The 288,358-nt window shown below is 41.6% G+C and overlaps 7 protein-coding genes across 14 annotated transcripts; 3 read left to right on the top strand and 4 right to left on the bottom strand.

Moving 5' to 3' along the window:
- Nucleotides 1–65,341: 65,341 nt before the first annotated feature.
- dscamb (Down syndrome cell adhesion molecule b) lies at nt 65,342–191,938 on the bottom strand. 4 transcript variants are annotated; one of them, XM_084350154.1, is made up of 33 exons: nt 191,045–191,938; nt 171,050–171,367; nt 170,512–170,658; nt 111,554–111,700; nt 109,674–109,952; nt 108,385–108,660; nt 106,608–106,904; nt 105,260–105,532; nt 103,460–103,738; nt 103,083–103,202; nt 99,507–99,686; nt 88,689–88,885; nt 88,217–88,313; nt 87,785–87,913; nt 87,492–87,659; nt 86,784–86,854; nt 85,842–86,085; nt 85,194–85,340; nt 84,170–84,325; nt 83,190–83,329; nt 82,513–82,666; nt 81,155–81,272; nt 80,861–81,027; nt 79,787–79,885; nt 78,388–78,576; nt 77,669–77,959; nt 75,872–76,048; nt 75,434–75,464; nt 75,070–75,185; nt 74,749–74,913; nt 72,211–72,411; nt 71,491–71,793; nt 65,342–66,744 (listed from the first exon to the last, which is right to left on the bottom strand). In XM_084350154.1, the coding sequence occupies exons 1-33, from the start codon at nt 191,085–191,087 to the stop codon at nt 66,200–66,202; spliced, it is 6,264 nt and encodes a 2,087-aa protein (XP_084206280.1). In that variant the 5' UTR covers nt 191,088–191,938; the 3' UTR covers nt 65,342–66,199. The 4 variants fall into 4 exon arrangements, with proteins under 4 accessions (XP_084206280.1, XP_084206282.1, XP_084206281.1 ...); XM_084350156.1 differs by having other exon boundaries at nt 74,764–74,913; XM_084350155.1 differs by having other exon boundaries at nt 83,196–83,329.
- Nucleotides 191,939–207,830: 15,892 nt separating this feature from the next.
- bace2 (beta-secretase 2) lies at nt 207,831–220,923 on the top strand. Its single transcript, XM_084350322.1, has 9 exons — nt 207,831–208,405; nt 212,785–212,873; nt 213,212–213,428; nt 214,955–215,086; nt 215,667–215,801; nt 216,146–216,247; nt 216,660–216,809; nt 216,900–217,068; nt 219,060–220,923. The coding sequence occupies exons 1-9, from the start codon at nt 208,112–208,114 to the stop codon at nt 219,299–219,301; spliced, it is 1,530 nt and encodes a 509-aa protein (XP_084206448.1). The 5' UTR covers nt 207,831–208,111; the 3' UTR covers nt 219,302–220,923.
- A 101-nt stretch (nt 220,924–221,024) lies between these two features.
- Nucleotides 221,025–227,889, bottom strand: LOC311256198 (transmembrane protease serine 2-like; the record flags this gene model as incomplete). Its single annotated transcript, XM_084351047.1, has 13 exons — nt 221,025–221,371; nt 221,943–222,095; nt 223,236–223,378; nt 223,462–223,563; nt 223,886–224,058; nt 224,149–224,311; nt 225,205–225,248; nt 225,340–225,450; nt 225,557–225,686; nt 226,486–226,599; nt 226,751–226,843; nt 227,436–227,583; nt 227,875–227,889. The coding sequence occupies 13 exons, from the start codon at nt 227,887–227,889 to the stop codon at nt 221,354–221,356; spliced, it is 1,407 nt and encodes a 468-aa protein (XP_084207173.1). The 3' UTR covers nt 221,025–221,353.
- Nucleotides 227,890–228,441: 552 nt separating this feature from the next.
- atm (ATM serine/threonine kinase) lies at nt 228,442–252,293 on the bottom strand. Of its 2 annotated transcripts, none has more exons than XM_084350052.1 (63): nt 252,105–252,293; nt 251,686–251,809; nt 251,445–251,563; nt 251,011–251,156; nt 250,724–250,888; nt 250,377–250,542; nt 250,032–250,270; nt 249,562–249,731; nt 249,225–249,403; nt 248,683–249,054; nt 248,366–248,569; nt 247,517–247,618; nt 247,098–247,332; nt 246,887–247,018; nt 246,632–246,757; nt 246,368–246,457; nt 245,748–245,934; nt 245,148–245,341; nt 244,982–245,061; nt 244,731–244,886; nt 244,071–244,146; nt 243,501–243,643; nt 243,284–243,401; nt 243,019–243,189; nt 242,739–242,914; nt 242,385–242,628; nt 242,103–242,218; nt 241,521–241,647; nt 241,197–241,396; nt 240,916–241,090; nt 240,310–240,468; nt 240,024–240,156; nt 239,835–239,930; nt 239,582–239,753; nt 239,343–239,484; nt 238,986–239,162; nt 238,641–238,818; nt 238,419–238,524; nt 238,161–238,319; nt 237,617–237,725; nt 237,286–237,374; nt 237,096–237,198; nt 236,843–236,991; nt 236,646–236,750; nt 236,436–236,555; nt 236,109–236,343; nt 235,855–236,025; nt 235,481–235,600; nt 234,726–234,946; nt 234,403–234,610; nt 234,175–234,300; nt 233,805–233,945; nt 233,373–233,511; nt 233,055–233,137; nt 232,740–232,880; nt 231,762–231,878; nt 231,409–231,558; nt 231,092–231,257; nt 230,543–230,629; nt 230,197–230,311; nt 229,664–229,727; nt 229,267–229,409; nt 228,442–229,167 (listed from the first exon to the last, which is right to left on the bottom strand). In XM_084350052.1, the coding sequence occupies exons 2-63, from the start codon at nt 251,755–251,757 to the stop codon at nt 228,987–228,989; spliced, it is 9,285 nt and encodes a 3,094-aa protein (XP_084206178.1). In that variant the 5' UTR covers nt 251,758–251,809; nt 252,105–252,293; the 3' UTR covers nt 228,442–228,986. The 2 variants fall into 2 exon arrangements, with proteins under 2 accessions (XP_084206178.1, XP_084206179.1); XM_084350053.1 differs by having other exon boundaries at nt 238,161–238,316.
- A 66-nt stretch (nt 252,294–252,359) lies between these two features.
- On the top strand, nt 252,360–262,779 carry npat (nuclear protein, ataxia-telangiectasia locus). Its single transcript, XM_084350054.1, has 17 exons — nt 252,360–252,748; nt 252,958–253,076; nt 253,187–253,247; nt 253,341–253,413; nt 253,544–253,587; nt 253,792–254,028; nt 254,300–254,375; nt 254,624–254,717; nt 255,212–255,303; nt 255,426–255,507; nt 255,656–255,752; nt 255,881–255,997; nt 256,731–258,044; nt 258,684–258,784; nt 259,804–259,897; nt 260,032–261,338; nt 262,040–262,779. The coding sequence occupies exons 1-17, from the start codon at nt 252,712–252,714 to the stop codon at nt 262,118–262,120; spliced, it is 4,026 nt and encodes a 1,341-aa protein (XP_084206180.1). The 5' UTR covers nt 252,360–252,711; the 3' UTR covers nt 262,121–262,779.
- A 681-nt stretch (nt 262,780–263,460) lies between these two features.
- Nucleotides 263,461–279,550, top strand: vmp1 (vacuole membrane protein 1). Of its 3 annotated transcripts, none has more exons than XM_084351932.1 (12): nt 263,461–263,566; nt 264,163–264,270; nt 264,606–264,738; nt 265,140–265,230; nt 265,697–265,807; nt 271,719–271,886; nt 272,213–272,344; nt 274,040–274,120; nt 274,255–274,371; nt 275,635–275,696; nt 277,409–277,508; nt 278,514–279,550. In XM_084351932.1, the coding sequence occupies exons 2-12, from the start codon at nt 264,192–264,194 to the stop codon at nt 278,655–278,657; spliced, it is 1,218 nt and encodes a 405-aa protein (XP_084208058.1). In that variant the 5' UTR covers nt 263,461–263,566; nt 264,163–264,191; the 3' UTR covers nt 278,658–279,550. The 3 variants fall into 3 exon arrangements, with proteins under 3 accessions (XP_084208058.1, XP_084208059.1, XP_084208060.1); XM_084351933.1 differs by lacking the exon at nt 263,461–263,566 and adding an exon at nt 263,590–263,680; XM_084351934.1 differs by lacking the exon at nt 263,461–263,566 and adding an exon at nt 263,822–263,895.
- Nucleotides 279,551–280,553: 1,003 nt separating this feature from the next.
- On the bottom strand, nt 280,554–284,439 carry tubd1 (tubulin, delta 1). Of its 2 annotated transcripts, XM_084351024.1 has the most exons (8): nt 284,117–284,439; nt 283,873–284,020; nt 282,470–282,686; nt 282,155–282,386; nt 281,874–282,038; nt 281,637–281,765; nt 281,260–281,440; nt 280,554–281,078 (listed from the first exon to the last, which is right to left on the bottom strand). In XM_084351024.1, the coding sequence occupies exons 1-8, from the start codon at nt 284,265–284,267 to the stop codon at nt 280,973–280,975; spliced, it is 1,329 nt and encodes a 442-aa protein (XP_084207150.1). In that variant the 5' UTR covers nt 284,268–284,439; the 3' UTR covers nt 280,554–280,972. The 2 variants fall into 2 exon arrangements, with proteins under 2 accessions (XP_084207150.1, XP_084207149.1); XM_084351023.1 differs by having other exon boundaries at nt 281,637–282,038.
- Between the last annotated feature and the right edge of the window lie 3,919 nt (nt 284,440–288,358).

Below are 288,358 nucleotides of genomic sequence, written 5' to 3'. Positions count from 1 at the left end.
ACCCAGTCACATTAATACTCACATTCCTCGAGGCTCCGGCCGAGGAGGTGGTGTTGCAGCTATTTATGACTTAAGTCTGTCAATCATTCCTAAACCTAAATTAAATTATAACTCATTTGAAAGCCTTGTTCTGAGTCTTTCACATCCAACGTGGAAAACTTTACAGCCAGTTCTATTTGTTGTAGTGTATCGAGCACCTGGTCCTTACTCAGAATTTTTATCTGAATTCTCTGAGTTTTTATCAAGTCTAGTCCTCAAATCAGATAAAGTAATTATTGTAGGTGATTTTAATATTCATGTGGATGTCGTTAATGATAGCCTTAGTACTGCATTTATCTCATTATTAGAATCTATTGGCTTCTCTCAGTGTGTACATAAACCAACTCACTGTTTTGACCACACCCTTGACCTTGTTCTAGCTTATGGTATCGAGATTGAAAATCTAACAGTTTCTCCACAGAATCCTCTTTTATCAGACCATCACTTAATAACTTTTGAAGTTCTATTACTGGACTACACACCATTAGGCAAAAACTCCTTCACTAGATGTCTATCTGATAGTGCTGTAGCTAAATTTAAGGAAATTATACCGCTGGCACTAAACTCAATGCCATGTCTCAATATAATAGAGGACTCCTCCACTAACCTCAGTTCCTCACAAATCGATCATCTTGTTGATAGCACTGCAGGCTCATTGCGAACAACACTGGACTCTATTGCCCCCCTGAAAAGGAAACCTATAAAGCACAGGAGGTTAGCACCCTGGTATAACTCGGATACCCGCAAATTGAAGCAAACATCACGGAAATTTGAAAGGAAATGGCGTTCCACCAACTTGGAAGAATCCCGCTTAGCCTGGAAAGATAGCCTTAAAACATATAGGAAGGCCCTCCGCAATGCCAGAGCAAGCTATTACTCGTCATTAATAGAGGAAAACAAAAACAACACCAGGTTTCTTTTCAGCACTGTAGCCAGGCTGACAGAAAGTCACAGCTCTACTGAACCATGTATTCCTACAACGCTCAGTGGTAATGACTTCATGAGCTTCTTCAATGATAAAATTTTAACTATTAGAGACAAAATCCATCATCGCTTGCCCTCAACTGGCACTATTGTATCTTTAAACACAGGAACCTCAGAAACAGTTCTAAATTCTGACTTATATTTAGACTGCTTCTCTCCCATTGACCTCCACCAACTAACTTCGATGGTTTCTTCATCTAGACCAACAACTTGTCTCCTAGACCCCATCCCAACTAGGCTGCTGAAAGAAACTTTACCTTTAATTAGCACATCTTTACTAGAAATGATCAACCTGTCTCTATTAACAGGATACGTACCACAATCCTTTAAACTAGCTGTAATTAGACCGCTCCTTAAAAAGCCTAATCTTGATCCAGAAACTTTAGCCAACTATAGACCTATATCCAACCTCCCTTTCCTCTCCAAGATCCTTGAGAAAGCAGTCGCCAACCAGCTATGTGACTTTCTTCATAAAAATAGTTTATATGAGGATTTTCAATCAGGTTTTAGAGCACATCATAGCACAGAGACGGCACTGGTGAAAGTTACAAATGACCTCCTAATCGCTTCTGACAAAGGACTTGTCTCTGTCCTGGTCTTACTAGATCTTAGTGCTGCATTTGATACCATTGATCATCACATTCTACTACAGAGACTGGAACACTTAATTGGCATTAAAGGACCCGCATTAAACTGGTTTAAGTCCTATTTATCGGATCGATTTCAGTTTGTACATGTTAATGATGAGTCATCCCTGTATACCAAGGTTAGTCATGGTGTTCCTCAAGGCTCCGTGCTTGGACCCATACTATTCACCTTATATATGCTCCCTCTAGGAAATATAATTCGGAAACACTCCATAAACTTTCATTGTTATGCAGATGATACACAGTTATACCTATCAATAAAGCCAAATGAAACTAATCAGCTTACTAAACTCCATGCATGTCTCAAGGACATCAAGACCTGGATGACCTGCAATTTTCTGCTGTTAAACTCAGATAAAACCGAAGTTATAGTACTTGGTCCTAAACACCTTAGAGATGCATTATCTAATGATATAGCGAGTTTGGATGGCACTAACTTGGCCTCCAGCACCACCGTCAGGAATCTGGGAGTTATCTTTGATCAAGATATGTCCTTCAACTCCCACATAAAACAAATTTCAAGGTCTGCATTTTTTCATCTACGTAACATTGCAAAAATCAGGCCCATCCTGTCTCAAAAAGACGCAGAAAAGCTAGTCCATGCATTTGTTACTTCCAGACTGGACTATTGTAATTCTCTATTATCAGGCTGCCCTAACAAGTCTCTAAAGAGTCTCCAGCTGGTCCAGAATGCTGCAGCACGTGTACTGACAGGAACTAAGAAAAGAGATCATATTACTCCTGTACTGGCCTCTCTGCACTGGCTCCCTGTAAAATCAAGAATAGAGTTTAAAATCCTTCTCCTCACTTACAAAGCTGTTAATGGTCAGGCACCATCATATCTCCAGGAGCTCATATTACCCTATCACCCAACTAGAGCATTACGCTCCCAGAACGCAGGATTACTTGTAGTTCCTAAAGTCTCCAAAAGTAGAATGGGAGCCAGAGCCTTCAGTTATCAAGCTCCTCTTCTGTGGAACCATCTTCCTGTTTTGGTCCGGGAGGCGGACACCCTCTCTACCTTTAAGAGTAGACTTAAGACCTTCCTCTTCGATAGAGCTTATAGTTAGGGCTGGTCCAGGACAGGCCCAGGCCTGTCCTGGACCAGCTCTTAGTTATGCTGCTATAGGCCTAGTCCGGGGGACAATGACACACTGAGCTTCTCTCTCCTCCCCTCTCCTCTCCTCTCCATCTGTATACATTATGCCTGTATACATGCCCCATCTCTGCATGTCACTGACTTGCTTCTTCCCCGGAGTCCTTGTGCTTTCTAGTCCTACAGGCTCCCTTGGATCCTGGCCGCGCCCGGGTCGTGGATCGTGGATGCGCCCACTGCTATGGCCCTGCCTGATCGTGGATGCGCCCACTGCTATGGCCCTGCCTGATCGTGGATGCGCCTACTGCTATGGCCCTGCCTGATCGTGGATGCACCTACTGCCATGACCCTGCCTGACACCCACCACTACTGTCGCTAATATTAGTCACATCTCTGTTACATACGTTCCACTACTATTATCGTACTGCATTGCTACATACCATCCTTGCCATTGATCATTACTACTGTTATCACTAGTAATCACATTTCCATGTGCATTTCATCATTATTGCTGTAATACATCTTTGTGTACTTTCACTCCTGTCAACCATCGCTTATAATTGAATACATTGTGATCTCGTTGATCTGCTCTGTACATGCGACATCTATTGCACGTCTGTCCGTCCTGGGAGAGGGATCCCTCCTCTGTGGCTCTCCCTGAGGTTTCTTCCGCATTTTTTCCCTGTTAAAAGGGCCTTTTTTGGGGCAAGTTTTTCCTCACTCGAATCGAGGGTCGAAGGACAGAGGGTGTCGTCTCTGTACAGATTGTAAAGCCCTCTGAGGCAAACTGTGATTTGTGAATTTGGGCTATACAAATAAAATTTGATTTGATTTGATTTGATTAAATTCACTCTCAGGACATCAAGTCGGTGGGTTCCAGTTCATTCATCGCTGTCTCTCTGTCAGGCAGATATTCAACTGGCGTCTGACATGTGGAAAGCCTATCATCACTTTCCTTTGACTGGCAACATTGCTAGTAATTAGGCACTAATAACTGCACTGTGCAGAGCTGAGACATGAAATGAACTGTCTGTACACTGCTGGAGATCCCCACTGGGTATGACAGCTGGAGAGCCACACAGTCGGGAAAATGCAAGTGTGGAGGGTGAGGAGTGAGTGTGTGTGTGTGTGTGTATGTGTGTGTGTGTGTGTGTGTGTGTGTGTGTGTGTGTGTGTGTGTGTGTGTGTGTGTGTGTGCGCGCGCGCGCACATACTAAATGTGTATGCCTGAGTGTTTCTTTTTCATGTTGACATGGCTTCAGCTGAGTGTCCACCACATGCAGGTTCATATATGAAAAGACTTCCATAATCAGGAAGTGTGTTTTTTCACCCCTATTCCTCTTGAAGGAAGGGTTCAACCTTTTGAGAAGAGCACTGCTTCTTTATTATCGCTCTGGATGGGACATTTGCTCCACTGTCACATTTTGACGCTAAATATGAAGTTAACACCAGGAGAAGGTTAGCTTAAAGCTCCTTGATTGACAGGTTTTATCTTTTTTGCTGAATTTGTATAGAGTGTAAACCAACTCTGACGTAATCAACTGTTTGTGGACTACCATTTCGAAACCCCAGGTTTGGCATTGTCTTGTTTTGTTGGAGACAGAAATGACCATATTTGGACCATAAGAGGATATCCTGATTGGATCTGAGAACTCAATATTCAGTCTTTCTTTCTGATTGTGAAAGGACCTTCTTCCACTACTGATCTAGTGTAGCCATGTGTTTATTCTCTTCTCACAGACACACAGTACGCCTCTCATTAGCTCTACCCTACTTTGTCTTCAGTGAGCTGTGCGCTAATAGAAGCTGATTGGCTCCGTGGCTGTCAGTGCCCAGCCGCTAGCACTTATTATTAAAATGGCTCAGCACAGTCTGATGAGTAGGAGTGTTTCACCATGAAGGGACGCGGCCACAGCAGACATCGCTTCGCCCAGACGGGGAGCATCACAGGGAGGGACGGTGACGAGGCGTTCGACAGCAGTCGGGAGCCCCGCAGAGGAGGGGATTATAAGGAAAGGGCATAAAGAGGAGGAGAAAAGAAGAGTGTCGAAGGAGGGAGAGAGACAATAGCGATAGATCACGGGGAGAGTATTCCAGGCAGGCAGAGCTGTCAGGTTTCCCCCCGTGTGAGATTTCATTATGCACCTGTCTCTGGGCTCTCCGGTGGTGGCCGTGCTCACAGGATTAGATTAAATTGCCAACATAGTCATAAAAACAAGGAGAAAGTCCCTAGGCTCTTTTGTGTTTGTTTAGAGAGTGTGAGGGGGTGCATCCATACACACACAAATCAGTGATGGTTGGCCACATAATACAGCTGCAGTTTGTAATAAAGCTTAAATGCACAAAGGAAGGAGTAACGGCGGAAGTGCACGGTTAACTCAGTATAAAGCGAGTTTATCATTGAAAAAATCATCTCATCAGCCTGTGCCACAAAATCAGACAAACAACAGGAGCTCCATCCTGCAGTTATTGTAAAACAGTGCAGGTTCTCCCAAATGAAATACATTTGTTGAGCATGGAGAAGCAATGTTTGACAAGCTCCCTAATGATAGCAAAGACATAGTAAGGAATTATGCCTCGACTTCACCGTATATTGAATATAAGGGTGTTGGTTACGAGCCTTATAAATCAGTCTTTGCTATTTCAGCAGAAGCAGCACAATTTTAACATCGCATTGCACTCACACACCCCGGCATCCCTGACCAGAATTACAAGAGCTGCACTTGGAATGGGCTGTGTTGTTGTACTTTAATCAAACGTGTGGAGACAAGAGATGTAGTGCCGAGCGATTCAGTGGCTCGAGGCTCACAAACACAGCAGCCTGATACAAGAGGAATGAGGCTGCCTCTCTACCTTCTAGCTTTGTACCAAGACTTGGCCCGTGGCCCGCAGACAAGCTAACAGACTGAAAGTTAGGAAGGATTAGACTCCTGTCTTATCAGTCCAGTCCAAAATACACCAAGGCTGATGGGATACTGTAGGTGGGGACACACAGTACATATAAAACGAGGAATCTAACAAACTTATTTATGTTAAACTGACAAAGCCTGTGGAACAGAACCTTGAAATGTGACTGGACTCTCTTCAAACGACTGCATTGGGACGTGGTTAACGTTGTGAAATGGTTGCAGTTTGGTAACGTTTAGCTAGGTTCAGGAAGAAATCATAGTTTGGGTTGAGATAAGTATGTTAATTATGTAATTTAAGTTACATATGTAACACATGTTACGTTATATACAAGATGTAAGTTAAAGGGGAATTCCTGTATTTTTAAATGTTCATATTTTGGTGTATAAACGAGTCATACAACCAAAGGTTCGGAATCGATCCAGTAGATAATCTCAGCTGGCTGCATTGACATGGCTGAAATGGCTGCAACATAATCCTTTGGGGCAAATCTGACCGTGAAAATTACATCCACTAGACTGTCAAAACCCCAATTTATAATGTACTGCTGCTGTTTTCCAGGTTGCAATTCATATGAATGTAGTCGGCCTGACAAATTGTTCATTCGTTCGAACATGTTACAGCTTCCTGACTGATCGGCAACAGAACATTTGATGGATAGTGAAAATCTGGAAGCATATTCAGCCATATTTAAAAGTAAAACATATTTGATTCCCCTAAGCTAATGTTAGCATTTCCTAGCTAACATTACAGTTTGATAACATTCAGTATGTTTCACCTACAGGTTTAGACTAATGTCTCGAAGATGTATGTTGATATTTTTGAATTTTCTACACCTTTTCTAATCCACCACCAAACATTAACGTTAGCTTGCATGTGGTTGAATGCTAACGTTATCAAATCTGTTTTAACTTGAAATACAGACCAATATCCCTCCAGATTTTTTGGTTTTACATCTGCTGATCAATTACGAAGCAGCGAAATGACAATTTGTCATTTTCCATACATTTATACAACTTCTGACCAGGATCGCACCCTGAGCGTTCTTGGATTAATGTTAGGAAATGATGGCAAATATGACTAAAGTATGGTCAGGATTAGGCAATTAAAACACTTAGGAATTGTCAGGGAAAGATTGTGGTTACAGTTTATCTAAATTTGAACATTTATTTCACATCTGTGATGAGAGACAAACTGCAGACTGCACTGATCCAGCACCTCGATCTCCACACCTTTACTATCATCCTCGCTAACTATAGGACACACTACCTGCGGCATTGGCACGCAAATTGGCACTGCACACCAATGTAGAGGCATAATTCCTCGGGATACTCGTCTGTTGACCAGCCTGAGCTGCACGAGAAGCAGCCTCACACACCCACCATCGCTGCTGCTCTTTGCCTTTCAACAGAGAGAGCTCCACAAGTTCTTGTTCTTGTGAAGAGAGACAAGAGGTATTTATATTTCACTTTCAAATGCTTGTCCTGAAGCAGTTTGAAGTTGTTTTCTCATTCCAAAGAAGCATTATTCCAACGCAAAAATGATCAGCTGAGGCAGCGGACCAGACGCGGAATGATTAGCGGTGTAACCTCGCCCGCATTTTCATCTTCCTCACCATCTCCAGTTTGCTGTTCTCAAAATACACCTGACCCGTGCTCTGAATCACTCTTCTTTCTCAGTTTGACCAAGATCAGTGCATGCACCTTTCCCAGTTTTCATAACCGGGCTTTTCTCGTTCTCATATTCACTTTCTTCTGTCCCATGGTTTGTGTAATCGATGGTTCAGTATCTTCTTATTTCCAGCTGTTCTAGTCCTTCACTTCTTTTCACTCTTTCTCAAAGGCACCTTTGATCCTCTCGCTCTTCTTCTCCCAGGCAGCTCTGATCCGGTTGTTCTCCTCCTTCTGAGCGCAGAGACTTTTCCTGGAGGGAGGCTGATTTCCTTTCCTCTCTTTTTCATCTTATTTTACATCTAACTGCATTCTTGATCGTTATATGTTCTCTCTCTTTTTTTTTTTTTTTTGCTTTCATCCTTCTTAATGTTTTTGTAAATTGGCAATTTCTCCAAAAGAACGATTTTTCTCATTACATAAGGAGTTAAAAGTCTGTCGGTAATGAACGTCTTTTGCAGATTTATTAATTTGATCTATTTGTTATTGCTGCACAAATTAAACTCTTGTTAAAGGCTGAAACATTACCTCATCCTCTCAAGATCAGATCAGGCTAATTCCAATCCTCACTGCAACATTTACACGATTGGAAAAAGAAGATGTGCGGTCCAGTTTAAATGAACTGACTGAGTGCATATAAAGCTAATGGAGAGGGATATTGTTTATTGTTGCCAGTCAAATCCAACCGTATTATCTGTGTGTAATTGAAAGCCATGGGCATGTTCTTCTTCACGGTGCTGGTGATGCATATCTGGGGTCAGGTTAACTGCAGGCAGCAGTTTGCAATGGCAGCTCTGCTTCCTCCTGTGGAGTCTGAAATAACATAATGATGAAGATTAATCACTTCCCTCCGCAGATAAAATCACATTATATAGCACACTGCATGTGAACACATAGTGCTACTGTATGAACCGCTGCAGGGTGAATGTGTGCGTGTGGACCGATTTTGTGCTGTGTGCTCGGCCGTGCTTCATATATCTGGTGATGTCCCCTGCAGTACACAGTGACTGTGAATTATACTTTACACTTAGCGCCTGTTGTTCTGACTGTGTGTGCTGTGAAGCTCCGTAAGCTGTCACTGAGTCTGGGCCAGTGTCACCAAGACAAATCTGTGTACGTCTATTGAACTCAGTGATTCAAGGGAGGTTGAATCCTGCTGCATGTGAATAATACAAATTCTGAAACTTCTCCAGTAGCTATTTTAAAAAAAAAAAAAGAAAAGAAAAGTGGACTAATCTTATCTTATTCTTCTCACAGTGCCAGTACTGTTTTCAAAACCAGTACTATTACCCACAATACAGTAGTATCAGTGCTTTTTGACCTTAAAATAACAGCTTCTAAATCATGTTGATGGTTCAGTGTCTTGTAACAGGGTGAATGGTGTCTCTGTCACTTGTTTCTGCACTATGTGACTTCAGTGAGAGGGTAGGATCACAGCGTTACATACATGTTTACTTCAACATACAAGCTTTCAACACATAACATTATTATGATGTACTGAGTTTTGTTTGTAGTTAGCACCTACGTTACGTCTGAGAAACTGTTAAGGACCTGGGATTTGTATTCACGACACTGAAGAAGCCTCTTGGACGAGAGGTGAAACGTCTCCAAGAAACTGAAACAAGTCCAGTTGCTGACGACATAGCACTTATTTCTACCCAACATTTATTTGTCTTTGCTTTAGAATCACAGATGACATCATTAACAGCACTCTCACAACATGCTGACAGTAAGCATAATAGAGCACAAAATCAAAAATCTCTCAGCATTCATGAGGTTGCTTTATACTAAGTGTCATTGGTATGTTTTGAAGCTACATGAATGACCTTCACAGTTTTTTTGCACTTTGGAGTTTTACTTTTTAGAGCAAGAAAATGATTTTCTACTTTTGAATACCTAAGACCAAGCACTACTTTTTGATGTGACCTTGATGAAATCAGAGAATTTTCAGCGTGTGGTCCTCATTGAAGGTTTTCAGACAAAATATATTCTCTACAGATGTAAGCTGTAGATTTTTTATAAGAATACAAAAAAATAATCATTTCAATGAGTAGATACTCCTTAGTGCCAAAGTCTCTGCGACTTACACAATAATCTTTAATAAGAAGGAGTACCTTCTGCTTATGAAGATCTTGAGGTTGGGTTGGAAGCTCTGCAAAAAACAAGTGTGCTGAGATGCTGTTAATGTCTTGTGTTGGATAATCCTGTATTTTTTTATGCATATATTTATATATTAAACAATATGTTAGTCCATTTTTAAATACTTTGCAACTTCTCTGACCTGTGTCACAATTTACACAAAAAGACCCAAACGCAAGTTGAAAACAAAAGGGGCGCTTCAATCACATGAAGTCCAAAATTGAAACTCCCAAAGTGTGGAAACTAACGAGGGGATGAGGTGCAGGTGGAGAGACACTGGGAACAGAGCAGTGGTAACGAGGCTGATGTGAGACAGGTGTGGGGGGAATCAGGTTGGAAGATGTGAATTTTTAAAAACAAATCACTGATTTTTAATTTTGTTCAACTGCTAAAAATGTACATTAGTTGGAGACTATTTCCAGTTGCAGATATATACATACTTGATGCTGTAGGGAGCAGCGGGACAGTGTACATATGTGTGATCAACTCAAAATAAACAACATCATCCATGCTCATGGTAATGAAAGAACATGTTCCCAAGTGCAGGGTTATTTGTTTTTTGTTTTTAATCTTTTTTTCCCTTCTTTTTACAACAATAGAGCTCTTTGGCACAGAGGAATTAGCTACAACAGGCTTTGTCTGCACAAACAAAACTTGACAGTAGAAGCATTTCGTTGTTGTTTTTTGTCCTGCCATGGGATTTGTTGATTATAAGAAAAAATACAGAATAAAGCCGGCCCTATTATTAAGATTGCATTTTTGTAGACTTGATCTTGTAATGGGAAAGTCATAACTAAGTACACTGTATAAAAGCGGTGGGGGAAAAAAATGCCAGGTTATTCTGAACAGACATATTACACTGACAAAAACTACGCAGCACGTTGCATGATGGGAAAAGTGGGCCGTCTTTGGTTACAGTATCTGGTCTGTGTATTTACATTGATAAACTGAGTCTTTCCACTGATAATCATGTTTTTAGTGATAGCTACTACATTAACACCCAAGGCTGTTGGTAAATTGTAAAATAATATTTTAAAAAAGTCGATTCTTACAATTACCTTGTAATTTAAGGATACAGACTTTGACCGTACTTTTACAGTAGATATTATTAAAGAAGTTACAAGTTTATTCTCTTGTTATGAAAAAGACAGAAAACTCTGTAATCATTTATGATAATTGTCTGTAAAATTTGGACCACCATAGACCAAACTTAAAATATGTTCAGTCTGAGCAGTGTGTATTAAATGTGTGTTTAATACTATGTCAGGATAAATGAATAGTCAAATATTGTATGTCAAACACCTTTTCATGCTCTAAAATTGTATTTATGATACATTTTACAAACAATAGCTTGAACACTTATGGTCATGATAAACATGATATGTATTTGTGTAATTCTGGATATGTTTCATACAGGTTCAGTTGGCTCTGTGAAGGTGTTTATTTATATCCACATCGCCCCGCAGCAAGAAGGGCACCGAGGTCACTCTCTTTGTTTCTGTGCATCAACCTGCTGTGCTGAGGTGGGCTTCTTCAGACAGGGAGAGATGAAAGGAAAAACTCTCTGGTCTCTGGTCGAAAAGCTTTCTGTGTCTCCTTTAATAAAGGTGAGATTGATTCTGCATGTGTGTGTGTGTGTGTGTGTGAGAGAGAGACGCTTTACGGAGGAGATATGGCAGAGTAACACCGCTGAACACACATCAGGTTTCTTAACGTTCGTGTTTTGGCTGTGAGATAACTCACAAGTAGGAAAGTGATCACAAAACAAAGCCAGACTCTGTAAACACATATTCTCCAGCAGTTCAAATGTTATCTATCACTGCCGGGGCACTTTTTCAGATGGAAGGAAATGAGACTGATTCTATTATAACCATTGTCAGGATCTTAATGTCCAACAGAACCACTTCTGTACTCTTTAGTAGTATATTATTTTGAAGTTTGTGACCCCTTTGAAAACGAGATGGTACCTATCTTAACATTTTTTCCAAAGAATAAATAAAAATAACAAAAGGAGCCATTTCAGCTGCAGGCGCTGTTGTGTGCAAAAGGGTGGAAGCAATATCAGACAATATTATATCACATGATGATATTTGCCTGGCAAACTTCATACTGGAATTTTAAATGACAGACGGCGTTGGCTTACTGTGTGTATTTTGGGCTCCCAAACAAAACAGCAGAATGATTTTAATCTCGGAGAACTCTCTGCAAACGTCTACAAAAGGCCTAGTTAACATACATTTACATATGTGTGTGCATCAAATCATCAACACCTCCACGTACACACACAGCGCAGAGTATAAACGGGATAAAAAATAGATTGTGTGCAACTCTCTGAGGGAGGAGTGTCCCCAGCACAACAAAGCAGAATAAAGGTGTTACCTCAGAATAATTCATGAGTCGAAATCCTGACGGAAACACAACAGAACAGCATCACCGGGCTCACACAGCGGATGTTGACTTAAGAGACGTAAAGTTCAAAGGAAAAGTGAATACGTGATGTAATCTATCACGATAATAACAACTTCAGCTTTCAGTCACTATGCATTTATCTAGCGAACAGTTTGGTTGTAACTAGAACCGAGCGATATGGCCTTAAGAGAATACGGCCATATTTGAAGGCTATATGGTAACACAGGTGGTAAAATCCTCAAAACAGCTGGATGTAAGTCCTGTGCTTGTTTATCCCAACTGTCCAACTCTTTATACTACTTCACCTCACGTCCTCCTTTAATGCAGTAATAATTACTATGGCCACTAGAGATCGCTGCCTTACAGCAAACGTCAATATGGATCGTAGTAAGCTGCTTTCACAGGCGACCTATAGTCAATGAGGACGGGATGACGATATTGCATAGATGACTATTTGCACTTTCACAAAATATTAAATTAATGAGATTTTTGAGGCTATAATGACTAAGTGGGCAAATACAGGTATTGGAACAAGTAGATCAGTCTGTTAAGTTTAGAAAATGACATCATTTCACTGTAATGCAGCCTTTAACGGCTGGAAAAGACTAAACTTATCACGTATCACGATATAATGATATTCAAAATCTAAGACGATACCTGTATATAACCCAGCCCTGAGGAACAGGAAATACCGTCTGCACTGTGCTTAAACTGTTAAAGCACTTAGTATAGAGGTTTTGTTTTATCATATTAGCTGCTTGAGGTGAAGTGAGGGCACTCGTACAACAAAAGGATCGAAAATGAAGTCCATTGTGCTGAAGTGTCCTTCAACACAACCCTGAACTGCCAACACCTCCTGTGTTCTGTGGCTGAACTTTGACCTCTGATTCCTCTGGAGACATTCGAGCACAATTAACATTTTACTTTGGGGATAAGTGCAATGTCACATACAGATGAAGTGTGCTCCAAAGGGAAAATCCACTGAAATTCAGCCCAACAGTAACAGCTATGTTTTATGAACATTAACCACCATAGAAACGGCAGTGCAACAATCCACTGGGCATTATGTGCTATACAGCCCTCACATGAGGGACTGCAGAGTCGTGGTTGTTAATCCTGGATCCAGAGCCCTGCTGGTTTATATCTCACTCAACAAATCAGAGACAGTTTTTGAGTCAGACGGCTATTTTAATCAGGTAGTTACCAGGTAGGATAGAAAACTGCACACACTCATTCACTCACACACACACACACACACACACACACACACCAGCCCAGTCGGCAGAATACAGCTTTTGCATTGTATGATTCTGCAAACGACAGACATGTCGAATGTCCATGTTTCATATGTAACATATAAACATTTAAGCAATATGTATCTTACTAGGTTCAGATTACACCCATATGAGCATATTATCAGGAGGAGGGAGGACGTCGGTGCGATGAGACAGCAGACAAGCGAGAGACTGCTGTTTGAGGCCACTTCGACTGACAATGCTGGATATTTTTAACTTGATGTCAGGACATTTTCCAGCTGTGTGTTTGGTAATAAAACCGTCTATTTTGAGTCAAAACTGGACCATTTTCTCAGCTTGACTAAGTGTTTTTTGTGCCTAAACCTATTCACAGCATAAGCACATCGTTAACAACATAAAAGTGAAAATTGAAATGTACATTACCAGCATTTATTCAGGCGAGTGGGTTTCACACGCTCACACACACACACACACACACACACACACACACACACACACACACACACACACACACACTGCCAGTGTACAATACATTTCACTGTATGTCCCCCCTCTCCATTGTACACGATAGGCAGTCCTTTGTTCCTCTGACTTAAACATCATGTCTTGCCTTCAGGTGGTGCTCAGCGTCTCCTGTGGGACTACCAGCTGTCTCCCGAAATACCCATCTGAAGTCTCTCCGCCACTAGCTGGCCGACAGTATGCCTGCTCGTAAATGTTTCACTGCTGTCTGCCCTGTGGACAAAAAGCAGTTGTGTTCTTTCCCTCTTTGACTCTGATAATTTGCCTTTTAAAGGCTGCTGTTTAACATTTGGTTATGTTCACATTGACTATTCTCAAGAAGGACTTGGAGCTATACCTTTATAAAGGTGTGTAAGGACCCCCGCGAATGACTCCCAAGGATGGACTCACTGCACCTGATTTGTTCTCTCAGCCAGTGCACCTGTTTCGAAACGATACTGTTCCACTGAAGAAGTTTCTTAATTCATAGAGGTTGCCCTACACTGTCCATATGTCTGAACACTTGGAGCTATGCTTCTGTAAAGCTAAACATCCTTACACTCAAAATATGTACAAGTGTCGGGGAAATAGCCACGAGAGGACCCACCAACTTTTTTGCATGCTTGCATACGTGGAGCCAGGAGATGCATGTTCCAGCCTGCTGAGTTGCCTTTGGATAAAAGTTTTTCTCTATGACTGAAACAAAATCAGCTAAATATGGACGATAGAGAGGAGTGGAGTTGTTGGATCTTGAGTTATTCAGCATCTATAGCATCTGAGCTGCTGTTTTCTGCACATAGCCATATGAACCATTTTCACGGCAGACAGTTTGACTTACCAAAGCAGGAGAGAAAAAACAAATAGTTGGAATTTATAACATTAATGATGGCTTCATTCCAGTTAGGTGAGCTAGTTCAAGAGCTCTGGTATTGTGCATGCTCACTCACTGGCATGGCTCACTGGGACACTTGATAGAATGAGGCCATTCACCCTATTAACACGGCGGCCATTTTCCTCTGACGTCGTGCTCAGGGTGGGGAGCTTTAATGCTGAATAACGGGGTCAGATTCCTCATGTTGTATAAACAAATTGTTATAATTCATCACTTACCTGTTGAGTATCAACTAAATAGTTACTGGAGGGAAATTGGGCCATTATTTGAGGTAGAACTATATATTTGATAACCCATTAGCATTCAACCACTTCCTAGCTAACAAAACCATTTGATTACATCCATTGTCTTTCACTTCCAGGCTTAGGTTACTGTGTTTAAGATATTTCCTATCGTGTAGTGAAATCAAACCGTATTGTTAGCTTTGAAGTGGTTGAATGCTGACTTTAGTTGATGTCTAACAGAAGCTACTGGGTCATTAATGTTGTTTTACCTTGAAAAAAGGCCCAAAGTCCCTCCAGATTTTCACTATTGGTCGTCTTTTTAGTCGCTGATCAATCAGGATGCAGTGAAATTATAACAATTTGTCAGATTCCCTACGTTTATATGTGTCTTGCAATACAGAAGACAGCAGTACAACATTTGAGCTGCCAACCCTGAGCGTTTGAGAAAATGGCCGCTGTGTGAATGTGGTCAATCATTAACGTTACTGGTCACACCTGTGCTCTTCCTGCTTCGACAGTCAAAATGTCTGCTGAAGAGAGTTTGAGCTACTGAAAACATTTCCTCACATGTGATCTGACCAGCAACCTGCCTGCTGCCTGCATCCTGAACACTGTGTGACAGCATCAGTCAGCTATAACTACACGGCAGGCCTCACAGATTGTTCTGTGTCCTGCTAACTTCATAATCTTCAACAAAAACCTCAGTGCCATCTGCTGTACTTGGCAAAACAAAACAACTTTCTTCCCCTCCCACTATCTGAAGCGGAGGAATTTGACGATTGTTTTTGCAGAACAAAGACCGCCGAGCCATTTTCAGTGCGAATCTGCTCCGGCATGTCAGACGCATTGACAGTCGCCCAGAGAGACGCAGGTCAGGTCAGAGCAGCCCAGATCTTAGGCCTCATTTGTAATTGGTTTCCTCTTCTCCCCATCCATCAGGACTCTATTGGGACTTCACTGGCGCTCCAGTGACAGACCATAAGGAAGCTGACCGGCATTCACGTTGCATCCACATCAGAGCTTTGTGAATGTTGGTCCTCTTTCTCTTTGTCTCAAACAATTTCCATTTAGATGTGCAGGAGATGGATGGAGGTTAGGCTCTGGATTTTGTATAGCTATTTGAATACTCAATTTGACTCTTATATTGAATTCCACGAATGGATGTATAGATTTGGGACAAACGATAATTAGCTACCTCAATTTCTGAAATTGATGTTAAAGGGATTGAAAAGGAGGGAATGGATGCAGTTAAAGGATTATACAACCCTGCTCGAAATAGACACTGAAAAACCACCAGCACTTTTTAATAAGTTAAAAAGCTCAGTCTCTCTGCTGCAATAAATTTAACATGCTGTTGTTTGGGAATTCATCAGAGAAAATCTAATTAGCTTATTATACCACAGTAAACCTTTACTAGAAATTATTAATCCTACCATAAATGTGAGGGGAATGCCAGGCAGGCATCACAGCACATTTCATAAAATAAAATAACTATTAAATGTAATGTAGAGACCTTATTCACACATTATAGTGGAGCCAGTGTAGATTAAAAGGAGCCATTTGTGTTACATTTAAGCACCTGCAGCTGCAAAGCCCCGTTTTAGAAAGGGAAGATAATAAGGCATTATTTCACTTCTGTTATGAAGCTCACACCCACTCACTAGTCCACACACTCAGGTGGGAGTGACAGCTGTACATGTAGTAAAATACAAATTTCTATTGATGACATGATGACTGGTGCATGAAATGCCTCCCAGCGCTCACATTTGTGAGTGTTGGTGTTCATCAACAGGGGCGAGATGCTCCGTTTGGCTGATCATGATGAAAAGGGCTTACACAGCGTATGAATATTTGAAGGAGTTGGGTGGTGACTTGGGAGACACATTTGCCCACGGCGTTCCTATTGGTTTATTGGTGACGTGATGACACGGAGGAGTTGGGCTTAACACTTTATAAAGCTTCTCTGTCCGCGGCGAGCCACTCTTTTAAAGACCACTGTTGCAGAAACTTCCCGTTCCGCAACTCACGTACTGGAAGCAGCCGAAGAACCTCGACACCACCGTCCATCATGAGCGAGGTAGGACTATTTTATGTTTTTAAACAAAGGAGCGTCGGGATTAACCAAATTACGCACGATCCGTGCGCTAATGCGCAGAGGGACACAGCGTTATGGAGAGATTTTACAGCCGGGCGAGCTGCTGTTGTCGACGGATCTGTCTTAACTGATGAGATTTCTCATCCGACATTAAGTATAGCAGCGCGGATGTGATTCACCAGAGAGTCAGATAGTGTACAGCTGCTCTGTCAAAGTGCGCCGAGCGGCATCAGCGTAGGGAACACCAGGGCGCATCGGTGCGCCCCAGAAGCGACAGAATAGTGGATTTACGATAGATAACTGTATTTATATTTTACTACGATGGTGCAGACCTAATTCACGTTCAGTTATGATTTGAATCAAACTATAAGTAACACAATGTGGCGTAAATTGAGCGTAATGTGAGCTGGTTTACAAGCGTATTGTGTCAAAAGTGAACAAGCTCCACTTTGTCGATCTTTGACCATGCGTGATTTAAAATGAAACAGTGAGCCTGTTGAAATGCTTTATGATTCATTTATATGATATCCACTCAGTGATACTGTATGTTACTGATGCTCCATCTCTCAGTATAAATAACTTGGCATCAGAGGTCTGAGACCACAGGGGGGTTACAGCTTGCAATGGAAAACTGCTGTTAGGTTTTCCCACAGTAGTCACAGATGCTCCATACATTTGACGTGGAGGGAGAAGGATATTAATAGCTCTTTTTAATGGAGAGTTTTCACTCTACACAAACTCTAAAGTTCATTGCAGAATGGCCCCGGAGGATTCTGCTAATGTCACCACTGGTGTGTTTAAGTTTGGGTAGTCGTGGCAGTAATGTGAGAAATATCATGCATGTCATAAAATGTCAGTAGAGGGTTTATTTTATAAAACATTACTTCAAAGCTTAGTATGTATTTAAAAGAGCTGATGCTCTGATCTTTTCCTTTATTTCTTGTCAGCTGAGTGACACTGTCATAAGACTTATCTGTATCCAAGTGACACCCAGATCTGAAATATTCACACCCGTCAGCCGATTGTGGGACATCAAAGATGTTCAGCAAATACCTCTCTGTGGTGCGCAGCAGGGATGTGCACAACTCGCTTCCAGTTCAATTCAGTTCACATGTAACCTCAAGTATTGATATTATCGTATGAACAGAAATGATATTGAATCGTACTCAAGGAGAAATGTATTTATGTTTGTGAAAATCTGCTAAATTGTGCTTGTCACTGCTTGTTGTGACACCAGAAAAGAGGGGACACTGAACACGAGTGACTTTGCCTTGCATTTGTGCTCAGGAATTATTGTGTGAAACTCCTCATGAGGACAGTAAGACAGACTTTCCTGTAGAGAAAATGGACATGCCCCACTGACGAGAGAAGAAGAAACCTGCCTTTATGAAACCATGTGGTGTAAGATTAAGTACCAAAGACCAGGTTGAAAATTCTGATTATGAAAATCAAGACTTTTATATTAACAATGGATCACATGTATGTGAAAGCAGTTGCTCATTGTGATGAACCCTCCTCTCGCATGAGCATTGTTTTCGGCCGTAGCAGGCGGCTATTTTAAGCAATAAAAGCACTCAAAACTGACTACATGCTGCGTACCCAGCATCAAACCACAGATAGGCGAAGTTAGCTGGTGAACATAGACAAAAAAATTTAGCAGATGTTTCATGATATTTTCCCTCAGGAGTTAGTGGAGACCAAAAACAAAGCCAAAAGGAGATTAATATCTGACTGATATTGGCCAGGTGGCATGAAATTCAACGCCAAATTCATGCTAATGTTGCTCCGTGTCTGCTGAATGAGTAAATAGGCATGTGTGTGTAATGTATACTGTGCATGGATATAGTTGTATACATAAAGAATAAGTCGGAAATCTGAGATCATTCGGCTCCACAGAGCATGTGACAGCAGCTGTAGACCTCCTCAGACTTTCACATCAAACTGAGAGGTACCCAGGTAAAAATATGTCCAAACACACCAGCAGCAGCCTTCAGGTGAAGGAGGCAGCCTTACCTGGGTTCAATCCTGCAGCCTGATGGGCGTGAGCTCTGTCATTCCCTCAAACGGACTTTACTTCCCTGCAAGCTGTTAATAACAAATCATTCACCGGTCGCCTCAATAAAAGATGAATTCAGGGTGCACACACACCACAGGAGCTAAAACAGCTTTTGAATAATTGAATCCCTCGCCGGCAGCAGATTCACCTGAGCCTTCTGTTTGGCAATAATGTGCAAAGTAAAGAGAAGCAGCCGTCTCCTGTTGATTAAAAGAGGTGTAATTTTAGCGAGAACTTAGTGTGAAAGGATTTTCCTGCTGAGTTGATGTGTTTTGTCAAGTACCATGCAAAGTGGAGTCGTTCTCAATCAAAGTCGTGAATGTATTCAGTCTCCAAACTTGACTTAAAGCCAGTAAGCGGAGCCGAGCAGCTCAGCATGTTCTGGATGGATGAGTCTCGCAGTGGTCAGCAGCACTGCAGCGCTCCCTCCCTCGTCCCCAGCACACTCTCTGCCCTTGTTCTCTCCCCCTCCCTCTTTCTCCCCCTCATCTACCTGCACACAACAAGTACAACGCTCTGAGGTAATACTGTTACAGAGTTTTCACCCCGACATCTCAGATTTGTACCTTTTGCTCCTTCTCTCTCTGTCTCTTGGCAAAATCAACAACTTGAAAAAAAGATAAAAAGCTTTAAGAATCCAACGGCACAATCTGAGTCCCTGAAGCATCTGACTTCTGTCAGCGCGTTCATGTCGAGGAGGAATGAACAAGCTGACATGAGAGACTTGTGGAGACAGGTGCTCCAGATGGTGGAAAATGGCTGACTCAGACACTTTAATATTTTTTTTATGTTGCACTAAGAGCAGAGTTTAAGCTCCTGACATGGTTACTAAACATCAACTCTCCGCGGTGTGAAGCTACAGTTTGACGTTTGCGCTCTTTGTGCTGGTGTCTTTACAGATTTGACATGATTTTGATTCTCAGAGATTACAGAGCAACATTATGATATGTAGAAGTGTGAAGCAGACTCAGTGACATTAAATACAATGCCACAGACACTCTCAGTGTATGCCTTTTCAGACAGTTTGACATGTCCTTACAGTAAAAGCACAGATGTTGCTAATAACCTCAGTGATTGCAGTGCATCCCTAAATAGTCAAAATTAGCAACCTTTGTGGTGTTTTTGGAATAGATCATTAGCCTGTGAAACACACGTTATATAATACAAACGGTGTATAGCCCCTTTTAAAGGTGTTATTGACAACCTTCAGCCACTGAATGTGTCTCAACACCGCTGTTGTTTACATCTTCTTCCTCCTCAAGTGGTTGCCAGCTTGTTGAACTACCTAACAATGCTAACGCTAGCTAGTCAACGTAACGTAACATTCCAAACGCCAGCTAACACTAACTTTTAAAACATGTATTGTCTCCATAGAAATGTCAAAATCAGGCGTATTAAATTTGATTTGATTTACATGTAACTTCCCAACAGTCTCTTGACACTTCCTGTGGCCCTTTTCACCAAGTCGCTGTTAGAAATCCTTCATATCTCTGACTCAGAATTCCAACTCAGAGGCTGACCTGAACATTTTCTTCCAACTCAGTTGTTCGTAATTACAGTAATTAACGATATGACATGAACTCAGCACGGCCTGACCGGTGAGACAGCGCTAGGAGTGGCATGCCTTAAATGTAATGCAGCCATAGTTAGTGATATTGATTACACCTGTGCTTCTCCTGCCGTGACACTGCACTTTAAAAAGAAACTTTAAATCAGGCCCAAAGCAAATCACTGAAGATTAATGCAAAGACAGCAGGATTAGCATTTCCATTTCCACACATCACTGGAGGTTTTAACTGTTGCCAGTGTGTTTCTACAGGTTAGGTAACTCTGCACTGAAAAAGCCACTGTAGAGAGTCACTGCACATTTTGTGAAAACATTTTCCAAGGATGCTTGAACTCATGTTGACTCACAAGTATTTTCGGACTACAAAATTGCACTCTGCTGTTATTTTCCTGCCGTCATTGACTCATGACTAAGCCGTCTACAAGCTAAAAACGCTCATAAGACAGCAGCCAATCTTTAGTTTCTGCAGCTTCCTGTAAGAATGTGCTTTCTGTCACTGTCGCATCAGCCCTGTCAGTGTTGGTGAGTGCACGAAGGAGCAGTTCACACTTTGAAGACTATTCTTAGGTCTTATTGATCTTGCTTCGGCACCTCCCATCCATATTCTGCTCTGTGCTAATTACCACCAAAGGGGCGTTGTTACTTACTGCTGTAGCTTAATGCACCAGCACAGATGCGGCGGATGTGTTTATGAGCAAGTATAAGGAAAGTTGTATGTATGTGTATGAGTTCCTTTTTACGACCTGCAACATTTTTGAACAAGTTTGCTCATCTGGGAACGGACAGAAATGCTTATTAGCTTGATTAGACATTAGCATAAACTTTGCCTTGATTAGCTGCCAGATCATTACTACAAGTACCAGCTTCTTTGGAGATTTAGGGGTTTTCAACGATTAAAAAAAAAGCCTTTGGTTATGTGGAAGACTGCAGTGAGAAATCAGCCGCAGCATTCAGGCGTTTCTCTGTAATAGCCCTGCCTCACTTTGAACTTGGCTGAATTCAACAGCCCATGGACAGGAAGCATAAATTTGACAGAAAAAGCTGTTTAATCCACTTTAAGCACAGATTGGAATTTCTCTAAGTACTTAGACTGAAATAACCCCCCCCGACCGGGGATGTAACGATGAGGTCATCACATTAATAGTCAGCACAAATCAGGCAACCCTGAGTAGCTTCACACTTTTTAGGAGGCATGAGACCTTTGCTTACTTAGCAAAGCGAGCGTATTGTACTGATCTGCACCCGATGGTTAATGGAGAGGCTCGTTAGGTACAGGTTTGAGTGAGAGTCGTGGAATTTCACTCAATTCAGTTCCTGAACTCGTCTTAACGTCTCCAGACAAGATTGTTTTATCCGCTGCAGTTTGATGCATCGTGTTTACTAGACGAGGGAAGTAATGGCCTCCATTTTCTCTCTCTTTTGACACAAGCAATTGTTCTCCATCCAATTTAAAACCTGACATGAGCATGGTTTTAGCATGAGTAGCATGACATGCTCAGAAATGCACGCTGAGGGTAGAAATAGTGAGGGTAGTATCTTATGTTAGTCCTTCATAGTCTCTGCATGTTGACCAACCTACAGCAGTAACTGCCCCGTCCCTATGTTCAAATATTAAGCAGCTTTAGAGCATGTACTGCTGGATTAGGGGACTTTTGTGGATTGTGTAGATCTGCAGGGTCACGACCTCCTATGTTGATTCCTGTCTACTGTCCAACAGGCAGATGGACTCCACTTGGAGGGATTGTTGTTCATCCTAATGGTACACAAGGTTAAATTGACTTGGCATTGGAAATGAACTGAAATGTAAACATGCAGAAACAAGTTATGGTTGTCAGTCTGTGTCATGCTGCTGTAATGGACTTTATGCACATAATAAAAGCATTACTGCGCCATGTTGCCTCCACAGATGTCATTTAAAAGCAGTGTGATTAGTAAGTTAGAACCACATTCGTGTTATAATTTTTAAATAATTAATTTGTCCAATACTTTTGGTCAATGACCAAATACCAGTGTTGTAAAAAAGGACCCAACATTCATTGTTCTTGGTAAAAGTTAAAGTCACCCATACAAATAGTACTTGATAAAAAGTATTTGCAAGTATTTGTTATAAAATGTACTTAAGTGTCATAAGTACACGTAAAAGTAAATAACCGTATATTTACTCTGTGATTAAAAGCTTTAAGAACTAAAACAAAATCTATTATTTCCATTGTGAAACGGACATCAGACTGATACTAGGAGGCAGGTTCAGTTTCTCCTGTGAGTCTAATCAACAAACACTCCATCAACCAACACGATCTTTATCAACAGCAAAGAAGATATGAACGGCAATTTACTCAACCACAGCGCCATAAATCACTTGGACTGGTGCCGACCGCACAGTGAAAGTATTACACACTGGGTGGTTAAGTGACTGGGATGAAAACAGTTTTTGTAATGCAAGTGTGGCTGTTGTCTGATTATTATGCAGCCATAAATTCAGCAGCTGTGTACACAGGGCTGATGGGCCTCCGTTCCTCAGCATCACAGATTGAGATGTAGAGTGAATCAATAACATAAATTGACATGTTTATTAGGGCTGTTTCTTTTGGTGAAGTGCTTTGGAAGGTGTTTACAGAGCTGTTTTCATCCAGCAGCTGATGGATGAGTTCCTGTCAGATTAAAATACACGTATTGGGAAAAGAAATCCTCTTTTAAGTTTCTGCTTTTCACATGGATGAAAAATGATGACAAATTTTAAATGATGGAAAAAGTGGATAAATTACCAAGAACTGTACGTTAGTGTTGCGCATTAAGATTCCCCATCAGCATTCAAATTGTAACACAACAGATGGGGATGTGAAAGGACAGTTTGACAGCCATAAAAATGTGTTAATGTATCATAATAGGTGTCAAAGTCATCTTTGCTCTGTGTGTGCACATGTAAATCACACATTTCAGCAATGTCAGCAATGGTGCAGCGTGTGTGCGTGCCACTGTGTATGCTTCAGCCGTTCACCTTACGAGTGGAGTGGGCGTGGAAGGGCTGAATTAGCGGAGCGACATTACTGCTGCACGCTGCAAATTTACCTCCCACAAAATCATTACGGCATCGCACTCCCCAGATCTGAAGCTGAAAATAACACTTCAGGGACTGCAGGGGTCTGCAGGCCAATCTAATAAGTAAGGAGGTTACTGAGACAGGTTTGTGACCCTGGTATTATCTGGAAAAATGGAAAAATCTTTTTAGAGGCACACACACGTAGCTAGTTTTATTCCCTCAGTCATCACTTCAGTGTGACACCTATATTGTTGTCAGCAGTGTGTAAGAATACAGAGACTGAAGAAGTGATAGTAATATAGTAGTAGAGCATGTGAGACAACGTTCTGTTGTATTAATTAAAGTTCAAAAGTTTAAAAAGCCAGTGTGTTTAAAAAGGCACATCTCCACCAATTTTACACATGAAGTAAAAAAGCCTTTTGTGGCTCAAGAGGAAGCTGCATGAAGTCAGATAAATTGCCTCCAGTGATGTCACTCGGTGGCTAAGTTGCATTCTGGGTAATGTAGGCTCCAGGTCTAGCACTGTTGGACTCCTTGTTGACAGTTTAAAAACAAATGATATCACCCTTTTATTCCACACATTCTTCTTCCTTTTCAAAATCTGGCGCCTACATTACCCACAGTGCAACTCTCACTTGAGGCAATGCAGCAGATTATATCCAGCTTCCTCTGAAGCCACAAAATGCTTGACTTTTTTCACATATGCAGCAGCACTCCCCAAGACCTTTAAACACACTTTAATGTTTCAATGCACAGTCACAGTACTGGTGGGCTATTAAATGTGAACACATGTAGATGAATATTGTACATAGGTGCATGTTTGCCACTGTATGTAGGTTATGGGCATGTAATCTTGTAGGGATATGATGTGTGGATGTCAACAATTCTGTGTTGAGTTATTTATAATTATTATTATTGTATGAACCAAGAACCAAATTAAGACTGTTAAATGATGACATGCAAATGTTTGCTTTCTTAAATGTTTTGTTCCGTATTTAGACTGTAATCACTGGGTTTTCAGACGGTAAAAGGAAGCATGAACAAGACATTTAATGAGGGTGAAACGTAATCTTAGTATTCATACTTACACTTTTGTGTGTTCAAGAAGGAGAATAAACTGAAAACTGTTTTTCTATGTGGAGGATTAATGTGGCATCTGAGATGTGGAGCTTAATAGTGAGATTATCTGGTAATGTTGAGGCTTAAGACATAAAGACAATTTGCTCTTCCGTTTTGGGATGCACTGACAACCGTGACCAGACACTTTGAGCGCAGAACAGCTGGTGAGTTTTCTGAACCATGCTGTTTCTCTGATGAAGCTTGGAGCCGTTTGATTTCCAGATTTAACTTTTTTATTCAGGACATTTATTAACTAAACTGAGGTCCGGTCTGCTTTGTTACTGTGTTAGAAGCCTATAAAGTGTGTCTACTTACTCCAAAACAGAAATCTAAACTAAAAACACCAAAATGTGAATTTTCGAATGCTTCCCTTCCATTTCAGTCTGAAAGAAGACATGTTATGGAAGCAAAAACTATGTTTTTGCCAGTTGTGTCTGGCCTTAAAGAATATCTTGAACTACAGAATAGATTTAAATATAAGCATGTTCCCCTCAGTAGTGGGCTGTATCTTTTTATGTGACCAGTTGAAGGTCGGGACAGTTGTATCAGCCCTCTGCAGCGCTGTTGGGGTAAAAAGCTCAGCTCTTACTGATGGTATTCTGTGCTCTTCTTCCCATTACGTACTAAATGGAGCCAAACTGCTGTGCTCATTTCCAAAGGAGTTCAAGTGAAAAAGAAAAGAGGCTGCTCAGAGTTAACATTTAGTCTCTTTGGATGTTAGAAGACAAAGATGAGACAAACTGGCAGCGTGGAGGGGGATTTCTTCGGCAGCTGGCACTGAGGTGAAACGTGGATTTACTTGACAAGCGGACATAAATCATGAGCTGACAGTGAACGTCTGTCATCGCATCTCAACACTTATTTGATTTGGATGGGTTTGGATATGCGGCTGTTTACGCTCCTGGACATTGCTGCTGAAATATCAACACAGTTTTGGATCCATTCCTTATAAACACAAAAGGCGAAGTAAACGACATAAAATCAGTTCATTGCTGGTGCTTAATGGATTGTAACTGTGTCTTAGTGAAACTCTTTCCTTCTTTATAAATTCTGCAGGATCCTCATGTCCCACAGGGTGTCCTCTGAGCACCTCTGTCACAGACCCCTCTCGTCTGAGCAGATCAAGCCGTGAGCAAACACATGCCCTCTGCAGATGTCACTAGAAATGTACTGCAGCTTTTGAGGAATGTGCCTCAGAACCTCATTCAAACATATGAGGAGGCATTTAAACGGAGATTGTGTTTGGATATTTCGATTTGGTTGTTGTTTAAGCTCCAAAAGGAAGAGGTGGAGGAAATTTGGAGTGGCCGTATTGATGGTTTCCAGCAGCTTTTAGTTCCTTCTGTCGTTTCCTCTTCAGAGAAATTAGCTGGAGTGAAGCCTCGGTGTTCTGCTCGTGATCCTGAGCTGGTGGTTTCTACAGTTTCTCCTCTTGCTGAAACTCATTTGTCTCTCTCCTACACTTCAAGAACAGAAAGAAGAAGAAGAGGCGGTTTGGCCTTATGTTCTTTCTGCTTGAATTGTCTGTGGCCTACTTCTGCTTTTTTAAATTCTTAATGGCCATCGAGTGTGGCAGGGAACTCTTGGACTCTGCAAGCTGCCAAGTCTTAAAATAACCCCAGAAACAAATGAACGAATGATATTATTTATTATCTTCAGCCTTCATTTTCGTCCATCTGAAGTGCAATCAAAGTCTCCTTTGATCGCACTTCAGATTGTGTTTAGGAATCCACTGGGCATGGAGTGGGGATCTATTAGTTGAATGGTATCCAAACTATGATTCCTCACATTGTCACATCAAATATCTGGCTGTCTCCTCCCTCAGAAGAGGTTCTGTGAGATGTTTTCGACCCGACAGTCTCTGATGGGACGGCGCAGGCAGAGGACAGATTCATCATTCCTCATAATTAGGGTCTTAATTTGAACACCTTGCTCTTTTTAAGTTCATTTGCAAAGCTACTCTCTTGCTGCTTGGCCCACAAAAGCAGACTGGAGAGTTTTCTGGGTTGCCTGGTAGCGGGCGCTCTCTCTGTCACGTGGACCCCCCTCGCAGCTGATGGCCGCTTGGCACTGGATCGCAGCAACAGAGTCGCCCGCCAACAAGCCGGCCTGCCTCGAAACGAGCCAGTCTCTCTGGGTCTTAGTTCTCGTGCTCAAAATGGTCAGTGTTGCTGAGCCAGATGAAGTCGCCGAAGCCAAAACATCAATCATTGCATTATGCCTGCCATGCGTATGAATCAGCTATTACAGATTAACAAACTAAGAAGCTTTCAGTATCCACAATATTGATTTTGCTCATTCTCATCTGCTACAAATAGCGATGCTTCAATTTGCCACGCAACAGCATTAAGCCAAAAAGAGACAGGCAACCGCCATCTGACAACAACCTCAGCGCTCCAGATTAAAAAAAGAAGATCCAACACCGAGTTTTTTGAAGCAGCGCAGAGAAGTGGGAGGCAGTGATGGCATGCAGAAAAGGTCGACAGGGCTACATTCAATTCCAGGGTGCCATGTCGTGATGTGCCAGAGTGTTATTGGACGCAATGAGTGCACAGCACAGTTAAGCCAAGATTTAGAAGTCCACTTACGTCGCTTCTTCTGACCTGTTCACACTCGTCGTCATCGGCAGATGGAGGTTTTTCTCAGTTGTCACGAAGCTGTAGATGTTCAGACTTTTCTGTTATTCCGAGCATGTCTGCGACTCCTTGCTGATTTGATCTGACAGCATTTGAACATAGTTGCTGGAAGCTGGTCAGAAACCCTCAAGTGGACCTTGAGTTGACATTGTTTTGTTTTCAAGGTCGAGAACTGACTGTGAGGGTGGAAATAATGCTGCTGAAGAGAAGTGACCTTATTCACACAATTTTCTTAGTACTTAATCTGAAAACAGCTATTTAAACTTGTTTGACAACTGCCATGTTCACCACAAATGACATCATTTCCTGTAGTTTCCACATCATTTGACAACATGTATAATTTCACACAGGCTGTTATTTGGCCAACTGGATGTATTTCAACCAGAACCAGTGGCAAAAATGTCCAGGGGGCCCCTCCCACCAGCGCTCACCACCATCATGCAAATAATCTGACACCAATGAAAAAGTCCAAGCCTTTCTTTTATTTCCAATGTTCACATTATTAGATTTTTTTTGATACAAATAACATTATAAACCTGGACAATTAAAATCTGAATTAATTAACTTCAACATTGTTAGATTGTAAATAACCCACATTATAAGGCCAGTGATGATCAAGATATAAAGCACTGAGTTTGAGGCACAGTACCTATATGAGATGTTCATGGGGGTTTACGGTTGTCATTGCAAAGGTTGCCAATATGAGCGGCCATTGGGGGCTTTTTTATCTACAGATTTCTATGGGTGGCTCCAAATATTTTCCTGCTTTGCCTCCCCTGGCGGTGAAACTCTGACCAGTACAAAAATATTAGTACCTGCAACTGTCAATCAAGTCTCCTCCAAGGACTTGAGATGTCCTTTTCCTCAGACAACCAAAACTAGAGATTGCTGGACAATAACTTCTTCAAATCTTACAGAAATCTTCCAATATAATATAGGGACAAACAACCATTCAAGCTCACACCTGCAGACAATTTAGAGTAACTGATTAACCTAACTTTTGTGCATGTGTTTGGATTGTGGGAGAACCCTCGCAGACACGGGGAGAACAGAAAGGCCCTGCCCCAGACAGCTTTTGGGGTGTAAGTAGGCAGATTTTGTAAACTTTGGGCACCTTGTTTCTGGTGTTTTTGCTAAGCTTCTCATCCAACTCTTAGCAAGAAACAATAAAAAAGCATATTTCCCAAAATGTACGACTGTTCCTTTAAATCAAGTGATGTCTTGGCGTCTGTTGGGTTTACCTCAAATCCTTCAACCAAAGGAACCTGCTGTGAAAGCAATGCTTCCTATCTCGTCTCATCGGCAGATTGCTGTTATTGTGATTTAATTGGAGAAACAGATTCTCCCTCTCACCGCATGATTACATCTGTTACAGAGAGAAGGACTCTAACCCGCTGCACAGCTTCTGCAAATCAGCTGGCTGATTGAACCAAAGCCTCGGCTGATCACAGGGAACTCCCTCATCTATTTACTGGCCTGCTGGTTAGTTTGTTGCTCCTTTCATTACTGCAACGCGCTCCGTGGCAGCGCGCTCTACAATCCCAAAGTGAGGAAACCAATCCCCAGAGATTGGCGACACCCACACTAATGAAAGAAACTCTGAAAAATGTAATCTCGCCAATTTCAAGGCTCATTAAGTTGTGTAACAGACGGGACTTTGAAAGAATAATTTGGAGAGGAGCTGTAATGTGTTCTTTCCCCCCTTCCCTTCTCCCTCTTTCCGTCCCTCATCGCTTTTCTCCGTGGAAATTCCTGTGAAAGTATTTTTTTTTTTTTTTTTACCACAGCACCAGCTGTGTTAAGATGAAAACAAATTAGTTGTTATTCTAAAGGTTGTTTGTAGTTTTGTGATTTCAGGCTTTTCTGGGGCATGAAGGCATTAGCACTTCTTGGCTCGGTGTCGACCGCAGTATGTGAGCCGAGACTTTTACTGCTGCATTGCAAAAATCCCTCCAAAAAATGTTAGATTTAAGAAATAATAAAAAAAGAGAAAGAAGTTAGTGAGTCAGTGCGAGCGGTTTGATCACAGCTTATCTTGGGACGGCTCCTTGGTTGCATGACAGCTGGCCTGCTTTTTTGCTTAGACTCCTAATTTTACCAACAGCCCTCCTCAGCCTGAACCCCCGAGAAACACAAAGGAAGCAAAAAAAACAACTGAGTGCATGTGTCACACACTGACAGGCGTGTGCATCGCATGGAGGTGGCTCGACAGCCGCTGCAGCTGCTCTGCAGAAATACAGTTCGTATTAAACAGAAGTGTTCGTGCGAGGGGCAGATCATCCTCGACGTCGGGAGTGTCACCTCAGGAGGCCCGGCTGCCACAGAGGAAATGGGAAGCGTGCAGCTGAGTTTCTGCGTCTTGCGGTTCGCCAGGCAGACTGTGCCGAGGTCCCAACGTCGGCAGTCACAGTCAAACAGCTGATGTTTATGACAAGCAAATCAGCGTCTCTTCCTCTCCCCCTGCTGACTCGCTCTACCTGCCCCCGAGGCTCCGCTGAGGAGAAAAAACATCTCCGCACTTGACTTGTAGATAGAAAAAGATACCAACCAATCGTCATCTCAGTGTCCTTCCCACACCTACACTCAGCATTGGTATTAACAGGAGCCCTTGTGTGGAACAATGGCATTACTCCCCTAAAACCCACAGTCTGTGTATTCCCTGAATAGACTGTGGAAGGCATCACAAATGTTATCAAATGACTTCAAGAGATAAATCAAACTACATGAACGGTGTCACCATTAAAAATCGTGCCATTTTTAGGCTGCAGAGGTGGATTTTGGCTCCTGGACTGGCGGTTTAGACACATTTCCACCTAAATTCAAGCCTCTCTGTGCTTTTCAAAGAGCTTTCTTTGTGTTCTAATAACTGCGGTCAAACTGCTGTCTGTCTTTTCAGAGAGAAAAGGTCCCAGGGAAAGTCAGTAATTATGTTTCATGGTAATTACTGACCTCTTTGCTGCACCGCAACAGTATATGAACCAACCCGCTTCCTCCTCACTTTCAACCAGATGTGTACTGGCTGCCCAACAGAGGAAAGAAAATCCAAAAAAAATCTGCAGTAGGGAGTTATTGACCCAGCACTGATTTGGCAGTGTTTCAGTATGCCCTGTAGCCTGTATGACAGTATGGTTTATGTAACTGCCAATGGAGCTCATACAGATGAGTGGTCTGTAGCATACACACACACACACACACACACACACACACACACACACACACACACACACACTCACACACACAGAAACACAGACACACAAAGGCACTTGTAGTAGAGAGCACACACAGACACTCGCGCCCCACTCCCACTGCCTGCACAGTGAGGATGAGCAGGCTGATTTCTGAAGAGATGAAGAGGCAGGAGCAGAGTGAGGTCAGAGGATCAAAAGGGAAACTGTGTTTTACTGTGCAGGCTTTCAGCAGAGCAGCATCCTCCATACGCTGAACGTCGCCTCCGAGGAAGCAGAGGTACAAACCGCCATGAATGATACAAACATGCCATTTTTCTCACTGGAAACAAGGCATCTGTACGTTGCGTTGATATGTTCCTACGCGACAACGCAACCAAGACAATCAATCAACATGGTGAAGTTGGTTGTCTTTTTGAAGCAATGTGCCCTGTATGTTTTCAGATGAAACCATGTCCACTTGCATATGAGGAAATCCTTTATGGCCGTGGCACGCTTGGCACTGCTTTGTTGTATCATCGTTACTTCATTTAGTTACCCTAAACCTGTTGTATGTTACAGTATGTGACGTAACTTCACTAAGTTAGTAAGTTTAAAGAACTCAACATTTAGCTGTGGTTTCACACCGGGCACGAACAGCTGTCTCCTGGGAGAGTCCAGACTTTCTTGCTCTTTATACTACATCTCCTGACACTAGCATTTCCCGCTGAACTTTATTTTATTTATTTGTTTGACCTTTATTTAACCAGGCAAGTCATTAAGAACAAATCCTTGTTTACAATGGCAGCCTGGCCGAACAAGAAACAATATGGGTCTTTATATGCTGTCTCATGGTGGTTACTTCCATCTTCTCAATTAAGCGAATAAACGTGCTTCCCGAAATGTTGATCTGTGTCTTTACAATAAACTCAAATTTCTTCGCAAAACACTTAACACTTAACTTCAGGATTTCACTGTTACACATTGTTCAGTAAACACACTGTTTAAGGCTCCATGTCTGTGTGGATCTGCATTATTAAGGCGTAACCACATGAAGATTACATTTGAGAGGGCAGGCTTAATTTCTGGGCTTCGATGCATTATTAATCTTGACCTCCACTGAAACAGAAATGGTGTTAACGCCGAGGGTTTAGTGAATGTCATTTTCACTCACATTTTCCACACATGGACTAATAACGAGTTGAAGAATCGCACAAACGTGGGGCGCAGAGAGGCGGCTCGCCTCCGGCATCCTATTCTGCAGGGCAGATAAACGAGTTTGGCTCGGAGTGAGGGAAATAAAAGCTTCCTCTCGGCAGCGTGAGAGGAGGTGGATGTTTTAAAGGATTCTCTCCCTCCTCGCTTCCTCCCTTCCCCGTCCCTCGATGTATGCCCCAATCAGAGATAAAAAACATATTTACATTTCTCTGAGTTGCAAATGTGCTTACAGTATATGCACACTGTATCTTCTGTTTTTCTGCTTGACTCACCCTACGTGTGTGTGTGTGTGTGTGTGTGTGTGTGTGTGTGTGTGTGTGTGTGCCTGTTTTCTTGTCTATATATGTTTATGTGTGTGTGTTTATATTTTCCCCTTGAAGTATCCTAATTGAAGCCTGAAGCCATAAATTCTGATGAAGCCACTGTGGAGTTTGCCGGCAGTATGCTACAGTAGCTCTGCTGTGTGTGTGTGTTTTCACCTAAAGGCACACAAAAACACACACGCACACATCAAAACATTGTTTGCTGACCTTGTGTCCTCCTGGGACCGTTAATGATTAACGAGAGGCACAATATGTATCTCTCTGCTCTCTATCTCCCTCGTCAACGTCATGTAATTACTGCTTTTCCTCTTCTGCCTGATTGGTTCCTCGTCTTCTTGTTTCTCGCAGCGTGTCTCTGTGCGTCCACAGGTGTGCTGATTCGTTCACCAGCGTGTGTTTTCACGTGCGCGTTTATCTGCAGAGTGAGGATAGCCCCTTTCCGCCTCAGTGATCTCCCTCATCGAGCTGCTGTTATTGCAATTTACACTTGGCTCGGCCCCAGAGCTGCTCAGCCGTAATGGTTCCTCCTCTCTCCGCTGCCCTCGGGGGTGTCATAGTTTCTCATCACCCCCGCAGTGAGCTGAGCACGCTCGCCGTAAACAAAAGGACCTGAAGTCACGTCTTGTAGTTAAGCCAAGTTGTAACCTGTTAAACCCCGCAGAACATCGTGGTTATCGTGTCGGAGCAGCGCCTCCACCCACAGCGTTATTATCTCAGAGGACTGATTCAAAGGTTTCTAACGCTGCCATAGAGCACTGATGTCATGTTGAGACCACGTAACTCTAATTTTGTTGATCATAGTGTTTTCTACCGTGGGTGTATACGACTTTTTACAATCGTCAGTTATGTGACAACGTTTCGAACGTGCTCCAGGTGTTCAGTATATGAACAAGTGATTCTTTAACACAGAATCCTGCAGCTAAACAGAGTTACTGAATCATTAGCGGTAATGACTGAGCCATTAATGATAACTTTTTGCATTTGTGCTACCATCGCTGTTGACTTGCAGCACCATTGTCTTAATGACCAATACAAATATATCTTCTGGTTAAATGCTTACTGAAAGACAGAACAGCAGATAGAGGTTCATTAAGTTCCCAGCGAGCAAAAAGACGTTATTTAGATGTCTCGCTGGAAAGAGCCCCAATTTAGTCTACTATCTGTCACCTACTTGTAGCCAAGAGGATCTTGAAATTGTTTGTTTTGTGATTACAAGGTGAAATCGAGGCAAATAATGATTGTAATTAGAACGTCTTGGCTATAGCCCTGTTTTTGACTGGCAGCAACGTGTCATAAAGCACACATTTTTTGTCTTCGGTTTTAGGATTTGTTTATTTCTAGGTTGAGACAATATTGATTTGATTATAGTGTTTCTCCAAAGTCACTGGTAGGTGAAATTTCAGACACACAATGCACTCGCTGCTGTAAACATAACCGAGCAGTGGAGCGAAGTGCACAAGCTTCAGGAATTAATATGGTGCTTTATACCTTTTATGTATGGTTATCTGTGGTGGCATATAAAGCAGTTGGCTCCCAGTTGAAAGGTTTGCAGTTTTAACTCCGTCTTTTTATTTATTGCTTTAAAGACACCTTTTTTACTCAGTAATGTGCAAATAAGGGCTTATCATCATTTTTCATATTTCTCTCTTAAATCCTTGTGTTGCAAATCCCGGTGAAATCCCTACTAAATTTGCAATGACAGCCCAATTTAGCCTAGATGTCAGGTTATTATACATCTTTTAGACATAAAATTGCTTGCTGGGCTATTAATCTTATAAAAAGTGCTCTTATAGGCCCATTGTTATACTGACGCAGCATTGGACTGCACTACTCATAGCTGAGATCATTTGACAGGTAATAAATCAACACAATAATTGTCTGCAAATGCTTTGATAATCCATCAATCATTCCTTTGTTTTGTTTTCTTTCAATCAGAAATAGCAAACTTTCCCTAGTTTGTGCTTTTAAATTGTGAGAATCTGCTGCTTTTTTTGTCTTACACAATATGGAGTAGGGCTACAGCAAACAATTTTCATTATCAGTTAATCAGCTGAATATTTTCACATCATCATTTAGATTATAAAATGTGATTACATTGTGAGAAATGCTCCTTGCCCAGAGCCCACAGTGGCATCTTCAAATGATTTGTTTTGTCTAACCAACATTCAAAACCCAGAGACTCTTACTGCCATAAGTGACAGAGAAAAGCTTGAAATCCTTACAGTGAAGAAGCTACAACCAGCAGATGTTTGACTTTTTTAGCTTGAAAAATGACTGAAACGACGAATCAATGATTAAAATAGTTGGTAATTTTCTTTTCATTGACCGATCATTGCAAATCTATTTTGGAGTGTAAGAGAGTGTAAGATTTCCACTATTTTCCACATTTACAGACTAAACTATTAATACGATAATTACCAGCATGAAGAGAATAATCCTCAGATTCATTGTTAATGAAGATAATTGTGAGTTGCAACCCCATTTGTTAGTGTATTAACATCACCACATCATTGCTTGACTATATTAGTCAGTAAACTGTAATTTCCACCCTACAAATGACATTTTTATTTATGCTTTTCAAAATAATGAGATTTGAACAGATGAGCAACAGAAGTATATCCTGGTTTCAAAACTAGGATTAGAGTAACGTGACTAAGGAATGAATGAATCATCTGTTACAGGCATAAAATAGCTCATGTGGGTAGTAAGAATCAGAACATGATGAACATTGATCTATAAGCGATGGATGAAGCGATTTTTTCGTGCCTTTGAACCTTCTTATAGGCCGATGGGAATGTTAAATGATGCAAAAGCTAGCAGCTTTCGCAGTTGGTCTTTGCATGTGATACAATAATAATCTTTTTGCAACCGTGCAGCACTGTCACATCAACATTATATCTCCAAACACTCAACGAGATGAGCTTGAGGGCAGTTTTGTTTGCAGAGGGCGATGGACCGACTGGTTTCCTCCGTCTCGCTCAGTCGGCTCTGGGTTTCTGGGAGCCATATTAGTGCGTTGTGAAGTAGCAGCTGCACCGTAGCTCCAACGCAGGCACCAGTTCATTTCATGGCCATTACAAGAGGCTGATGGAGGGACTCAGCTCTTCTCTTTGAACTGGGATTAGTAAAAGGGAAGAACAAAACTGTGCTCTTATCTGGCTCTGATATTTGTTTGGAGCTGCAGGGGGGCCGGAAGAGAGCTCAGCGGTGTGACTGTAATGTTAAGCACCACAAAGCAATGCGATAAGTCAGGTTTTCACGTCAGGTTTTTCTTTCCTGACAGACGTGTGCAAAGAGAGAACAGGTATAGTTCTGATTAGCCTGACAGGCAAACATAAACTGCAGTGTTGTACGCACATATCTCACACACTTCACTTCACACACATTTTTTTTATTTATTTATTCCGAAGTGCATCAAAGACGAGCCTCAAATTAGACATTTCTTCCCAAAAGACACGGGTGTGTTGTGCTCCGAGCTTGCAAGGATGCTTCAACCCACCCCACCACCCATCCCTCTCTTCAGCATCAAAGCATTACGCGCGCTGTTTGAAATTCATTGAAAGCGCTGGATTAATAATGCAGAAAGAGAAGCTCAGAGAAAGAGGACACATAGCACGATGCCTTCTTGAATCCTCAGCTATTAAAGCATGGAAACCCTTCTGACATGACCAAATGGGAAACCTTTGAACGAGTGGGGGAATAGCTGTGAAAAGGTTGCGGTGAGAGTAGCTGGAGCTGAATCCCCCAGGAGGCTGCCGGATACACGCTACCTAAATGAAACCCTTTCCTTGATCTGTTCTGTCGCTGTGCCAACTCCCCAGTGCCTTCCCCCTGAATTTGTTCAAAATGGAATAAAAAAACTCAGCCCATATGAAGTGCTTGATTGAAATACGATACAGTAATAATACTTTTTTATTTATAAAGCACTTTATCTTCAGAGGTTTTACAAAAATACACCCAGGTTTCATCCAGCTCGGATAAAACGAACAATCAGGACCAAAACAAACCTTTAACATGACAATTAAGAAATTAGCATTATTACGCATGAGTCACCATCAGTGCTGGGAGCGTAAATATACAAAATAAACCCATTTTATCTTCTAATTTTATCAGACATTGTGTCTCCTCATATGTGTTACCATGTACCAAACATTAAAGGGATATCCGTGTTCTTGCAGAGAGTCAGATGAGAAGGCTGAGACCACAAATGTGTCCATAAAATGAAGGGTTATTAGGGATCCCACTGGCTTTGTTGCTAGAACCACCCTACTCTGCTTCATACTGGCTTGCATCTATTCTTTTTGTATGATGAAAGCCTCAACAGCTTTGTGGTCCTGGTACTCCTGTTAAAGTTTTTTGACAGAAGAAGGCTCGGAAAGCAGCGGAGTTTGACTGATCGTCGCCTTCTTTTTTTTTTCGTGGATTAGATTTTCTTGGCCCTGGTAGTCTGCTGGACAACAGGACAACAGGAGGGAGGGAGATTGGTGGGATTTATGTGGATCAAACAACCGATAATGTTACTTTTAACCTTTGGACGGAGCCAGGCTAGAGGTTTCCCCCCTTTTCCTGTCTTTATGCTAAACTAAGCTAACCGTTGCTTGGCTGTAGCTTTGGTGAGCAAATATGGGAGTAGTATTGATCTTCTCATCTAACTCTTTGCAAGAAAGCAATAAGCATTTCAAGGTCTGATAGTTTGGTTGTTGGTCATTACTGAGCTCTGTGAACTTATTTGACTGGAAGCCTAACTGCTGCAGTGCTTACTCTCCCTCTCTCCACCTATTTTCTCTTTTTTCTCCCTACAAGAGGAGGCAATCAAAGAGTCGATTCTGGTCATTAATCTTCCCAAGCCAATGTTTGTATAAGTACATCTTAACTGCAGAGGGAGGTATTGATCCTGGTCTCCTCTCATCCTGCTCCTCCTCTTTACTACAGCAAAAAAAATAAAAAATCCCTTCATCACAGCTCCCACCCAGGCTGTGCGTATGAAAACACGAGCTGACAACCTGTCTGCCAGCTGGCAATGAACTGCACAACTTGATGATAAGGAGAGTGACACTGTAATTTCTGTAATAATTTCAAGTTAGATTTTTTTTCCTGCACAAACACGGTTAGGTTCAAATTGACACATTGAATATATGGGAACTCTCAACCCCCTCAGCCTCCTCCACCATCAGACAGAAACCATAAACATGACAAAAACACATTTTATTAACAACATCCATTTTAACTTACAATCCAGTTTGGACAGTTTCTGGGAGTTTCCATATTGGAGAGCATTTTTCCTCCAGGGTGCCCTCTTTTAAATGCATGTACATACTGAATGTTTTTCTTGAGGTTTGTGGCAGTGACAGAGTGCTGGAGTTTGGAGTTTTTACACTCCTTCTCGCTGAATCCCACCTGCTCCTTGGTTGTGGCTGTGAAGATAAATGGGCCACCAAGGCGGTCCCAAACACAGGCCCAGGGACATCAATTATAAGGGATGGCTAATGCTGAATTAATTAGAATGGGCTGATGTGGAGGAGCAGCAAACAAGAGGATCACTTGATGTTATCAGGTTTTTAGCATGCATTAGCGCTGAACACTGGTGAACAAACTGCAACAAATCTCCATCCTTTAATGTCTTTAAATCAGTCGTGAGAGTCTTATTTTCTTGAAACAAGTGTAGTGAAGCGTTTTCAATGAGAGGCCCAAAAGAAATCAACTTGTCTCAAGAATCTTTGCAGAAATTAGTGTTTGTATCGTAAACCAAGAAGAGAATCGAGAAAAATGCAACAAGAAAGGGAAACATGCATTTGATTTGACACTTGTACTGTGGCCGTCTCATCTAACTTTCAGCTAGAGTTGTAGAGGTGAATGTCAAAAATGTCAAACTATTTCATCAAAGACTATACTTGTTGGAAAACCTTGTTGTAGTCTATGTGTTATAATGAATCAATATGGAAACAGAACATATCTCCCCAGTGCCTCCTTAATACGTGTGATTAATAAGATGCTGATGATGTAACTTCTCACCACAGCCCTTTCTCCTTACTTCCTTTCCTCCATCCATCCTTGATCTTTGCCATACATTCTTCCTCTGGCTCCTTTATCATTCACTGTGATATCCCCGTTCTCTCGCTCTGCTTCATATCAAAAGCAGGACTATAATATGGCTCTAAGAATAGCTTTTCCTAATCTGCTCATTGTGATTGGGTGTCACTCCTGTACTCCTCTCTTAAGCGATATCTGCTACTTTACCCTTTTCACACCTCTAATGCTGTCGGCACCTGCCCCGACGCTGCAGACGTCAGTGTAGAGATAGAGGGATTTCAGTTCAACTTGTTATATAACATTTTTTTATTACATTTAAATAAAAAAACATAAAGATGACCAATTATTATCTTGGCAAAGGTCTTAAAAATGGGAGGTATCTCCCTGTGAGGTGAAAACTCTTTGAGCTCCCTTGTCGTTCCTCTATTTTTAAATGCACATCGACAAACTCAGAAGAAATGTGTTAGACATACATTAACACAGCCACAATGCGTGTTATTTCTCTGGAGATCAGTGCCTATTTGCAGTTTAATAAGAGCGAAGCGAGCGTGTTTGGAATACAGAGGTGGTACGGCGTAGCAAGTAAATGGCAGCAGAATAATGAAAGTTGACATTTAGATAAATGTTGCTGCATTAGTATGTAAGAGTGTAATGATTATGTTATATCAGCTAAGTGTGGCTATGTATATATGAGTATACCAGTACTTGGTGAGACTTTGTGCTTCAGGCTGTGTAGAGTAGATGTTTGGTTATTTTGTACCGTGGTTGTTTTTTTTCTCTTCTCCTTTATATCCTCTATGTCTCAGTCGGGCCATTTTTTACACCTCTGTATCTTGTGATGTGGAGTGAATTTAAATGAGAGTGTGAATGTAATTTTTTCCCATGTGACCAAGAGGATCCAACACTGTGTAATTGGTATAAATTCTCACAGTTGGTCTGTTTAAGATGTGTGATTTCTTCCTCTCTAAAATGGCTTTATGATATTTTTGGATGAAACTCTTCGTATATGCCGATTGTAAAAGTTTTATATCAGTGTGTAATATATATTTTTTAATTTCATAAGCGTTTTCATAAAACTTACCCTCCATTAAAGTACACTCAACTTTCTGTGTAGCCATCTGCTAACTTGAGTGGGGACAAAACAATTTAATCGTGTAGCTCCATGAAACAAATGTTATCCGCGTTATCATTTTGCAGCGGTTGCGTAATGTATCCACAATTTTTACAGTACAGATGCTTCTTTAACAATATAAGCTTACCGCAAAAATATTTTTCGGGCCAGTGAAATAACATGATTTTGGTTGGCGATTTGGCTTCTTTGTAAATTGGCTTCAAAGCCCGGCACTGTCCTGAGGGGTTTGGTGTAAGACGTTATTCAAAGCTTAACTTTATTCAGTAGTATGCGTGGTTAAAGGAGCCCTTTTATATATTCCGGAAAAAGAAACTACTTAGTTTAACATGCTTTTGAAAACACACATGATGATGCATCTGACAGCTTACATAACTCTGGTTTTGGACCTTTTCCACTTTTGTCACCCGGCAAAATAAGCACAGTAAAACATGAATACAGTGGGAACTAGGTCATCATTGCTTCCTGTCAGTGTCTCTCTGACCTCTGTTGTGTCACAGTGCCAAGATGTAGTAAACAGCGTCACCTCGGGCTCTGTTCCACTCCTGGTGGTCGTACTGTATCTTGTCTTTAGGGCCTTTTTACTGTCATCAGGCGCTCAGCCTGCAGGGTCTCCTCTGCCCAGCTCATTTGGTCACAACAAGGGGACCCCACTGGCTATAATACTTAAGAGTGGAGGCTTTTGGAGAGGGTGCGAGCAGATTAGGTGGCAGCTTAGCCCCCAGTAGATGTCAGAACAATCATGAGGACAAGACTTAATTAGTGAAAGGGCACAGAACAGTGGCGTGTGTTCAGCTCCTTTGGAAACGATGACAGGATTGTGGGTTATTGTTGTGCTGAAAGTCTGGTGGATTTCCGTTTGAAGAAAATGTACCGTGAAAGGAAATGTCCATCTTATTCATGCTTTCTTTTTTTGTTATTTTTGCGTTGCAGAGACAAGGATCCGGAGCAGCTGCTGGCAACAACAAGACATCCGGAGAACAAGGTAAACAAAAAAACATGTACATTATTGCTTTTATTTTCAAGACACCAACTTTTATTAACATGACATTTTAACAACCCCTGAAAGAAGCATTTTAAAGTCAGACGTATGCTCCGTATTTCAAATCATATTTAAAAGCAACAGCTGTACAACTTACAGTATGTTAGAGGAGACAGAAAGAGGGACAGAGAATGATGGAAGCGAAGAAAGGATGAGGAGGAGGAAGGGATGGCAAATGGACCACAGATTACAGTACGTGTATCGAATGTACCTGAGATGAGCTTTAAAAGCACATCTCACATGATTGACAGTAACAATATCTGAAGGATGGCTGCCTCCAGAATCTACACACACACTCAGACAACCTGGCCTCGGAGCTTTCCGTCCGTCAGATCCCATCATGATCCGACAAGAGTTCAGGGTGTCATGTCATCGTTTACATGACACGGAGAACATTTTATAACAGGCATCTGTATTAGTTCAGTTGTCTATGCTCTATGACTCATAAAGATGAAGTACCATGTAGGAATTTTTAGCGTGCGTCCTTCCTCGTAGCAATTCAACTCTGCTAATTATAGTTCGGTGTCACAGAGATTATGTACCGTACCACTTTACAGTTTTCTTATCAATCTCTTGACGAGGCTGACGATTGCTCTCAGCGCTGATATTGTGACTCAGCTGGGCGGAATAATACAGACACCAGGAGACAAAACCAAGATGACCATCTTGCTCTCTGACGATTGCCTCCCTGAGCAGAGATAGACTGCATGCATCACTTCTGTCCTCGGGGGAAATAAAGTTCAGCGCCATGCACCGAGTGCATTACAAATCATGTTTATTGTTGAGCTTTCTGTCATTAAACCTATCACCGCAAAGCAAATAAAGGCTTCAACGAGAGAACTAATATCTTCCCTGCTTTCACCTCCTATAAATCATGGCGGTGATTTGGTGCGTCGCCCTGACTCAGCACCACAGATGGAAGTCTGAGATGGAAGCCGGGAGAATGAGCTGTTTGGATCTTATAACATAGTGTGCTCCGTAATTTATTCAATAAATGCATTCGACTGCATTTATATAGCAATTTTCGAGTCTGACCCACCACTCAAAGTACTTTACAACCCATTCACACACACATTCATACACTGGAGGCAGAGGCTACCGTACGAGGCGCCACCTGCTCATCCCATTCATAATTCACACACACGCTCTCACATCGATGGAATAATACAGCAGGAGCAATTTTGGGTTCAGTATCTTGCCAAAGTACACTATAACTTGTAGCTGCTAATGTGACTGGTTTGTGAAGAGAGGAACTGTTAATCCGAGTAATAACAGCATTAAAGGTGCAATATATAAGAGTTGGCCACCTATAAAGTTCATGCTCAAAGCAAATACGGGGCAGCATATCACCAGAGTTACTACTAACTGTAGCTGCCCTTAGCTAGTTAGCACAGTTAGCCATGCAGTAAGCGGTTCTGACTGGGACCTGGGAAGTGTTGGTGTTTACACTGCTGGCAGAGGAGCTCTGGATCGGGCTGGGGCTAGCTGGTTAGCATGATAACTTCTGTAAATGTTTCCTAGGCTGTCAGGTACTGGGACATTTTTCGGCCATTGTCGAGCATCTGCATCTGACTGTTACCCAACTTTCTGCATTATATCCAGCACCATTGGCCCTAATCAACCCTGGTCAGTATATAATAGTTAGTATACTGACTCAATATCGGAGGGAGTCAGTGAGAGCGACTGTCAGACCAACCAGCACAGTGAATCATAAATCCAATATATTAATTTTTTTCACTCCCATCCTTTCTTTTTTCTCTTAAATTAAAGGACCATAATAACACCGACGCAAAACAAAACAAAACCTCGGAGGAGTAGCTGCATCTTTTTGTCAGACAGACTAAACTTTTTATTAAATTTCAATGGATTCACTGCAGCATAAAGAAAGATTGGATTGTTTTTTGTGTTGCTTTACACTATATGATTATGACAAAGCCTGCTGTCCTGTTGTGTTGAATGTATTAAACACCTGGTGTTATAGCTTAGACTTTACAGTATAATTATCAATCCAGTGAGAGTTTGCTCTTTCTGTCTGGCTCAAGTATGGCTGAGATTCAGAGTGTTGTGCAGCTAATGATGTATATATCAAAACAGTCAGATACAAAGTAATGAGATATCATGCAACCTTGAACATGCCTGACATGCTCTATTCCACTTTTAGACTAATGATCCTCTGGGGATCATTGTTCGCACTGCACCTTTAGAAACTTCACAGGCACTAATTTAGAAGGTCACAAAAGGCACTGTTGACCTTCCTATATGCCATGTTGTGTGCAAGTGACATGCTGCTGAGACACTGGAAATATAAGTGACAAAAATGTAATAAAGAAGGGAATAAAGTTAGAGTTTTACAAAAGAATTAAAACTCAAACAATATTTGATTTTTAATTTCAAGTGTGTGCAGTCTAACTGAGATGTAGTCGTGTCAGTGAAGTAAAATGCCACATTACTCGTGATTGAAGAAAGGTCTACACCAGGCTCATGCAGCCACTGACCCAGCTTGCAAAAAAAATAAATCGCACTATTAAACAGAGTCACCGTTCAGCAACATTATTCACCAACAGCAATTAATGGGATCCAGATTACACTCAAGCAGTTGGCCAAGTTGAAACGCTGTGTTGCAGGAGGCTCATTTTTCACTGCCTGTAGGATTCAGGTCTACCTTTCTATTCCCTTAATAAGAAGAGAAAGTGAAGGAAAGCACACAGCCTGCAGTACACACACACACGCGCGCGCGCACACACACACACACACACACACACACACACACACACACACACACACACACACACACACACACAAAGCACTCCTTTGTTGTCTGACCTTGACAATTAATTTGATGCCTGGAAAAAACTGCTTTCCCAGCGTGTCTGAAGCGTGCCTCTCAATGTAGAGAGAAATTGGGCGAGAGAGAGAGCTCTTAGAGTGGGTGGGTGAGGAGGGAGCAACGCTGCTATTGACTCTCGCCCACTCTGCATACCCCCAGCACACAGTAGTCTTTAGAGACAACCTCTCACAGGCTCAAGGACAGCCACAGAGAGATGTATTCATATTCACCGGAACTCATTTTGAACTGGGTAGGTACGAGTACATGCAACCGTGATGCACCTCAGTGATGCAGCGAAGGCTGATAATAGCAGTAACAGTGAAGAAGGAGGATGGGAGTGTTTATTGTAAAGATAACGGCACAAGATTGAATGTTTATCAAGTGGACACAATTGGATCTAAATTTTCATCTTTGCTGCGTCAGGCTGTTTACTTTGAGACACAAACTACAAAGTGGATGGGAGACATTCAGAGTCAGGGGACGATCAGTGTTTGTTCTTTATGAAAGAAGGAGTGTTAAGAGTAGTCAGATCCTTTACTTAGTAAAAGTGGCAACACCACAGTGCACAAAGAGCATTTTTCACTTACAGTTCCCTCATCTCGAAGTCAAGTGTTTTCTTGAATGGGTAAAAGTGTTAAAACAAGCTTAAGATAAAACTTTCAAGATGAAAGATAAAATGTGCTTCTGATAAGCTGATCACGTGATCATGATATCATTATATCAATATCAATCATAATCTGCTTGTACTAGTAACTATTAACTATGGCTGTCATAGGCTTTCAGGAGAAAGGACAGTATGTTCCTCTGAAATGTCGCGTTTAACAGTAGAAAGAAGCGAAAAAAAAAAGGAAAATACTCAAAAAAAGAAAACTCCCTCACAGGCCTTTGCCCCCCCAAAAGCCTTTTAATCTTCCTCTGTGACATTGGTTGACATGGTTGGAGTCCAGATGTCATGTATTTGGGCCATATGCTCCATATGTTCACTGACCTCATGAGTCCAAGCACAACACAGACGGTCCCTGTCAGTGTAACAGCTGGGGCAGCGTGGGCTTACTACAGCTTTACATCATACTGTACAAACAGAGCACACTGACAGGGACATTAAAGGGAAACACTTGGTAATCCTTTGGTCTGATGCTATCATACGTGAATTAATCATCTGTTTATTCATGCAAGGAATCACAGTAGGACACTGCTCCATCTCTTAGAGTGTCAGGCTTTCTGAGTATTGTTGAGGAAAAACGTGGAAACTGCTACGCCAACAGCACCTCCCCCCCCCGTTTCAAACAGGCACAGGCGTAATTCAAAATTGGCTCACCTTAGAGATCAAAGTCATCCTTTTATAATTAGCTTGCGACAAGCTCTCAAAGTGAAGATGACCCATTTACTGCACACTTTTTAATTAGCTTTACTGTACTCAATTATAGCCATAATGAATTTGTCTTATTCTGTCAGATAGTGTTAGTAAATTCACACCAGATCGCTGTTTCAGAAGCATCCAGTGCTAGAAAGAGCTGCTGGAACCACACATTTCCTCTGAAGGTCTTTGAACATCCCACGACCGCGTCCAAGTAGGTTACACAGACGCTTCCGCCCCAAAGCAAAATAGGAGTTGACACACACTGAAAAAGGAGGCGCACAGAAGCAATCAATGCAGAACCAGTCCTTCATGTGTATTTGTGTATCGATCGCTGAGGTCTGTCTCACGCTTTGTTGCCCCTCTGGCGTTTCAAGGCCCTTAGGGGTCACTGATATTTTCTTGACTTTCACACACTGACTTTCAAACACCGGCAGGCACAGTACACACACACACACACACACACACACACACACTCCTATGCATGTAAACACACACATACAGTCAAACACTGAAGTACCTTTTGCAAAACATCCTCACTAAACAACAATAGTTAGTTTGCCCGTGACTCCCAAAACAACATATACGACTGTTGAAAGCATGACTGGCCCTCTTACTCTTCCTCTGATTGGCTTACCCTGATATCCTCGCCCTAACTCTAAACAACCCAACCAACAAAGACAACAGGTACAAGCCAATCAGATTGTTGTTTTGATGTTAATTAATGTTTTGAAACAGTCTCAGTGAGGTTAGGTTTAGGAAATAATCATAGTTCGGGTTAAAATAAGTGTGTTAGTCACATAAGTGAAGTTATGTACAGGAGTTACATAAGGTTACCTATGTGACATAAGTTACGTAAGTAAAATATTAAATCGTACACTGAGGTTGTTGCTCTTTATACTGCGTTACCTGACTTCCTTCTTTGCTACTTCCATAACAACTACGACCACAAGAGGTCGCCGCCTAACAGTAAAGTTTAAGACGTACCAAGCTACCTGCACAGATTTCCTACACTGATGTATTTTTGGAAGTTTTGTGATCTTTTGAAGACATGCCTCTGAGTCCTGATCCTTCAGCTTTGAATGGTGGATGTCTTATTCTTTACATTTTACTTACCTCTGACACATCTGTATTTGTAATATGGCTTAAGATTCTTTTTGAGAATAGCGAGGCAAGGTGGATGGGAATTAAAATGAAATTAAAAAAACCCTAATCTTATAATAGCACCAGACATTGAACACATGAAAAAAAACTTGTAAGACTCAGTATTTTATTTGTTTAGTTTCATTTAGCAAAACTGAAACATCGAGGCATTCTACCTCCTTTTTATTTCCCTCAGAAAAGATGAAATAGCCCTTTCCCCTGCACACATCTAAGGTATTAAACCCAGAGGTCAGTCCATGATGTACCGTATAAGAAGCATGTTCTGCCCTTTTTTTGTTTGGAGATTCAATTGCAGAGAGTCCAGCACCGCAGGCACCGCACTTCCCGTCTTACGTAGGTCATGTCTTCCAAGCCACAATCCACTTACCGTGATTGTTTCCTTTCATTTTCAGTCATACTGGGTGGTTAAACACACGGATGGTTTTGAATTATGTCTGTAGTGTTTGTAATTTCTTACAGTTAATGTGGGAACATTCATTATAGGCAATCTACAAGCTTCTTAACAAATGCTTGATGAGACACATACTGTGTTCTGACCTGTGAGTCCAAAAAACAGATTGCTATTAAATGTGCAGTGCTGGATTCCTGGGTGTAAAGAGAGAAGGATCAGAGGCAGCCTCGCTAAATCTGCCTGAGATTGTAAATTAAAAACAAATTTGACGTGATATGTGATGCATTTAGAAGCATCTCCATTGTATTACAGTATGAATAGCAATAGGGCTGCAACTAATAAATAATGTTATTATCATAATCATCAACAGCTGTTCAAATTTTCATTTGAAACTGGTAATAGACTTCAACATATCATTATCAAATAACTGTTGATTGCAGACTATAATGGATATAGACTAATGAAACTATCAGCATTTACATTGGTCCCCTATAAACCTCGCTTTCACTATACAACTTTGTCTGCCACCGGGCACCGGGTCCTGTGTTGTTATTTGTGACTCAGAGGAAAACGGGCATGATCCAACAATTTTACCACTAGGAAACACAAGGCGGGAAAAGTTGTCTGTTGTAAATTAAATACTGAACATGATAAAAGCCCATCACCAGGACCAAACACCAGACACTCACTGGTACTCAGTTTATTATGATATTATTGAGCAGCCGTAGCCACGAAATGTTTTTGTCAAGTGTATAATTGAGTTGATTTAGTTTAGTGTCAGTTGATTATTACAGCATTCAAGGCAGTTTTACAGTACATCTCACCATTTTAGAGCACTTCCTGTTTTGCAGGTATACAATAACGAGTGTCGGGGAGCTTTCAGTCTCTAACATGAGCTGTCAGGTGTTTCATTATCACCCCTGGCATTCAGGCCTTATTTCTGCCAACTATAATTACACTGCAGCCTGCTGAAATAATAAAAAAGAGACCCAGAGCAAAGGATACAAAAACATTTCTTTGATTTATTTTTTCTTACTTGCAGAGAAAAGTAACACATTTTCTTTCTTTCTTTCTTTCTTTCTTTTACTTTTTTTTAAAAAATGAGCTAAACTATGCTTCAGATTTTGAGCCTCCAAGAGGAAGGAAGGGGCTTCAGTATTTGCGATTGAAAGTGCAAATGTGAACTGATGGAAATGTTTGTTACAGATTCATCACACTGCAGCATCTTAGGCTCCAACAGAGTCCACACACTGTGTAAAACACTTTGTTACAGAGTTTTACTTTACCTTCCACGATCCGTCTCTCTTGTCTCAAGGTCTAAAAGTCCTCCTTTAATGCGTCTCGTCCTCCGCTTCCACAAATCCCCCTCATGGCTCAACTGGTTTGAAGCAGTGAAATCAATAAGACGTCCCAGCTTTCACTGGGCTTCAGAGCAGCTTTTAAAAGACATTTTGAAAGACAGCCAACCGAGGATGGTCTTATCATGTCGCTTATGACCCATTCCATCTAAATTATAGATAAAGTTAGCAACATGCAGCAAAGTCATGTCTTAAAGGAGTAAATCTATTGAGCCTCAGACCTAGTAGCATGCAGGCTTCTATTGCAGCAAATAAATAAAGACATTTTTCTCCTCCACGCTGAAAGCACAGTCAAGATGATCCAGAATGGCACTCTGACAGCAGATATTAGATTCCCATTAGGTGCAGACAGGGACACTGAAAGTGCTGCCAGAGGTAATAGGTTTGATAATCCGCTGTGTGTGTCGAGGAGGAGATGAATCCTCAAACTGAGGAGAACGATCCGTCATTGTCACACTCATCCACCGACTCCTGTCTTATAAAAATGGATGAAAATATGGACTCAGCGCCTTTGTCAGGATGATGATATGGTTCTTTTAGATGAATGCTTGTGATTCCCCTGAAATATTTAACTGGACTTGAAAAATGGTCGGTTACAAAAACATGCACAGCACCAACACACTGCTGACAGTTGTGCACTGCTTTAAAGGGATCACTTGAAGGAATTGAAACTAGGTGGATGCCACAGTAATACGAATGTTCACCAACTCCTGCACTTGCATTACCTTGTGAGGCAACTGGATTCATGTGATCACAAATCTATCGTGCCAGACTTCAAGCTATGCACTTGTTGTTGAACACAGTGATTCAACCGATCAACGTCCTTTGAGGAGCTACTATGGGGGTGTTTTAGATCTGACGACCAGTGAGAGGAGCGACTATACGTTTGAAAACAACAATGGCAGCTCCTCAAGAGGTTAGCGTAGCTGCTATAGCATCAATAATGTCAGAATTAGAGAATACATTTTATTGGAAGAAGAGCAAAGAACGGCACTGAAGGTTTTTCTCGACTGGCTTCGGTGAGTGTTCGATTTACCGACCGGCTCCACTTGTGGTGGCTCTCTCCTCCTGTCGATCCGATTAGTGGAAGTTAGCCCGTGATAGACGGTGAAAGACAGATGGTTCATCCAATCACCTGCTAAGTGTTTTTTGAAAGTGCCTGCCATTTTCCAAACCAGTTTCTAGCGGCGCCTTGCCAAATTGTTCCGTTTATACAACCATCGGGCCTGTCAGGTTAGCATTTGCAGATGGAAAAACATAGAAAATGCAGTTAGTTCAATGACTGTTGGTCCTGTCCGTGGATGGTACAAACCCTTGATTAAGGGTATCTCTCTGGCCTGAACCATACAATGTACCCTAACCCCCTAACCCTAATCAGACACGAACCAAACCCACTATTCAAGGTAAAGCAACTACAGGGAATGAGTATTTCTATAACAACAGGCTTTCAGAGCAGTGGGCTCTTATTTTCAGACTCCAGGACAAATGGGCTTTCGGTCCAATGAGACATTTTTCACACTATTGGGGTTTCATAATAGGAAAAATGGGCTGTCTGCAGTGTTTGAAGTGGAAAAAGTGCCTCTACTCTCCCTTATTCCCAAAAACCAGTACTAACATATTGGCCATTGGGACCAATGGGATTTGCCGATGGCCAGTCCAGACTATGCTTGTGTCCCTGGATACTGTCCGCTTTTAGTGTGACACACAAAGAAAGCACTTCAAGCATCAACAGAGTAGAGCAGGCAGCCAAGATCGGGGACATTAGCGTCATGTAAAACCCCCTGGTGATGCAGTTTCTATAGGGACGTTACGATTTGGCCATGGGACCAGATATGGAGGAGGCTGAGAGGAGTAGCAGCTTGTGAGAAGCACCGGCCATCAGAACAATCCCTCGTTTGTTCAGGCAGAGCACTGAAGTCACATTTGTATTATGACAATTGCACAAAGGTTTGGTTGAAGCATGCTGTATCCCCATTTCCTTTAATGGTAACTTCCTCGACATAAGTGTCTCTGACCACAATCATGTTCTTGGGATATTCTCTGTCGTCAGTTACAACATTCCTTCCAGCACCAGATCACGTCATGCCCGTGCCTCCGCTCCACACTCTGACAATCTAGACATGTTCGAAAAAAAGATGTCAGCAGCTTGTCGTACAAAGATTATGAACATGTCTGGTGTTGACGCGGCGGAGGGCACAGCTCAATAACTAATGCTGCCGGGATGAAAACAGCAGGCATTAGAGCGCTGGAAAATTCAATATCAATTAATGAAGGATTCAAAGCTGGGCTCGACACAGCAGTTAGTGTTTCCTCCTTGAACGGCAAGACAGAGGTACTCAAGCTCAGCCCCGAGGGAGCCCGAGGATTAGCTGCACAGTCAATACATGAGTCGCCTCTCTGCTTTCCCGCCTTTGGTCCTCCTCTATGCCGCTTCTCTCTCTCTCTCGCTGTCTATCATGAGTGTTTCTCTGCAGCTACCTCTGCTGATTACACTCTAGCAGATCAATCCTTTGCAGAAGTGTTGCGTGGCAAAGAAAAGGAATAATCCCCACGCTGAGCTTTGTTAAGAAACAGTTCTTGCTTTGAGTAGCACAAAGGTTAAAATAGGTAACAATGATTATGTTTTGTTTTTAAATTTTTTTGTAGACTGATATAAAGAGAACAGTTTATAAACAACCGATTTTGTGATCAATTCCATGGTAATCATCCTGTATATTGCAAAAGCAGAGCCTCTATCACAGTTTATTACTGTGCCAGAGACACGCGTGTCTCCTGATTGTTATTCTTGGCGACATAGGCTGTCTCAGACAGACGTTCGAGTCACGGTGAAACTTGCTTGGGTAAATGTTAGCTTGTCATAACCTCTCAAAGTCCCGAATATCCCTGCTTCATTACAGCCTGTAGCTCTGCTGCTCTCCTGTCAGCAGCACGCTCCTGTGCTACCGTGAGGAGACGACACATTTTAAATCAATAAAAGACTAATATCAGTAACAATGTCACTGATCAGTCTGTTTTGCTGGGTCCGTTTCTCCTTCAATTCGTGTTTTTGTCTTGTGTATAGATGTTTAAACCGTTGCAGTACAAATTTTAGTTATCCAAGAAATGTTTCCTTCAGTCAGTTAATGGCTAAATGCTCTTATCTGCAATATTCTTCTGCACCTCTTTGTTCAGGAGATAAAAACACTGATTCCTCCTAATGCTTGCTTAAACCAGCTTGTATCAGTTTTTACTGGGATTACAGTTGGTTGTGTCCCCTTGGTCAGTGTTAGCTGAGCCTTAGAGAGGATTAAGAACCGCAGATCAATTCATGCTTTGGCCCCCTGACCTCAGAAACAACTTTGCAATATATTAGATGGTGCTGCTGTACAGAGAAAGGCTAAACGTACAGCCTAGCTGCAGATACCTCACACCCACTTCACTCACAGTTTGAGCTGTTAACGTTTGGCTGTCGATTCAGGGTCCCAAAGGCCAGCTGGAGGCATATACAAGAAGTATTTTAATCCCTATGCAACCCAAGCATTGAACACAGAATGACTGCATCAGGGATCAATATCTCTTGATATTTTATAAGATTAGCTCTCTGGTATCAATCCTTTAAACAAGCTGTAGGTAGACTTTTCAATGTTGTTAGCTGAGGGGCCTCGAATATCCACTTGACGGCTACATATATGGTGCTGTGCTGAAAGACTGAGGCTAACGCTGTATGTCTATGACTCTATGTCACCTTATCCTAAAAAAAATGGACACAGCCACAAAAATTTGAGTCCTACAAATCTATTTTTTTCTCTTTAAACATCTCATTTTGCATATTCAGTATTTACATTTGGTCAAATCAAAAACAGTACTGGCACAAACTACAGCTGTACTGTGGGTGTTCAGCAACACGTGGGAGGCTGTTTCTTTTGTGCCAGTTTTTGTTGCTGCTGTTCTTTTTGATCGAAGGTCACAAGGAGGACTTGGTGCTTGTAACATACTGTAAGAGGAGCACCTACTCAAAATGTTCATCCTTCATTTTCAATGTAAATAAAAAGGAGCAAAAACTCAAACGCAACCCGTGGGGAGCAATTTACTTACTGATGTAAAGGAGAACATGTTTGAAAAATTCACATTCATGAAAAAAGTTGAAAAAATGCCATATTTTAAAGACGTAATCAAACATCCAATCATGATGTGTAACTATAATCTACCTATGAATTTTTCTAAATGTAATCTGGTCTGATTATTGTTACTTATACTTGTAATCTGATTATGTAATCCCAATGATGCCATTACAGCAGATAAACACACATTTTAAACCTTTTCCTCACACTTTCGCTGTTGTGATTTGGTTTTAAAAAGACTTGGCTGTGTGACTCAGACCAGTCTTTGTACACTGCAGTGCATTACACCCATCGTTTCCTTTTCCCTTCCAGATGCGTCCAAGACGGATGTCCCAGAGGACTTTGACATCGACATGGAAGACCCTGAGACCGAGAAGGCGGCCGTCGCCATCCAGTCCCAGTTCAGGAAGTTCCAGAAGAAGAAGCGCGTTGAGAAGTCCTAGTGAGCGCCGCGCTGCTCTGCCACTGTGTGTGGAGACGGCAGGTGGGAGCGACGGCACAGTGACGATGGTGTGACATTTGCATGTAAACAAATTCATACCTGTTGGGACTGCAGGGGGCTGTGATTGACGGGGTTGGGGGGAGAGAATGCAATAGCTTGTTTATCATATGACATGTCTGTGAATTTTCATTATCCTATTATTATAATTACTATTTATTATTTGACTGCTGTATCAACAAATAAGTAACAGAAAGATGAAGATGTGGTTTCTGTCCTCGTCCATATATCATGAAGTCTAGCTGGTGTTTGCGTTAGAATATGTTTTTGTACTTATCCTAGCCTCGTAGATATACCCGCACCGCCCCTCTCTGTACTACGTTTCCCAAGAAACACCTGTGTTTGTGTGAGTAGATGGAGCAAAAGCTGATGTTAGAGTGGAGGATGTTTTTAGGAAAACTTAGCCTGGAGCTTCCCATCCTGAACAGAATATTTCACCCCGAGGCATTTTTTCTTACCTGCATGGTAATGTCAAGCTGTGTATCAATGTACATTGAATAAATAAAGACTCTGTGTGGAACTTGTCTACAGTGCATGTAAATGCTGAATTTGACCGAACACTCTAGCTACATATCAAAAGTGGCTGCTGACTCGCTGCAGTATGTCTGATATATTGCATTAACATACACTCTGCAGGGACAGCAGAGGGACTTATATTCTGATGACAAACTATTAATAGAAACCTCTTCAGAATGAGCTCAGCTGAATCTATTCCCTTCTCAGCTTGATGACCTTCTCCATGTCGAGCCAGGCTAGCTGATTCCCACTGAGCTGTTCTCAGCTTTAGGCTCTTTAAAACACACATCCAACAACCCACACCTCATGAGTACAGTTTGAGTTCAGGATTATAGGCTGATATTTAACCGTGGACGACACAATGATTTGAAAACATTATTTCTGCCTTTCCAGAGCTTCTGATAGCAGTTTGGGTAAAATTGAATTTGAGGGAACATTGGCATCCGGTTCTGGTCTTAGTTGGCCAGCTGCTGCTCCAGACTTTGTTTGACTTTCTTCCTGTTCTGTGTAAATAACTGGGCGGCCAAGATTTTGGCTGCGAGGCAGCTGTCACAAACAAGCCCCAGTCCTTTTAATGTTGATCACAGAACAGCACAAAGCTTCCATCATTATACAGCTTACTGCTCAGGCACATTATGTGGTCCCCCTCATTAGTCTGCATGAGGAAACATGTGAAAGCACACAAACACTGGCAATAACACTTTGCTGCAGCCTAAAAGTAAAGTTTTCAAAGGAATAGCGTAGCACGATATATCTCATGCCTCATACATCAGTTGAACATCATTTGCTGGTTTCCTATGGAGGAATCGGTCCATAGTTTATGTGCAGTGGAGTTCTTTGGTAGCCATGCTAGCGGCGAGGCTTTGATGTCTGTCAGTAGGCCCACCACTTTTGATCAGTTTGAAATGCCCCAACAGCTACTGGATGTTTTTAGTTCATTTTTTATTTCACCTCTATTTTATAAAGAAGTCCCACTGAGAAAAAGATGTCTTCCACAAGAAAGATCTGTCCAAGGTAGCAGCCATACAAAATCACAACATATTGAAATGCAACATATATAACATGATTTACAAAAAATCACAATAAAGCAGAAGAACAGTTATTCAAACACGGTGGCCTCTCAAAAAAAGTGCATGCCTCCCTCACCACATTCCTAATGATGCCCTTAAATTCATCAGTGAATCTACGTAAATGTGTCTAGTTTAAGATCTCTATGCAGGATATTCTGTTACACTTTGTCACAGGAAAAGAGGACCCAAACGCAGACACACAGGTGGAAGGACATGGGGGAACCAAAAGTGAGCTTTAATAAAATAAAAGCTGAAAATACAAAACACAAGAAATCTATACAAACCAGGGTAAACCAAAAATGAGTCACAAGGACCAAAAACAGTAGCAACTAAAACGGCTAAACAAAGGCCAACAGAAAAGAAAAGTTCAAATCAAATGAGAAACAAGAAGCCAAACTCCAAAACATACCAAAATGGGAGGCACGAGGAAACACTGGGAAGAAATGCTGGGAGGCAACACAGGGGAAGACGGACCAAGACAGAGTAACATTAAACAAGACGGACCTCACAGAGGAATGACAGAATGAACTGACAAACTCATGAGGGAGAACAATATACCCAGACACTAACGAGGGGATCAGGAACAGGTAGAGTGAGGAGGGAAGAGGAACAGGTGAGGAAACGAGCGGAAAAACACTGGGAGGGAAAAAACACACAGGAGGAACTGAAAAGCAAGAAGAGACATGAGGGCATAATATCAAAATAAAACAGGAAAAACAAGAACAAGACACTGGATCATGAAATATTCCTCGCCCAAGGTTCAAAGAAATTAAAACACAGTTTCAACCATATCTGTCACAACCGGGATACATTAAAAAGCAACTGCTTGGAGGATTGCTCTAAAAATACAGACAACCATCGTCCTCAGAGGGTGAATACTACCCCTAGATAAAAAGTTAACAAATCAAGATTAGGATATAAAAAGTCAAAAGTATGAGATAAAAAGTTGAAATTACGAAACAGAAAGTCAAAAGTATAAGATCAATTATGACTTTTTATCTCATAATTTATACTTTTCATCTCAATAATTGTAGGACCTTTCTAATAACAAAGAGGCGTTTCAGGTGTGCATACAGTATCATACAGTATCACTCTTAATAAGAATGCTGCTCCAATGAAAACTCTGAACCAGTGGTTTAACGACACGTATGTGATTGTAACCTAATCTCCTAACAAAAGTCGTTTCCCTCTCTAGAAGACACTCAATGGTGTCAAGCACGTCAGGAATTCAAGATGTCAAAGGTTAAGAAGAACAAGAGCACAGGGGTGGGTCACTGAACTGTATTATATCAAGGTCAGTGATGACCTTTGCACCCCGGGGAATTGATCCCCACAGCAGATCAGCTTTGTAAGCCTGAGAGGATTAAACTGTGATGACAAGAGGAGCCGATTCCTTGATATTCACAGCCAGATGGTTTACAGTGCAAAAAAGTGCATCGGTTACATTTTGATATAGTCTACATTTCCATAAAAAAAGTAAAAAAATCCAAGTGACAATACTGCACAAGCCTTTGCAAGTAAATACAAAGCAGGTCTAGTCTGAAGTCTCCCTCCTTGAAAGGAGTGCGGTGACCTTTAGATTTCCATTGAAGGTCACCGCCTTGTGGAAATAAAAGTCTCACTGCACTTCCTTGTTTGTTTGCCTGCTTGTTATGTTTTCCACCCAGATGACGGCTGAGAAGGATCCTGCCAAGTCATCCAAAGGCCCACAGAGAATAACAGTCCTCCCAAGGCTCTGCTAGTCACTTCCCTGTGTTTGTGTGAGCGACGTGTGGTAATAGAATTTAAATCATGATATTAACATATGGAGATTTTCTTCAGATCCTGCAAGATGACAAGCCTCTCCTCTCCTCTCCTCTCCTCCCCTCTCCTCCCCTCTCCTCTCCTCTGTGCTGACGTAGAGAGGTGCATACTGGGAGGTTGACAGTGAACTGTGTCATCACCTGTGGGTGTTCGCCTCGTCCCTGGAGTACGGCTGGCAGGTGTACTTCTCTCACCTCCAAATTGGAGATAGATTGCAGCGCCGCGGTCTCCAGACAGAGTTGTACTATTTTGAAGTTAATGTTTGGAGGGGGGGTTTAAAGTCAACGGAGGCACCTTACTTTGTACTTTGCACAGCAGAGCAGAGTAAATACAGCAGCGATGTACTGTAGATGACAATGAGAGCGGGAAAAGTCAATGTCTTCTGCTCTTTGCCTTTTTCTACTGCCGTTTGGCAGGCGGAGATGAATTCAGCATTCGTGGCGTATTACTGTTTCCTTTGCTTCTGTCTGGAAAACCACAGAAATCCATTTCACACTATGTGGTTATTGATGATAATTAATCATCCGTGATCTTATGAAAACTGACATTTTCGTGATTGGTTCACACGCTGCTGCCCACATCCATTCACGTGTGCATTTCAACATATTTCCTTGAAAATAAAAAACAAATCCGCACGCATTGGCTCCTTTCATGCGCATAAGTGTATATAGAGGAGATGTTTGGAAGTATTATGGAAACCTACCATCTCAAGCCGAGGGTGTCTCCTGCAGCACTGTAGGCTCACTGTAGACATGGAGATGGATGATTCCACCAGGTCTGATTCATTACATTTACATTGTTGATTAGTAGCCTGTCACACTAACAGCAACGTGAATTTGATCTAATCAACGGGCGAGTGTGCCTGCGAGCGTGGCGTGAGTAATTTCACTGTCGTAAATAACAGCCTACTGTGTGTACAAAAGACTGACGCCTCCACTGGAGTCAGACAAAAGACTTTCCTCTCATCGCACACTCAGTGTAAAAGCTTTCATACAAACATCTCCCCTCGCTGTTGGCCACATATAGTATTTTGTCTCTAAGGTTGATTTCTTTGATGGTTACACAATGGAGTTTTTTTTCCACTGATAAATCTCCCGCAGTGATGAGACAAAAAGAAAACGAGTGTGATGGATAAAAAACAAAACTTCTCGCAGTGCAGAACAAAGCGAAAACCCTCCGTCACTCTCAAAGCTGATTAAAACTTCATATTTGCTTCCCTGTTGTCGGAAACAGACAGGTGCCTGAGGAGTTGGTTTTTAATGTTTTCACATGAAACGTCTTCATATCAGTCTCCAGTAATAACCGTTGAAGCTTGCAGATCTAAAGTCACTCAAAGCAACGGAAGCTCAGTGTATCATGTCTCAGTTTTAATGATGTTTTTACATGCAGCACAACACAACAAGCTCTAATTTAAAAAGTGCTTAGAAAGATAAACACAAAGTTCCTCTCAGTTTTCTCTTGAGGTTATATTGGAGTTATCACACTCCATCTGGTTATCCGATGGTGATGATTAAAGGAAGATTCTGGTAGTTTTTAACCGTATTCTCAAAAATGCAGCCACTGACTTCACTTTTGCCAGTGAGAGTGATAAATAATCAAGTATCTCTGTAAATAGACAGTATGCAGCATAGTTATTATTACATTATTAACAATGAGTTACAGGATATACAGTAGAGGGATTACTAGGCCAGAATAATCTAGGTGAAATTTGAGCCCAGCAGCAATTGCTGATACTTGTCTTAGCCATCTATTGAGCAATGATAATCCTGCAAATGGCTCATGGCATTTTCATCAGTGTGTGGATATCTTGAGCTCGAGGGCGAAGGTAGCGTTCAGAGGCAGCTGATGACCAATGACCCGTGGCTTTAAGCGCAGATACAGGGGTGACAGTTGCTGCAGCCGCTCCAGTTCATAATGAGTGAGCAGTGTAAAGTCTCTGAGCCTGCAGGACTGGCAGATGATACAGAGGGGGAGGCAACAAGGATCAAGTCATTGGTTTCTCCTCCGTCGTGGCTCAGGCTGCCGCAAAGATGTCATTTCAGATAAAAGCTTAAACTCTTAAACCGTAAACATGAAATATGGAAATCATGATCTTTGTTTTCTGGACATACATAGACTGATCTCACACTACAAAGCATCGTATCACTGAAGGTTGAATTTTAAAGCTGTGGTTAAATCCACAGAGTCCAGGTTGTCTGATCTTGTGTTTGCAAATGGGTTCTGGGTTCTTGAGGAAAATGTTGAGATAGTGTGACCATATACATTCATGCTGCAGGATGATCATGTGATGGGTCCAGTGTTTCTTAGCATTGAGTCAGCCAGTCACCTTTGAAGAACAGAAGAAAAAGCCACATTCATGAACCAGTGTCTGAGAGAAACTGAAAGATGTGTCACGGAGTATATTTTCTCTTTTTTTCTTTATATTTGAACACTGTCCTAGATATCTTACCCCCCGGCAGCACTGATGCTCCACTGACCTTGTGATTGTGAAACAACCCCAGATAAGACCAGGTGCTATTTATACCTGGTTTTCTCCCTCACTAATGAGACCTCACCCTCACAGCTTCATATCTCTCTTCGAAAGGTTGATGGCATACTACATGTGACTACATACTGCACCTTATGATGATCTTTCACCTAAGATGTAGACTTTTTTTTCATCTTAACTAATACATGACATATGATAATGAGGATTTCAGCTGCCGTGTATCATGATATGCTGATTAATGGAGACATCTGGCTCTTCCAAACAGAAAATCACTCTATATACAAGGCATCACTGGTGGACCTGGGTATAAAACATAATAAAAAGACCTCTGCGGTGGCCCAATGTGCAAGGGAAATGTGATGAAGTGCCCTCAAGGGTGCCCTTCCAGTGGAGAAAACGTGATGCAGGGCCCTCTAGTGTTTCCTTCAAAACGGGGGAAAGGTGATGAAGTGGTCTCTTGGTGCCCTTCCAGTGGAGAAAATGTGATGAGGCACCCTAATGTGTGCCCTTACAATGGAGAAAAATTGATGCAGTGCCTTTTTTATCTTTTCCACCACTGCAAAGCCTGTATTCAACTCACCATAGTCACATGGCAGCCATTTTCTCTAACGTCATGATCAGGGTTGGAAGCTGGAATCTGACAAATCATGATCATTTCACTGCTTCCTGACTCATCAGCGACAGAGAAGACGTACATCATGGACACATGGCTCTGGATGTAATCAAGCTTGCAATGTAACGTTCACTGTCTCGCTGTCTCTGTACCAAACCTCAGCAACATTATGTGACATTATGCTCACTGAAGCGTTTTATTTCTTTGTAATGGTCACACAGATCCAACACAAAAGTTTGTTCAAGCAGTGAGTTTTTGGTGGCATAAAGAGGCTGGCTGCTTTGTTACATGATGTTACGTTACATTTCAATCTAACTAGTGCATTTTACTTCAAAGCTACAAATAATATGTCGATTTGAGATGAAGAGACAAGGATTAACACACATCCCAGCATCATGCTTTGATGTTGTGGTTTAGTCTTTGTAGATTTCTTGTATCAAAACCATTTACTGTAATATTTTCAGGGCATTTCAGTTCCGCTTACATAGATTTATACAGATCTGTGGCGATAACCCATGTCATCGTTTCGGAGAATCTTACAGTTAGCAAAAAAACAAGCGGTCAGTTAATACTGTAAAATAGACACAGGTCAAAGGAGATTTGTTCAGGCCAGCAGACAGAAAAGCACTCACATAACAGCTCAGTGTGGCATTACTGACCGCACAACCCTCTGAACCTGGGAGCAGATGGGTTGAAGCAGCAGGTTGGCTTCTACTCAGCTGAAAAAAAGACAACGAGGAAGCAGCGGGGAATCTATCCGTAAACCACATGAGTGACGACTTTAAAACATCTTTACACTGATTCTCCACTTTCTGTTGTGATGTTGAACTGACACCATGGATCCACCCTGCATTGTGTTCAACACTGTACATGTTGGTGGTTTTGGAGTAATCTGTAGAGCACTGTTCAGGATCAAAAGGCCTCTTGACACCAACATAGCATCATGTTTCCTCTCTTCATGGATCCAATCTAAGCTTTTCTAAGTATATTACTCCATGCCATCATCTCAAGATGGCAGATCATGACCCAACAGAGCACCTCAGGCTGTAACGGCATGATGCTGTTGAATCGCTGTGGACCCAATACATCCAGAGGAATACATTTAAGATGTTACAACCGAATGACCTGTCAAACAATATCTAACAATCTTCTTCTGTGTCTGTCTGGAGTTCATTTTTCTGTGGGGAAATCATAATGTCATAGAATAAATAAACATATATTCAAAGAAGTTCTGGTCAGGATATGTTTCAGAACAAATAGTGTCCCATTTACTGCCATCATTGGACAGAAAACAATATACACACTCACAGAAAGGTCAGAACAGTTTGATCTGTAGGATAAATAACTGTAAATGACAAGAAAATATGTGTTAAAGTTGTAATTTAATCATTATTACAACAGTTAACTTTAACTTTTGGGGTGTTATACAGTACTGTACCTCCATAGGTTGGAAGAAACTACAAAGTTACAGGCCAGTACTATTTGTATATCTCCCTAGAGCTTTTGTAGACACAGCCATGTTTTGGCTCCAGGTCTTTAGTGTATTTTTGATGGCTACCGTTTGACTTCTTCATGACTTCGACTGCTACTGCCAGGAAAGTTTCTTTAGGGACTGTGCAGCGAAGTAATGCTGTGTTATCCTGCTCAGTACACTGACTCTAGCAGAAGAGGAGACTCTCCAGACAAGCAGCGAGGAACAGCGAGTGCACAAGCAGATCACTGAGCAGACAACATGCCTCTCTCGCAATCCATCATTGTTGAATGATGAAACATGATGCAACACTATGAAAGATTTAGTCTTATTTACCACCAGCGTTAAGGCCCCACTGAAAAGCAGGACTTTTGCTTTGAAAGACGCGCTACATGGGTTATTCTCTAAGTCCCTCTGTTGACAGCTTGAGCTCAAATCAGATCAGTTTTGTCAGCATACAGTGAGGCAGTTGGTGGAAGCTTATCTAAAGCACATTACAAAACCCAGAGTGAATACAGCGACTTTGGTAAGATCCAAACCCCGGACACTGGCTGTATTTGTGTCCTGCTTATTATGTAGCATGTAATATGTTATGTCTTCGATTGAGATGACTTCAGTTCCATCAGGGAAAGTTTCCTTCCTCCATGGATCAGACCTGTCGAGGCATGGACACAGGACCTCAGAGGATGTCCGATGGTGTCTGGCACCAGGGGGCTTTGGAGGCAGATCCTTTGAGTCCTGTGGGTTGCGAGGTGAGGCCTCCATGGTTCGGGCTTGTTTGGGCACAGATGCTTGATCTGATTGGGATGTAGGGAATTTGGAGACTCGGCTGACACTGAGTCTCCGGGCGGGGATTGCCATCGGGGAGTACCGTTGCCATTGGTTTGCAACTTTGTTCGGGTGGTGTGTGTCAAGTGGCGTCCACATGAACACCAGAACCCAAAGTTTCCCAGCAGGACGTAGCATTTTAACGAAATGATCAATGTTATTTACGTCACCTGTCAGTGGTTTTAATGTTGTAGCTGATTAGTGTTTATGTTTTAAAGGCTAGTATAGTGCAGCTATCCTTGTCAATGAATTTGTTTGCATGATGTTTAAGCTCTTCAACAGCAGCTATAAGTCAATATTTGACCGAGCTGTACAAACATTTGTAAACACTCCAGGATATGCATTATCCAAAAGTCCACAGCCTTAATCCATGGGAACAAAATGTGCAGTGGTGTAGTAACCAGTAACCTGCAGTTTGCCCCATCTGTCAAAAGAAACTCATGGGAAACAATTTTCTTGTCAGGAACATCCTGTGCTCCTCAAGTCCTTCACCGAGGACAAGGACAGACAAGCTGCCGGATCAATAGAGCAATCTGAGACGGAGAGAAGGAGGAGGGAGGTCAGCACACAGCAGAGAACAAAAATAATGGTTATGGATAAACACAGTGAGCACGTTCTTGTGAGGCCAAAGAGAGAAGTGAGGGTTTGACTGATTTGAGGAGGGTTGTGTGAACACAGGGGGAAAGTCCTTCCGTTTCGTGCTCTCTAAATTAACCCCAGCTGTCTGCTGCCAACTCTTCAGACACCTCATTATAAAGCTCAGTTGGGAGGGCACTGGTCTATTCCCTGTTTCTGTTCACTGACGTTAGACGTCATGCTGGTATCCTCGGTGGACAATTAAAAGAAATATCCCAATAAAAATGTGAACTTACGCTACGGCAGACCAGCGCTTCTTCTGAAAATACGCAATCATACCATCTCAGTGATTCCCAGAGGTAACATTAGTTGTGCAGTTGACAGGGTATGAGGGAAGATTGTAGGATAGAAGGCTAACTGGGTGAAATAGATAGCTGAGCTAAAGGTAATGAATAAGGAGTTGGATAGCTTGACTAAACCACCCTAGATAACTAAAAGTAATAGATAAATAGACTAGACAGCTGAGGTATTTGATAAAAGCTTCAGTAGGCCTACACGTAGGCTAGTTGAGATAGCTTAAAATAAGTAGCTTGAAATAATTGATACATTTTTATAGCTAAAGTAACCGATTGAAAACAGCTAAGTAGCCAAATTTAAAGGGTTAGCATAAAATGAATTGATAAATAGTTTAAATAGGCTCGTTAGCTAAAAGTAATTAGCTGAAATAGTTATCCAGTTAAAGGTACTAAATAACATTAAATGAAAAAAGCTACCTAGTGGGTAAAACGCCTAGCTGAAACAGCTAGTTAATGCATAAAGAGTTTATGCTAAAAGTAAAGAGGACAAAAAGTTGAAAGAGTTAGCTAAAACTACTGGATATAAACAGTTGAAAACAGGCTAGTTAGCTAAAAGTGACTCATAAACAGCTAAAATTAAAACATTTAAAGTAAATGGACAAATGAGGAAGCTAAAAGTAGTGGTTTGAATTGTTTTAGATAGCCTAGCTAAATTTATTTAATAATAAAATAATGGATATAAACAGGCTAGTTAGCTGAAAGTAGGCTAGGCTAACTGATAAACAGTTGAAATAGTTAGCTAAAAAAGTTAAATAGTTCAAATAGTAGGTAGTTAGCTAGAAGTAGTGAATAATGTTTGAAATAGATAAAAGTGGTAGTGAGGCAAAAGTGATAAATTGTTGAAACGTCCAGCCTCCATGAGGTAGTATGTTAATCTAACCTAAACACTTTCAATAACATTCACCTTAAACTCGCTTTAAATGAACACATTTCATCACACAAAAAGGTTGGGGACCACTTTTAAGTCTATTAGACCTGAAACTTCCTCTCCACATTATTCTTTCTCAGAGTTTCCCTCTCTGGCTGCTGAGCACGGTGGGAGGTGTGATTATGGCCTGCAGCCAGGAGGCGACTCGCTCACTAACACTCAGTCCTGCTTCCTTGTAATGTATGAGGGCAACTGCACAGTCGTGAAGTCTCTCCAGGTGTGCAGGTGCGCCATCCATCTTCATTCATTGTGAGGGGAGTGCACAGATTTAAAAAAGAAAAATGCAATTATTGTCATTCGCGCACAGTAGATTTTATATATTGTGTGATCATTTCATTTATTGCAGCTTCATGAAGTCGTTCTGGTATTCAAACATGCAGCCGATGATTTTTGTTGCACGGCATGACACAGAAGCACACCATCTATATAGAACAAGATTTTTCATTTTCTGCCAAGCAACATAAATACTTATCCACGGTACTGATTTCCCTAAAGATTATCATATTGCTTGTGTATTTATATGCATATGTAACTTTGTGCATGCAATCCCTCCCCTGCCTCTGATGCTCATCCACATTCTCGGGCGCTGTGGGGATGTGTGACGGTGTAAACCTGATCTAGGTTCCAGTGTCAGTCGCTGGCATGAATAATTCACCGTCTTCAGGGTGGTGCGCTCCGGCAAATGGCAGACACGCACTGGAACAGACTGCCGGGCTGCCCTTGATGTCTCTCTCCAGGTTGTCACAAATAGTTTTGGTGCTGAACCATCCCTTTCCACCTGCTCAAACTCCATAAGCTCACTCCTTAAAGCAGCAAATGGACTCAATTCAGTGACTGCACAGCGCCATCTGTTGATCAAAACCCAAGAAACAGCTGCATCAATACAAACCTGTTTTAATGCCTTTTTTAAGAGCGTTATTTCATGTTTGTGCCATGCTGAGGTTGTTTTAAATGCTTCCTGGTGGTGTGAGGATGCAACCGGGAGAGTTGGACTTTTTATGCATGAAAGCACATAGATAATCCTGCTCAAAAGTTTGTTTTATTATTATTATAGGTGTGCTTGAGCTCAAGTTGTGCAGTTCGTTGTTATGAAAATATTTTCTCTGCTTACTGTCAAGCAGAAAAATATTTATTATATATTTATATATATATTTACATAACCCCATCTTACAAGTCAATTTAGCAGTTTATTGCTGAATCCAGTTTTTGTTCAGGGCTTTTCAACAGGCTTCAACAAGTTAACTTTTGTCTATTATCTATGGGAAATGTAAAATATACATGTAATTTTATCTATAAATGACAGATATTCTCTTGTTAAGGGTACCTCAGCAAATTAGTATTGCGCTGTAGCGTTTAAAGACTTGTGAGATCTAAATCAGCGTATAAAAGGCAGAGAAATTGTGTTGCTTAATCCCTCCAGCTCCAAAAGATTGGATGCTACACAGCTCAACAGCGTGTTTCATTTGACAACTCCATGCCTGCAGTTTATAACGGAGGCTCTGTTTTAAAATGTGTACTGTGGGTAACAAACCCAGGATGAGATAACCCCCATGACATCACCAGAGTTGTCTTCTCAGACCGATCCCGAAACATAACGACATTAAAGTACAGTAGTCGTGCTTCTCATGACTTGTAAATTCACATAAATCAGTGGAATGACCCTTTTAACTTTAACTATAAGAGGTGTGTTAACTAATAGCTTGTTTCCACATGATGCCATGTCGCTCTGTTGCTACAGTTTGATGCAAACTGCAGCTGAAGGGCAGGAAGTTTATGATACATGTAGTGATACACAAGGTTCCTTGGTGATACATAGGAAGCACTTTCACAAGCTCCCAGAATGCCTTTGGTGTTCGTCAGTTGCATAAACTTTAGTCTGTCGTCAGATAACTTCTGTTTGTGCAGTGACCACTTGGCTAAAGGTTAATCTTGTGGCTTTTTAAAAATTTTTATTTTATTTTAAGCGATTGTTTTTGTCTTTCCTTTGCTGGAGGTTGTTCCCCTGTAACTGAATAACAATGCATATCAGTGATAACTAACTAACTTTTCTCCATATCAGCCATTCTGCTTTTCGTTTCCATCCTCCATCCTTTTAGCACTTTGACCCTTACAGCCATCAGGGAAGATGTTATTAGCATTAACATGTGAAAATGGATTCACATGACCTTAGTTTAGTTATTACTCAGATCAGTAACCATAGAAAAGATTTGGTTATACCTATGGATACAAAAAGAGTGCTGTGAGTTGGTCGAATGGCATAAAAAAGAAGCGAAAGAGGAGAAAAAGAACAGTGAAAATGTGCTGAAAGAAATCTGATTGTACCCAAACTGCTACAAAAAGGTCTAAAATTGATCATGTACAACAGTGGTTCCCAAACAAATCACGACATATAATATATACAAAATATACTCTGTGACAAATAAACAAAACAAATAAAATCCGTTTTTTATTTTCAGGCTTGAGTGTGCTATTTTCTTGTAAAATACTGCTTAGTTTTACCCCTCTATTCCTCAAATTTACCTATCTGAGAAATATTACGCATATATACACCCCATTAAACCTGTGTTATTGTTTTGTTTTCAAGGGACACAAGCAAGAAAACACTGGGAACCACTGACGTTTTTCAGGATTTTAAACCTTACCAACGAGAACTACTGTGTTTTACTGATAAATGACCAGTCTGAATGGAAAGTACTGTATAAGAGGAAAGAAGGTTATTAAAAGTGTGAGAGGAAGGTCAGGAGGAAGAAGAGAGAAACCACCGAGAGCAGGGACGGATGTGAGGCTCCACCAATATGAATCAAAGTCAGATGTGTGCAAACATGACTAAGGACTTTATTAACCAAATCATTTTCCCCATAATATCCACAAATAAAAGTGATCTCTTTATATATATTCACATTGTATAATTTCATAGTGTGACAAAAATTCTCTTTTTTTTTGGATTTCCAGCCATTCCTATTAATTGTCATTTGATCAGTCGCCATGCAGTCGTCAGAAAGGTTGAAAAACATTACGATTGGTCAGCATTGGCGGTCGTGTCCGGCGTCACTCTTCTTCTCCTCCGTTGGCTCCTCGTAGTGCTAAAAACCCCGTCAGTTACCCAATCACAGATTTCATCACACTGCGACAATAAAATAAAAATAAATTAAGAAAGCAATGTTCTCCTGCAGAGTGCTCCAGAGTCCTCCTCCCTTTCCCTTCTTCTTTTTTAGATATTTTCTGTTTTTATATAATAATAATAGTAATAATAATAATGACTATAATTGTCCTTGATATAAATTCAATAGTATTTTTTCTCTTTCTCAAATTTTAAATAAATCATTTTGGCAATCCTCATATGTTGTCACTTCAGAATAAAAGAATACTCAAGTAGAAAATAAAAACTGTGAGAGAAAATTCATCAGAAGAGGAACGAGGTGTGAGAGAATGAAAAGAGTGAAAGCAACAGAGAAGAGCGAGAGAGGAAAGAAAGAAAAGAGTGAAAGAAAGAAAGACAGACTCAAAGAAAAGCATCCACTTCAGACGCATGTCAGAAACGGCTCTATATACAACAATTTCTGTTGTGGAAAACTGTCCATCCTGTGCCTGTCGTCTGTCTCTTGTCCTTCCTCCTCCTGTGTGTCTGCAGTAGTCCCGTTGTCTGAAGCAGTCCGCTGTGTGTCCCAGTGTTATACCAGAGTGTAAGACTTGGCATAGGGGTTGTTGCTCTGTTTCAGGTGTCCTCTGGAGTCCAGCAGTGACTCCTGGGAAGTGCTGAGCTTGGCAGCCTGTGCTTGGGCCAGGTCTCCCGAGGAGGAGACCTCCGCCCGGACCTCACCCCGGGCCTCCCCCCTCTCTCGGACATCCCTGTGGGGGAGGGTGGAGGCAGTTCCTGGCTGCCACTGCTGCACCTCCCTGGGTGAGGGCACTTCCATGGGGGTGGGCTCCATGGGAGGGGGCCTCTTCAGGGTACGGCTCCTCTGGGGTTCCAGGCAGGTCTGGCCCATGGCTCCTCCTCCACCTGCTCCTCTTGTTTCCCCTGTAGCACCAGCACCAACTCCGCTTGCTCCTGCTCCTCCTCCTCCTGCTCCTCCTCCACCACCTCCTCCTCCTCCTCCACTGCTGCTGCTGCCACTGCTGCTGCTGACTCCTCCACTGCGAGCTGCCAGTGGCACGCCACGGTTCAACAGGAAGTCCATACGGAGGTAAGGCGGCAAGTGGACCAGCTCTCCTCCTGGGAGACAAAACACAGGAGAGACACAGGTTTAGCTCAACTACAGTTTACAGTCATACTCTGATGTGTTGCTGGACAATAATGAAAAAACATTAAAGCAGCGCTGATCGTTTTTAGGGATAGCAGAACAAGCTGTGGCCACTAAAAATGTACAAGAAAGGTGAAAGTCCCTCTCTAGAGTCAGTGTTTGGTTTGTCCATGGCTACTGCAGAAACACGGTGAACTCCATGGCAGAGGACAGCTCTGTCGATATAAAAAGCTCAATCTAATTCTATTATAATGAATATTATATTCCATTTCTGCCAATGTATCCTCCCAAATCCTACACACTGGACCTTTAAAAAGTTGAGAACAAACAGCAGGCAGTTGTTTATTTACACATCCAGCAGAGTCAGACTTGGAGACGCCATCTGTGTATGTATGTCCAATATTTACTCTCCTTTTTGCACCTAAGGGAAATATCTCTATTTCACCAGCTGTCTGTCTGCTGTTCGGTGCTGGGCAAGTTAAATTTAACTAATTTAAAGTTTTTTATTCATTTTAGCTTTTTTGTTACAAACTCTGATGGTGGGATTTCAAACAAGTAAATGTGTCATTAAAACCAAAACAATGAGCCCGAAAGATACTACAAAGCTCAGAGGTGCAGATGGAAACTGTAGAAGTTGTCAGATAAGACACGACTGCAAATAGGATGACACAGTATTTCCAGACGGCAGAGGCCACATAGCCATGATGACATCCACCCTAGAGTATCTGCCCGTCCCTGTAGGAGCTCTCTGGGATCCCCAGTGTGCACAGTTTGTGCTCTCAACAGGTCTGAGTTTCTCCACAGACTCCATTTGCATTATTCCATCCTCTGTTTGAATGAACTGCACAGAGAGTAGAAAATCCATATTTAACTCACATTCACGCTGCTACATGTTCTCACCTCGGGCCCCTCTGGGATTATGATTCACATAACTATTATTTTAATGTGATACCAATTTTCACCAAGTGTGAATCTATTTGATTTAGTGGCTGCTATCAGGAAATATGTGCAGAATGCAATAGGGCGGTGAATGTTACAATGTTATCCTCGCTATCATTGTTGCACTATTAAACTTTAGAGATTATTATATATTAGATTATTGAGTTACATTTTCTTACTGTGATGAAGCTGAACAATGGGATATCTCTCACCTGCAGGCCTATATATATATACATATACATATACAGCACCGATTCAGCTTGCGTTCAGTAATAATCGAACGCCCTCTCTGCTGAGATGCACTGTAGGAGAGGAGGAACTGGAGTCTTCTCAGACAGATTGACTTGTAAAGGCCCATAGCAAGATAAACCAGGTCAGATTTAACACCTTAACTGAGTGATGTACAACGATTAAAAGCTGTCTTTTCAATCTTTAACCAATTGTCTGAAGTGTTAGATAAGCAGTAGAGACGGAGAGGGAGAGATATTTTGATTCAGTTCGGTGAGTTTATGGTACCTCTACTGCTACTGTACCCCTTTCACTGATTTGATTACATATTCAACAGAGCAAATTACTCTTTCACAAAAGGTTGCAGTGGGCAACACTGGAGATTCGACCCTTGATGAGCTGACACACATGCAGACACACTCACATGTACACAGCCCACGTGTGCACCAATGTAAGGATATACTGTGCGTACGCACACACATATACTCCCTGCCAGCTACTGAGCACTCAGTGCAGACGAGGCCGTCAGATTCAACCCAACATGCGACCTTGGAGAATAGATTTCTGGGTTCACAGGGAGAACGCGTAATTTACTGTGTTTCATAATAAGCCCTATTAGTGCCAGTAAAGATGATGAATGGCTAGGAGTGTTAATTGAATTAAATATAGATTAGAGTGTTTCTGTGGGAGCTCATTAGAAATGTAGTTTGAAAATTCATCAGCCAGTAAATTGCCGATCGTACAGTAATGGGACAGTATGTGTAACCACAATACAACAGCAACTCTCTGCCAGGCCATTAATCTGTGTAAGTGTCTGCTGCATCTTCGGCCGAAGGGCAATGTTTTAATATTCTCTCACCGTATTTCCATATTGTGCACGTCACTCAGAACACACAACATGTTTACAGGCCTGTCATAAGCCGCCTGCTGCCTTTAATCGCCAGCACTGCTGTAAAAGTTTATGAGCAAACTGCTGAGGAACAAGCTGTAATGGGACACAGCTCTGCTCTTATGAGGCACTTAAGAAGAAGAGCACAAATAAATAAACTCTCAAAACAACATCATCAGGTGAGAGTGGTTACATGAAATAAGAGAGAGAGATGACCTTTGCGATGGACGGGCGAGGTCAGTTCAGGTCAGTCAGATGTAACAGAGACAGAGACGGGGTTGAAACTGGGTCATTCACCAGCTGTCAGTCAAACTGGCCTCCGCACTGGGTCTGGGTTTCAATACATTGATACTGTAATACGCTCTACTTTGTGTTTGTAGAAGTGTAGGGAGAACACTTTTAGTGCCTTGTCTCCTAGTAATTTAACTTTAGATCAGGGTGCCCAAAACTTTTTCCCCTCGGGGGACCACAACATAATTGTTGGCCATAACCAAACACCTATTGAATTGTATTGCTAAGATGCTAAATGGTAAAACCTTTAGTAAACCTTTTTATATGCAGAATTTGATTCTGTTTCAGCCCTCCAGATCCAATGATTAAAATAATATGTGTAAATCTTACTGCCCCTCGCTGTATCTGGGTACTTATTGAATGTCAGAGTTGCTGCAGGCGTCTTAGAAAACCATGTCTCTATAATTTTACAGTTCATTGACTATAGAGTCAGCTGAAATACACAGACGTGCTAACACACTAATGAAAAGACACATTACACATCGAGGTCTGACTCCCTACTTCCAATTTTCCTGCTCAAACCAAACATGCATTATTCTTTTTGGACAATGTCAAAACACAACTCGTTACATAGTCAATAGTCAACAACCCACCAAGAAACTTTAGAGGCCACGCAGCCTATAATCTATCCCCCAAAGTAACTGACACCAGAGTCTAGCACTCAGCGATGAAACACCAACCCGAAAGGCCAAGAGTCTGGTATTACACCGAACTGTCTCCAATGTGGCGGTAAAGTGCTGTTTTGTACTGAGTGACAATAGCTCCAGATAAGGTTGACACATAGCCTTTAGTTGCCCTCGCTCCCTGGTGAACTGGTGATATGAGTCTGCTCTGCTCTGTACAAACGTTCAAAACATAATGAGGGCTGAAACTGAAGACGCAGATCTGATGGCCTCAACTCTTGTCTGGTCAAACTGTGGATTCTGAGACCACGTACCCTTGCATGTGCGCACACACACACACACACACACACACACACACCAACATTTCTGGTTCCCTGACAGGACACCTCCAACAACGCTAATTATCAGTAGCCCCAGACACACTAACAGGACAGCAGATGGGGTGAAGGATGAGCTGTGTACATGTGTCAGGCAGACGGTGTCTGTGAGTCTGAGTGTCTGTGCTTCTGTGTGTGGTCAGCAGCCCGTCAACACACTCTGCTAGAACTGGTAATTGATCTGCAGGGCTACCCGGAGGAACACAGGGTCACATAAGGTAAGACGACTACAACCTGAGAGGAGAGCACAGGAGGTTTTCTTTTTCAAACTGCAGATGTAATGAAAGGCTTGTGAGACAGAGCTACCGTGTTGTTTAACAACTAACATCATTTACTGGGAAAAAGTTTTCTCTTTTCTTTCACTAAAAGGCATTTTATTTCTTACAATAAAAGGGGATCCCTAGGGTGCCGTTGCAAATGCATCTCATAATGCTCGTTCATGATGTGTGATTGGAATGCTTTCTGTCTTAGGGCTCTAAATGTTGGAGGAAAACAAAGTGCTACTCACAAAAAATGTAACACTTCCAGAGGCTAATGTACAGAATAATGATTTAATGAGACTGCACTGTAGTATACAGCATGTAGCAGCTGTGTGAATGGATTAAAGGCTGATCCAAGTTGAATAAAAACAGAAGTGTAGTAGGTCGAGGTGTCCATCAATATCCTTTTTTACAGTTAATTAAGGAGCTTCCACAGACAAAAGTAATACAAGAGATGCAACCTAATTTCTTACAAACTGTTTGATAAAACAGCTTGAAACAAAGACATCAGGATAACTGACAACTGATCTTTCAATAGAGGACATATGTGCGATAAAATAGTCTAGTCTAAAAGATTGCTAATGGATTACAGAAAAGTGTTTAAGTAAGTAGCAGTAAAAAGTTAGTTATCCTGTGTTTTTTTGTTCTTTCTTCACTTTTTCTTTTTGTAAGTGTATAAATCTATCCATTATGTGTCATTTGGCTAATCGGACCAATCACATAAAACTACACTTGACTGTTAGCTTGTGCATTGTAGTAGCAACGGAAGCAGATTAAAATAACAGTGGGAGTTGTATGTTTGGATATAAAAAGCTATTATTGTTGGCGAAAATCCTGGTTGTTAAGTTGTGACATCACAACCTTACAGAAGTCCTGCCACTTCACACACTGTGTGTACTTCTCCATAGTACTTTCACAATATCTTTACAGCACCTGGACCTGCTTTATAACCAAAAAACAGGAAACCTCACATTCTACAACACAGGACCTTTAAATCCCTCTTCTCACCACATCCTACCTGCTGAAATGGGAAAGGGTCAGAGGGGTTGCTCGATGATTGTAAAGGAAATAAATGGTTGTATGAGTTGTTAGTTAAACTTCACTTCCTCACCAGGTCTGTGCGCCTTGGGCACGGCCATGTTCATGACCCGGCTGACATCCTGAGGTTTGGGCGGCGAAGCGGTAAAGCGGCAGATGCCCGACTCAGACGGCGTGCTGGAGGTGAGGCTGTCGGTGTAGTCGTTGGTCCCTGCTGTCATCTGCTCGGATGAGGTGTCAGAGATGAAGCACTCAGTGATGGTGAACTTAGCGTGGCGGAGCTGCTCCTCCATCTTGGCGTGCTCGTAGGCTCTGGCCAGCTCCTCGTAGGTGGAGGACGCACTCTCTGTTGATACCATGCTGCTCCGTGCGCGATCTGATAAATACATGTTACACGTCAGGATTCACTAGTTTAATCACAGTGCAGCACTTGACTTTATAAAATGCAAGAAAACTTTAACTTTAATTATGTTTTTTCTGTGTTTTTTGTGGTATCTAATACGGTCAGAGGACCTATGTAGGTTTAAGTTGGATTCACGCCCTGGAAGCCTCAGCCAAGAGTACGCCCAAAAGTTGCACTTTCAAATGGAAAAAACTACTGCCAATATGTTTTGAATCACACAGAGGCTGATGTGAGAGCCAATCAGTTTGCATGACACTTGAAAATATCACAAAAGCAACATGATTTCTGTCACACACCCCGACTTTCTAACTTTAGTTATAAACAAAAGCTGCGGGTTCATGTTGTTCCTGGATAGCTGTGACAGTCACCCTCCACCCTGCTCTACTCTACCTGTATCCTGTGAGGGGCTGACGCTGTAGCTGTCGCTCTCCTTGTCCACAGATCCAGTGGCGCGTGGCGTGGGGAGTCTCCAGTCAGTGGTCAGGGTGTGTGAGGAGCTGGTGGGGTGCGGCCTGTTCAGAGTCCACTGGCTGGCGTAGCGGCTCCGTGCCGCGGCAGGACCAGCTTTGGCAGTGCGTCTGGCAGTGGGATCTGGTGAGGAGAGGACAGGACAGGTCGTTGGAGAACAGAGTTAATAACAGCTACTCCAAGTCCACTCTAACAACATTAACTAGCACTTTACTCCGACTAGATCATTTTGTTTTGCTTCATCTGCCAATTACGTGCTGACAAATGTTTTAGATTAGCACATTTTTCATACATTTAGATATTTAGAACAACTCTGTGGGATCCAAACACAAGTCTGAGGCTTCTATTCTGTGATTTAATAGATATTAGTGCAGTAAATCCTTATTACACTCATAAGCATACAACCCTGATTCCAAAAAAGGTTTACGCTGAGCCCACGTAGTTATATCCTTTATACAATCATGTGTTTCACAAAGTAACCTCGTACCAGCCTTGCTGGTGAGCGACTGAGCCCCTCGAGGACGCTCCTTTCATACCCAATCATTAAACTATCACCTGTTACCGATGAACCTGTTTACCAGTTTAATGTTCTCAACAGGTGTTTTTTGATCATTCCACAACTTTCCCAGTCTTTAGTTGCTCCTGTCCCAACTTGTAAGAAATATGTTGCTGGCATTAAATTCAGAATAAGGAGATATTTACAAAAATCAATGGAAGTGAGGTTAAATATTCAAAATAAATTGTTTTTGTACTGTTTTCAAATTGAGTTCATGTAAAGAAGGGATTAGCAAATTATCACATTGTGTTTTATTTATGTGTTACACAGTGTCCCAACTTTTCGTAACCAGGGTTGTAGCTATAAGTGCTTGAATAAAAGAGTAAATCATTATTCCATTCATAAGCAAACATCTTTTGCTTGATAGTACAAATTGCATTCTTTTAAATTTGTCTTTCAAATCTAATTATGAGAATTGTGTTTATCTCCAGAAGAGTATTACATGTTCAAATTATTCTCTCAATCATTTAATGAAAATAAAATACTTTCGTCATCATTGTACTTAATAAAGAAGTCTTTTGGGCTGGCATGAAACAAACAAACAAATTCAAGCCAACAGGGACACATCTGCTGCCAGCAGCTGCGGCCTGATGCTCCATAGACACAAACCTGCAAGACAAAGTTAACAGTCGACCCTATTTTTTGATTATTCACACAGCGACCCCGTTAACATCCAGACTGCTGTTTCGATGTGTCCATCAGTAACTGAAATGGACATGATTTGTAGCTGCAGTCTAAGAACGAGAGGGTGAATATATGTCTGTCCTGCTGTGTTCTGATACAAATCTACGGTTTACCTGAACACTGAACATTACCATCCCACAGCTCAGTGCAATGACATTATCATCAATCTTGAGCTCTTACTGTCTCCATACAGACATATAAATAGTATCATATTCAGCCTGACCCAGACAGGCTGCTGCTCTGTGCACCGCTGGGCCAAATCAGAATGAGAGCCCTTAGAAAAGGTCTGGATTGGATCTGTGCAGAGAAGAATGGTGCCGGTAATAGTAGTAGGTCAGACAGTAATTCTATCAGAGGGGATGGAGGGATGAAATGATGGAGGTGTTTGGCCAACAGAAATAAAAGGCATGAGTCAGCAAAGTGGGTTCATGCCCCGCTGGCCAGGCTAAACGAACCAATCATAGGACTACATGCTTGTGTGTGAATGCATGTGCGTGCGATTGTGACGAGTGTTGAGGTTGCGTTTGTAGGTCTGTGTTAGTGTGGAACTGTGATATTGTTCTTTTTCATTATCTGCATGTCTATCTGTACTAAAACTGTTACCAAAGTGAATATTAGTTATTTGATTGGGAAAATGTCAAGATTTCGCACTGTTTGCACAAAATAATTTCAGAGCATCACCAATCTGATTGTGCAGGTCCAACTGGCCGGTTGGAGCGGGGCAATCAGGTGAGGACGTGTCAAGAAGAGGCAGGGAGATCGCTACTCTTCATCAGTTCTGCTTCAGTGGAGCTCAAACAGCAGAAGCCCAGAGGCCACTGTGCAGCGTGGCTGCTGTGTCTTTGTAATCTCGCTGCTGGAAGGCTGCTCACATGCTGTATGAGGGCAGTCTACGGTTAAGCTAAGACAAGGTGGAAAAGCTATTTGCTGCGCACGTAATTCAGATGAATGCGCTTTGAAATGCCATTACCAGTGTTTATTTTTTATGGTGCTGAGGCAAATTTCTTTTAAAGTGACATCCAGCTACAAGAATATAACGATGTAGATTCAGCAGGGAAATTAGCAGAGCAAAGATTCATGGCTGCAGAGTAACCAAATAAAAACAGGACCCCCGCTTTATCCACAAGACACTTTTTCAACATTAGGTTATTATTAGTAACACAGCACTAGCACAGTAGTATTCATGTTAGTAGTAAAGGAAGTAAATGTTGAGCACTGACGGTGGTGGGACTCACTGGTTCCAGGCCTGGCATCGGACACGTCTACCAGTGGTCCAGTGGCCTGGGACAGAGACTGGTAGTGGACTGTGTGGGTCACTGTGGAGGATTTTTGCTTGTTGGTCTCCCCAAAGTCGTTGTCTGTCAACAGCACGGTGGACCTGTCATCTGAGAGACAGACAAACAACAGAGAGAGAGGGGGAAAGGGGAAGCAGGATGGAACAGAAGGAAATCATTTGACAGAGATAGAAGAAGAACTATCAGTCATATTCATAATGAATATGGTGACCAATGAGCACATGGTCTCATTAAGAAGTATCTTACCAATTGTCTCCATGGTGTCCCTCTCCTCGATGAGGAGCTGGGCTCTGGGGATGTCGATGTGCATTCTTAAAGTCTGCTGCTGCTTGTTCACTGTGTCTGGAGTCCGAGTGTTCTTACTGAGGAGGTTAATGAATAAAAAAATCCATTACTTTTTAGCTGCGTGATACTGCATTGTATCGCAGAAATGCTAATTCAATTTCATTCGAGTTGATAAGTAGCTGTAAGAAGGCAAGAGGGACGGCATATCGCTGGTGCAGTGTATTTGATTTTTACTGATGGGTCCTGTAACTCTGGGCTACATTGTGATTTATGTTTGCTGCCTAAAGAAAAACTGCTGGCATAAATTAAAAATAAGTGCACATACCTCATCAGCATTTCCGCCAGGCTTTTGGCATCTGTGAAGTCAGCAAAGAGGGCGTTAATACCATAATGTCCTAGCTGATAAACTACAGCAGTGAAAATACTGTACAATCACTGACAATGACAGTTAGAAAAAGGCAATGAGAGCGTGTCAGAGAGTCAGAACATTTGACATGGAGCTGTTTGACCTGAAGCGACAACTACTTTTTCGCAGTTCAGACACACTTGAGCGTCAAAAGATTTGAATAACATGGCACATTTTCTTTCATCTGTGTGCTTATAGATTTCGGAGTATGTTTACCCGTAGGCAAACAGGTAGGCAGGTGTTTCAACATCTATGTACAAAGTATGCAAATATGCTTAAGGGTTTAATAATGTGCAGTCTTCTTTATGTTATTCAGATGAAGTGCATTTTTTTTACTTGAGCTGCACGAAAACCCACCTCTGAGTCTCTTAAGCCTCTGCTCCCTCCTTCTCCTCTTTAGCACCATGAGCATGATAAAGACCAGTACGGCTACCACCAGAATAGAGGTGATGGTCACCACCATCTTTAGACCGCCGCTGCCTGACATGTTATCTGAGATGGGGTCTCCGGTCTTCAGCAGGGGAGGGATGGTACCTTGGAGAGAAACACATTCAGACAGTCATGAGAAACGAATACTCAGACATCAAGAGCCTCATCTGAATGAATGTTTCCTTGATGAGATGTGACATCCTTGTTTAAAAAGAAACAATATTTTGCTCATTTTATGCAACACCAAATAATAATAATAATGTGCAACAAGGTTTAAAAACAATGATTCCTGCAAGTAAAAGGTGAGAAAAAAAATCTTTTTTTCTCAGTCAAGGATTATAGTGATGAAAACTGCTCAGGGATTTAAGTTTGAATATTGACTTTTAATGTGCAGCCTTCAAATCCCTTAAGCAGCATTCCAGTTGATTTAATAACCAATTCTGCTTGTTCTTGACTCATTAGAAAAGTAGTTTAGGCCCTTTATGAGCTTCTAACTTCAGCTTTGTAAATGTTATTACTTTTGATATTACTAGTTTAATTAAGCATCCATCAATCCATTTTTTTAAAAAGGGAGTCTGCAGCCACTCTCAGAACACACTGGCTTTAACCTAGATAGCGCATTCACATCTAGAGGCAAATTTAAGTCTTTAGTTCACCTGAAGTGAATTTCTTTGGAACTGTGGGAAAAAAATGAATGCAGACATGAGGAAAAAAAACAAACAAAACGAAACAAAAACAATTGGGATCTTCAACTGCTTTAAAAAACATGAATATTTCCTGCCTTCCCTGGGTTTAATCTCATGGATGAAATATATATTTTTCTCTTTGGTCATAGTACATTGAAGCTGGGGCACCAGGTTTGTGGGAGACTGAACATGTGCTGTGAGTCTCCTGGGCTGCTGCTCAACAGCTGAGCTGAACGAGAGACTGACTGTCAAACTGACAATAGCATCCACACAAACATGCCCACACACAGACACACACATGCAAAAGAACTTCAACTCACACATTACATCCTGACAGGCAGCTTACACGTCTCAGCAAAACCCTTCAAAGGAAATTAATGAACAGTCTGGAGTGCAGCACAGCTCTCACCACCTCCTATCCTTCTTTACAGCTTATACACTTCCTTTGTGTATGACTGACACAATCTGTAGCCCAAGGCGAATTAAGCTACACCACGGCCCTGTGGAGAATTTGAAGACCAGCCCCGTTTTCTTACTCAGCTGAGCCGTCAGAATACTTGTCAATTTGTTCAAAGGCTGACAAAAATGTGGTTTTGACAAATACTCTTAAGGCATAAACTTGACTGTAGGGCAGAACTGCAGAGTGGCACTCCAAGCTGAAACACTGCTGCCACAAACAGCTGTAATAAAGGGTGCAACTCTGTTTGAACTGATGATGTAATAGTAAAAAAACAGTAATTTCAACCAGTCAAACAAGTAAAATGAGCATAATATGGGACCTTTAAACTGGATGAAATCTGATATCAAAGAATCCATTAAGGAGAACAGACAAGAAGAAAACCCTTTTCACTGGTACTTATACTTATCTCATGTTCTTTGTCATTCATGTTATCTAATGTGTGGCCATATTTTCAGTTTGAAGTTAAGTTGTATTACTTATTTTAAGGTCCTTAAATTACCCCTGAGTTGCTTCGGATGCTGATCCAATGATCCTTTATATCTGAGCAACTCTGTGACAATCTGTTTAATCCAAACTCACTTCCGTCAGCATTGAGAGTAGCGAATGTGATCCTCTTTTCTGCTGAGCCGGCGCTGTTGGTGACCTTCATCTGCAGCTCGTACCAGGTCGCCTCCTGCAAGTCGTACAGGATGTAGCTCTTGGTCAGCGATGTGCGCTGGGCAGTGGTCCAGGTGGCCGAGTCCACAGCACGGTACTCCAGTATGAAGGAGGTGATTGGACAGCCGCCGTTGTTCCAGCCGACCAGGTTGAGCCTGGCCCTGGTGGAGTTGATGCTGGTGAAGAGTTCATGTTCTTTGGCAAACTGCGGTTCTGAGGAGAAGACGGAGAGAAAAGATGATCAGCCTCTCACAGTTTGAGATCTAAGTTTTGCAAAGTCGAGCCATTAAAACTTTTGTGGCCATTAAGAAAGTCAAATTAATAAAAGTAAACCAGCTCAAAGGAATATGAACAGGAGTTCTGAGTTATTTGTTTTTAAGATCAATGAAAACAAAATCGGACCCCGTCATCAAATTTCAGTGGCAGAGCACAGAAAATATTCCCTTACCTACTTTAATTCATTTTTCCACAACAGTTATTAGAGAGCAATTGAAATATATTTATCGGAACACGGCTCCCAAACGAAGTTGCTTCGAATGATCTCAGACAACATGATTAGTTGTTATCACAGAACTGCATTTTGACCGAGACTCAGAACTCAAAATGTAACAAATTCATTCCCCCAGGACGGCACTCCTTACCTTTTCCATGTGTCTTAGCTTCAATGATCTCACTGATGCGCCCGGGTCCCACTGCATTCTGCGCTGTCAGGGTGAATTTGTACCAAGTGCCGCACTTCAGGTTCTCCAAACGGTATGAACGTTCGCTGGGGCTGATGGGAAAACTTCCCCACTGCTCGCTGTTGTCCTCTGAGTACTGCAGGATGTAACCTGGGGAAAGAAAAGTGAAAGAGAGGGGAGGCAGAAGATTAATGATGATTGATTAATGATTAATGTCTCACCCTCCTAAACCGTGACCACGAAAAATGCAAGAGGCCCTCTGTAGAGCTAGCGTTTGGTTTGTGTGTTCTGGGCTGCTGTAGAAACATGACGGACTCCGTGGAAGAGGACCTGCTCCGTCTGTAGATATGCTGTGTTCCTACTGTATCAAACAAAAGTTACCATTTTAACCAGTAACTGACTTGTCAATACAATTCCTACCAAAATCCAAGTGTTAATAATCGTTGGAAATGTATCCCCCGATGTATTTATTTCATTTGACCTGGTTTGGAGCTGGATAACATGTTAGTAACCTCACATCAGCTTCAGCTTCAGTCCATTAACCAAGGTAACAACACCTAACTTGAGCTGAACAGTAGTCAGTAGTAGTTTTTTGCAGTTGCTGATAGACTACAGTCATTGGTTTTAGTCAAATTAAGTAAATAAGTAAGTGTCAAACATGTGGGAAGTGTTTGCGCTGTTTGCCAACAACAACAACAAAGGCAGAGCTCACTAACATCATTGAGATCACTAACAACATTGAGATTTCATGGCAGTCCATCCAATTATTCAGTTATAGTTGTCTGGTGTTACGGTGACAGGACAGGCCGACCGACCAGCACTGCCTTCCCCAGAGCCCGCTGCAAGCCTGGCTAAAAATAGACAATTGCAAGCTTAGGTGTGTGTGTTTTGGTGATGGATGACGCTGTAAGCAGGGAAGCAAAACAAATATCAGAGAGAAGGTATCACGGGCAGCTTTTATAGCGACTACAACTCTACAGGCAGGAGCTGCATGATTAGGAGCAATGATAAATCACCGCAAATCGTCTGACTGTGATTGTGCTTTCTTTAAGATGGAGAGCTTTAATCTTTCACTTAAACAGACCTAATCTTCCTCACTGCTTTTTAATCTACCTTTGAGGACTTGGGTATTCAGCCCGACCCCCAGATAATGAGAAACGGGAGCAAGAACAGGAATGTTAGACCAGAGGAAAGGAGGAGGTGACATTGGCTGTCATGGGGAGGGAGATGATTCTTATTTAAAGTATAATGCATGTGGTTGAAGCATGTTTGTGTGTGTACATCGTTGTAGTGAAACTCTTCACTGTGCTGTTTCAAATTGTTTGTTGAGTGTGCGTGTTTGCAGCTGTGTTGCTCTCACCTCGGATGGAGCTCCCTCCGTTGTCTCCTGGTATCCATGACAATGTGATTGATGTGGTGGTTGTCTTTGTAACTGTGAGGCGCGGCTGGTCAGGAGGGACTGAGGACGAAACAAAAGTTCACCGCATGGTTAGTATTTGTTTTCAACTGCCTCATGTGTCCTTGTCAAGATTCAGGGTCAAACCTGTAATAAGTCCCTGTAACGACTAAGGTTATTATAGTTAACTAATTGGGCTGCACGACTAATTGAAATATTATCGAAATCCCAGTATGGTCAAGTGTAATATCCAAATCACAGGAGCCACAACCTTTTTGATAAATGTACAATACGTAACAAAACAGCATTATAATGAAGTACTGTAGTGATGCAGAGACGTCCTGACCTACAAATCCTGTTCTTCAGGTGTAACAAAACATGTTTCTTTGGTACAGACAGCAACAAATGTCACATTGTCATGATTTGAATTGTTTTTTTCTGTGACCATTTTTTTAAAAATAGACTTTAGAAAAACATAAACCAACTGAAACAATATCGTGCACACATTACAAAACTAACTAAAATACTATAAGTACATACCGTACGGGAAATGTCTTTAGTTTTAGTATTTGTCCATTTGGTCAACTGTGTCAGCACAACAAGCATGAGGAAGCACTGGTGCGTATGTTTACTGAGACCGGGATTTCAATTACTTTACACAAAGTATTTTGTTTGTATTGTAATATCTATTTTGAACGTATTAAATCTTGCTCCTAACAAATACCCCCATGTTAAATAAGAAAAAATAACGAAAGTAAACTAAAACTAAACATTTTTAAACAATAGAAACTACACTGAAACAAGCAAACCCACATTGGACACTAAACTGAATGGAAAACAAAGAATAACTGAACTGAACACAAAACTACAACAGCCCCGGGTAGGACACCACACTCCTGTCCAAGGTAGAACGACCATTTGTTGAGGATTATATTTGAAAGGTTTGAGTTTAGGAGATGTGATGGGCTAAGAAACATTATATAACCCAGCAGCTGTTCGAGCTCAAAGCACATGAACAACATCTGTTTGACTGCTTGCCTTGGACCTGCAGGTTAAGTGTGATCTCGTCTGACCCCCAGTTGTTGCTGGCCACACAGCTGTAGTTCCCAGAATCCTCTGCTTTCACCGTGCGGATGATAAAGCTGCCGTTGCCGTGGACACTACGACGACCATCCACCAGGACAGGTGTGGGTGTACCATTAGTGCTGGAGAGAGAGAGACACAATGTCAGGACAGTTATTACTACAGGCCAGGAAGAAGAGACATGATGTTGCTAGTCGGATGCTGTGTCTGTACTGAGCAGTGCTGCATGATTGTTCATGTGTGACTTACTTTCCCTTGAGCCACTTGATGGTAGGAGGAGGGTCTCCAACAGCCTTGCATGGTAATACAATGTCCTTCATCCAGGGTGTGGTCACTGTCCCATTGAAGGTCAGAATCCTGGCTGGAGCTAAAAACAACACAAATACACAACTTTGTTGGTTGGTTAAACAAAGACGCCTTCATAGACAGTCAAGAAAATAAAACAGTGTTACACATCTTTAAATGTGATTGATGTTTAATGCACATCCTTTCTATCTGTTGTCATCTATAATTGCCAGAAATGGTGACTTTGATAAGAAGTTTGCACCTCATCACTTATTTATACCTTAATGAAACCAAAATAGTCTAATGATAATTAAGATTCATTGACTTCTTTACCACACATTTTAAGTATAATACTGACAACAAGTGGTGGGGGAAGTATTCAGATCCTTTACTTGAGTATAGTACTAATATCACTCTCAAAAACACAGGTCCTATCACTATTGCAAAGCAGTCCAATGCCTGAGTGGCGACTGCAGCAATCCTTTGAATCACCACTTTCAGCTGCTGCCCTCACAGCAAAAGTAAAGAGCGCTCTGTGCCTAAAGGAACATTTATCGAAAATCATTTGTCCCTGCTGCAAAAAAATACCTTAATCAGGAAAGACAGACACTTTTTGAAGTGAGTCTGCTACCTCAGCCCACAGCACTTTATATCTGTCTTTTTCTAAGTACTAAGTACTTAGAAAAAGAACACTAAGTACTTCTAGTACTTTGTGCTCTTTTTAATGCGGATCCTATTGTGTTTCAATGTTAATGTGTTTTAAAGTGTCTTCTTTTGAGTGTGACTGTTTTTTAAAACACCTTTAAGTCTGGATTGAAACTGTTACTTAAGCAAAAGTATGTAAATAAAATCAGGAAAATGAACATATGAATGAAATATTTAAAGTAAGAGTACTGTAATAGTGTAACTTTTATACTTTACATCATTAGATTATTATTACTCATGCATGAACATAAAAGCACAATTTTACTGTTGTTTTAATGTGGCACCTTCACACTGCTTGCTTTGTCTGACCAAGAGTACAGAACTATTAAAATCAATTAAAATTAATGAAATAATTATGATAAATAATAAGGATATAACGAGGAATAATAAGGAAAAGCATCAGATGCTTTGCACCAAACATCTGAGAGGATGGAACCAAGAAATGCTTTTATAAAAAATACTTGCAACTAAAGCTGTAAAAGTAAAAGCAGAGTATTGCCTTCTGTGGTTATCGATAATGGATAGATGGATGGATTATTCATGCTTCGCGTGACAATAACTGCATGAATCCAAACTTCAGAGGTTACTGTCGGTGGAGCTTAGTGAGGGTGATGTACCTTTGGCCAGAGGCTCCACTGTGATCTTCTCACTGTTGTTGCCGTGTCCTGCGGCCGTCACAGCCACCACCCAGATACTGTACTGTCTGTTTCGAGCCAGATTGGGGATCCTGTAGAAATATGCATCTGGAGACGCCTCAAACTCACTCATAACCTGTAAAACAGAGAGAGAGGAGAGATCATTGTATCACTGGATAGCAGCAGAGAAACAGATGAGAGCAACTCATCTGGGTACTTTGCCCTTGCATCATACCTCGGCCCTGTTTTGAGTGAGAACCGCCACTCTGATTTGACTGGTGGTAAATGAGGCTTTGCAAGTTTAATAGTGTAAAATAAGAATACCTCATCACTTTTTAGCTATGGGGAGCCAAAATCCTACAGCTAGTCAGGCAAATAATCATGCTATGTTGTTACTGATCTATGTTCTGCATCATTTTATAGAAAATAGGGGTTGATGAGTGTTTTTAGGTCTGCCTTCAACAAAGTGGACTAACCTGACATACACAATAACTTTATTAAATGTCCATTTAATATATTTCTTTCATCTATCACTTTTTCCGTCATAAAGACGCTTATTTTGCTGTTTTGGTATTCAGTTCAGTGTGACAAACTATACAGTGGCAAACTGGGTAAGACATTGTGAAAACATGGCTGAACATCTTTTGGCATACAAATGCTAATACCATCGGATGCAGGTTAGAGCAGAAGACGATGTATTTCCTGATGATGCCATTGAGTTTGAGCGGAGGCAGCCAGGAGACAAACACCACAGAGCTGCTGGAGGCTGCAGCCTTGACCCCTGCTGGAGGGCCAGGAACTGGAAGAAGAAGAGAGCAGTGCAGGGTTCAGAGAAGCCAAGATAAAAACAGTGATTTTCCATGGATGTGTACTTTCAGGATGTATTGCTACAAATCTCACTTAAACAAAGTGTGGGATGTATGTGTACTGTAAAGCATAAAGCAGATTAAATATCCCCAGTTTGTTTCATATTGTTGAAAAAAGGTCAGTAAATGTTTGGGTTATAAATGGGCAATATTATTCCTCCAGCACACAGCACCATTAATCCTTTAGTTGTTTTGTGCTACATGTTTTTCAGTAGCAACTAATGTTGTCCCAGAATTTAAAACTTTGAAGCAATACTAGTTTAACAAAGGGTACTGGGTACCTCTTCTGATACCACGGCAAGAAAAAAATGTGATTTATGTGATAAACAACAGAATAAGTCACTGAGCAAAGACCAACACATTTGTAAAAATGTTAAAATCTGAGCCGCCTTGGATTGAAAATCTGTTTTTTTTTGGTACTTTGATACTTTCAAATATATAATTAATGGAGATAGTAAACACATGGTATCAAAGTATTGATACTTTTGAATACCTTAGTAGCAAATATACTCTCAATATATTTTAGTGAATTAATTGGACCAGTATCATTGCTTGTTACTTGCTTGGTTATTCTCAGACCAGATAGTACTGAAGTAGTAAAGATGACTATCTAATCCAACATGATTTACAAATAAGAACTTGAATAAACACTGAGGTTAAATTATTAAAATTACTCTAACACTGGTAAGAAACAAGTTTTTTCTAGGATGTGGATTAGACTGAAAATAAATATGAGTGTGTTATTATATCTGTTATGTTGTAATGAGTCATACCATCCTCTTTAGTGCGGACGTAGATCTGTTCGCTGCGGACACCATCTCCAGCGTTGGTGAAGGCTAAGACCTGGATGCTGTAGTTGGTGTACTTCTCCAAACCGTCCAGCTCGAGAGACGGCTGATTGGTGGTCACGTTCCTGATTTCTCCCAGTTCTGACACAGGAGAGGAGACACGCTGAGTTAATTCAGTGCTGACAATGTATTGAAATATTTGTTACCTGTTGTTTAAGCTAAACATTTACCCCAGTCTACTGAGAGGGTCAGCTGAATGTGTAGTTTAGATCATGTATGGGAAACACTCCTCTGCATTATGAAGTGTTTCAACCCCCAAAAAACAGGTTACTTTTCAATTTTGCTGATTCCTCTCTCCAGTCCTCTCCTTTCTTTTCCTCTCCTGCCTCATGCCCTGTCACTCAGAGCTGAGGCATTGGGCCTCACTGAGTTATTGCATTATGAATTATTGATGGAGAGCAGCCAGACTGCAGGTTGGATCACTGCTATACGGCGGGGTATACATTCAGGGGGAAAAACACAGACCTATTCCCCGTGTGCAATGCGGTTCTTGTATTTCTCCTGTTGGTCAGCTTTAGAAAAACGATCATTTGATTCTATCATGTGGCACAACTTGCTTGAAAATCCGATGTTGTTCATCAAGTATGTAAATTGAAATGTATATCAAAAATTCATATTGTTAGAGGAAGTAAGTTGCTAAACATTCCAATAAAAATACAGGAACATGATGACCGTGTCATAAACATAAAGAAGGATGAGTCAGTAGATAAGAGTGGTAAGTGAGCCACAATTGTCCCCTATGAGGAGAAAAAACCTTTACACACATGACAGCTTAAATAATCAGTTACACCACCTCTGCAGCTCTCAACAGCATATTACAGTATGGAAATACCACAGCTTCCCCTGGTGGATGAACCATGACAACAAGCAAAACCAATGAAAAACCAAGTTAATGAAAAATCAAGCATCTGTCAGTGATATAAATGTTTAGGTGTGTTGATGTTCATACCTCCATCAGGCAGGTTGGCCCAGTAGATGACTCTGTATCCCTGCAGGTTTCCATTGAGAGCCTCTCGGGGCAGAGGCATCCAGGAGAGGGAGATCACCTCTGGGGACTTCGCCACAGCCAGGACGTTTTCAGGAGGACGAGACGGCACTAACAGAGACACAGAAAAAGTGTTGACAAACGTAGGACATATTACATATTATATTTAGTAAAATACTAAATAATACTAATAAAGCACTGAATATCAGGAGTTTGTTTGTCTGATGTAATTCACCAAATGCCCAGTAGAGGGGAGCCTTTTCACAAGAATACTGTATGTTTAAGCTTTTTTGAGAGCCATTGCATGTATAATATATATATATATATATATATATATATATACTGTATATACGTATATATATATATATATATATATATATATATATATATATATATATATAAGGTCTACAGTAGATAGAAGAAATATGGGGTCAAATTTGGCTCCAAACTTAATCAAATGACAAGTCAAACAGTAAAAAGTCTTCCAGAAAATTTAAGGTTATGCTTAAAGTAATAACCCAATAATCTATATGTACGGACACGAGGACTTCAACCCAGGAAACCCAGTAACATGTATATAGCACATCAGATCCACCTTTACCCCCTCCTTACCATCCTCCAGGGTTTTGGTGACCACCTGCTGTGAGGACGGCCCGGTGCCGGCCCTGTTAGCAGCCTGGACCACCACGCTGTACTGAGTGAACTTCTTCAGGTTGTCCAGCGTGATGCTCTCTGTGGTGTCTCCTGTGGTGTCCACGCTGATGATGGTGAACTGGTGGCTCCCACCAGGGCTGTACTCCCTGTAGCCCACCTGGTAGCCACGGATCACGCCGTTCTGCAAGTGCTTCTGGGGAGGCTGCAAGATGAGAAATGTTAGAAGACCATCACTAATGAGTGGCGGTTACTTTTACCCAAACTACTTAAACTTTAAATACTGAATCCTAAAGCAAACAACTCATCAAACAAAAAACTGATATTAGTTTATCCAACGTTCTGTAGCTGGACGTTATCAAAAATAAACAGTAATATCTAATGTAGCTATGATGCACATGCAGTCCAGGATATGATCACATCTGTCTTATTGCTCCACCTTCTGGTCACAGGCCTGTATAACATCAATACAACCACTTTAGAAACCGTTTAAACAAGCTCTTAAGGCACTCATTAAACATTAAACATTAAACTGAACCCAGACCATTTTTGCAACATTACTGAAAAATATAACTTATTGAGCTTTTAATGTTTTTTGTTTATGGTCAATGTTTGTTTACTGTATAAGACACCGCACGGTGTAGCTCCCCCCACCACATAACAATTTCTTTCAACAGCTCACAGTGACAAGATCATGAACTGTTTTATATGAGACATTGCTCAACAAAGCTGCTTTATCGATTACAGCAACAAACCAGTGGAAAGTTTTGCCTACAGGTATTCAATTGTAATGAGTTTAAATCTACCGTTAAATAAAATACAATAAAAAATACGATAGTCTACATGCTGGTATCTATGTCAGTGCCTCAGCTCATATAAAAGTTCATAAAGTTTAGACTTCACCTTCCAGGAAACTCTGATGCTCTGAGGGGAGGTGGGCTCCAGAGTGACATCCTGTGGTGGGCCGTCAGGAGCTGTAAATACATCACAGTGTTCAGTGTCACTGCAGACTGGCGTCTCAATAGAAGAGACCATCGGCCATCCACGTGTCATGTCATTTAATTTCACTAGATGGTGCTGTTGAGTTAAGAATGTCTCTTTCCTTCCTGCTCCGTCTCATTCAAGTGCCTCACAGTTTCCACCTCAACTTAATAATAATTTAAAATAAACTTGTAACACAATCAACTTTAACCTTTAGAATAACACGCGGAATTGATACATGTTTTATTCAATTTGAAGTTTATGACTTTATTTTAGCAATGAATCCAGTAAAATGGGGCATTTTAATGTGCTGCTCTGCCTGTGGGGCAATCATTATAGGCAATAGAAGATAAGTGAACACTGATAGAGCCAACTTAAAGCAACAGTGAGCTGATCTGTTTCCCCAGATATAAAAGATGATGACCTCCATTTAAAACAACCATAAAATAATTATGTGTAAGATGACTCTACAGGTTTGAAAGCCAGGAGAAAATGGAAGCTGAGGAGTTTCTTTCCAAACCAGCATTCAGACTCTCTAAAGAGCAGAGTTAAGGTATAAACACACATCACGGGACAGTCTTAAGTTTATTATAGTCAAATTAACAAGTTACAGTTCAGAAGATCAATTACCTGCTTCATCAGTGGTGATGGTGAGCTCATTGCTAGGGTTGCTGTTGCCAATTATGTTCTTAGCGACCATGCGGATGTTGTAAGTGGACGAAGGGTGGAGGTCAATAATAGTGGCCTGGTTGAGCTGCGGTGACACATCTTTGGTTACCTGGGCTGATAGCCATGACGCTGTAAGAAACAGAGAGGCAGAGGGTGAATAAACTGTTTGCCATGGAGAGAAACATTTCTTATTTCTCATTTAATGTGTAACAACGACACATATAGACATAATTACTTCTTGAACTGATGCCTACCTGATTTGTTCTTGCACTCAATATCATATCCTGTAATCGGGCTGTTGCCATCAAAGCCCATGGTCCAGCGGAGAGCTATGGTCCGATCCTTAACCTCCCGGATCTCCACCTCGGGAGGGTCGGGTGGTTCTGAGGAAAAGTGTGAACACAACAGAGAGTTACAGTCCTCAGACAGAACTGGATGGCAGGCAGACCAGACAGATGAATTGGTTTTACTCTGTCTGTGATTTCCCCAGCGGGAGATTATGCAGTTAGCACTGCAAGGAGCAGGAGTCACACTGTGCAGCAATTAAATTTATAAATGAATGATTTAAGTAATAAATGATAGAAAACTTGACTACTCCTGCAGGGAGTTTTGTCTTCTTACAAACACAGCTGCTGAAAAAACGCCCGCAGTGAGCTGAGCTGAGTCTGAGGCGAGGGGGAGCTTACCTTGCACTGTCAGCTGTATGATGCCTCGGTCCTCACCGAAGGAGTTGATGGCATGACAGGAGAAGAAACCAGAGTCCTCACGAACTGTGGGCATAATCTACAGAGACATACACCATGTGCAGGGAATTAACGTGGGTAGAACCTCTTCATCCCTCTTCATCCTAACCCATGCGGGACACTTAGCTAGTAAATCATCTCAAGGCACATATTCCTTGAGATTTTACATTACTGTATTACACATGTACTCATTCATGCTGTATTTTAATAACCATTAAATTGAACTGAGAGGGAGCGCTTTAATATTTTATACTCTACTTGAAGATTTTAAGATTATGTGAATGTATTTGAGCCAGATTCTTTTAGCCATGGCTTCCCTCCTCTTTCTCCCTCTCTGCTTTCCATCTGTCCAAATAGATAAAAAATGACTGCAGGTTGTTCTCTAAATATGTTTGCATTAAAACTGAGTGCTTACCACCAGTGTAGAGATGACTTCGTCTGCCACCTCTTTGACAGTGACTACGTATCGGCTGGTCTCCGGGTTGATGATGCGTTCTTCTTTCTCCCAACGCACCATGATGGGTTTCTCCCCGTGAGCGATGCAGCTCATCTTCTTCTCCTCGCCCTGCGTGGCCAGAGTGGTGTTTGGGTAGGAGGTGATCATGGCTGGGACTGGATGGAGGGAAAGAAGTTTAAGGGGAGAGTGGAGGAAGAAAATGGAAAGAAAATAATGGTGTCAGTTAAAACATTCAGGTCTTTGCTGTTTTATGCACATTTGCCGTCGAAGATATTGGTAGAGAAATCGTACATCAGCTGTGTTAACAGAACATCTGCTTTGGAAATACTTGCTTTCATAGTACGATGTGTTGATCTTTTTATCCCAAGATACAAAAAAGGGAATTACACAGCACATATGCATTCACGTCTTATTCTGAGAAAACTCCTTCTCTTTTTCTCTGACAATTATGACAACCATTTAAACACTCCAGGGACCATCATGAACTCATGTTTGAGTCTACTCGTCTCCCGCAATACTTTAAGATGGAAACGGAGCCCTTCAGGTAAGCCTGTGCCTGCTTTGATAATGACAGCGAGCGCTAACGTGCTGCTTTCTGAGGATGAGGTGGAGGTACAGAGAAGAAAGTGGTGACTCCTGACTGAACTCCCATCAGTCTGAGTGTGGAGCCGCTCTGGCTCTACACCGTAACCGCACACCAGGCTCATTAGAAACACATCTAGCCTGGGTGTGTGTGTGTGTGTGTGTGTGTGTGGTTCAGCAGAACGAGGATCTGTTGTAAATGTCTCTCACCCAGACTACTCACAGTCTGTACTCTTACTCACACTTTCTTTCATTCTATCTTTTTCTCCCTACTTGCATGAAGACGTGTCCTGATTATAACATTCACTGAGACTTTCAGGTGCTGTTCACAGTGTAATGATCTCTAAAGGGTGAAGCTTCTGAACTGAAAACCATATTAACTTCTGCAGTTTGAGGAGACTTAATGAATATGTTCATCTCTATCAGTGTGGACATTATGGACATTATCCTTAATGATTATCTTAGATGTTTAAGCCAGTAAAACATCTGATGTGATTGCTGCCAGTTGTGTGATGGCTTATAAACTTAAGACGATCTGACTTAGTCAAGGAACATCAAAACCTGCAAGTGCAATGGCTACTACAATAATGTAGTTTTATATTATTATTTTACTTTTAAATCATTTTAAACTACATTTTAACTCATTACACTACATTAAGATCGCCACTGATGTTTTATTAGTGAATCACACAAAAAACGTCCATCACAACTTCCCAGAGCCAAAACAGACTCTTCAAACTTTTCTTTATCTGATTTTAATAGTCACATATTTTCAGTTTACAATGATTTTGGTTACTTAATTACTTAAAGCTGCCTCGATTGACATTTTGGCCACTTGGGGGCAGTAGAACCTTATAAACACAACACTGATTAATAATCACTCTATAAAGTTAATATGGCAAACAAGTTAGCAAACGGTTGCTTATTTACACATCCAGCAGATATGGAGCAACATTATCATTCATTTTGAGATGTGTTTGTGTCGATATTCACTACAGTGAAGATCTGGTTTGATTTCCACCAACTCCTAAGGGAAATATTTGTGTTTTTAGCTTCTAAATGCTGGACTTCGGTTTCTAGCTAGTACTAGCTACTGTCTGTTTTTTTTGTTGCTGGGCTACTACTGTTACAGTGGGTTTAAAAACAGCTGCCTGCTGCAGCTTTAAATGAATGGGAATCAAAACAGTTGAGTTGAGGGCCAGAAAACCAAAACAATGGGCTGAAAGTGAACAGCAGCATCGGGATTGACTCATTTTACTTTAACAGACTTTCAATCTTTTGTAAATATAAAAATACTGATCAGAGCAGCTTTAAATTCATCTGCTATCAACATTCTTTTGAGTTTCTGTTGTGTGATGAATCAATTTGTCCTAGTTTACATTAGACAGGCCAGCGTTCAGGACCATACTGTACGTTCACCAGAGGGTTTCCAGGGTATGTAAATCTGTACTGTGGTGAATACTGTGTCAGTGGAAAGGACAGCAGTGGCAGCTACATGTGGCAGATACTTGTTTCGTGGATGTTGGAGGCCTTCTCTTCCAAGCAGAGATGCAATATGTGTGTTTGAGTCAGTGTGCAAATGTCTGTACACTCCTGAATAATGTGTCTGTGTGCGCGGATACGAGTGTTATACTGTGCGTGCATATGTATGAATGTGTGTGCATGAGAGCGGCTGTGTCTGGGGGAGCTAAGTGGGCGAGCACAGAGAGCAGAGAAGACTTGTGCTCATGACACATCTCAGCCACACTACACGATGGAGGAGAGAGGGAGAGCATGTACCCCTGCAGCGCTAACTATGATCCCTCTCCCTCGCTCTCTCACTCCATCTCCCTCCTCAGGCTCCCACCAGGACAGCGATGATTTAATGATGAGAGAGACCACTTTGATTATTCATACGCAGCAGACAAGTCCGCTGGCCGTGCTGTTGTCTCACACAGACACACACGCATTCGAACATATACAGGCATGCACGAATAACAACAGATGCACGCACACACATGCACATTCAAAAGTACACAAACCACGGCAAATACAGAGATTCTGGCCTCGCATGAGTGTACAGTATGCAAGTGTAGACACACAGACAACCAAAGAAATATAGTGATGCATGTGCACAAGCAGATGCAGACCAAAACAGAAGCACTGACACACACAAACACATTTTAGAAACACACAGATGCCTCCCCACACGTACAGTATTCCTCTGGGTCAAACAGTGTTTGGAGATAACTTTGTAATCATTTGTTTTGGCTTCACACAGGAGCCAGTCTGCTACAGTTTTGCTCGTAGTACGAGTGCCAGGAAGGTTAGACAATCACAAGTCAATTAAAGTACTTGAATTTATAATGAATCATTTATTATACCGCACTTGTGTGAATGGCAACTTGCCTAACAGTGTTTGAATTGCCTTGATGTGTTAAACCTCAACCAGGCTGAAAAATGCTAATGCTGATTGTCTCTTTCCCTTTTGGTATTAATTATTTCAGTGGTACTTGAATATACAGATTTACTCACAAATTTCTTTTCGAGTCTGAACAATTCTCAATTTTTAAGTCTGATACTGACAGTGATGTTTGCAAGTTTAAACAACAATTTAAAGCTACTGATGTTTAGCTGCATTGTTTTTACCACCTTCCCCATCTAAGTTAAAGTTGCAATATGTGAGAATTGGCCAACTTTCAAATTCATTCTCCAAACCAATAGGGGGCAGCATATCACCAGAGTAACTGCTACCTGATGCTAAAAGCTACTGCTAGTTAGCTCAGTTAGCCATGCAGCTAGCGGTTCAGACGGTGAGCTTGGAGCAGTGCGGGACTGTTGGTGTTTACACTGCTAGCACAGGAGCCTTGTCCATGTCAGGCTGGGGATAGCTGGTTAGTATTCTAGTAGTCTAGAAGTTAAACATCTCTGCAACTCTACATAGATGTCATAACATCCAGACCATTATTTCTTCACACTCTGTTTATAATTTTCATTAATTTTGTAATCTTTTCTACAAAAATGTGTTCACAATGCACCTTTAGGTGTGTTAGCGTGCTAACATTCGCTAACTGACACTTAACCTAACGTACGGGGACTGATGAAGTCATTAGTTTTGCAGGTATTTGGATATAACTTTAGACATAAAGCTTTGGACTAATTAAAATTCTGACCTCATGATGGCGCTAGATGAGAAGTTAAGGCAACATAAAAGTGTGGACCAAATTTTTTACAGCTGTCTATCCAATAGATCTCAAGACATTTCAATTACAACTGCAAATGTGAATCTCCATGGTGGCAAAGTCAGTGGGATTCATCGTCTGGGCCTCTCTGATATATCTGTACCAATTTCATGGCAGTCCATCCAATGATTGTTGAGATATTAAACCAAAATGGTGGACCAACCAACAGATAAACCTACATTGTCATCCATCAAGCCGTACTGCTCACATGCTAAAAATAAGTTGCACATGCTCTCTAGCGGAGAACTATTTAATGACTATTTAACACTGTTCTGAAATTACCTCAAAGATGTCTTTGAGAGGTCTGGCACCAGTTCATCTGTGATAAGCTAGTATCTGACAGTAATAATGGCCATACTGCTGTATCCGTTGATCTCTAATTTATATATGCATACTGTAAAGAGATTTAACAAGCACACACACATACACACTCAGTAACCCCCCCACACAAACAAATAAACAGACTCCTTCAACATGTTTCTCTGTCTTTTTTCTCACAGTACATTTCCTCCTTTGATGCAGCCAACAAAAATCCAAAGGGGGTGCTACATTTATGTGTGTTCACGTGCACAGACGAGGCCTGTGCGCTTTTGTGTGCGTACGTGCACCCTCAACCCCCGCCCACCCCCGACATGATGGAATGTGTCAGACTTGGGACTGCCAGCGTTTAAACCTCATCTCTTATTCACTCGCAGCCCCTCCCTCTCCCTCGCTCCCCACACCATCATCCCCTTTCCCACTGCCCCCGCGCAGGAAATCGCTGATTTATTTTGCATAGCAACTATGAATTTTAAGTGAGTCCTATTAAAAGAGTCTTCTCAGCCCCTTCTCTAAATGTTATTGCTCCTTAACAGGGGCTATTTTCTCCATCTAAATCTGAGGCCTTGGCAGTGTGAGTTAACATCGACGAAGCTTCTGTTTGCTCGTCGAAAGAGCTCGAGAAAGGGCGAACAATGACAGCTCACAAGGCTGTGTGTGAGTGCGTGTACATGTTTCTCTTTATAAACCATGTTTGTATTAGAATACAAGTCATCTGTGTTTGTGTATGTGAGCACATGCTTGTCTGTGTGGGTGTGGGTACAGTATGTTCCCGTACTGTATATGCATTTGCAGTTATAAATTCATCTGTGTGCATTGGGAGATGCTTCAATCTGCCTCTGACCTTGTGTGTGTGTATGTGTGTGTGTGTGTGTGTGTGTGAATGAAACATGCAAAGTGTTCACGTCTTCAAGATGGCTACCTTGTGATGTAGACTGCAGTATCTAAAATGTTCTACAATCTCCACAGATCTTGGTTGTGCTTCAGTGGCCCGAGTGGAGGTGAGCCTACTCACTCGCTTCCTCCTCATCTCATCTCCATGCGTCTACCGTGCAGCACTCGCAGGGCCCCGGGCTAAACCTATTCTTTTTGATAGCCCATAATTGCTCGGTTGATGTATATTTTTTAATATCCAGCGATATTACAGGGGCCCTGGTAATAAAACACAGGCGGGTAGAGGAGAAAGTGTGAGTGGGAAGAGGGGAGACGAGGGAGAAAGGCAAAGCTGAGGGGATAGAGAGGGAGGGAAAGAGGGGGGGGACAAAGACAAAAAGGTGCATACAGGAGGTGAGGGAGGTATGGAGGGATTAGAGGGGAAGAAACGTAGAGAGAGGTGGAACCTTTCCGATCCTTTGACCACGTTGTCAGGTTCCCCTTTCTGACATGAAGTGTGCAGGAGAAAATATGGGTTGGATCTTTTATTATGAAGAAGAAGCACTACATTTCTGGCTAGAAACCGTCGACTACGCAGCTGGCTGGCAGATTTGCTCAGTTGTAGCTAGCTGGCTAATTAAGCTAACTAACGTCCACTTGTGGTTGAACACAGTTTCCCTAGCTGACTTTTAAAAATGTCCAGCTGATTATTTTTAAATTGAGAACCCTGTAAAATGTGACTTGATGGCTGGATATGGCAAATGATACCATGCTAAAGATTTAGGCAAAAGCTGCAGTTGAGATAGTTACCCTGGCATGCAAACTTTTGGAGCTTATGCTACCATAAGCCTACTGTTTTATCCACTCCTAACACTTCTGCGTTCTTCTTTTTGGTTTTGGAGAGGGTAATTAAAAGGACACAACCCTACAAACTCTTCCAAGTGTTTCTCTCTGCAGCCCCACTTACATCACTTCACCATGTAGACGAATTCAAATCCAGATATCCAAAAATGTTTCTCAAGCAAGAGGTTTCGCCAATCGTCACCTGTGAGGATTTTATGCCCTTCTTTGTCGTGATTGATGGTAAGTTGAATATCTTTGGGTTTTGGACCATTATTGTTATGCGTATTCAATCTTGACTATTATTGTGTAAAAGCTCGAAACAAAAGTTGTAAATCCGATGTTATCTATTCATAATTGTCTCCTTAAAGTCATTCTAGGGATAAGTTTGCATACAAAAAACTTAAAGAAATATTCTTTAGCTAAAATGTAAAATTATTTTACGCTGGTACATTTTCTCAGTTTCAGAGAGTTTTACAGAGAAGCTCTGTAACATTTCACACATTAAAAAGATCTTTAATTCTCTAAAGCACCGAAAACAGCGCTACTATTATATAAGCAGAATGATTCTCTTGTGGTGATGGGGGATTTAGACACTTGGAGGACACACAGCAGCCACCAAATGAACAAGGGTATAAATGAAACAAATAATGCGTTCTTTATCTTTTTAATCTCTCTCTCAATGCCGGAAAATGTGAGAAACAAAGACAGCCAGAGAGTGCAAATAAAGCTGAGAAACATGCGGACTGCTCTTCCCCTGAGCCCCTTCGTCGGCTTCTAATTGAAGTATTGACGGATTTAAATGAGGCTGAAATGCAAGAGTTCCAGTGTTTCGTAACACACACACACAGACACACACACACACACACTCGCACACACACTCGCACATGCAGCATGCAAGCAGAATGAACACAATGTACAATTAATAGATACATAAATAAAAACAGACATACGCCTGCAGAATGTATTATGTGATTGTACACAAACACACACACAAAGACTGGAGACTGGGCATGATGGTGCTGGTGAGCACAGTAATGGTCTCCCTTTTTCAGACCACTCATGCGAGTAAGTACACTTTTACAGAAAGCATCTTGCGTATACGAGTACAGTTTGGGGTTTAAAGGGCATGAAATGTGATCTGTTGATGAGTGACAAGCATGTGGCTGAGCGAGCATGTAACAACTGAGCAGCCAATGACAGCAGAGGAGGGACAGCACAGAGTAGTATCATAGGGCCAAAGAACTTACAGCTGTTTCCTGTAATGTGAATTATTCTAGCTGTGAAGATGTTACGTCAATGCTAAGTGAATCATAAATGACTTAGAGGTTTTAAATGACACTGCAAGAGAAACGTAATTCAGTAACAAATGGAAGCACGTGTGTTTAATCCATATTCACTGTTACTGATGATGACACATTCAGATGATGTCATGAAGGCTCGATGATGCCATATTAATACAAAATGTGCAGTCTCCTTAGTTGTTTGAGATGTGAAGTGGATCTGGAGATAAGAAGGTATTGGCAAAACACCCAACCAGATAATAAAGCATGAAGGTTATGAGATTTTTCAAAACATTTATAAGCTTGGAGCAAATTGTGCTGGTATTTTGTCTTATTTGTGGTATTTTGCAACAGTGCAGGGATCCAAAGTTTGTACGGGTGTTCCTCAAATGAGTATGATTATGAACAGCAAAGGTTTGGTAAAATAAATATGTTTAATATATTAATATTGTACAATATACAATATGTAACCATTTTTATTTCAAACATTCAGAAATTAACATTAACATAATGTGAAGAAATATGTCTGGGCTATGTATTGGTGTTGCAGAGATATCAAGCTAGTTAAGTTAGCATGCTAACCAGAGAGACCCGGCCCCATGTATAACCCACCCTAGCTGGCAGCATGCAGCATCACCAGAGTAACTGCTAATTGCTGCTAACTGTATGTTTTTTATCCGTCCATGACTGTAGCTACTGTTAGCTTGTTAGCTCAGTTAGCCATGTAGCTAGTCAGACTACATGGTGTGTTGGTGTTAACAACACTAGTACAGGAGCTTTGGACTACGAGCAGAAAGAGGTTTTCAGGCCTGGGGCTAGCATGCTAACTAAATAAGTTGTCTTTGACATAACATTAGAATTGATTAATTCATAATTTTAGTTAATTTTTGAATATTTTAAACTTAAATTCTTACATATAGCACCTTTAAGTATTGCAATAGTGGGATTGCATAGTTCCTGAAGGGATCGTGGGGTTAGAAGAGGACGCTCTGTGCACGTGTCAGAATGATTCACTAGTTGAACAAATATCATTTTTATAAAAATTGTTTGGTATAATTTTTCCAGCAGTAATAATACAGTATATACTGTGAAACTATAAACTATAGTTGTTGATTGAAAAACATTTACCATCCTTAGCTTTGTGGCAAGAAAAAACTGTAATTCAAATGAGTGATAACTCATAACCTTTTCATGATATTACTAGAAATAAATGTAAATTCATCTGAAGGAGAAGAACATGTCTTTGAAATAAATAATAAAATCTCTATATAACGTTACCATCATGTTTCATGTTAATGAAACTACTAGTAACGAGAAGTAAGCGTACATTATTTAGCACTGGAGCTGTCAAAATTCCCTTTGATAGAGCCGAGTACAACATGAAACTGAAGCCTTGAGCAACAGCAGAGTGCGTTCGATGGGTCAATGTTCTCTCTCTCTCCCTTTCCCTCTCTCTCCTCTACTTTGGTAGATGATACAACCGACTACAAAGACCAGTGAAATTGAAACCATGCACACAATCTCAGTTTACTTCTCACATGTCCTCAGCTCCCACGTCAAGATGCGCACAAACAAAAGTATACATAAACCACTGCTCTTTCTAGTATGTCCTACATACTGTACACAGGTATTTTGTTGTTCATCTCTTCCAAACACACACACCCACACACAAACCCACACACATGCACACACACTCACACACGCACACACACACACACATGCATCTTATGGTAGATGGGGTCTCAGCAGGGTGGAGCAGTTTGACTGAAGAAAATACACTTGAAACTTCATCTAATCTTTTTTAAGTATCTATAAACAGTATGCGCACACACCAGCAGAAAGTGGGCTACAACACCAGGCTTGAGGGGGCCTATAAACTCTAAGCTATCTCTGTGTTTTGTTTGCAGGGATGGGGATGACTCTTTAATTTTCTCAGTGGACTCTTGTTACAGAAAGATGGAAAGAGGAGAAGATGTGCGCTGCAGTTCAGTGCAACAACACTGCTATACCACCTCAGTCTTCTCTTTGTCTCTTAAGCACTCCTATTGGCATAATGAAGTCCAGTAGATACAGCACAAGCATATCAAGAACACAGTTCCAATCTGTTCTCTGTATTTTTCAGTTATATAAGCTAAAGCGCCCCGTGTCACACAAGACCGTGTTTTCTAGCAGGTTGTCTTAAAAATCAATGCTTAGTGTTCAGAGTTAGATATGCTACTGAGAGTTGAGTCTACTGTAGCTGCAGCCGCAGTGTTTTTGCACTGCGCTTGGTGGAAAATGGAAGAAAAAAGGTTAGTACAGCCAAAGGTCAACTTGCTGCATAGCAACTGTGTGCTACAGTCAGCAAGCTGACCTATGAAAACACAGAGAGCATATCTGAGCCTGCTGCTGTAGCACTGACAGCTTCACACAGTGGCAGCTCCCAACCTCATACACTGCAAGGCTTAATTACACTGACACATGAATATCCACGACATGCCAGCTGATATTAATGATAACAAGTACTGATTTATCCAGAAGGAGAGCTCTACATAAATATTTTTCTCTTTTTACAGAGAGGTCAGAGGTCAGGGTCAGATACGTCCCATCACACTCACTTCAAAAACAAAGTTTAATGTGTGTTCCTTGTCACCGTATTCATGTTCTTTTATATTTGTGTCCTACATATCAGACTTTGGCTGGCGAGGAGAGAAAAAAGAAGAGATAGAGAAACAGAGAGAGGGCTGCCCGTTGGCGGGGGTCCTTGTGCTCCAGTTTGATAACATTAGAACGGGGGAAAATAAGCCCCACTCGCATCTAAGCACCATGAAAATGAGGAGCCACTCCTGGCGCTACAGGGGAGCTACATGCTAATGCTCACTGGAGGCAGGAGACCTGTAGTCGGGGGGATATTTACATGCCGACCGCTGGAGAGAGCAATGAGGACACACATGCACCAAGACAAAAACAGAAACATGATTACATAGAGTCAGCAGAGGACATAGGAGGATACATTGTCTGCATACAGATATGTTTATGCAGAATAGAGCTGCAACGATTCGATCAATAGAAAATGAATCAGCAACTATTTTGATAATTGATCAGTTCAGTGCTCTTTAAAGCAACAATGTCAAGCATATTTTGGTTCCAGCTTCTTAAATGTGAGGATTTGTTGCAAATCTTTGTCATTTATGACAGTAAATGAGGAGTTTGGGGGGTTTGGACTGTTGGTTGGACAACAGAAGCAATTTGAAGATATTGCTTTGAATTCTGGGAAGTTTAGATGAGCATTTTTCACAATTTTTGCCATTTTTTATTATTACTCTTTTTAATCTTGACAAGATCATGACCCCTTTAACGTCTGTTTAGCTTAAAGTGTCTAGATTTAGTTGAAGCTCATCACAAGCTATTTTTTCCACTTGTTTCCATTTGTGTGATTGTGTGTTGCATCATTTTGACAGCTTGTCAATTAAATCTGATGATGTACATCTTCCTTCCTTCCATGTTTTACAAATTTAATATCTGGCTAATCAACTATAAGAAGAGCTATAAGAAAAAGCCCACAGCTGGGAATCATTTTCTTAATGGCTGCTTGTCGCTGCACTAACCAATACATTACAATACACAATGATTACTGCCCATCAGCTGTTATTTATCGTGCATCAGACGCAGGCTCTTACTTTTGACGGTGAGGTACATGGACTTGCTGACATCAGCTCCCACGTCGTTGCTGACCTTACACAGGTAGAAGCCGCTGTCGTCCTCCAGCACGTGTTTGATCAGCAGCGACCCGTTGCTCAGCAGCTGGACACGAGAGCCGCTGTTCAGCGGGATGGGCTGAAACTGGGGGACGCCCGCACCTGGTAGGAAGGGAAGTAGGAAGAGAAAAAACAAAGAAGAGAGAGATGTACGGTCTAGTCAGTCAGATGTTTGGTAATTTTTGACAGCGTGGATGGATGCTACTGAAAGAATATCATAGATCCAAGATGAAAAACAAAGAAGAGTGGGACCGAGAGAAAACTGCACACTTACAAATGTGTCTGCTGCTTCAGCACCATGGACAGAGACATGGTTGAGGCCATAACTCGCACAAACCTCGGTCAGACAAAGGATCAAGAATGTGTGTGTGAGTGTGTGTGCATGCATTTATTTGACCATGCGTCTGTGTTTACAGATTTGATGACAAAGCCTGTCAGATTTAGGGAGGATTGTAAACATGTTTCTTAACACCGGGCCTTAAATCCTTAAACCGCCAAACAGCTGCTGAGCACAGTGAAGCAGGCCGAGCTGCTGGTGTGATGCAATCACAACAGACGTAATGCTCATGTTAAACAAGACAGCAGATTGGTGCAGAGGAACAACAGGCAGAGCAGAAGGAGAGCAGAGAGGCTTTGCATCGCTGCTGGCCTTCGGCACTGGATTCAAACATGTTAACTGTAGCTGCGCAAGGATTTTTTCTGACTTCCTGTGTCGACTCTGGATTTATTCCTTGGATTCATGTTTGTTGAGTTAATAGATCCAGTAGAAAAAGTTATAACCACCACATACAGTGAATGGCTTTAAAACACATTTGATGTCATCTAAATCGAGGACAGAATAATCCTAAAGGCGAAGATTTGTCTGGAGTAATGCTTTGCACACGCCTTTTCTCAATTCTCAACAGTCCAATACGACTGACATTTGATATCCATCACTGAAGCATCGCTGAAATAATTGGACTTGGCATCTCTGACATATTCTGGCTTGCTGCCTGCGTTGTAATTAATACCTATCTTTTTTAATAGAAAATGATATAATCAGTCTTGTTCTATTGTCAAACAATACAGTATCTCATCCTGTAATAGCAGCCTTAAATCTGTTCGATGTCTATGATGCTGAGTTATAAGGTTTTAGCGCCGTCTGCTCCTATACTCATGAAAGCACTGTATTCCACCTTGCTCATGTAGTATTAAACACATGTGTGAACCGAGCCAGGCGTCGCATTAGCTCGTGTTAAAGTTAGCGTGTAGCGATTAGGCTGTTTAGTGAGCTGTGGGTTTTTGCTTTTTAATTAAAATGCAGTCAAGTGGCCGCGGCAGGCAAAGGGTCAAGTGGTGACTTTGTTCCTGCTCCCCTGGCTCCGAGAGAGAGAGGGAGGGAGATGTGTTCTTCCTTGAATTATGGATTTTGCATATCCAAACGGTGCTAGTCGTTATGCTAATAGCAGTTGACCTTTACTTACTGTTCCATATCTCCCAGAGACACTCATCTGGCTCTTAGCTACTTCTGTTGCAGTAAAAGCATGCCAGACAGCCATTCTCTGGACAAACTGCACTCTGGATTACAACAAATTAGACGATGGCTTCCCAAGCCACCTACCCTAGACACATTTTTGTCTGAGGGAGGTGATTTTCATTGCCTGTTTGCTCTTACTGATATCCTGTGCAACAACATATTACAGAGCAACAGGAAAGATGTGGAAATGCCCCAAAAACCACAAAACTGAGCAACAGCTTAGCAAACTTCCCGCTGGATAGGTAAAGCTTGTTTTTAATGCTACGATTGAGTGTACACACACATTGCTCAGCCTGATCTCTCCGTTCTGATCAGAGCTGGTCAGACAGTATTAATCAGGCATGAGGCCTGCTTGTCCCACACACACACACAAACACACATGCAAGCTCGCACACACAGATCCAATCAAAGGGTGAGGAACAGATCTGATTCTTTCATTCCTTTGATCGTGGGGCACACACATACACACACACACACACACACTCACGCAACACTCCTCATTGGTTGTTGTCCTTCTGTTGGTGAAGCTTTCATCCCTGGTTATATGGATGATGGAGCGAACACCTGGGGCCCCTCTTCATCTGCCCTGCTCAAGTGGCTGAACTCACCTGCTGCCTCTCTGCCAGTCTGTCTGTCTTTCCGTCTGCTAATGCTCTGTCTCCGCGTCTGTGTATCCGCTGTCTGTTTTTGTCTGTCTCTCTCTGATGATTCTCTAATGATGCAGGTGGAAATCCTGCGACAAGCCCCGGCCCGTGTTTACAGTGCAGATGGTCGCGTGTGCGTGTGTGTTTTGTTTGCATTCACACACGTATGCACCAGCTGTGGATGAGGCAAATGGAACCCACTCACCTGAAAAAACACTACTGCTGCCATATGAGCTGTGGACAGCACTCATTTTCATACACAGCTGCTTTAAGATACACAGCCTGAGACCAAGGTGTGGCCCAGCTAGCTACACACAAAACTGTTGTTGATCACCACGGTATATCAGAATCCATTCCTTTCTTTGCTTAATATTTTGAGTTTTACTATAACAAAATATATCCTTTTCATATACTGATGCATTAACTTTCTTGTGTACAGTCCATGTTTGATTTAGGGATGGGTCATGATTTTCAAACATTCGAGTATCGTTAAATTGAAAAAAACATTCAATGATTTTACTACTGCATGGAAAAAATGCGATACCATCAGGTATTACTTGATTACAGGCCTTGGTAGAATGATGTTGTTATTACCAGGCTCCCGGAAAATGTCTCTTCCACATAAAGTCAGCACAAACTTGTGCTACTATTTGTTACAGCATGTACAAACAGCAGATGATCTAATAATCATCAAATAGTTTCAGGTGAGTATCGAATAGCATTTTTGCTTGAAATGCCCAGTTTTATTGTTAACAGTAGATATGTCACATGTGAAGTGGATATTTTCACAACTGATTGGCTTTTTTGCACATTTGAATGAAAATTATCACGTGTAATTTACATGTTGAAAATGTGAATCTTATACATTATTATTTGATTGGCTTTGTACACATGTGGAACAAAGCACAGCACATGAAATCATGTAAAATTTGCTTCTTCACATGTGTATTCCACATTTTCCATATTCAGCATTTTCACATGACCTAAAATCTCAACATGTGAAAATAAAACAATGTCCCGTGAACTGGACATTTCCTTAAGTGATTGGCTCTTTCCCCATATAAAAGAACATTTCAATAGTAAACAGTAAACAAAATAATGTCACATGTGAACTGGACATTTTCACAAATGACTGACTTTTTTCATATACGAATGAAAATTTCCATTCTCACATGTGAATTTCATACGTTCCTATGTCACTGGCTTTTTTCACATGTGGAGGGGAAAATACTAGAGTGCTTTGTTTAACTGTGAATTTGAATTCAAAAGTGTGATTTGTTTTCTCTTGTACCTGGACAGTTCACTTGCAGTGGCTAATGTGAGCTGTGCTTAATGTACCTTTAGAGTGTTCCCATACGATGGTGGGTGGTGGGTAGCCTTCAGCAGAGCAGTTCAGCGTCACAGTTTTCCCATAGATCCCATCTTGATCCTCAGGCTGAACCACAAACTGAGGAGGAACTGTACAGACACATAAACACAGGTAACAGTTGACATCGATACATGACATGTTTTTGGTCTCTTATTATACTGTAGCCTGTGTATGCAGTCAAACACTACTCCTGATGATTTTAACTACCTTCCAGACAAGAGAAACTAATAAGTAATGTTTGGTGCTGCAGGGATTGCTTAAAATGAAAACCTGCACACATGCTACAGATTATAGTAGTCCACTAGGTGCCATTAGATACATAATCAGTTCCTTTGTGCTTTCTCACCTCTCACAATAAGCTGACTCTGGTGCTCCACGGCAGCAGCCTCGTTGCGGGCGATGCAGGTGTAGTTGCCGTTGTGGTCAGGCGTCAGGTTGGAGATGCGCAGTGAGCTGGTGAAGTCGATGTTGTCCACGGTCACACCCAGGCTGGCGGGGATCGGCCGTCCGTCTTTCTGCCAGGTGATGTCCAGTGGCCGGTCGCCTGACATGACCACGCAGGGGATGAAGACACGTTGGCCGATGGTGAAACGCTGGAACTCAAAGGGCTGAATGTAGGGGGGGACTGCAGACAGAGGGGGAGAGGGACACAAAGAACAAATGTGATTTCAGCCGTGAGTTTCAAAGACGATCTTAATTCCCTGGATTCTGTGGCAGGTGCGGTGTCCTTTTCTCAGAGTAATCCTGCAATCTTCTAACTATCTTGCTCTAAAGAGGTCACTGAAGGAACATAAAAGACCCGAATAGCAAAGCATTCAGCAATAATTCCCCGTCATTCTCAGACTGAAACATTTTGTCCTTTCAGAACAAGAAGCTACAAGAGCACACAGAAACAGATAAATAAATATATAAATAAATAAAATGACTCCTTCAGGTTGATGGAAAAAGAAAGTTGAGTGAACAAGAACTTTTTTTGTTTGTCTATCAAAAATCATCTATTGGTGGACTGACATACACACTCACCTAACTTCCACCCTGGCTACGACATCAGTCTTTGATTTTATACACTGATCTAACAGCCTGATTACAGGAGCAGCTCATAACCATAAAAAAACAAGCAAAGTCAATCTTGCTGCTTAATGTAACTACACAGTTTTACAGTCAAAAGATCTATTCAAACTGCCTGCGTGTCTGTGAGAAATCTCCAGCCATCGCACAAGTCAACTGTGTTTGAGTGTCCAGTGAGTTCAAATAACAGTGGAATAAGCAGCACTTTAGCACCTTATTTAATTCACAACAAAGTGGAGATAATGGACTCCAGGGATCCCCAAAGACACTTCCGCATTTTAAGCATGAGCAGAGTAAATTAACAAATGCACTCGCTCACTACAGCACCACTGGGAAGTGATGCTTTGTATCATCGCTCTCTCTTTAGCACTCACTCTCTCTCGCCCTCTGTTTCCCTCGCTCCATTGGAAAGTGTAATATAGTGACAACAACCTGGCGTACTGTACAGAGGGAAGGAAATGGGGCATAATGGGGAAGCCCTTTTTAGTGTTACCCATTACAGTTGTAAGATCTCAGAGGAGATCAGACACTCAGCTGATAGAGTCTTCATTAGATACCCTGATGTACTGAGGAATATCAGGTAGATTAATTTAGAAGTCCACTGAGGTCTATGCTATATGATACAGCGGTCTGCCTCTCTATGTGAGTGGGTCTTTTTATTTTCCAATGAGGTCATTTTTAGATGCACACACAGACAGGAGGCAGAAAATGGATGTGCCTCAGAATTGGCCTTACATAATGTATGAGATGAGATACCATAAAGTCTTTATGCTAAGTTAAGCTAATAGGCAGCTTCATATTTAAAGGATGAGTAGGTGTTTATGGCATCTGGTGGTGAAGTCTCAAATTGCAACCAACTGAACACCCCTCACTACAACCTCCCTTTATAATCATGTAGGAGAACCAACATGGCTGCCAAAAACATGAAAGGCCCTCTCTCGAGCCTGTGTTTTGTTTGTATGTTCTTGGCTAAGGCTCAAGATGCAGTGGAAGTTAAATAAAACAACAACAACACATCAAAGTTGTAAGGCATATTTCGCTCAACCAAACTCTGTCTACGCAACTCAGTGGGACTCACCTCTCACACGGACATGGACACTCTGGGAGTCCATCTTGTTGGGCTGGACCATCACCTTGCAGTTATATTCGCCGGCGTCCACCTGCTGCACGTTGGTTAGCTTCAGAGTGCCATTGTTTTCAAACGCTCGCTGTCGGTGGTTGAATGGTAGCAATGCTGAGTTTTTGTACCACTTAATGGAGTAGTAAGGGTAGCCAATCACGCGGCAGTGAACGAAAGCATCCCGTCCAGCAATCGCTGTGATGTTTTTCATTGGACGAATGCTGGCGCGGCCTACAAAGGGACAGAGAAGGAGAAAGAGCCCTCTATAAAGACATTCAATGGCTGGTGTTGTTGACATCAAACAACAGGGGTGGTGAAGTTTGCTTTGTTTGGGTGTTTTTGTATATTATACTATAATTCAGACTTTCCAAATATATTTAGTATTTAAGAGGAAGGTTTGGTTTCCCTCGGCAGCTGCACATATGGTATCTGCCATCAAAATACTTAGATGTGCAAAAGAACTGTTGATTAAAGATCTTCATGTTAGTTTAGCACAGGATCTTAGGCTTAATTCCAAGTGGGAGGCAGTGAAATAACAAGCAGATTAAAGTGCGCTAAACATCTGTAGGAAAACAGATCATTTAAATAGCACTGTAGTACTGATACTACTCTGCTCCTACTGCTCACCCACATAACTGTAATACATTCTGTGTCTCATAACGTGGAAACAGAATAATCGCTTTAGCATCTGATCGTGAAGAGTTGAATTGGCTGCCTGAGTAAATACACGCAGACACAGACACACATGAACACTCACACACACACAAGCAAAATTTATTCATGCAAACAGAAGAAATATATTTTTCTTCTGGCTATTTACAAACCAGCCCATTTTGGAACCCAATATCCAGATACGCTTATGTGCGGCAAACCAGGATAATTCATTTGACCTAAAAATACAGGCATGTAGGAAAAGCACAGTAATAATTTGGAGAGACGAGGCTACAATATTAAAAATTATACAAGGAGCAGAGAGAAAGGAAATAATGCGTACAAAAGAAAACAGAAAAATCAATCAGTGGAGAACAACCTAAAAAGAAATGTGAATGTGATTAAAGATTTAATACTGGAACTAAAAAAAAAACTGAGCAAAGAAAAAAAATAAAAGAAGTGCACGGAAGAGCATACATAAAAGCAAAGAAACAAACAAAATCCTAAATCCTAAAAAAAATAAATAAAAAAAAAAGACCCAAACAACATCCCGCACTCATGTACAGCCAGCTGGACAGAGAGACAGAGACAGACACACATAGAGACAGACAGGTATGTGTATTGTTGTTCTTGGAGGAGCTGATTTGACAAGCACCTCTTACGTTTATTCGAGCCTGGTGGTACACGACCCCGGCCGAGTTGCTGCACGTGCACCGGTACACCCCGCCATCCTGCACCTGGGTGTGCGTGACATTGAGCTGGCTGACCACGTGGCCCTCGTGGGTCTCGTAGTGGCCCAGGTGGTGGTGGCTGTCTTTGATGACGGGGTCGTCGTCCAGCGACCAGGTGCACCTGGGAGGGGGCGTGCCCTTGACGTTGCAGACCAGGAAGACGGGCTCGTTTGGGTTCACCACCTTCTCGCTGAAGGAGGACAGGATCTTTGGAGTACCATCTGTGGTGAGGGATGAGGTCATAAGCATAATATTTTTTTGAAAGAAAAGCATTCATTTACAGTAAATGTTAAAGCCACGTTTAGTGACATAGTTGTATCATACTTATTCATGTCTTCGTGTACAATAAATGGCATAATTATCAAAACTGAGACTGACTTTGTTATTAAAATGACTGAAAAAATCCTGTTTAGTTCGTCTGACTTTGGCTGTTAGGGATGTGTGAAAAATGACTCACAAACAAAATTACTCCAATACAAACTAATAGCTAATAGACTGTTTTAATTTTGACCTAACAACAACCTGTTTCAGCTGGAAGAACTGTTCTTTGTTGTGGTTTCTTTCTTTCCAATAGTTAGAGGTACAATTACCTCAAACATGTTCTGCATTTTTTGTTTTGTATTATTCTTGGTAAAGTCTCCTCGAGAGCTGCTGCTACAGTATAATGTTCCTGCCTTGTATAAGGGATGTTCACTCGGGGCTCAACAATAAAGATTGCCCGATTGCCTTAGCAAGTAAAATGCCACACTGGGCAAGTAAATCCAGCAACTCACTTGCCTGATTGGGGAGTGGTAAATAAGAATTAAACACTTCTTTTCTTCTGATGATGATGACGGAAATAGCTGAGTGGCAACGGACACTCACAAGACAATGTCGGCTGGTGGCATTAGACAATGTGGGCTAAATTCTAACTATATATGGCTCAGTTTACCGCAAGTTTGAGAGCTTTATTTGTATAGGGGCAAGTAAAAATTGACTTTGGGCAAGTAGATTTCTGACCCACTAAAGTAACCATTGAAACATGAATGGTATATAAAATCAGTGGTCGGATCACAGAGCTCTTTTTGGAAAACTGGTTTATTATTGTCTTATCAATTAAAACCCTCCGGTTTCTGGGTCTGTGAGTGTTGAGGATGAGAGGATGTGTTGTTTGCTGGTAAATCTTTGTCATAAAAACCCTTTTTTGTGAAACAATAAAACGCAGAAAACGGAAAAGAAAAATCACAACCTTTTGTCAAGACTTCAACATCCTGTGCCTTTCATTATGAACAGTGATCCAGGAGCTTTCCTCCCAGACGCACAGAGCTGCTGGTTTTTGAAATGTCTCTGTCTGCCTGCTGCTGCTTTCTGATAATCTGTTCCACATGATTATAGATTATCAATATCTTCTTTTTACAGCTCCCCGGCCACAGGAGACAGTTGCCTGAACATGGCTGCCAAGGTAAGCTATTGGATTCAGGATTGTGTGTGCGCGTGTATTTTTGTCCGTGTTTGTGAAGTCTGTGATGGTCATACTAATGGCGGCCTATAGCAGAGAGTCACAGCAGGATGCCATTAACACATAAACCCTGTATTGATCTCCGAGGCCTGAATCTGTTTCTGCTAACTCACTGATTATGCATAAGACAGCTGCTACACTGAGGCTCTTGGTCAGCATATACGTGTATGCTCCATCTGACAAATCACATGCACACGCTTTACCTTCAAGGATGACTTGCACAAAGTCCTGTGCCGACATCTTGCCCTTCCTGGCGAAGCACTGGTAGGCTCCGCCATCACTCTTCGACATTCCCTCCATGATGAGGTTCTCCCGGTTGAGCCCAGTGAAACGAACGTTGTTGCCGGGGTAGATTATCTCTCCATTGCGGTACCATGACAGCTCATACTCGTCTGAGCCGCTCACACTACAAGACAGAGACACCTTGCTACCCACACTGCCTTTCACCTTCCGAGGGCTGACCACTGCCTTCAAGGGCTCTGAGCACACAAGCATAAGAGAAATGTTTTTAATGACATTAAGGCTGACAGGAAGACACAGTAATGGAGGTGGCGGACACAAGATCTGAGAGGAAAAGGTTGGAACAACTATCTCTATTAACTATTAGGGCTAAAACAATTAATTGATTAATCAAGTAATTGATTGACTGCACTTCTGATTATAACCGATCATGATGGATATAGTATAATATATATATACTGTATAATGATCACCAATCATTAGTAATGTCTTAAGAATAAAATGTCAACAACAACATCAACAACAATCTCCATGTGGCTCTGATTTGCTCCAATAAACTACAAACACTTTTCACGTGTTATATAACAAACATGTAAACTGACAATAAAGTTGTATCAAATTGTGTTGTTTTTTAATGTATGTTTGTGGCAGATATTTGTTGGAATTCATGCACATAGATGTACACATTGATGCTTTCAACTACAGCTACAGGTTATCCAGCTGTTTGATAATCTTTTAATTTCCTCAGGAGACATTTTTCTGCCACGTCATGTCCAGTTTTCTTATATGAAATCACGATAATCACCAACATTATCACAAATGCTGATGAGAAGATCACGAGAGGATTTCATACCATCAATATGGACCAGAGTTTTAACATAATTCTTATAAACAATGTAACACAAGTTGGTTCTTCCATTTTTCATTCACATCATTTTCTATCCAATCACATCAGCAACTAACAACATTTTTTAATTTCAGTTAAAATTAATTGATTAGTCTTTTAGTCTAAATAGTGTCAGAAAATGGTGACAAATGCCCATCAAGAGTTCTCAGAGCCCAAGGCAACATCCTCAAATTGCTTGTTTTGTCCACTCAACAGTCCAAAACACAGTATTGTCAATTTTAAATTACATAAAGAAAAAAGAAGAATCAAATAATCGAGTAATTGTTTCAGGGCTTTGTTACAACTGACTACATCAATACACAGATAATACAGAGGCAGCGGTGCTCCCTTTAATAAAACACTTACGTTTGACATACAGCCGCCCCATGACCTCAGCATTGCCGTAACTGTTCCACACTTCACAAACGTACGTCCCAGAGTCACTGGGCTGTGTGCTCTCTATCAGCAACCCTGTGATGGTCTGGCGGAAGCGACTGTCAGGCTCCAAAGGGCTGTTGTCCTTCAGCCAGCGGTATTTGGGCGTTGGGTAGCCTGAGGCCTTACAGGGCAGCTCCACCCGATGATTAATCATCACCTCTCGGTGGTCAAAGCCATCCAAGATGCCTGGCTCAGCATTGGTGGGGTCTGGAAGGAGCAGAGAATTTAGTGTTAATTAGTGGTGAGCATTGCCAGGCGCTTGACAGTATAATCCAATATTGATTCTCGGGGTCAACATTCACTTCGATGTACTGTATATTTTGTGATGTGAGCTAGAAGACAGAGAAACAGTGTGTTCCTAAAATTTCTGGAGGGACTTTAATGCCCCCCACAGTCTCATCTAATCCATTTATCCATCTACATGCTCAGTGCAACACATTTTAAACGACCCTCATTTATCAAACTACAATATGCAACAGAACTGACACTACAGTGCGGCCTGCATTGCAATGGTTGTTTACTTGTTACTGGCTCAAAGAAGGGCTGCATAATTCATAGTTGGCCTTAGAGTGGATTGCATGGCAGGATTGGACAGACAAACCCATTTATTGGTCATGCAATACAATCTGCAAATCAATCAAAATATCCGGGGCAGAGCTATAATTCATATGGAATGACATTTTTACAGTGGAAATAATTTTTTGCTGTCTGCGGTTTTAAAATGCCAAATCTACATTAAAAGTATAAGTACACGTAAGGATGATCTATGACATTCTCAACACTTGGATCAAACACAATATTCATGTGTATTTATGTCTTGCTATCCTGTTTTTCCATCTGTGTCCGTATATATTGCAATTTCAGCACATAGTCATCAGAAAAATGACAGTATGGGTCAACTTTGCAAGCAACTTATTGCATCCCATATTTATATTTCATGTTAAGAGGCAACCTCTGGTGGCTGTAGTAGTCATTATTATTTATTATGGCAGCAAAGGAGGAAGTCAGGTGAAGTAGTAGAGAGAGCAACCACAGGTTGGGGTGGATGGTTGGGTAAAACAAGTAAAGGACCATCATCCAAGAAATCGCTATTGGTGTCCCTCGAGTTATTTTGAAGCTGCTGTAAGTGTTGTTGTCGTTTTAGCTAACTTCATGCCCGTTTTGCAGGTAGCAATCCCTCCCTTCTGTCTATGCCACCGCATGAACACAAAGCAGTAATCCCCAAACACAGCAGCAAACAGGAGGATCCTGCTCTGTGCACATTATAGACAGACAGGAACGCCTCTTTATGGAGTTCTCTGTTTTGATTGGATAAAGTGTGCAGGGATACCAGAACCTTTCCTTTCCTCTTTTATTCTTATGAGCCAGGAGAGGAGAGACATGGGTTACTGACCAAACACTGTATAACAGTGGTTACTGTTGGAATAAAGAGCTATTAAAAACTTATTTAATAAAAAAATGTATCACTGGCTTTAACTTACATCATATACATAATGTAACTCAAGTTAAGTACATGATGTACGCACTTACATCACGCATGTAACTTATTTACTGGAATACGTAACTTAAATTACATTCTTGTTTTAACCCAAACCATGATGTTTTCCGAAACCTAACCGTGTAGTTTGTGGCCAAAACCTGACCAAACTGCGAGCGTATAACAAAAGTCTGGTACGCCTGTCACTGGCACGTTGTCATGTTGATTTAAGAGCGATGATATTCTGTTGTGCAAACTCTGTTACATGGTGACTAAGACAAATGTACAGTATTTGCAATTAAATTGATTTCAGTTTGAATGCAGTACTGACCTGACACAATGAGACGTGCGCTGTTGCTCTGACGAGTCTCACCGGTGTAGCGGTGCCGCGTGGTGCAGCGATAGTTATTCAGCCCATCCTCAGGCAGGACGTCCAGAATATACAAGGCTCCCGTGGATGTGATGAGATATCTTTGTCCTGGAAAAGATGAAAAGAGCAAGTGGAAAAATATGAAAGGCTGAAGTTGTGTGCTTGTTATGTAGAATCAAAACAACTTTTGCAGAATAAAGAATTTATTTACTCCGCCAAAAGCAACAAAGTTTGAATCTCAGCGCATTAAACCTTTAGAAGTTATTCTTTATTTCGGCATGAGATGAAGGAGTTTACTGCAGTAAAGGGAAAAAGAAATCATTTATCTCATGTAAATAAACAAAAACTACAAGACATTTGGTGTAGTGAGATTACTGCAGCCAAACTCCCCAATATTTGAACTTATGCTGCAAACTACTGTGTTAAAATCACCTAGATAATGTAAGACAAAATGTATCAATGACTTCCATAAATGCACAAGTCGTGTTCATGAAATCAGATCTGCATATCAAATCTTTGACCTCCAACAGCTTTTACTGTCTTATCTTTGACTTCTGCTGCTGCAGTAACCTCACCGGCGCCAACGTCTGGTATAGAAAGCCAATCCGTCTTTGGCTGTCGCAGCCAGTTCAGTATGTACGGTAATATTATGTTAATTCTGCAGATCAAACCAGGCTGAGTGGGGTTGTCAACATCCATAAGGAAAGAAACCTTCCTCTCTGCCATCACATGAATGCCCACATTCCCATGGGAGCGGATTGATGTCAAAACTGATCGAAAAAGCAATTTACAGGAGATTGTCTTCGCTGCACTGTGGTGGGCATGCTAAGACAGAGGCAGCTTAGGAAGCCTTTAAGGCCCGAGGAGAAACAACACTGCAACAGCTACAGGTAATGTTGACAGGCTTGAGATAAAAATTATTGTACTGTGACCTAATAGGGCTAAAGTTTCTAAATGCAGCCTTCACTGCCACTAGATGTCACACTAGAACAACAGCGTGTAAAATCAAAACAAATAGGCGCACCAGACTCCATTGACAAAAACACTCATTTTACTTCGCAGATCATCAAAAAACTCATTAAAACCATACTGCGAAGTCTTTCCGCTGTTCCAACATTCACCAACTTATAGACCCTTAATTTACCAAGTTACTGTAGATGTGAAAATATTTTTGCTTTTCACACTGTTTTTTATTTTCGTTAAGGAGCCATTTCTTTGATCTGCCATGTGACCTAAAGCGGCATAATGATTAGTTTACTAGCTATCCTGCTAATGTTAGCTACCTAAAATGTCAAGTAAAATATTCTTTAGTTAGCTGGAGTTTAATGGTTCAACTGAATGTGAATACCTTAAGCTGAATGCTGCTAACCATCTGCCAACTCGCTTTTTTACGTCTGGGAGGTCACCTTCTTACTCTCTTTATCAACACAGGTGACATCATTCTCTGTTCAGGAAGCCATTACTCCACTTTATCTTCACTTAGCTAATAGTTGTTTGATGTCCAAAATCTCATGTACTGCATAGATGCTTTAAAATGGTTTCATACATTTTAAGAAAGCCTATATCTTCTCTATGTACTGTAGCATGATTATCATCTGATTTCCTCAGGCATATTTTGTGTAAATACAAAATGTGCAGTGGAACAAGATAAAAAACAAAAACATTTACTTATTTGTCATTTTTTCACACTCTGGCTTCAAATTACCTGCTAATAAAATGCTAGAAAAAACACAACCAGACTTGGACGTGACAATGCAGTTTGTAAATTGACAGGTTTCAGGGGGGATTATTTCCTGGAGGAGGTTTCCGTTTCTTCCTGCGTGTGTCATTTGATTGACAGTAAGCAGACTGTAACATAATGTGCACATTAATACGAAAACTTGGCACTATGAAATAACGATTAGCAGGGAAACTTGGACAAAAACAAATTAAGGCTTTGTGTTACTGTGATGGATTATCGGGCTCGGGCAATTCCTGTTTGTGGAAGTTGTTTTTCATAATCTGCAAGAATGAAAGGCAGCAAATGGCTTGTTCTGAACATACCTGTACATCTAACTACTTAGGCTACGTATAGATACCTGCATGAAGAATATCAAGAAAATGAGAAACTTAAATAAATGGCACCAACGATCGTAAAGTCTTGGCTGACTCTGATTAAGGTTACAGCCATTATTGTTTGAGAAATCTTGGCTGCATAGATGAGCAGAAATTCTGTCTGCATATTTGATTTTGATTGCACCTCGTGTCTGAAGGCAGTCATATCAGCGATTTATATAAAAGTAGAACGAACTGGGGCTGTGTGGGAGCCAGCTAAAGCAGATTAGCAGTGGGTTATTCGTTTTAGGTTAAACAAGGGAAGCTGTGGGTTTTCTTGTGATTTTTCTCTGAAACAGAGTTAACATGGATGATGTTTTTTTTTTTTAGATTTATGATGAGAAAGTGGGAATGTCTGTCAAACCAAAGGAAAAATCAGCAAAGGTTCTGAAGTGATGAATTTCTTATAATTCATCTTATTTACATTACACTGATGCAGCTTTAATATTTATTGTGCTTTCAGTCAAAATGGCCTTTCAAATCGTCGTTTCAAGATCCTATGAAAAATGCATGGACGAGCAGGTGCAGAGGTTTCTCTTTTCAGTGCGGGTTTACAAATTAGATGCCCCCTCCCTCAGGTCACGTAACATCATCCCCTGTAGATCAGAGTGAAAACAACCGTATGTCACATTTTAATTGCAGTGTTGCTCCCACATTTCATGTTGCAGCACTGAGTTGAGTCATAGTGTTACCAGACAGAATTGTTTGAATAACGCCACAGTCCAAACCAATTAGCCAAACAAATATTAATGAGAAATAACCTAAATGTAATTTTCTTCAAACATTAGATTCCAGGCTAATGTTAACATCAAACCCACTACATGTTTTAATATTCCACTTGAGACTAATGTGTACGGGAGAAGCAATGCATGCTTAATATGCTTACATTTCATAAGCAATTTTTGATGTTTATACATGCAAAGGAAAATCAACCTTGTGGGGTTAACCAAACAGGGGGGGATACAGAGAGAGGCGGGAAAAGAAGAACAAAATATCGCACAGCTATTGTAAGCGTTGACCTAGATAGAACCGACAACAGATTCCACGGATCTGATGTCCTGAAGGGGTTTCACTGGTTTACATACAGGGCTGTTAGATGGGCAACCAGCAAGTGGAATCTATAAAGAGAGGGAGGGAGGGTGTGACTGTGTGTGTGTGTGTGTGTGTGTGTGTGTGTGTGTGTGTGTGTGTGTGTGTGTGTGTGTGCGTGCAGATGCCGGCAGCCATGCATGCATGCCAGTATGCGAGACGATTGGTGGGAGGAAATCTTCTCAGAGGTTGCGGAGGCCAGATGCAGAAAAATAAAAGCATTAGTGTTTATGATCATCGCCTTTGCTTTTTAACTAAATTTTCACTGGGTGTAAACACAGCAGGGGTTGAGGTCATTTCGTCTTTTCATTTTCATTTATAAATGCTTCTCATATACTAAACATCGCATTACTCTTTTGTTACTAATCGCAGGAGGCTGTAATCTGTTCCAAAAAAGCAAGAAAAAGACCAGACCTCCTTACTACAATTGTACCAATAATTAACACTATGTCTAAAAAAGGTAAAAACCCTGAAAATGACAAATTACCAAGCATTCAGACATTTCCTCCAAAGCTGTCCACTCCACACACACACTGCCTCTTTCCCTTTTTTGTCTCCTCCCTTCAGGCTTCTCCATTTTGATTCTGTACTGGTCCTCTGAAATCTCACTGTGGAATCCATCTTGAGTGAGACAAAATGGTATTTCACTCCAGCCGCTGTGAGCTGCTGCAATTTTCTCTTCAAGCACCTCTATACTCCTGCAATGCCTTTTAAGACGTCAGAGCCCAGTTATTGTGTTATGACAGAATGAAGTGCAGGCAGAGGGGACGCTACAGTAGGGAGGGGATACGAAATGAGAGCTATTGTATTGAATTGTATTTTATTGTATTTCTTCACCGCTCCCTTTAATTCCACGGCTTTATCTTTAACTCGCTCGCTGCATCAGCATTTGGGAGTAATTCCTGTCCACAATGCCATGTACGCGGGGTAGGAAACTATGTACAATGACCTTTAAATGCTAAAATATAAGAGTCGTAAACTGGTAGTATAGTGTAGTATATAAACTGCTATGGATTAATTAAGGCAGTAATTGAGGCCTCAGGTCCCAGATGCATTACAAATCCCCTGGACAGAGATTTCTGTGTTATTGTCAGAGAGTTGAGCCCTTCCCTCCATTCATTCACAGGCAGCGCTACTGTAAAGTGAAAAAGTGCTCCACTCCACCAGACACACTTTATCTAATCATCCCCGCTTTGCCAGAGACAGAATCTAATACGAACAGCGGGCTCTCACTCTCAGCAGGCTAAATAAGCCTCGACGTACAGATGAGCTAGTGTCACAGCATCCTCGCTGCCAACAGACGCTCTGAAGTCGCTGCGATTTAAATGAGAGGCGAGCTGGTCAGATCTTCGCTGACAATCTGCAGCTCAGTAACTAGAGTGAATTAGCTTTAAACTGCCAATGTGTTTATTCCAATCGCCCATGCAGAATAAACAACTGTAGACAAATGTGGTCGCAAGGGGTTGATATTTCTGGCATGTTACCAAAAGTAAAGATATTTTTTAGCATCTGGAGCTCCAGATATTGTGTCAATAATACATATGATTATACCCTGTGAATAATCCAGCACAGATGTTAGACCTTGTGACCTCATGTGGTTGCGTTTTTACTATTTGTTTAGTGTTGTTCTTTTTATTATCATAAATTCGCTTGGCCACAATAATCTTGTGGTGAAAAATCGAATATAGCGACACCCATATGTGCATGTTTATCATACAGTTTAGCGTCTTAGCAGGCTAACATTTGCCAATTAGCACTAAAAACACAAAGTACAGCTACGGCTGAAGGAATTATATCAGTTTTGAAAAACGTTTTTAAAAAAAATAATCAGATGATGGCAACTGATGAAAAGTCAGAAGACCACCACAGCTGTGACAATTTATCCTCAGGGGAACATGAATGTGTGCACTAAATATGACTACAATCAATCAAACAGTTGTCGAAACATTTAACTCACATTTACATATGTGAACCTAAGGGAAAAGTCATCAGGATTCATCATTTGAGAACCATAAATGTAGTAAACAATGTTGTGTCAGTCCATCCAGTAGCTGTTGAGCCATTTCAAAAGATATGTGAAAAAGCTGGATTATTCAACAAGAGGAACCATATTCTGTCTTTCAAGAACACCACTGATGTCACACTACATGCATGTCACAGTTTGATTGTAATAGACTGAAAATGTCTGGTAAAGAGAGTCATTTCTTCTCTAAAGGGCGAGTTGGTGAGTCAGAGTAGTTATTGTTTAAAGAGGAAGGTGGGACCGGGCCTCAGTACTCTGTGAGTCAGACGGCGAGGAGGGACCCAGTTCTAGTCGGGTCAGCAGAGATAGAGAGATGATAAATGGGCTTATGAATGTTCTAGGTCTGTGTGGTAACTTCTCTGGCCCACTTCAACTCTCCTGAGTCAGTCGACAAATTAAATTAAAATTAAAAACAGATAGCTGTCTAACATAGGCTGACTGTTGAAAAAATGCACCGTCTATCCAGTTGTTTTTCTGCTCAGATATTACTGAAGAAAATGCCATTGGTGTGCTGTTACAGCTGGATACAGAGCCTCTCTACAGCTCCATCTTTTGTCTGCTCACAGGACAATACCACGATTGACTGTCTGGGGATACAATCCTATAGTACTACAAAACATTAGAGAGGAAACACTGTATGACTCCAGTGATGCTAATGTCAGAGGAGCGAACGATGTATTGGACTCATTTCTGCCTGCTCTGAGTCGGGGGTACGTTGCATCGCGAAGCAGGGCGCGGGGGGCCAGTCGTCTGATCACAGCTTTAATCTGAGCTGATTGAGGTCAGATCGCAGGACTGAACTCTCCACCGCAGAGCTCCTCAGGGCTGCACGGCTACATGCAGAGAAACTGAAATGAGTGCTGTGATTATTCTGCAGATCAAACCAAGAAAGGCCTGTTGTTAATCCATCTGTCCGACTGCTTACGAGATTAGTTATATATAATAAACAGCTATACATCATCACTTACATGCACTGTTTGACACACTGAACTGAGCATACCGTAGGCTCATACTGAGCTACTGTAGTTAGCAGATCATTGGGTGATTGCAGACACTGTGGCTCTCACTTGGATCCATTTAATTAACATGATGACTCAGAAATCAATAAAAGACATGCTAATGGTCAGACTACAGCAACACTCTTTAAATCAGTGAATACAGCTCTGTCAGATGCCACAGGACAGTAATGGACGGACAACATGACACTTAACACCAGGAGAAAGAAGCAAACTGCGACTACAAAATTAACGATATTTTTGGTGAATTCATGAAAACGAAAACAGTAAGGAAAGTAGACCTTCAATGTCATCTTTAGTTGTTACAGTTATATGTAGCACATTTAAATGGATGGCAAGTGAGATCCGTGGACTCATTTCTGCACGAGCTAGGTAGGTTACTACAGGTGCAATGAGCCAGCATAATTGGGTTGATTGAAGTAGGTGTACTAAACGCTTTGGTCACTGGAACAAAGTAGGTTCTTCTGTACTTTCTGTAATTCATAGTCCCCAACTAAAAGTATGCTCAATATAAATGAGATTAAATCAACATAGAGACACTATGTTTTGGACTTTCGCAACCACAAGACAAAAAAATAAAAAATTGTCAGGAAAACAGTGAAAACATCATTTACTGTTGTTTTTACACTTTGGTTTTGGTACAGATTAAACAAACAACATGGTAATTTGTTCCCTTTACAGCTGCTGATAGGCAGATTTTGTTACCACTGGACAGAGCCAGGTTAACTGTTTTGCCCCAAGTGCTAAGCTGAGCTAACCACCTGCTAGCTATAGCCTTATACAGTATTTGATGCAGAGATGTGATTGGCAAGCAGTAAACACACACACACAGATATTTTAGACCTTTTCTTACCTTTGGGATGAACTAAATTAGCTGCCAGCTAGCATGAACACTGCTTGAAAGTAAAATTATACATTCTCTAAATTGGCGAGCCTGTCCTAAAAAAAATTACTGTATAGGTCGAAAAATCAAGCAGCTCATTACGACCCATACTTAAAGTAAATATGGGTAGTAATGAGCTGCTTGATTTTTAGGCAGTGACTTCTAGCAGCTCTAGTAGTTATTACAGCTGTAGATGAGGAAGTGAGGAGAAGTAGTATGAAGAGCGACAACTCCGTATAGGAGGGGAGCAAGCACAGAACTTTCATTTTCAGGAGACTGCTGGTTCTGTCAACATGAGTTCTTTTAACGCTGTGAAGTTAAGTCATAACCTGACATGAGTTACATAGATAACGTAGGTGTGTTGGTAACAGAAGTGACAGAAGTAACGTAGTGAATGGAAACCCAAACCACAATGTTTTCCTAAACCTAACAATTTGTCCTGCCTCAACCTAACCACATTGCAACTGTACGATGAAATTTCGCTACGTGCACAGTCTTTTTGGAAACGGTGATATATGTCATTTTGGGAGAAGCTGACAAACAACCTATTGAGTCATTTAGCTATGAGACGGTTTTAAAATTGGCAGACAAAGTAAAATTCACCCATGACAAAAGAAAGTAACTAAGACTGAAACAAGCTGCATGCTCACTTTGTCTTGTAAAATAGACGTAACTCTGCACACATAACTCCACTGCAAACTCCACTTCCCCCTGGATCTTTGCATGTCTTCACAATCACCATTTATGTGTGTCAGACTCACAGACAATCGATATGGATTTTCAGCACTGCTGTTAAGTAGGCAGTATGTCTTGTCTAAAATTTCAAGGTGAGTCTGATAACTTGGTGGGAAAAACAATGAAAATGGATTTTGCATGAAATTCTAACTGGTGGGAAAATAATCGTGAAAAACAAAGGCTGCAGTGGATTTGACTTGTGGCAAGAAAAAAAATCATTTCTGCATCATATAACTTATGAGATAGCTGTTAAAATATAAAGTTTCTTTTACAGTGCCATCATCCGGCCAATCAGTGTTTTATCTTTCTGTGAGTTTAAACAAAATTGCTCCAAAAACCCAAACACATCCCAATTGTTTTGAGATTAATCAATAGGGTGCAGACTATGATTGGAGCATCCAAAATGCAGATTAGATTGCAAATACTTACGATAATACTATTAAAACCAGGTCAAATGAAGATGCCTTCAGCACCTGTAAAGTCACCTATAAAAATCTCTTTCTCTCAAAGCACCTGCTGTGTGAATAGATTTTAGGAATACAAGTAAATGACAGAGCTGCCATTGAAGCCCCGGTGAAGAAGGCATCCTTGGTTCAGTGAAAGTTTTGGCATCAGAGCTGGAATGCTAAGAGAGTCTCTGTCTCTTATTCAGCCTCAAAAACCTCTGTGTTCCTGTTTGGCTCATTCGACTTCCTCCCCTGCTTCTTCTCTCTCCACTGCTTGGTCTCTCCTTTTCTCCCCCTCTCTGTCTCTCCCTCTGTGTCCTGAATGCTAAAACAGTGGCTGGCTGTTTCAAAACACTGCAATGAAATCCTGCAGTCTCAAACGCCCACACCAAGTAAACACCTTCCTTTACCTAGACGCTGACCCCAGAGCAACACATCGAGTTGTTTACTAAAAAAATTAAATGTTGTATACTACAAACTTAAAACTAATTTAAATATTGAAATTATTGAATGTCCTGTAAATAATAAAAAAAAAAAAAAATGGGGGGGACTGACAAAAAGAACTAAACGAATCTTAAATCCACGTCACATTGGGCAAAAAACCTACTTGCATGCACTTAAATCTGGCTTTTGTCTCAGTCGATATTTATTGGCTCAGGCTTAAATCTGCATAGATGGAAACATCAACCCGCGATGCTATGACGCTAGTTCCAGATGTTGGCATGTAAAACGTTTTTGCATCAAACAGTGCTGAAACAAAGTTCGATCAGCATTGAGTTTAAAAGAGAGACGGAAGCAAAGGATATGGGGTATTTAATTTATCAGCACAGGCTTTGATCTGCAGTGATGGAAACATGACACCTGGGTGGACACGCTAATTTTCACACCCTTTTCCAGCACGATATATCATGTACTGTAATAAGAAGAAATTATGAAGGTCACATAAACAGAGACGCTTTCGGGATAAATAATTCCCCCCACTAAAGGCTTTTTGGATCAATAAGACCATTTTCCATTGTGTCTTTCCATTAAAAAGTGTATTATAAGTGTTTGAATCACCAAATTCTTCCCATTCGATTATCTTATGACTTAGAATAACTGGAGCATCAACAACAAATGTGAATTTAAGTAAAGTGACTCTTATTGTCAAATCTTTTTTACCACTCCCTGATGTAACAGCTACAACAAAACACCATTTAAGGCCATGAGTCTGAATGCATCACTCAGACTGGATCTGTTCAAATGAGACACCAAAGCATCCAGTTGGGTATTTAATGTTTGTCTTTGTTCAGAGGTATTTTCAAAGAAGAAACGGGCAGACAGAGTGAAATGCAGTGACTGTTTGTGTTGTACCACCAACGTTTTAAATTAAAAATGGGTTTTCATTTGTCATAAATAATTTGTGCGTTGTAATCCATGCAAAAAATGTCCAACTGCCATGAGATGAAGAATTCATATTTAATAAAGAAGTGAAAGATGTCATTTTAATAAATCATGGTGTGTCCCCCCCCCGCCCCCCCCCAGCCTACCAGCCCACCATTTCTTACTTGCTCCTGATAATTGGTCAGATTGCGACTGTGCATTGAGTTATCAGGCGTGATTTAGTGGACACAAAGGTGATAATGCAAAATAAAGATTTAACTAATATGAGAAAATGTTCTGTTACATTTTATTATTTTTCTTCCTATTATAAGTTAAATTACTATATTGCAAAATGGCTAAGTCTTGATGACAATTGTTGTGGTGAATAAATTAATTGGGAGGGATTGGATTGGATATTATTGCAGGACAAGTATTATAATTCAGAACTAGCATTTAAAAAGCAGTTGGTAAATACTTCCACACATTTCTGCTCACCGAAACTTGTGAAAGCAGCGTAAAAATGAGGAATGACTCATAAATGATAGCCCTGCAATGCATGTTTGCCGACAACAATATGTCCAACATGGAGTCCAAAGCCACGGGCTACATCATACACGGTGAAACAACTGCATGCTACAACAACAGAGGCAGAGGAAGAGCAGCAGTGAACCTGAGTGAAGAGACGGTTTATGTCCCGACGGGAGGGCACCCCCGTACAAGAGCGCGTGGAGAGAGGATTAATTTTACATTAACGTATAGTAGCTGGCTAAGCCTGGCTGCAGGCACGCACACACAGGCACACACACATTGCAAAAACTGCTGAAAAGGAGAGTCAGGTCTCCAAGGTTAAAGAGTCTGGGGGTTGTTGATGTCTTTGATGAGGTTAGCAATCCAGTAATCTCTGCTGAAGCCCAGAGCCATTAAACAGCATGTTGCTAAGCAGGACAGCAGCATCAGAACAACAACGCAAACAGGTTTAAGGTGATTTTTCAGTCAGGTAAGATGTTTTTATATACGTGTGTTTCAGTTTGCCGTAAAGCAACCAGCATATTTCACCTGTTTCCACATGTTTTTTTTTCCACATTAAGTGTCGAGCAAGTAGTTGTGGTTTAATATCTTTTACACCTGGTGTGCACACCGGCGATGGGGTTTTCATTTTATTTTATTGACGTTTAAACCGCGGTTATGTAACCAATCACCAGGCCAGTTTAGTGAGAAAGCAAAGAGGAAAGACAATTAGAGAAAGACACACTCAGCAGGCGTCAAGGTACAACAGCAGGTACTGTAGGCACAAATAACATCAGGCCAACTCCCACAGCCTCAGATACTGTGCTCTCTGTTCTCGCACAACTAGATCCTCCCCTCGCACTGCTGGTTTATGTAAGTCACAAATGTTCCCCATTCTGACTTTCAGATGCTACCAGCACGCCATTGAGAAAGTATTTCTCTCCCATTTAATGCGATCATCGATTACTATTGGTGGGAATCTCTAGGCACATCACGATTCAGCCCCAATTTAGAGGGAGCTACTTTGTGAATACTACTACTTTTAAAAAATAGCACATTTGTAATGATCCATGATTGAAATAAAAAGATTAATTTGCTGACACTCAGCCATCTACAACAAAACTCAAGAAGTACCCTAGCTTTGAGCATGAACATGTTTATGTTTATTATATTTCACCATCCTATTGGTTAATCTGTAAGGAACATACAGCCTGGTCTTACAACATTGTTACAGGTGATCTTAATGTTGAAAATTGGGTCTTAAATTTCGGAGACATAATCTTTCAAGAGAGAATCATGATGCATCTAACAATGTGTGTTTAGCCCCCAGTGTTTCAGTATTTATATGGGACTAAAAACACTGAAGGTCTTGGGTCATTTACTTTAGACACTGTTTAGATACTCGTGATGACAAGCAAGCTTAGATAATGAACTAATTGACATCAAATGGACAATTTTGGTGTTCATACAAGGTACTGTGTATTTACAAAACTGCCTATGTTTCGGACCTACAGCATATTTTGCTTGTTTTAGCTTGTTGTGGCTTGTTTTACATATTTATGGCTGTGTGGCACATTAAGACCAAGGCTCAAGGTTCGCACAGGTCCTTGAAAGTTGTTGAACATAAACATTTATAGACATGGGTCATTAAAAGTGCTTGGATTTAAATATTTTTGCAAGACTATAAATTTAAGTCTCAGTATTGTAACAGTAATTAACCTTTATCTGTGTCCAAACTATCCAGTTTTGAGGGCCTTGAATTTGAGTGAATTGGGCCTTAAAAGTCCTTGAAAAGCCTTCAAATTTGATGTTTAACAAGGTGTGGAAACCCTGAAGGTCTGATGAGACAGACGTATTTTAAATCCTGTTGTCTAATTCATACTGGGCTCCTGTGTTCTTTGTACACTGGTTAACTGCATAGAAAGAAGACAATGTTTGAGCTCAAAAGAGATCTTCAAGAAAGCCCAACAATTGCAATAAATGGTCATCTGTTGAAAATCGTACCACACCAACCTGTATCCTCCTGCCTTAATGCCCTTTCTTTGTCATTTTGCTACACACACACATTTTCACACCCAAATTGCCAGCCAAATAATCTAATCACTTATTTCTCTAACCCACAGCAGGAGAAACTGATGTCAACTGTTGCACTCTGTGTTTGACTCTATGTCGGGAAAATTATACTCACAGATGGATAGTAAAATGAGTAATTAAATCTAGCCTTCTATTTCAACCATACTGGAGAGAGGATGTTGGCTTTGGCCGGCTCGTTTATGTGTGTGTGTGTGTGTGTGTGTGTGTGTGTGTGTGTGTGTGTGTGTGTGTGTATACAACATGTGTAGCAGTCTGCCATCATAACCTAATTATTGCAGCAGCTTAACAACAGCAATTAGCACATTTCCATCAGACGACACTAATTTGTGAATTCCATTCCAGCACCATTCAGGACAAACACACTGAGAGAGAGAGAGAGAGAGAGAGAGAGAGAGAGAGAGAGACTTAATTCACTGTTGAGCTACTGGCAACGCTAAATCCATATCTATAGAGCTGTGAAAATTGCTTATGGTAATTGCAGTTATTGTAAAACTAGGCTGAAGCTTTAATGAAATTTCAAATTTTAATCATTTGTTTTTTGTGTAGTCCACATTTACCGACTTCTCCCCCGAGGGACCCCGTGTTTCCTCATCTGACTCCACAATAAAACGCCTCTCCCCGACGGATAAATGAAATTGTTCTATCAAACAATGATTTCCTCTCACTCTGGGGAAAGGGAGAATCCCATTTTAGCAAAATTAACACACCTAAGTGTATAGTTTTCTCTTGTTACACATTCTGATCGAAGGCAATTAATAATGATCATAATAATTCATATTTAATGAATTACTTACACATACTACTAGTAATACAACGCTAATAGTAATATTTACAATAATAGCTGCAACCTTTAAAACCACTGATATAAAATTACCTTTTAACTTTAAGCTCTGCTTTTGGTCTCCACCAACCCCTGAAGGAAATATCTGGGCCTCTAGTTGCTAACTGCTCCGCTCAGCTAGTCTTCATGATTATGATGAAAATCATAATCATAATTATTTTGGTCAATATTGAGTTGAGTATTTTTTAACAAGATTACTTACTAACTTTGGAAACGTCATGCATTTATTGAACTAAAAAACCCCACTGTTTTTAACAGTGGATTTCCTTTAACTTTGCATATAATTGAACTGTAAAACAAATAGACAAATGTCTTATAACAATAATAATAATATGATATAATAAATATAACAATGTATTTAAAGTATAACATTTATTAAGCTGTCATTATTATTTATTATATAAAATTTGAGAAAGAATTGCTGAAATGCGACTCTCGTCCGACAGCATCATTACAAAACAGAACGTGGCACGATAACCGTTTTATCTTCAATTATCGTTTCCATAACTGTTGGAACCCAAGACCACAATTGAAAATGAGATTTGGTCCATTGCCCAGCCCTACCTGCTGGAGCTGAAAAACAACAAGTGGCAAGAGTGAACCAAAATGTTAACAATGAGCTGAAAGACACTAAAATGCAAGAGAACAGAAGAGAAATGCAATAGTTGGGTGTTAATTAATCTTTAAAGGTCTTCAGTAGTGGCAACAGCTGCCGATTTTGTAATTAACTATGATTATTTTTTGCTGGTGAGAGGACATATCCAATCTACTCATCTACTTATTGCTGTAGTTTTTGGTTAAGAAAGTTTAATAAGTTGTTTGAACATTCTTCAGTTACCTCTTGAAGCCGTTTCTCTTGAGGATGCAGCACTAGTGCACCTGTCAGAAAATGTTAAAGGTGGACGACTCGAGCAGTCTTTGTGCATACAACTGCCTGAGAATAACATTCTCCCTCCCTCCTTCCTCATCCCCCTCATTTTCCCATCTCCCTGCCTTCCTCTACCCTCTAACCCCCCCCTCCTCCCTTACTTCCTACGCAGAGATGCATGTTGAGTGATAGGCCTGTGGATGAGTCTGGACAGTGCGTCTGAGGCCCTGGTTTTTAATAGGGTTCTGTTCCCAGTAATTATGCTGACACAATTTGATCAGCGCGGGGCTAAGTATCTTCATCTGAGGGAGATCGGGGGGAATTAACGCTGATGTAATAAGTACAATTTGTCACTATTAAGACGGAGGTGTTGACAGGCGCTGGTGTTGTCAGGGCAACTGATGGCGCTCCCTTGCTACAGTATGTATTCTCCTGCATCCGGCGAGCAGAGCTGTCAGGCCCCCTCAATAATCGATTCCTTAGGTTGCTCTGCACCGGCTAAAGCACACATACTATGACATACTGATATTCACATACAGTATAATAAAGACAGACCGCACCTGGATGTGCTGCAGTGTTACTGTACACACTATATATACACAAGAAACATACAGTAAACAAACAAACACAAGCAACAAACCAGAACAAAATGTGTGTTTTATCAGCAGCTACTGTAAATTAGTGTCATGACTGAGAACTGCTGCCAACTGCTTTCAGCTCCAACACTGAGATGTGGACTAGTGGACACTCACAAAACTCTTACAATGACACAACTGAAGCACTCAGCGTCATCATATTAACTGCGAGGGTGCAGGGTAGCGAGGGTAAAAAATGCACTAATGAGACAAGACCTCAGGCCTCACCCGTTGCTGGGGAGACAACCAATGCCAAGATCTTGACCCTCTAATCCATCACATCGAGCATTTTTCTGAAAGGAATCCACATTAGTGATTTATACAAGATGTAGCTGTGCAGAGTAAGCTGTAAGGCTTCTGGGAAATCTCAGCTTCTTACCAAAATTGTACTTTCAGTGTAATAATGTTCGATATGCACTAAGCATTTTAATACTGTATGAAACCTGAGCTGTGTGCTTCACACCATATTTTTCTTTCAGTTGGATGAAAACTAGGGGTCTAACTGCACATGTATTTGTCCTGAACAATCACAGTATGGACGTCACGGTCCGGTGCATGCAGTAATATAACAAATACATCTGACTGTCATATGGCGACAGCATATGTCAAATGGGCGAGACTGTCCTGATCCACACTCCAATCCAGTAAGGGGCGTCAATGTGCCCAAAAGATGTTTTCCAGTCTCCATTAAACAACAAAAGCAGAAGAAGAAGACACGATAAATGAAGACCAATAAGAAGACACAATGTTATGCTAGCATGTGCGCTATACACTGTGGCGAGTTCAAATGAGACACCGGAGCCAAAGGACGCCCTCACCTCACTTTCAAAGTAGCTGTGTGTGAAAATAATTGTATAAATGAAAGAAGGAATAGGGCTGTCACAATTCTCCAAATTGTATTTTGCTTTGCCTTTCGGTTTTAGTTTCACAATTCAATGCAATTTGCTATTTAAACTTTACTTTCTGCCATTGTTGGACTATCAAGTCCTGGTTTGTATGGATCAGAGATAATTGTTTTTGTTTTACACTTACATTTTCCTTGGCCTCATGGTATCAAGTGTGATATAACTGCCATATTATTATTTTCTTTAATGTAGTAAATCAGAATTGAAAGCCTATTTTGTTTGATTATTGACTTAAAATCAGAATTGTGATGTCCCACGAATGTGTATCTTAGCCATACATTAATAGTATTCGACTGATATTGGAAACTCATATTGGAAACAGGAACAGTCCTCCCTGCTCCAGGCTTCATGAAAACATGCCTGTTAAGCCCACCTGTCAGCAAGTGCAGGAAGGATTCAGGAGCAGACATCTTTGTCTTTACAGACACACACACACACACACACATACACACACACACAAACACACACACGCACACACACACACACCAAGCTACAACAATACCACAATACCATCGATCCGTCCGCACACTCATGCTCCAATCTCTCTAGTATCAAGCTATGGGTCAATCTTCTGGAATACACAACACAATCTCTGACACAATCTTCCATTATTTTCAAATCCATGTCAACGACAAATGGAAAATAGCTTTGAGTCTTCAGTGAGTAAGATGCTCTCCTGTCTCAGAGGCTTGGTATAATCTCAACTCATGGCTGGATAAATTATGTATCCCAGTCAGTGGGCATCACAAGACAAACAAAAAACAGTATAGACTGAAAACAGAGTCACACTCGGTATGAAATTCTCTGTAACATGATGAGGTAAACAAATCAAATTTCGAGTTGTGGCAGGTTTACCCTCCACTACTGTACATCTTTGTCAAAGTGCCATAAAGTACCCTAAGAACAGGATATAAATCTATCTATCGATTGTTTTACTGAAGAAAGACATGCTATGAAAAGTATTGACGGCATTTGTCATAAATTAAGCTGAGATGGGAGAATGTAGCATTATTGATGGCTGCCCTTTTAAAAGCTTCTGAAAAAGGTCAGCACTTATGCAGTCCTTTTAATATCACATCACACTAGCTGTGACGCAAAATTGTGCTAAGATTGTTTTACATTTATTCTTTAATCAAAATGTTCTAAACAGGAGTTGCATAAACTAGTGTGCAGTTTTGTCAAGATGAAACATTATTTTAACGTTTTGTAAAAAAAGATACGAAATGCATTTCATTCATTAAAAATCTTTGCATCAATAATATCTTCTGTACAGACTTTACTGATCAACAAAAGAGTGCGAAGACAAATAATCCTGTTAAGAATCTAGGCTAAATGAGGCCTACAGTGCATGGCAACTTGAAATAACCCACATAACTGCATATCACACTTCTGACAGATACGGCCCCTAGCAAAATGATCATGTCTGTGCTTCAATATTAACCAACAGTAGGGACAATAAAACTCATCTCACAACACAGGCAGTGCTCTTTATGTGAAATGACTCAGTGAAGCATGGAAAAGGTCAGAAACTTATTCTGGATTACACACTCGCCTCGGGCCCTAATTTACCTGAGATAGCAGGTCACAGGGATGTCAGGGAGAGGAAGACATGGCAGTTTGAAAAATGTGAAAGGAAGAACGGGAAACAGAAGACACACATACTGCACATTATGTTAGATCAAGTCCCTATGAACTGAAAACATGTCCACATCCAGCCATGGAGACTGGGCCTGCGCTGTTTTACAGGAGGAGCTTGTATGTTGACAAACATACAGATGACACAGTAAACAAGAGGGAAATTCCTACATTGATGCATACATTTGTATTATTTCACCGGAGTGATATGGCTATAAGCTTCTGGCTCAAGGACAAAACATTTAAGTTTTCTCACATTTGGAAGCCATTTCTGGACTATACAGAAGACACCAAGGCCCAGGCCTTGTGGGCTGGTCTCAACGGACTAGCATGGACCAAAGCATGGATACTGGAACCGGTCGGGACCCGCACAAAAATGTAGCAATGATGTCTGGATTCAGGTCGGCTTCCATCACATCAATTGACATGGTGCATTCAAGTTCTTCTAGTGAAAATATTGTGTAAAAAAATAATAAATATAGCGTAAAAATAAGTGATAAGTGATACGTAACAAAGTTTTGAATGCAACACAGAGGCCATTTGTTACGTTTCAGGCAGAAAACACTCATGTGGGACTCAAGTCGGGTTCAGACTTAAAAGACAAAAACGCTAGTTGGGTTCAGGTCAGGCTGGGTTACTCTCTGACTTGTTTGGGTTTCAGCAGTTCAGCAGTCTAGCACATATGAGATCTTGAGCTACATTTCCAAGTAGGCCTTAGTGTTTAGTATGCCATTATGCCTTCATTATGTCTGGTTACCCTTGTTTCTGTATATGTACTTGTATGAACTTTCTGTTGTGCTGTTTCTTCTTTGTATCTTTATCATTTATTCATTTTGTTTTTTAGTTTAGTTTTATTTTTTGTTTTGTTTGTTTATGTGTGGAGAATATGTTTTGTGTTGAGGGTAAGCTAGAAATGAAGGCTCATATTTTTATCATGCCCTTTCATTCCTAATTGTTTGACCCACTGGAAATCAATAAATATACTCTTACTGTTGTACTGGACTAAATTTTCAGTTTTCATATCATATCCACCTTTTTCAGTCTCTCTTCTGTCACGTCTGCTCCTCCTGCCCTCAGTCTCTTCTCCCAAAGTTTTCAGGCTTGAAATATTAATGCTGTTTTTTTTTTTGCGAACTTCAGTAGACTTCACTGTGTCCATTTTGTTCACCAAACACACTCAAAAGCTGTGCTACTGCAATAATGGAAGGCCTTTCTTTGTGCTTTGAGCAAAGTGCTTTGTATCTGGCAGACTCAGGCTTGCGTCAAAGAGATGCATATCAAAAAGAATAAAAACAAGAACCTTTGAGAGGCTCAAAGTTCATACTGATGCGTGTGTCTGGCAGTGGAGATGAAATCACCCTAGATACCTCCCCTGTCCTCTGTCGGTGCTCTCTACGGTAGTCTACCTGGTCTCTCTCACACACACACACACACTCAATTCAAAGGGGGCTTTATTGGCATGAAAGTTTAACAACAATTTTGCCAAAGCATCTGTCTAAACACTTGGACAGAACACAACAAATAACGTAAACACAACACCAACATTGATATACACTCATAAGAACACAGTCAGTGATGCTTGTGTACAACTGCCCTTTTTCCAACAAGAGAACTCACAAGGATAATTAATGTTGCCCCACTGCTCTGAGATATCCTTGATGAGGCCCTGCATTCCTCTGTGAAGGAGACCACACACACTCCGGGAAAAAAAAAGTCACTAAAGATTCCTGTCAAGTCATGTTGTCATCCGGGGGTGACATAAAAGTCTGTGACGTCTGACATTAACCAAAGGTCGCATGTGGACTCCTTCCGCAGCCGCCGTGGCACTGAGCCTCAAAGGGATACATGCTATCATCCAATCACACAGGCGTACAGGGGGCGAAGGGGGGACAAAACAGGAAGTGATATACACCGAGCAGTGTGGGACTGTTTCTCGATTGGACAGTGTTGTGACATAATCGCCTCTGGCAGCTCAAATCTGGATTTGGATGCTAAGAACTCATGATGATGAAAAAATGTTAGCTTGTTTTATTTGACAAGGGGGCTTGTTAGCAGTCAGAAACATGCGCTCATCTGGGAGCCATGTTGTAAAAGGCTGAAGATAGAGAGTGACGGCATGGACAGGAATCGTGCTATCTGGGTATGGGATCTGATAGGGCATCTGTTATTTTGGAGCTTGTCGTCTATGACACACACACACACACACACACTTGCTTGATATGCTGTGATGTACAATTTTCAGGCACCGTCTTGGCAGGCATTTTCACTTGTGTGTGCTGTGTGTGCTGTGTGTGCTGTGTGTGTGTGTGTGTGTGTGTGTGTGTGTGTGTGTGTGCCTCGGGCTCAGTCAGCACTTCCACAGTGTTCTGTCCAGCTGACGTCAGGAGGGCAAGAGCTACTGTACCAACCAGCCAGGCAACCCCCATACATAGTAAAAGCTCTGGATCTATATGCATCCATATGGTTCTCTCCTTCTGCTCTGTCTCTTCCCCCCTGTCTTCTTACATCTCTTACACCCCCCCTCCTCTTTCATCTCTGCCTCTCTCCACTTTCTTTGTCCATTTCTCTCTTATTTTCGTATACACTTGTCATTCTTTCTGCGCCTTCTTCTCCGGCCTCTTGTCATTCTCTCCCTACTTCTTCCTCTTTCCCTCTGTCTCTCCGCATCTGTCTCCATCCCTCGCTCCTGCCTCTCCCTTCCTCTCTCTCCTTCCTCTCGCTCTCAAAAGCGAACACTGCCTCTCCTTGTCCACAGTCAAAGACTCTTCTCTGTCCTCTATCCACCGTTTTGGAGAGCCACTGCAGGCCTGCCGCTCAGTATGCACAGTGGCCACGTGGCCCGACAATGGCTCATTTCAACCTCAATTTCCCCCGAAATGAATGGGAGCCCACCCCGGTGCACGCGGCATGCCTTTTAATTGGCCCAAGTTAGATTCAAACCATTAAACCACTGATGTCGACACATCTCCGCCGCGCCCATTGCCCCCCACCCCCATTCACACACACACACACACACACACACACACACACACACACACACACACACACACACCCTCTTTCCCTCTCCGGCTGCCAGAACATAAACGTCTTATCTCTCGGCCCCAACCGAGCACAGACACCATGAATATTCAGCAGCTTCCATCTCCGTTTCGGCAGACAACAGTAGGCGCATGCACGCAATTGCTTGCATACACACACACACACGCAGAGAAAAACACACAAATACATAAACACACACATGCATGCACACAGACGAGGCCTTTTTCTCCTGCACACACTCTTTCAGAACGGGCATTGTTTACGCTTTGCTGAGTTTAGCTCGTTTGTCTCTTTCCCCTCATTTGCTACAGTATTAGCAGTGTATATCTGAGAGATATTGATTAAGAGCCAAGGGAGAACCACCGGTGCAGCTCTCACAATGTGCAGATATTGGCCCATTCTGTGGACACCAAATCAACATTTTTCACTTCAGAATATCAATAAGACTTACCTGTTTCCAAGAGAGAGATGAGGGAAGCATGAAACAGAGAGAAAGAGAGAGAGGAGGGTTTAGATTTGAGATCTGCAGTATCAGGCCACAACATGACCATGTATAGTGTATGAAAATGTCTATTTATGTAGTATTTAAGCATATCGATCATGTCATTTTCTGCAGAAAAACATCATCATCATGTGCTCAGCATCTATCAACACTAATGAAGCTAAATCCAGAGGATGCAACCTCTGGCACCGGGATCAACCGATCAAAAATCAGATTAACACAAAGCAATATGAATAAAAATGAAAGGCTTAAGGTTAACAAAGACAAGTCCATCCTGAAACAAAAGCTCTGCCTTTGATGGCTCTGCCAGATACAAATGTACTTGAGGAATATTATCTGCTCCTATCAGTCGGTCATTAAATAAAGACAAGATTAATCAGTGAGTGCCCGTGGCATCGGCTACAAAACCTTGTCTAATCAGAGGGAAGGCTGGGAACCAGGTGTGTTTCATCTCTCTGAAACACAGCCTGAACCAAGCCAAGAAGCCCAGCCCCAGCTCTACTCCAACAGCCCTTTGAAATATTTCACTCCAAATTCACAATAGCCCAATCCCCCTGTGGATGTTGTCAAAGATGAAAGAGGTAGCGTGCACTGGTGCTCTGTCCGCACTGCTCTCTCTCTCTCTCTCTCTGTCTCTAGCTCTCTCTTCCTCTCTCTGCTCATTCTCTCTCTGGAATAGAGAGAAAAAAGAAAGTGAATACTCAAGCAGCTCCTGCACTCTTCAACCATTTTACACTACCTGCTTTGATCTCCTTACAGCATGCCGCCATCATAGCAACGGATCAAAATCTCATTGTCTTTGTATTAGAAGCTTTTCTCCGTCTTTTACCTTAGTTTGACTCACTTGCATTTATTTGCTTGTCTAAACCATCCCTCTCCTCTCTCCTTCTCCCTCAGCCTCTCTCACCCTCCAGTTGCTAGGAGGGTTTTCCTCCTCGTTTAGCTCGTTAGTGTGTGGCGGTAGCCGGCAGGATCAATTACGGGGGAATGTGAGCTTGCGTCTCGGTATCATTACCCAGCAAAAACTATATTAGTTCAGTCTGAGGGGAACACATGGGCAGAAGACAGTCTGATTATTTTAGCAGCCTGCCAGCCAGCTAGCTACTGTTCCTGCTCTTTGGCAGCATCTGCTACTGATCTCCAGCCGGTACTGACCTCGCACACTCTTCTGTTATGTTCTGAGCGGGAGAGGATATCATGTTCACTTTGATCAGAATCAAAATCTTAACTGACAACAAAGGCACAGGAAATTTTTCCTGGTGACATGGTGGAAAGTAATATTCAGAATCAGACTTCATGCACGGCCATGTTTCAAAGTGTTTCTGTGGAAGACATTTTCTCTGAGTTGCTGACATCCAGTGTTCAAAGAAAACACAACCTTGCATACGCAGCAGAGGAACGGTAAGGCTCAAACACTGAGGACCATACACATTTCATATTCAGTATCTAGGAGCCTATACAGATATGTAGGACTGGAAACCTAAATATCTAAACAGTATGTAAATAATTAAATACAGGGAGTCTGAAAAGACATTGTTCTAATGTATTGGTCTTTGGTGTACAAAGTTGATGAATATATTTACCTACATATTGTTAAGTTGTACAGAACAAAGATACATCCATTTGCTGAAGAAGATCATAGGATACGATCAAAATTGCCCAGAACGGCTCCGAATGGACCTTGTTTTTATCAACTGCTGATTCCAGGATCAGAGGAGCTCTGAAACTAAACATTTTAAGCCGATGTTCACAAATTAGTCTGGAACCATAACTGGCATAATTGTATGGACTTATAACCACTCAGAGCTGCAAAACATGTAAAATGTGACTTTTCAAATCTGGATCGGTGACACCTCTCTGTCAGTCATCGTATCAAACCAGCCCTATATTGGATGAATGGTTGTGATTGGTCCGACACAAAACAGGTCTCAGGGAAATCTGCCTGAACGAGAGGGGGACCTCACCATGGATCTAATAAGGGAAATCTGGTGTTGGAGGCAGAGCCCCCTTAATTTCTATAAAAGCTGCTCAGTGGTGCATGAAAACGAAAAAGTTAAATCTCCTGGGTATAAAATTACCCAGATCTTAGTATGCCTATGTAGGCTTCTGCATTGTGCGACCCATAGAGCATCCGCACTAGAGACTTCCTCAGTCCGAGTTGCTAACTTCCGGTTTAGACCTCCGCTAATTTCAGTCTGAATTAAACAATTTAATGATACAACTCTTTTCGTCTTTCCAACTGCTATTGGACTGAATGTCTCATATTCTGATGGAACGAGACATTTCACAAGGGTTGTGACACCAAGAAAAATTATCCAGCGTTTTACAACTGCTTCTTCATTCAATGTAAGCTTGTAAGAAAAAAGTCACTTTGGGACACAATTACACAGTTTTAGCCACTATGTCGAACTTCAAATGCTGTTCCTGGGGGCTTGGACCACACGCATCTGCAAATAAAACATGAAATCAGAACATTTGTCTGGTTCCCAGGCTCACTGTCTCTAAGGTCAAGAATGAGCTCTCAATTTCATATGCACACACTGCTTCAAACCTGCAACGGTTAGTTTTCCCGAGAACGATGGTTTAGTGTTTTAGTGTGTTACAAGCTCTTTAGATTGCAGCTTGGCAACAGCGAGGTAATAAAGGGATAATATCTTGGTAACAACAGGGCAACACAAAGTTCATTTCATGATAAAGATAGAGGTAATATCCTGGACTATCTCTGTAAAAAAATAAACACACCGATATAATTTACTTGAAATGTTCTTGTAAAAAAGTGTAAATTTACTGCAATATTTCCAAACATTTAATGCAAGAGGTTGAAAGTATTCATAAATATCATCTGCAGGGTTTATTTGCTGAGTTTTGAGCTCTCCTCTGTCTGCTGTTTATCTCAGATGATCTTTCCCATCATTCTCCATCTCTCCGGTCTCTCACTCTCTCCCTCCATCTCAATAACTTTCATCTGTTTCTCTTTTGTTCTGTACTGCTTTCCTCGTCTTTGGCTGCTCAAATCCCTTTTGTTTCACAGTCGTCATCCCTCTCCTCCTCTGTCCCCGTTTCAGTCTTCATTTCTATTTATTTCTCTTTCTCTCGCTCTTTTTCTTTCTCCCTCTTGCCTCTCCCTCTGAGGGCAGACTTTAGGGAGTAATCCAGCCTCCTAGACAGCTGCACATCACCAGCTGTCTTAGAAAGCTCTCTCTCCTCTTCCTCTGTCTGCCTCCCTTCCTCCCTCCTTGTCTCCCCTCCCTCAGTCTCTCCTGGCTCATCTGAATACACAGAGTGGGTGCAGCCAGATGCAGCCCGTCACTGCTGTCAGATTGTGACACAAATTACCTCCATTTGATCATTAATGGAGCCATTTAGTGTCAACCAGAGCTACACTACTACACAAGAAGAAAAGAGGGTTTTACCTCACCCACTATACTGCTATAGCAAGACAAAAATAAGATTTAGCAGTGATCATACTGTTCCTCGATGCATTTATATCACTGATTACATTCCACGTCATTTTCTGGACCACTGATTGCCATCATGTTTAGTGTAAAATAATGTGTAATGTATCGTGTTTAAAATATATGCAGTATTCTGCACCTGTACATGTATATAGTATCATGCACTCTTTTGATGCAATTGGAAGAAAATGGCTGCAGATAAAATTATAGAATAGACTAGACGGCCTTTATTGGTATTGTATAGAATACAAGAAAAATTAGGAGAACTACTTTGATCGGTGCAGTAAAAGAAGATGAATATAAACAACTCACAGGAATAAAAAAAAGGCCTCAGTGATCAAATATCTAGTAAACAACATTACAGCCAAATAATAGGTAGTAAACAGCAGAACACTAGAATAAAACTAGTAATCTAGAATAAGAAAATATTAATATTAATAATATTAAAAATGGATACAATACAATATGCATTTAAATATTGCACAGATATACGGAGTTACTGCGATTATTAATAAATTAACCAAATACAATATACACCATCATCTTTGTTACTAAGTAGGAGCTTTCGATGGTTCCATGCACATCTTTTTTTTTTTTTACAACTTTAAGATAATTAAAAGACCATAAGAGTTAACTTTTTAAGAAATGTGTGGAGATGATCAAATACTATATATGTAAGTCGACTGATTCATTCATTTTTCTAGCCAAAAAGTAATCATATCTATAGAAAAGGCACGCAGTACTCATGATCTCTGTATTTTTGTAGCTCCAGCTATGTTCATGTCTATGCTGCGTTACTGCATATGGAAAATGTGCATCATCTCTACCCTAATTTACATAAATAGGGGAACAAAATATTAAACAGAACTATGATAATACAGACAATTATGTTATTGTGTACATAAGTTTATACTATAATGGTCACAGAGTGCAAGTTTTCGGTTTTATCTTGTTTAATCAAAAACTGTATTTCTTCATCCTTTATTCTATAATCCGATGAGTACACACCGTTTTTATTATTATGCTAATCAGGACTTTGATTGTTACTCTTATGATTGTTAATTTGTTGTTGTCATTAAGGATGGCTGAACTCACTTAGCCAGTTTTACTCCAAGCCACATCTCTGGTGTGTGGCACACAAAGACACTGCTGACCCCCTGAGGTGTTTTGTACAGCTGGCCTCATAATGCATTATTTAATGTTTGGGGATCATCCAGGTTACCAGTGAACAATGGCCAGTTGTTTCAAGGTATTATAGAGGACCACATGCCCAGCAGAGCAAGAGCCTCTTCAAATGAATAAGGAACAAAAACCCCATTAATGCAAAGCATGTGTAAAAGATTAAAGTCTCATACATGATAAGTACATTCATAAATCCTTTACATGGCATACTTTAGTCCCATAATAGCAAGGTAAATGAAATGTAATCCAGAATAACTACTGCACAGAGGCTGCTTTTGAGCCTCCTGATATTTGGATTTGTTTAGATTTACATTCCTCATTTAACTTTCTTCCTTTATTTGCACAATAAGGAAGACGTCAAGTCCAAACATCACCTTGTGCAAGTGAGATAAGTCAGAGAGCCTTATATAAAATGTCATCAGTCATAGTACAATGAATATTTTTCAAAACAGAGAACAAAATTCTAAATGTCATCATTTAGAAGAACGATTAAAAGTATCTTTATCAGCAGGCCTTGCCTGTGTCATGAAACATTTTAAGATGCAGCACAGCGTGGCATGGATGATGGCTAGGACCGATCCTCATAGCAGCTGCCCTTCCCAAATTCACTTTTATCCTCTCATAACTGTCAGCCAAGGCTGCGTGTGTGTGTGCTCACATGGTTTATGCATTTCTCATGTGTGTGGAGAGAGGACAGAAGAATGGGAAGCAAAGGAGAGCGAGGGAGAAAGAGAGGAAGGGCAGGGGCTCGCGAGGACCCTGGCTGGAATTTTAATGATGGAGTGGATGGGACTGGTGAGAGAAATCTGCACGCCACAAGGTCACAGTTTTCATTCGCCAAGGCATATTAATTAAAGGCTGCTTTCTGGGATGGTGTACATGAAGCAAAGGTCAGGTTACACTGGCTTGCTCCTGCCACAATTTCACACATCGAGGTACAAAAAGTTCTGTGACAGATTCAGGACTTTGCTTGAGTTTCAGTGCCATCAGGACAACTTGTTAAAAGGTGACTTAGAGTATTAACGGAGGTCTAGCTCTACAGGACATGTTTAATATAAACACTTGAACAAACCTACAAAGAATTACACCCCAACTCTGCCGTTCTCCTTAGCTGTTGGGAGCATTTTAGCTTTTATAAATTAACTGTTTTGGTTTAACAACTTAACTGTGGTTCACTCTTACTGCTCGCTTTAGCCTTTCCAGATGCACCAAACAACTGTTTTCAACTAAAAATCTTTGGTATATCTACTGCATGCTACCTGACCAGCACCAAATGACAGTCAAAGTTAGCAACTAGCAAGTAAATATGGTCTTGTTAAGTTGTATTAGAGACACAGACATTTTACTCTGGAGTAGAGAGGCAAATTTTAAGCAATGTCTTTAAATGATAGCAGGCTGACTTAACAATTGATTGATTTGCATAGCTCCCGTCTGTTGCTATTGAACGGCCAGCCCAACAAGATCCAACCCATATTGAGGCTATCAAACACCTAAAATGTAATAAAATCAGTTTGTATATCATCTTTTTGTATTTTTTTAAATTAAAAATTACTAGTATTTTTTATCAGATACATTTTGTCATGCCACTATTTTGTATTTTATTTTAAATATTCGATAGGCAAGTATTTTTCATTTGTAACAGGGTTCTTTTTTATGTAATTGTGCCCAATTCTGATTGTTGCGTAATGCAATTTTTTTTTTTTTCGGTTAAATTCTTAACAGCGATTAATCAATTAATGAATTAAAATCAGCATGTGGCCAAAAATAAATGGTAGGGTTAGCATTACTTCATGTTTGTGGTGTGAAAATGTTTATTTGATAACGCCGCAAGTTTGCCGCAACAACTTTAAATATGATTTATGTCAATTCTGTGTCCTGAACATATACGTATTTATCCAGCAGCTGTAGACTTGGTATCATTTTTATTTTGAAAGTTGAGTTTTGATACCTTTGACTTTAGCCTTGCTCTAAACTTCATCAACTTCTAGCCTCAAAGACCAACTCAAATTCAGGTTTTAAAAGAAATGTGCATGCTCCTTTTACAATATCAGAATCACTTGGAAGTCAGTCAACATTTCAGTGATGCATCATAATGATGAGGATGATTTTCATCCTATTCTGAGTGACAACAATAGATTACTCAAATAAAATATGACTTTTTTCCCTCAAAAATAAAGCTTTGTCAAGTCTTCTTCTTGTCTTTCTCTCTCTCTGTTTCTCTCTCTTCCTCTATCTCTCATACAGACGCACGCACACACACACACACAGGGGAGATTAGTCACTTCTCAGTGGAAACTTAAACAGACAGTCAACCACTTAACCAGCCTAATAGGAGTGATTTCCAGTGTAAGATTTCATTTAGCGACTGATGACAAGCCTCACGTCACTCCTCCCAACAGAAATAAAGGAGATAGAGACATTGTTGCCACAGACACCGGCAACGAGACACTCCAGGATTTGCATAGGGCTTAATTTGATCTACTTGAGATTGCAACTTCCTTCCACTTGATGTAATTAAACCGAGAGATGTGACTAATTAAGTTGACGGTGAGAAACGAGAGCACAGCAAAGGCAGCTGATGAAACGGCGGAGGCAGACGATAGTAAATATTGACAAGGGAAGTTGATTGGGAGCGAACTGCATAGCAGGGTGAGGACTGTAAGGGCTGGAGCAATGTCAGGGTATTCATCATTCATCACACAGATGATGTGAATGTGTGTGTTGTATGTGTGCTGTCTGTGTTTGTGTACTTCAGTGTGCATGTGCAAATTACTCTGACACTGTGAGGATGAAGAGACAAATTATTAAAACTCAATAATACAACCATGTGTCTGTGACGTGACATGACAATGTAAGATGTCTATCAACATAAATTGTGGTATGTGTAGGTGTGAACCATGTTCTGAGTACACAGTCTGAGTATAAACTGCTTCACCACAGAGGCAAAGTTTGAAGAAAGTTGCAAGACAGACATAAAACAAAAACATGATCCCTGAATGAATAGTGTTGCAGTGCCTTATTGACCGATTACTAATCAATACAAACAGATATCTGCATATGAATTCAGAATCTTTCGGCAAAAGAAAAGATTTGGGTTTTCAGTCTGGTTTCAATTTGTTGTCTGAGTTGTACTGACCAGTCACGTTCGAGAAGGTTTTGTTTGCATGCAGGTAAACGGTCCTAGTGAGCAAAATAACACATCAATTGAAATGCAGTTGCAGTACCAGATGTGGCTTTTACTTGCTCTTTAAAAAATGCATCTGCATTATATGCAGCTAACTGACAGCTAGCGACTAGTGAACTAACTGACCGTTAGCAAACCAGCTAGCAAGAAAAACTATTATGATTGCACTAGCATGTTCCTGGCTTTGCAGCTTGTTAGCAATTAGCTCTCTCACAACGTTGGTTCACCTAGAGGCCAAAGCTCCTTGCACCAACTATTTCATGAGAATGCAGGGATATTCTTTGCTTTGCCACTTTCTGTTGTGACCAGGTCTTAAGATTTAGAAAATGGGAAAATTAAAAGCAGCTAAATTCTTGATGAACACAGCACAAGTGAGACAAAAATGGTATTTTCACTTTGAAAACCGTTGCTCAGGCTCAGGTATTGGTATCGTGTACCAACACATATGTTTAAGGATGTAAGTCATCCTGCCATAACAGGTACAACAAAGTTAACTGAGTATAAGCGAAATGCACCTGTGGGCCGTGTGTGTGTGTGTAGGGTGTTTAGATGCTAGTGAAGTATTGTTAAGGTTAAATGTGAGGCCATCTGACTGATTTAGAAACTCTGTTAATGACTGTCCCAGTGAGATGCCAGTTAATGACACAAACATTCAGCACTCCATGCAAATGAGCCTCGATTGAACCTGGGCTAATTGCCAATAACAACCAGTAAAACACCAATAAAAAATGTAAAGGTAGTGCCAAGTCAGGCCTCACACACCAAACACATACACACACAACTCAGGCACACGCATCTACTTGACAAGACTGTGCACATACTGTATGGCTCCTTGTATTTGCTCCCTGACGAGAACACACTGTACGCATTCAAGCGAGAGCCTCTTAACCTGTTGCACACACTCATATTCCGATCCAACAGGCCCGCCTATTAACATTTGGCAGATGTGTTTTCCCAGATGAACTACTCAGGTCTGAACCACTAAAGGTCTCCCGAAATGTTGAGGTGTATAATTGGCAATCTGTGCCGAGCCCAGGGGCCTCATACACTTCGTTTAGGCCTTTTATGGTGCCACAGCAGACGGAGAGACTTTAAAAGTACGTAAAGGAACAGATGTTAACATCATACTGCTGCTCTGCTCTGCCTCGCTCTCTCTTTCTCTTTATATCTGCTGTATCTATTTGTTTATGAACCTTGATGTGAGGCTGGGATCAAAGTCATACAATATCATTATGGTGTTAAAACCCTGTTTTACTCTTATTCAGGTTCCATCAACTGAGTGCACATGTTCAGTCTTATGACACACACACGAACATTAGATATAATCGCTGAATGTGATTTATTGGGTTTAAATGGAGCCACTCAGCAAAGCAGAACAGGCAGCACCCGCGCACACTTTTACCTTTAATTGAATTTTAATCTGTGTTTGCGGTCACAAATCATGCAGTGCAGGGTAATTATCTATTAACGATAATGTTATTGGATTTATATGGAAATGCCCAGGCAGCAAACTGAACTTGTGGTGTGGTCATGAGCACACAGTGTAATCAGCGGATGTTGCTGGCGGGGCAGGAGCTTTTTGTTTCTCGAAGGATCCTGGCAAGTCGACGGAAAGGGTTTTCTTGCGTGCAAAGAGGAGATACAAGACAATGACGATTCTGCCTCCGTGCTGCCTATCTTCCCTGTGATATATCTTTGCTTTTCTCTGTGTCTGCATCTCTCTTCCAGCCCCTTGCCACTCTCTCTCTCTCTCTCTCTCTCTCTCTCTCTCTCTGTCTGTCCTCCAGTGGTCTCATTAGGGCGGGACTGTGAAGGGAAGGTGAGATGGTTACTGTGACAACAGCAGAGAATGACGGGCAGAGTGGCAGAGCACTGTGTGTGTGTGTGTGTGTGTGCAGATGTGCATGTGTGTGAGGCAACGAGCTATACAACAGTATTCAGCATGTGTATTGTGCAGTATAATTCACTAAAGGTGGGCAGTTTATGCAGCTTTTTAATGCACAATAAGCCTTGAAAGTTGAATTTCACTTATTTTGTCAAAAAAAAATGTACTGAAGCCGTTGAGCTGATGTATATTTCCAGAAGAGATGAGTCAAAAAAAGGACAGACCACAGTGCCGCAGTTTGGAGCGCCACAGCAAAACACGCAAGACAACAAAACATCATTGCATAATTGAGCAGGCCATCCATTAAAGTCCTTATCTATTTCAGGGGAATTAGGCAGGCAGAATCTGGTCGCTGCTCCTCGGTGCCAGGAAATGATGGGCAGCACTGAGGGGCAGAGCTAAGATTAGACTGGAGTGATTGACAGGTTGATAGAGCCAACTGGAAGCCTGCCATTCCTCCCTTAAGATAGTCTCCTTACAGTAATGAAGCACGGTGAGCCAGCTCTACATGAGGGCATAAGCAGCCAAGGAGATAATGAGGAAGTTGAGGACATTCTGTGCAATCCTTCCTCTCTGTCTGTCTTAGTCACTCTCTGTCCTGACTCCTTGCACAGAGATTGAAATAAGGAAAAGGAAATGTCACTTCGGCCTTGAGACTGTGATAACGACCTCTGACCTCAGCTGAGTCCCTTCACTTGTGTGAAAACACACACAAAACACCTTGAAAAACAAGGGAAAGAGGCTCCAAACCATCTTTAGAAGGCCGCGAGGAGTCGAAGAGACAGAGCAAACAGCGCTGTGGGGAGTCTGCAGTGTGGATGCTGCCTCCTGTGGTGTGGATGACCTTTGCAACGCCTCGTATCTCTGCAAGACTCTGATAAGACCAGCTGGGAGGTGACAAAATGCCCTTGTGGTGGACACAATACCCACACTGGAGACACACACAGGGGTAAAACACACATGTGGGCGACCAGCTGGCCTAGAAATATAGTTTGACTGAGGTCACTGGTTCAATTTCCGTTTCAGACAGCGGGATATATTCCAGGTCAGACATGGTAGCTGTGAGGTAGCTGGCATTAGATCTAACAATGCTGAGACCATTTGAAGAAAGGTACCGAGCTCCCAATCATCAATGCATATATGTTAGCTTTGTGTAAAGAAAAGTAATCTGCTGCACATGCAGGTATGTGATTTTCACCCTGACAAGAATTCAATTATGTGTGCGTGTACAGTAAGTCTGGATACTGGACTCAGCAGTAAAAAAGAAATTATGTTACTGAGAGGACAAAATGTAAAAAGATCTACATTAATGCATGAAAAATGAGAATCTGGACGTGATAAGATAGCCCCAAGGGAAAGCCAAAAAGCATTTGGAGGACTTTGCTATAAAAAAATGTCCTTTTCAAAATTAATTAGCTTCAGAGAGAATTCAACAAGAGTCGGAGAGTGAGAGGAGGAATGTAGGAACTGAAAGATGAAAGGGAAAGATGAGAGGGCTGGTGTGCCTGTATTAAATGGAGCAGAATATGTAAAAGCACAGCCTGTGTGACACACTGACACGCTACGCTTCCTTTTAAGCTCTGCTGTTCTGGTTCAGATACCTTCTGTGAACCAACCTGCACCTAAAAACATGTAGCGTACGTGTACAGCACACGCGCACACAGCAGCGCCCATGTCTTTATCTAAAGCACAGTGGTGGTAACAGGATCAGTATGAGTGAATGTCTTCTGGCCACATATGCTGACAGGCCTACCAATACTGACAGAGCTGGGTCCTGTCCAAATGACCAGACATTAACACACACACACGCCCAAATTGAAGCAGTAGTAATCTGATTATGTAGCAGCTGTCACATACAGCTTTCATTGCCGTGGTTTATGAGTCACTACACACACGCACACAGTGTGGCACTCACACACTCACAGACAGACAAACACACAGGCATATGTATACGATACACTTACACATCACTTACTCATAATACAATACTAATACTAACCAATCTGCATTAGCAAAAAGAAGATGATGCTGCACGGCTTAGGGTTATCATCAATGTATCAAAACAGCGTTCATGTTGAATGTGCTGTAAGCATTTTTTGCATAAGTCAGTTCCAATGTACCATTTTTTAAAAAAATGTTTTACTAAGATATTACAAAATTTCAGGCAGCTAAGTTTAAACATATGGCTTGGAGTTTTTAATTTGTTTTGAAACAGTCTCAGTTTAATACCAAAGCCTCTATACGACCTACAGTACATAAGCAAACAAGACCATCAGCAGAAGACTCACTATTTATATTTTGTTATTATAGTTATTCTTAATGTCTGGCATCAGGTCAGATTACAACTTATCTGGGTTGGAGAAGTAATAAAATAAAATTAAAAAATGTATGGCAGTGTGCTGAGGATGAATTGAGGAGATTCGCAGGAAAGTAGTTGCTCTGTAGTCTGTTGGTACGGCACTAAAAAGTTGACTTTGACCAACATAATTGTCATTACAGTAAATAATCGTACATAGCCACAAATAGATACACAATCTCATCCCCATGCATCCTGTGTTCAAAAAAGAAGAATTGTATTAAAAAAACATTGGGTCTAGCAGATCAAGATCTTAATTACAGGGGGTGGTGCTCAAACCTCTTTTGTCTACAGGGGCCTCCAGAATCAACAAAAAATCTCCTAAACAACTGAAGTAGATGGGAACTTGTTTTAAAACATGAATAAAAGCGAAAAATGACTCCATACAGCTCATCGGGCATAATCCAAGTCTCCAGAAGCCTCAAGATCCATCAGCATGGGGGCTGAGTAGATAATAACTGAATTAAATTTTTTGGGTGAACTTGTCCTTTAACTTTGTACGTCCTCCACTATGGGTGCTTGGATTCCTCACACAATCTGAAATGGTGCAGACCCTTTCCCAGTGCATGCTGGGAAAGGGTCTAGCCTACAACCATAAACACGAATGAATGCACACATAATGATAAAGTATCAAAAATGATTTGACAAATTTGATTCAGGTGACGGCTCTGATCGCTTACTGGTTTCACCTACAATATGTCGTCCATTTCAGTCATGAACAGCAGATTTAGATAGAGGAGAAACGAGGTTGAGGAAAGATGTGAGTAAGAAATTCAATGTGCAAATCAGGCAGCAGCTCAATATCAGCAACTTGTTCCAAATCCTTCCTACACTGATTGTACATTATAGACAAATACAACAAGATAGATAGAACTTAGTCAATAAGGATGAAACAGACTGGATGGTTGGTCTCTTCCATTAGAATAAACACACACACACCCTCACACACATACAGCCACCAGTCTATTTCTTCCCAGACTCTTTTCATTTCTTCCCATTTCTTTCCATATCAGAGCTAATGGGAAAAAATGGAAATGTGCCCGTCAGTCAGACAGTCGGGCTGATACTGAGGCTTCCTTCCCACAGCGATGAAAACACACTCGGTGACAGATGAGTCAGTGCGACCATCAGTCGGTCAGTCTGCAGACAGCAAGTCAATCAGTCAGTCAGCAGAGAGTCGAGAATTTAGTGGGTCAGTCAGTTAATTAGTGAGTCAGTGAACCGGCCATGTGGCTGTGTTCGTTAGTAAGCCGGTCAGCCAGCCAGTCGGTAAGTCTCCGCTTAAGTCAGTCATTTAGATTGCCAGCCAGACAGTCAATTAGAGTCAATATGTTAATCAGTGACTGCTGTCAGTCAGCCAGTCAGCCAGGGCGATAATGATGAACCACCAGTTCATGAAGAATAATGACAGCCAGTCTCACACAGCCAGATGTTTCTTAATAGATGTTTTAAAAAGTGACAACATGTGAAAAGATCCATCCTGCTGAAATTGTCAACTGGGAATAAAGCTGGGAAGGCCAGCAATACTGGTTGAAAAATCCAATATTATCACCTACAAAACACTAAATATTTACAGTGAAAGGAAGGGGGGAGGGGGGGTCTGAGTTGACCCTCCATTGACACTGGAGGTACAAGTGACCATTTCCCTGGAAAACACCTGCTAGCCACACTAACAGATCAAGAATTAGCAAGCAGCTGGAAACTGTTTGCTCTTGTCTTGTGTGAGTGTTTCCCGTTACAGCAGGGGTGGGGGGATAGAACAGACTGCATAATGCCGAGAAGGAGAAAAAAGAGAGAGAGAGAGAGAGAGAAGAGAGTGGCAATGTGAGGCCTCTCTGATCACATCCACGCTGCACATCAAAAATCAGAGGCAGAAAACGTTCACTTTCATCATCTGAGAGTCGTTTGCTGAGGGGAATTGCACTTTGTCGTTGTCTTTGACTGCGACAGGAAAATTGTGTCTGTAGTGTGTGTGTGTGTGTGTGTGTGTGTGTGTGTATTCATTAAATGTAGGTGTGTGCGTCAGTGTCTGACTCTTCATGTGCATATGTGTGGGTGTATTTAAGATGACACAGGGGGAGGTCGCACTTACAAACAGAATGGCATATGGTGCCTTGCTTTTTGGCAATCACGAGTGACAAGTGAGCGGGGGGATCAACAGTGAACGCAGGGCGTGTTGAGGGGCTGGGGGTAGCAATGGGAGGGCTTTGCTTAACGATCTCATCTGCGCCTGTGTATGTGTGTGTGTGTGCATGTCTATTTCCACCCTTAGGCAATACAGTAGTGCTTTATGTAGATGAATGTGGAACAGGTCTCGCCGTTTAGCAGCGTTATATAAATACATTATAACAATACGGAGCAGGGGCACAGCACAGAGCGGCTCTGAACGCAACGTCAACAGTTGCCTCAGGGCGCGTTTTTCTTCCTTACTGTGTTCAGACTGAAAGATGAAAATGTTTCACACAGTCCCACCACCCCTTGCCCCCTCCACACTCCACTGACACCCGAACACACAAACACCCTCCCTCCTCCAGTGCTAATTGCAGGCCCCAAGAGGCAGCAGGATGGGGCCCCGAGAGAAATGTCCAATTTGTCCGCTGGTGTCTTCTGGGTTGAAAAAAGGTTGACTAACGAGCACCCTGCTCTTCTTCCAGCTAAAGTGTGTGTTAACGTTATCTGATCCAGAAGCACTAGTCCAGACGTATGTTTTGCATCCTCAGTGGGGTCCTATTTTATAGGAAACTTGTTATTTTCTGTGCATGAAAATGTAGGCTGTAACTAGATTCTTGAAATCCACACTTTAATTTGTCTTTCGTTTCTAAGGTCATGATTCATTTCAGTTGTGGATTTTAAACATTTATTTCAGCACCGACGGCTATGACAGCTGTTGTGGTACGTGTCCACTGGGGGGTTTTGGTGCAAGGGGTTTGTGGCACTTCTCGCTACTGGTCACTTGACCAACACCCTCCAAACTCTTGGCTGCACCTGATTGGGCGACCACCACACTTGGCCTGTTTGCTCTTATATAATAAATATAATAATAATATTTCACTCCTACTAACAACCCTGAAAATGTAAAAGGTATTTGCTCTAGTAGTTTCCAACATTAGATGTCTGGTTTCTCAACAAATCGTATGGATTTGGAGCCCTGTCTAACGACATGTTTTCACCTGTGGACCATGTAACTTGGCTGCTGTAATTATACAGTTTACCTGGCAATCGGTGTGATAAAATGACTGAAAATGAATCTGCAGTGTTTTGGTATCTGACTATCCTTCAAACACATTGATCTATTATTCAGACTGGCCTTCCTGATTCAAGTTTCATCATTTCACCTTTTCGTTTTTTAGGACAGTGCTTTTCTCAGGCTGAACACACCAAGGAGAAAGATAAGTCTGGTTACCACTAGGTCATCACTTTGCTCCAACCTGGAGGAGGTGATGTTGCCTATAAGCCCATGTATAACTTTCCAAGGGGACCTGTAGGTCATAAGGATTAACAAGTGGTGCTAACTAGCTAATCCTTACAACGTACAGTAAGTACCGCAGTCAGACCCTAAACATGTAGAGCCTTACTGCAGAGTTCGCTGTAGCCAGGTAGAGCAGAACGTCCCCTGCCTCTGCACACGCCTTGTTGAGCAGTGGCACATCTGCATTTAAAGCGACAGGTACTGAGGGAGAGACAAAATGACCGGACAGGCAGCAAAAATGCTGGATTTGTGAGGTATTTTCCGTAAACACCTTAGAGACTTATTTAATCCTCAGGGAATCATATTAACTTGTTAAAAAAAGACAGGGGGCCGTTAATTCAGATTATCCTGGAATATTACCCTGCGCTCAGTCCAGCAGGGCCCTGAGTAATGTAGAGAGAATTATATTAGCTAGTGTTAGCGGAATGACAGCTATTGTGAATCTTGATGTGCATGGCCACCATGCTGATTGCTGCCTCACTGTACATGGCCCTGGCCTCCTGGATAATAGGAGACTATTTTTAGAACGGCAAGGAGAGAGGGAGAGGGTGAGGGGGAGAGAGGGAGAGAGATTGAGAGAAATGGCTGAGAAGAATAGGGATGAAGCAGAGAGGGAGAAAAGGAGGTGAGAGAGAAAGGGAGATTGCATTGACAATCGTGCAACACTGAAGTAGCAGAGGGAAGACAGGAAAATGTTATGGGCAACCAAGCAACTAATAAGCTTGAACCTCAGCACTCTGCATAATGCGACAGCTCATTACCGCCCAATTAGGCATTACAATGCCTTGCTTACTGAGGTTTATTGATGCAAATCAACCAGGAAAAGATACCCTGGTGCCAAAAAAACAGGAGGTGAAATTGGATGAGAATTTGTCGAAAGTACAGGCTCTGTGGCAGTTCAATCAATTTACAAAGTCTCTGCGGGGGAGGTTATCCAAATTAGTATGTGATTCTGACAATATGGAGCTGATTTTTTTTTCATCCTCTCGTTATCAAGCGGCTGAGGTTTCCTCTGATGATATTATGATGACCCTTTACAGCATAAAGCCCCGTGCTCTGTTTCCAGTGATGTCATTAATTACACCATCTGTCTAATACCTATTTACTTACATATAATACCGTCCTCTACTTCTTCCTCCACCCTCACTGCTGATCACACACATGATCATTGCATGTGCACAGAAAATCTTCAATCAGAGTTTAAAAAAAAAATCTCACTCATAAGACACACACAAATTATAACATCCCACCCTTAGAGAAGCCTAATGTTCCCTCCTGCAGACATGCAGACAGCCACCAGGACACTTTAATTTCTTTATTTTCTTCTGGACTTCTAATTCCCCTCCTCCCATATGCTGCCTACATGGATTATCACATGCTACTAAACTCAGTCTGGATCAAGCCTGAGGTAATTACTTTAAATACATAATACTGTGCGTGTGTGTGGTTTTGTGTGTGTGTGCTGCTGACAGACCGTGGTCCCTGCACTGATGTTTAAGAGAGAGGCTCTGTGCACTACTTTGCAAGCAGAGGTCAACATTACTGCGTACGTGATGACTCTACACAATTGTGTAGCTATAAAAATGTATTAATTTCCTGTTATCACTCTTTCACGTCGACTATGAAATATGATAAAAAACATATTATATTTAAAAAACATAAAATGTAGACTTCCATGGCGAATAGCAAAGCTATTACAATGGCTGAGAGGTCAACCCGCAACTATGCAAACACAAACAGACACACACACGGCCGTACTCATAACCACTGTACATACACTCCCTCTTAAATATACTCACCGGTCCAGAACTCCATCTGGCTAGAAATGATGTGTTATGTGTTATATTTTTGCCACAGTTATCAATGAACTGATACAAAACTGCCAATCTGTCTTCTTTATAAGGCAGCTTACTTTCTTTTTGACACAATAAACATTTCTGCTATAGTTTTCTACTAATTCGCCGACAGCTTTCCACAGCAACAGCAGTTCCACGCATGATAAACGATAATATGCTGTTGGGATTGAATTTTAACTTTAAACATGAGATGCATTTACATCATAGAAATATGTGGAAACATTTAGAGAATAGATTTTAAATCGCTAAAATTCTCTAGGAGAGGATCTCAGACCCTCCACTGATGGCTCGGACGTTTGTGCACTGGAGCTGCTGTGTGTATATTTTAATTACAGTAAAAATCCACTCCTGTTTATCCTACTATGAAACAGCTCTGCGACATGAGAGCATAAATGCCCACTTAAGAAAAGTAATCTACATCAAATGCTTCTGTGGTTTTTCAACTTGTAAATAATGATGAAATGTAATATGCTAAATAGGACTATAATAAAATAATAGGCTATAAAGATTCACCATCATTGCACTTATTCCTACAGCATGTCAGTGATTCACTGAGGAGATTTCTGACAGAGCAATAATTCTAGTGGGTGAATAAGCAGATAATGGGGAACATGGAATCTTATGTTCCTATTTTTGTTATTTATTTCACGCCAGTTTTGACAGAATGTGAGACTCATTATAATTTTACAGCTGGGAAATGTTGTCAAAACTGGTACAACTCTGTGCTTTCCTCTGATGATGCAACTATTGTAATCTGATAACACAGTTGTATGCATCATAATTGAAAACAAAATGAGAGCTACCATTTCTATTATTTGAATTTTGATTTTGAGTTTAAGTCACACTCCACAACTATCAAGTCATTTTAACACACTGTGTTAAATCATGTAGCAATACTGCGTTCGAACAAAAAAAAGCTCATACAATATGTATTTTTCAATATGTAAGACAGCTATTGATATTGCCAGCAATTATAGCCATGTTCAACAATGAGCTGTTTGTAACAGCTCCTTATTTAAATAAAGAAATTGTGCATCAGGTCTGGCCGATGTGTGGCCTCAACATCAACTGCAGCTGTTTGCATTTAAATAATTCAGCAGACAATTACTGTAGTCATATATCTGGAAGGGTAATACAGTTGTTTAAAATGATAGATCAAATTCACTCCCACAATAGCTAGCTGTGAAGGGATCTGGGTTTCTTTGCTACATCATTTTGAGAGGAGGGGAGACAAAGCAGAGAAAAGACCAGTCTCCATTTTGTTTCTCTCCCAAGGACACAGAGGAAGGAAGACACTTGCACAGAAATTCTCCCCAAATATGCCCAATTCAATGAGAGATATTTTCCATCAGTCACACAGACACACACATACACACACACATGCACACTGCACATAGGCAGCAAGAGACACAGACATTCAATATATATACACAGAAAAAAAGAGCACACACACACACACCCTCAGCCTGGGTCGAGCTAATATTCACGCGTGTCAGGTGGAACGGTCCATTCGGGGTGAGAACAGAGGGGTGCGAGCGTGCTCACAGGTCCAGCCTGGTTGCTTTTAATGGACCAGTGGTGTAGTCCGATAAAGGGCAGCCATCTATCTGCACCCACCCAGTCAACTCTGACACTGTTTCCAAGGAAACGCCACCCGCGGGAGCCAGAAAGGGAGGGTGGGACCTTGAGGGAGCGTATTCTCCTGTGCTGTCAGAGTGCCAGGAGGAAGGAGAACAGGGATGGAGTGATAGAAGGGTGGAGGAGTGGAGGAAGGAGAGGGAGGGATGGGGGATACAGAGGAGGGGTGCACCAGCCGCCTCACAGGGGTTAACTTTAATCAGACATGACACACACACACACACACACCCGAGGAAAAAAGAGTGACAAATGCAACTAGAATCACACACTCGCATAGATTCTCTTTCACAGGGAGAGGCAGACTGTCACACACATGCTGCATGCATAAGATGACATACAGCAGACACAGCGTGCACATGATGTGTGTGCGTGCAGGCGTCACGGGACCCTTTGCAAAATGTGCAGCAAATACAAAAAAATGACACGTCATATTTCATTTTCAGAATCATTTTCTTTCTTTCGCTTCTCCTCCAGATTGTCAGAGAAGCAGAAAATCCACTGATGCAAACGGCTGAGATAGAGATGCCTTCCCATAGCCAGGCCCACTGCATCATCATCATCCAGAGACCAGATCACACTGTCACCTCCAATAATGTCACACATTAACAACTTCATCAGTCATCATATGGGTTGTGTCAGGTATTTGTTCAGCTTGATTCATTCATATGCAGAGTATACTACCGCTGAAGCTTTAAAAAGCACACTGCAGCTATACATAAAACTTAGCAAACAGGTTTTTGTTTATAACCTGTATGTGTGTGTGACATATATATATATGTGTTAACTGAGGCTGGGTATCAACCCTCAATAGGTTGTTGTTATTGTTAAGAAGTGTTTGTGTCACACTGAAAGTTGGCATTGAATGTGAAGTGAGATTCATACTCTTGTTTACATTAAATTATGATTTTGCCTATTTTAGACTGTTTGTGTGTTTTAATGTAAATAAAAGGTAAGGTATCATAAAAACATATTGTTGTGGCATCGGTACAGAAACTGAAGTAGGGTTAACTGATGTTATTCTCTTAAAAAGTGATATGCTGAAAGATGCTATGCCTTTTGTAAATTAAACAAAATAATTCTAGTTGTAATACTGGGTTTTCTCTTCCCCAAGCATTACAACAAGCCCACATGTTTGAGAGAGGATATTAGTTTCCCTTACATGCTTTAAAAAAATGCTAAATGACATGGTTCCTTGTCTATACCTCGCAGGAAATCAGTTTACTCTGTCCAATGCCCAAAATGAGTTTCATAAAATCTGGGGACCCTTCATTGAACATATATGGAGATGTGTCAATCTGGGAACTAATTGTATTGTACCGTACTCTGTGACCCTAAATGGTGGACATTTCAGTCATTGTGTGGATTGATATGCATATTTCCACTTTTCTGCGAGCTGGCGGTTTGTCTGCTTAATTTTTGCTCTGCTCTGTCAAGTCGATTTGTTCGTTTTTATTTTTTGTTTTATAATAAGCAAAAATAAATTAAAGTACAGAAACATCATAGACATGAGTGCATTTGCAAACAGGTATTTTTGTATGGTTACATATCCACCACAGGACGTGTGACAAGAGTCTTTATCAAACATGTTTATGTTAAGTATTTCTGTTTAATATCAGCACTGATTATGCTTCTAAAATCCTGTATCAATCACTTCCTACCCTCAGCCATAATAACATTTTTGAAAAGTAGAAAGAGCACCAGGAAGACCTTCATGCAAGGGTCATCCTGGTGCTCTTTGAGATTATATTTTAGCTAACTCAGTCTCTACCAGTCTTCGGTAACTTAGTGTCTAACAGTAGACATTTGTTACATTCCCACCTCTGCTAGAGAAGATAAACATAACTGGCAAATATATATATGTATATTTTTTAAATCATTGGTGCCAAATAGTTTTAAATTGAATAGAGTGTCAAAGAAATGAGTCCTCAAACCCAGAAATAAGTTACCATTCTTGCCCTTATCTGGAAGTCAATGGGTTTTTTGAGTAGGTTTTCAGTTAAGATGCCTGAAATAAGGTTTGTGGTTAACACAAGCTTAAGAAATGTTCAGGTTTTGTTCCATGACATAAAATATGTCAGTAAAGACCCCACACATGAATTATAAAGTGTTTACACTACTCACTAGTCTGTATTTACAGGCAGACTTTAGTTGCAAACTATTCCCCACTCAACCTTACCTAATTTGTAGACTGATTGATATACAGTGAAGTGTACAATATAGTGTAGCAGGAAGTTTAGTGGTGGCGATGAAGAGATGCAACTGGGATATAGTAAGTTTATAGCCTGACATTAGCTTTTCAATTCTGGCGATTGCATTTACAATCATCAATCATCAAAGTGGTGTCTGTCTATGAGGATTATCTTGCTAAAAAAAAACAAAAAAAACTGTCGGCATTAAAAACTTGCAACAGAGCTCATTTTCTGAAATAATCCAAGGGAACCAGTGCGATGCTAACTTCCGGGTTAGCCTACAAAAACACATCATCCCTGCACCACTCTATTTGTTGGTTAAGTAATATCTAATGGGAACAATGTATTCTTTCTGTTTAGTCTCTCTGACCAAATGTCCTTTATGTGCTTTAGCGCACTTCACTGCCGTACAACAAACATACCATTCAAAAGTCATTACCATCATTACTACAAATTCACACTGCATAAAAACCAGTCTACACAGCACTAAACTACATTGAACAACACCAGCCCACAGAAACAATTAGAAGGTGTAATCTCTGCACATCTATCTGCCAGGAGGCCTGAGCACAAACGCTGAGCAGGGAGAGAGAGAGAGAGAAGGAGAAAATAACCATTATTATTAGCAGACAGGGCTGTCTGCACTGGAGGCCTGATCACCTTCTTTACACAGACAAGCTCAGAGTTTCTGGGCTTTGAACAATCAGATGACACACACACACACAGACACACAAACCTCCTGTTTTGCCTTGTAATTTTGACTTTACACGGACAGTCAGGAGCAGCACTGCTTTTGTTGTGCAGTCTGTCACCATACTGTGATTGGGAGGTTGTAAAACCGAAGGATTTCTCATCCATCTACGTCCTAATGCTGTCATCCTCCTTCTGCCTGGCTGCTGATTACAGTCTGTGTACTGTCTAGCTGCGTAACACTGACTTAATGTTATTTTGCTTGAGCAGAGCCATTGCAGCGACCCAGATGTCCATATATTATAATCTAATCTAAGATGATTCTGGCTCTGGATTGGCTAATCCAACACCACCCCTCCTAATCTGATGTCTAATAGACGACATCTGGACAAGACGACATAAAAAACACAGCCCGGAGACAATCTGATTGACTTGTTTGGGAACGATAATCTTGTCTGTACAGTAACTTTGTTCATGTAAGCATGAATTTATCCGCATGTTTACCACTAAATGACACAGACAAATGTTATCTTTTCTTCCAGACAAAGCTTGCAGGAACCATTGCTGGATGATTTCACTGAAACTCAATAATGTGACTTTCATTAAATTACAATCTTTTGAACATGCCGATTGACCAAGTTGCTTCTTTTAGTATGGAATTCGGAATTTTGGAAGTAAATAATTAAAGTGTGAATAATTAAATAGTTAATAAATAGTTAAAAAACACTCTTCAAGCGCACCTCTTCTTTAGCCAGACAGCCTGTGTCTTACTGCATTCACACCTCCACCTAAAAAGCAATGAATAAATACAGAGTCTATTTCTGCTGGTGTCAACACGTTCCTTTGAGTGTATAATGGATCAGATCATCAATAATCAATTGAATGTGTCACCTAGCAGAGGCGGCTCCCCTCATTTCGACTGCTCCTTTGCCTCCTGTCCACTCCTGAGGTGTGATACGACCCCTGAGTGGATGCTCCCCGTCTTTTCCGAGCTGCAGGAGGCCTTCTCAAAGAGCATAGCAACAGACCTGTCTTCCCTGTAAAAATAGGATTGGCTTCTGTGAAGCCGACACGACGCCGAAGATACAACACACACTTCACTTCATTGATTATGCGCCCGAGCCCCTCTGAGCCCAGCTTTACAAGTGATGTCTTCCCCTCTTCGCCTTGCTCGCTCTCCTCATAGCTCCCATTTTCACCCTCTTGCTCAGATTTGGAGCCATTTACCTCACAATGGCATCAATATTTTAGTCCTCCTGGATGCGGAGACTTTCCTGTCTTTTTTTCGTACATTTCTATTGTTTCCCCTGGATAATGAAATGTTAATGTTATTTGGGCATGAGAGACATGCTGTAGACACGGGCCAAAGACAACCATGGCAGCTTTGTTGCAGAAATCAAGAAAACAAGGGCCATTGTATGGGTGGATCCTTTCTTAAAGCAAAAACAAAACAAAAACAAGAATTGAGAGCTGCTTTGATTTGGAGACTCTTTTCAGGTGGACACAATTTTCATTGTTTGATTTAAAATGTCTAAAAACAACTGGACCTTTGTTATATACTATATTTTGTTTAGTTGTGTACTATCATTGTCCCAAATGTTTGCAAAAATGTTCAGACCCAGAGAAATCCATCAAGGTTCAAGGTATGATTCATTTGGTCGCCTATCACCATAACTAGAGATTTAGAGAGTAAGGATGGAAGTCAGCGAGACTTAGGAAAACGTGAATAAAGCTTTAAAACATTAACTCATCAATGAACAATTCTGCCAGAGTCATGTCGATAGATTTTCATCTGCAATGGTGGTTATTTAACAACGAAGACAACAACTCCCACAATCCCACACCACTTAGGTCTTTTGTTTTGTTTTGATAGATAAACCTCTAGCAGCAATATTAGCAAAAAATCCCATGAAAACTCCAAAAACCAACAATGATTTGATCCTTCTAAGTATTTCTTGTGTATAAAACCTGTTGTATCTCATTCCTTACGAGCCACCGAGCTGCACCATTGTTAAAGAAATATCTAAAACCTTTATTACACCAAAAACAAACAATGAAGTGTATTTTGAGTGTATCCCACATATACTATCAGGCTGCCGTAAATATTCACCAGTGAGGAATCCACATCTGAAAATAGTCTCCAACCAGAGAACTGTGTATGCCTGTTTGACAGATTTTTGCTCAAATCTACAGTACACAGCTGTTTTAAGAAAATAAATGAAACACGTTTGTGTACGTGTATGTATTTGTGGGTTTTTTTATATTTGTTTCTAAGGAATAAATCTTTAATAGAAACAAAAAGACTTGGGGCCACAGACAGGATAAGGAAGTCAGAAGGTACTGAGAGAAAAACTAATGTACCGGTAGTTTTGTCAACTGTTTTGTCTTTTGGTAACAAAAATGTAGAATAATATTTTTTTCATTTGATACATACATACATTCTTAATCGTTGCAATTAATTTTACTTTTGCAGACATAAATATTCTGCTGTTACTAATATGCTGTTTATCAAGCTTTAACAGGATGTGATGGGACTAAATAGCAAAAAAAATTTCACAAAACATGTCAATAAAGGAAAAAAAGGTAAACAAGTCACATACTTTGGAGTTGCGGACATGGCAGCTCTGTGTATTATACAATATGGGGTCCATACACAGAGCATGCTGCTATTTCATGCTAGCTTTCAGCAGCTGTCTATTTCCATCCGATAGCACACTGAGAGAGGTATAAAACGCAGGCGCCAGGGCAGAGGAGGCTGAGCAAACAAACACGCCGAGAGGTGGGGAGAGAAAGGACAGATGTATTGAAAGCTGTTGAGTGATGTGTTTTTTCTTTATTGCTGTGCATACTGTCGGCGGAGAGAGAAGGGAAGACGGATATGCAGCAGAAAGAGAGAGAGAGAGAGAGAGAGAGAGAGAGAGAGGCGAGGTGTGTTTCAGTAAGAATACAATCCTTTCATATGGGTGTTAACCAGAACAAGGCCAGATTGTATACTTATGGAAATGTGGTACACACAAGTACGGCCACGAGAATACATACTGCAGAGTATATCTCTCTTTTCTCTTAAATTAAATTCACCATCAGTCTTTCAGCAGCATATTTCTGATTTGAAAATTGGATGGTAAAGAAAAAAACAGTAGCTCAAACGCTCAAGTTATTTTTGGACAAACCAAATTTTCCAAACAGTCTGTTGTCATTAATGGTTTCTCGCCACATCTATTTGGGCTTGATTTTAAAGAACTCAGATTATGGGTTATCCTGGATTATGCAAAGGACCCTGTGCACAAATACTTATCAGTTTCATTTCTTTGTCCTCCCAATGATATTCATGCCAAATCCCACAGCGCCGTATCTTTGCTCACAGCTGGCAAGTGTAACTAAAGGATTATGCAAGCAGCTTCTACAAGCAAATAGATTTCTCCCTACTTCAGAGGAAACTGCTAGTTATGCAGCGCCTATCTGTCCGCCAGGCATGCACAAAAACATGTCTCCCATTTTCTTTTCTTTTTTTCACTTGTTTTAACAGTGCATTTCAGAGGGAGATGAAGAGGAAAGAGGGGAACGAGAAACAGGAGAGTAAACAAAACAAGCACAGAACCAGGAGGTCTCACTCACTAACACTGTAGTCTATGTATGGGCACAGCTATTCTGTATCATTCAGCTGATTGTTCAGTAAACCACGTGTCTTCACCTCCATATTGAAGTGCTGAAACAAGACATCATAACTGGATTTGTATTAAAGCACATGTTTAGACAAGACACTGCCACCGCCTAAATAACCAGTCAACATGCAAGTATGCTTCTGGTGGACATGCACTGGTCCACCAAGCATCCGTCACTGCTACCCCCCCACCCCCAAACATGTGAGGTGACGCTTCAACTACTTCCTGTATGCAAATATTTCTGAAGGTTTCTTTCCCATATATGGTCCAGATCGAGCCTGGCCTATGATGGCACATTTCTGATTCTCCGCATGGCCTCCCTGCTGTCCCCGAGGGAGATGTGTATTAATTAGCATTGATCTGGAGCAAGAAAACACAGAGCAGATTGGGACAGGTCCAAGGCTATCACAGATACAGGAGCTTAGTTGAAATACAGCACAGAATACATTTACATTTTACATTTTAGCCAGTTAACTGACAGCCGCATCCAGAGAGATGCACCAGGAGTGCAACGGTAGGAACTAAAATGGCACTCAGTAGAGGCCCAACAGTCCCCTTTAATTCAATCAAGCCTAATCCAAGAGCAAGCTCAATAGCCCTGTATCACTCTAAAATTAAACCACCCATAACCGCTTAACCATTATTTCAGCTCACCAGATCAAGGATCAAATTGTACTCACTCAAGGATACCAGCCACCTAAATACACGTGATTTTTTCCATCAAGATCCATGCTTTGTTTCCTGAGAAATTAAGAAAAATGTGGGGGAAAAAACCCTATCTCACAATGTCAAAGACAGTGGGAAACAATTCTCAGATCTGTCCCTTTACCTGGATCTGCACCAAAAGTGAATGGGGTCTATTCTGGGCTGAGGCCCATCCTATGTTCAAGTTTCAGGGAAATCAGTTCAGTAGTTTTTGTGTAACATAACCTAACTCAGGTTTTATGCAGTCATATATAAACACTAAGACATGTTGCCATATTTGTTTTACAAACGAAGAATCGTTTAACTTCTTTAAGCATCAAGATTTCGGTCTCAAACTGTCTTCCTCAGATACTCCTACCACAGTCCTTTGTTTCTAATATCCTGCACATTACTCAGGGTCATAGTGCTGATCTAGGCTCCCTCACCTGGATCCTTTTGACCATTTTTCTTCTGTAATGACCTAAAAGCCATAACCTTAATGTTTCTAGATCAGCAGTCCTAATCGCAGACCCAAGACGCATTCCGCCTCTTCTTGCTGAGCAGGCAAGGCCTCTTTGAGCCATTAGGATCCAAACAGCTGTGAATGCCTTGTTATGCGCACAGCAGTGTATCAGTGGAGTCAGAGAGAGAGAGAGAGAGAGAGAGAGCTGGTAATATCTAATTCAGATAAAAAAATAAAAAAAAGGGTCCACCCGACATCTTTGTATGTGCGGCAAACTCAATTTAGGATTATTCCAGCCTCCTTCTCGTCACTCTTCCTGTCTGCGTCTCAGCCAGGAGGCCTCATTTAAAGTCTCTTCTTCCACACGCATTTTGTGCTCAAAATCAAATCCCTGAGAAAAGTTGTGACACAGCAGTTTTCATTGATTATCTCCAAACTTTTGTAATACAGTTTTATTAGAACCAAAACAGATTTCTGGGGTGTCATTATCCTTGATCTGATACTTCTCCATCTGTGCCTTCTAAGATGATCATATGCCCGAGAACGTTTTAAACATCTTGAGCTAAAAAACTGTCCGACTCTTCCTCGTTATACTGTAAATTTGCTCATTTAGGCTCGCCTTGTGCTAAGCCAATATGTGCACAGCGTTATGTGAGAGTGTGATTCAGCAGATACTGTGCTGTGATCATCAGCCAGGGACAACAGCAGCGTTTTATTTTGTAACAGCAAAGATTTTTAGCATATGCCCAAAACTGTGATGTACTGATGAGCAATGAGACACAGTGATAAACGACATGCATCATCAAGAACAGAAACCCACTCCATCGTCAGACAGAGTTGAATTATCAGATCAAATATATTTGCCTTTCTTTTTTTGGATGGTTGCTCATAAAAAAACATTTCTTTTTACTATTTTCTGACATTTGGGGTAGATTAATATATGAAAACAACTGTTAGCTATATTTGTTAGCCAAATTGGCTGGATAAGCATAAACTTTATATTGGTTAACAACAAGCCTAAAGGTCTATTCTGCCTTTCAATGCCGCTGGTTGCTCAATAGTTTCTCAGTCATCTGCAAAAAAGTCAGAGAAGAATCTCATCTACACACAATTTCCATTGTTGAGAGAGAATAGACGAGGAAGGAGAGAAAGAGAGAGAAAAGGAGAGTTTGGCTGGAGAAACAGACAACAATTACACTTGCCCTAGGAGGCCGAGGGAACCTGACCACGTTGCTATGGAAACTCAAGTACAGCAGAAAGTAACAGGAAAATCAATTCAGATTGAGCTTATCTCTCCCTCTCTCTCGCTCTCGCTCCCTTCTCATTTCACAAGGGCTACAAAGCACGTTTCCTCTCTGAATCACATTTTAACTATTGCCGCACTGATGCAGCACTAATCACAACAAACACAATGATTTCTTTTTTCCTTTTCATTCCCCTTAAATGAAAAATGTGGATTATAGTAACCAGAAAAAGACGTCTTCAAACACCTCTGAAATCGTATGAAAGAAAGATGCGGGCATGAATGTGTTAGGACTGAACACAAATCACCCTCTGTCTCAGGCACACCATTCATTCTTGCTCTTTCTTTCCCTCTTCACTCGCTCCCTCGGAGGGGCAACAGCAGCTGTATGCAGGTGATAAGCGTGTGCAGCGATGGGCGCTCGGCTGTGATTGGCTGCCTCAACTCCTACGCTGATGTGAAGATTGCAGGCTGCGTCTGTCAAAAGGCCACTCTGCTCGTGGTTGTCACCTCGTGACGTCACTGCCGCAAGTGACAGTTGGGCTGGCCACACTCTCAGCGCAAAGAGATTTAAATCGTTCCTCCTTTAATGTTTCTGCATGATGCATCCTCTTACACTTAAGAAGACAGGATGCAGGGTATTTTTAAATTATAAGTTACAGCATCATAATAACATCATAAAAGAACAGAGAGAGTCAGGTGATGACAGGAACTGACTCACCCATCCAGTCCCCTTTGTTTTCACCACAGCCACTTAGCAGCAGCCTGCAGGGAGTTTGGGTTTTGTTTGGATCTTAGACGTTGGCTGTAACAATGGCAAGGTGAGGTCAAAGACAGGCTGCAAGTATACTCAGTGTGTGTATGTGTGCGTGTTCTCAAGGCAAGTGGAGAGAAAACGAGCCTTGAACAAAAATAATGATGCTTGATGCCTCATACATCAAGAAAGAGATAGAGGGTCACCTTGCAGTGAAGTCAGCTGGTCATTTGCTACTGAGGAAATCAATCTGGAGAGCGATTTGTCACAGAAATCACAAGAGAAGTCGACTGACACTGACATGATGAAGTATGACTGTGTAGTAATTCAATATTTCCTTATTACTTTATCTGTGATTACGTATACATTTATCACGCTCAATATTGAAAAAATGTTCTTATTAATGTCCTTACACCGAAATCATGATTTGGGTTACCCTAGTCAGTTTTTTCTTCCAATCCGGCCCCAAAGTCAACCTGTATTCTCAAAAGGGAGTAATTTAGTCAAGCGTATTTCAATGTAATTTTGTACCAAAACTGCTAAATTTGCCAACAAGAGCAGTCTTAATCCATCTTGATACAGTTCAGACCCACATCAGTACAATTCACATATAAAACCTACACGACAAGCTCAATAAGCTCCAAATATCTAGGAGCACTCTTTTCGGTCAATTCATCGATTAGTCAATTGACAGAGATTAAATTGCCATTTTTTAAAGTACGTTCCTGCAAGACCACAGCAAAGTTAAAATTTTTGTTTTGAATTTCTATTTTTCCTCTTGTCACAACGTTGTGCTTACGGTCAGGGATAGGAAAACATCATGGTTTGGCTTAAAGCAACAAACACGGCTCGAAGTTTCCTGAGGACTCGTTAAAAACACCCGGTTTTGTTGCCACAAACAGCTGCTTTTACACTTACAAATGTCAAAACGCTGCCTCGAACTGCGGTAATGCTTGGCAGCCTTGTACCTGTAACTTCACCACAGTCTCCTCGACCTCCTGATATGAAAGTGAGGTAATAAAGATGTTATGCTAACATGATATGACACACATGACAAATGTCAATATGGTACATGGCCAACGACATGTATGAATAAGCGTATCCATGGTTTGCAGAAACATTACCTGCTAACATTTTATCCTGGTGCCTAGGCCGGGTCTTTGGGTTTTGGACTGTTGGTTGGACAAAGAGAAGCCATTTGAAGATGTCACTTTGGGCTCTGAGAAATTGTGATGGGCATTTTTCGCCCTTTTTTGACAATTTATAGACTTAACTGTTGATTGTGAAAATAATCCACTGATTTATCGATAATGGAAATAATCATTAGTTGCAGCCATATCTGGTCGACAAAAAAGTTAAGTTAAAAGATATAATTAAGATTTTTGCTTCCAGAATAATTATATGATATGATAATTATATAATTATAATTATATAACATTTCATCAGGGTTATGAATTTCAGACACTGGAAAATCCTCTCCATAGTTTTCACCGGCTGAGTGAACGTTGTTGTGTAAAATCAGTAATTTACCATTTTAAGATGACATGTTCTGAGACAAATCTATAATGCATAGATCCATAACGTGTTTTGTGATGAAAGCACCCGATTATATCTCCTCCTCTGATTGGTGTCCAGCAGGTGCCCTAAAACCATGATCATGTCTAATCAGTGTTACAGATGCCCAGCAGGAGGGCACGGGCACCGAGGCTCTGTGTGAAAGTTTAAAGAGGCTCAAAGTGATTTACTGTATTTCTCTAGATTTACCACCCTGGGAGCAGAATAAGACCATGTATTAATCCTTGATTGGATGGAAGAAAAAATGGAGTGAAAAATCCCTATTAGGTCAGCAGAGTGATTTGAGTTATTAAGTGCCTTTTTACTCTAATCAGTCACTTTTAAGATGGGATCAGACACTGTGGTAATATGGGGTGTGATTGAGCACACCAGTTTGTCTCTGTTTCCCCCAGTGCTTCAGTTGGGAACATATGGGAGGGGTTCCTCCGTGAACCCTGCCACCTGTCACTGACACGCGCAGTCGCCGTGCAGGAACAGAGGGAGTTTGCACCTACACAGCCACAGTCTTCCAACAGCCAACATCCAGGAGAGTTTATAAACAGAAATTAATTGCTTGTTCCGGCTGTAATTAGCTCACACCATGCTTATTACTAATCTGTGTCTTGGCCTGACGCCAGGCGAGTTCTGGCCCGGCTCCAGTCCAGTTTCAACACAGTGTTGCTCTACAGTAATCCATAAGCTCTGGCAGGGTAGACCCGTTCCACTAACTGGGCTTTACTCAACTGTACACACATATTTTTAACTTTTGGTCATCATATTAACCTCTTCTATTAATGTAATGCATTGTCTATAAATTTATAGCCCTAATTTTCATTTTGTAATGTGCTGATTTCGTAACAAAATTGTCCACAAGAAGGTTAAACTGGATGTAGTGTTGACATTCTGCACTTTTCAAATGTATGAGCCATGTGCAGACACCCCAAATGTATGAAACAAATGCAGGACATTACTGTAAACCAGATTCCTGCACTGTACCGACAGCACACTCAACCAAGACAGCGCTTATTTAGGCTTCTGTCTTCAATCCAAGTCGAAAAACAAAGGGGCATCCCCATCACAGAAAGCCAAATTGCCTATTAAAGATGAGAGCGTGTTCAGTCTCCCAGTGCGCCCAGCCATCACCACCCTAATCATTCCCTGCCTAAACAGCCTAATGGCTGCCATATTGCTACTGTTTATTAGTAAACACTGATGGAAGAGTGCCCGCTTCAACAGTTGTTGATTTTGTCTATCCGTATGGAGTATCAGCTGGGAATCGCAGCCACCGTGCCAGAACGCTGTCTGCTGTTCAGTCTCCCGTCACTAAACAGATTGCTTTATTGTTTTATGTGCATAGTGATTAGGATGTCAGTAGATGGCATAATATAACACATAAACCTGAGATAAAGCGTTAAACAAATTTGAGTGCTGAGAACAGCCTCTCTTCGGGTATTTAAACTTCACTAGATTGTTCCACTGATTTATTATAAAAGAGAATGTGAAAGCAAGGAAGCATTCGAATGCTCATTGTATTCTGGCATAAAATTACAAGTCTGTGCCGCAGCCTGTGAGCTAGAAGGACACTCCGAAGATGACCTTAGGTTTAAGATGCTTTTGGGAAGCCCGCTCCGAGATCGATTTCCCTCCATCTCTGTCTCAGTAACCCTTCTATCGATCCTTATCAAATATGTATCACGTCCTCAAGCCTTCACCACAGCTAAGATGGAGACTTCAAACAGCTCAGAGAGAAAAAGGAGAGCTACGTTTCTTTCTTTCCAAATGGCAAATCTCACAGCAGGGGGAAGATGTGAAACCAAAATAATAATGTTAAAAAAAATGCTATAAATGTGAGCCATACCACGACATATAATAAAATAAAAATGTAATCTCAGCTATTTCAAAGGCTTTTGAAATAACACTGAACGAATGCTATCCTGAAGCGAGCCTTACAAAAGACAGTGGGTTTAGTCTTCTACAAAAGGCAACAGAGAGACACACTGTGCACACAATACATGTAGAAAACACCCCCCAACTATCTCTGCTCAAACCTCACTTCTTACTAAAAGGGTCTTGTCTTGTCCTCTTCCAATTCCCCAAACTCCCCTTCACACAGCGCTCGTATGTTGCAAATGCACAAAATGCATCCTTCAGCTCATGTTCCCATAATTCTCTGTGGCAGCAGCATGATTAATGCACACAACTATTGATTTTTTTTTCTTTGCTCTTTTTTTTTCTTTCTTTCGGGAGAGTGCCCACCCCCAACCCCCAACCCCAAACACCTCCTACTTGACAGTATCACTCTTTGCACCCTGTCACTCACACACACATTGAATATATATCTCAATGAAAATAAATGCACGATTACTGCACCTTAACACACACGCTGTACGAACAATAAGCACCCCCGTCTTCCTCAGCTTTCAGGCAGCTGTGTGTGAGTGGACTGGGAAAAGGGGTGCAGTGAAAGACAAGGGTCAGCATTTCACTAACTGCTGATCTGTGTGGGAGGAGGAGCGGAGGGGGCAAAATGATAGGCTGTGTTGTTTTCATAGGGTTTCACTGCAGGATGGGTGGAGTAGTGTGCAAAAAACATGCATCCATGCACCAACACTCAGATGCATATGTGTATAGTACATTTGCATGCATATGCGTGTACACTATCTAGATCTTCCTCTGAATTGCTAAGAGGCAACTCCAGCTCCTGAACAAAAGGATCAACAAACCATGTTTGCGTGGGGAGAGAGCTGAAATCTGGCGAGAGATGGAGAACGAGAGGCAGACATGGTGTGAAGGAAAACTGACTGAGGGTAGGAAAGTGGGATGAAGACAGGGGGAAAAGATCATGTGGCTAATGTGACGCAGTCCGTTGTTTACCAAAGAAAAAGCCTCGCCCACTCTCCTCCTCTCCACCTTGCAAATCTCCTCCTTCTCAGGCTCTTGTTTCCCCAACTCTCTTCTCACTTCCTTCCCTCTAATCGGCCATCTCCTCCTCTACATTTTTTTTGCATCTTCTTCCCTCGCAAGCTCATTTCTACTACTGTGCCCTCCTTTCAAGGTTGGCCTGACTTTGGGCGTGTTGAATTTACAGCCCTGTCTCCGCCTGCCTCTCAGTGCCCTCACTGTCAATCTCAGTGAAAGATGGAGGTGGTGGCACATCACTGGCATGATAAATTCCTGCTGAGCAGTGATCCTGTAAACCAAACACCTACAGTAGCCCGTTTGAAGACATCCTTAACATTCCAGCGACTGAGCTGGTGGCTGGTTAAGACTGTGATTCTATTAGCAAGCAAACTGTTTAATTAGCCTCTATAAGCACTCACAAGAACCCATGAGAGAGGAGTGAGCAGAATGCGTGAGTGAAGAAGCACTTTCATCGCTTAAATGCTAAACGCACAGCTGGGAAGCAGCCGACACGAATGTGACCGAGAAATGTAACTGTAGATTTTTTTTATTTTTTCCTTTACTGATGCCGTGAGTATTGGAGGGACTTATTTGCATAAAGCAAATAAAAAAAACAGCATTTTCCACGCAGGAGGAAATTGACTGGGGCGCTGTGCCAAGCAGGTTATGCAATGAGATGAGAAGAGAGGAGAGAAGGCCGATAGTCAAGGCCAGTGGAGGAGGATGTAAAGGATGGGAGGACGAAGAGGAGAGGGGAGGAAGAGTAGAGAATAAAAGGAAACAGCAGAAGAAAAGCAAAAGGTGAGAAGGAAAAGTGAGAGGAGGGGAGAAGATGCACTGACTGACCTCTTAAGACTGTGACTCTGTATTGTTTCCAGTGTGAATGCAACATAAACAATGTCAGATACTATTGTTAAAAACATATATCACGACCTATGTACAGGATATACAAGAATATAAAACTCACCTCTCAACAGTTGGTGTGAAATGAACAAGGTGAAGTCGGTCTGATATCATGTAACATGCAATTTCATACCATAATACCTATATATATATATATATATATATATATATATATATATATAATCATTAAAAAATACAGACATGGTGTCATCTGATTTTAGCTGAATGAACAAACCAAATAACAGATAAATCAAAACATGGATGCAAAAAAATAATTCCAAAAAGCTGTCTGATAAAGCAAAACTATAGAGTCTCGCACTTTATATTATAATATTTTCCCAACCCTTAGTCAAACATAATGCATCCATACAAATATTAAATGGATGGAATAGCAAGATGGAGGCATATCCAGGAAGCAGGAGTGGCTTACGGAGTCACCCCTCTCCACCCGCCATCACTGAGCGTGCGTCTCAACACAGACCAAAGCCTCTCGTCCTCCTCCATCTCCTCCTAATCTCCAGCCTGAAGAGATGAAAGGCCTGCATGTTTGTTCCAAGAAGGAAACCCTCTCCACGCCAGAGGAGACCCCTCAGCCTCCATTCCTCTTTTCTTCTCGCTTTTTTTCTCCCCATCTCACCTCTCCTCACCTTTTCTCTCTTTTCCTGTCTTCTCCGGGGGCGATATACAGGTCGCCTGTCCAGCCGGCACTTCCTTATCTGTACTGTAGTTGTGTTACCCACAAGAGGAGGAACTGGATGATGGTGTTTGTCCATTTTTATTTGATTAATCTACAGATTATCTGTCATTTTAATGTATTATTTGTTTGTTATGTCAGCAAATACCACAATGCCCATCACAAGTTCCTAGAGTACATGGTGACATCTTAAAATGTTGTTTTGTCCAATCAATAGTCCAAAACGCAAAGACATCCAGTTTACAACCATAGAGGGCTAAGAAATCCAGACAATATTCACATCTAAGAAACCACAGATTGTGAAACAGTGCATACAGCAAGTAAGACATTATGACTGAAATTAATATTCAATTTTGAGAAAAAGTTTTTTCTAGTTTAATTATGACCAGCACCCCTGTCTTTATTAACATTGTGTGTTTCATCAACAAACCCCAACCTTAATAACATCCTGAATAACATCCAGCTTTCCCTATTGTCACAAAATCTAATTTGTGGTATTGTCCCATGATTCATTTCAACTGGATCGGTGCTGGTCTCCAGTATTTGCACATTGCCTACACTTACAGAACAACATTTAAATGGATGCAAATGTTGACATATGCACAAAAAAGCTCTGAGAGCAGCACTGTGTGTCTCATTTGCTACAGAGCTTATGTTGACTCCACGCTAATGTTGCTTATACATCCAAAGAAGGTAAGAAAAGTCAACAAGAACTCACTGTGTAGGGAATGTACACACAATCGTACACACTAGGTAAAGAGGTTAATAATCTCTGCAGCTCTGAGCAGACAGATTACAACTAATACTGCACATTAGGAGGACTCAAACAGCCTAAATGTTACTGCAAGTCGACACAGAATTCATGCTCAAATTGCACGCTTCTTAAAGAAGTGCGCAAGGTCTCAGTGACATGTTGTTTGCAGCTCATTCCATGTCTAAGCACAAGTTTTGTTGAAGCCCTTCTTTGCGACCAAGGCTGCCCAGCTCATTACGCTGCCTCATTTCATGAATGATGACAGACAAAAGGTAGGCAGATGGAAAAACACAAAACCATCCCAGCTCCATCCCTTTTTCAAAAGCATGGCCACTTGACACGCAAAAGAAACTAAAGCAGACACAAGCATGTGCACACTACATGTGACACCAACACCAATACACACATGCATTTAAATAAAGGTTCACCATATAAAATCCTGGCAACAACACAGTAGGACACAGCTCAACTCCTCCCCGCTCTCTCTTTTTTTTTTTTGGCCCTTTCATCTCTCTATTAGCTTCGTCAATTGTTTATCAAAAGCAGCGAAGAGGCGATCGGAGCCGGGCATTTGAAAGCTTGTGCTGCGTGATGCATTTTAAAATTCATGACGGGTTAATGGTATGTTAGTGGCAACATTAGGACCCGGCGAGCTTGCGTCATGCTCATTCACATTGAAAACAGGCCGCTTCAAATGACTACTAAGCAGTCCTCATTCTGAGAGGTAATTCATATTGTAATTAACTTTTCAATCACAGCTGATTAATTAAGACAGGCCCTGGTCTGTAATTATGCATCTATTTTTGACCCTAATGCGAATCAGTGGATATTCAAAGATTTTCAGCAGGCAGTTTCCTCTCAACGCGAAAGTTACGGATCTTAAAAAGCACATTTTAACCTGACGATACCTGACACACATAATCAATGGTGATCAAATTTTTTAGATGGTTCAGGGTATCTAAACTGTGGCTCTGGCAGTGACACTATCCACCTAATTTCATCATCTTGGTTACTTTGCGTCTTTACAAAGAGAAATATCTCAATTGTTCTTCCTCACATTCTGATGCACAATGCGAGGGTAGGGAAGTGCGCTTGATGTTACCGTTCCCAACAAAAAAACCTGAGATTAATAATTCAGCGCGGCTGTGGGATAGCTTTATTTTGTGTCCACTGAGACCAAGTCTTCTTTCATGAAAAATGTAACATAAAAGGAAAAAAAAGAAAAGCGGGGCTGGAGAAGGAGTCGGAAAACTAGGCTGGGTCAAACTGCACCCGGTTGCCAATGTCAAGCCCTGTTGCTATCCTTATGGTCGCTCGCTCACGCACAAACACACATCTTTCTAACCCCCACTCCTTGAGTAAACACACCCTCTCCATAACAGTGTGAGGTGAATCCGCTCATGCATCAGAATCGACCATCAAATATTTATCATGGAGCAGCAGTGATTTTGACAGTGTGCTCATGCTTTTGACAGCACTCGCCTGCTGCAATACTTATTGGAGTAAACACGGACAATCCAATATCGTTGTTCTTTTGAACGCTTGCAAAAGAACTCAAAAGAAGACAGAGCGTACAACACAACCCATCAAAACTACACTGCATATCCTATAGGCTTTCAGACCTGCTGTAAAAAAAAAAATGGTAAGACACCATTGTGGATCAGTAAGAGCTGATTTAGGAAATGATTGGCAATGATTGGTTTTTCAAAATAAAAGCATGACACACAAATGCATAATTCACAGTCCATGCATAAGGAGATGGCTTTGTCCTTACCCAGGCCAACACACCTTTGCTTTTGATAAACATAAACTGTAGGGAGATACACTAAAGCATTTTATTCTCATAATGGATACTTTTCAGGCTAAGTCAAGACAAACATCATCCCTGGACCTTGTCTACACGAATTACAATTACAGATTGTGATCATATCTGCACGCTGCATGTTTGCCCGCACTCCGTGACATTAGGCGACATCTTCAACCAGCGGCTCGCAGCGAGTAACTCGAGTAACCTCGAGTAAGCAAGTTGCTGGCATGGATCAGAAGACACATCTTCATGCTTGAGCAGACGCATTTAAAATGCCACCAAAACACCGTCCCAGATTCTGCCCTCAGTCAAATGACATCAAGTGCTCACTTACAGGTCCCTGAACGCCCCAGTATGAAGCGAAATCAGCCAGCGGGCAGTACATGGAGCAATCAGGAGATAAGCATCCCATTTAACTTGAGTAAAAATCCAACCCGCAGAACGTTCTGGTGTCTTGCGTTATCGTGCTGTGCCACTGGATTCAAACAAGGAGGGTAACTAGGTCAATGATGCTCTGTAAACTGTTCCACTTTACCCCTTGCTGGACTCAAAATGGAGTTGGCTGAGGTGGAGTGTGCATAGGAGAGAGAAGCTCAGTGATTCAATGTGACAGTTATCAACATCCTCTGGCTAGTGAGAGGACAGGGCTGCGCAGAGCCACAGAGCCCCGGTAATGGCAGACTACGACAGTAAACAGGTAAGAAGATGACTCACGGTGAAACAGAACATAGTGTCCAAAGAGCGCGGAGCAGAGCAAGGAGGGGGGCCTGGGATAAATAGTCTAAAGAAAGCAACACACTTCTTCCTCTCCATTCCACATATTCGTCTTTAACTAAAACGTCTTGTTAAAAGTTACAAACGTGCTCATTTTAACATTAACGCTGGCATAACACTCTATACAAAGTATTTAAGTATGACTTACCTGAGCTGAGTGAAACAGTGTCTTTCTCCCATGATACAACAGTGACGTAGGCCTCGACAGAAGCAGGGATAATGCACTTGAAGACGGCTACACTGCCTCTCATAGCCTTCTGGTCAGCCACTCTGACCGTGTAGGGTTCCCGTGAGACTATAGAACAAGATAAAACATAAATACATGTCAAGTCTCATTCGTAAAAGACCAATTGAGTCATTATATACTTCTTTTTCATTTTTAGTGGCAGGGTGAGTCCAGCTTGAGACCGAGGATCAAGCTCTGATTTTGTTGAACTTGAACCCCCCTGAAGTGGATAAAGCTGGTCATTTAGCAAGATCATGTCAAGCCTCTACAATCCAAATGGAGAAAGTTTCATTATTTTGGTGACAAAAAAGCATTACAGAAGCACAAAATAATTGTGGATCATATGGCAATCATAATATCTGTCAAATTAATCACAATATGATATTATATCATGCAGACATAAATCATGTATTGATTGATAAAACATACTGCTACACAACGCCCTCCTCTGTGGACTCACCAGCTTTGATGTGGACATCCTGACTCCGTATCTTGCCAGAAGGGTTCTCGGCAGTGCAGTAGTACGTGTTGTCGTGGATCAGCTTGCTGAAGCTGGATGGCAGGAAGTTGAAGATCTGGAGGGTTCCATTGGGGTGGACGTGGCGGATGCCGGGGACATCGTAGATCTCCTCGCCGGTCGCCAGATACCAGCGAAGCGAGGCAGGCGGCGCGCCCCCAGCAGGACAGGGCACCGAGGTCCCTGTGGTGCTGGCAAATACTACCTCTTGCAAAGATGCATTGACAAAGTATAAGCTGGAATGTAGGTCCTCACTGAAAACTGCAAGAGAGGAAACACAGGAGGGTTACTGTTAAAACCATTTAGTGTATTTGCATCATTTTTATTATGTTGTAGTGTTTTTAAGTTAGTGCACTTATGTGGTGGTTTTTCATCGTGTCACTGTAAATAAAGTTTCAAAGAAACGTCTTGAATGTAATCTGGATCAGAGAACTTAAAATGAGGAAAACATTTGCCAAAAATGTATATTCCTCTTTGTTCTTCTTTGTTCTTCTGGTATTTAAGTAGGAAAATGTTAATTTAAAATCTTAGAAATGAGAAAGCACAATCAGTATCCCTCTGGAGTCTTTCACTTTAAGTGCTTCTATTTATGGAACATGATCAGTAGTTTTAGATTCATCAATGTATTCCCATCCCTGGGACGTCGGGAACATTAAATTAACATAAACTACTATCAATTATGAAATAAGGTCGGTTGCCTCGATTAAGTTCGAGCTTTAATTCAAGCCCACATCACAGTAAAGAGAGTGGCGTTAAATGCAGTTTGTGTGGGATCATTCTCTAGAGAAGAAGGGGGTAATAAATGTCAACCTTGGACCAATTAGCTCTGTAGTGATCTACAGCTGATTTCAGATGAAGACCACCCGTGTTTGCAGTCCCAGGCTCTGTATTTGAGAGAGCCTGCATGTGTTTTTGTATTCCAGGCAAAAATACTTGTAATGTACAATATCTGTGTGTGTATCTCTCTTGCCATCTCAGCCTGGTGACGAGCCCAGAGGCTGTGCACTAAGTGGCTTACAGTGGCACTGGCAGCTGGCTCGGACCCTCCCCGGGGAGAAAACATTTTAGCACTTCATAAATTCCTAACAAGGTTTCAAATTGCAGACGTTTCCATCCTTTTCTCTGCTCCAGCAGCTCTCCACCAGCAATGAGACACTCCAATGACCTGCTCATGTCCACACGCACATCCACACAACACTCATTTGCTGTTACAAATTAGGAATACTTTTTCAAAATGATTAGCACGCTAAAGATCAATACTGCAGCATTTTCTTTTTTACGAGAATTTGTTGACATATTGGAAATCTGGACATTTGCATCATTTCTGAAATGCAACAACTCTCTCCTGTGTTACAGAAACTGGCAATGCATTCAAATAATGTGGCATTACTGTGGGGAGTTTTCATCCACATCAACAAGGATAAACAGAGGGGGACATGTCCACTAATTAATGTCTGGGTAAATGCATAATTATGCTGTGAAAGATTAATGATGGCTATGAAACCAAATTACACAAAATATATTTATATTGTTTTCGTCAGGATTATTTTTGTGCGCCTCAATCTGAATTAGCAGAGGTCACCAAACTCCACGTTGTCATACGAATGAGACAGACACAACGCAAGTTTTCCTGCCCCGACAGATGCAACTAAACTATAAATGCAAAGTCCTGAAGACAGGTCTAATCTCCCAAATAAGCGGAAACACCTGTGTGGATTTACCATGGTATCACTGGGGCTTAAAAAGGATTTATTTTTCACTTAATCACTTAATATTTCTTCAGGAGGGGGAAAAACCCAAGATGGATGTGTGGACATTATCTTAGGATGTTCCCCCTGTGGCTTGGCTGCTGTGGTGGAAACTAACAAAGTATAGGCTACATTTACTCAGCTACTGTTTTATTTTGAGGTACTTGTAAGTCCATATTTCTGTTTCTTTGCTAATTCATACCTCAACTTTGGTTGTGCCTTTTTAGTTTAAAACTCCATCTCTTCTCCATGAGGGGGGAAAATATTATGAGCAAATTGAAATAATAAAATAACCTAATAATATAACCTCTGTAAGGGGTAATTCAGCATAATAATAACCTTTCGTTGACTGAAAACATTACTTTTCCTTCAAATACTTGCACATTAGTGTACATTTTACTGACAATACTTCTTTTCATTGTGGTTTTACTACTTTTACTTAAACTACTTCAACTGCTGGGCTAAAGTTAGCTTGACCTAGCAAACGTTTTAACTAATACAATAGCGGGCTAATGTTAGTTAACTGGCTAGCATAAACGTTAGCATCAGGCAAATAGGTCAAAAACAGAAAATGTGCATCCATTTTACTTGTATTTAACGTCTCGGGCGTTTGCAATATTTTATAATACATTAGCTAAGTGAAGGGACAAACAAACCTGTGGCATCCTTGTCTTTCTTTGAGCTACAGTAGCAGCTCCTGACAGGGAGGAGGACGTTTAGCTGTTTGACAACAGCTGCGTGTCTGTCACTCATCAAAAACACACCGTGACGCAGCTGCTAACATACAGCTCAATAACACTGCTGAAGTGATGAAATCATGCGTACTGAAACTTTGCAAAAATAAAAAATGTAGTCATGATATTGTCATATCAAAACATTGAGATTGTGTTTACATATGCAGCTGTTTTAAGTATCCTACCGGGTCTTTTCTCCTCTTTTTCTCCTCTCACCAGCCTGCAGAGACACTGTGGCCAACACCTGCAGCACAGCTTGTATCACGGTGTGAGGCCTAACTGATGAGGTGACTTTTAACCAGGATAGAAATGTTCACGTCCACAAGGAGTGACTGGTAGGAGCTCCAACCAACAGGCCTAACTGTCGTCATCACACTTTGCTGTTAGAGAGCTGATACTTGAATGCAGTTAAGAAAAAGACCATAAAGTATGCAGCTAAAGTGTAATCATCTCCTTCAACTTGTCAGCTATGATGTGGCTGTAGGGCAGCCTACAAGTACAAAATCCATCTATTTGTTCACCTGCCTATGCTGTGTGTCCGTGTATGTCTGCAGATTTCATTTGCTAACGATGCACATCCCTGACTCACTGCCGTGCAGAGCTGTTTGTTACATCCATCTGTGGATGTATGCATGTACAATCTGTCTATCTGGTTCCCACTATCATTCTGTTTACAAGATTGATAACTTCAGTTGTCGTGTGAATGAATCTCTGAAAAGCTGAACGTTTTTATCTACGTTTTTACTCTGAATTTTTTGAACTGACCCTAATCCTCGTGGCAATGACTCTTAGGAGCAATATTTTTGTGCTTTGACAACCAGACACAAGGTAGATCGTGTGAACTTCACAGAGCATACTGCATACGAAACACACTAGCCCTGACTAACGCTCGACTTAAAAATAAAAAAATAAAATTTAAAGAAGTATATATGCTCCCTGCAGAGGAAACTTTTGTATCCACTCGTGTACAGTCTCTTTTTTACATCAAAAAAGTTTTAGCCAATTTGAATCTTTTACAATGCGGTGGGATAGGGTGCTGGGTTCTCAGTGGGTCTGTGGCACCGGCCAAGATGAAAATAATACATCAAAGTCATATTAAATTCTGATTCATTCTCTTTTTTCCAGCTGGCACGGGGAGTATCAATCTTCTCGGTGCTCTGTTGATAATACAGACTGGATCCATGAGGGGACTGTTCATGGACGGTGCTCAAGGTTAGCGAGAAGGAGACAACACTTTGAAATCACTAGCGTCTGTATATTCAAACGCGCAGCCTTTACTGGCGTTTTCTTTGTCGATGAAATGTGAAATGTGCTGGTGATTATACTGAATACACTTTGTAAATGTGACTCATGTATCAGTACAGTAATACCTCAGCTAAATGTGAGATCCTGCTTTGATGATATCCTCATATGGAGGGGATCTGGGGTAGTAAGTGAAGACTAAGACTATTTTGAAAAAAACAAAAGCAATCCAATAAGAAAAAAAACTCCTGCGACGGACACAACTGGCACACATCAAAGTTTTCAGCAAATACAATTTGGGTACTTCGTTAATTGATACTTTGAACATCACGGCGCCACAATAGCAAATGGCTGGAGAGAAGTAGATCAAAGAAGTGTGTGGTTGCTTGCAAAGCTTCCATTCTGTGCAAGCATCGGAGAAATTGGATTAGGATTTATGTCATGGCTGTTTTGATATTCGTCTATTTCACATATTAAAAGTACGTGAGAGCAACTCAATTTAGACTGGCTGAGTGATAGCGAGATTGATTTAATTAAAAAAAGAAATGGACTCTGGTGGAAGGGTGCATATCACTGCGCTACTCGTTTTCCTAATTGACTAAGCTCAGGAGCCAGACCACAAATGGTCCGGTGACGCAGGTACATCACCCCGTCAGACCTCACAAAGAGCACCGTGTCATGCCCCAACAAACGGCCTCGGGGCCCAACCACTTACTACATTGCCCGAGAGGAAATCAGTAATTGGCATAATTTTTCATGAGCTCAAGCGTAAGGTGAAATAAATGACACTGTTCAATAATGCATTATATGCATCTATAATTGACTATGATTTTTTTTGTCCAAAGGGATATCTTCAGGGAGGACGGAAGAAAGAAAAAAAGCTGTTTCATTTAAATCTTTCAGTTTCAGGGCGAGCAGGAAAGTGCTAGAAATAAAAAGCAACCAAAACTACCAATCTGAAAAACATGTGTGGCTCTGGTAAACTTATTTTATTACTTTTCCCATTTTAAAATGGTTTTCTTTAAATCTCGGCCTTACAGATCAGACTGCACTCACTATCATCATTATAGAGACTCCACATTAGTACAGTTGTCTTTTGCTGCTATTTCCGGTGTTCATACACCGACTGACTTACGAACCAACTGTATCATGGATATTCAGTTAATAACTTTTAGTATTTAGACAAGACGACCAGAACCTTTTAGCTCTGTTTTGGTCTCCATCAACACCAGAGGGGAATTTTTGGATCTTTAGCTGCTAAATGCTCCACTATGTTCACCAGCTAGTCACTGTGTCTGTCCAGCAGCAGCAGTACAGTGGGTTTTTGGGCCTAAACAGCTGCCTGTAGAGTAAGGCTTAGGTCAGAAAACCAAAACAGTGAGTGACGAGATGCCAAATCAATCTCTGGGGGCCTTTCACATCACACAGTCATTTGTGCATGTGCAAGTATTTTGCTTATAAAGTAATGCGTTAGTTTTGTCTGTCCAAAAAGAATAAGTCAGTGTGGTCCAGAGCTTTTAACCACTAGAGCTACAATCACACACCTCCACAGTGGTTGACTAGCTAAGAAGATATTGTATTTTGTTTAATAGCACTTTGACATCTGCTTTTAAAGAGCAGAGCAGCAGTCTGAGTGTTTGAACCTGAAATCCTCCCTTAGACTGTCGTATCAAACAGTATGAAGTGACTGCTGCATTACATAGCTACATTACTGTATATTAATACTGTAACTGCTTGGCATTTATAAAAGTTTGAACAGAATGATTCACCTTGAACCTAGACAGACTTATTTATGCCATTTGTACCAGAATAAGGCAAAAGTAGGCTAGGAACCAGACAAATCTCCGGTTCAAACAGATTTCCCTCCGTCCACGTTGTGTCGAACCAGTCCCAACCAGTTGTCTGATATGAGACAGGTTTCATAGACTGACTTTATATACAGTCTATGGTTTGATTCGATGTTTTATAAGCTCATGCTTTGAGCAGGAGTAGTGGGGTTCAGATACATGAAGCGGGCTAGGGGAAAGTAAACTTTCGCTTATTTAGCCTTAGTAGTCCACCGCAATCTGTTGCTAAACAAAGTTAAGGCAAGAAATAAGCAACAAAGTAGTTTAATCTTCACTCAAATTACATCTCCAAGGCCTAACTGACTTCTGTAAGATAAGAGCACTGTTGCACTGCCGGTGTTTCGGCTTAACGAGTGACCGTGTTGACAGGGTGACTTCAGGCCGAATGCGTCTGTGGATACTATGGATGGAAGCTAGCATGCTTGTAGCTGTAGTGTTGATTTGACAACATTATGACACCACCAGTACAAGCTACGCAGGAGCCTAACACATAAGTAGCCTTTGTTAGTGGTGGTTTTTCAACCTGAAGATGTTTCATCACTGAAATTTAGTGTAAACTTGTTGCTTTTTAAAGTATTTACACTCTGGTGATATGTTATTCACAATTTGGTTTGTGAAAGCAGCCGCAGTAATGTTCCCACAGAGTTACTGTACAATATGACAAACAACACCTATGGTTCAGCATCATCACAGGACTGTGATCCTTCACACAATAGAGCTGATCAGTTGACAGGGTGTAACCAACCATGACAGTGTGCTTTCAGAGCCACTGGGGCGCTTCATTTAAGTAAACGTGCAATCAATGCCGATGGGAGCAAACAGCAGGTAAAGATGAATTCACTAACCGGCTGTTTGCTGCATCACAAGAAGGAAGAAGTTGCCACACAGATCATATTTTCAATCTTGTATTCACAGCTCAGCTATTATTGGGGGAAACTTCCTCTCAGACACCTGATCAAAGCGTGTCAAAGTCACGTAGAGTTGGTCTCATCTCATGTACCTGCAGCATTAAGTGATTGGTCCCAGTGCCACGTGGGAAACTGGTGACAACCTATTAACTCTCTCTCCGTAGTTATACATATTCCGTCTTTCATGCCGCCGCTGGCTTTTTTCATGAACACGCTCTGACGTGGGAGGAAGAGAGAACAGCAGAGAGCAAACACGATGAGGCAAAGAGAGAATCAGAGAGACAGTGGGATTGATTCAGCTTCCCATATTTCAGAGGGCACTCGCGTTGCATCTGTTGAGCGAGCAGAGCCATTGTCTGAGTTGTCATCGCCACGGTAGGGGGACTCAGCTCCGCATGGCAGCGTGGCACCGGGTGCTTCACAGTGACAATGTGACAGCAGGAACTCTGGGTAATTAAAGCAGCTCTCTACTCTGTGCCCTCAGGGCAAGCCTGCCTGGGACGTGGAGATCATACCTGGCTCGCTCATATTTAAGAGTCACAGTAGCCAGAGCAATTTTACACTTTAACAAATTCCTATTTCTGCACTGTGGATTTAGCAGCATTGGTATGATGTATGCGGCGCTAAACACATGTGATCACACTGTGTTCACAGCAGCTAAACACAGGAGTTTGACCTTTGCATAACCCAAATTTGAAATGTGCAGGTATTATCTTTTTCATTTGAAATACATTATTATTTTTCTTTCAAATAAAGAAATAGTGGAAATTCCTATTTTTAACCGAGAACATTTACCAATGAACATGAAGATAACATACAGCAGCTCTGAGACAGGCAGACAACAACCACTCAGGGCCAAGCAGTCCAGTATGAGTAAGCATTCCCACTGATCTGATCTGCCCAGAGGCAATACACCATGCACGGAAGTTAAATGACTGTCTTCCAATTTGCTCTCATGAATATTAAGCAGTGCTGTGACAGTAGAAAGGGTTGGCTGTACGCAGGCTGCTGATCCACACCGACAGATCTGTCCTCTGATGTCTAGGAGGGGCGGGAATCGCTAAAACGAGGCCCCCACAGCAGATGAGCCTCCTCCTCCCCGGTCTATTTTCATGTCTTAAATGGGCCAGAGTGGCTGCCTGTCTCATCAAGGGAAGCCGGAGACCCTGGACTGTTTCTCACTTTAGTAAAACTGAGCGATAAAGACATTGATGTCTAAATTATGCTCCTGCTGCTGATGATAAGTGCACGAGAGAGGATCTGATGAGGGATTATACTGTAGCAAACTATAGCAGCTCCCTCTGCTGCTGCTGCTGCTGATGATGAATAAAAACTTCCACTGGCACGAATCTAATATTGCTATGTGATGTTAGTGTAGGGAAACTCGTGTCTAATAAAGTAAATAAAACAAAGGTTACATTCAAAATGTGGCATAGATTTACTGCTTTTCACCACACGCACCTCCAAAATGCTGCTGATCTACAGTAGCTTTTGCAATTAGAGTAAACGTATTATAGTTATTTAAAAATTCAACACCTGCAATCTTACCTATTAATTAAAATAATCTTCTAATTTTACTCAGAACTGAGGAGAGGAGCGCTGTGATGATGCCTCTCCTCAACCTCATTAACAGGAATGAAAACTAAGTATTTATAGAAAGCTAATGCTAATCCTTTTGACAAACAGTACTCTGGGAATATATTTATGAATACTTTTTATGGTTGATTTATTCTTGTGAGGTGCATCCTTTCTGGTTTGCCTCATAAAGCAACTCACAGACTGCCGAAAAGATAAGCCTGGTGGACATCACAACAACCATTAAGATTACTTTTCAAGAAAATGTGTTTTTGTAAAGACACATTAACTGATCAAACTGGCTTTGATGATGGGTTTGTTTGGGAATCAAAGTCTGACATTTGTAACATAACTAATTACTAATTTTCAATGTTTAAATAAAATGTCAGTATCTAGCACTACATTGAAATGAGTATCAAGGTTACATCCAGGAAAATGCATCAAATGGTGATGCCTTGAATGCATTTCTTTCACAACTTGCTGTAATTTACCCACACAGGTTTGTTATCTTCAGAAATGTTATAACCTTAAATAGAGTCTAAGATAATAAGGTTTGAACAATGCTTTGCTGCACAGTGTGCTGAAACAATAGACCCTTGTTGAGTCTACAGTATCTGAAAAGGTTAAGGACGAATTAAAGGTTAAAAGGTTAAGTAATCAAATAAGACAACAGAAATGTACTGTCACAAACTTACCATGCCATCCCAATAAGATTATACTAACAGAAAGCACACAAAAATACAGACTCATCACCCAGCCCGAGTCTGGGATACTGCCGAACACGTGGCAAACATAAATGTCATCGGATGATTTAAAGCTGGGGGTGGTAATATAGTAGAAACCAGCAAGAGTAAGCCAAACTTTGATAGTATCCAACCAAAAAATCCCCAACCTCGCTTCAGCCCTCCCTCCAGAGCCACTCCTCCAAAACACTCATGAAGGTGTGCTGCCTGTCTACACAGACACCGACTGCAGTGATATGTGCATTAGCAGCTAGTTGCTACGTTCAACAAGCTCTGTTAGCTTTTTCTGCATAATAATTAAAAAAATAAGCATCTCTGTTAAATGCCATAATCATATAAACACAAGCAAAGTAGCAGTCACAAACATACCTCAGTCCAAAAAGAGTTAGTGGCTGAGCAGGTCAGTTGCTGCTGCCACAGCTCTGTTCTTTGGCTCAGGGGCGGTGTGCTTTGTGCTACCGGGTTAGCTAGCTGCTGAACAACAGGCACCTAACATTGTCATAATGAATGTAGTCAATGAACATGACTATTGTTAGTACTCACAGCTGTCAATGTTGGCTGCATTTTCTCTCCCGTTCTTGCGCGACTAGCTCACTAATAGCTTTACCGATACCTCCGTAGCCTTGTGGAAGTTTCCCATCATGCACAAGAGTGCGTGTAGGCAGGCAGGTACGAAGGTAGACAGACAGGTAGCCTGTTCAGTCTTTTCATGCAAGCCAAATAAAACAATTAGATGAGCTGATTAGAGGCCTGCAACAGCCAGATAATGGATTTTCTTTAATTTGTCAAAGCATTTGTTTTGACTGCTGTTGGGATGATATAGTCAGGATCAACAGTCTGTTATTTCGAATGACGACTACAGTTCAGCCGGTGCATGATCCAGTTTGCCAGTCAGCAGTGGACATCAGAAGCTTGTATGCTTTTAGATTATTTCCTTTGTAATTTACTATTATACTTAAACATGTCTGATTGGGATTTGAGTGGATATAATCGGATCACCGTCTCTCTTGATAACACGATTAAGCAGCAGCGTTCTCGTTGTACGGCTGCCTGTTGGCAGAGGCCTTACCTCAGTTAAAGCAGTAGACGTGGCACATACCAGACATCCAACCTTATTATGTCACCAGACATTAAGGTTAAGGGCCTTCAAATGAGTTGCTGTTGATGGTCTCTTAACATGACTGCTGTCCACCTGCATGCCAGCAACAGTAATGCAACGTCCGTGGAGGTTTCAGTGTACACAAGCTGTGACATCGTAGGGTGCAGAGGAGAACGACCTGACACTGACAGCCTTTGGCCCACAAGGATCGTATTTCACTCTGTTACCTGAGTCTGTAAGCTAGCCATGATACTCACCTTTGTGAAATGGTGTCAAAAAGGACCTTTTTTACTTTACGTCCTGCCTTTATATTCTGAATTATTGGCTGGTGACTCACCTCACCATACGCTGAATTTAATCATTCTGCACGCTCACAGGCCAAAGTCAACAACTGCAACTCAATCAGCGACTAAATCTGTGTATTTTTAGAGGGTTTTGAAAAGTAAAATATTGCACGTATATGTTTTAATTGTTTCAGTACTGTATGAGGACGTGTTGGTTTAAATACTGCCAGTGAAATTGGCAGGGTTGATGATGCAGATGAAGACTTTGACTCTGGAGCCTTTGGTTTGCATCTTGCTGGTTAGGTTCAGGCAACAAAACTGACTTTATCAATATTTCATCAAGACCATGATTGTTCCTAAATATAACTTTAACATCATGCTTTAGTCATTAATAGCAATATTTTTTACAAGAGCAGATATTGTCAGACGGACAAATGAAATACGTTGTCAGTAAATATTTGCAGATATGTTCAACAGCGACATTTTGGGACTTGTCAACAACGTTTGACTGAAATCATAGTATGTATGTATTAGTTGTATGTTTTCTCATTTCATGTGTATTTCAATGATAAATGGCTTGCTCTTTGGTTTTCCTGTTTTTCTTTTTGTATTTTCATTTTAAAGAGGCGTCATTCATCCTTTTATTCCAGCTGATTGTTGGGCTTATTTTCCACCTTTTTTACAGCACTTTCGAACTTTATTTAGAAAAAAACGATACCCAAATACGCTGCAGTCCCCACTAATGTTGTACAGGTAGTAATGTCATTATAAGTCCATGGCAGCCCTTTGAAGATATACCACTGCCCCTGTTTTGTCCAGGAGACGTCTGTGACCAGCAGCTGGTGGAGTGTGTTAATGTTGATGTCACAGCAGCTGGCTGCTCTCATCCTGTTAGCTCTGCCTGCCATTATCAGCCCCCCACCCACCCTCCTCCTCCTCCTCCCCCTCCTCCTCCTCCTTTAAAGCTGCTGCTACTGCTGCTGCGTGCCATGCTCATTTTAATACTCCAGACTCATTTGACCGTCTTTATGGACTTATCATATTAAACATTTATCGCAGCCATTTCCCTAAACCAAGCATGTTTATTCAACACTTAGGGGAGCACAGCACGGCTCCTTTCAGCACCCCCCACCCTCCCATCCGCCACACACACACGAACACACATAAACACACATCCTTATTTTCTCCTTTTCCTCATTTCTCTCCCCCTCTCCTCCTCTCTCTCCCTCAGCCCCCCCGGCTTGCTTTATTACAACCCTCCTTCTCCATGTACCACGGCCTGAATAAAAAGGAGAGGTATTTCTGTTTGTTTCTTCCCTCTCGTCTCCTCTCCGGTCATCCTTTCCTCCAGTGGCTGGGACACCAGGGGGACTCGTGGCGTGTGAAGCCAGGCAGCCAAGCAGACACAAATGTATTCTGAGCATTTAGTACTTTGGATGAATCGAGTTTTAATTTAATCATCTGATCAAACACTAATTAGCATAATCACTTGTGGGGATGGATGGTCTAGATAGAGAGACACACATAATAGACCTCATCCTGGCAACAGTCTATGGGGACACTTAGCAACATGTAAACAGCGACATGCTTCTGGGGACCCATGCAGGGCTCTGTCCAAATTACCTCCCTTTGTACGAACAATACATCCAATTCTCTGTTTCCTTCAACAGCGCACTGCACTGCAGAATGATCTATTCACTGTGAGAGTTACCTACAATCAAATGCACTGCTGCCAGGCCCCGTGCCCTCTTATTTGATCTTGGACAAGATGGCTTACTGCAGCATCGCACCGTGGTCTGAGCAGAGGAGGTCTGGGAATTCTAGGAATACCACAAAGTGCTAAGATTATTGACAATGCACTCAGTCTCACACCGGGCCGGGGGATCGATGAGTGGCTAGAAGGACATAAATCAGACTCCTGTGGCTCCACTCCATGTCACACCCTAACCCACCCACCCAGCTCCCCAATTAAATGCACACAAACACAGGCGTGCACACACTCTGTAAAACCCTCCACCTCCCCGCATATAGGTACCTGCACGTAAACACCCGCAAATACACAATAAAGCACCCGCTTTACACATCTCACACACACACATGCGCACACTCTCACGCACCCTTACCTCAACTCCAACAAGATGACAGCGCTTTAAAAATGGCTGGCTAAAAATAACCGCCACTAACTTGGTCTTAAATCTTAGCATCTGTGCCAGGTTTAAAAATAAAGAGCAGTGTCGAGAAACCAAGCTGGACCCATTTGTCTTTCTGTCACTCTGTCTATCCAGCTTTGCCTCCTCCGTTACCCCGTAGCCTACTTTACTATTCGGACAGAGGAGCATCAGAAACACGGGCGAGACTCGAGGGCGAAATATCTCCCTGAAATGCCATCTTGAATAACCTGATTGAGACGTGGATGGTTGGAAAGCTGCAGAGAGGTCAAAGAGACGTGCAATGTGGTTTTTATTCTTTAAAAGGTCGGCATATAGAAGAGAAGCCCATGAAATATGAGAGGAGAAAGCAAAGCTCGAAGGCAGCGAGAAGGAGAAAGAGAGAGTGGTGGACATGTTAGTGAGCCACAATCCATCAGGCACATGCATCATGCCCAGGCCAGAGTCGCGGGGATCAATTCAGCCTTGGGCCTCGGAGTGTGTCGAGTTCAAAGCCTGGCCCTGGTATGTGGAGGACTGGATTAAGAGGCAGTATTTATGAGGTCCAGCGTGAATGTTTGTCTTGGTGGGTGATGGATAGCAAACTCATCACACCTCCGCCACCTGTCTCCAACAATGAACAAAAGCTCTGGAGGGGAGCTCACTACAAGAGCTATGGGCCTGGTGCACAGTGTACAACACACAAACACACACACACACACACACACACACACAGCAGAGCGTACACTGCAGGTTCTTGTGTGCATGTACAAATCCTATGCTCTTGCTAAAATACTTGTACACCTTTACAGATTTATCAGAAATACTGTGCAGAGTGTACAAATCATCCTCCTCGAAATTACATAAATATAAAACTAACTTGTTTCGCCTACTACATTTTCAATGGAAACAAAATTGATGTCCAGATTTTCTTCAGTGGAAAAGTTTCTTTTAATGATTGAAGTGCAACATTTATGTACTGTACAGGATATGTGGAAGGGTGGTCGGGGTGGATGGTGGACTTACAGAGCGCATGACTTTGACTCAATCATCCTTTCAAATGGATTTTGCATCAAAATGTAACTTCAGCAACCCAAAGCGTCATGCAGCATATGACAATCCATCTATGAGACTAAACAATCAACTATCTTTCTCCAGGAAGTTACATTTTGCTGCTTTGTGGTTAGGAAATACTTGTGCACATCCTGTCACATCCTTTAAGTCACTGCTGACTTTTCAATTAACCAAAACCATGATCTTTCCCCAGCAATAAGTGCTGTGATCACAGTTTACTCGCTATGAACACAACTTTTGCAGATTTGCAGATGTGTTGAGTGTCAACATTTTGTATGGCAGATGTTTTGTTACAATGTTTGCTCATTTTGATTATTTCAATATTTCAATAGTGGCATACACTTTTTAAAAAAGGTATTTCCTTTTGCAAATTAGTAGTTTCCAAGCTTCTAGGATACAAGCTTCTAATCTCAAACAAACTACTTAATACAACATCATGCAGCATTATAAACTGGTACTCATATTTAAAGCATTTTCTAACAGCAGATAGAAAGAATAAAGCAAATATGTCATATATTCTGTGCCTTTATGTCGATCTCGTCCCTGTTGGTAAGGTTGCTGATGCACCATCACATAGGCCTCAGGTGATTTGGCCCATTTGAGGCTCTGTGAGTTTTCTTATGTTGATTTTAAAATTCACATATCAAAGTGCTGTTTGCCAGACCTCCTTTATAGATAAATTCAACGCATTGCTGGTATTGATGTGACGAAATATACCTTGAAGCGACATCCCCATACTGTTTATTCTGTGGTTGCTGTCCTTTTAAGATCTCAGGATCTACACACTTTCTCAACTGACGATTGAAAATGTATTATCTCACATTGCAGTATGTATTCAAGATAAATAAAATTACATTTATCATGATAGAGGATCGTGTCCACATTGCTGACCCCTAATTCAGCCTAACATGATGTCTACCCACACGACTAACAGACTGTCGCTTTCGTCCGCCATCTCCTCCAACATTAATCCACACACAGTAGTAGCCAAAAACTGTGGTAGTATCTAGCTTTCTAGTTAGAGCAGCTTCCTCTGTTTCCATTTTATGGCGGGTGGCAACCAGTGTTAGGGTCCCATGTCCACATAACGTTTCCCTGAGCACCAGCGTCACACACAGTTGTTCCCAGTGAGGAGAGAACAGCATGTGGCCCCTGGAGGAAAAGGTACTGCACCCATGGTCCTTTTCTGTGCAGCTGCTCCAAGAGCTCCTGGTTGAAAATCTGTTAAGGTTTCCAAAAGGCGCTGGTGTCATCACTATCGCTTTTTTTCAGACAACCAATCATATTTTATAAGGAGCGGGACTTGTCACCCATCACCTTGGTAACGAATGGAGGGGAAGCTTCTTCTGGCCTATCATAACAGAGACAGTAAAGCCCATATGTGGGAGTAGCTTGGCCAGACACTGAATGTTGCTGGTGAGTGTTGTGCTTTTATTATGCTATGCATTGTAAGCTTGTTGTTAGCTGTGTAGTCAGCCCTCCGTTACTATTACGTTAGCAATAATAATTGCTTGATATAGCTTTAACGCAGCACTCCCAAGTGCACTGCCAGCGCTTCTTTGCTAGAAAGAAACGTAATGGTGACAATACCACATACCTGCACAAAGGTCAAACAGTCCGCTTTTAATTCAATCAAACTTAATCCAGCATCAAAGTTGATAGCCTAGCCTGGTACCAAAAGGTAATGGTGTCTAATCTGGGCTGAGATTCATCCTCAATCCAGGTTTCGTGGAAATCTTTTCAGTAGTTTTTGTGTAATCCATCTGACAAACCAGCCAACAAACGGACACAGGTGAAAAAAATATCCTTGGAATATTGTGATTATCATCAATACTCGTATATACCCATTTGCGATTCTGTTAACTCATAGTTTGGTGTTCGGTTGAATATAAGTAAGAAGTGTATTTCTCAGTCTAATGACACTGAAGCTTTGTGGTTAGTGTTAAGAAGCAAAATTAAGAAGCATTGCAAACCTCAAATGAATTTCAGTATAATAGATCGAGCAAGCTTTGCATGCAGCTTCCGTCATTCTTAATAAATGAATAAACAGTCTCGACTCTGGGGGTCAAGGAAAGAGTTGAAGGACTGTTAGTCAAAAAGGTTGTAGGTCAAGGTCTGTTTTGTCTTAGGGAGGCGTTTTCTAAACTGTCCTAAAGGCAGAAAGCAGGAGTGCTTCTCTTGTGACTTAGTCAGTTTTAAACTGTCAAATAAAGCTTTTACACCAGTTCCTCCACTACAGTACCTGTGCAGTGCAGCACAGTAATATAACATGTCACTTTGACAGGTGCTGAGTGAATTAAAAACATCCTCTCTACTGAGAATCCCGTCTGAGAGGGAAACCCCCGCCAGATGTACTACAACCTCACTTTGCACGCATGATCAAACACCTACATCTGGGTGCTGAGGGCTTTTCTGCTCTTCCCTGCAGATGCTAAATGATATCGTTAACATTTTAATGCAAGAGACATTTACACGCGGGCTTGCGCAATTACACCTCTGATTCAGTGGAATCCAGACAGACACAGTGTGATCGGTAATTAGATTTTACATTGGGTGAAACGCAGCGCACACACACGCACACTCACACACGCCAGTCGCCAAAGCTTGCTCCTAATTAGAGAGCTAGACAGGCTCGAGGAGGTAGGGTACAGTAGAGTAGCCCTCATTATACAGCTAGGATGTATGAACTAGGGGGATATCTATTATGATCACACATCAGGGTATCCATTACCCAAAATTAGCGGCCCTTTCAACTGGAATCACACACAGAGTTCAGAACGTAACCCAACAAACCCTCTTATAACTCTCACAAGTGAGCAAGAGTTAAGTGGGTTTGTAAACTTAATTTAGCCCATTAGATATTCATATCAGAGTACGACTCCACGAGATGATCTATCACTTCCCTACGTGTTTTCATGGGGTAATTTAATTTCATGAGCTGTGATACAGCTTCTACAGCCAAACCCTAATTGGTAATTAGTAAACAGACTAATGGCTGTGAGCACGGCGTACGGCTGGTCAGGTTTCACCACCGTGGCCACCGGGAGGCCACTGATCTTTGGACGCGGACTTGAGAATCGCCTTGCAGCTCCGACAAATGGGGCTCTCATCAGTGCACTGCCTTCATCGCCTTCATGTAGATTTATTGCCATGCAAAAACCCGGTTCCCCCGCTCTCTCCTCGCAGCCAAGTTCAATCTATCTATCCACCCCAGGGTCCCCGTAGCATTTTCATCCAGTGTTTCAGGTTGCTAATAATGTGGGGTCATGTAAAATTGGCAGGCTAACTGATGTTGGCAGCTATTTACTGTACTGCGAGCTACACTGGGCTAGATGCTTTGGAGGAGCTTCCTTATTTCAAAGTAGATCTGCATTTAGCCCGAGAAATGTCACAGCTAATTGAGATCTGAATTTGATTGCGCGATCCCCCGACCTCAGCGTAAGTGTTCATTTATTGAAGACGTAAGAAACAAGTCCTTTTAAGTTGCGAGCGTCAGGTTAAGGCGCGTGCACGTCTACAAATCACGGCAGCGTTCGCGGGGACTGGGCGAGAAGCCTCGCCTCGTTATGAGAATTTGAATGGGCCGGTTTAGCTTGCTGTGGTTTTGCCTAGAGGCAGCTTTCAGGGAGAGATATTTAATATGTTTCCTCGCCAGTGCTGATGACTGAATTTATAGATTCTACTTTGATAGGCACAGGATATAGCAGCAGCATAAAGTCTTAAATAGAATGCAAGAGATAAATGTGCCTGTTGGCTGTTGAACATGTCAGATTTAACGCTTCTTTTAATATCTGGAATATGACAGAAAAGTAATCTAATGAGTTGCTTTTTGCTTCCTTTTAACTCGCAATGATGAGTCAATTGCAATGATTTCCATCATTAAATCCATTAAAATTTGACATTTAGTGAACATTTTGCCGGTTTGTATCTATTTTCCTCAGTGTCTGAGTTCATTAAGCTGATAAAAGTACAGTGAAAGGACCTTAATGCAATGTGGAAGAGAACCCTGAAGGCAGTGAGCTGCTTGGTTGCCATTTGGCCACTTATCACCTATGGACTCGCTGATGTAACAGGATGTGATTAGCTCCTAATCAAGTACTTCTGGGTCAGCTCAGTTTGTGACAAGAGCCAAAATCCCAATTCCACAAATCCTGAATCACTCACTATATAGTCCACTGTTTCCTGAGTCTGCCATTTTGTGGTGGTGTTAGATGTATTTATTGTTACAGTGGACAAAAATGATCCCCGAAAATGAAAAAAAAAAAAAAAAAAAAGTGCCAACAACCATGGTGAATTCTGACCGATCTGAATGGTGCCTAAAGCCACCAGACGACACACACCATGTAGTTTTCTACCCACATATAGAGGGGAGTGAATGGGTGAATGTTTTCGGACGTAGCCCCTGACACCCATTAAGGAGGTTACCATAGAGACAGGCCAGTTGAGCATGTGATAGGCCTAACTCTGAAACAGCAAGAATTGTCTGGAATCCAATCGCTGTGCTCGCTTCCATCTACAAGGTCATTCATTCACTCTGACAACGCCTGCTCAGCCGATGAACACCTCATTTTCATGATAATCAACAAAACATCCAACCGCAGAGGACAAAGTCACATCGCAGGGCTCCTGTACGGGGACGGAGAAATCAAATAAAATGACAAAACAGCGAGTGATAAAAGCTCCATGATTGTAGCGCAAATGACGAGCACAAAAAGTGTAATGTCTGCACTCAACGCCGTCTTCTGCCTAATCCCTATCTGTTGTTTGCCACGGGCCTCCTCAATAATCCCTTATGCAATAAACGGACACAATCTTGCATGGCAGTTGATCTAATGTCAGAGTCAGATGATTATGATTAATGAGGATTCCTTATTGTTCCTTTATGAGTTTCAGCACAAGCTGGGCTGAGGGAGATACCATTTTATATGGAGTCAATGTCAATAAACGGTACCGACTGAGGGTCGCTCCAGCACTGAGAAAGCGACGACACAGAAACAAAAATCCATTTCGAAGCCTTATTTTATCACCCCGGCCAGAAGGGAAAATCCATTTTGGGGACACACCATATCATATCCCAGCCCCTCGACACGGTTAAATGTATTCATACCTGTAAATCCCCATTTCCCCAATTTTTTTTGCTATGTGAATTCAGCTTTTCTTGACCGTTTGATAGAAATTCAGCCAACCGCGGGCTTGATTTTGTCTCAATACGTGAACAATCTCCATCTTGTCGCCCCGATGTGTTTTCTATACGGACATGTTTCCATTTTCTTTCCTTCTCCCTCTCCTTCTTCGACTCTCCCTTTTTCTTCCCCTGTTTTCGTACACACCCAGGCAGCCATAATCCCTCCCTGTAGAAGGGACTCTGGCCAATAAGTGAATGCAATAAACTGTATCAATTTTCTGCCATTGATTATAGATACACTATGTGAGCACACAAATATGCGTGCACGGTGTCAGCCGCATGCATGTGTGCAATGGTGCACACATGCACTCAGGGTGCAAGGGAAAAAAAAAAAAAAAAACACAGACAAGACGCACAACCAAATCTGGGTGTTTGAATACTGTTTGAATGGAGAATGAGACTTTCGGCTATTTGAATGGAAAATTGAATTCACATTTTTTGCGTGTTTGTGAGCTGCTTTTGCATTTCCTGAAAAATGTGACCTCTGAAGGAACGTGTCTCATTAAAAACATTACACTTTTTTTTTTTTTCTTAAATCACTAACATGGACAATCTGTAACAATGTTATTATATCGTTATTTTCTCTCTAGACATCACATTTAAAGATAAATAACACAAAGATGTGGTCAAATATGTGCCAAAATTGGACGTAGAGATGTTAGAAACATTCAGACAGAGCCGCAAACACAATCGAATATTTTACATCAAATATGCTCAAAATGAAAATATGGATTGCTGACTCTAAAATATGTGTGTAAACTGATAATGTGAATACATTATATTAATTTAAGCCACTTTGAACTTGGAGAATATGCTCCCTGTGGGGGAGGGGGAAGGGGTTAAACCAAATGTCCATTATATCAAATACGTCACTTATTACTAAGGGCCACAGTGGAACATGGTTGTGACAGAACAAGTGTCGTTTGGTTTAAAAAACAGAAACAAAATGCACTAATTGGATGCAAATTTAAAACAATTAAAACTTACACCTATTAAATCACATCCAACCAATAAAAGCAGACCAGTTAATGAAACACAGGCCCAAACAAACATCATTCATCCGTTTTATTTCAGGATGTATATCTGAAGGCCAGAGATGTGTCTGGTGGGTTGTGGGAGAGCTTGACGGATTTAAAACGCAATTCATGCCTCGCCCGTCTCTCTCCCTCTATCAGGGGTGTCAGCCTTTTGACAACCATATAAAATCCATTTCATGTGGGTCACAGGTGACCTCCATCCTCCCTCCCCAGTCACTTAGCTGTCTAACAGTGATTTGCCTTCTGCAGTAGGTAATGAGCACTAATATGTTTTTATTTTTATTTAAAAAAAAGAAAGAAAGACGTGAAACTTACCATTCAAGATGCTCTGGAAAAAGATAAAAGCCAATATCCACATGCCCTGCTCCGTTCAATCCCCCCAAGCTATGCTTTCTCTTCTTCCTCCGACCGGTGCCTCCCTGGGTCTCTCTTCTGTGCGCTTGGGCTAAGGTTAAACATTTGCCACAGTCTTGAAGCAAGCCGGTCCAAGTCTCTACTTTTAATATCTCCTTCCTACTTTCTTTCGTTACACTCTGATTTGTTTTCCTCCTGAGCCCTCTCTCTGCGCTTGGAACATAAATGAGCCTCTGTGATTGTCTTGGGGAGAGCTGTGCTCAGACTCTCCTCCTCTGCTCCGCGTCTTGCTGCTTCTCCCTGTTATTCAAAAGGATGCTGAAGGGGTGAAGCCCAGGTGTGTGTGGTGCTGAGTCAGAGCCGGGTACGAGCGGATCCAGGAACCAAAAGATGAATGCAAAAAAAAAAAAGAAAAGAATGAAAGAAAGAAAAAAAACCCCTGGCTGACTAAATCTTAAAAAGAAAAAAATGTCAGAAGCTCCGATTTCCCTAAATAAAAGGCTGACTGACGGATCATCCTTGGGGAGGTGGAAAATTAAAAAAAAAAATTAAGAAATGAAAATAACTAAAAGAGCAAAGAAGCAAACATGAGGGAGAGGGCGGCAGAATAAGAACGAAAAGCAGGTTTGTTTCTGAGACTCCAAAGTCAGATCATCTTCATCGCCTCTGTGCGTCCAGCAAGAGGCGAGTAAGCGCATCTTCCCCGCTGCCGCTCTCTAATCGCACCACACTGACTCTCTGAGCATTAGACGGAATAACCCTCTCCCTGCCCCTGCAGACGCTTTAATTCCTCATTGCCTTAAAGGAGCAGAGGCGGCTGCCGGTCGGTCCTGAGGGCAAGGTACTACTGGAGGTGAGAGTGTGAGAGCACACGGCGAGTGGGAGCATTTGCATTAAGGAAATGAGCTGCACCTGACGCACCAAGGCACCTAGGATAACATTTTTACGCACGGAGATGTACCGGCTCAAACGGAAAGCGCTGTCTGCTGGTGTGCAGGTGCACTCAGTACACAGCATTATATAGCAGATCTGGCTTAAATAAAGCCAATAAGGGTGTTTCTTGTATGGGAAAGGACAGAGGAGAGTTCAGTGTGGGGAATGGGGAATCTACAAGGGCATCCAATGACGCGTATTTTGCGCTCATTTAAATGCGTGAATGAGGATTGTTTGTGTTTTAATTGTTTAATTGAATCACACTTTAAATTAATGAATGTGGTTTACCAATTGTGTGAAAGGAAGATGGAAAGAAAAGGCAACGTTTTGTCTGTGGGTTACAGAAAATACAGGGTTAAACTAAAGCATCCCCCCACCCCAAAGGCGCGCGGCACACACATACACACTCCATACCGCCTCCCTCAACCCCATAATCCACCCACCACCACCACCACTCCATTTTAATGCCTGCCTTGAAGTCAAGGGTGTAGCTGTAGTAGGCAGAGGGAGCCTGTGGGCCTGTCCACAGAGCCGGGTTACACTGGACGTGATATATCCAGCAGGGCAGTCTGCGTCTCATTCTCTATTCCACATGACAGAATAGACTGAGAGTGAAATCCTGTTTATTTACCCCAGGATACTCATTTTCTGTGCTTATATCTGGACTGAGGGGAGGATCTTTACAATTCTGAATGTGCAGACAAATAATAGAAAAAATAACACATAGCCTGTCCTTGTTTTAATCACACATAGATGCTCAGTTCAGATGTCTGTGTCTGGGTGTGTGTTTGTCTAAAGGAGCTGATTAGTCTAATCCGTGTTGATTTGGTGAGCCATGACTCTATACGTCTTCCTGGCTCTGAGCGAAGGTGTTTTGCTCAGCCCATGTTCAGTCTTTCTGTTTGTCTACAGTGTCTGTCCACGTGTCTGCCTGTCTCTCCTCCAGCCTTCACTCCAGTGCAGCAGACAAACACGAACACTTGCTCCGCATTTGCTGATGTCTGTACCAGAACACACTGTTCTAGCTCCCCTTAAAATGGTATACCTCCTTCCTCTTCATACGCCTGTTTGATGTATTAAACAACGGCCCCAGATTCAATTGTTCTCCTCTCATCATGGATGCCCTCTGTTTGAACTGCTGTTACACCAAAATGTATGTTTAATTGAGTAAGAGGGGTTTTTTTTCTCCTTAAGCCGTGAGATAAACCCAAACAAGTTGAAGTATCTGAAGCGCTGAGGAGAAAACATGGGTGAATCAGGGCAGTGGGTCAGAGATCCGCCTGTCAGTTAGAGTGGATTAGGAGCGCCGTGCTTGTGTTTCAGCTCCGGATTCTTGGCATGGACGGGCAAGTAAGTTCATTAGCGGCAACAGACTGTGTGATATGATCGTTTAAGAGGGAGGATGCAATAACAGCCTGGCTTCAAATTTATCGGACCTTTGTTTGTGCTCATGGGATGCATCACTCTGCTTCACTGCACTGCCCTGAAACTCTTCTATGAGTATATCACATACACAAAGTTTAGTGGGGAAAGAGAAAGAAAAGTGCCTTGCTTACGTCCTTTTTCTTTATGGTTGATTGTTGAATCTCTAACTCTGAAGTGAGGACAATTTATAATGCTGAATGTTTTTTTATGACTGCTTCCTCAATAAAAATAATTTAAAAAGATTTAAAGGAGACCTATTGTGCTTTTTTCCCTAACCTTCAGTGTGTTATATGTTTCGGTGCATGTAAAAGGTCTGCGCCTGAAACACCTCGTTAGTACCCCCACCTTTATGCCGTGACTTTGTGACATCACACGGCATCACCATGTCACACATTTGCAGAATTAATGTCTCGCAGCTAGTTTGGCATGTAAGAATTCATTCAGCACAGCTGCTCTGTTGTTGTTAGCGATGCTCTACTCAGGCATGTGTGAGCTGACCAATCAGAGGAGACTGGGTATTCGGGGGGGGGGCCTTAAAGAGACAGGAGCTATAACAGAGCATTTCAAACAGAGGGGGAATACAGTGCTGCAGCACTGGGCGGTATGAGAAAACTGATGTGTTTTTTGAGCATTAAAGAATTTAAACTTATTTTAGTTGTAACCAAAAATAAAACTATGAACCTGAAAAGGAGCATAATATGTCTCCTTTTATACAAAGCGCCTTGCTCAATGGCACCTGTGAATGTTTAATTTTCATTCTGGGTGAAGTTCAAGGACTACATGTGAGTGTATGGTGTCTAAGGAAAAGCCTATTCATGCCCTACAGGTAACCAGCACCACATGTCGCTTTCCTTGGCTCAGCCTTCAGCAATTTTAAATCGTAGAAGATTTTTTAATTTTTTTTTGTCACTGAAGGTGACATTAACAGCCAGCAAAGACAAACAAAACCCAAAGAGGGAGGGAAAAAAGATCCGACTGTGGGCTCAAGGGATTGGGAGAGGGGATCCATGGAATTAGAGGGTGCCATCTGACATTTTAGGGGAAATGAGACATTGCTATAATCTAGCTAAGCAAACAGGATTTTATGAGAAACCCAAATTAAAAAAATGTGGAAAAATAAAAGAAATGGATTAAGTCGAGAAAAGCAAATGAAAAAGGTTATATTTGTTTGCGTGGGCTGTGAAAACCAACCCAAATGGAACAATCAAGCAGAAAAGAGGAGCGATGACTCTTTTCACTCCAGGTCAGGGTAACATTGGCAGGTGGGCTACGTATTGTGTGTACAGTATATACACCCTCCCACCACTGTACACACACCCCATACATGGGAGTTGCCCAGTATAAGCACAGTTTCACAATGTGTGTTTGACAGCAAACAAACACAGAGTAACATCAACACTGACCAGGTGACCTTACAACGACCACATGACAGCAGGTGTGTATGTTCACATCAAGCTCAAATAAGTGATATTAAAGGTTGAGAAAAATCATTATAATTGTGCCTTAGTAAGTACAGTACTGCATGTATGACTCATATTTGATCCATATATGGTGTCTATATCTGGTAAGTGGGGGTTAATTGCACTTTCACCTTAAAAACTGTAATTAAAAAATAATTGCCTCCTTCTCTGTCTCCAAAAATATCTGCGAGGACACAATAAATAACAAGAACAGAAACCATGTGGCCCCGTTGTAACTCTAGTGACAGAAAGATCACATTTAGCTGACCGCGCTGATACACACAGATCAAATGTTTCTGTTGGGGACACACAGGGACTCCCATCCTTACGGAGAACAGGTGCTAGTGTTTATCACTCGGACAGCTGTACAACTGAACAGGCTACTTGTGATGTGAAAGACAATACCTTGATTTTCACTCTGAAGACAAGAGCCTTGACCTTGTGACTAGCGGGCTGAGGTATGGTATAAGCCCTAACAGATGATATTCAGGCACGTAGAGGAGGCTGGCACACCGATGTTTAGGTCCTTATAGGACTAATGTAAATTATTTTTTACTTTTATATTAAAGTAAAACTGGAGAACATGAAGCTTTTTAATCAGTGTATCATTATTATATTCATCTGTTTGGAGGAACACTAACAGTACAGTGCAGTCAGGTTGCAGCTTTGCCATGTAACTCATAAGCAAACTTAAGATTTAAAGGGACAGTTCACCCTCAACTCAAAAATACATGCATGCTATTTATCCATCCACATTGTTTCAGTGTGAGTTGCAGAGTTTAGGAGATATCAGCCGTAGAGATGTCTGCTTTCTCTCAAATATAACGGAACTAGATAGGACTCGGCTTGTGGTGCCTGAAGCAAAAAAGAAAAAAACATTTGAAAAACTGAACAACGTCTCTTTCCTGCACAGGTGCAGTAAGCAGTGCAGCTGGCAGGCACGGAAACCACTACGGCTACATTTTTTGGTGGCAACGTATTGACAAGTCAACAGCCACAACTGCAAAACGCGTCATAGCATCCTGCCTAATTTAATAGCATGTTCACAGCCAGTCGAAGCCGAAGCCAATAATCACATGTGACCATTGCAGAGTCAACTGATGCACATCCACATTGAAAACAAAAGCCAGATGTTAGTGGGTGTTAGTGGGGTTTTGCCCAGTGTGAAAGGGGTATTAGTTAGCTAGCCTCCTGTCCGTAAGTAGATGTACGATTCCTTCTGCATGGTGATACGGTTGGCGGGTGTAATAAAACTTAATTGAAAGAAAATAGTTCCTACATGAAACTGATCACAAGGATTGTGAATTATCTTGAGTAACCAGGTCATAATTTCTCGAAAAAGACAGTGCTGTTGAGTGCCGGACATCCAAGAGAGGGCAGACATCTCTACAATCAATGTCTCCAAAACTTGGCAACTCTCACCAAAACAAACTAGATCGATAAATAGTCCTGTGTGTAAGAGGAAAGATATGTATGTTTGATAGCTTGGTCTAATACATCCTCGTGACAACAGGTCATACCTAAGACATTCATACATGGATGTAAATATTTATATATAACACAAGTATACAACTACATTGTCCAAGTAACATAACTCAGTTTGTCCACAGCCATGGTTTGAATATGAGTGGAGTGGATTTTTGTTGGGGTTTGAGTTGACTGTGTGGGTAGGGGGGAGGAGAAGGGTGTAGTTCATTTTAGCCCCCCAGCATGATGCCTAAACAGTGGTAAGTGAATGTGACAATGAGGCCCCTGGGCTGCTGCAGACAGTCTTGGCCTTGCTGTGTGGCCATGCATGCGTGTCTGTCTGTGTGGGTGTGTTTGCATGTGCCACCATGTCTGTGTGTGGATACAAGGAGGAAGGAAGTGGAGCACATATGAGACGATTCATGAACACTGCTCAGCCAAGGTCGTGACTCCTCTGACTGTTACACTCACATTGGCACAGGCAGTCTGCGCTTGGCGCTCTTTATTTTCCTGCCAACTTCATCATGGATGATTTAAATATGACGCCAGATATAAGTGGTAGCAGTCACAGGAAGTGTGGTATTCATATTTATCCAACACAGCGATATAAGAACTGTATTGTGTGTTTCTCGGTTGTTAAACTGTTATGTGTGAGGGCTGCTGATGTGTGCAGGTGAAATTACTCAATATCTAAAATATCAAGAGGGATGTCTCTTGAAGCAAATCTCTTTTTTTTTAAAGATAATTTGGGGCATTTTTACAACTTCATTTGACAGAGTGAGGTGAAGAAGCTGGCAGGAAATGGGGAGAGAGAGAGAAGAAAATGACAAGCAATGAAGATTGCAGGCTGAAGTCGAACCAGCAAAATTGCGGTTATAGGGCATGTGCAGTAACCTTTCTCTTCTAAAAGATGTTTCTCCATCATCAAACGATATACATCGTCATATCACACTGGCCTATAGGGAACTACTCTCTGCATTCACTTTCAGTCAGACTCAAAAATAAGTGTTTGAGATTATTCCTTCACTTCCTTGCCGACATCAGATCCAAATGCCCAAATCTTAAATAGTGAGAGCATGACCCAGGTTAAGCAATATACTTTAAAAGTCATTTTTTAAGTGTTCCTGGGCATTAACGTATATTAAACATCAGAGAAAATGCTTAAAGCCACCATGCAGCTTCACCATACACTCTATCATGTGCTGTCTTCTACCAAGCTAATAAATTGAAATCAGATAGGTAACAACACACAGTGTGCTTCAGTGGTCATACTAATTACATCATAAGCTAAATCAAATCAAGTGCTTCTTGTGATTTATTGAAACATATTCCACTACTGCTACGGTCGAGCCTGCATGTCATCCCATTAATTACCATTGTCGTTGCAAAATATTAACAACAATGGGAAGATAGTGCACATTTTTCCTCTCTTGTCTCTTCTTCTAAGCAACACCTTCATCTTTGCAGGACACTCACACACCACACATGTTCACACACAGAGACAGAGTCCCCCCCCCACCCCCGCCGCCCCTCCCTGTCCCTCTGGCCGACCCTGTCCCTGGCGTGTGTGCAGACAGGCTGGGTAATCCCTCAGGATGGGGCCTCTTGTTTTGACAACTCCTGTGAAGCCCAGTGTCTCTTACAACAAAACACAGACTGGCCTATCATCAGCAAAATGTCAGCCCTCGGCTCACTCCTTCGTCACCCAGAGGAGGATCAGGTTGCCTTTACACTATGCGACCCATTAACTCAGAATAGAAACATTCTCAGCACCGGTATAATGATCCCCTTTGTTTGCTAGGACAATGACATTGATAAGAGACAAGCCGCACTCGTGGCTCCTGATAGAAGTGTGTATAAGGTTACATGTTACCATGGCTGGAGTGATGTGGCTTCGAAACTTAGTTCAGGGTGGTGTACTCTTACCTTCTACTGGTCCCAGTGGGATGAAAAGACACCTACAGGTCAATCAGCATCAGGACACATGCACACTCTTTAAATTAGGCCTCCTATACAGAAGTTAAAATGTCAAAGGTGCTACTGATGAAATACTGAAGAGGAGATGTGTCTCTGTGGAGGTCAATGGAAAGAACAAAGGGCTAGAGGGTGGATTACCTTCTCTGGAGGGCCACCTACATCAAACACACTCTCGAGTGTTAGCACGAATAAAAGATTTAGATATTGGCTTTATGATTTGATGCCATGTATCATAAAAACTTAAGTTGTGACTAAAAATTTGTTTTCCACATTTCTCAATTCATCACCAGAGGGAAATAGCTTATTTTTTCTCTTTGTGAAATCATTTGTTCTTTTGCTGAAAGTTGGATGAGGAGATAGTTACCAATTTCATACCACGTGATGAAGCTACCGCCAGCAGCCACTTAGCTTAGCATATTACAAACTCTAGGAACAGGGTTAGCCTGGCTATGTACAAATAAAACACACCTACCATAAGCTCTAAAGATTATTAATTAAATTTGTATAGATTAAAGAAATAAAATAATGCTTTGATTAGTGAGCTTTGGAGGTACTGCTTGGCTTAATTTTATTACCTCTGGACAGAGCCATGCTAGCTGTTTGCTCCTGTTTTCAAGCTTCATGCTAAGCTAAGTTAACCGGCTGCTGGCTTTAGCTTCACATATAAGGGCTCAAGCATGTTTTTTGCGCTTGCATACATGTGCGTTGTCTTGTGCACTGCCCACAGCAATAATTGCATGCAATGCCGAGCTCTCTTATATTTGGGGGTGGCCATTGATCCATTGATCTCCGCCCACAAGAAGGCTGTTGTAGAAGCAGAAAGCAGATGTTACGGTTCTAAGTGAGAGTAACTTTTGTAGAGCCTGTCCTTGTTAGAAAAAAGTCCATATTGGTCAAAAATTGAAGCAGCTTATTATGACCCATATTTACGTTTGTTGTTCGGCGGTGACCTCTAGCGGATGTAGTAAGTATTACAGCTACAAAGGAGGAAGTAGGGAGGAGTAGTATAAGGGGTGAAAAGTCTATATAGGGAGGAGGTTGGGGGTGGACGGCTCGGTTAAACAAGCACAGGACTTTTATTCAGGAGACCGCTCTTCATGTCGGGTGTGAAACCAGAAGTCAACGGTGAGTTCTTTTAACTTTCGTAGTGAAGTGACTTCATGTATATAACGTAACTGAAGCTATTCAGAGAACGTATGTCCGTTTGTAACGGAAATTACTGAAGTAACTTAACGATTTTTACCTGAACCACAATGTTTCTTAAACCTAACCAAATAGTTTTAGTGCCGAAACCCAACCGAACTACGTACAATCCAACAAGGCCAGGAGTGCGGGGCAAAGGAGACTGAACTTGAATAAAACTCAAGAATCACTGTGGCAGAAGTAACATACTGTGGGATTAAGAGTTGTATCTTCTCATCTAACTCTCAGCAGAAAATTTAATAAGTGCAGTTCCCAAAGTGTTAACTTTAATTTCCCTTCTCTAAATTGCTAATTCTACTTTAGACTACCTCTACCTAAATTAATATACACAGATATGACAGGATTTCCGAGGTAAGACATTTCTTTAGCACAGCCCCACATTTCCTGAATACTGTATTTCTACCTACAAGACTTCAATTCCACTCTGCAGAATGGACCAAAGCACATGCACTACAGTAACCTTTTCCCATCTCCCTCTCAATTCACGATACCAACACCCCTGCCTGCTACAGAAACCCCAGCCAGTTTCCCATTGGTTAGCCCCAAGGCACAGAGGAGCATATCTGTAGCCAACCTTGACGTGCTAAACTAGGACGCTGAAGGGGACAGAAATGGGAGGAGAGAAGAGGAGAGGCAGGGGAGCGAGCGAAAGGAGGAGGGGGGGTAATGAAAGGCTGCTGGAGGAGTGGCAGAAATACGGAAGTGAGGATGGAGAGCTGAGAGGGTGATGGAAAAGAGGGGTTGAGGGAAGGAGCGGTGGAGAGGGAAGGGAGTGAAGGTGGAGAGTGTAAGTAAAAGGAGGGAAAGAATAGGGTGGGTTTTGGTGATTTGTACTCCGGCTGCATATGCGCCTGGTCTCCATCTCCTCCATTCTCTGCTTGAAAACTAGAAAAATCAATACACCCACAGTCTAGTGTATCCCCATATGAACTGGATCATTAAAAATATATAATCAAGCATCTCACCGTCATTTTTCATCACTATTACCATCATCATATATGAACATGGATATCGGTATATCACTAGCATGGCTGTAACAATGTAATAACCCAATCAATGGCCTTCTAATTATTTCAGTGCCTCAGTTAATCGTCCAGTTAAAGCAGTCTTTCAGCCTTGACTCTCAGACTGGCACACAGAGACAGGCTGCTTGTTAACAGATGCACACAGCAGAACCGAAGCGGGGCTGTTGTAATAAGAATATCTGACTTCTCAGCTTCACAACTCAATCCAACTCAGGGTCGCAGTGTTGCCTAGTAACGATGGCACACTACTGACCTTATCTGTGTGGTCATAAAAATGTATGAAGAAGCCCCCCCCATCCAACCCCCACCCCCTCCTCCCCGCCTTCGCTCAGGCCTTCCTACGACCACACTACCACCTTCGCAGCCCTTATCTCCCCCTCTCTGAGTACCATCTTGCCAGGGGGCAAGCACCCTCCACGCTCTCCTACCCCTGCCAGGGCAGCTCTGCGGTGGGTGTTATCTGCCTGGGAGCTCCCCTCTCTTTTATTACGGAGGGGGCCAGGAAACATGTACACACTTGAGCCTTTTGCAAAAAAAAACCCAAAAAACACAATGCGCTCGTGTGCGCTGTATGTGCGTTCAGAACACAACAGATACAGCAGTGGTGGGCGGGTGGTGGGAGGCTGGAAGGATGCAGATTGCATGCTATGAAACTGATAGATAGCTGTAAGAACAGAGGGACACAGTCAAGCGCAAAGGAGACTCAATACCACACCGCAAGGTGAGTCGGTGCACCAGCCTTCGTGAGAATATTACTTCAGAGTGGGATTTGTGCTCTGCCTGCTGTGGGAGAAAAGAAACATGGCAGAGTGTGAGAAGACGTGCTTGTTTGTATGAAAAAAATGCAGTGGGCTTACCTCTGCATTGAGCAGAATGCGCAGTATCTGTGAAAGCAATTTGCGTGTGTCTGATCTCTATCTGCTCATGAGTACTAAAGAGCCAGGTTCAGCTTCTCTAATTGGCTGTCACCTTGGAGACGCCCATCCTAATGAGAAAACAAAATCCAGGTGTTGCACCTGATATAACCTCTGGGAGTCACAGGGGGACTGTGACACGTACTACTGTATACTCACACACACCTGCTCCATCTGTCTCCTCTACAGTTAACACCGTCAGGTCATAACGTGACAGGATTTTCATCACAAAGTCAAAGCAAAGATCAGCAAGCTGCGTCCAAGTGTGTTGCTTTTTCATCTCTCGTTTGAAACCAAGAAACGAAGCCCAGAACGTTATTTAGTTTGGAGCATGAAACTGACTATAAATCATCTAAATGGGTCACTTACAGGTCCAGTGTGCAGGATTTAGTGGTAGAAATGGAATATAATATTCATAATTATGTTTTCATTGGTGTATAATCACCTGAAACTAAGAATCATTGGGTTTTCGTCACCTTAGTGAGCCTTTTATGTCTACAGAGGAAGTGGGAGTCCGCCATGTTGCACCACAGACAAAACAAACATTAGTTATTTTCCGAGGCCTTCATGTTTCCTTTATCAGTCACTGTAGGGAAGAGTGCGATGGGTGGTGTATTTTTTCCTATCTGTGTTTTAAGTATAGTATATATCTTACTTACTGGAGATAACAGCTCTGGATCACCTCAGATAGATTTCCAAAGGGTTAAAGAAACACAAATAGTTTTCATGTGAGTCTGAAAAATGACAACAACCGCTGAATTAGACCAATCCCAGTATGCAGTGCCCTAACTATGCTGACAAACTGCATCTCAATCATGAGGCCTGCCACGGCTCTCCTGCCCACTACTACAGCGACATCTGCTCTGTGGCACCCGCCGCGTCAGGTGGTATCTGTGATATTTGAACAAACACAGGCGGCATATGTGTGTGTGTAAGCATTAGAGTAACTAGGGAGACTGGTGAGGGTATGAGTAGTGCCTTGAGGCGAGGAGCAGAAGGGTGGCAGGGTTCCTGACTCCCACCTCGGCCTGTTTAGACGCTAGCCTCTATGACTCATCTACGTGTCACTAATGCTTTTCCTATGAATGAACAAACAGATACAGATCCACTGCAGAGAGGCAACGCTACCACCACGGGGGGAATAGTAAGTGTGAATAGCCTGTGAGAGTAGCATGAGCCATCCTTAGTCATACTCCAGCCTGTCTAAGCAGTGAGAGTTGCCATACAGTTACAAGTAATTGATCTAAAAAAAACAAAATAAATCAAAACCAGCTGTCTTTTATATGGCTGGAAACATGCAGTGTGGTAGCTGAGAATGAGCAGTGATGTACCCCCGCACCTGTTGTCTGGCTCGTCCCTCTCATCTCATCCAGGCTCTCCTCATTTGGGCTGCTCTCCTGCAGTAGCAGCTGTGAATATGTACACCTTGTTAGGAGGTTGACAGTTCTGGCAGAGGGAGAGACAGGGAAGTAGCTTGTTATGAAGAACAGGCTAACTATATGTCAATCCCTGCCGAGAGGAGAGAGGAAACACAAAAGAAAGGAAAAAAATCAACAAGAGAGCTTTAAGATACAAAAGCATAAAAAATCATCTCGTAATCTCAGGCTAAATTAATTCATATATCAATTTAAATATCTGAATGCACTGAGCTAAAAGCTAATTGACCCCAGCCACTCTGCTAATAAAACACTATGGTAGACTGGATATCAAAATGAGATTTGCCTCAGCAACATGTGGCCGGCCCGATCATTATGACCTGCCCCTATGTAATCCCCATTTGCTGCTCATCCAGCTCTGTCATGACTGTGCTGTAATTACACTGCATCCAATATCACAGAGAAACGCTAACAGATTCAGCAAATCTCTGATCAGCATTATGGACTTGCAGTGATGGGGCTGACTGTGTGGGTGTTATAAAAAGCAGTGAGCTGGGGTAAGTGCTAATTCAAGACTTCATAATACACTACTTCTACGGTAAACCTCAATAATGTTTGACTGAACTAAAAACACTCAGTCCTAAATGTAATGTCGTATACTGCAATTAAGATTGCAAATTGTAGCGATGTAATGTAATTAAATATGGAGAGTTGTAATAATAAACCATGAGACATATACATTTTCCACTTTGATTTGTGCAATGTACTACACATATGATATTTGTCAATTTAAAAGACCCATTTTGAAAGCCAAGAAAGTCAGAGTTGGTATGAGCAACAAAATATCATTTCGTTTTGAGTAAAAGCGCTCAGTGAACTACATCCTCTCGCTCAGTACGTCACTAACACCAACATGGCCGCCAATTTGGCACAGAAAAAGGTTAAAAGGGGCTAAAACAATCACAACAAGGCTGGTCATATTGACAGCTGCAAATACATGAAAGGTGAGTCAGTTTTAGTTTTGTGAGCCAGCTAATACACGTGACCGGCACTGCAAGATTGCAGTTAAGGGTTTTGTCGAGTGTTAAACGAGACAACATAACTTATGCTCCTTTTGGGTGTGTAGTCTTTCTAATTACTTACTTTCACAGTCTTGTACATGAGTAGTTTTATGACAGACTGCAACTTTGAGTTGAAAAATCATCTTTTAAATTGACATCATCTGTGTCATTCATGCCTCTCTACAAGGCAACATCCAGCACCTGATTAGCTTAGCTTAGCATAAATACTGTATGGGGAAGCAGCTAACCTACACTTTGGTTTTTGTACATATTAAACCAACAAGATATAAAGTGGGAATTAGTGAGCTTTGGCTGCTTGGTGGATGTTGGTAGTTAAACTAGGACAGCTCTTTCCCTTTTCGAGTCTTTACTTTAATGTATGCCAACCGTCTGATGGGTGTAGCTTTATATTTACCCTGCAGAGGTGAAAATGGTTCTGATTTTCTCACATTACTTTCTGCAACGCAAATAAGTGTTTCCAAGTGCCCAACTATTCTTGTGGCTATTGTCTTTTTTCTTCCTGGCGCACAGGTGAATTAGATTGCATGATGATGCTATTTAAAAAAAAGAAATCACAGATTCACTCACTTCATGCTGAAACCCATCAGCAGTAACGCTGAAATGATTTGAACCTCTGGTTCCAGGTACTCAGATGTGAGTATTTGCTGATTTTTTTTGTAATTTATATCACCGCTGATGTAATTTCCGGGACTGTTTGTCAGACAAAATAAGAGACTAAAAGATGTCACCTTGGGCTCTAGGAAATTGTAATGGACATTTGTTACTAATCAATAGCTCTGGTCAACATTAGCATTAGTTGTAAGAATATAATTATTCAAAATGATAATTATATGAGAACATTTTCCTATTCTCTTTTGGGGAATACAATAGCTGATATGTTTTACAGGGACAGCAAATTAGCATCTGATATAGACATCATGATGCATACTTGCTGCTTCAGTTTGTTTTAGCTTGTCTCTGCATATTGTATCTGTCCCTATCAAATATTTAAAAAAAATAATAAAAGGATAAATAGATAAAGGCATCACATTGTGTTAACTGGTTGACATGATTTCTTCTTAAAAAATACTGCATCAGGTTATCAGCTTCAAAATGAACTCATTCTGCTGCTGTTAAATTACACAAACTAGTTTGAATCCATGATTGTAATAATGAATTACGACAAAACCAGAGCCTTAAGATCTGCAGTTTATGGATCAGGTGGAGAGACGTGGATCTGCTGTTGGAGTAAAGGTGGGTGCATATGAGCTAATGTGCAGCACTCTCCTTCTCTCTCATCAGCTGTTGATGATCAGAGCTGTGAGGATTAAGTACCAATGTCCCAGTAAAGGAGCTTTGCACTGCCAAATGTAGGACCACTGGCTCTCTTAAGCTGCCTAATTTGCTCACACAGAGAAGATGCTACGTCCTCAGGATGGATTATAGGCATATGGATGGTGTGGAGCTCCTTGTTGTGGCCAGCAGTGGAACTGCAGGAGAAAGCTGCACGGGCACAATGAATAATACTGAATCAACAGATACAACGGAGGCCCATTATAAATAAACACTATTAAGTAAATGACCTTTGTGCGGGGGAACTGTGACCTTTTTCACATTCATTGGACAAATCACTCTGAATCAGCTTCAGCCAACGATAACCTTTTGTTTCATGAAAATGATCATGATCACAAATTAATAGCAGAGACTGTCACATTAAATTAGCTTGATCCATCTGATTAATATGTGCTGGATAAAAACAATATACTTATTAGGCAGCTTTTACCATTTTAAATCAGTTTGCAGCTCTGAATGTTCTAGAAGAAAGTAAGTGGGCACAACTTCACAGGCTTCAAACACATAAGAACTTTATCGGCGGATAGAAATTTGGTTATGAGGCAGAAAAAGCTGAGAAACTCTCTAACCCAAGGAGGTATAATACACATGATCAACCACTAGACTCAGTGTGTTTCATAAAAGACACGTAAAAGATGCATTCCTGCTGTGTATACTGTATACTCTCAGGCCTAGGAAGTATCTCAAAGTCACAGGGAAGAAGAAGAAACATGAATTGTGCTTAAATGGGTCATTCACAAGACCCAGTGCATGACGACCGAGGCACCGGAAAGGAGTTTTTTTTGTGGTCACAGTAGTTCCCCGCTTTATTTTGGTTATTGTAACTATAGCGATTAACTTCAATGAGAGAGTGAGACAGAGAGAGAGGGAGATGGGGCGAACATGTGACAGTGTAACTGTGGACTCATGAGGAATTCAGAGCGAGACAGTGGTTGTCTGTGTGAAACAGGCAGCATGGAGAAGGCCTGTGACATTGATCTGGCCTTACCACTGGGATCTTCTTCCTCTTTCTCTGCTCTGTCAATGCGGCAAATGAGACTGTCCCGGCTGAAACATGCAAAGAACAAAAACCTCTTTTTAATGCTGCGTCCATACAAGAGCTGATATTATTTCTCAGATTGCGTTGGATAATCAACAACCAGACATTGGTGCTTGGGCACAAAATGATCTACAGAAGCACCCCCTGAAGGAGATGTGTGCATCGATGCTGATTGGTATTCACTTAGGATGACTTTATCATAGGTTAATTGATCTCCATGTATACATGCGATTATTTAAAATGGCTTTGATAAGAAATGTCTGCATTAGGCTTGAATATATTACAGTATACAGTATAACTATGCATGTCATCATAATGAGCTTATGAGTGTGCAATGCAACTAATGTGCAATACTGAACATCTTGAGACTTGAAAGGACTTTGCCCCGTATTAATGGCGGTGTGTTATACAATGCGAGTGAATGGGCTTCTATTGATTTCGATGCATTATATAACTCATAATGCAAACTATTAATATCATCATGATGAGCTTATAATGCATTTAATCAGTGTGCATTACTGAGCATTTTGAAATATCAATAGTGTTTTGCACCATTTTCCTGTTAAACAAAAATACACTGAATGCCTATGGGTATTGTCTTTAAAATGTAATAACTCAAAAAAATATGACCAGTTATAAATAATAAAATCTACAGCAGCCATTTACAGATAAAAATGCAAGATTTGACATATGAATTGTCTCGGCAGCATTTTAATTGTGTGAGAAACAAAGCAAAAGCTATTTAAAATCATCTTTTTCAGTGACATCTCATTAAATTAAGAATCTCTTTACAAAGGCAAAGACAAAAGATTCCTGGAAACATTATTTACTATCTTATGGAAATATTCACAGCCCTCTACTTGATTAATATCCCACCAACCTTTTCAATTGAGATATATAGATTTTTATAACTATAGTGAATATTAGGTCACTGGTTCAAGCATGAGGCAATTTCCTTTTTCTGTGACTGAGCACATTTAAACTACAAGACCACCATAACCAGAAAACCAAAGGCCTTGGCCAAAGTATAGAAAATTGGATTTGCACTGTGAATGCGAAACAAACGCCGTGCAACAATGTGGAATTTTTTTTGTCTGTCACACGATCAAACGAGTGTAACGAACACACCCACCCCCATGTGTTGCTTGTCCGGCTTGCTCACATCAATCCAAACTGTGGGTAGTCGCTCAACATGCTTGGTTAAAGTCTGTCACCAGGCGTCCAGGAAGTTTTCAGCAGCAGCCGCAGCAGCAGGAGCGTCAAGTCCGCGAAGATAACCCTCGCGTTTTTGCCACTGAGCCTTCAAAATAAAAGAGTTCATGACGGCGAATTTGTTATTTGACTCATAATACTAATACAGACTAGTACATTGCCTTGGCATAGGCGGTGGCTGCCTTTTTTAAAATTTAATTCCTTGCCTTCGCCCACAAAATGACTCTTTTTTTTACTCTACATACCTAATAACCGTTTATGTTTATTTTAAGTTGAAAGTCTAAATAACCGGAAGTCGCGCTTCCGCTTTTTTCCAGCTTGTTGCAGTTGGAGGAGTGGATGGAGACGAAACATTGTTGAAATAAACCGACCGGAGACAACAAAACTGTCGTTTTCGGTGTCAGTCATACTGTCTCTCCATGTGAGTATGTTTCGCTTCTTTCTGACGGCGGAGAGGCAGCGTTTTTCATGATGGCGGTGACCGCGGCGCAGGCGTTTCGATGATGGCTAAACTGAAAAGTTAGGTAGCAAACTTTGAGCGAGGAGTCTTATCCCTGTTATCACTATAGATATTAACGCCGCCATGGCTCACACCGCTTCACTTTCGATATGGGCATTTGCTTTGAGTTTATACTTCGGCTTGACCAAGTGTCATTTTAGTATACCATTAAGAATATACACGGGGAAGTACAATATATCCTCGGTAATGGATTTGACTCCTCTTCGGCAAGTCGCGCTAACGGCTGATGGAAACGGCCTCTCCTTGGCCTCGGATCCCACTGGGACGGTGAACTTTCTGGACATGGTCAATAACTTGCAAGGTGACTCTGGAAGAGGCTACTACATAGAAATGTCAATTGGGACTCCTGCTCAAAAGGTAATGTAATATCACTGTGTATGATGTGTGTGTATCATTTAATTTAACCACCTTGTTGTGTTTTTGAGCAGAATCAAATGAAATGCACCTCTCTCCTTTCTTTCCTTTACTTTCTTTCGTTTTTCCATTTTCATGTTTTATTCAGTGTATCAGCTCAGGGTCAAGTGTTATGTTCTGTGTGTGAACAGGGGTCGGTCCGTCCACCATGTGATCCATTAAAGGGGGCTGGGTGTGTTTGTTTCCCCTCCAGGGCCTTGGCTACCTCTCTGTGCAAGATCTGATATTTAAACATGCTTGACAAGTGTTTGATATGACATCAACCGCAGCAGAGACGACTTGGGTCATGGGAAGATGAGCCAGACATATTTTAATAGCACTATATCTAATAAAATAAAATCAGCTGTTTTAATTACAGGCCTGCCTGGGACCATCATAGCAGGATAGTATCATGGCTGTGGGGTGCAGCAGCTGGCTGAGTATTTACAGCCATGGGGTCCTTAGGTAGACTTAAAATCCCCGCTCACATGCACTCACATGATGCTGCCTGTGAGGACCAGTGTTTCCTACCAGGCAGCTGACGGGGATTATGAGGCTCCCAGGGAGCAAAGAGCAGCCCCAGACTTGCACACAAACAGCATATTTGCTGCTTATTTTCTTTTGGTTGCATGGAAATATGCCCGTGTAATTTATTGTCATCACTTTATACTGCTCGTTATGTAGAGTGCTGAACAAGATCATATTAATGATTAAAGGGGACTAAATGGTCCCGGAAGAGCTGGAAGAGGGATTCTCCTGTCACTATTAAAAATACATAACGCTTAAGGGTGTTGTAGGTTTAAGGCTACGCTTTGCCTTTGTGTAAGTAGACGTGTTAAAGGTGAATTATCTCATTAGTGACTTGACCTGTTGTTCCTGGGCATCTCAAGTTAAACAGATCAGAGCTTTTAAGACTCTTGGGTGGCACAGCTCAGTTTCTCAGGCTCACTGAGGCTTATCAGTACTGCCTGCCGTGTCACTGCCCTGTGTCAACCTCCTGAGAGGATAATGTTGCAGCACTTGGCAGAGTACAGTTCCCACACCAGTTTAAAACCATTGTAAAGTAGTAAAGTTTGCTTAATACCTGCTCTTCTAATGGAACAACACAATTTAAGGGTGCCCAAAGGAGGAAATAAAGTTTAATCGTCAGACTGCATAAAGAGTAAATGGTACATTTGATATCTGTGAATATGTTCTATGGATGAGCAATAACAGTGTCAACAGTGCCTCACCTGTTGATTTAATAGATTAACAGTCACCACAGACATTGTGACTTGTCATAGCAGGAAAAACATAGGTCCAGCTAACACTAACAAGGGCTTAGTTCCATTAAGTGTCTCAGTAAGCTATTCCAGTGGACAGGCAAGCACAATACCAGCACCCTGAAACCATTTGCCTGTGTCACTGGCTACACCTGTGTGTTCCCTGCAATGACATGTCAAAATGACAGTTGTGAAAGAGTTTGTCTGCTGGGAACACAATCAGATGACTTGCTGTCTAGGTTGAGAAACCTCAAGAGGAAGTAAACATTTAATTTTTTTAAATTTTTTTTTTTACAAATATGTCAAGGGCTGGTCAAAGTGGGACCCACTGGTCACAGTTGGCCTACCATACTGTTGGAACTGGCTAACCAGATATTTCTGGTGAAATAAAAGAAATAATCAAATACATTTTAAGAAATTATAATACAAATCACTTTCTACTCATTTTTTATGTTTTGTGAGGTAAAAATGCTGATATATGTAGGATTCCTAATAATTAATTATCTTTATATAGTCAGAGCATGGCAGTCAGGAAATCAGTGAATTAAGGAAACTTGGGATCCTAGTACTGTTTTGCATCTCAACAATTCACTCGCCCACCATTAAAAATATGATATGTAAAATTTCTGCATTCAAATATCGAGAGCTTGGCTCTATATTTAGTTGACTTGTGTACGTACATTATCTAAAATGTTTACTCAGGGTAACAGTATGTTTTATTTGGTTGCCTGTCGCTTTAACTTACAGTAGAGAGTCACTGAGGAAGGAAAGAAATTGGCGAACTAAACACAACTTGATTAAAACCGTAAAATATTACCTTGTCTGTGAACATTTCTGCCTGACGTCACATAGACAGCTTTTAATCGGCAATGGTGGTTGTTTAACAAGGAAGACAATAACTCCCAGAATCCCACGCCTGTCTTTTGTTTTCATTGATAGACCTTTAGCAGCAGAAATTACATACTGTGCGATCAAGTGAGTAGTTTCAGTTTTGAACATTGCACCCATGGATGATGCTCCTTGTTCCACCTTCCGATATTCCTCCCCTGATATTTCGGCTGTTAATCTCTCTGGCTAGCAGTTTCAATCAAACCTTTAGTCATGCCAGCAGAGCTCAGTCCACTTTGGTACAGATTGGTTATGCAGTGCCAAAATGTCCTGAAACTCAATACTATATTGAGTTATCTCAATATTATTCCATCTAAATGATGATGTGATTACAGGGCCGTGGTGTTAAATGAGGCACTATTCAAATGAGCCACTAATTGCCGCATCTGTTAGCACGTGGCACAGCCAAGCTGAGGTGTCGGCTGGAGTGCCTCACATCTGCTAATTGGTACAAACAGGTAGCAGATGCACGTCGCCGCCACGGAGCCATTGCCAATTAGGCAGTGAACGCTCAACTGCAGGCGACTGCAGGCTGCCGCAGCAGCGGGAGGACGAGGTTTGCCTGAGGCTCAGCAGCCGAGCTAAGGGAGGATAGTGTGACAAGAAAAGATAGACCGTGTTGGGCATAAGGAAAAGCCTTAATCCCCCTCCTTTACCACAAGGTTCCAGTATTTTCCAATCTGGCCTGTTTGGCCGGCTCAGGCTTTGTGTGAATGGATTGATGCCATCTGCAAGGCATCAGTGGGTTTTTGATGGCACGGTCACAGTGATGGGCCCAAGGCCTATCCAATGAGGAGGAACTGATAAGCCTGACTCTCACGGACAGGCCAACTGGGGCTTCCTGTGCCCGACTGAACTGGTTGATAACACATTGTTGATAATTACAGGGTATTTTTCCCAATTGTTTCATAATGACTTCATGCACATGATGACAGGCTGTAGTTAGACATGGTTTCAGTGTGATAGGCTCGAGGGCTTGAGGAAGTGAGCTTGATGTAATTGTTGGAATTCCTTGTTTGCCTTTTGCACGCTTTAATATTTTAAGTAAACTACTTCCTGCTAGTCTGGTTTGTCTCAAACAATGGCACCCACAGAGGGGTGATAACAAATGAACTGTTGCAGTCACTGTTTGCAGCTGAGTCTGCTCAGCGAACTCTCTCTCTCTCTATATATATATTTATATATCTATATATCTTATTTTCATGGACTGTGTCATGTGCATCATTGAAGATCCACTTTATAGATGTCTTTGTTGTTGAGTCATCAGGTGGCTGTGGGGCATTAGGTTTTATGACCCCGTCATGGTGAGGAATGCTTGCTGGTGAGTGTTAATATGGCCCCTGCTCAGTAGTAGAGGTGGCAGAAGTCTGCTGGCTAATTAGTTCCTGCTCGTTGACTTGATGCCTGGAAGACAACATTATCTCCACTGCTGTTCGCCGGTCCCCACTGTGCACATGACACATACCAGGATGGCTGGATGGGTCATACGGTCATGTCAGTAGCCAGAGGCTGAAATGTTTGACTCATAGATCACGCATTAGAGAGCAATTATATCAGTGTTGCATAGTAATGTTTGCTCAGTTGTGAAGCTTGTTATATGACATTATAATACAGCTGTACACTTCAATAGACAAATGTTTTATTTGATGACAAAGCTTTGCATGAATAATTCTGCAACAAAACAGTGACTAAAATGTTTTCTGCATCATCAAAACAAAGGGAGTCTGTTGCTTTCATTTTGCAATGTAATAATTCCACACAGCCCACATTGACTTTTGGACTTCATGGAACACAAACAACACTGCCAAGTTATGGATAATGTTCATTTATTTGTCTGTGTCAAAATGCATACCAGTTGATTGAAGTATGTCTCGATAAATTCCAATATGGATCCTTCAGATACAGTAATATTACTGTAACAGAAATTATTTAATTAGTTAATATTTACTGTGTTTCCCCCTCAACGCCCTCTGATCTTCCTCTACTTTTCACTCTCTAATTGTTATTATTAGTACAAAGTGAAACTTGAATGTCTAGTTGCATTTTAAAAACTTTGTCCTCTTATCCATGTATCGCTCCCAGAGCTGTCATTTTTCGCCCTATGACTCAACGGCGCTGTTTGTTAGGGTGCGGTTGTCTTGGAGCAGATAACTATAAAGACTGATAAATAAGCCTTTGCCTTGTGTTTTTCAGCTCAACATCCTGGTGGATACGGGCAGCAGTAACTTTGCCGTGGCTGCGGCTGCACACCCATTCATTACTCACTACTTCAACACCGCACTGTGAGTGGCTGGAACTCCTTGTGACGCTTGTAACTGTAGTACAAATATTTAGATAGATATAGTTTTGGTTTAGTAGTTGTGTTACCTTCTCTGCTCTTCATTATCCGCAGTCTAAAATCTAAATGGATAGTCCTAGTATTTCTGTACTCAGGAATGAATTACATAATCTTTGCTTTGTAATTAATGAGAGCTTTGTTGTCTTACAAGAAAACAAGTAGAGTTTTCTTGTCTTGCATTTATCTTTTGAGGTAGACCCTTTTATTACAGCCCTAGTCCTAATTTTATCTACCTACCACAGACCTTTGTCTCTATTCATGTGTCTTCCCTCCTGTGTCTAGCTCCGGTACCTACCAGTCAACTGGTCGAACTGTGGCAGTCCGGTACACCCAGGGCAACTGGGAAGGTGAACTGGGTCTTGATCGTGTCTCTATCCCCAAAGGCCCAAATGGGACCATCATTGTCAACATAGCTGCCATCCTGTCATCTGAAGGCTTCTTCCTTCCTGGAGTCAACTGGCAGGGCATCCTGGGACTAGCCTATCCCATGCTGGCACGGGTGAGAGAGATGCTCGTAAAATGTATATCTTATCTTAAATGTTAAATCTCACAATCAGTAGAAAAATGCTCTCTAAAACAATATAGTCTAAAAGTATGTTGGTACAGATATCTGGTTACCGTTCGCAACTGACGCTGGATTTGTTTTTTGTTTATGATTAGTAATTAGTACAATTCAACAACAAATAAATGAAAGAGGGCATTTTAATTCCACAGCTTCCTTTGTTTATTAGGCAATTCAGAATAATTTCTCTTGAGCCCTGATGTTTTAGGGCTCAAGAGAAACCTGACATTGGTAGTAAGCATCTGGAGAAAAATCATCATCACTATCACTAGATGCTGTTTGAGGTCTGAGTTTGTGTAAAGTTCATGAAACATTTTGATACATGTGAGAAACAGACAAATGATGCCATTCTTTGCAAGGTCTCCATTGTTAAAGAAATCCATGCTCTCAATGGGACTAACCTGTTAAATAAAGGCCAAATAAAAACAGTTTGTGTCGATATTGCCTGAGGCAAGGAGAAGAAATAACATTTTACTTGATAATAGCAGGTTTTATTGAGTGAATCAGTCAGTATTTTATAACTTCCCATTTTATAACTGTCCCACATTGGTTTTACAGAACCTTTTTGCACAGGTCCTATCTGGTTGTGGTGATGGACACTTCACATGACAACAGTGATGTCATGTTTATGTTCATGTTCATTTTGGTTTTTATTCTATTTTTTATTTAATTTCGAAAGTTTCTTTTAATATCCCAGGTATGATTTACTTTTGGTGCTCTAATTTGTCCTATATAAGTTTGTATCCTCAGTTCTCTGCAGTAATATTTGTTCATTTAATTTTTTACACTGAATATTAGACAATACTTACTAATGTATGACCCAACATAGTGCACCACTTCAGTAAAAAAAAAAAGTTTTGTCACAGGTTAATTAATGGACTTAAATAACACAAATGTTATTGATGGTGTCAGCTTTCTTTAACATGATCATTTGGTGTTGAAGGGATGAGAGTGATGACTGCGTAAACCAGCACAATACGTTCTTTCATTCTGTGCTGACTAGAGCAACCTTTGGGATCAAATGCCAGTGATTGAGGGGCAGATATGACCACACTGAACACTTTGTACTGCCGGTGTCTCCTGAGTGCTCAGGTTCAATCTGCCATGATGGCACAGGACTGACATTAAAGAACCCATCTGAGACCAAAAATGTCCATAAAATGTTGTCTCCTTCATACTCCCCAAGGCTTTAAAGCCTTAAATGTTCTTGAAGATTTTGTAAAGCCATGTAATTGTATCAGGATACACAATGTTTTTCAGTTCAGTTGTGCATTTCCAGTTCACATTTTCATTCCTCAGATCTTTTGTTATCTGAACTTATACTTTATATGTTGTCTATACTTTGGCAAAGAGAAAATAAATGTGTGCTAAGTCAGTCGAATAATCACACAAACTCAAAGCCTAAAATGCTAATATAAAAGCTCAAAGAATTAATGATTACACATCCCCTGTCTCTCAATTAGCCTGACTCGTCCTTGGAGCCCTTCTTCAACTCTGTCGTGCAACAGCTGGGAATTCCTGACATCTTTTCCCTCCAGATGTGCGGTGCTGGACTGTCAGCCAGCAGCGCAGCTGACCCAGCGGGTGGCAGTCTTGTGAGTAGTCAGGAGGGGCCGTCTGGAGAGAGAAGTTTGATCAAATAATCATGTCAAATAAGGTTTGGTTTAAGGTCTAAACAGAGTCTTTGGAGACTATTTATATTTTTATGATCTCTGCCTCTAATTCTGTATTTTGGTAATACAGTTTGTCTCCGGGGCATTTAACATGGACTAGATAAGCACTTTTCCTCCCAGACAAAAAAAAAAAATCTGTCAATAGTGAATCAGACATAGCAGCTGAGTGCATTTTAGAAAAATAATTGCTTGTATCCTCAATGTGGTTTCTCCATTGGAGGCCAGGTCTAGTTAGAGTGGAGCTAATTAAGCTAAGATAGTATCCTGCTGAGAGCAGGTCTGTCACGGTTATACCAATGGCCTCTGGGCCTTACTCACTGCATCTCCATCATGTGACCCACTGATACAGACAGATGGATAAGATGGCAGGGTGCTGTATGTGTATGTGTGTATGTTAATTTATTCTGCCAAGAGGATAAACCTTTGCTGGACTCTTGTTGGATATTAACTGAGTTGTTGTCATCTGTAAATGCGTGAAGAAGTAATTTTGTTCCTTCCTCAGGTCATGGGAGGGGCTGAACCAACTCTGTATCGGGGGTCAGTGTGGTACACCCCTATAGTAGAGGAGTGGTACTACCAAGTGGAGGTTTTGAAGCTGGAGGTTGGCGACCAGAATCTGGACCTGGACTGCAGAGAGGTAAACTTCAAACTCTGCAATGCTTCCCTGATTATCTCCATCACCCATCACCATGTAGAGATGAGCATTATATTCCTGTGAAGGATATGTTTAAGTTTGAACCAGAAGACAGTACAGGCCATGCAAAATTAATTGTCAACGTGTTGAATTGTATCAAGGTTACAACACGGAAATGAAACAGAATCTGAGTAGCAGTTCTGCAAAGGAATGTAATCTGTTTATTTCCCACTTGTGAAAGAACTTCCTCGTTTTCTTTTTTTTTCTGTTTGCTCAAGGTCTTCCATAGGGGCCTGTTGAACTGAGAGAAAGCCTACTGCACTCAACTCTTTCTCCCTCTCTTTCAGTACAACATGGATAAAGCTATAGTTGACAGTGGAACGACACTGCTGCGTCTTCCTGTCAACGTCTTCAATGCAGTGGTAGAAGCCATCACACGCAGTTCTCTGGTACGTTGCTGTCTCTCCACAGACAATGATGAAACATGTTGTCAGAGCAAAGATATGCAGGGGCGGATAGCACACACTCACTCTTCAAGGACGTAGTAGCTTTGAGAGGGAAGAATCGGGAGTTTTTCAGCTATAAAAATGTGTGTGTGCCCATGATTTGTTTCTTTCTCGTTTCTGCTTTGCACATTTTTCACCTCTTGTAACCGCACACAAACAGTACTCAAGGTTAATTTGAACCTGGAAGCAACATTTTCAATTAATGTATCCACATCCTTGGAGATTAATCCCAAGTGGTAAAATGAAAGAGAACAGCAAACCCTGACCTTCTGTTTCTGTCTGTTTTTCTTTCGCCCTGCATGTCTCTCTTTGTCTATTTCTTTCTATTTGTGTCCTTTTTTCCTCTTTGGTTCAGATCCAGGATTTTTCTTCAGGGTTCTGGGACGGCACCAAGCTTGCTTGCTGGATGAAAGGAGAGACACCCTGGAGGTTTTTCCCCAAGCTGTCCATCTACCTAAGGGCCACGAATTCTAGCCAGTCCTTCCGCATCACCATCCTGCCCCAGGTACCTTGATAAACATGAACTCTTCATCAACCTATACAAACACATATCAGTGCTCATTCTTTTCCTATGATTTTGTCCGGTATCTTGCAGCTGTACATCCAGCCCATCACAGACGTGGACGGCACGTTAGACTGCTTCCGTTTCGGAGTGTCTTCGTCAGCTAATGGCCTGGTGATTGGCGCTACTGTTATGGAAGGCTTCTATGTGGTGTTCGATCGTGCCCAGCGGAGACTGGGCTTCGCACTCAGCAGCTGTGCAGGTAAGGGTACATACAGGACTATTACTGAGACAGAAAAGTATGTAAAACTGAACAAACAACCCTCCAGATTAATTGTGAATACAGCCAAAGTGCCCATTTAGGTTGTTTGCCTCTCTGCCTGTGCGTTTGTGTAGCTCAGCCCCGTCCTCGGTCAAACAGACTATGACAGACAGAGAGCAGAGGAGAGAGACAGCACTGTAACCTGGTCACTATATAGAGTCCTAACCTTGCACTGTTATTGGCTTGGACTAAACACCACTGCCCAAACACATCAAAATACTCAGAAAATAAAAGATAATGGAAGAGGGCAGAGTCTGTAAAGATATAGTTACCGTCACACACTTCAAGTGGGTCCTAAGGGATGATTGAGAGAGATTACTTTTGTACGACTCTATATATTGTCTTTTAACAAAATCCATTGTTATACCCATATTAATATTTTCATCAGCCTGACAGCATCGCGTGTGTGTTTGTATGAAGCGATGAAAAAAATCATTTATGACATAAAAAGAATGATCTTTACACATTCAGGGCTCTCTTTATACTCAGGCACAAACATATACATTGAAATCACCAAAACACTTCATATCATAAATACACTCAAAGCCTGCCACAGCTGTTAAATTTTATTTCACCTTCTTTTTACAAGTGCTTGTATAAAAATAAAGATAGGACGAGCTTTTAATGATCCCTGGCGGGGAAATCGGATGAAATCCGGTAAAACACCTCATACTTGTTAAGCGCAGAAAATATTAAAGCTTTTATGAAAGGGCAATAGGTTGAGTCTCTTTTTACAGTTTCATTCATAGTAAATGTTGCTGTTGCAGTTCAGAAGTCCATAAAGTGCCTTTATTAATTGATACATTTTGAAAAAGTAAACTGTACTGTAAAGTCCGATGTACTAATACTTGCAGATTCACTGACCTAGACTTTGAGAATATCCTGTTGATTAAGACCTTAACAACAAATGTTAAACCTTAACCAGTGGTACTTCCTGTAGTTCTGTGTAAATATGAGCTTGGGCAAGACTTCCCACTCTCATCTTCAAGTACAAAGATCACCCTTTGTTCCACATTGAGCAAACAGACATGGAGCAGATGTAGGCTGAAGGTTGAGGATGCAGACTTGTGACTGTAGGGTTGCCAGGTCTAATTCCTCAGCTGGTTTCTTAAAATGTAGACCAAGAGAACTCTCAGCTATTAATGGGTTGTCTGTGAATAAAGCATATAACCTCAGATTATTTCAGTGATGCTGCCAGTCTAAGACAACTGTTGTGTTAAGAAGCTGCCACAAGTAAATCGACTTCTAACCTTAATCGTAATACAGTTTATGTTTTATATCTGTAACCAGCATTTGTTCAGTGTCACCAAAGCATAAACTTAGCTAAAAAACCCAAACTTTTTTTTCAGCAGTTTTTGTAATAAAAAAGGTATGAATGAAGATGTTATCAACTGAAAATGTTAACAACTGAAAATATTATTCTAATTTGGTGCTACTTTTCAGGGTCATAAGTTTAATTTGGGATTTTTTTTCTTTGGAGTTGCATGCAGAGTCATTCGATTGATCAGACAAATATTCGTGAACTATTTTGATAATTGATTAATTGTTTCAGTCATTTTTCAAGCAGAAATGTCAAACATTTGCTGGTTCCAGCTTCCAGATATTAAGGATCTACTGCTGTTCTCTGTTCTTTATGACAGTAAATGAAGAGTCTTTGGGTTTTGGTCTGTTTGTAGGACAACAGAAGCAATGAGATGGCATCACTTTGGACTCTGGGCCATTGTGAAGAACATTTTACAAATGTTTTGACATTTCATAGACTAAATGGTTAATCAAATAATGAAGAAAAACAGCAGATTGATCAATAATTAAATTAATCATTAGTTGCAGCCCTATTTACATGATCAGGTGTGTGTTTTCGGGCACTATATATTTTCCTCTTTACTTCAGATTTGACTGAGGTCTGGCAACTTTTTCCTATTTGTCTGCAGTGAGCGGTGGGGCAGCTCTGTCAGAGATCGCAGGACCCTTTTCAGCAGCAGACGTGGCAGCCAACTGCTCTGGCGGGGCGCCGAAGGAGCCTCTCCTCTGGGTGATCTCGTACGCCCTGATGGCAGTCTGCGCCTTGGTCCTCATCATACTGTTGCTCCTGCTGGTCCTGCCCTGCCGACGCAGAGACCGCTCCGGGGAGATAACCGATGAGTCCTCGCTGGTGCGCCACCGCATCAAGTGACTGAGAGGCAAGGGACGGGCGCACAGGGTGAACGGGCAGGGAGACAGCGAGCGCAGCCCATGCACAGCGGTGGAGAAAGGGGTGAGGCCCGGCCTGCACCGGAAGGTGACACTCGGCTCTGAATGTCTGACTGACTCTAGACTGCACACAGCAGGTTGCCCCACGGAGGTGGACACAGACAGATCAACTGCCTCCTGAAGGGAAAATCCACCCTTAAAGCAGTTCTTAAAAACAGCTGTTGGTGATTATTTATGGTTTGAATATCGTTTTTGGTGGTGTATCTTTCTTGTTCTCACTGATGATTGGTCATATCATGTCATATGTAGATACTGTGACAGAGAAACATCCAGGATAGAAGAAGAAGAAGAAGAATAGGTGCAATTTTCTCCACCAGCTTTAAAAGTTCAGGCCTATTCTCTTGCCTCTCATTCTCTGAGCTGTCCAAAGGTATTCTGGGAAATGTAGGACATCACAAACACAAACAGAGGGGTAAATCAAAGTTTGAAACACTTAATAACTTCTGATACACACTAAACATCTCACCAGCAACGATGTACAGCAATATGAAAATAGCCAAGTGGAGTTTGTGCCTTACTGACAGTCACAGGGCAGAACATGCTGAAAAATCATTGGTGCACTCTTGAACAATGTAAAAGTTGATTTCATTTTCAGACAAACTGTATTATTAATATCTGAAAGCACACAGCCTCCTGAAATTTGCCTTTACAGTTGATAATCTGCTTCCAACAGATGTGAAGGAATGTATCTAGTGCCTTCTTATACTTTGAAGTTGACCTCCAGTCTTCCATGGAGTAAATATATATATTTATATCTATATATATATATATATATGCGCCTATCTGTGGTGAGGTTAAGAGAAAAGCTGCTCAAACAATCACTGTTAATAGGATGAATATTACTCGAAGATACACATGTTTACAGTGCCTTTAAGTGTCTCAGCTCACTGCAGACAAAAAATTGATGTACAGTATCAGCAGTTTGAGACTCACTCTGCTGAATTGCACTTTGTTCCAGTCAATCAAAAGTGTAATGTAAATCTAAAGATCAATATTTTCTCAATCTTTTATGCAATTTGTTGTATTAATGTAGTTTTACTAATTCTGTATAAGATGTCCAACTTTATATTGAAATCTGTTTGAATGTGATTTAAGTATTATTCCAAATCTTTGCTTTTTAGACACTATATGTTTGATGGTACAAATGCATATTGCACATTTTGTACACAATTGGAAGCCAAAGGAGTTTTGAAACATAGGAAACACACTGTGGGTACCTGTGGGCTACAGGGAGTTCTCTAACAAAGCCAACGACCTGTTAGAAATAAAAACTCGGTCTCTTTACACTAGTGACAGCTTCTTATGGAAAAGTCCTGAGTGATGTGACTAAAGCTGCACCTATATGTCACTGTGTGCCAAAATTTAAAGTTGTGTGTAAGTGTCAATTTGAAGGTACACTCGAGTCTTTGAATGTTCCCTTATTTATACGTTGTTTTTTTTCTGTGCCAAAATTGTACTTGTGCTGTAAACGAAAGAAGTTTTCTGACCAAATCAAAGATGTAAATCAGTTTAAATTAATAAACATTTCTTTTTTGTGAAAAGTTACCCAGGAGCAAAGGAGGCTTTGGTAGTCGGAGGGAACAAGCGTCATGTGGTTTGTGAGTGACATCTTGTGTTCACACATGGTATCTCCATTTTCTGCCTCAAATATCACCATAAAGTCAAATAAACAATGTTGATCACATTTATACAGATTAGAATATAGACTTTATATATTTCACAAAAATATACAAAAATAAAATAAACTGCAATAATATGAGATGATGTCAAAACATTGTTCATTGGAGAATAATACATGAATTTGAGCAATACCAAAGTCTGCTTCATCTGTGATGTGAATTATGTAGATGCAGAGCAGTAATATCAAGTACAACTTATTGTTGAGCCATTTTTAAATATATTATTTTTGCACACTTAAAAAATAAAATAAACTGTAAACGCAAACATCTCAGATAGTTCATCTCTGGTTCTGTCATCAGTCATCTTGATGCTTCTGTAAACAGAAAAAAATACAATTATTTTTTTGTTTGATGTGATGATTAGTGTTTTGTGAATATTAAATCAAAAAGAATATAGTCATAGCTAATCATAAATGCTGTCATTACTTCCATCATGTTAGCATCTGACTTACCTTATTAAAAATATGTAAAATATAAACAAAAAATGCGAATTACTTTGAATGATTCCATGTCAAATGACCAAGCCCAAATTAAAGTTTGAATGTGGCTTATTTTGATTGGCCAGCAGTGAAAGAAAACACACACAACAATCATCAAAACTGTTCATGAATTGTTTCAGCAACAAGTAAATATTATCTACATTAACAACAGTGAAACACGCCATGTGGTTTAGAGGTCAAAGGCCAGTTAATGTCAAAACGGGATTGCCCTTTTACTTGTCATAGACTTAAAACATTTTTACAGACATGATTAAGATGGATAGAGATAAAAGACAGCTTGTATTAAGACTCAGCTATGTGTAGGCGTTATAACTGCACATCCAGCATGAGTCCAGCAATATTACTTCGAGCACCAGCTAGTTAAACCTCAATACTTTGTTTTTACCCTCATCTGAAGGTAGATCCAGTCCAGGAAGTAGGTGACATTTCCATAAACACCTGGCTTGTTTTTCTCAGTGCAGTGTTTCCCCCAAATACTGTCCCCTACGAGCCACCATACACCGTCCTGCAGGGACACCAGGGGGACGCCGCTATCAGTCTGAGAAAGAGCGTAGCACAAAAATGAGTGAGATTTTATGAACTAAACACATAACACTCTTTGATTTAAACTATTCAAAGCTTTTCATGGATCTTGATAAACATCTAATGCTTCTTAAACTAAACAAAAAACACTGAATGTTTAAATTTAATCACACTGAGATCGTTGTAAAGCCCTTGAGATTGAATGTGGCAAACTTAAACATGATGTCATGGTCAGCAGCCATGTCAGTGCTCTAACTTTACATTCATAGTTGTATAAATGGTTTGTTGTAAGTCACAAAGTGGAGCAATTTATTTAAAGCTGTAACAGTGTACAGAACACAGTGCAGGTCCTGTTAGACTTTATGCCTCAGAGCATGAGCATGAGCATGAAAATGCTTTGAATTCCTTAAAGAACAGGAACTATTTTGTTTGTCACAGCTCCATTTGTGCATGAAGAAATTGTACCAGGAAATATCTCATTATAAAGAGTTTGTTGCTGCTTTCAACACTGATTTCTTTGACTACATTATTCTGTAGGATCATTCGAGGTTGTATCGAGGCTAACGCTTCAACATATCAACCCTGAAGGCAGTGGACCCGTGTGGCAGCAGTCTGTAACCATCTGGTGCTCACTTTAGACTAAAACAAACTGCTCTTTGATCAATTTATGAATTTAATGTGTGCTGTTTTAGTATTTAAACTTCATTTTCCCACCACTTACAGAAAATAATGTGTGTGTGTGTGTGTGTGTGTGTGTGCCACTGGTTTGTCTTATACGGAAGCACATTGCTGCAAGAAAAAGAAAAATGGATCGTTATCACGTTATGTAATGTGAAACGTTTATCGTTAACAAAATATTTTTTACATTGTCACGGAATAACATACCATTAACTTATTGGTATCACATAAAACATTTTGTCGTTATAACAAGATATTTTTACATAATTTTAACATAAGGTTTTATGTCATAACAATAAGTTAAGTTATCACGTTATAGATGTATGGAGAAGTTGTACCGCGACTCTTTGAGGTTACAACAATACATTTGAATGTTGATTGAAATATCTTGTTATAAAAATTAACTCTTCACATTATAACATGATGCTGATCTGTTTTTCTTTTCGAGCGTCGTAGCAGTACGCTGTCGTAGTCTTACATGGCACATGTCAGTTACTGCCTCCGTCTCTCTGGCACATAACATGTCCTTTGATATCCTGCCACTGTAAGCGATGGAGCTGTTGCAGTCTGCAGTGTCTATGAGAGAGACCTGAGCCTCCATCAGGTACGTAGAGCCAAGGTCTGTCAGATAACAAGAATTTAATTAATCTAATTTAAGTATTGTAGACAGTGTCTCGTCACTCATGTAACCACAAAGGTCTCACCTCCATTTACTGTGCGACCAAATTGTGTTATCCAGCCTGTCTGAGGAACTGTGATGTTCAGACCAACACTTGGGAGGCACACAGGTCCAATGTTACTGGAAGCTGCCGAAGAAAAGAAAATGTCTTGTTAAAAGACACAAAGGGAGGATTTATACATCAAGCTGCTTTCCACAGAGTGACGGACAATAAACACTAAATTGTCACCTAAATAAGAGTAATGCAGTCTAATACAACAGTCATGCAATAAATCCTTCCTTCGTGAAGGCTAAAATAATCAGTTTTTGTTTTAGAGAGGTGTTGTTTCAACTGTACGACCATTTTGGAGGATGAAGTTATACGTACAGGTGTTTCTATTATTTTGTCCACCCCATTTATATCAACATGGACAGCCTAAATAACGGTGACGCCTGTCTCTCTCTGTCACCTGTGACGTCCAGAGGTTTAGAGAGCCTCATCAGAGCGATGTCATTCCTGCGGGTGACGCTGTCGAAGCCTTCATGTGCTATGATGCGGCTCACAGAGTAAGCAGGGTTAAACAGACTGCCTAATGGATCCACTATCCCAGCATACACTGTCCAGTCTCCAGGGCTGGAGGCCCTTTAGGGAACAGAGACAGCACAGAGTAGATTCAAGGTGGATCAGACCACAGCAAGCACTGATTTGAGAAGTGTGATGAGAGGGCCTCACCTGGCCACACAGTGTGCTGCAGTGACTGTCCAGTAGGGGGAGATGATGGCTCCCCCACAGCGGTGGGAGCCTGCAACCTGCAGGCTGACCTGCCAAGGCCAGGAGCCTAGAGAGGCCGGCCGGCCCCCAGAGGCCCTGCTGGAGTTCACCCCTTTCCCACAATCTGAGGACAAAAGTGCCTGTTAGAGAGGATGCATTCACTGCCACAGAGCTTTGAGAAACAGGTGCTGTATAGACACTGTAAATACTGCAGCGTAAAGTTGTATTATAAAGAAGAGAGTGAACAAACAGAACAGTGATATCTTAAATCTTACAGTTAATTAATCATGATTATATTTAATGATAATCATCTAATTTTGAGTCATTTTTTAGGGAAAAAACTAAAACTTCTGTGATTGTTGCTTCTTAAATTGTTTGGTTTATTTCCTCCTCTCTGTCAGTAAACTGAATATTACTGGGTTGTGGAATAATCAAGACATTTGAGTACGTCATCTTGTGCTTTGGGAAACACTGATCGACATTTTCCCCGTTTTCTGACTTTTCATAGACCAAACAACTAATCAGTTAATTGAGAGATTAATCAAACAATTAGTCGACAATGAAAATAATCATTAGTTGCAGCCCTGGTTGGTAGTAATGTGGCCTTTTTAAACATTCTGGGCAACAACATTGTCTTCTAAGCATCAAGTTTTGTAGAAGCCTTAAATCTTTTTTTTAAATCTCATTTATAGATTTAATTAATTGGGGACATGCGCACAACACACAGTCCTGCTGCAGGACTCCTGCACACAGTTTCATCAAAGACAGAGACAAAATGTCCCAACATCTCAGTCTTAGATGTCAAAAACTGCAGCAAATTATCAACACAAATGCAGACCCATATACCTACTGTGTAACCTAATGATTGGAGAGGAGAAAATATAAATAAATGCACAAAAACAAATAATGAATATCTGAATTGTATTAATATATTATAATATTCCCTCTCTAGAATTAAAAATAAACTTGATTCTGCGTTGATTTCCTTTGTTTTTAGGATGTGTAATAATAACATACCAGTACAGCGCAGTGTCACCACACTGTTGTTGGGGCAGATATTGCTGCAGGTGGGAAAAAACAAACATTTGAGGTAGAGTTAGCTTCACACTGATTATCATTGAGTGTTAACAACTTAATAACCAGTTCACTAACCTGAGGACCAGCTGCTGTAGTATGGACACCTCGGGCCTGAAGTCAGACTTCACTCTTAGGAATCCAGCATCAGAGTCAGTCTTCTGTTGGCCTGATTTAAAATATGTGCCCCTGTCATGGGAAATACAACAAATTCATTCAAACACATTAATCCTTCACATGTCAGATTATAGAGGAGCACAGTTTCAGTATCCAGTGAAACACAGGAGCATGTTACCTGCTGTATCCGATTTGCTGGCAGCTGGCTCTCCCCTGTCGCTCGGTCCAGCCGAGAGAACACACCGTCCTCCAGTTTTTACTCTGAGTGGAGTAGATCTGGAGCAGGAAGCTGGAGCCGTGCAGCCTCACTGAGAGACAGCAGCAAACACAAACACTGAGCTTGTTTTGTTACAAGAGGAAAGTAGTGCAGTCAGACCACATGATCACCTCAGTGTTTGTTTGGTCACTTCCTATGGACATTACTACATTTTTATATATATTCATTGGCATTAATGTACTTTTCAGTCTCCAAGACTACTGCTAGTGTCTTAACTGCTATATATATACATATTTACTGCATATTAGTGTTTTTCACGGTATATTTTTCTATTCTTGCCAGACTTATCCTTTGCCTTTTGCTATTGTTTGCCCTTATTTATGATCTTCTTAATAATCTGATATTTTTTTCAGTTTAGCTACTACATAGTTTTTGCTTGCCATGTCCCAAGAATGTCATTGGTCAGAATTACATTGTGTTAGACCATGTATTTGACAAAACACTTTGACTTGACTGGACTGTGTGTGTATCATACAAAGAAAACTGACATTTAGCGACAGTGTTCTCTGTGGTGTCTTTAGTCAAGTTTGATGCTTTAAAAGCAAGAGAAAACAAAATCATATGTGGTCTTTCACTTGAAGTACTTCGATATAATTTGAATCATGTGGAACTACAAGACAATCATCAACATTAGTGTGTTTGATAGACTGATGAACAGAAAACTTCATAAAGCTCACAAATACAGGCACATAACTTTGATGTAACGTCAGCAAAACTTAAATCAGTGCGTTCCTTTTAGCTGTAAAAGATGTGCAGGCTATAGAAAGGCAAGTAAAACAGATTGCAGGTGTGTTTTATCCCACTTTTGGCCCCTGGAGGAGGCTGTTTACCACAGTTAGCTTCATCCTGGCCTGCAGGACAGTTCTTCACTCCGTCACACCACTGAGACTCCCACACACAGCTCCCATCACCACACTGCATCCCGTGCACACAGGCCGAGGAATCTGGGAGACAAGATGAGACGGAGGGAAAGACTTAGACACTATACTGTGTGTGTGTGTGTGTGTGTGTGTGTGTGTGTGTGTGTGTGTGTGTAAAGGTTGTAAAATTATATGATTTATTACAGTGGACAGTGGGGATAAATGCTTCACTCACAGTAATAACCGAGGAGGATCCCAGCCAGCAGCAGGAGGAGCAGCAGGGAGATCACAGCGGCCACAGTGAACTTCACACACCGCTTTTTTACATCTGCAGGACGACACACACTGTGACTGGAAACCCATTTACACCCAGTATACCACCTGGTTAAATGAGTTCAGTGATGCCCCTTTTCAACCAGGTTTATCTCAGTTTAGTCACATAAAAACATTTGTATTATTTAGTTTTTTATTGTACATGTAGAATTCTACATACAGAATATGTGTACATATGTATATGTGTGGTAATAATAGATTAAAAGAGGAACATTTGTATTTTTAATCATGTGCAAGTCACTGACCGTGCTGAAAATGGAAATCAACTTAAAGTTTATCCCAGTCATTCTATATATCTGATTAATTATTAGTCTATAAATTTTATCTGAATCTCTATCATAAGTTTTGCAATATTTAGTTATGAGACTATCATTTCTGTTTCAACTTCATCTAATCATAGGTCATTTTACATCTGGTGCATCAACACTAAACATTGAAATACACATGCACATAGATTTATTTAGTTTGCAAATCGTTTTTGAGAAAAATCCTATTCGCAGCCTGCACAGATGTCCTGTTTTAACAGTTGTATTAAAATCATTTCAACAGTATAACCTGCTAATTCAATAAAAAGGAGACTGGACTACCTTTGTGTTTGGGAATGGAGTGGCTGATCTCAGGTGGGGGTTTTGGGGCCACGTGATGGACATACTGAGGCTGAACATCTGAACAGCTGGGAGGAGAAAGTTGCCTCTGGTCATCTTCATGGATGAAATAAGGACTTAAGTCCGGATACTGTCAGAAAAGCATACACGATGAGAGTGAAGATGTCATACTCTCAATTTAAGAATTTGACCTCTTTTCTTGTTTCAAATGATAGAAAAATGCCTAAAATGCAAATGTACACGTGAGATTCGTCCTGCGTTTTAAAAACAGATCGAAACACATTTTAATCATTCACATTTCTAAACGTATATTTTCAATACTGGTATTATTAAAGTATAAATTATCAGTTCATATATTTGTATGTATGTTTCTATTCAAGAAGTTCTTCAAGCTGATATGAATACAAAAATGAAAACTTACCGGATTGGTGGTCATTTCCTGTTTAACCATCAATAGCTTAATATTTACTGCCGGATACAGAGAAATGTCCTCCTGAGATAATTCAAGCATCAATCTTGACTGTAAATAATCTGGTCAATATTAACGTCCTCTCTAAGAGTATTTGAAGCTTCAAGAGAGATTTTTTCTCTGATGAAATTTAGATGTCTATGATCTCCTCTCACATTCAGCTGGCTCTGCTCTCTACATCCTCACACCAGCGATGACATAAAGAGTGTGTGTGATCGTCTGAGTGGCCACTCCTCACACTTCACTGGCATCGGTTTAAAGTTTCCCTCCTGCGCACACAACAAGCATCAAGAGAACGGTTACCTGGTATAAACAGCCCGCAAGTGTTATCTGCTGAACTGTCAGCGCTGTGAGTGAGTGAGTGCTGTTACACTGCGGTGGAAAGGTACTTCAGCACACCAACTGTATACAGACAAACACATTAAGCTTCAATACTTGAGTCAATGATTGATAGAAAATGCAAGAGCACACTTAGCTCTGTACACGAATAAGTTAAAATACAACTCGACAAAACTTGACTTGACTTAAAACAAATGTATTTTATTTATTTTAATGATAGAGCAGCAATTATATATAATTTTTTTACAGACCAGTAAGTCATAAAAAGTGAAAGAAAGTTGCTGAAATCTGTACACACATCATACATTTCTAAATGCCCTACAGATACTCTGCAAGATTTACAACATAACGTAGTATTCAGTCAATACTAAAAGAACTCAACTAACAATCAGCTGAAGTCAAACTAAAACGTGCCAGAATTAAAATGGCATTTCGAGTGCAGTTTGTTTAAATGCATAGAATACATTCATAAGGCATGTATGCATGGGTAAAGGGCCTTGGATATACATTGCCAATAATTCATCACTTCATCTAACAGTCAATAATATGACATAAAACATAGGGAAACAATCGTGCCTTCACAGTAAACATCTCCTAAACCAGGCTCGACCGTTTCAGCACCAGTTTATTGGTGTTTATTGGTTTTTATTACTTTTCTGTTAAAGTGCAAATTCATTTCCTCCCGCACGTGTTCCCTGAAGCAGGAAGTGCTCCGTCTCTCAGGTCTACACCCAGGCCTGCCAGCCCGGGAAGAGTCTGCTGAGGTTTTTTGGGTCCATGGCTTGTTGGATGAGCAGGTTGACCTGCCCCCCCACGCTGAGCACCGTCCCCTCCTCCACCCCCTTCAGCTTCTCCTGCAGCCTCAGCAGCACCCGCTCTGCCACTTTGTTGAAGCTCTGGCTGTCACTGCAGGAGGGAGAGCAAAAGGTGATGAGACAGAGCTTTAATAGAGACAGAGAACTGTTGTTCAACATCACTGAGAGGACGCTCATCTTCATCATCTACCTGGATTTATGGTGGTTGTCTATGTCGTCTCCCCCCATAGTGGAGCCGAGTGTGGCATTGAGCTCCTGCTGTTCGTCGTGCTGCAGGTAAAAGGCCTTCAGTGGGCTCATGGTCCAGTCGAACAAAGGGTCATACAGCAGCACCTGTACAGCACATGACCACAGAGGGACACACAGAGGCGATGCTTAACATGAGGTGAAGGAAATTAATCGGTTAGTATTTCATGTTAACTAATGTTCTGTGGTCATCTTACTACCTGACTAATGTGGCTGTTAAATAAAGCCATTGACTTTAGACCAGCTGTATGTTGGTCTATGGTGCAGTCACTTTCTGCTCCCTCCAGATAACAACGCATCATCAGTGTGCCTGACCACGACGCATTTTAAGTTGTTCTTACCTCTACAATGGTCAGCAGTGCTTCTTGAGAGTTCCTCATCACCTCAATCGTCTTCTCACAACATCTGGAAAGAGGAAATACATATATGTTTATAAAACATTAACACTGTAGTGCCTCTGCTTTTCAAAAGACAAATCTCAATCAGTAGCTTGAAATATGTTAATATATCTTATTTAGCTTATACTAAGCTGTATTTAGTTTGATAAATAAAGAAAATGAAACAAATTTGAGTGTCCTTGAAGGTACCACAAACTACAAACCAGTCCTGCAAGTTAATTTTCACACAGTAGAGACATGAATATGAAATAGAGGCTGACTGGAAGAGAGGAAATCAATCTTAAAATGTGCAGTATGTTTTTATTATCTGAAGTTAACTAGATTTGTGCTTATGGGGCTAAAATGACAGATTGATGACAGATTAAAACAATAACCGTGATGGAAAGAAACACCAAATGAAAACGTTCTCAGGCTTGACTTCCCATAATGGTTTATAAATATTTAACAACATGATCTCCTTCCTGACTTCTCCTCACCTCCTGAAAACTCCCTCCACTCCAGTGATGCCCATTCCATCCACAATATCTCTGGACAGTCTGAAGGGGACGGTCTCCGGGGTGGGAAGGATCTTCCCCTGCTCAAAGGCCACACCTGAACATAAAACACATGAAAAAGAAAAGAGGGAATCATTATTTGTCAAATCAAAAAATGCAGTTTGATCAAAATTTCTAAATGTAAAATAGGTCTCCTAGAGGGTTACACAAGACCAGCGAGCTCAATACACAAGGCGCTTGTTTACACAGCCTCACCTTTTCTGAGGAGAAGAATAAACTTTCCATGTTCACACACATGTAAATAAAACTAATGAGTAAAAATTCGTACCTAAATCGATGTGCACCAGTTCAGCAGTCTGCTCATCAATCAGAATATTCTGAATGTGTCGGTCACCCAGGCCTACGATGTAGCCGACTGTGGGCACAAAACAGAAAAGTGAGCAAGTAATTCATTGGCTCAGTCAAAAACAGGGTCATATAACACTTCACCATGAAATGAAAAGTTACTTTAATTACTAGAATAATTTGTTCAGTCTCTCTGTCATAATTTATACCTTATACCCGCATATGGACCAGTAACAAAATACTGATTCATTATTTGAGGAGAATTTTTTCGTCTCTTTACTCCTTTTTTTTTTTACCATTTTCGGACGATTTATGGACCAAACAACTGAGCGATTAATCAAGAAAACTATCAACAGATTAATCGATAATGAAAAAAAAATGTTAGCTGCAGCCATACCAAACACCTGCTGGAAAATGTAAAGATATTGTGCCAAATCTTGTCTGTGAGACTTGATGTTAAGCTGTTGCCTGTGCCATAATGTATTTATATTAGAAGCTTTGGACTGAACATCCAGCACAGTACTGTCTGTACCTATAGAGGAGGTGGCCACACTGCGAGTGTAAGCCAGCCGTTTCTCCATCCACACCGCGGGGTCCAGGAATCGCTCCATGCAGAAATACCTGAATACAGGCCTGAAGTTCTTGCACACCTCGCTGTAGGCCTGGAGCTTCTCATCAAACGCCAGCCTCTGAGCCTCCTGTAGAGACAACACAGCAGGGGGTGAGCAGAATAGGTTTTGAGTTTCTTTTTTATGTATGGAGTGCAAATTGAACATGCAGTTCTGATTGTGAGTGTGCTCGATCTTTTCCATCCAACATCATTCTGTGCCGAATATGCCCGAGCAGTACCATCATCTTCTTGCGGCAAGCTAGGTTGGTCCAGTCCCGGGGTCTGAAGCGTTTGTGAGCTCCTTTATTGGGATCCACCAGAAACTCCCCAATAGGCACCGTGCCTGAACACCACTCTAACACGCCGCTACGCTGCGAGAACGGCACCACCTGGGACCAAACGAGACACGAAGGCGGTTTAAGTGTTTTTGTTTTTTCACACTGCTTTGATGTTGATTAAAATGAGGGAATTACAAGTCTATGATGCAAAGATCAAGGGAAATGTGAAACCAAATAACCCAGTCCTGATTCATTATTCTCTTTGAATTAAAGAGCAGAAGTTTAAACACATGATCATGATGTGTGTGTGTGACCTTGTATCGTCTGATGTTGAGCTTCCTCTTGCGGGTGTCCGTGTTGCGCTGCAGCAGCATGGAGCACATGCCGAAGACCTGCTGCATCACCGCATCCTGCCGCAGGTCATCCTGACCCTGTTCACAGCGAGAGGGCAAAGGTCACCGGAGAACATATAGTCGACTACAGCAACCACTCATTTTAATCTGTATTCTATATATGTAAAAAAAATAAATGATATTTGTTTTCTAACCTTTCTAATCTCTTAACAAGGCATTAAACACATTAACATACGAGAAAAGTGTTTAATCCTCTGATATATGTCTGTTTTTCAAATCTATATTGGTAACATTCCCGTTAATATTCCAGGACTGCAAAATATCACTTTCATATTTTTCACAAATGAGCAACCTCAAGAAGGACCTGGTATGTTATATCAAATGTGACAATAATAAAATGCCTTAATATCACACATGTTTTACTGTGTGACATACAGAAGGGAAAGAAAATCAGCTAAATAATAATAAACAATATTGTAGCATATTGACCTAAAAACAGAAATTCACTGAGGTTAATGATCAGAAAAACTGTTATTTCACCATGACTCTCCCAAGTGTCTAAGAGGTGAATTATTAGCCTATGAGTGGCTAACAAGTGTTTCCGCAAACACAAACACACACACACAAACTGAAGAATGTCCTGATCACGTAGCTGTGAAAGCATGTTTGCAATCTAACAAACTTTGCATTTGTCCTGGTACAAAAACAAGATTAATTATTAGCAGCATCCAAAGTGAAATAGAACTGAAGTTAAAAGAGAGCGCCGGTCGGACTTAAATCAACATGACAGCTGCAGCTTTAGCTTCAAAGGGAGGGGATTAGTTTAGTCAAGAAACACACGCGTACCAGACGTAAAAGAATGTCTTTGCACATGTTCGTAACATTAACCTCACTTATCTAAGGCATACTTCTGACGACGCACACAGAGGTGTTACCTACCTTGACCAGCTGTCTCCTGCTCTTACCGTCAGAGCCGACACAGTCGATGATCTTGGGCAGGTTGACTCCTCCGGCCAGGTGATAGTGGGGCACGAAGGATCTGACAGTCACCGGGTTGTCATAGCAACCGGATGGATCCACCTATTATGCATTGAAAGCACTCGTTAACATACAACGGCGTTAAATATTGTGGACTGTGCTGTCTTTAACATGTGGGACAGGAACAAAACGATGAGTTAAAATTTCATTTTGTGAAGTCTGTACTTGTCTGCAACTTGCATAAAAACACAAGATCTTTGTTTCATCATTTTTCACCTTGATCTCCATTGTGGGGATGACAACCTCATCCAGGTCTTTGATTTGCATGATGGGCTGGTCAGCAGGGATGGGAATGGCCTCTGTAATGAAGCAAGAACACCAAGGATGACTCAGCAGCTGGACATATAATACAAACACATGGGTAAAGAATAGAGAGGCTTGTTTTCCACCAATCTAACAGAAATAGTTTTTGCCATCCTTGCCCAAAACAAAAAAAGGATTAATTACTATCACACCGACAAACTAACTACCTAAGTATCCACCATGAGGATGCAGGTTGGAATTTATGTACATCACAGTGCTACATCTACTCACTCTTCTCAGTCTTGTGCCTGCTGGCGTCCATATAAGCCAGAGTGATGTAGGCATCACACAGACGCTCGATCCCTCGGATCATCGCCGCTCTCTTCTTCTTGATGGAGTTAATGATCTTCTTGGCCACATCTGAACGCTCCTGCACAAGAAAAAAAGACAGTGACAATATTTACATTAAAAAGGCAGAGGAAATGACTTTTACTAATTACAGAACGTTGTGTTTGTAAACAGTAATGCAACTAATCAATACTCAATAAGTGTAGAAAACCACGCAATGTTATTATGAAAGTGGCGAACAAGTTCTTTGGCAATAACCAATAAGTAGAAAATACTATCACTTTGGACAATAACATTGTGATATCTGATTTTGTACAAATCATCCAATCTGAAGCATGTGTTGTTGTCAAACTGAGGATTTAATCAAAGCCTCACCAGATCAAATGGTGAGGGCTGCTGTCTTGCACTCTTCGACACGCGGCTCTTGCCGAAGTTCTCGTCTTTGTTGGCGTTCACCAGGGCGAAGATGATGAAGAGCGTGTGGTGAGGGTGCTCCAGAGACGCTCGGCAGATCAGCTGTGAGGAGAGGAAACCAGTGAAGCAGCAGGTTTTTTCAAAAAGGGCAGTAATATGATTCATTAACTGTATCAAGCTAAATCTGCTACAAAGTTGGATTCTTCGGAAACTGAGTGACGCTGGATGAAGTGAGTTTGCATGCAGAGGAAAGTCGGCTGTAGATGTCTGCATGTTGCAGGTAACCATTGATGTACTGCCGTTAATGTGCATTAAAAAAGTGCTGCATTACCTCACTGAGGACGTCATGGAAGCCAGTATCCTCACTAATGCCAGTTGCCATCTTGGTCCCCATACGAGCGGCCAGCTGATACATGAGAGGCAGAAACTTGTAGGAAGGGATCTTCTTCACCCCTTTCTGGGAGAGAAAAATACAAGCACTGTACTTCCATTTCCTCGAGCAGCTTTTCATCTCAAACTCAAAAGCAAAGCTGAACAACCCCGTGTCTGTTTTACGAACCTTCATCATGTCATTCACTGCCTTAACGTCGGCGTTCTCCAGCCAGAGTGAAGCAAGGCGGAACACCCAGGTGTCGTGCTCCTCACCCTGCTCCAGACACTGGATGTAGTTCTCCACCGCCTTACAAAGGAAACGCTGTTTGTCCGACTGCAGGTTGGACAGGGCCTTCTCGTCCAGCTCCAGCTCTCTTTGCACTTTTATTGTGTACCTGTGACGTCAAAGGAAAATCATCACTTTGCCTGCATGTCTACTGTATGTATTTATCCGTCTAAAGTCTCTAATTCATGCCGTGTTGGAGGAATCCATGCTTTTAAAACACTGACCTGTTAGATGTTACTTTACGCTCCCTCATCAGGTCCACCTCCTCTTTGGCCTTCTCCAGCAGCGCCTGCTTGTTCTCAAACTCAGACGAGTTCATGTACTTGTCGATGCTCTGGTACTGAGCGTCGGAGAAGCGGGCCAGAGACAGGAAGGCCTCCGTCCTCTGACTCTGCAGCCTGGAGTCCTGATGAACTCCTGAGTCCTCCTCGATCACCTCCACTGCCTGAGAGAACGGCACAGGAGAGGCTTTTACAGGTTTGAAACGCTGACAGCTTCTCTGACAAAAGGAAGTTAAAAATAACACTAACAGAGTGGCATCATTTGGTAACTTGGATGACAATGGATAGAGGCAGGGACAGGCAAACACACACGCACACGTATTAATAATTTAAATGTGTCCATATGAATCTACATAAACTGTAAACTTGCAGAAGTTTAACATGTATTTTGGTGCACTCCTTATTTATAGTGACATAAATCAATAATTCATGTGTGAGTATCTGAGTGTGGGAGTCCGAATACTGTCTGGACGAAGGGTAACAACTCTTTCACTTCTCTGATGGTGCAGGAATATGTGTGTGCTTCAGAGTGTTACAGAGATTCACTGAGTTACACGTTCAAACATTTTTAGACCTTTCTATTTCCTGATTGCTTCCACTTTCTGCTGAGAAAAAGCTCCCACGAGAAAATAGTTCTGCCCTTTTATATTTGAATAAAGCAATCAGGTTGGCAGAATACCTGATGAGCTTCCTCTTACCCTCTCGAGGTAGTTCTCCAGTATCACTCCGGGGCTCTCCAGGCACGTCTCAGCCAACCAGTTACCACACAGCCTGAGGCACTCGGTGTACACCGGGACCACTGCAGGGTTCAAGTCCACCTGACCAACAGATAACAAAACATAGAGAATAGTTCATTGAAGCCTCTTGACATTTTGGATTTTTACTTATTCTACTCAGTCTGATGATGAAGATGGTGATGTTTAGAAATGGCCCAGTCTTACTGCATTACAAACAAAGTCTTAGTGGACAGCATTATAAAATGTACATTGTGTCTCACAATTGAAGTAAGTGAAGTCTGTGTCTGACGCATCGTGCATCTTTATACAGTATATGTCAATGGGTTGTATCTCACCTTTCCCTCAAGGTTGCTGATCATCTGTCTCAGCAGGCCCAGAGCCAGTCCCTGCTCTTCCTTAGCCCAGAACACCTGGGCTTCCTCCAGTTGCCATGACGACACAGGGGATGATGCCCAGGACCCTCCACGACCCTGCTGCTTCATCTGGAAGACTGCCCGCTCTGCCAGCTGGACAGGAACCACAGCACTGTGAGTACTCTGTGGATAACTGTTCTGACCATATCACAAACAAACACGCACACTACTCCTACCTGTGTGTTCCTGGCCTTGCGAGCCAGCCGGCAGAGCTCCATGAGGTGGTCGGTGAGCACCGAGCTGAGGTACTGGGTGCTGTCAGGGTCTCCCAACCTGGACATCAGGGTGTGCTGGGCCACAGAGCGGGCAGCCAGGATGGGCTCTACCAACGCAAAGTCGCTGTCGATGAGCAGCTGGGAGTGCTGCTTCCACTGGCTACAAACCTCCCTGAGAGTCACGTCTAAGAAGGGCCTGATATCAAACATTCAAAAGCAAATGATATTAATAAATTCACTCTCCATCAGGTCAACCGAATAGATGAGGGAATAGCCTGCTGATATCACCTGGAAAAGAGCTGTTTGACACTCTCCAGCTCCCTGATGGTCTGCAGGTTCCTGAGAGCCGGGTACAGAGAGGACACGGCCTCCAGACTGCCCCTGCACAGCTCTTCCACCTCTGCACCCCTGTGCAAACACACAAGCGCATAGATGGGTGAATTTTGTCTGGTCAGAAGTGAACTTGAAATTGCACAAGTGTCTAAATGTCTACCATACCTGGCCTGTTTCATGGTTTCATCAAATACGGAGAACTCTTTGTCTCTCAGCGCTTGCAGGGAACAAAACACTGATTCATGGAAGCCAGCTTTGGATTTCTCACTCCTGGTAAAAACAGATTAGATTCGGAGGGAAGTGAGAGACTTGCAGTGATTCTCTGATGGGTTATTGCACCCTCAACTGTGTGTTGGCCTCACCTCCCTGACAGCTCACAGTCCCACTGCGTGTTCCTCCAGGCGGCCTGGAAGCGGAGCTCTCTCAGCTCCGCTCCCCACTCCACCCCTTCACTCTCCAGACCCCTCAAGTAGGTGGCGAGGATGCTGCTCAGACCAAAGTTCTGCAGGCCCTGTTGGTGCAAGAGGAGGGGGAACATCACCACTGGGGAAGCTGAAGTACACAAACATGAACATCTGGCAAACTATGTGATGAGACAGGTCTTTCGTTATGTACCTCCACAATCCCCACTTGTCGAGTGACCTCAGGTAGAGTAGAGTGGAGGTCGTACGTAGTCAGGGCCTTCCCCCACATAGCCTCATGCTCATAGGTTCGAATCCTATAAATGAGAATGACAGAACAAGGGAACAAGTGAGAAGTGTGAAAGATGGTGAGCAGGTCTCATTATTAATCTGATGGGTCCTACCTTGTCAGTGGACTGGTCATCGTCTCCCCACCACAGCCGTACAGACTGTCAGGCTCTCCGATGCTCCGATACACCTCAATGAGCAGCTCCTACAAAAGAGAACGATCACAGCACAAATGAGTGGCATTAATACTTTGCATATGGTTTTACGAACAGCTGTATATTATTATGCATGTTTAGTATCACACTGGACTCACAATGGCCAATAAACAATCAAACTTTAATGGATTCAGGTGGACATTCTTTCAAAAAATACACCAAGGAGAAATCTGAATTAACAAAACTGTCAATACAGAAATTACACCTGACAGGAGTGACATGAAGAACTGACCTGCAGGCTGATGTTGGTGTCTTCCATACTCTTCTCAGTCAGGCTGGAGATGGTGAGGGTCTGGCTGTTGTCTTCAAAGTTGATCTTGCGTGTTGCTCTCGACTTGGTTCTGCAGATTTGGTAAATGCAACGAAATACATCAGCTTGGTTATCAGTGTGATTGTTATCTTGATCAAAAAAACATAACAACTTGAAAAACGGTGGTTGAAAAAAGGAAGGGTTTATCCTGATACATCCTCATAATAATAAGCTAGCAGCAAGATATAGCTTAGCAGCAAGGCTAACATGAAATATTACCATCTAGCAATACAAAAAAAAAGCATTCACTGCTGTACCACCAGACAGCAGAGCAGCTTCTTTCCTCAGGCTGTGAGAACCCTCAATTCATCCTCAGCACTCAGCCATAAAAAATTGTTTAATTTTCTGAATCTGACCTGGTGGCAAGCATTAAGAATAACGATCAGATCGTCTAGCTCCTGTAAAGACATGAATTTTTAAATCCCATTTAGAAAAATGTCCCCCAGTTTAAAAATGGAATTTCTACCTGCGACTTTCCTCCATGTTCGCTTTGGTCTTGTCGACGTAGATCTCAGTGTACAGCAGAGCGGTGAAATGTGCCGAGCAGGACTGAGCAGCTTTGGCCACCTCCAGGTAGTTCAGCTCCAGCCAGAAGTTTGAGTCGCACACTGTGCCGCAGGAGCTGCTGGAAGAACAGACAGTGTTTACATGAAGGGGAAAGAGCAGGTCCAAATAGTAAATACAGAATCCTAAATCACTTTTATCTGATTACAATAACACTTACCTGTCAGCCTCCACTGGTCGCTGTTGGTGCCTCAGATAGTCAACAACAGCAAGCATGGTGCGCAGAGAGGTCTTATCATACAAGCCCTGGCTGGCAGTGTCCGACTCTGTAAAGAATAATAAATGCTGATCACAAACAAATTCCTGAATGTGATGTGAACAAAAGGCACAGACGAACACTTTGAACTGGATTAAGAAGTATGTGTCACACTCTCAAACTAACCAGAGTCAGAGTTTTGAGGTGTGGCAGACCGACTGGAGGCCTGAGCACTTCTGCAACAGAAGCTGAAGAAGTCCTGAATGTGGGAGGAGAGCGACTCCCTCCACAAACCGTCAGAGTCGTCCAGAAGGATGGAGTGAATGATGAGGGGCAGCAGCCTCTGACAGCAGTCCACCCACACCTGGAGACAGACGCAGGGAATGAGGTGAGCTTAGACCTGGAGCTATGGATTTTAAATGAGGCTTGCTGATGTACAGATTGTGACAAAATAAAATACGCTTAAGAAATGAAATAAAAAGACAGGGTATGTTCAACTAAGAGCTCTTAAGTTGACATGTGCGTGCTCACCAGACACAGCGATCGTGAAAGCAGCAGAGCCTCGCTCCTGACTGCTCCGCTGTCGAGCAGGGCGGTGCACAGAGCCTTCAGCCAGGCCTTGTGGCCACCCGCCTGGGGAATCCAGAACACCTGACTCTCCAGCTTCTCCCTGGCCCCCGAACTCTGCTCAGGACTCACAGCCGCAACCTAATCAGGGACAACAGTCGGTAGTAATCAGGCAAATACAGACAATACATGTGCTTACACGAAAATACACATTTGTACCTAAGTGAGGGAGCAAATTGGCATAAACAGTTGACTGTTGATCTTTTGTGTTCAAAATAACAATAATCAAGGCTGGGACACACACAAACCTCCTTCACCCACCTTCTTCTTGGACTTTCTGAAGGGGTTGAGGTAGGCCAGCATGGGGTCTCTGTTGTCTTTGTGTTGCTCCCAGAAGTCGACTCCAGACTGAGTGGCGAGGATGTCCTTCGCACACTGAGCGGCTGCCTGCCTCACCTCAATACTGGCAACCACAGCACAGAACGCAAGAAAAATCAATTCAGATTGTTCGCTCCTCCATAGTGATGTACGACAAGGTTTTGATCTAAGTTTGACTGTACCGCTGGTGAGTGAGCGCGTCGTTCATGCAGTTGAGGACGATGTAAACACACTGAGACTCAGTGGAGGTGAAGAGAGACACGGCCTTTTCGTAGAGGGGGTCTCTGCCATGAAGCAGGGCGATGGTGGAGAAATCCACAGGACCCAGTTCTCCCAGACAGCTGCCTGCTGCCTCTGGAGGGAAAGGTTTGTGTTTGTAAAACTGAAAACAGTGAAACGGTCTAGGCACTGTCGGGAAGTTATTTGATTTCATACCCAGAATGTCGGCTCCTCCGGGGTGGTTGGCTGCTAGCTTACAGAGCTGCAGCAGGCTGAGGACCAGCTTCACCAGCACACTGTCGGAGGGTTCAGCTACAAGACAGAGAACATGTAGAAAAAAAGCTTATTAGATATTTAACTAACTAATCTTTTTCACGTGTGGACTATTTTTTCTCCTCATCATACCGTGGCACTCTTTGAGCAGCTCTCGGATCTGTCCCTTGTTGTCGTGCAGCTGTCTGGTCAGCTCCTTCAGCCCCTCGAGTCTCGTCAGAGGTAAGGAGTCGCAGGACGTCACTGACAGGAAGTGGGCTATCTCCTTTAAAAGAAAGAGAAACATGGAGGGTGGAGGTCAGCAGTGAAATCCATGACATTTCCATCCCTAGAGTCACTGAGGAATCAGGGCTACATATTCAAAATAAAGTGACTTGGGTACATGGTACTTATACAAGGATTTTATATTTGCCATTACCTGTCTGAGCGTGAATGTCCCAGTGTTATATTTGAGCGTGTGCTGTACGGATCGCAGCTCTCTGAATTCAGGGAGGTTAGGAAAAGGCTCCAACCTGCTGATGGCTCCTTTTAGCTTCTGTTGGTTTTCTATCACAAGAAACTGCAGCAGACTGAGCACCTGCAGGGGGACAGAAAGAGGTAAAAATCAGAAAGGAGGCAGATGCTTCTCTCAAATCTAAATAATGCAAAACCTAAATGACTTAAGGGGAGCTTGTGAAATGAAATAATCAGTACTGGATCATTCAAATCCTAGAAGATATCTATTAAATGATGTGAGGCACGTCATTAATGAAGTGTCTGGATGGAAATTTCCCAAATTCTGCTGTGTTTTGTAGTTTTTAAGGGAACATTTTGCATTTCTCTGAGCATGTAAAAGCTGTAAAAACTGTAAAAACTAATCACATATTTAGAAAATGTTTAAAAAAATATAATGTCCTCTTGAACCAAGGAAGTAGGTGCTTTTGTCCACAAAAAATACCTTTAAGTGGCAATTTTGCATGGCCTCTTGAAGGCACCATTTGTCTAAATTTCCATTATTGAGTCTGCAAACTCCCTCGTCACTTACCTGCTGTGAGATGGCGGGCCGGCTGGTCACCTGAGCTGTGAGAGTCCCAACGATGACCTGCAGGTGGCAGTCTAGAGCATCGTCACAGAACTGCAGAGCCGCCTGACACACAGAGGTCAACAGGTTGCAGCACAGAGAGAGGCTCCTGTTGGAAACCTCATCGCACTGAGCCGGACTGAGGATGAGAGAAACACAAACTGGTTTGTCTTTGACAGCGTGTGATATGTGTGACCCTGCATGTATGCAAAGTATGTTACCTGTGAGAAAGCGTGTGCACCGACCTGCTGTTGATGTGGTGAATGAGGGTGTAGATGATGTCTCTGAGGACGAAGGCCCAGGCTCCCCCCAGGCCGTCCTTCACCTCTCTGAGCAGCAGGTTGACAAACAGGTGATACATGAGGAGGATGCGATGGCGCTCGTAGCTGTTGGTCGTCCCTGCTGCTCTTTCACACACCGACAGCAGAATCCTCTGGATAGAAATCTACAGCACGAAGACAATCAGGACAATGTAATACAGAACAGGGAAACACAAACAGGTAAATAGGTTAATTTTGATTTTTAATAAAACACGTAAATCCACATATGGGGAAAGTCAAACATCTTACTGGAGTTTTTGACAAAATGGCGACCAAAGACTTGTGGTTGGCACTGTGGCACTTGCTGAGGTAGTCCAGCGTCGCTTTAATGACATAAGAGCTGAAGTATGGCGGGTTTGGTGCAGGGTCCAGTTCTCTGAGAGGGAAAAGTTATTTAGTCATACAGTTTTGTTCATTTTTACTTGAATTGAAGATTGACAGAAAGAGCTCTGTTTTTCTTATAGTGCAGCCATGTGGTGTCACATTAATCAGAAAAATTTAGTCCCAGAGTCAGAAAAACAACTTTGGGAAGTCGGTGAAAATTTTGGTACACAACTTGCCGACTACGACGTCATATATGCAGAAACATGGCAGAAGAAAGTAAATGTTTGGTTGATGGTTAGAAACTTTTTATTATTTCACATATTAAATTAAAGTTAGAAACATAATTTAGGCAGTATTTTAATGGTTTTAGGGAATGTACTGACGCAGCAACAAGTCTTGGACAAAATCACTTCGTAACATAAAGCTTCAAACTTACTTCCTCAAACTTACACAAACTAATGTAAGAAATATAAGAAAGAAATCAGGGTAAGTTTTAACTATTATTACCCTACAAAGCGTTTCAGGTCTCCTCTCTCCTCTTCTGCTCCACTCCCTTCATACAGAGTCATCAGCAGTTCCACCACTATGTCCGCCAAGTTACTGTGGATCAGGTTGTCAATTTCCTGCAGACACATGCACAAAAACAGGGACAGAAATGTAGTACAGTCAAGTAAATTTGCCATTCAATCACCATGCCTTTACTCGTCATGGGAGACAATGCACCTGTACAGCTTTTTGTTCTGATGAAGTAACGAAACAAGGTAAGAAACTTATTCAGGCTGTGTTTACCTGTTTGCCCAGACAGTCGGCATCTTTGAGGAGATCGTACACTCTGTGGGCCTTCTCTCGCTGCTGTGCGACCTGCGCATCCTGGCCAGACAGGGCGAAGTATGGCAGGATGTTGACCATGATCTTGGGGAAACAGTCGGCCAGTAACTGCTTCCAGTCCTTCGTCAGACACCTGCCGATAGACTTCACCTGCTCAAAGTCATCCAGGATGACCAGGTGGGGGATCAACACCTGGTAGGAGGAGCTTCAAGGGGACGGAAGACAACAGCTTGAACAGTGAAAGGAGGGGACGATAAAGCCACAAGACAACATCAAATGGCACAAAATTAAAATAAAAGAGGTTTATTTCCTCACTTATAGAACTCTTTGACTGTGTCGTGGTCTAGGAGGGTGTAGGGGAAAGATCCAAGAGTGTAGCGATCGTCAGACTGTCTCTGCGCGAGCCACTCGGCTACCAAGTAGTACAGGTGAGAACTGACAAATGTTTTCACGCTCCTGTAGCCCAGCGCTCTGGATACACTGCACAGCATCTGCGACAAAAAGAAACAGCTTGTTTGGACGATGCTAAATTCTAATTTTGAAGCAGCGTCTCGAATCTCCATTTTCACAATGCACAAAGCCCTGATTATGTTACCTTTTTGATGAGCTGTTCCTCTATGTTGTTCTCCTTGTAGGACTGGAAGAGGGCAAACAGGGACTGTTTCTCACAGACGGGGCTACAACACATCACAACGGACAAACTCTTGAGCAGGGCGGCCTTGCGGTTAAATGACTCATCCTGCTGGTCCTCTGCAGAGCTGGTTCTCTGTGTAGGATCACACAGACACAAGAAGAATTAGTAAAGTAAATGATGCAGAATACACACACATAATGAGGTATTTAACATCTGATGAACCTACTGGGAGCCTCATTCCCTCCTGAGCCTTCAGATAAATGGTCTCAAAAGCTGCCTGCTGGTGTTTCAGCGGCAGCATCTTCCTCTTATCTGGACGCTCCGGGCTCATCTCCAGAAACAACCTGGACAGACAGGAGAATAACGGTGACCATCAGATATATGATAACGACTTCTATAAAAATGTATTCTGATACATTATCAGTGGTGCCAAGTCAGCGCACCTCTCCACTGACAAGGCCACCAGCATGCGGACTTGGTGGTGGGCATCTGCGAGGTGAGACGGAAGGATGGCAGACACTGGATGATCTTCATCTGCGTCAGACCCTCTGATACTTAAAACTGCCCACTTACAACACGGGTCAGCCTGTCAGAGGGAAGAGAAGCCAAAAACATGTTGTGCTAATAGAATAAATGGTACATGGGTAATTAATTGAAACATAAAAAGGATAAACAGAAGAGAGAGGGAAGCTCTGTGGTACATTTTTTATTCTCCACTCTCCTGTGGAGAATAAAAAATCAACACAGTCCTGTGTTGGTCAAAACCAATTTTGGCACATAAAATATTGAACGCAGCTCTCTATAATACACTAGTCAATAAAGAAACTACAAAGTTAAACATATAAACATGGCCCCTCAAAGTTTGATGAACTATGACAAAGTGTCCTATGTCGTTTATTTAGAATGAGATATAAAAGATAGACATGCAAGATTGTATTGTTGTGCAGATCAATACTTTAACAATACATAATGTATATGGGATATATGATATATAATAATCTGTGAGCGCTGACCTCCAGCAAAGCAACCAGACATCGCACTAAAGCAGTGCGTACAGCAGCCCTGCATTTCCCCGTTTGGCTCAGGAAACTGGAACACAGCACAGTGATCGAGAGTCGTTGGTATGAGAGAGTGAATTACGCACACAGATTTTAGACAGATTATGACTACGAGTGTATACAAAAACCATGAATAATGTTTTTAAAGTATAATGCCATAGCTATCCCTTCAGCTGAACATTGGTATCGACTGATATTTGAAGATCTGCAAATAAGATAAGTGTCACTTCAATTTTCATCCATTTTCATGACCTAATTTGTGATTTAAGATCTGAGAGATTTTGAAACAGTGCGGGTATATTTTTTATATGAAGATTTTTTTGTTCCCATTGAACAAAGGGGGAATGAATAATACAAACACAAAATTATGAACTGTCATTCTTGTTCTTTACATATTCATAATCAACATTTCAATCAATCAATCAAAAAACCTCTTAAGCATCGGAATTTCACATTTGTTGAATCCCTAAAATGAACTTTTTGATGAGACTTATTTACATCTTGAGAGGAGGCAGATTTTACATGCGATCATCTTCAAAGACTGAAGGCTCCTTGTCAAATAGTGACTCGTTTTTTACAGACCAACCCTTAATGTGTTCATGTTGTGCAACTAACCAGAATCCAGACACCACTTGTAGCACAGATCCCTGAACATGTCTCATTTCCTCCGGCAGGTGGTGGGTCCTTCCCAGGCTCCTGATGGAGGGTAAAAGACCCAGGAGAACAGCAGCACAGATCTCTTGGTCCTGACGGTACTGACTGCACACATCTCTGTGAGCATGGCACAACAAGCAGACTTTAGTATTCGCAAAACATATCAGGTGAAATGAATTCAAACAGAAACAGTCACAAAAAGATTGCCCTACGCCAGAGGACGAAGCAGTGAGTCGAATTCCTCTGGAGAGAGCGAGTCCTCAGCAGGAAGCTTCTTCAGCAGGACCAGATACTGGAAGAGAACCAGATCTTTGTGTTAATCAGCTGTAGCACCATCAGCACTGCAACCAATGCCTCTCCACTGCAGCTGCAACCCACCATGTTGAGGTGCAGGGCGTTGCTGAAGTCGATGTGCTCTACCAGCAGCAGCAGCCTGCGCCGCACCTCCTGCGGTTTGAAGAGCAGACCGTGGACGGGCTGCACGGAGCCGCACTCACACAGAAACTCCAAGACTGCAAGGACAGCCAGGTCCTGTTGGGCCAGATGATCGTCTGCTAGCAGACTCTTTGCACCTGGCGGAGGACAGAACCATTATTATTGCTGCTTTGAGTGTTTAATTTAGCGGTAGAAAACATACGCCACCACTCTTTGATTTTGATGGACTGAGAGCAGCAAAACCCGAACTCTACTGCTGATGTTCTCGATGCCTTTAAATGCTACTCAGGCTGTGAGGTAAATATCCTGAAGTTATGTGGTGTGCTGTCTCTACATTTGGCCAGTATTAACATTACATAAAAAAAGAAACACAACACCAAATGACAGAATGAAGCTAGAAACAGAAAATACCTAAACAGTAGCTGTTTGTTTCGGAAATGGTCACATTTGTGTGGTAATTTTTGTCACATTTCTTTAAATTATACCGAGTTTTGCTAATCCCAACAGAGGCACTGATTTATAGAGTAAGTTGTCCCTTCTTACCTGGCCCACAGGAAGCATCACTGTTGTCTCCCTGCTTTCTGCGGTGCCCATTGGTGCTGCTGTGGGCCTCTATGTCCTCATCAAACAGATCACTGTCATCCCCTTGTTTAGTTCTGGTCACTTCCAAGTCGTCATCCATATGATCGTCTTCATCCACGACAGTGACTCTCTTAGAAACGCTGCTCAACTGAGAGAGACGAGGATGCAGGACTAATTGAAGCAAGCCGGCTCTTTATATAAAGATTTTCACTACCACAAGTGCAACAGCTCTCACACAAATCTGACCTTTATAAAGCTTATAATGGCCATTTTTTCCCCCAAGAGCTGGTGATTCAACATGTTGTACTGGACAGCATTTTAATGAATGTGTTCTTAATATTCTTCCCCTCTCATGTTTAAAAATGGGGTGGACAAAACATAACACCTCTAAATATAATGTAGTCCAGTTCAAGACCACTACAAACTACAACCTCAATAACAAACACATAGTTAATGAGCACCTCTCAGACAGTCATTATTTTTTATACAAAGGTAGTGTTTATGGTATAACAGTTGTATCAGATTGCTTTAGATTTTACATTTGCACCTAATAAAGTGGCCACTCAGTGTACGTCACTTACCAACAGTTTGCAGATCTCAGCCAGTTCACTGAGGAGACTGGCAGGCAGGATCATAATGAACAGGCTGGAGGAGATGGGAGAAACCTTATCCTGTAGGAGAAAGGACAAAAGATTTACTCTGCAAGAAAATCTTTCTCACCAGGATACAGTTTGAATGTTTGACAGCGTGCATGGATTGTTGAGGATGTGGCTGGATTGTATATTCATCTAAATGCCGCGTCATTTCAGCATTATGTATACAGTCATGATGGAGGCTTCGGTCACCTTGTTTTTTCTGCTGGCTGACTGAGTGCAGAGCTTCGTGACGGATCTCAGCGTGCTCATGGTTCCTCCCTCTGCCATCTTCACCTTCACAGTAGATACAAAACCGGTAAAGTCCTGGGCCAGGGTCTGGGAACAAGAATACAACAACAACCTTCAATTCTTATATGCTTTACATAATGTTTCAGAGGCTGGATGATTAATCACCAAATGGTTCGCATGATAAATCTATTGCATATTCATGCATCTGAATGATACCTTGGCTTTAGTGAAGAGCTGTGAGTGGCAGGCCTCCTCCTCAGTCAGAAACCCAGTGGAGACGTAACCTGCCAGAACACCGGTCAGCAGACTGACACAGCGCACCAGACACTCTGGAGGGGTGGACTGAGACTGTGGAGGAGGAAATCAAGATAAATACCCATTTGTCACTGAGGCGACTACACACACATATATATTAACTTCCACTCACATCAGGAGAGTAGCAGTTGAGCAGGTTGTCAGCCACACAAAGCAGGGATTGCTCCAACTTGTTCCTCAGGCCGGGGATGGCAGCGAACTGGCCCTCAGCTGAAGCCGTCTTTGTTGACTCGTCGGTCCCTGCTGTCACTGAGGGCAGCGTATTGAAGCTGAACTGCAGGTAGAGACTCTCAATCTCTTCCAGGTTGTCTTTGGCGTTGGATGTGGTTTGTTCTTGAAGGAAGGCACTTTGAAAAAGAGATCGAAAACTGAATTACTTGTATTCCATAATTACATAGCTTTAAGTACAGAGAAGACATGGAGAGTTGATAACAATATAGGATGAATTCAAATCAAATATAACTGACTCTGGATTAATAATGATACCAAAAAACAACTAATATCGATGATAACAACGATAATTTCCCTCACCTTTCTACCTCTTCAGTACCCAGCAGAAACTTCAGGCCACTTCCTGTGTCTTTCAAGGTCAGGGAGACCAAGATGTTCGCTATTAGATTGTGAGGAAAGTCTCTGCACACAAGATCACAAAAAAGTACACATTTAAAGATCTTTATGTATGTAAATCAAAGGTTAAATAGATATATGTTAACAAAGGCGTACGTTTTTTAAAAGAAAAATAATAAAAAGGTATACCATGCAGGATTTTTATAAAAACTAAATACAGACTCAAACAAAGATCAACCCCTTTAAATTATTACTGAAGACCCATAAGAAGTGTGTGGCAATTACTGCTTCTGCAGAGACCCTGTCTTCGTATTTAGTTGTGTTCAGAGTGTTTCTGAGAGTCAATCTTTGGGGAGTGGTAAAGTAATGGCACAAGGTTGTGACTCAATAAAAGGCAACATCGCCGTCTCATCTCTCTTCTCTACTCTGTCTGTCTAATGAGCTTTAGGTCTGTGTGTCTGATTGACTGAGGGCGGGGCAACAGACACACACACAGAGCAGAGAGCAGCAGACAGGAGGAAGCCTGTGCTTAAGCTAAAATTCACACAAAATCCCCAAAAATATTTTGTCTGCCTCCCTTGCTTGACCATTGCTGCTCACTCAGTTTAGTAGACCCGGGGAGGAAGGGCCAGCTTTGAATGGTTTTGTTTTTAACCAGCAATCTACAAATCCTGCATAGTATACAATTAAGAAAGATTGGAGCTTATATTTTCTTTTTCTATACATGCAGCACAAAGAACTGTAAGTGGAGCTTCCAACATTTAAAGATGAAAGTAATCCATAGTTAACTTGGAAAACCAGCATAGTGCCAACCTGCAAATGATGGGGTGCGGTCTGGAGCTCTCCTCCATCTCATCACTCTGATCCGTCATCAGCAGCCAGGCTATGAGGGTCTCCTTCAGGTTAGGGGATGCAGATCCCTCTGTGACCCCCACACAGTCCCAGCCTGAGCTCGAGATGAGACTTTTAGGGACCGGACACTTCAGCAGGACCTGGGCTAGACAGAGAGCCGCACTCCTGTGGGTAGAGGGGAAGAAGGGGTACTGAATGCAAACACATAAATATGTGTATTAAATGTATTACAAAGGCAAATTTTCAGTATTAACAAAGTCCATATGGCGGCAACTCACTGAGATGGTTTACATGCTGATCCAGAGAACAGCTTCCAGAGTTCCCTGTCCATATTGATCAGTCCACCGTGGATGATAGAGCTCAGCAGGTCTAGGCACAGAGCCTCTGTCTGGGGTGAGCTGACCCCTCGCAGTGCCAAGGCCCACACCCGGCCCCACATCCTGCCCAGCTCCGGCTTGTAGACCTGGGCCCTGTCCGGGTAGGTAGCCTGGCACCGGGCCACCTCCCTCAGACAGCGCAGCACGTATGGCCCCCTGTCTCCCCTTTTCTGCTCTGCTAGGAGCTGGTACAACACTGACAGCAGCGGGACCAGCTCCTGGCCGGGCACCATGGATGGGTACTTGGAAGCGAGCACTGCAGTGATCTGCAACCTGAGGGGAGAAAATGACAGAGATGATCCTTGATCTGGAGTGGGTGCATCCAGAGAAACAACAGGCTACTTTTCTGCCATTAGTAAAATCAAAAAAAGCCCATTTCTGAGCAGCTCTTCCTTGTTTACCTTCAAACTGTTCTGATATTAATTGTGTTGTGATTTTCATACCATGGTATGATATCAAAGTCATTAAGGTGAGGCTGCAGATGATCCCTGACGACCTCCCAGCCCAGCTCGATGCGCCGTCGCTTGCTGGCTGTTCCATGCGTGGGACTGCCCACGTGGGTGGCTCTGAGAGAGGCCTGGGTCACCTCCAAGACGTGGGTGCCATTGTCGTCACTGAACAGCTAGAAGGATTAAAGGAACAATTTGATCAAGACTGATAATTCCTCCAGACATGTAAAGCGTTTTATTGTAGCTAAATAACTACATAATTGCATAAACATTTAGGTCAAACAAAATTGTTGATATTCTGTTTATATACTTGAGACATGATCTCTGTTACCTGGTTACAGATGTCAGCTGTGAGCTTGATGAGATTGTCTTTGACAGCTATGTGTCGGGTCCCTGTGACGTACTTCCCTCTGCTGCATGTGTGACTTATTTCTCTGATTAAGGCATCATACAGGTTGTACAGCAGACTCCTCCACCTGGTCCAGTCCTCAGCATGAGCACCTGAAATATGAGACAAGAGACAACAAGTTATTGGTTGTTTGTTTAAGGACAAACCTGAGTTGTATTACTGGATGACGTGATCTTCTTGAAATCTTTCCCTGTGGGTGCAATTTTAACTTTCTAGATTAAGTTTGTCAAATTTCTCACTCCATTGCTTGAAACAGTCAAATCAGTGGAATTGTACATGAAACCATACACAACCCACAATCAAGCCTGCGTGCTGTGCAAGCACAACACCACAAGAAACATTGTTGAAACAACAAACAAATTGTTTAAAGAAATAAGGAATGCTCACTCTACCTGTATCCTGTGTCTTGGCTCCTTTGGGGTGGTGAGCACACATCTGCAAGTTCAAGAACTCCACTATCTCCTCTTTGAGAGCCACACTGGGCCTCATATCCGCCCAGACATACAGTACAGAAGGCAGAAGCTCCTCCCCGAGGTGACACACCCTCATCCGACAGTTCATGGCCGCGGATCTCAAGAAGATGTTGAGTGCAGAGACGAGGTGCTCCAATACAGACAAGTGTTTCTCCTGCCTAACACGATCACACAAAAACAATAAGTGCATCACATTTGCATGTATTCATTTAACAAGTGCATTATGTTTAGAACAATTTAGGATGATGTTGGTAAAGTCTTTACCTGGCATTTAGCAGTGCTTTGGAGAAGAAGCTGAACAGGGTGTTGTTGACTCCTTCAGTCTGTGTGCAGCAGCCCTGCACCACCGTGTGGATGACTCTGCTCACCAAAACACGGTTGATGGACTTGGATGAAGAGTTGAACAAGTGACAGTACAAGTCCAAAAGATCTAAGTACGGCAAAAACAAACAAAAGGGGATTCAGTATTCTGATCAGGCAGGATGCTATTACACTATCAAACAACAGTTTTAATACTGTGTAATGCTAAACACAAATAAGATTAATTTTAATGAAATCGTGCTGAAATTGTTACATCAATTATATATAATTTGGATGAATATCCAACTGACTGTGCCACTGCTGTGAAGTGATGTCACACCAGTACTTGCGGACAGAGAAGATGTCCTTTACTAGGATGCTGCTGTAATCTTCTCCATAGGCTGAAGAGCTGTGTGAATTTTGCAGGACCTCCATGACATGTCTCAGCAGCTCACTGCACTTTAAACGAGGCCCGCCTGCACAGAGCGAGACAGAGAGACACAAAAAGGTCAGTCATTCAGAATTCTTTTCTATTTCAACATATGTATCGTGACCTAGTGTAACCCACGACCGGATCTTGCAAAGACAACGCCCTTACGTTTGTTTGCGTAGCGAATGAAGTATTTGATCAAGCTGCACAGGTCAGCCATCTTCTTCTGCCGGTTGGCCAACGTACTTGCTGTGACGTTGGATTTAAGCGATTGCACGCTTTCTGTCTCCTTCTGGACATAACGCTGTAGAAATCTGTCATGGAAAAAACGAGAGTATGCACAACGGATCAAGACCATTTACAATAAAACCAAAACTCATGATGAATGACTAAATTCAGCACAAGCACAATGTACAGGTATCTTGTATAACGAAACGAGGAATGAGAACAGATTCTTGCACAAAAAAAATAACGATGAGGTTGCAAGCTAAAAAGCATGTATAAAATCACACAGAGCAAGTCATGACCTACGTTATGCTGGAGAAATTAATTTGCATTTTGTTGCACATGAACAAAAATGCAAATATAAACAGGCAGACTACCTGAAAACAGCATCCCATGTGAGTTGCTTGGAGCCTTTATCTTTGGGTCCGGATGAACGATCCAACTCTTGCACAATCTCAGGAGTTCGAATGAGCCGTTTGAACTGCTCAGCTACTTTCTGTGGGTGTGAAGAGAGGACACAGCTGTGGATTTGTACTGCACTCACTGGTTGAACTTGCTTACAGTGAGGCTATAGTGTAAACACATCTCATGTCATTGTTGATGTGCAGATGTGATTACCTTTCTCTCTGTAACTTTATCACTCTCCAGCCCCCTGCAGCAGACCAGGAGATCATGAAGTGCCAGACTCATCGTGCTTCACAATGGATGAGGGCACAGTTTTCATCAATGTGGACTATTCTACCTGATAGGATGTAAACAAGAGAGCATGTTATTATTCATCCACAACATGCCTGCACAACAATCACTTAGCATAGATATCATCAGCTCTCTTCTCCCTGCAAACTATTTACACAAAATGACAGTTTCACTAGCAACCAGTTAACCCAGTTACTGCAACCCACTCTATAATCAGCCTGGCCTTGCTGGTAAACGAGCTACTTTAGCAACACAACAGTGGCAGACCAGATATGAACTTGATTCACACACATCCATTCAAACGCTGAACACAATCTATGGCTCTCAGTGTGATCACTGACCTCTGATGACTGTGCTGATCGTAGCTGCAGGGCTGTCACACATGCAGGCGTGTGGATGTTAACAATGCTACTGTGCTACTACTCACAACTTTGCCATCTTGACGTGCGTTAACAGGCACACGCACGCACACGTAGAACATGCAGGAAATTCCCGCCCCAGCAGCGGCAGTGAAGGGGTCACATCACTTCCTGGTCGTGGCTAGAACCTCGAGAGTCCGGTAACCATAGGAACAACGTTAAAATAAACTTTATGTTTTGTCTGCTGCGATATAATTAGACTGATAATAGACATATAGAAGTCTTGTTCGATGCACTGTACTCACATATGTATATATAGCAGCCTGGAGGGTGTAGTGGAACTTGAAATTTCGAATTGGACTACGACTACCGAAGTTCCGATCGGCCGATTAGTTTGACACTTCCGGGTTATACGTGCTTGAGTTCCCCGCCTTTTGAGTAAGCAGTAGTAGGCTTAGGACGTCGCCTTTACAATAACACCGCTGACGGTTCTCAGTTGGACGTTGTATAAAAGATTTCTGAGGCACTTTTCTTGAACATGTAGCTTATTGTTCCCTGCTACGACCTTTATATCAACCAACAGGCAGCCATGTTGTTACCCTCCGACGTCGCTCGGCTTGTTTTGGGTAAGTCTAGTGTAGCTGTAGCTGTAGCGTTAGCAAACAATGATAGCCTACTTAGTTGTAAACAGGCAGCTTAAAGCTGACAGTCGTTAACTGTTTACCTTCTAGCTAACAGTAGAAAAAACAATATATTTGGGATGACTATCCGTTTGTCGTTTGAGCTTTCTTGTGCTGTTTCCCTGTAACTGGATGTCTGTAAATGTCCTTCACAGGGTACCTCCAAGAAGAGGGGTTGTCCGCGACAAGCCAAGCTTTCATTCACGAGAGCCCGAACCTGAAAGAGTATGCCGACCACACTATAGGAGATGGAGCTATTCCTGCTTGTGTGTTTGTAAGTGTGCCTTTTTTGTCTGACAGGCCCCCTCAGAAACTGTGGAGTAAATGTCATGCGCAGACACGTACAAATTGCCTTTATGATTCATTGCTTTTGTTCCCACACAGTCTGTCCTTGGTAAAGGCCTGACAACCATCCTAAATGAGTATGTGGCAACTAAAACAAAAGGTGAGATCATCTGACATTGTCCCTGAATATATTATAACTGTACCACTTTTGATATGCTCTTATTCACGTGTCATCCTTGTGTTGTTTCTTCAGAGTCTTGTCATGAGGTTCCAGCCGTGATGACTTCGTTGTGGAAAAAGCTGGATTTTACACTCAACCAGATCAAGTAATGGGCTTCAAGATTCATCATCTAAATCATTGCAACCACTTAAAGTTGAAAACGAACGCAATCTGAAATCTCAGGGGCAGTCTTCATCACTGATATTGTTCCTTTATTCTTCGATTTCTTTCCTTAGGTCATTGCAAAACGCCCCTGCTATATCAGCAGCATGTCAGAGAAGTAAGTCCGATATTCGTTTTTCCTTTTCAATTTAATATTCTTTTGTGTACTGTAAAATAATTGCAGCCAAAAGGTGTACTAATGATTAGCAAAGCACACTCTTAACACAGTAGTAAACAATGATTTAAGAAATAAAATACGAAATATGTTGAGTTCTGTGTTTTACACATAGGCTTCTTATTAACCAGCCTCTGTCTATTGCAGCGCGTTCACGCATGGGAGTGGCAAACCTAACTAGACAGCGGGTCTTGACCGTGGCTTCATCTGGTGCTCTTGTCTGCTCATCACTTTCTGAAACGAGCTCCATTGTCAGCCCTGCAAACACCTCTCACAGCATGCTCGGCCACTCCACCCCCGTGAGCTACGCTGTCCCGCACACCCGACCGGCTACCGGCAGTAGCACACCCCAACAGATCCAGGATGTCCGACTAAATACGCTCAGTCAGTATCATTAAACATGCAGTACTCTTTTTTTTTTTTTTTTTTTTTTTTTTTTTAAAAGAGTGGTTGAGGTGACAGTTTTAAAGGTTTTGTTTTTGTTTTCAAATCCATTAAATGTCTTATTGAATTTCTCTAAGATAAAGAAATATCACTTTATTTTTACGGTCTTAGCAGTAGGGGTCATTTCCCTGCTTCTTTAGCTTAAAAACAGTCATCAGTCACAAAAACAATAGCTTTTGTATAATGTGTGCATATAATGTGTCTATTACAGGGGACTTACCTGTACAGGTGATTGTATCAGAACATAGGCTAAATCCAGGCCCAATGTCTCCTGGACGGCGGAAATGGTAAGGATGATTATCGTTGCCATATTACGGTTATTGTTAATAACCCATTAATGAGAGAGCACCGAAGACGGACTCTGCTGTCCTGCTAAAGCTAATATTTGAGTTTGTTTATGTCAGAGATGTGTTGATTGATATGGCTTTTCTTTGTGGTGGTGTTGTTGTATGAGATTGCACTTTATCAGGCTCATATTGTTTTGCCCTTTCCTTTTGCACGTTTTCAACTCTCTAATCTTTGCTGGTGCCTTCAGGGACACCCCCAGGAAGAGAGGTGGTGCTATGAGTGGGTCTAGTAGTCTCAGTGCAGAGCCCCAACATGAGGAAGGGGGTGATGAGAACTTCCCTGTAAGTAGATCCATATGTTTGATTTCAACTTTCCTTAACACTGAGAATTTTTGAACAAACAAGAACTGTTTTCACTGACACAATGATTGTGGTCCTTTTTGTGCAGCAAATTAGGGCTTAATAACCCTTAGAGGTTAACTTTTTGTAGGACACCTGAAATAAATGTGTTTAGATTTTTAATTAGGGTGTTTTTAATGCGTTAGTACTCAACTTTTGTAGTTATTGTGCTGATTTTGGTTTATTGTGATGATTCAATCTAATATTTAGAGGATGTAATGAATTCAGAGGTAGAACAGGTTAAGGATCTGTTGTCTCTCAGATCTGAGTGTATATATGTATATATATTATAGTAGGTGGAAGCAGTAGGTGATTCGTGTAGAATGTCATGGCGTCAGAAATGGCTTGCTCTCCCTTGAATGTATTTGAATTCACCTTTTTTGGATTTTGTGATTCCTACATGTTTGTGACTTGGCAACACATGTTCGTCTCCACAGCAACTTGTGATACAAAATGCACGTGACAAGATTTTGGGGGACCGGTCGTTACAGGAGAAGCTTGCTGAAAACATCAACAAAATCCTCGCCAGGTACATTTTGAGTTGGAACTCTACACTGGCTCACTGCAGGGAATATGGATTAAATTTTTGTGTTGGATTTGTCAGTGGCCATCAAAGTTGTGACATGACACTGTTTTCTCCTCTGACATCAGTGATCCAGTGCCCCAAACATCAAAGGCCTCTTCAAGTACAGTGGAGGCAGACCAGTCTATAGATGAAATCTTGGGATTACAGGTGCTGAAGAACTAATGTATACTTGATACCAATATCATAACAATATAATCTCCTTTTCTTTTGTCCCCTCAAATATGTTCCTTGTAAACATTTATCATGACCAATTCAGTGATTTTATTTGCCCCATCTGTCGTTACATCCTGTACAGGGGGAAATCCATATGAGTGACGATGCTATCCATGACATTTTGGAGCAAACAGAGTCTGACCCAGCTTTTCAGGCCCTCTATGACCTCTTCGATTCCAGTAACTATGAACTACTTTTATTTTGTTTGTGGCGCAGAGTACTTCTCAATCACAGTTCTATTTAACTCTGAATGAAAGCACAAAGGAAAACCATTGAAAAACAGACTGTTTGTTGTGTTCATTTGCAGATAAAACCAGATTCACTGATGGAGAACCAGGGGATGGAGATATTGCCAGCTGTCCCGAAGAGAGTGATGCAGCTGGACCTTCATCTGCAGTCAGACTCCTTCAGAGTGATGATCCAGGTATTTTTTACAGTCTCTAGTAGTAGGCTCTGATAAGAATCAAAAACAGATGTCAACTTTGATTGTTGTCCTCCATCTCACACAGGCCAAGGCAGGTTTTCTTGACTTCAAACTGCGGAAGGGATAAAAAAATTCATGAGCAGTGAAAACACTGCGGATACAGTCAGATTTATAATTTATCGTGCAAAGTCTGAAGGAGGGTCAAAGGGTTTTGTTATGGTGAATGGGACAAGTTTATTCAACGAGGACAAAAAACAAAAGTTTGTTTAATTTTTCCAAACAGCAACGGACATACGCAGAAAATTTCTCCTTGTAGACATTTTTAGTGTAGCACTCTGTTGTTGACATGAGTGACATAAATAGTTGTGTAAAGAGAGAAAAAAGAGAGCTACAGTGAAAAGATCTAACCATGCTTACTTTCTTACCTCTTAAATCAGTCAAATCTGGTATCATTTTGCTAACATCTCCACACGATTTAGTCCTTGACTTCCTCCTTGTCTATGTTGTTGTTAGTGCCTTGAGAGTTTGCAGACTCACCACAATTTGTTGGAAACTCCAGTAGTTGGACAGCTTCACCACACTCTTTACAGAGAAACTGTGTTTTGTGTCAAATGCTAACTGCTGATGAAATTTTTTGTAATAAAATGAAAATTGTTATATTTCTGTTGATGACAGGGCTGCCCAAAAAACACCAGTATTGATACATCATCATTTTTTTTATTTTGTTTGTCAGGCACTACACACAGAGAAGCTAATGCTTTGGATACAACACCAGTGCCAGTGAGACCTGGACTAGAGCGCAAGACCAGAAAATCTACTGCTCCCACCTTGTTGAAGAAAACAGTTCTCGGCCCCAGCGGCAGAGCATCCAGAATTGAAAATAGTACAGCCAGGTTGCTAGTGAGTCAGGGGGAGCAACAAGATGCTTCGTCTGCTGCAGTGGACCCTTACAGAAAAACAAAAGCCTCACTCTTCACAAACAGTGTATTTGATACACCAATGGATATTGACGAACCATTGAATACACCTCCCCCTCCTGTAGACAGTATGGAGCTTACATTAAAGGGCAGCACCTCCACAACTTTAGTTCCCTTGTCTGGAGCATTTTCTATGCCGGAGGTGACATCGGCCTCTAATGTGGACAATAAACATGAGCGTAAACAAGCACAAAGATCTAAAAAACAACCTGCTACAGCCCCCTTAGCTCCGTGTAACCAACCTGCTTTAATGTCTTCTATACAAGTTGAACAGAACAATACTCCAACGGCAACAGCTGATCTACCTCAAATGTCAATTTCAAGCAGTGCAGGAAGTCAACCAGTGTTTACTGTCTTAGTAACACCTGACTCTGCCTCTTCCACATCTGCTTCCACTGCCACACCATCCACAGCAACACCTGGCTCTGCTTCTACCTCTGCAACGCTTCCAGCTACACCTGCCTCATCTATATCCACCTCACCCACATCATCCTCCTCTTGTGTCCCAGTTGATTCAGCACCTGATCCTCCAACCACTAACCCCACCACCCCGAGCAAGTCTGCAGCTGATTCCAATATAGTTTCTTTGAAGATCATCATCAGTGATAACCAGGATGAGGGTTCTTCCAGTGACCCAGCCTTGACTCAGGCGATTTCAAGCATTTCTGGAGACAAGATCCCCACGATCTATCTTTCCTCTCCAGCCAAGTCTCCTGTAGCCCCTGGCACACCAAAGGCCAATTTGGATGAGACAGCACAGGCAGTTAGTTGCTTACAAAGTTCTGAGGTACATGCAAGTCCTCTCTGCAGTAGGGCTGGGGCTTTGGTGGCATCCCCATTGACAGGGACATCACAGGTCCAGCAAAACTACATAATCCAACTCCCCCTGGACACTAGTACCCCTGCCCTCCAAGGAGCCACTGCCAGCTACTTCCTTGTGACTGATCCCACCACCACAGATCCTCAAACCAGACAGGTGCTACTGTCTGCTGGTGTCTCAAAGGGACCTTCTTTGCCTGTCAACCAGTTTGGCGTGGCCACACCAACTAGTGCTCAAGGCTACGCCACAGGTAAGAGACAACAGAGTACAACTGTGGGTTGTCTGAATAGAAAGAAGTTAATCTCAGTCTCAAAATCAGTATCGCTGGCTGGCTAGCTATAATATTTGGAGTTGCTTTAGTTGTGAATTTGTAGTGTTAATACTTGCAGTGAAGGGGGTTTGTTTCCCCTCAAGTTATTTTGATCTTGATAAACAATAGACAATGTTGCTTTTGCTCCATTTGTGAACAGGTTTTAAGTGGAGTTCTGTTCCTTTGGAGCAATGCACAAAGCACAATTTGGTGCCCATCCATAGTAACATACACAACCCTGATGCCAAATAAAGTGGGGACACTGTGTTAAATGTCATTTAAAACAGAATGCAATCATTTGCAAATCCTTTTCAACTTATATTCAATTGAATGCAGCACAAAGATAAAATATTTATGTTCAAACTGAAAAAGTATAGTTTCTTCTAAATTTACGCTCATGATTTTGATGCTTGCAACATGCAGACTGAGAAGAACCACAGCGTCCCAACTTTTTTGGGGTCGGGGTTATAGAGGAGATGGCATACATTGTTCATCTTTGTTGTTAATTGCCTGTTAAGGCAATTACTGTCATCTTTATTAGTGTAAGTTGTTGAAATAAACATCTGTATGTATGTGCAGGGTCAGCACTCATCTTACCATCACCTGTTAAGCCCATGATGCTTCCAGTTTCTGTTGTTGGGCAGAATACACTGGGGAAGGTCCAGATGATGTCCAATCAGGTAACAAGACATTATCTGCAGGTCAAAGGGCATTTCTATTCTTACCATTTTCTCCTGAAAAATAACTCAATTCCTGAACATTCTGGTGACCCATCAACTTCAGTTGTAATCCTGCCATCAGATACAGTGTTCGTCCAAGTGTCTTTGGACTGGATGGGCAGAAGTTTACTGACCACATGGTTCCCATTTTGGACAATTTTCTTTAGCTTTCTTCTTCTCTCGATTTGTCACCTTAGTAAACAAGTCCAAACTAATGACGAAATTTGGTTTCAAAAAGAATATTTCCAAATGTTGTCCAGGGTCTCATGTGCCACCCTCAGGACAGACATTACATGTAAAGTCCCGCCCAGGGATTGGCTGACATGGTTTGCCCAGAGCCAATACTGATATTGATAATTGATAATCAGGGAGACCGATAACTGATATTTGGAACCAATATGCAAAAATGAAAGTCTTACTGTCAATTTAGAATGACCAGTGACTGAATGTAACTAAGTACAATTTGCTCAAGTACTGTATTTAAGTACAATTTTGAGGTACTTGTATTTTACTAGAATATTTCCATTTTCTGCTGCTATATACAGTACTTCTGCTCCACCCTGTTTTGGAGGTAAATATTGTACTTGTATTGTACTATGTGCTACATTTATTTGATAATTATTACTAGTTACTTTGCAGATTTATTAATAGCCAAATGTATTATTATTTGGGAACAGAGCCAAAGTAGCACATTTTAAAAAAATAATAATAATAATCATCTGCAATCTGACAAAAATAACTCAGATGATCGGGAAAATGCTGAATATCTGATAGTCGGTCAGACCAATAATTGGTTGATCTCTACTCCCACTATTGTTAATGCTACAACAATGGCAAAATTGCAAGTATGTTTTTCAATCCATCCAAGACTTATAATTAAGACGTATGTGGTATAATTAACTTTGCCACCTTAAAGGGCCCCCATTGACTCTAGACTTTTAGCAAGAACAATGAAACTTATCAACATTGTTTATTTACAGCTTGTTGCCATACCAAAGGCAGTACCAGTACAGCAGTCGGAAACTGTGATACCCAAATCTCCCATGGTGGCAATCAATTGGTCTAAGCCAGCTGGTGAGTTACAGGTTTACTTGGACATACATAATTATTTATAATGTCTCTCTACTATATGCTACCAAAGGATGTTGTGTTGCTCTGCTTAAAGTTTTACCGCCTTATTTCTCTGACCATATTTTTCTGAATTGCAGGCACTGAGCAACTGAGTAAGTTGGTTCAGCCTGTGTCCGCTGACAAAACAGGCCAGCAGGATACAGCAAATGGTCCTAAACATAAGAGAATTTTATGTTTTGACTCTTCTGCAGAAGTTCAACAGCACACTGCGAAAACAACAAGAGCTGCCTTACCTCCAGCTACAAATACATCTACACCACGGTCTGTCCAGCAGACTGAGAAAGATAATACACAGCCAGCCACTCAAACAAGGCCTAATATCTTGGGTGGCAACAAGCCTAAGAGAAGAGTACAGACTGTCAAATGCTCAGCAGATCCCCGGTTTGACGGAGGCTTCATGAAGGAGGCAGAGAAGTCCACACCTCCACAACAGCACCAGAAAGATCCTGTTAAAAAGAACCCTCGCAAACAAGATCATAGCATCCATAACAAAGAGTCTCAAAGTGCAAGTACCAGCAAGGTGGAGGCCTCACAGCCTGAGGCTTTGAATAAGTCAGAATCAGGATATCGATCAAAATCTATTGACAGGAGGCACAGTCATGATGGTGATAGAGCAAAACCTAAAGATTCTCATAGTTCTCGCTCATTGTCCTCTGATTCTGCACTGAAATCAGGAACTAGGATGGAGAAAGAGGAGAGCAGCAGGAAAGAGCCTGCAGAAAAAGCTCCTGCCAAATCACGTGAGGGGCGTTCAGAAAAGAGGACTCCCTCTCAAGAGACACCAAATGTGACGGCTAACAAGGAGAATGAAATTAAAGGTAGCATGCAAGAGCAGTCAACACCTTCGCCTTCAGCATCAAGAGACTTCAGCCCTCCAGCTGCCACACAGCCTACATCCAGTCCTCAGTCCAAGGCTACAAAAGCCCCCTCAAAGACCAGCTCTCTGGCCAAACAGGCAGCTGAGATGCTGCACGACATCCAGGGCCTCAGCTCTCCTTCCTCTTCAGCCAAAAGACCTGTAGACCTCACTGCAGAACCTGGGTCTGGTCATGAACAGGAGCAGTCTGCGGACTGCCCCAGGACGCCCTCCCGACAGAAGAAGGGTAAAGATGGAGAGGGGACTCCCAAGCATCTAAAGCCCCCCATCACCCCGGATGTCCCCAACTGCAGTCCAGCCAGTGAGGCTGGCAGTGAAAACAGCATCAACATGGCGGCTCACACGCTCATGATTCTTTCTCGTGCTGCCATTGCCAGAACAGGCACTCCACTGAAAGACAGTTTACGACAGGAGGGAGTGGGAGAAAAGTCATCTGCAGGCTCAAAGAACTCTAAGAAACGCAAACTGTCTTCTCCCAAAGCCAGCCCGCCTGCAAAGAAAGACCGGGTGAGTATTTGCCATTCAGTAGGCATGTGTTAAACGTGTATTTAGTTGTTAAAACTATCACTGTTTTTCTTTAATAGACAAGTTCTGTTTCAGTTATATTCTGTTTTCAGATGCAGGTGGATGTAGGGCTGCAATTAATGAATGATGGTTTACAAATGTACAGGAGAATGCCCAAGGTGATGTCTTCAAATTGGATATTTTGTCTTAAACCCAAAGATATTCAATTTACGATCATGTATGACAAAGGAAACCTGCAAATCTTCACATCTGTATAGCTGCCCCAAGGGAATTTGTGTTACTTTTGATCGATTAATTGATAGACAGAACATTTCCCAGCTACTACTTTGTCTATCAACTAATCGTTTAACTAATCAGCCCTACTTGGTGTGTGGCAGGTGTAGCTATTATCATATACAGACCATACTTACAGCCCTACATAACCGCCAATATGCTCTGGCTCACTTAAGTGCTCTAATGATTTTACACAAGCTTTTAACTCTTATTGATTCGGAAATTGCGGTGGTTTTATCGGCAGAACTGCATTTTGGTGTAAGTACTTAGATCATTGTAAGCAGCACTCATGCAGAGAGTGAATTTCTGACGAATAATTTAAGTATTGCCTCATCAATGCCCTTAAATGAAGGGGAATTTTGATACGTATTCTTGACATGTTAATTCTAATTTTCGGTTTAAATCTGCAGGAAAGGAAGAAACTTGTGGATTGCTTTCCCCATGACTTGGATGTGGATAAATTCCTGTCTTCACTTCACTATGATGAGTGAAATCTGACACACCAAACAGGAAAAGGACGACCATATCACTACCTGCTTAGGTTACTATCCAGGAATAGAACAAGCCATCTGCTTAACCTGTGCCTCTGTTTCCTATAAGTAACCTTGCCCGAGACCTTATAAGCTGTAATGTCTCCCTCAGCCAATGAGAGACTTTGATTTAATTGTCTACTTTCAAGTGTGGGTGATCTGCATAAAATCCTGTTAGATGCAGCAGAAGTAGGGCAACCACGGCACTTTGTTGTATTCTTTTTAATTCTCATGCTCACTTCTGTGTTAATCCTCATTGTTTGTACCTTAACTTAATGGGTCCGTAATGTTAAAGTGGGTGACTCAAAGCTTTTCCTTGGTCAATATTTGACTCTAGTTGGATAAATCCAGCTGACACTTACTGATAGGTTGTTAGGAAAAAAATAAATTTTGGAGTATGTCTCTACAAGTCATTCTAGTTACACTGAATGATGAGGTCTCATTTGTTGAAATCTGGTTGATTGATAAATTAAAAAAAGTAATGTGAAGATTATAATTTGTGGCATAAATGTGTATAGTTTTTTTTTTGTAGAATCAGACACTCAACATTAAAATGGCTGCATTGTTCAGATATGTAAATTGAGGCTTTATTCAATATTTTAATAAAAAAACGAAACAGTCTTGTGTATTTCATCACACATTCAATGTATGCATATCTTAAACTAGAGGCTTTATCTAACATCAGTGGATGGAAGAGCTGGAAAAGGACTGGGACAAGACTCCGGTGCTGGAGGACATTAATCCATACACTTAATACATGTAGCTCATTAAAATTTGGGTGTTTGTTGCTCGTTGTCTGAATGTAATAATGGCGTATATTCAGGCCATGGCAGTGCAGAGTTTGTGTGAGTAAAGGGCTTTCAGGGCTTCAAACATGCATGTTTATCTGGTGTTGGACAACTACATGACTCAAGCTGGAAATGAACCTGTTGCCCTTTTAACTCGTGACTTTTTTTGTTTCCCCATCCCTAAACGTCGTCAATAAATGCGGGATGCGGACTTTCCATTAAGAAGGAAATGTGGGCTAACCATGACTGTGTAATAAGACCGGTGGTCTAACTATGTGGTTAAATAAAGTATTGCAATTTCAAGGTTAGAGTGAAGGAATTGTCACAGTTTGTTTGCAAATCTGGCAACCTCCGATTGGACCACAAAACACAACTGACGGAAATACGTCTTAACTAAGATTTCACAGTAAAAGCATCTCAGCCATGAGATGACTCGTTTGACTCATATAAATTGAATCTGGAGCATATATGCCGTGTCCCGCTTCCACGTTTGCACAACTTACAATTTCACCATAACAGTAAAAATAGTTTCAGGAAAATTATTTACGGCTGAACTGCAACACACTTTTTACTTTGACACGTCGGTCGTGTGTTTCCGGGTGAGGAGGACAGGAAAGAGGTACGACTGTCATTTAATTTTAACAACGGTCTGTTTTCACCTTTATATAGCGTGTGTTTTGTCATTACTATAATAGCACAACGATAAGGAACGTTTTTACATATATCTCTACAAGTAAGGCGGTTCGTTGTTGATTTCAAAACCACTGTTTGAATGTAGAAACTGACAACGTCCTAGCTTAGCCATTAGCATGTTGGCTAACCGGTTTGCATGTGGAGGATGATGATGATGTGAACGAATTTGGCATCATATCTGGTTACAGATTGACCTACACACTACACGGTTACTTCAGCTAACTAGCTAAATGTGCTATTGTCACGGGGTGTTTGGTAATATTTACGCCTTATTTCTTTGTATGATATTTTCCATTTGTAATAACCATGTAATTTCAATTTCAGCCGGCGTGTTGACGAAATGTTCTGATGACACTCCGATATGTTGTTGCTTAACAGCCGCTGATAAGGCTATCATTACTGATTGAGTGACTGAGTCCCACGGTGTCTTGTCATGCCCTCTCGATCAGTCGGAAGTGAAACCTCAGAGGGGAGCACACTGTCGAATGAGAGACACCAACTTGTCATTTTCTTTCGTCCTAGACTGCCTGACCTGCTAAACCTTGACTGACATGGCAGCCAATGGAGCAAGCTGTGAACAGCCTCAGAAACGTGCAGGAGCAAAAGAGAAACAGAATGGAAAGTCTGCAGGTTAGTTTGGTCACATTTGTTAGTTAAATGTACGACAGGGAAGTTAACACTCATCTCTAAAGTATGCCAGTAACGTTGGGTTGTGAAATAACTGATGCCACAGAATGATAAGTACAGCCACATGGTGTGAACAGGTCATAAAACAAACCTGATCCATTTGAGGTTACTTTCAGTTTTCAAGGCTACAAACAACTTGGCCTACAGCAGAACAAGAACAGACCCAGATGCCTCATGTATCATGTATTTAGCATCACCTATTCAACAGGATGCAATAATTGATGTAGAAACAAGTATTGCAGTATGCGAGGGTGATTGTCATTTTGTCTGCTCTCCAGACTCCTCGGTAAGAGAGAGGCGACAGAGAGATAAGGAGGAACGCCTGTCTCTGGTGGTATGGAAGAGGCCTGTCACCACACTACATTATTTCCTCCTGGAGACCCTCATCAAGCTAAAGGAGTGGACGTTTAAGTAAGAAGTTAAACAGGTTTTTCTGAACAGGTTTACAGGATGTTTGTGCAAACATGTTCTTGTGTCTTTGTTTTTCTTGCGACTCTGTAGTGTTCTCCAGTTTGTGAAGCAGACATACCCTGAGACCTAAACAATTAGATAAAAAAAGGAATTTCTGTGTCCCTGAGAAGCTGGAGTTGTAAAGCTCATAGTGAACGTCATTTTACACCGTTGATGGATTAAAGACATTTACCTGGAAAAGCAGTGATTAAAACTCAGTAGGGAATCCCTTATGTAGGGCATTTATGAAGTCATGCCCCTCCAATAAAATGTAACGATAAGAAACGTGTCACTTTTCTTCTGTTTGTATGTGTGGAACTTGTTTCATTACCAACATTTTGTTTTCTCACCTTTCTGCTCAGGCTTTGGCAACGGCGAGGCATAGTGTTCTTAGTATTGGTGTTATGTTCTCTGTTCTCCGTCGCCTACTCCACTGAAGGAACACACCAACAAGTAAGGCTTGACTGATTTGTTTTTTCAGTGATGTTAATAATCAACGCCATTGCTCCATCACCCGCCTGTTTAAAGGTTAATGATAAGTCACTCTTTATCCAACCCTGAAAACCTTTAGAAAAGAAAGCTCACGTTGGGAGATAATGACGTATGCCCTGTTGTGAAGTAACCCTTGATCACACAGTCGGTTGACTGAAAGTTTTGTTGAGAAATTCCTCTGTGCAGTGGTCTGTTACAGTTCAGTTAAAGCATTGCCAGTTTTTTGTAATGGTGAACTAATATTCAACCCACTGCAACTAATTTATACTACATGATGATATCATATGCAAATAAAATCTTCCCCTTTAAAAAACAGCTGACATTAATCAAAAGTTTAGGAAAAAAGGTGTTGTTTTAGACACAATCATACCATGACTACAACTGAGAGTATAACTGCGTCCTCTTTTATTGTACTTTTTTACTAAAGTATGTTGAGTACCTGGAGAAGAAGTTCCTATGGTGTGCCTACTGGGTAGGCCTTGGGATCCTGTCCTCAGTGGGCCTTGGGACTGGCCTGCATACTTTCCTCCTTTATCTGGTAAGAGCATCCATTTATTTGATTTAGCTTAACTTTCAAACAGAGACATTCCCAAACAGAAAAGATAATTATTTATAGTTGGAATAAACCTCTTAAAGTGTAAACCCTAATCCTGGACAACTTATCAATGTTCACCCATTCCTAGCATTTCCCTGTAGTACTACTGTTGGCACCATTGTTGCAAAGACTGCGTTAACAACATGATAACCATTAGCAGCCAGGCTAATGTCCAAAGCAAAAAAACATCTGTAAGAATCCCAATTTGACCTAGAAACCCTTATCTCAGCGCTAACGATAAAGCAGATCAAAACACCCATTTGTATTAATAAGAAGGCAGGCTTTCTGATCTAATATAAAGAATGTCGGTTTTGAACCGTCTCAAGTCCTGGTGGTAAGAGGAAACACATATCAACGGGGGAACAGACGGGGGAACAGACGGGGGAACACTAGAGCGCTCTCCATAGAGTGAATGGCAGTCTGTTCAATCTTGTTTTACCTGTTTCTATCACTCTCCCTCTTCGCCTTCTTTGCCTCCTCTATCAGTTAGGTTCTTTTTCTTTTGCAGTGTAGAGTTTTCTCAGTTTTTCCAGTCGTTCCTGTTATCTGGGGATAGTGACCTGTAAAAACAATGCCTCTTCCTGTTTGGTTGTGTAATAGTAGACAGCTTCCTTTATGCTGTAATTCAAACCTTTGTTTATCCAGGAAAAACCCAGCTCACTGGCAGATGAAATAGCATAGTTATAGTGAAGCTTATAGGGAACCGATCTATGTGTGGATGGTGTCATTTTTAAGCAGATATTACACTGTGCAGTCAGTATTTACTTCAGAATAATGAATTAAAGCAAAAAAGTTGTTTATTGCCAGTTTAAAATTAGTCAAACTTTCAAATTGGAGAGACAGTCATCTCGCTCTGTGGGCAGCTGGCTCTTTTTAAAATGAGAAACATAGCAAAATACACATGTGAGAAAAAAAGAAAACTATCACTGTGCTGGCTCTTTATACATTTTACCTCAACTTGAGGTTGATGAAAGGGTTTCCCTAGTTGAGTGTCTTGAAATCTATTTTCAATGAGCAGCATGAAACTATTATGGCAGAAAAAGTAACAGGAAATGTCTGTCAGTGGTAAAGTAATTCAGTTCTCAGCCTTCACATACCTCATTAACATATTTCTGGGAAAAACTACCTCAGCTGGCCCCCATGCGACCTATATCTCAACAGTCAAAAGGCTGCAATATGATAATGGCTGTAGAGAGACGCTGTTAACCATCTTTATCTGGTCGGCTGTGCTCAGCATGGGTCAAAATGTCCTCTGTGTATCTACAATATGCAGGCTGTTTTAATGTCTCATTCACCGCAAGCTATTTTCTTCTAGATATGCCTCCTAGAGTTCAAAGCATTTTTGCAAAGCCCATGTGTGTCTATTCCTGTGGCTGCCAGATGATGGCGTCATACTCAACCGTCACATTCATTGTCCTCTGCTTCTTCAAACTCGTTCCATTTTGTCACCCGTCTGTCTAAGGCTAACCAAAAGTGAAGTGTAATTTTTCCCTGACAGGCAGTCACAGAATGACTGTCTGACTGAGTCACCAACACTTGTGTCATTTGTCTTGGTTGTGGTAAAAAGGAGAACATAGCAAAATGAAAGAGAGGAAGAAATTCTGCGCCATAGTCGGCTTTAGGCTGATGATGTGGCTTCTGTTCTGTAGGACTAGTGCAGATGTGGGTCAGCTGAGTCAGCTATTTCCATCATAATGAAATAATGGGAAAAGATGTAACTGTGACCTTCCTGTTTTTCAGTGCTGATGCACACTCCTTTCTATTAATGCTTTACAGCTCACCATGTGTTTGTTGTTTCACCGTCTAGCAGGCTTCAGTTACTTTATATACAATGACCAACAATAATGCCGTTGCAATGGTGGCTGGTACTGTATCTTGTGTCTGTGCACTCTTGTGCCTCATTGTGTATCATAATACTGAGAAGGAGTGACATCATCCTCTCTCCCCTCTCTGTGTGAGGGAGGTTTGTCATCTCCCCATATGGAACAACCTGGCATCTGTTAAAACAGCTTTTCTCATTCATTTTTCACAATTACCAGCTATTACTGTTGAAACAGAGACTATTTTAATAACCGTTCTTACTGACAACAACCTTATCATCTGAGGCTCATCTGGTAGCTTATATCTTGTGTTACTCAACCTGACATTGCACGCTTTGAAATGATTTAAAATTCCCATCAGAAACATTGTGTCTAGACAATAAAATGGAAATCAATTACTCCCAAATTTGATTGGCTCCTAATACAGTCTGAGATAATCATTTTTTCTTTTTCTACTTTATATTACAACACAGAAATGTTTTGTTTGGGCATTTAGGAAAATCCTTTCTTTCGAAATCTATGAAGATCATACTAGAGCCTTATTTGGACAGAACTAGTTGTTTCCTCTTGCAATACTTAATTATCGATACATGCTCAGATTCCCCTGCCAATTTAACTTACCAGGGTCACTACTTCATATGTCCTTGTGTTGTAAACTTATGTAAACTTAATTTTCCTAAATTTACCACTAAGCTAAGACTCTCTGCACTTTTTTATACATTGTCTCATCTCAGTTCATGTCAGTTTCTGTGAAAGTAACACCCCAATGCAGTGAATAAACACATAATCCCTGCACTTTGCCTTCTTAGGAGTATTTCGTATTCTTCAGTTGGACAGATATGATTAATATGAACATTTGGTTCAGCTCACTTGTCGTCCCTCAGTTATTCTCCGTTAAACCTCCTGCTATCTGTCCAAAGATAGCAGTCCAGGCATCCTTTATCTTATTCCCCTCTAGTTTATGTTCCATCATCCTCTTGTTAGAGCCTCTGCTTTCCAGTGGCTTCTGTATTAGATACTCTTATGCCCTATAAAACCCCTCCCTACCCCATGTAATAATAAAGGCATGCGTTTTACTCAGAGCAGCCTTCAGGTTGCTGTTAATCCAGGGTGTGGATGTTCAAGCAATAGCATACCTCTCTGATGAGAATGATGTTGTCCGTAGAAAGGTTGATACATGGAGTGATACAGTCTGTCAAGCTGCCAACATCCCTGTTATGTGACAACTTCTGCTTATCCTGATCGACTGCTTTCAGAGCATCAAGCAAAGCATCCCTAAACTCCTGTGAACATTTCACATTTTTTCACAGAAAGGTAAAAGCCCTCTCCACATTGCTGACCACATGATGTAAGCTCTGTGCTCATAAGGAGACGATTTTCTGCTTCTCACTAAAAATTAGTTCATGTTCACAGAGCAGCACCACCTATCACTGCTGCCGACTCAGTGTTGATGTCAGCCATGGACAGGAAACTCCCGGTTTTAAGCTAGAAGGAAAAAAACACATGTCCCACCAGCAGTGTTATACTGTGAGTTTACTTCAAGCCTGAAGCATTAATAGATAGACCCATAGAGAGGATGAGATCACTGTGCTCAAGGGAAAGGGGATTCACACACCAGTATGATCTTATGATTCATCAAGATGTTTTTAGAGGTCATTGCCTTGTTTCTAAGTGCTGGATTCTAGTCCTAATACTGTGGTTAAAATAAGAGAAAATACTTGCTTATAAACTGTTGCTTTTACTTGTAGCTTTGTCTTTTTGATCAGATCACCAATCATTTAAAGCTTCTGTCAGTTTCAACCATCCCTTTGGTCTAGAACAGGATATCTTGTCTATTGTTGTCCAGTTTCTCATGAATTTTGTTTGTTACTAATTTGGAAACTACACGCCACTGTCGGGTCAAAATTAAACCTCAACTGACACAAGGTATTTCGAAAGCTAATTCTTGGATTTCCTTGAAATTAGCTGTTGTATTTTTTGTCATACACAGGAAAACAAACCTGAAGAATTTCCTCTTGCGCCATCCATAGGTCAAAATATAAATGCAGATTGCTGTGAAATTTGTTGAGCTCACTCATGCTTCTAATAGGATTAACAATTTTAATTACCCTATGGCCTTTTCTGTTGTGTCAGCTTCCCAATAACGTTTACATATTTAGACTCATTACTAGTAAGGCTCTAAAAACAGTAACAATTGTGAGTTAGTCCATCCAACACTTCAAGGATCCTTTAACAGCCTTGTTAAACTTGATTTTTAATGTTTTAATTTGATGACTACTTGATGAAATCCACTTGCTGAAAAGTCCTGCTCTGCTCACTTAAGTGAACAAAGAAGTTCACTGCAGGGCCACTGTATTGCCTGTCTGATGGGAATTGGGTTTCAGAGTTTGAATCACAGCTTAGTTTTTTCTTGTTAACACTGACTTGTTCTGTCATGAAGAAATGCAGTTAAGCGACGTTGTGTTTGGTTTGAAACAGACTGTGTTTTGTAAACTAAAGAAGTCTCCTGTGTGCTCATACAGCAGAGCGGGGTGGAGAGCAGTCGCAGTCATCACAGACTAATTGTGTGCTGTCAATCTACTGTCAGTGTTTCCTGTATCACCTTAAAGGAGGCATAATGGAGTAGCTGTGTTGTAGTTACAGGTGGGCCAACTGTTATTGAGGCCAGGTGGCTCGGCCTAACCAGGCATCTTCACAATGATAAATGATGACATACCTGCCTGTCAGAGAGACTGTGACTCAGCTGCTGCTGGTGTGTGTCTGTACCTGTGGGCAGACGAGCTGTGTTTAACCATGCGAGAGCAAGTTAAATTTAACACAATGTAGTGCTGTGCAATATAGTCATACATTATTGTTTAAGGTTTTACTGTTATTAATACTTATATACACTTGGTTGTCAATTTATTAGGTACACTTAGCTAAAATTATCCCAGTCTGACACAACAGCTCGGCAGTTAATGCTACCTTTTTAAGAAGGTTATCATGTCCAGTGTTTGTTGAAACTGTGTTGATTCAACTGTTTGGTCGTTTTGAAGGCTGCAGATGCTGTTGATTTGCGTTGCAATATCCTGAGAAGTGTTTCTAACAGCATGTTTACATCAGTGAGGGTAGACTAAATCATATAAATACCCGTCATTCCAATGCAGTTCAACAGCGCCACAAACTAAAGCCTCCAAAATAATCAAAAAGTTGAGTCAGCACCTTTCTAAAACAATTTCAACAAACACCGATCATCAGCGTTCCTACTGATCCTTGAAATCCTTAAAAGTTTGGTCTGCTGATATTTTTATACGTAACGTTACTACATACACCACATTCAGCTCCCTGCATGTGTCTCCCACCGTTTTCTGCCATCAATGTAACACAGTATCATTGAAAATTGTTCAAACATTCGAGCCTTGCTCTCTTTCTCTTTGTTTCTGTCTTGATTTCTTTCTTACCTTCTTGTTTGTGAGCCTTTGTAAAGTCTGCTAGTTCTCATGTAAAAACCTTTATCCATGTCTCCAACATTGCCCCGTTCTTTCCTCGATTTTAATGAGTTGGGCCAGTAAAATCCCTGGAAAGTCCTTGAATCTGATATTTGATAAGGTGTGGGAATCCTGGAACATTATAACCTTCATGAAGGCAGGATTTATTGCAGGTCTGTTGTAGTAGGTTGTAGTAGATTGCATTAGTTTCAGCTAAGTGTACAGTACCTAATGATAAACTGGTGCAATGTATTGTAAGTAAATAATTAGAGGGGAATATTTAACCTTTCTCTATTTAAAATGCCTGCTGCTGTCAAGAATACTTGAGCTGTAATCTTTAATGTAATATTTAAGCCAATAACTACAACTGTAATGTATAGAAAATTCTAAAAGATCATTTTACCTGTGACAACTGCAGTGTGTATTTTGTGTCTCACTGCTCAGGTCTCCTTAGAATGTCCCAAGTGTTTCATGACACACGTTTGATAAACTGATGGAAGGTGCCAGTATATATCCCAGTCGTTTCCAGTCCATTAAAACAGCTCATCTTCTCCATCTCTCTCTTAGGGTCCTCACATAGCATCAGTTACCCTGGCAGCATACGAGTGTGGCTCCACAGACTTCCCAGAGCCCCCATACCCAGACCACATTGTCTGTCCTCAAGGTGGAGGTTTGGAGGGAAGTGTCTCCCTCCTCTCAATCATGTCTAAGGTCCGCCTGGAGGCCTGCATGTGGGTGAGTATTGGTTTGAATAAAGAGACAATGCAGTGGTCCACTCTGAAAAATGTCAGGAATGTTTTGCAGTGCCAGCAGTGGGTGGCCCATTGTGAGAGCTGGAACGTAGACCAAGAGTTGAGACTCACTCCTTTCATGTTTTAATGTTTGTAGAACTTAAAAAGCTTCACTTGTATCTTGCATTGAGCCAAAGTATGCATTACGTTATACAGTGCAGTTGGGTGTACCAAATTCAGAAGTCCAGGGTGGCATGAATAGTTGCCTGTGTGTGAATGTGGGAAATAAATAAGTGCTGACATGGAACATTTTAAATTGTGTTGTCGTAGGGGGCGGGCACTGCCATCGGAGAGCTGCCTCCATATTTCATGGCCAGAGCGGCTCGTCAGTCAGGAGCTGATCCAGATGATGAAGACTATGAGGAGTTTGAGGAGATGCTCGAGCAGGCCGAGGGCGCTCAGGTCAGAGTTACACACACACACAAACACATCTAAAGTGACACCCTAATGTATGGTGTTTAATTTTTCACTCAATCAGTTTAAGGCAACTTGTTATATTTAGTGATGAAGGCAGCCTAGACTCAAACCCACTGAAAATTGAAGTATCTATTCCTTAGTTTAGTTCCATGTTAGCATTGGTGTTGACACTTTGCCAAGACGATATGATCATATCTGATATGGCCTCATCTTTATAATGTACAACTGACCATTGAGCCACTGTCCAGTGATTGGTCTTAAAGTGCCATGTGACTTCAGTGAAGCCCCTCCCTCCTTCACTTCCAGTAAATCTGTCTGTACGTGGGTGAGTCACCCTGAGCACAGCTCCCCCTTTAATCATCCCTCGGGCTTCGCTCTCTCTTCCTCCCTCCTTCCCTCTTTTCACCGACCTCTAATTTGAATGACAGACAGCTCTGTCAGGAACAAAGTTCACATGACCGGCGTCGGCTAAGCACAGATGCTGAGTCAGCAGATCAGAAATCAGAGAAATTGAGTTCATTGTCTCCATCATCTATCCTCACTACACTGGTTCTCAGCTGAACAGACTGAGGAAGCCGACCTCACATCACATGTCTTTCATCATGTATTCAGGATGTATCCACGTGCATTGGTCATAGGTTTTCAAATGAACAATCTCACACACGAGTCAGAAGTACTTGGAACACACGGTTCAATGGGAATGAATGTCACACAATTTATGATTACAGTACAGCACTTAGAGGTGTGTATTCCCAAGTCAAGCAAGAAATGAGAACAAAAAAATTACCAAGAGAATTTAAATCGACAGTTGAGGGTCGAACATAAGCATAAAAATGTAGTAGTAGTAGTAGTTTCATTTAATGCAATTTGAAAATAATTATCAATAAATTATTATTATTTGTTTTTATTGGCATAGAGTACAATGAGCTAAAAGTACTTTGCACCACTGGCACAGAATGAGATACAGTGAAACAAACAAACACAAAAAAAACTAATCAGAACTTAACATTTGTAAACCCCAGTGCTGCTTCTATTGGGGGTTTTTTTCTACATGAGAGGAACTAAATTCTGAATAAAAAATACGCCCCTGAAAATAATTTTTAATTGTGGAGACTTCCAAGAAGAAACTGTAATTTAAATGGCTTTCAAAATCATCATTGATGCGATGCCAGCTTTTGAAACCACCTCTTAATCTCCCTCCTGCACCGGCTGTGATCTTCACCATGTAACCACAAACATTTCACCCCCACAGGGATGGAGATGGGATCAAAAGATTCACGGCACTTCTCTACCACACAGTTTTCAGTTGTAATGCCACTAAAGTCATCAAACTAAAAAAAAAATTCAGTGCTCAGAAATAGCAGGTATTTGACCACAGTACTCTCACCAAGGCTTCTTGTAATAACATTGCAGACAACACTTTTGTTTGGTTAAAAACCAGACATCTGCGAACAAGTCCAGCATGGTTATTTTAAGAAAAGAATAAAAGGGTAATATGTGTTTAGAGACACCCATGTGTGTTTTTAAATTGTGTTGCAGTCTGGTATAGCAGATTTTACAAACCATGGGTTTTGAAAGGCAAATTTAGAATTTTTAACTTACTACCTACTTAAATACTACCCATTCACATCTGTTTTAAGTAATGTGTGTTTAAATTGTTTTTTTTACATTTGTTTGCAGGATTTTGTCACAAGAGCAAAACTGGGAGTCCAGCATATGGTGCAGAAAGTGGGATTCTTTGGGATCTTGGCTTGTGCCTCTGTAAGTTTATTAATTTAGGATCATTTAGGATGCAAATTTAAATAGTAGGAAATTAACCTGTAACCTCACAAAGCTGAAACAAGGGTAATTTCTAAGACTATGAATCAGTAATATCTGATGTGTGTGTGTTTCAGATCCCTAACCCTCTTTTCGACCTGGCTGGAATTACTTGCGGTCATTTCATGGTTCCCTTCTGGACCTTTTTTGGAGCAACTCTAATTGGGAAAGCCATCATCAAGATGCATATACAGGTCTGTAACTCCGCTAAAAGTTTTCTCACAGGTGGTTAGAAACTAGCAAACAACCACTTCACCTGAAATGACAATACGGTTTTCCCCTTTTAACACAAACCATACAGGCACATTCCACACTAGCAGCAGCGTGGCTTCCACTATGATTCAACTTTTGTTTAATGTCATCACAATTCTCTGTCCACATTGTAATAATGCATCTCACAGAATCTCTCTTTAGGAAAAAAAGTGTATGCACCGCTGACTGATTCACTTTGAACAGTCCCCACAACCTCAAAACGTGTGGGAGAGCCAAGATCATGAGTTGGTGACTGTGAGAAACTCCTAATTGTGCACATCTAGTTAACTCTTTCTGATGGAGCTCCGACTCACAGGGGATTCCTTATTCTTCCTAAGTTTTAGCTTTGAAATGTATCCAGACCATATAAACAGCCTCCAGATGAAAGGAGGGAAGCTTTTAAGAAGCCTTTTAACAAGAGTTTGGATTTTTAAAAATCCACTGGATCACAAAAAACTTGTTAATTACGGAGTGTATTGTTGAGTCTGCCACACCAGTGACTAATGGAAGCCTATGTAAGGAGAGGCCGTCTGTGTCTGTGAGTGAGTCGCTCAGTATCTTAACAAACTAAACCTATCCATCTCTTGGTGGTACCAGCCAGTGATCTCACTCTGAGACCTTTCAGACAAAAGGGGGCCCGGAACGCAGCGGGGGTTATGGAGGATGTAGAGTGGACATGGGAAGGTAGAGAGAAGGAAATTGAGCAGACGGTAAGAGGCTGCGGGGGGGATTGTTTAACTTACATTTTGTTCCTTGAATCTATCGGACATCACGTGTCATATCCTGTCTGATTTGGTCCAGGGGGCCAGTGTGTCATGCTGTTTAAAGCTGATCAGTTTCAGGACTAGAGAAGAATATTGCGGTTTGGCCCCCCCACTTTGGCGCTTTGCAAACCACACAAAGCCCCTCGCAGCCCAAAATTTAGCTTACTGCCAGGTTTGAGTTTTGTAATTAGTGTGTCTGTGGACGGTGGCAGATGTGGCCTCAATTTCCCACAGCTGTGCCGCTAAAATTGTATGTCTTAAAATATGTTTTTCATATCTGAGAGATGTTTTGTAAATTATCTGTTCCTTTTTAATGTTTCTCTTTTTTTAAATGTTTTAGAAAATATCTCTATAAATATTTTTGTGTTTGTTGTATCCCTCTGATTATGATCAGAAAGACATGATTTTTTAATTTTATTCATTTCTCCTTTTTTCCTGCAGAAACTATTTGTTATCATTACCTTCAGCAAGCACATAGTGGAGCAAATGGTGTCACTCATTGGGTAAGTGTCTGTCTGTCTTGACGCGTACTCTGTGTGTGTGTGAGAAAGAGAGAGAGACTGCATTAATCAGGTACTCAGTCATTGTTTTTCCCCTGCTCTTGTGGTTGGCAACGCATTCGTAAACATTTGATTGGGGATCCTGTATGAATAAATGCTTTCACTGCTGTGAACGTGCATGCATTTACCATTTTTTCCACACAAAGGTTTTTCTTTCCTCCTCTGAAAATGCAATCCATGTCTGCAGCATTGGTGGTCAGGCGTGTGCGGTCCCATCCGAACATGTTGATCTGACTCACCAAGTTCAGCTTTGACTGAGAGAATTACCCCAGTCAGGCGGGAAACGCAATCATAGAAGAAAAGAGTGTCTATGGCTGCGTGTCATTAGTTAATCAATAGATTTACAGGAGAAATACCCAGTTTTTGTCTTGACTAAAGTTTAAAAAAATAAAATAAAATAGACAACCGATTTGGTATTAATTGTGAGTCAAGTCATGAATTGTCAGTAGCCAAAAAGCCAAAAAAAATCAACAAATAGTTCAGTCAGATTTCATGCTGATTTTAATTTTTGGGATTCTCCTAACATGTCCATTGGAGCTGCAGAGTTGTTGTTTTTTTGTTTTGTTTTTTTATCTCTTGGCAGTTAAATGATCCCTTACACATTTGTAATGTTACCCGAATCTTTGGTCATCATGACTGTTCCTCTTTATTTGTGCTAAAAGTCCTGGTTCTTTCCCATGAAAGTCAGCTGACCCTCTGTGACTCGCTATGATGAGTCCAGTCAGTGCTTCAGTGCTGATACAGGATGTTTTTTTGGCAATTGCTTTGTGTATATTCACATGTGCTTGCATGTAAAGTGGGAGAGATAACAAGAATGAGTCAGACAAATCTAGTTAGGTTTATTTGAAATCAGCAATTACCCACTTCCCCTTTGGTCTTTGTTTAGTAAATTGTGTCTTCTTTTTTTGCTTAGTCTTGTCAAGTCTAGACTACATGTTTATGTCCTGAGAATTTAATTTCTGCAGTGGGAACGCTGTGAGTGTGTCTATAGCCCTGCAGTATATTTTCTATTCATGGTAATAAGTTTCATATCATGTAGAGTTCCCTTTGAACTGAACCACTGCTGACCGGTGATTAAAAACAACACCAACGCCTCTATATGACATGAATTGATAAAATGGTATCCATTATGATTGGCCCCCCGGTGAGCTCATCTACACTACCTAATAAGGACATGAGCACGCCCTGATTAGATAGCTTTCCACCCAGAAGGCAGCTATGGTGGTAAAGGTGATGACATCATGTCGACTCACTTCCTGGTTGAAGGGGCTGACACAGGCTCCTATAGAGAGAGAAGTAGTATAAAAGGAGGGCTGAAGAGTTTGTGCTTCATTCCTCTCTGCTGCCTGCTTCTGCTCACAGCACAGAGTAGAGGAGGTGGAGGCTCCAGGATAGGGCCCACATGTAGGATGGGGCCTTCAGCAGCTCTAACAAAGGATGCTGGGTGACTGGTGGATCAGTGAGGACCTCTGGTAGTGTTCAGGGAAAGAGAGGACCTCATGAACTGCTCTTTGAGGCTCTTATAGGGAATAAGTGTTCAGAGTCTAAAGCCTCAGTTTTGGGCTCCATGTAGGAACGCTGCTGAAAGGGTAAGTGGATTAATGTTCTTCCTCTCTTCTCTTTTCTTTGCCGCTCTGTGTGGATGTGGATGTCAGGTCTGTGCCCAAAGTGGGACCATCACTCCAGAAGCCCTTCAGTCAGTACCTGGAAGCACAGAGGAACAAGCTGCACCATGCTGGGGGAAGTGCACCAGCGGTAAGAGCAATACATTATTTTACTATGGGCCACTTTGATGCCACTGTTGTAATGTGAGCTTCACTGATGTAATTATTTGCTCAGATTAACAACTATATGTAAGCCAGCTTTTTGTCATACTGTAGACTTTAACTGAAACACAGGAGAGGTTTTATTCAGAGCAGGCCAGAACTGTTGCCCGACTCTCCATAAATCTTAAAACACTTGGAGCAGAATGAAAAATAACAACATCAGATTGGGAAGATGTTTTAGTATAGCCCAGCTGATACTTGTTTTAAGGTTTATAGTGATATTTTAGAGGTTAATAATGGCTTCAAAAACATTTTTATAAAGATCCTGAATTTGAGTTAGGAAGGAATTCTGACGATATGTACTGAAAAATATCAAAAGCTCTCTGCTGGGCAAATGTAACTGAGAAACTATTTGTAAGTTGCCTCAAACACATCTTTGGCATTTTTGTGCTGCATTTTTGTATTTATCGGCCTATGTGCCAAGACTAATATATTTGTGATAAGCTAGTGTCTGTGAATTTTATCAGTGTAGCTGTAGTTTTTGGCTACTGGAAAAGTGCAGCTACTTACATTAATCAAGCTGTTATCTACTGTTAACATTAAACACCAACTATTTTGATAACCAATTTAATCTGTTCATCATCATATTCTGATTTCAGCTTCCTAAATGTGAAATATTTTCTGGTTTCTTCACTCCGCTATGACAGTAAACTGAAAAATAGACATTTATGGCCCAAACAACTACTAGATTAATCAAGAAAATAATCGAGGGATTAATTGACAATGAAAATAATCATTAGTTGCAGGCAGCCCTACTGAAAAATATGCACAGCATGGATCAGCATTTTGAAAGTTGTCTCTATAATTAAACTTTCTGCCAACCATGTCATATATGTAGGATGGTGCCAACAATATTCACAAAATAATTTATTTTATATTATTTGCCTGTTTGATGCTAATTAATAGCATATGCACCCTGCTTTTGGCTTCCCAGGATGAGAACTGGCTGTCGTGGGTTTTCGAGAAGGTGGTGCTGGTCATGGTCTGCTACTTTGTCATCTCCATCGTCAACTCCATGGCTCAGAGCTACTCCAAGCGCCTGCAGCAGCAGAGGCACTCGGAGGAGAAAACCAAGTGATGACGAGACAAAGCGGTACAAACATCCAAGTGACTGTGTTTCTGCTGCTGCTGCTGAGAGCCCTCCGCTCAGCCCCAGCCACTCACAACAAACCTCACCCCCCCCATCCATTCTCAGAGGCTCAACGCTCAAAACAACCAGGCACTATTTGTCAGTGTGTGTGTGCTTTTGAGGATGTATGTGCTGTTTTACCGTTTGTCCCTCTTCTTCAGGTTTTGTAGTTCTTCCTCTCATCTCACTCTCTAGGCATATGTAGTGCGATTGGTACTATTGCTGATCTTAACATGTTACTTTAAGTTTAACCCATTCATTGACCTCAGAAGTTTAAGCAGCGGTTTGGTGGTGACTGCTGTGTACGGGCAGTGCCCATCAGATGCTATGCCTTATGCAAGACGGGAAGGTCCAACTTCCTTTGAATATAGTTCTTGACTTATAAACTTGATTTTTATTTAATTTTGTAACATTTATGTATGGATGGATCATGATGTGTTTGTACAGTGTGCTGCCAAGATAACTTCTATGGATGGTCTTTTTTTTCAGGGTTTAATTATCCTCATGTTTTTGTCCTGTTAAACAGTTGAGACCAACTTGTCTTTTTTTTGTTTCTGGAATCGTGAGTTTAAAATGGTGAGAAAAAAAGCAATATCTACTTAAAACGGTGTGGTATTGATGGTTTGCACATTGTGTAAATATCTTAATCTTTTTGACAGTATGCACAGATGTATTTCTATTCTAATGGTCTGTGTGGACATGAGTTAACTTGAACCAAAAGAAAAGAAAAAAAGATATCATTTGTAAAGTGGCATTGTACTCTCAGCTAACTAGTCCCATTTCTATTCTGTACATTTAGGTTGAACCTTGGATCAGATCATATATAAAACATGTAAATCATGGCACTTGTTTCCAAGTCTGAGTCTGTCGGGTTTATTTTGTGTTCTTTTGTTGAAGACTAACTTTTAATTGTTCATCCTGAGAAGTTGTGCTGTGACCTTGTGCTGTTTAAGAATTGTTGTAATGTTTTTTAACCATCATGACAGACCTAATGCTTAATTTTCTTAGAAATGATCATCTTTAAAGGTAAGTGAACAGCTCAGTACTCAATAAGTTTACTTCTTTTTAGTAATTCTTAGAAGAAGAATTGCGTTATGTCCTTAATTCAGACTTTACAATCTGACAACCTCCCCCCCTCCTGCGCTGGGGACCTGCCTGAAACATACTGGGCAGATTCCGGTGAACTCAACTTGATGGATAGAGGTCCCCTTCTATCCCCTGTCCTTGACACAACTTTCCCACCCCATCAGCTAGCTTATCAGACTGGTGTTGGCTGTTAAATTAGCACGGCAACAGCGGTCTGTAGGCTGGCTGAAGTTGTGGGCTTTCAGCATTTCAGTTGTGCTGCTTGGTTCATGCCAAGACTCAACGTCAGCTGGTGCATTTGTGGATACAACGACCTGTCCTTAGCGACTCTGATTCTATGCCGATCACTGCAGTTCTGGAAAATACTACAATGTAAAATTAATGAACAATAAAAGCGATGAAAAGTATGTTAACTGGTGCCCTTGTCACTTTTCTTTATGCACTGCTGCTGTTTCTAATAATTGCTGAACACAATTACATTTTCAAACTATACAAACTCCAGTTGATACAATCACAAGGAGTTTTCCAAATTGTTTTTCACAGCACTTTAAAAGTCCAGTCTGTTGGATTTAGTGGCATCTAGCTGTGAGGTTGCAACCAACTGAATACCCCTCTCCTCAGTCCCCTTCTGAGCATGTAGGAGAACCTACCTTGGTTGCTAAAACCATGATAAACCCTCATTTCAAGTCAGTGTTGGGGTTTATACGTTCTGCGCTACTGTAGAAACATGACCGACTTCATGGAAGAGGACTTCTGAGGTTAAAAAACAAAAACATTTTTATTTTCAAGTGGTTATATGCTAATAAAATCATAATGAATATAAAATTCCATTTCTGCCAACAAATCACCCTTAATCAACACACTACCTTTTTAAGGCTTTTCATCTATTTTGGTTTGAAAAGTTGAGTCAGTTTATTCTTGGCCTTGAAACAGCAGTTTACAAAACAATCACAGTCCATAAAAATATAATTTAATTTGATAAAGTAGCTTAAAGAGGCACTAACTGTGTCCCGATGATATTTTGAGTGTGAGGTCACCTCAGTCCTTCCCCCTGCAGATGTTGAGGAATGTATTAAGCTTTTCATAAAGACATTTCTTTTTACATCCCACATAGTGACGCTCTCTCTCGTCTACATAGAATCCAATGGCAAGGAGGTGCTTGTTAGTGTTTCCCTTGTCTAGCCCAGTTGCCTGTAGCTGGAGATGACTTGTTCAAGAGATGTAAAGCTGTCTAGAAAGTCCTCTTCTGTGAACCCAAATTTAATGTACTGATGGACGTAGGCCCTGCAGCAGGAGAACAAAATGAGAACGGAAAATGAGTGAAAGACATTCAGTGCAGAAGAAACAACTTGAAGGTATTACTTATTAAGTTATATAAATATTCCCACAGTTGTCATACTTTTTGGACCCACTTTTTCCTAACACTCATATTCAGGCATGTCTCTGATAAAAATGTCTGACTCACTTGGATGCAAACATATTCCAGGCTTTTCCCACCATGCTATCCAGAGGTCTGAGCAGAGCCTGACTGTTACTGACCAGCGTGGCAGATTTCTCATACTTAAACGGCACTGGGGATTTCCACAAGTTGAAAGCTTCCTGAGGTGAGAGCCAGGAGGTGTACAGAGCTGGATCCTCAAAGCCACCTGTGGACGGGAGAAGATCATTTGCATGGGAGGCTGTTGATGCTATTGCTTTTCTCTGTGTCACACGCGTCACACAAACCTCTTCTTCTCGACTCCCACAGATTCATTTCAGGTGAAATCAGTGAGGAATTAACGCATTATTTCACCCAGTTGGTCAATTTATTTTTCAGTAGTAACATCAATACATTTCTCTGACCTGTCTCTGCGCTGTACACGTCTTTCCCTCTCAGTATGAGCAGGTTGGCCAGAGAGCTGTTAAAGCCGGCTCCTGTGACACTCCTGGTCCGCTCTGAGCCTGAAGGTGGACGCACCTGCCAGTCGATACCTGACACAGGACAAGAAAGCATCCTCAGAAGTGCTTTAGGATTTAATCTGTGACGGGATCCCACTTTCAAGCCATAATATGACTTAATAAACATGCTATGATCCTTGCCTTCCTCCATCTTGGTGTTGGAGATGAGCATCTGTCGCAGGTGTTTGAGCAGGCCCGGCCAGCTGAACGTGCTGTAGGCTACGGAGGCACTGGGCATCTGAGGGATGCTACTCACGCTGAGCAGCTTGTACTCTGGGTGGCATGCGAGGGCGCTCAACAGCTCACCTGACGGACAGAGACGTGACCGTATATGTAATGAGATGATGATGATGATAAATTGACTTAAATATTTTTAGACTCTTCTAAACCAGGAGATGGGTGTGTGTGTTGGTGTCTCCCACCTAGAGGATTTCTGCTGTAGACTCCGTAGGAGTCAGTGGTGAGCGCGGGCTGCAGGACGCCGCCCAGCTGCTGAGCGATGACCCTGTTGACGTCGCTGAAGGAGATGTCTTTGAGATTGAGCAGCTGACTGCAGATCTTGTGCACCGTGTCGTTCTCGTGCACCAGGATGGCGTCCGACAGCTGGTAGAGATGAGCCAGCGACAGCACGGAGTTGTAGTTCTGGACGATCACCTGAAAGGTCAAGGAGAAAGATTTAATAGAACGTTATTCTGGGCTAACATTCAAGACTAGCCCCTCGACAGCAGACTCCGTACCTCCCCCGTCCCGTACGGCCAGGTGAGGTGGTTGACGATGAAGGACTTGGGGTAGATCTCTCGGAGACACTGAGTGACGTAGGTACCGACCCCAGAGCCGGTTCCCCCCGCCACACTCATCATAGCCATGAGCCCGGCCAGTCTGTCACAGCGCTCCACCTCTCGCCTCACCAGCTCCTCCACCGCGTCTCTGTGACGAGGGCCGTGCACACAGAACCTAATGTGACACAAGAGGCACATCAACAGCTTTTCTTCCCCTTCGCCTCCAATGATTTCTGAGCACAGTGTGTCCTGTATTTGTGTTGTGTCTGTAGAAAATAAACATAATCACAATATAGTTACATTTGACATGTTTTAAGCATGAAAGTTCATTCTCAATCTTGGAAACATTTTTATGTTTAAACAATCCCAACTCAAGGTCCACTTATTAGCTTTTTATTGTCAGACCACTTTTTCTAAGGTCAAGAATGACCTTTGATGAGGCAATTCATTGATTAGCGGGGCAACAGAAAATTAATTGCTGCTGTTGGGGTACAACAACATTTTAGTTATTAGAACCAGTAGTTATAATAATGGAACTTTGTTTACATTTGGTTACCATAGCATATGATGATTATCTTTGCTAATGATTATTTCAGACAGCGGTATGCGGCCACTGGTTTGTATTATGTTACGTTTTTAATCATAAAGACAGAATAAAATGACAATTACAAACCAGCTAATACATATACACACCACACATTCAAAAACAAAATAGCAACAAAAACAAAATCAGAGATACATACACCCAAGTTTCAGCCTAAAAAAAACATTTGTCGAAAAATGGTGCACCTGAACACCACACAGCAGGACTTCAGCTTAGAAACAGGAGAATTTAAATGTCTAATAACTGAGCTCCAGATACTTTTAGATTTCTTATATTGCTTTGGAGCATCTGAAGAGGAAATGCATCCCTGCATAGCCATTTATTTTTAATTTATACTTTATCATATTAATCTATTGCGGGGGTGGGGGTAGGGCGTTTTGAGCATATATCCCCCCTAATACACATTATAGTAACAGCAATTTCACGAGAAAAGAAACGGTTGCTTCAGATCTCTCCAATGTGAGAATTTGATGCTTTAAATGCATAAATGACAGGGAAACTTTATATCTATGGGTCTTGGAAAGTTGGTCACACCACAACAAGACATTTGAAGACATGATTCTGACTTGATCCCTCAGAATAGTGCGGAGGATAAAATCCTATCAGCAAGTCCATCTTTATGACAACTGAGCAGACTAACTGTAGTTTGAAAGCTCTGGAAAAGGAAGCTAGTAAGTGGACCTTGAGTTGGGATTGATTTGACAGTGTTTGGCTTCTCTTCACTGTGACGCTCCTGTTGCTACAACAGCAGTCTTACCCATTAGCCCAGTTGTTTCCAGAGCCCTGCTTCTGGCTGAAGGATGAACCTTCTCCATACCTCCACCTGCCAGATTTTGCAGCCTTGCTCATACTCTGGTTGATCACTTTGGACTCCATGTCAACCAGCACCGCCCTGGCTTCCAGGTCTGGTTAATGAAGGACACGACAGGTGAACAGGTGTGCAGCACAGACAGACAGACAGACAGGAAACACACGTATTGAATCCAGAGGTGGTGTCCTACCTCCATGTGCGGTTTGGTGGAAGAAACGCTCACAGCTGGCTGAGTGGTACGCTTTCCTCTGTCCCTCGTGAGCATCGCTGTAGATGATGTCGAACAGCTCGTGACCCACCTGGTTCCCGCACTGACCGAGCTGTACCGTCACGACGGACATCGTTTCCGGAAGGATCGATGGTTTTCAGATTAAAGTGTGAGAGCAGGTAGTCTGAAGCACACCGGTGAATGCATGCTGAGAGTGAACTGTTTCATGACTGTGTCCGAGGACATGTCAGTGTGTGTCCTGTACTTTGAAAGCGTCTGCCGCCATGAAAACTTGGAACGGCATTTCCGGCTCAAACTGTCAAAACTTTCAAAGTAAAGGTCCCATTCACATGTAGTTCTTCTTCTTCTTCTTCTTCAGTTGGCATCCTTTGAGTTGCATTACTGCCTCCCTCTGGCTCAATCCATCCCTGGGTCTTCAGTTGTTCAACATACTTTTAACTAGTCCAGTTGTTTTCTTCCCTCCAGCGTGTCTCCATGTCCCAGCAGACCCCTAACATCTGTCCCTGTTCTTTCCAGTCTCCTTACATTTCTTCTCTCTCTTTGACATAATTCCTACAAGAGATCAGGACATGCTCCACTGTGTCTGCTTCCTCACATTGCTCACCATGTCCAGTTTGGTTCTTTCCTGTAATAAAAAGTGTATTGTTCAGGTTTCTGTGTCCAGTTCTTAGTCTGTTCATAATAACTTGTTCCCGTCGGTCGGCTCCACTGCATCTTGTTGATCCTACTTTGTTTTGTATGATGTGTCTGCCCCTAATTGCTCTGTCCCAGTATTGTTACCATTGTTTAATACTCCCTTCCAGACCCATGTGCTGGTATCCACATGTTTTTCCCCTTCCTGATAATTCTTGAATTAATTAACATTACCTCATAGAGTATATCTTGATGGTTATTGCTTGATCCTGTTTTACTGCTGGTTAGTATATGGTTTGCTGTTATCTGTTCTGCCCACTCCAGTGCTAACAGCATTGTGATAAACTCAGCTGCATATACATTTAAATAATCAGATGTCCTAATCTGGTGGCTGGGAATCACCACTGCAGCCCCTCTAGCCTCTGTTAGTGGGTCCTTTGATTTCTGGTCCCATGGGCCACAACACAGTTTGTCTGAAGTTTATTTTGTCAACTTTCATTTGTTCAGCTGTGTTCTTTCCCTACCCATCCAAAGCTTGATTTCTGTGCTTTTTCTCTTAGTTGGGTGACTTTCTTTATGACCCTTTAGATTAACCCACTGATTGGCCATCAGGTGTTTCCTACAGATCCACAGTAGCATTATATATACACAATGGAGATATCTTAATTGCCACACGTTCAACCTCATTTCTAACCTCTTTTCAGTCATGCCTGATTGCCACATAACCTTTCATCATAAACTCCAGCTTCGGCTTGAGTCACGACTTCTGGATGCACATCAGGTCTGGTTTTTCCTTCTGGCTGTATGTGAACTGTTTAAAATCTTGTCCATTTGCTATCAGGCTTCTTGTGTTCCACTGGAGGATAAAATTGTTATAATAACCAATACACTGTGCTTCTTGGCTTGCTTGTTCACTTAGTTCATCTATGATTTCCTCCCATCGTATACCTCTTATATCCAGATGGTGAACTTCTGCTTTAACTGCTCCCTGAATTCTTGATTTCTGCTGCTGCATTTATAACTCCTGCAATAAGTGTTACCATCTTCTTTTTCGCTACCAAAATCTTCTTTTCAACTTCTTTCATCATGTTTGCTTCATCCTGTTCTCCTGTTTCTTATTAAGATTCTCCTGCCTCGCCACCTTAGTCGCTTCAGCATAAGATATTTTCTCTTTCACTCGTCTCTGCTCTGCAACAGCCTGCTGTTCATGGCTTCACACCCCAAATTCACATGTGGTTAATAGATGCAACATCTTTGAGTCACAAAGAAAAAGGAATAAATACATAATTTTGCCTATAGTATATAATTTACATTGTGTATTCTACTTTATTATTATTTGAAGGATGGCCAGGATTTGAAATAATTTAATGGAGGATGATATACTTTTATATTCTTTAATTTGATTTTGATTTGAATTTATTTGATTTTATTGTTAGATTTGTCTCGCACGTACAGAGTGCATGAAAGTTACTGTAAAGTCTTAAAGGTGCATTATGTAGTTTTGGGATCTTCAGTGACTGATTTTTTGTATGCCTGAACAAACAAATACACACAATTCATACTGTTTTACTTTGTTTATATGTGGCGGACCCTGCCACCTTTCTAGCTTCAAACAGTGTTCTGGAGATCTTATTTTCCTCTGAGAACAGTTTGGTTATTTAGCTATGGAAAAATCATAATACATAATAAATATTTCTGAGTTTGTATTATTACCTCATTGATATTGTAAATATTAAAATTCTGAGTTTGAATTTCTTCTCCAAAACTACATCATGCCCTTTAATGTGAATGGCAACAGAAAGATCTAAACAACCCAAAACAGGAACAACAAATCTATTGTTACAGTCTGTTAAACATTTCATTTGTGTGCGCTGTTGTTATTTTATGACAAAATGAAAGCAGACCGCACAGGATGCCAAGTGGGTGCATAGGGATCCAGCCACTTCCTCAGCATTGATGTTTCATCATTAGTGTTATGTCCTTTCACAGCTTGTTGTTGAAAATGCAAATACAGTTCAGTGAGGGTGGATCAAAGCTTGCAGGATGGAAAAGTGTCAACTGCTGACTGTTATTCAGGAATGCATCCTACAAATATCTGCTCTTTGTTTGAGTGGGTCAACTTGGGATTTCCAACTTGTGTCTGTAATTGTGCTCCCAGCCTGAGTCTGTTGCTATCACATCTGGAAGAGAGTCAGAGAGCGAGGAAGGAAGTTGGCGAATGAAACACTGCTGTTGATGTGTTGTTTGTGTTGTGCATTGCGTCTCTGTATGGACACTGGGGAAACGTTTCAGACAGTGGTAATGATGTGGTCGGCTGATCTGGGGTATTGAGCCCATCAAGGAGTTCAGGGGCTCCACAGAGGAAATGTAAACACTGCACTGTGTGCTGTCAGTGGCACTGAGCTGGTACTGCTGAAACAACATAAATGATAACAATGAAAAGTACCAATGTTTGTCTGGTAAGTGTTTGTGTGTGGAAGAGAGAGAACAAGTAAGATGAAGTTAACACTGAGTTGACTAGATTTAAAAACAGACCTTCCTCCCTCCAGTGAGGCCCTCAGGTATGTGATCCATCTTTTCTCCTGTCCTCCCTCCTCTACAGGCTGCTGCTCCATCTTTTCTCCTGCCCTCCCTCCTCTGCTCCAACTTTTCTCCTGTCCTCCCTCCTCTACAAGCTGCCGCTCCATCTTTTCTCCTGCCCCCCCCACTCCATCTTTTCTCCTGCCCCCCTCCTCTGCTCCATCTTTTCTCCTGTCTCCCCTCCTCTACAGGCTGCTGCTCCATCTTTTCTCCTGCCCCCCTCCTCTGCTCCATCTTTTCTCCTGTCTCCCCTCCTCTACAGGCTGCTGCTCCATCTTTTCTCCTGCCCCCCCCCCCCCACTCCATCTTTTCTCCTGCCCCCCTCCTCTGCTCCATCTTTTCTCCTGTCTCCCCTCCTCTACAGGCTGCTGCTCCATCTTTTCTCCTGCCCTCCCTCCTCTGCTCCATCTTTTCTCCTGTCCTCCCTCCTCTACAGGCTGCTGCTCCATCTTTTCTCCTGCCCTCCCTCCTCTGCTCCATCTTTTCTCCTGTCTCCCCTCCTCTACAGGCTGCTGCTCCATCTTTTCTCCTGCCCCGCTCCTCTGCTCCATCTTTTCTCCTGTCTCCCCTCCTCTACAGGCTGCTGCTCCATCTTTTCTCCTGTCCCCCCTCCTCTGCTCCATCTTTTCTCCTGCCCCCCTCCTCTGCTCCATCTTTTCTCCTGTCTCCCCTCCTCTACAGGCTGCTGCTCCATCTTTTCTCCTGTCCCCCCTCCTCTACAGGCTGCTGCTCCATCTTTTCTCCTGCCCCCCTCCTCTGCTCCATCTTTTCTCCTGTCCCCTCTCCTCTACAGGCTGCTGCTCCATCTTTTCTCCTGCCCCCCCTCCTCTGCTCCATCTTTTCTCCTGTCCCCCCTCCTCTGCTCCATCTTTTCTCCTGTCCCCTCTCCTCTACAGGCTGCTGCTCCATATTTTCTCCTGTCCTCCCTCCTCTACAGGCTGCTGCTCCATCTTTTCTCCTGCCCCGCTCCTCTGCTCCATCTTTTCTCCT

The sequence above is a fragment of the Pagrus pagrus genome, assembly GCF_965226575.1.
Source record: "Pagrus pagrus genome assembly, chromosome: 4".
NCBI lineage: Eukaryota > Metazoa > Chordata > Actinopteri > Spariformes > Sparidae > Pagrus > Pagrus pagrus.
Note: the sequence above shows the minus strand (reverse complement) of the source record. Positions and strands in the feature narration are given on the sequence as shown.

Excerpts from the sequence above, each read along its gene's own strand:
- dscamb (XM_084350154.1), bottom strand. The coding sequence starts at position 191,087 with ATGTGGATATTGGCTTTTATCTTTTTCCAGAGCATCTTGAATG. Across the intron at positions 99,687-103,082 it reads CGTATGGGAACACTCTAAAG|GTGCGGGCGTCCCCCAGTTT; the intron begins GTACATTAAGCA and ends CCTTCCTACCAG. Across the intron at positions 83,330-84,169 it reads CGTCCGCACTAAAGAGGATG|TTCCTGGCCCTCCAGCAGGG; the intron begins GTATGACTCATT and ends TTCTTCTTCCAG.
- bace2 (XM_084350322.1), top strand. The coding sequence starts at position 208,112 with ATGGCTCACACCGCTTCACTTTCGATATGGGCATTTGCTTTGAGTTTA. Across the intron at positions 212,874-213,211 it reads CACTACTTCAACACCGCACT|CTCCGGTACCTACCAGTCAA; the intron begins GTGAGTGGCTGG and ends TCCTGTGTCTAG. Across the intron at positions 215,087-215,666 it reads ACCCAGCGGGTGGCAGTCTT|GTCATGGGAGGGGCTGAACC; the intron begins GTGAGTAGTCAG and ends TTCCTTCCTCAG.
- atm (XM_084350052.1), bottom strand. The coding sequence starts at position 251,757 with ATGAGTCTGGCACTTCATGATCTCCTGGTCTGCTGCAGGGGGCTGGAG. Across the intron at positions 250,271-250,376 it reads AAAGCACTGCTAAATGCCAG|GCAGGAGAAACACTTGTCTG; the intron begins GTAAAGACTTTA and ends TGATCGTGTTAG. Across the intron at positions 231,258-231,408 it reads CTTGCCGCAAGAAGATGATG|GAGGCTCAGAGGCTGGCGTT; the intron begins GTACTGCTCGGG and ends TTGTCTCTACAG.
- npat (XM_084350054.1), top strand. The coding sequence starts at position 252,712 with ATGTTGTTACCCTCCGACGTCGCTCGGCTTGTTTTGG. Across the intron at positions 253,248-253,340 it reads TGTGGCAACTAAAACAAAAG|AGTCTTGTCATGAGGTTCCA; the intron begins GTGAGATCATCT and ends TTGTTTCTTCAG. Across the intron at positions 258,785-259,803 it reads TCCAGATGATGTCCAATCAG|CTTGTTGCCATACCAAAGGC; the intron begins GTAACAAGACAT and ends GTTTATTTACAG.
- vmp1 (XM_084351932.1), top strand. The coding sequence starts at position 264,192 with ATGGCAGCCAATGGAGCAAGCTGTGAACAGCCTCAGAAACGTGCAGGA. Across the intron at positions 272,345-274,039 it reads AGCAGGCCGAGGGCGCTCAG|GATTTTGTCACAAGAGCAAA; the intron begins GTCAGAGTTACA and ends ATTTGTTTGCAG. Across the intron at positions 277,509-278,513 it reads CTGGGGGAAGTGCACCAGCG|GATGAGAACTGGCTGTCGTG; the intron begins GTAAGAGCAATA and ends TTGGCTTCCCAG.
- tubd1 (XM_084351023.1), bottom strand. The coding sequence starts at position 284,267 with ATGTCCGTCGTGACGGTACAGCTCGGTCAGTGCGGGAACCAGGTGGGT. Across the intron at positions 281,441-281,636 it reads CGTGTACAGCGCAGAGACAG|GTGGCTTTGAGGATCCAGCT; the intron begins GTCAGAGAAATG and ends TCCCGTCCACAG. Across the intron at positions 281,079-281,259 it reads TGGAATATGTTTGCATCCAA|GGCCTACGTCCATCAGTACA; the intron begins GTGAGTCAGACA and ends CTCCTGCTGCAG.